This window comes from Erpetoichthys calabaricus, chromosome 2, assembly GCF_900747795.2.
Source record: "Erpetoichthys calabaricus chromosome 2, fErpCal1.3, whole genome shotgun sequence".
NCBI classification, from domain to species: Eukaryota; Metazoa; Chordata; class Cladistia; order Polypteriformes; family Polypteridae; genus Erpetoichthys; species Erpetoichthys calabaricus.
In genome coordinates, this window is record NC_041395.2 from 59,004,091 (window position 1) to 59,216,688 (window position 212,598).

At 42.5% G+C, this 212,598-nt stretch overlaps 4 protein-coding genes, 2 long non-coding RNA genes and 3 other non-coding genes across 10 annotated transcripts; 5 read left to right on the forward strand and 4 right to left on the reverse strand.

Annotated features, from left to right (window-relative positions):
* Positions 1–242: 242 nt before the first annotated feature.
* Positions 243–120,243, forward strand: LOC127526605 (uncharacterized). The gene is made up of 8 exons (XM_051922488.1): positions 243–1,242; positions 1,337–1,449; positions 39,860–40,225; positions 52,769–52,848; positions 118,646–118,973; positions 119,054–119,834; positions 119,932–120,133; positions 120,240–120,243. Exons 1-8 carry the CDS (start codon positions 1,227–1,229, stop codon positions 120,241–120,243), a joined length of 1,890 nt encoding a protein of 629 aa, XP_051778448.1. The 5' UTR covers positions 243–1,226.
* LOC127526839 (uncharacterized) lies at positions 1,705–83,559 on the forward strand. Its single transcript, XM_051923811.1, has 3 exons — positions 1,705–1,830; positions 82,017–82,623; positions 82,704–83,559. Exons 2-3 carry the CDS (start codon positions 82,327–82,329, stop codon positions 83,073–83,075), a joined length of 669 nt encoding a protein of 222 aa, XP_051779771.1. The 5' UTR covers positions 1,705–1,830; positions 82,017–82,326; the 3' UTR covers positions 83,076–83,559.
* LOC127526838 (uncharacterized) lies at positions 4,443–5,738 on the forward strand. Its single transcript, XM_051923809.1, has 2 exons — positions 4,443–4,744; positions 4,828–5,738. The coding sequence occupies exons 1-2, from the start codon at positions 4,509–4,511 to the stop codon at positions 5,417–5,419; spliced, it is 828 nt and encodes a 275-aa protein (XP_051779769.1). The 5' UTR covers positions 4,443–4,508; the 3' UTR covers positions 5,420–5,738.
* LOC114647461 (U6 spliceosomal RNA) lies at positions 14,130–14,240 on the reverse strand. Its single transcript, XR_003715523.1, has one exon. It is a non-coding gene; the product is annotated as a U6 spliceosomal RNA (small nuclear RNA).
* LOC127526840 (uncharacterized) lies at positions 81,712–118,613 on the reverse strand. Of its 2 annotated transcripts, none has more exons than XR_007934280.1 (2): positions 118,446–118,613; positions 81,712–82,076 (listed from the first exon to the last, which is right to left on the reverse strand). It is a non-coding gene; the product is annotated as an uncharacterized LOC127526840 (long non-coding RNA). The 2 variants fall into 2 exon arrangements; XR_007934279.1 differs by having other exon boundaries at positions 81,712–82,095.
* LOC114647462 (U6 spliceosomal RNA) lies at positions 91,775–91,883 on the reverse strand. The gene has a single exon (XR_003715524.1). It is a non-coding gene; the product is annotated as a U6 spliceosomal RNA (small nuclear RNA).
* LOC114645273 (uncharacterized) lies at positions 120,171–121,432 on the forward strand. The gene is made up of 3 exons (XM_051923810.1): positions 120,171–120,574; positions 120,662–120,918; positions 121,065–121,432. The coding sequence occupies exons 1-3, from the start codon at positions 120,299–120,301 to the stop codon at positions 121,315–121,317; spliced, it is 786 nt and encodes a 261-aa protein (XP_051779770.1). The 5' UTR covers positions 120,171–120,298; the 3' UTR covers positions 121,318–121,432.
* Positions 121,433–159,125: 37,693 nt separating this feature from the next.
* On the reverse strand, positions 159,126–192,085 carry LOC114645916 (uncharacterized). Its single transcript, XR_003715225.2, has 3 exons — positions 191,981–192,085; positions 172,871–172,988; positions 159,126–159,436 (listed from the first exon to the last, which is right to left on the reverse strand). It is a non-coding gene; the product is annotated as an uncharacterized LOC114645916 (long non-coding RNA).
* Positions 192,086–192,736: 651 nt separating this feature from the next.
* On the forward strand, positions 192,737–192,843 carry LOC114647457 (U6 spliceosomal RNA). The gene has a single exon (XR_003715519.1). It is a non-coding gene; the product is annotated as a U6 spliceosomal RNA (small nuclear RNA).
* The last annotated feature ends 19,755 nt before the right edge of the window (positions 192,844–212,598 follow it).

The following is a 212,598-nucleotide window of genomic DNA, read 5'->3' on the forward strand; positions in this document are numbered from 1 at the left end:
TTGGTGGAGTTTGGGAACGTCAGATCAAGACAGTAAAAAGTGTGCTTAACATCACTCTATCACTCTCTTCTGGAAGATTAGATGATTCTTCTCTGCGAACATTCTTATATGAGGCAATGTCAATTGTAAACAGCCGTCCCCCTTACCACTGACAACCTTAATGACCCGAGTAGTCTTGAACCACTTACCCCTAATCACCTTTTGACTCTAAAATCTACTGCTGCCGTGCCTCCTCCAGGAAAGTTTGTTAAGGAGGACATGTATGCAAGGAAAAGATGGCGACATTTTCAATATCTTGCAGAGCAATTTTGGAGCAGATGGCGAAAGGAATATATTTTTAACATTGCTCTCAGACAGCGCTGGCACATACCAAGAAGAAATTTGCAAATAGGTGACATAGTAATAATGAAAGAAGATGATCTACCTAGAACTGAATGGCGTTTAGGTAGAATAGTAGAGACCAAAACTGACAAAGATGGACTTGTAAGGAGGGTCAAAATCCACCTCGGAGACCAGAAGCTAGGTAAGAAGGGAGAAAGGCTTAGCAAACCGTCAGTAGTTGAACGCCCTATTCAGAAGCTGGTCCTTTTGCTGGAGACTAGTTAAGATCTGTTCCTCAACACTCTCCACAACTTGACCTTTACCTCAATTAGTTTGCTATTTCATTGAGCTTGTTGTTTAAAATGCTGTTATCAATTGTCTGTCAGTGTTGAAATCATTATAGTTAAATCTTTAATGATTTGGTGGGAGTGTAAAGGACACATGATACTTCAGCAGGGCTTGAATCGCAGCATTTGCGTGACTTTTATTTTGATAAGTTATTGAGTTTCCTGGTTTGCATAATTAATTGTGCAGTTTGCCGGGAATAGGAAAGGAAAATGGCGACATATGGAGTTAACAAACAAGCACCTCGCTGAAAAGTGAACAAGGTATTAATTTCTCTGTTATATGTAAAACAAATGTTACGAATGTTTATGTTAAGTTATTTATATGCCTTTTATTTGTACTTTGCCTTTTATAGCTCTTACGGTGTGTTTATGAAACAAGGTTACGGAAACGAAAATAAACATTCATAAACCATCAGTCTGAGAGTTGACCATCATTCAGCCGGGGTCGCTACAGCAACCTCCTCCCTTCCCAAAACCACCACTGTTACCCCCACCGCCTCTCTCTCTGCAGCAGCCTCCGTTGTCGAGATTCCCGATGACGTGCTGCTGTCGGCCAGCATGGAGTTGGAGGCTGGTAAGTGACCGCCACCCATGGAAACTGGTGGTGGCTCCTTCACTTTTTCTGTTTAACCTGTTATTTGTTTGAATTTGTAAACAATCTTCCCCAGCATCTACCTCCCAGTCTGCAACCAGTGGAGGGCCCGTGCCATCCCAGCGCTCCCAACCGACGGCTGATCCGGGAAAGCAGCCTTCGCAAATGCTGTCTGTAGCCAGGAGAGAGGTGAGTTAAAAGGATGTGTTTGTTTGAATTGCATTGCCGGGAAAGGAACAGGGCCTGTTTGATTCTTTTTGTTTCTTTTCCTCTTGCTCATGCCGTCTCTCTTTCTCTCTCACACACACAGCTACTTTTACCCGAGGGCTGGAGGACTTCCCTACCCAAAGAACAGCATGTGTGGGTAAGTCGGGCCCTTTTCACCAGGGGCAAGGATGGAAAGCCTGTTCTGACGTCCAACCTTCGCCTTTGGTGGTATCCTCCCGGCCCCCGCAACGTGCACCTCCAGCCCCCGACATCGTCCGACACCTTTTTTCAGCGCCCGTTCTTCCTGTGGATGCCGTACCGCATGTGGGGCTACAAGCTGTCCTGCACGGTGTGCAGCCACAGGTTGTCGGGAGCCGGACTCTACAGGACCGTCCGGAGGGTCCTGGAGTCAGACGGATGGTACTTTATGGCCACGGAGTACCTGGAGTGCCGGCGCTGCAAGAAGAAGGTGGCGGGCTGGTCGCAGGATGTCTTGGATCAGCTGCACTGCACCCATCGGGATGACTTTCCAGCTATCCTGACTTACAGGTCAGACAAGGAGTCTCCGATGGCTGGGTCAACTCTCCATAGGTAGACAGGCACACACGGGCAGTCCTAACGTCTCTGTTCTGTCTCAACACAGATTATCCTGCGACAAAAAGCTCATCGGGCAGATGTGTGAGCGCACGCTGGGCAACGGGGCCACCCGGCTGCGCAAATATCTGCTCGAGGAGCACGCCAAGTCCTGGTTGGAGCGGTCCAGAAAGTTCATGTTCGCGGTCACCAAGTTCATCACATTGGGTGCCGAGCCATCTACGACTACGCCTCGACCACCACGGATGACCCCGGTGCCCGGTGTAAAGTGGTTGCTGTCCATCTATGCCAGGCAGGTGGCTTCGAGGATAGAAGAGACCAAGGCCCAGATCACCTCCATCTTTGGCTCATTCTTGAAGATGGACTCAACCAAGAAGGTGAGCAATATCGCCATCCCTTCCTTCCTTCCTTCCTTCCTTCCTTCCAGCTTACCGTCACTCTCCCTTTCATCGTTCAGGTGACCAAGAAACTTGCTGGTGCCGCGGCAGGAATGGCAGCCTGGGTGACCAACATGGGGAATGAGTACGGCCAGGTCTTAATCAGCGTCCTCACTGCAGCCGAGGGTGCTGGCCTGTACCCCATGGCCACCGGGCTGATGCGGCGATACCGTGATGCCGGTGTGTCCCCGCCTCTGGTCCTCTATGTGGACCGAGACTGCTGTTCCCACGGGGGACCATCCAAGGTGTCCCTCTTATTCCATCAGTGGGATCAGCTAGTGGTGCGGCTCGACGTGTGGCACCTGATGCGACGCTTCGCGGCGGGTGTTACCACGGAGAGCCACCCACTATACAGCCTCTTCATGGCGCGTCTCTCGTTCTGCATTTTTGAGTGGGACGAGGGAGACGTCGCCCGGCTGCGACAGGCCAAGGCTGGTGAGGCAGGGAAGGGTCCCCGAGGCTCCAGGCAGGGAAACATCCCGTTAAAGGAGCTGGCCCGCCACTGCCGCCGCCGCACGCGCGGGGTGGAGGAGACTGGCCGGCTCATTGACGAGATGTTGGAGGCCTTCGGGGACGCCACTGACACCATGGGTATCCCGCTTTTGGACCGCGCTAAGATCCAGGACATCTGGAAAACACAGAGGCGCCACCTCCACTGCATCCAGGACCCACCCGGCGTGCACCTGTACATGCAGACTGGGCAGCTGGTCAAAGGGGGGATCACGCTGCCGGTGTTCAGGTGTGCGCGAGGTTCAACTTCATTGGAGTCGTTCCACCTGCATCTGGACCGCTTCATACCTGGTAAGGGTGCCCAGAAACCTGTTCTTTGTGACCTGTGTTGTGCGAGGGAGTGGGTGGCATTGCATTTTTATCTTTCTCTCTCACTCACTCACCGTGTCTTTCAGGCACTTCAGCCAGCGCGGCCCACTTTCAGGCCTATCTGCTGGAAGGCCTGGCGCGGTGGAACGAGGACCGTGCGGCACAAGCAGTGGAGGCAGCAGACCGTGATATGGTCTGCTACAGTGGCCAACTCCAGCACTCCGTCAATGAGCTGAGTGAAATTTTATATAGCACGAAGCTAGTTGACGATCACACCCGGCCTGCGAAGTACACTGGTGAGGCGGGTGTCGAGCTGTCTGTCTGTCTGTCTCTCTTTCTCTCTCCCTCCCCCCCCCCTTTTCATTTTAAAACAGTTCCCTCTTTTTCACAGGTGAGCTCATCGGCATCCAGTACCTTTTTTCGCAGACCGGTCGAGTGCTGGAGGAAGTGATGGGCAGGGATCCCGACGCTCTGGATGGGACTGATACAGACGACGACGACAGTGTCGAAGAGGGCTTCCAAGAGAACGAGGGGTTGGTAGAAGAACATCTCGAAAACACCCTCTTCGGCCTTGAGGAGGACTTCGCCCGACAACCGTCGTCTGACAAGTCCCAGTCGCAACCTGCCATCTGCGCCTCACAGTCTGGGCCAGCCGACCAGGAGACCTCCCCTGGAGACGAGGCCATTCAAAGGGTGTCCCACGAGCCAGTAAGTCTCTCCTGACGAGTCGTGATGTACCTGTGGAATATCCAATGAGTACTCACTCCCCTTTCTCACTTTCGCTCTCTTTCTCCAACAGAGTAGCCTTGGAGCTGACACTGGCCCGGGTTACGAGCACGTGGTCAACCTGGCCTCTAGTCTCATGATGCTGTGTCACCGTGCATACGTGACTCAGCAGCAAGTGGCGGAGATTGTCGCTCTCTGGGAACGATTGCCGGAGGGCGACAAGGCCCCGGTTCGCTTCCCGCCACGCCACCAGGAAAGACTGGTGAAGGGGAGGTTCCGACGCAAGCACTCACAGACCAGTGTCGCACCGGGAGTGGAGAGCTTGCGACGGTAGGTGCTCAACCTCTTTGGCGTTGCCTCTTTCCTTTTGATTGGATATCAATGGCAGGACTGACTGACTGACTGACTGACTCTCTCTCTCTCTCTCTCTCTCTCAAAAACCCACCCCCCGAATTTTGTAGGTGTATGGTCGGCCAAGCCGCACAGATGCCAAACATCAGCCGTCTTGTGGAGGCCGTTTGTATAGAGCTGTCCAGGATTCACCCCGAAGGAACCACCATCTGCGGCGTGAGGGTGAACCGCTGGGCAGCTGTGATGCGGGATTATATCTGCATCCAAGAGAACATCCTTACAAACCCGGTACTCATGGCCCAGACACGTATCCAGTTATTCCCCCTCAATCAGCGCACCCTGGCACAATGGTAAGTACACACTGGACAAGTGGGATCCACCATGCCCCTCTCCTCCCTCCCACCCTGACTTACTTTGCTTTCTGTCCCTGTAGGCACCTCACTCGCACCAGGGAGCTGGTACGGCGGGCTCTGGAGATGGCCGTGCCATTGCCATCCAGCTCGGCCCTTGCTTCGGAGCCCACCCCTGCCGTACGGCCACGGCCCACGGGCCCCGAGCAGTCCGCTGCACCATGTCATGAATACTCGGACCTGCCTGACCTGTCCGGTCAGGCGACGCAGCGAACTCGGGGCCCCATGGATGTGGCACCGCCAATTGTTGGCCACCCCCCCGTGCCACAAGAAGCACCCGCCACCCAGCCACTCCTCCCGCCGGCTGACACTGCCGCTTCTCCGCTTCCATCGCCGCAGGCGAGACCTTCAGTACCCCGCACCACTGCCTGGCGGCGGAAGAAAAAACAGGAGGCGGAGGAGCTGGCGCAACAGCAAGGTATCCCTCCCAAACAAAGAAAAAAAGTGGAGGCCTTTGTTTGCCAGCGCTGTGGCCGTCCTAAAACAAAAGAGTTCGGCCACAGCCGCTTTGGGAGGGAAACCTTTTGTTCCATCTCAGCCGGCAGAAGTGTCCAGGAGTGGCTGGAGGAAAAGAGGAGAGCGAAGCAAAATCGTGCCGGGGGGGATGGCCACTAAACAATTTTTGTTAATCAGTAGATGGGCCCATACATTGCTTTTTTTTTTTCTTCTTATTTTTATAACTGCCTGGCACTTTGTATGTTGGCAGAAAGGGAGGCCTGCTTCATTTTTCAAGCTGTTTTTACTTTTTTTTTCTTTGCAAATGACTGGCACTTTATATATTGTCAAGGAGGCCTCCTTTTTTCAAGCTGTTTTTACTTTTTTTAATTTTTTTTTGCAAATGACTGGCACTTTATATATTTTTTTTCAAGCTGTTTTTACTTTTTTTAAATTTTTTTGACAATCTTTTTTAATTTTGGGCTTCATCTACTGGTTATGGTAGTTATTTTTTTTAATTTGATATTTATTTATGTATAGTTCCTTGGATTGTTGTTTGACTTTTATTTAATATACACTGATTTCATGTTATATTTATTGTATATAGTTATTTCACGTTATTTTTTTTCTTGGATTGTTGATTGATTTCTATTTATTATATGTAGTATATACTGTATTTCATTTTATAAACCTTGTTGATTGAATCGTTGTGTCTGCCTGCCTGCTTCTGTCCCGCCCGCCGCCGCTTTAAGGGCGCTCTGTTTACCTTCCCGCGACCGCGTGGCTAATCGGCTATGCGCCCGCCCCTTTCACCTTTTACGGACCCGGTTCAGCCTCGCAGAACGAGGGGCCATGCTAATCTTCTCATTTGTGTCGTTCCAATTTTAGTATATGTATAGCCGAACCTAGTACGACTGTAAAAAATGAGAACAAGCCAGTATTTAAAACGCAAACATTCCATACATTTCACCCTTTCGGGTAGAATGAAAAAAAAAATACAACACAGTCTATTAGTGTTTTCTTCATGTTTTGTCCTGTTCAATACAAAACACATAAATGTTGTCGTCCGCAGTATAATATGATATCGATATTTACCAGCTTTGCTAAAGGGTATCGTTTGATAGCTGATAAAATATTCCCGTTTTCATAATCCTTTTAGGGTGGATATAATAATTATGCGACTATCAGTTTGGGCAACCAGTAGGAGCTCGCATTCCGAAGACGACAAACTCGTCATCGCGGGCGGCCTCATTAGGGAGCTGGTGGAGGGTTGGGTAGTGAGGCGGAGCCTGATTTTAAACCGGAAATGGAGATTGGCTGAGAAACTAGCGTGATGCGAAAAGATAGAAGAGCGGTTGAACCTAGGAAAAGAAAAATAATGCAGGTGTACTTTTGAGCGATGGTGAAAAAGGGCAAGTTTCACTTAAAAAGAAAGGAAGAGATTAAGGTATTAGTTACACTTGAGTCTTCCAATCTTCCATCAATCCAGTTAAACTAAAGAAAAAGGTGAAATCTGCATTTGGTGATATAGATAGTGCTCGGACAGCCACAGGTGAAATGTTGGTATTCAGTAAAAGTAGTAAACCATGTGAGAGAGCTTTAGTTGGTTAAAGAATTGAAGCGCTTTTTTGCTATATGATGATAAAAGTGGTAAGGGAGTAATAACGAGTTCCCCAAAAGTTAATTAATGAACAAATGAAAATCCATTTATCGGGACATAAAGTAGTATTGATAGACTATCCGTTTTTCCCCCCTTTTCTTAAAATTGGTAGCCCTTTTACTTTTTTGATCTTATTTTGACGAAATGAAAATACCAGAAAGAGTATGTTTAGGGTACTTAAGCTATAATCTAAGAATGTGTATCCCCCTGTCACTTAGATGTCATAGTAAACTGAGATGTAGTAGATGCGGAAATGAGCCTAAGTATGAAGAATGTAAAAAGACGTTAAACCAAAATGTTGTGATTGTCGGGGAGAACGTAGCGCAGCATAGAGAGGTTGTAAGGCACTAAAGAGAGCTGCTGAGGTTCAGAAAGTTAAAATGGGTTTCATATGAGTGTCATATACCGTAGTGTAAAAAACATCTGTCAGTGATGAACCAGAATGTGAAATCGATGGATGTACGTAAACATAATTGTTCTGTTACGAAACACTCCTTAATATTTGAAAAGTTGAAATTTGTAATGTTTATAGGAGATGTGATAAACTGTACATCTCAGACAGTGAGTCATACTGAAAAAAATAAAATTATTGTCAAGGTGGCAGAAAGTTCTTGGTTTAACAGGCATTACATGTGAAACTGTCAATGGAAATTTGATGGGTGGGCTGGTATCGGCTATTTCTCAAAGTGAAGGAACATAATGGGGTTTAAAATAGAGCAATGGAATGCTAGAAGCTTATGCGAATGGTCAGGAGTTTTTCTTCGCAAAGTGAGCCGATCTTTGTGGCGGAAGAAGGCCACGTGGTCACGGGAAGGTAAACAGAGAACCCTTAAAGTGGCGGCGGGACAGAAGCAGGCAGGCACACACAACGGTTCAATCAACAAGGTTTATGAAGAAATAACTACATACATACATATAATAAATAGAGATCTACGGAAGCGTATTAGGGCTACGGTGAGGAAAAAAAAATACGGACACAGTGAAGAAAAATAAAACAATGTCGAGATTAAAGTCGACATGTTGACTTTATTCTCCACATTTTCACTTTATTCTCGAAATTTATGTCGAGATGGGAGAAGAAAACATAAAAATGGAGTTAATGAAAGACTTAATACAAATGTATTTTAGAAGTGGTTTCAGTAATCAATTAATTCTAGCTATTTTAGCCCATGAGCACAGAATCATAATTAGCATAAGGAGTTTGAAGAGACTGTGCCGAAAATTGCATCTCTTTAGGCGGAGGAATCATACAGATGTAGATCAAGTGGCTGCTTTTTTGAAAAGCGAAATTGCCAGTAACGGACAAATGCAGGGATATCGCTTATTACATCTGCGAGCAATCCAAAGAGGGTACGTTGTAACACACGACGTGGTGAGACAGTTGATCAAGCTGATTGACCCCGAAGGTGTGGAGCATAGGCGGGCACGACAGCTGAGAAGACGGCACTATCACACCCAAGGTCCAAATGCACTGTGGCATATGGATTCTTACGATAAACTGAAGCCATATGGTATTGCGTTGATGGCTTCAGCCGCTATGTTTTGTGGTTGGAGGAGTATACCACTAATAATAACCCGAAAGTAGTTGCATATTACTTTATCTCAACAGTTTCGCAGTTGAGAGGATGCCCGCAGCGACTACGCGCAGACAGAGGCACGGAAAACGGACATGTGGAACAAATGCTTATGTTTTTGCGAAGAAATCACGATGACAGTTTTGCAGGTGAAAGGAGTTTCATTTATGGGCGCAGCACCGCAAATCAGCGAATTGAACCGTGGTGGGGAATCTTGAGGAAACGAAGTGTGCAGTTTTGGATTAACTTGTTCCAAACCCTTCCCGATGACTGATATTTCTCTGGCGATTTCTTGGATTAAAGCCTAATACAGTTCTGTTTCGTCAACCTTGTCCAGGCAATATTCTTAAATAAAAAACTGAAAATAAATAAATAAACACAATCGTATGTGAGCATAAATAATTTATTGTATTCCAAAATGTGTTTTTGTGCCTTATTTCTTTATATTTGTAATTATTTCTTCATTTATGTATTTCAGTAACACCACAGGTAACAAAAATTAAGAAAAAAATAAGCAACAAAATTGTACTTCATGACAGATTTGAGAATTTATGCTGTCCTGTTATTGTGTTTTTATTTATTTGTTGTTACAATTCAAAGTACATTTATTTATTTGCTTTCTGTCTATGTCTCCTTACTCTTTCAGAATTAACTGTTTCTGGTATCTCTTACCATGGCTGTCACTAGTGTTCCTGTGTGAGTCTTTCTTTGTAGTAGCAGTGTTCCTCTTAAAACAAAGGTTTCTTTCTTTAATTGACATAATGGTTGATTGCGTTGTTTTAATAGACCCAACATCACCTGTGGTGTTGACATGTAAGTATTCATAGGTTAAATAACACAAAGGTTAATTCGAAAAAAAAACCAAACTTTTTGGAATATCGGGCTTGGTGCCTGTAGAATTTGTTCAAAGGTGGTGGTTTATCATCCTGTTCCCTTGTTCTTTTTTTTTTTCCTTTTTTCTTTTTGCATGCTCAATTACTCTTTATTATATCTCTGTTAGAGCCCACGTCATGTAGGTTCTAACCTATTAGTTGTTCCCTGAAGGCCAATTTGTAATATTCTGAAATTTCTTTTAATTTCAGTTTGTGGTAACCTAAACTTTAAATGTAAATGTCTGCCAGTTTCCTGCGAATCTGTTTCAGGTCGCTTGTTGCATTCCAGCTGGTTAAATTTGAATAAAAATTGAGGCTTTGTAAAACTTTGGAGTGGAACTGTAACTTTCTCTTGGTTTATCTAATTTATCCAGCTTGAACCCTGTGCCACAGTTCCGCTGCGAGACCTCCTGCAAACTGACCCTCAAGGCCTCCGCCGAGGTGATCCAAGTCGCCAAGGCATACAGCCCGAGTGGCTGTGTGCCGTTCAGGGTAAAGTCAGCCGAGGTGGTCAGGGAGAAGGCCAGGAAACTTGTGCGGGCAGCAGGTGGTGACCCCGGGCACTTCAAGCTGGTGCATAGCGCCAGCGAGCTCCAGTTTGGACAGTACCGGGGTCAAACTTAAATGGTTGCTGACCCATGGCCTTGGCTATGCTGTCATGGTGTTGACAACCCACCAGAGTGAGCGCGAAGATGGCCAGGTGTCGGATAGCCTGCTGGCGAGCAATAAGAACTCCCTGGAGTCCTACACCTGTCTCTTTCCCGACGTGAAGACGGCCATCCGTCATCGACGGGAGAAAAACGGGTTGGCCAGGCCCCTGGACGAGGGCAAGAGGCTTGTCGGCTTTGGCAAACACGCACACCTGACGTTTCAGGCCCTTTACGATGCAGAAGATCGGGAGGCCAAGAGGTAAGAGACTTTTGGGTGGGGTCTGAGGGGAAGGCTACAGCAATGTAGTGGGACCCTGCTTCCATTTTTTCACCAGTTACCATTCCCGCTTTTGTACCCCAACGCAGTTACATCAAATGGCTCCGGTGCCAGACCACCAAAGTTGGGACCAAGCTGCATGCTCTCCAGCTGTATGTGCGGCGGAGAGACGAGGCAAAGGCGGCAGCAGCCTCCTCCCTTCCCAAAACCACCACTGTTGCCCCCACCGCCTCTCTCTCTGCAGCAGCCTCCGTTGTCGAGATTCCTGATGACGTGCTGCTGTCGGCCAGCATGGAGTTGGAGGCTGGTAAGTGACAGCCACCCATGGAAACTGGTGGTGGCTCCTTCACTTTTTCTGTTTAACCTGTTATTTGTTTGAATTTGCAAACAACCTTCCCCAGCATCCACCTCCCAGTCTGCAACCAGTGGAGGGCCCGTGACATCCCAGCACTCCCAAACGACGGCTGATCCGGGAAAGCTGCCTTCGCAAACGCTGTCTGTAGCCAGGAGAGAGGTGAGTTAAAAGGATGTGTTTCTTTGAATGCTATTGCCGGGAAAGGCACAGGGCCCGTCTGATTCTTTTTGGTTTTTTTTCCTCTTGCTCATGCTGTCTCTCCATTTCTCTCTCTCTCACACACACACACACAAAGCTACTTTTGCCCGAGGGATGGAGGACCTCATTTCCTAAAGAACAGCACGTGTGGGTAAACCGGGTCCTTTTAATCAGGGGCAAGGATGGAAAGCCTGCGCTGATCTCCAACCTTCGCCTTTGGTGGCATCCTCCCGGCCCCCGCAACGTGCATCTCCAGCCCCTGACATCACCCAACACCTTTTTTCAGCGTCCGTTCTTCCTGTGGATGCCGTACTTTATGTGGGGCTACAAGCTCTCCTGCATGGCGTGCAGCCATAGGTTAACGGGAGCCGGACTCTACAGGACTGTCGGGAGGGTCCTGGACACAGACGGATGGTACTTTATGGCCACAGAGTACCTGGAGTGCCGGCGCTGCAGGAAGAAGAAGGTGGCGGGCTAGTCACAGGATGTCTTGGATCAGCTGCACCACACCCTGGTACTATCCACACTGGAGCTTGCTGGCGTTATGCACCAGCTTGAAGTGCCCGGGGTCCCCACCTGCCACCCGCACGCGTCTCCTGGCCTGCTCCCTGACCATCTCGGCCGACTTTACCCTGGACGGCACAGAGCCACTCAGGCCGTATGCCTTGACGACCTGGATCGCCTCGGCGGAGGCCTTGAGAGTCAGTTCATCAGAAGTTTCGCGGTGGAACTATGGCACAGGGTTCAAGCTGGATAAATTAGATAAAGCAAGAGAAAGTTACAGTTCCACTCCAAAGTTTAACACCTCTGTTTTTCTTCAAATTTAACCAGCTGGAATGCAACGAGTGACCTGAAACAGATCCGCAGGAAACTGGCAGACATTTACATTTAAAGTTTAGGTTACCAAAAACTGAAATTAAAAGAAATTTCAGAATATTACAAATTGGCCTTCAGGGAACTACTAATAGGTTAGAACCACCATATAGTCTGCACCAAGCGACGCGGGATCCAACAGAGATAAAATAAAGAGTAACTGAGCATGCAAAAAGAAAAAAGGAACAAGGGAACAACAGGAAGATAAACCGCCACCTTTGAACAAATTCTATAGGCACCAAGCCCAATATTCCAAAAAGTTTTTGAATTAACCTTTGTGTTATTTAACCTATGAATACTTACATGTCAACACTGCAGGTGATGTTGGCTCTATTAAAACAACGCAATCAACCAGTACGTCAATTAAAGAAAGAAACCTTTGTTTTAAGAGGAACATTGCTATTACAAAGAAAGACTCACACAGGAACACTAGTGACAGTCATGGTAAGAGATACCAGAAACAGTTAATTCTGAAAGAGTAAGGGGACACAGACTCTAAATAAATAACTAAATAAATAAATAGGTTAGTAATACTAGTACTGACTTTTTAAGGCCTGTAATAATATTACAACTACCTTGTTACACTGCAATTTCCAGTTGTTAGCATTAGAGACTCTGCTCTGTTGGGACCTTAAGGCCCTTAACCTGCAATTGCTGAGCGCTTTGAGTAGTGAGAAAAGTGCTATATAAATGCAACAAATTATTATTATTATTAATTATTATTATTATTATTAAACAATTATAACGCAATTCTGTCCAGACTATATACAAATATTTATATTACTGAAACCAGTTTGCTAAAAGAAAAAAAGAATACTTTCATTAATATGTACAAAACAAATAAATTCTCATTAGATTAAACTACATCTGTTTTATTTCACTGCACTATAATCCTTGTACAGCAGTAGCACTAATAGTTATATAACTTATTATACCACCTGTCAAAGTATTGTTATGTAGTCGCTAAAAAGAATATGCACATAAAAAAAATTAGATTAAATTACAAGTTTTATTTCACGTCACTATAATCCTTGTGTACTAATAGTAACTGCAATAGTACCATATTAATAGTACCAGCGGGCCCACTTTAAGATAAAACTTGAAACATGACATCGCCGCTTTTAGGTGGGGAGGCGGGTCTTTCGGAACAGAAAACGGAACGCATTTCGTTTCAGCCAGTCAAAATTTACAAAAAAAAACGGCAAAGAAAGCAAAGTGTGTCAGGGTGGGGGGGAGGAGAGGGGCATGGTGGATCCCACTTGTCCAATGTGTACTTACCATTGTGCCAGGGTGCGCTGATTGAGGGGGAATAGCTGGAGTACCGGGTTTGTAAGGACATTCTCCTGAATGCAGATGTAATCCAGCATTACTGCTGCCCAGCGGTTCACCCTCACGCCACAGATGGTGGTTCATGTGGGTGGTGCCACATAAAGCACCCACCACCCAGCCACTCCCCCCGCCGGCTGACACTGCCGTTCTTCCGCTTCCACCGCCACCCACAGGACCTTCACAGTACCGACACAGACTCGCAGACACAGACTCCGACAGTACCCCGCACCACTGCCTGGCGGCGCAAGAAAAAGCAGGAGGCGGACGAGCTGGCGCGACAATGAGGTACCCCCCCCCCCCCAAACAAAGGAAGAAGGTGGAGGCCAATGTTTGCCAGCGCTCTGGCCGTCCTAAAATGAAGGAGTTCAGCCACAGCTGCTTTGGGGGGGAATCCTTTTGCTCCACCTCAGCCGGCAAAACTGTCCAGGAGTGGCTGGAGGATAAGAGGGAGAAAAAAAAATCGTGCCGCTCTTTGGCCATTAAAGGAATTTTATTTATTTAATCTGTAGATTGGCCCATTTATCCATCCATCCAGCTGAATCCAAACACAGGGTCACGGGGGTCTGCTGGAGCCAATCCCAGCCAACATAGGGCACAAGGCAGGAACCCATCCTGGGCAGGGTGCCAACCCACCGCAGGACACACACAACCACACCCACACACCAAGCACACACTAGGGCCAATTTAGAATCGCCAATCCACCTAACTTGAATGTCTTTGGACTGTGGGAAGAAACCTACGCAGACACGGGGAGAACATGCAAACTCAACGCAGAGAGGACCCGGGAAGCGAACCCAGGTGTCCTAACTCCGAGGCAGCAACGCTACCCACTGTGCCACCATGGCCCATTTATTGCTTTTTTTTTTCTTCACGAGCAGGCCTGCTTAAGATTTTGTTAATCTGTGTAACTGCCTGGCACTTTGTGTGTTGGCAGAAAGGGAGGCCTCCTTCCCTTTTCAAGCTGTTTTTACTTTTTTTTTTTTGTAATCTTTGCAAATGACTGGCACTTTATATGTTGGCAGGCCTCCTCCGCACAATTTTCTTTTTTAATTTTGGGCATCAAATGTAGGTTATGGCACTGACAGTTATTTTTTTATTGCAAAAATTATTGTTTAATTTGTATGTATAGTTATTTCATAGTTTCACGAGAGGCCATGCTAATCTTCTCGTTGTTGTTCCAATTTTAGTATATGTGCAGCTGAAACTAGAACACTAACAATGTTAGAACAGGACAGTATTTAAAGCCCAAACATTGAGTATATTTCACGCTTTCGGGTAGAATAAAAAAATACAACACAGTCTATTAATGTTTTCTTTATGTTTTGGCCTGTTCAATACAAAACACATAAACGTTGTCGTCCGCAGTATAATATGATATCGATATTTACCAGCTTTGCTAAAGGGTATCGTTTGATAGCTGATAAAATATTACCGTTTTCATAATCCTTTTATGGTGGATATAAAAATTTTGCGACTTTCAGTTTGGGCAACCAGTAGGCGCTCGCATTCCGAAGACGACAAACTCGTCATCGCGGGCGGCCTCATTAGGGAGTTGGTGGAGGGTTGGGTAGTGAGGCGGAGCCTGATTTTAAAACTGGAAATGGAGATTGGCTGAGAAACTAGCGTGATGCGAAAAGATAGAAGAGCGGTTAAAACTAGGAAAAGAAAAATAATGCAGGTGTACTTTTGAGCGATGGTGAAAAAGGGCAAGTTTCACTTAAAAAGAAAGGAAGAGATTAAGGTATTAGTTACACTTGAGTCTTCCAATCTTCCATCAATCCAGTTAAACTAAAGAAAAAGGTGAAATCTGCATTTGGTGATATAGATAGTGCTCGGACAGCCACAGGTGAAATGTTGGTATTCAGTAAAAGTAGTAAACCATGTGAGAGAGCTTTAGTTGGTTAAGGAATTGAAGCGCTTTTTTGCTATATGATGATAAAAGTGGTAAGGGAGTAATAACGAGTTCCCCAAAAGTTAATTAATGAACAAATCCATTTATCGGGACATAAAGTAGTATTGATAGACTATCCGTTTTAACCCCCTTTTCTTAAAATTGGTAGCCCTTTTACTTTTTTGATCTTATTTTGACGAAATGAAAATACCAGAAAGAGTATGTTTAGGGTACTTAAGCTATAATGTAAGAATGTGTATCCCCCTGTCACTTAGATGTCATAGTAAACTGAGATGTAGTAGATGTGGAAATGAGCCTAAGTATGAAGAATGTAAAAAGACGTTAAACCAAAATGTTGTGATTGTCGGGGAGAACGTAGCGCAGCATAGAGAGGTTGTAAGGCACTAAAGAGAGCTGCTGAGGTTCAGAAAGTTAAAATGGGTTTCATATGAGTGTCATATACCGTAGTGTAATAAACATCTGTCAGTGATGAACCAGAATGTGAAATCGATGGATGTACGTAAACATAATTGTTCTGTTACGAAACACTCCTTAATATTTGAAAAGTTGAAATTTGTAATGTTTATAGGAGATGTGATAAACTGTACATCTCAGACAGTGAGTCATACTGAAAAAATTAAAATTGTTGTCAAGGTGGCAGAAATTTCTTGGTTTAACAGGCATTACATGTGAAAGTGTAAATGGAAATTTGATGGGTGGGCTGGTATCGGCTATTTCTCAAAGTGAAGGAACATAATGGGGTTTAAAATAGAGCAATGGAATGCTAGAAGCTTATGCGAATGGTCAGGAGTTTAAAAAGTTTATATCTGATAGAGCTCTTCCCACAGATGTTATACGTGTTCAGGAGAAATGGCTGTTACCTCACTTTAGTTTTTCTTTGCATGATTATATAGTAGCAAGACATGACAGATTACCTGGTAAAGGGGGCGGAGTGGCTACTTTTATAAGACATAGTTTGGGATATAGAGCGGTGAATGTAAATGAAAAATATGAAACAGCAGTTTTAGAATTATTTAATACTGAAGGAGAAGTAATAGTAGTTACCTTTTACAATCCTTGTGAGATATTGTCTATTGAATTATTGACATCTATATATATATATATATATATATATATATATATATATATATAATTCAGATTACTGAAGAATAGTGTGGTGTTGGGATTTTAATGCAAATAGCTCGTTGTGGAGTAGTGTTAGGACAGATAAAATGGTTAAGTGATTGAAGTTGTTTTTTATAGATATGTGTAATATAGTTTGTATTAATAAAGGAACAAGAACAAGGTTTAATATACAGAATCAAACTGAGAATGTCCGTGACCTTTGGCAGGAATTAGTAGATAGAAGATTATGAAGGACACATCATTAGGGAATGATTATAATCTTATAATATTTAGATCTGGGATAGAATTATACAAAAATAAAGTAGTATAAATAGGTGGAATTTTGCTAAAGCTAATTGGGAAAGATTTAATAAAACATGTGAAGAGGGGTTAAAAAAAGTAATTCTAGAAGATAATGTGGATAATTGTAATGAAAAGAAATGCAGTGTTATTTATAAATCAGCTTTAGAAGCAATACTTAAAAGTCAGGGTGCTAGGAGAACAAAGGCTGGTCCATGGTGGAATGAAAACTGTTATGAGGTAATCCAGGAAAGGAACAAAATCTTTAGGAGAATTAAGAAATGTCACACTGTAAATATGAAAAGGCTCAGGCAGTTGTTAGAAAAACTGTAAAAAAAATGCAAAAAATGTATTGGAGAACACAGTGTGATAAGATCAGGAGGGATATTAAAATAGGGGACTATGGAATAGGATTAAAGCAATGGAAGGAATTAAACAGGATATAAGACATTCAATTCTGATTAGTGAGGGCAAGTAGTATGTTACCGATGATGAGAAGGCTGATATATTAGATAAATCTTTTGTTAAAGTTCATGGCATGGAGAATTTAAGTAATGAGGTGAAATAATGTAGGAAATTTAACTTTGAAGTGTGATCCTGAAATATTACAAACTATCTATTTTAGTGATAGTATTACAGATATTGAATTTTCTTTGTATGAATTTAAAGATGCAGTAATAAGTATAAGTCGTACTTCTCTGGGGAAAAATGAGATTTGCTATCACATGCTCAAAAACATTACTGAGAAATCTCTTGAAGTAATATCATTTAGAGATTAGGTAAACTGCCTTCTACCCAGAACACAGCAGTAGTAATACCGGTTTTAAAACGAGGTAAAACACTGTCAGACCCGGCTAGTTACAGTATAGACTCATTAACGGCACATAATGAGTAAGATAATGGAGTGAAGGGTTAATCATCGTTTAACTTGTATCTTGGGGTAAAAAAGGTAATAATGGCAAATTACCAAAGTGGTTTTAGAAAGGGTAGCATGATAATGGACTCAGTATTGAAACTAGAAAATGAAATTAGAAAAGCTCAGGCAAATAAAGAATTTGTAATAGCAGTTTTTTTGACATAGGAAAAGCATATGATATGTTGTTAATGGAAGGACTTTTATTAAAGTTGTGTAATTCTGGAACTGGTAGAATGTACAGTTTTATGAGTTTTTTATTAGGTAGAAGTATACAGGTAAATCATTGTATGCTGATGATGGAGCTTTTTGGATTAAGAGTAGGAATTTTTGTATATATTGCTAACAAAATGTGATTAGAAATAAAGTTGAAGAATAAGATACATAAATGGGGGTTTAAGCTTTCAGTGGCAAAATAGCAAGTGAGTTGTTTCAGTAAGAGAGTGAAAAGACCTAAGCTAACTTTAAGAGTGTATGGTCAACAGCTGGAAATGGTGTCAGTAGTTACATTTTTAGGTCCATACACGTGTAGTAAATTGACTTGGAAGTGTCATATAAGTAAAATTAGAGAGAGTCAGGCTTTGAGAGTCTGTTGTGGTGCTGTTAAATCCTCGCCTAACTGCAATACAAGACAAGATGTGATAAATGCCATTAAACCTTTGCAGATTAAATTACTTTTAATGTACTGGGTACATATTTAAGGGCATAAGAATTATCACTCTGTAATTAGTGTATTAAGAAGAGATTGTTGGGAGCACCATAAAATAAAAAGTATTGTTAGTTTTGGGCAGGTGGGTTCAGCACAGGCTGAAATCATGGGGTTAATGAATTTTCAGATTGGTCCCACAGTAACACCAACATAACTTTTTCCAATGACATTAGTAGACTTTAGCATAAATGATCTGTTAAAAGCAAATAGTCAAGGTATGTCTGAAAAGATGATAGTAAATACATATTACTCAGAACTATTATGTGATATTAAGATTGTTTACATAAGCATTCAAAGATAATATAACATCAGCTTTTTGTGTCCCAGAATTACAAGTATATATTAAAAAAAGACTGTCTGATTATTTGTCAGTATTTACAACTGAAAAGATAGCCATTATTTTTGGTCTATAATGGATAGAAGAACTATGTTCAAACAGGGAACTTATCTGTTCTGATTCCTTTGCTGTCTTACAGATCATTAAAATGCGTAATTCTTCAGCAAGGCCTAACTTGTTACTGGAAGTGAATCAAGCAGTGTACCAGTTGCAGAATATGGGTCTGTGTGTTACTTTTTTATGGGTCCCAGCACATTAAAGGAGTCAAAGGAAATGAGGTAGTTGATGATTTGGCAAAAAAACACACTAAACATCCTTTAATTGATTTAAAGGTGACATTTAGTAAATCGGAAATCAAGTCTGATGAGGTAGAAAATCAATGAGATGTGGCAAAAAATGTAGGATGCTGATGGTAAGGGAAGACGTTTATAGAATACAAAGCAGAGTTGGATCCATGAAAAAAGGGGGCAAAACAAGAAGGGGAAAAAATTATATTAACACACCTTAGAATTGGGCACACTAGATGAAATGGTACATTATTCAAGATGGGACAGCATCAGTCTGGAGCATGCAGAGCGTGTAATCAATTAGAGATAGTACAGCATATTTTATTAGAGTGTGTGACGTATAAACTAAGAGTTCAATATTTTAAATCCCTGGGAATGCATAATTTGAAGGTATGGAGATGAGTTTAAATTGATTCATATTTTGTTATTTAAAAACTATACGGTTATTAGAAAGCATTTAATTAGAAAATATAGGTACAGTATTTCTAGTCATTTGTTTTCCCCTTTCTGCATCATACACCAATCCAGTTGATGGCGGTAATGGACCTTAAGTTGAAAAGTTTAAAAGAGTTCATCTTTTGAAAGGGTTGGGAGTCCAGCTAACCTTTAGGCCCACGTTAACCGAGATGGTAGTGTGGTGAGTGAGTGGTCAAGGCCCTTGCATATTGATAGGAGACTTAAACTGTGTTTTATTTCTTCTTTAGTGTAAATAATCTCTTGATTTCCCTTTTCTCCGTTCGCTCGCCAACCCCTGGTGTTGGGTAATTACAAATAGCGTGATGTATGTATGAGATATAGCATAGTGTGAAGGTGTAGATGACGCATACAGGAAGCAAAGAATAAACTGCATGGCACAGTGTAAAGATTTATTGGAATATTTCCTTGTACACAACATTAGTAGTAACGATGGTGTCTTGTCCTTGAATGAGTTTTCCTTGGCATGGATCATTTATAACATTAACTATAACGTCAGATGAACGTCGAACTCGTGAGAAGGCTACATAAAGTTGTCCATGTCCAAAAACGGGCTCAGAGAGGTAGATGCCAACCTTGTATATGGTTTGTCCTCGTGATTTGTTGATGGTCATGGCAAATGTAGGTTTAATGGGGAACTGTTGCCGTTTAAGTGTAAAAGGTAATTCTAGGTCAGAACTTGTAAGGTCAGTTCTAGGAATCAGAACAGTATTGTTAGCATGTGATCCTGTAAGAACTTTTGCTTCAATAACATTGTGTGTCAAGGTGTTGACGACTAAACGTGTACAATTGCATAAACCTTGTTTAGTGTTAAGGTTTCTTAATAGAATGATTATTGTTCCGATATTAAGGTTAAGATTGTGTTGTGGTAATCTGGCTGGGTTAATAGTGTTCAAATATTGTAAGGGGAAATTAAGATGGTCATTGTCGTCATCAGAGTCAACTTTGTCAGAGCTTAGAAAGAGCCGTGCTTCTCCAGGAAGTAATGCAATGACTTGGTTATTTATGTGATCAACATTAATATCTTTTGGACATAATATAGTCCGTTGTGTTAAAAGGGGTATTTGGTCTAATGAGATTGTTGTTCCAAATATCTCCGTAACTAAGTCGTCGCAGATAAAGGGTTGAGGAATTGTAATAATATCTGGGTGAAGTCCATCTGTATTGGTGAGTGTCCCATGTCCCAGTTGTAATAACCAATTGTTATATTCTGAATCTGGACATCGCATGTTTTGTACTAACTGTATCTTTTGAAAGCAATGCCAAATGTCCGCGTATTTTAAGGTGGACTGAACATTAGGTGAGCGCATGGCATGTGGAACAATAGCTAAGCACTGTCTAAAATCTCCTCCTAATAAAAGTACCTTTCCCCCAAAGGGAATATTATTATTCATCAACGTCTGTAGAAGTTTATCAATGGTGTTGAGTAAGTGACTGGATGCCATTGTACATTCATCTATAATTAACAGTTTTGCAAGACGGATGTCACGTGCATTGTTACTGTTCATTTTCATAGTGGATACCTGAATAAGGAGTGACATGTGTTTTTGGAGCCGAGACATTTTTTCTTCCGCGGTGTCAGAAGCGTGTTGTAGGCGCCGACGTGTATTGTTTTTTTTCATGTGGGTTCGTGTTTGTGGTCCTGTTACTCGAGGCGTATCGTTTTGTACCCGTGATCGTGAATTCATGACTTGTTTGTTCTTTATCGTTAGTAATATGGATAAGTAATAAGGAGGATCGTACTCACTGTTAATATGGAGCCTTTTCTGTGGTTGTACGGTTAATAGTGCATCATTGTAATGAGATTCACCTATGGTGTATAGTTTGAACGTGTTTAGATGACGTATGTTTAATACGGACTGTTCGTTTCTTCGTATTATTACCCATCAGGTGTCGCGCCTGTATATGTATTGTAGTCCGGTCTCTTGTTGTTTATGTATGACGTCGTTTGTAGGCGTGCGTCTTTTTAGAAATGCGTGGAATGTGCTGTATAGTCTGTACGTTGATTTCAGATGCGAGTTGTAGGCGAATGCTTCTATCGTAGTATCTGCCGTTTTCCGAAACACAAATCTCTTTCTGTAATATGTTGGGTTTGATGTGTGACCCTTTGAGGACTCCGTAGTCTGTCCCGTTTAACTGTGGTGTGGGGGTGTGAGTCCTCTTTTTCAGTACTATCTCGGGCCTGATTTGTGAAGTTTTGTGGACTCCTTAGACTGTCCCGTTTTACTGTTAGGCGGGGATAATCTGATTCAAATATGTTGTGTTGTCCGTATGTGTGGGGTGTTTGTATGATCTCGAGTGTTCGTTGTTGGTTGCTCTTCCGTTTTTGAGCCTCAATCTCGGGCTCGATGGGTGACCGTGTGTGGAGTTCGTAGTCTGTCCCGTTTCACTTTGGGGTGTGTGTCTGACTCCTCTTTTATGTGTGATATGGGCGCGTTGCCTCATTTCTTATTTCTGTTAGTGGAGGGGTGCTTTGTGTCTCATTTCTTATTTATGTTAGTGTGTGAAATCCGTAGTCTGTCCCGTTTCGTGTGCAATGGGCTTTGTGTGGCGCTCGCGTCTGACTCCTTTTGTTTTGTGTGCTAGGTGATGCGTTGCCTCATTTCTTATTTCTGTTAGTGGAGGGGGGCTTTGTGTGTCGTGGGTCTGAATCCTCTTTTTTGTGTGTGTCCCGTTTCGTGTGCTATGGGCTTCATGTGGCGCTGTGTGCCATGGGTTTGTGTGGCGCCTGTGTCTGACTCCTTTGTTTTGTGTGCTATGGGCGCGGCGCCTCATTTCTTATTTTCCGTTGCTTGGAGGGGGGCTTTGTGTGGCGCCTGCGCACTACGTCTTTTGCGTCCACGGCCCACGTCCCTGCGTCCATATCCGGTTTACCATTCTCGTTTAGTAATATGGATAATCTCTTGATTTCCCTTTTCTCCGTATAATTTAAGCAGGGAGAAGAATGAAGGACATTTGATTTTTTGTATATAGTTTTTTTTTCTTCACTCTTGTAGTTAAAAGTCAAGCAAAATGACACCTTTTATTGGCTAACTAAAAAGATTACAATATGCAAGCTTTCGAGGCAACTCAGGCCCCTTCTTCAGGCAAGTTTGCATATTGTAATCTTTTTAGTTAGCCAATAAAAGCTGTCATTTTGCTTGACGTTTCACTACATTCATAATGGCTGACACGGTACAACATGCTAGTACTTCTTTAATCCTTACATATTGCTTTTGAGAAGGAGGAAATGGATACTTTTATTTTTGTGTAAATAGTGTTTAGAACAAGAGTTATGTTTCTTTTCCTTTCCGGAGGTTTTGGTTGGACTGGGAGGAAGGGAAAAGACTTAATTTTTGTTGTTTGTTATTTCTGCTGTGTGTGTTTTTATTAATGACACCTTATTACTTTGGTTTGGGAACTTCATTTTTGCACTTTTTATTGGAAGCCCAAAATTCTTCTTTTTTTTTATATAACTTTTATAAATTCTTGTCTGTGTCTTTCTGCTCTCTCAGTCAATACGTTCGGTGCATGAGCTACAAAAGCCAGAAGTGTGGGTCTTGCATCTTATTGACAAATCCTTTAAGTGTCTGTCTTTGCTTGTATTCACAGTGATGTAATCAGCAGGATTTATTCTGAAGAAATTAAACAACAATCTTAACATCTAAACTCAAGTTGAGTCCTTTTGGCAGCTGGGTGAATAGATCTCGCAGTTACAAGGTGAGGTTGTGAGCCAGCAGAGTTCACCAAAGCATCAGCCTGCAGTCCTGCAGAAATGGCACCAGAGTAAGAATATGGATTCTAGACTACCTAGCTACTATTGCTACTTCAGCACCGATATGGGGATACAGAAGTATACCTCTTAGCATTCAAGGGATCTGCAAATAACCAGTACTGGCACCAATAAAATAGGCCCATACTGTTACACCTTTCCAAACAGGTAAAGCCTTAAATGCCAGTTGCAATTTAAACAAGCCGGCAAATTATGATATTTTAAAAAATGATATCCTGGCCCTGTAAAGAGTAACCCCAGTTATGACTGCCAAGAAGTACCCGTTTGATTCACGTATGCCTATTAGTGACCAAAGTTTTGACCTATGCGACGGTGTCTCAGATGAATGAACATCATCTTAAATTAAACCTCCCAACGTCTGATATCTTCTGCCTTCCTTTTGTTTCTGCGGTGGAAAGGGTGAGATTTGGGTGCAACACCAGTCATATGGCTGTGAAGAGGGGACACAGATCATCACAGATCACTGCGTATTTGTGTTACATTTTCCTTTAACTTCATTTAAATAACTTATACTGTTAATGATTAAACATGTTGTTGGGTGCACGGTGGTGCAGCCTGTAAGGAGGTAACGTCGCGAGTGTTACCGGCTTGGAGGTTGCATGTTTTCCTCCTGTCTACGTGCGTTTCCTCGGGGTGCACTACGCCCCTTTAACACACCAATCTTATAGAGCGCTAAAATTGCAACGCAGCTTCAGGTAATCTTCTCTGTTTTGTTCCAGTTTTAACGCTTTGTATGTATAATACATATAAAGAGTGTGGTTGTTGTCATTTAAGACTTAAGTGCTTTGTACGTTTCTCCTTCTTGGTTAGCGAGATGAGAACTTACGCAACAGACTGCATTCATTTTTTTAATATTTTTTTTCCTGCTCAGTACTTGTGACATAAATACTGTAATCGGTAGTATAATATAATGTTGATGTTACTGAGCTTTGCTAACGGGAATCGTTTCTGATATCTACAAAAATATTCCACTTTTCACAAGCCTATTATGGTGGATACAAATGATATGCGACAATCGGTTTGGGCAGCCAATAGGAGCTAGAAGTCAGAAGATGACAATCCTCGTTATCGCGGACAGCCTCGTCAGGCTGCTTTAGGCAAACAACCTGTTGGCGGCAGGGTCACGTGACATCGTGATCACCTGATCGCCGTTTCAGGTTGGACTTTTACGCTCCAAATCGCACCATCAACACTTTGTCCCAGTGCATTATAGGGCTGTGATGTTATGCGCTATGCCAGTGTGGTTAAAAGTAGGGTTGTCGGCGAGTTATTAAGCTCAAACAATTCGCCTGTCGAGTAAAGTAATTGACAGAAACATGCTGCCGTCAAGGTCCCGTTTTTACTCTTTAGCGCGGCGCTCCACCCATTTTAGTTTATGTTTCAGATTAATTTTACTATTTAATTCATGTTAACTTTTTACTTTGTTTTTCATGTCAATTTTATAGTATATGCATTTTCAATTTTCTTTCCTTCCTTGGGATCCACCATAGACTGTTTGGTAGGAAGTCAGTCAGCCAGTCACTTTCTAACCCGCTTAGTCCTCAACAGGGTGACGGGGGTCTGCTGGAGTGCCTTTAACATTTTATTGACTTTCTTATAAGGCATGAACTACCTTCTAGAAATACAGTATGCAGCTGGGTGGTTTGCATGTCTTTCACACAATGTATTTGTAAATGTGCTTGTTTCACTATGCATCCATCTGTCCATTCCTTTTGTCGTCAGTTCACCAGCGCAGGGTCCTGGGACAGCTGAAGTTATTCCTAGCAAGTACTGGGAATAAGGAAAGAACAATCCCCAATTTAGTATCGCCAGTCTAGCTAACCTGCATGTCTTTAGAGCACCCCGAGGAAATGCACGTACACACGGGAAGAACATGCAGCCTCCAGGCAGGGTCGACCAACTTTTCCAAAATAAATAAAGAAAAAACAGAAACCTTAGTGACTGCGCAATAACGAAATAGTGCGGGTATGATACCCAAGCCTTAAAAGTCAAGGCAGTGCGAATGAATTTAGATGTAATCATGCACTCTGACCTAAACCTTAAAATTATACATTTATCACATTACTAGGACTGCAGTTTCACTTAAGGAATATTGGAAACGTTAGTCCTCTTAACATTGCAAGATACTGAAAAAATAATTCATACCTTTGCTTTTAGTTGGCTAAGTTTTTGTAATTCACTCCTAACAGGACCACCTAAGAAAGACATGAATCGGTTGCGGCTACTGCAGAATGCAGCAGCAAAAATCTTAACTAGAAAAAGGAAAACTAGAAAAATAATGGTGTTGAAAGCCTTAAATAATCTTGCCCCTTCTTATATTTTGGAGTTCCTGTCCCCTACATACCAAGTTGTAAACTTAGATCTTGTGAAAATGGTCTGCTTATAATTCCAAGAGTGCCAAGCTAAAAGAAGTGGTAGGGAGGCCATTTGCTGCTCTGCACCAACAATCTGGAATTGTTTACCAGTAGAGATCTGCTAGGATAATACGGTGGAACAGTGAAAGAACTGCTAAAAAAAAAAAAAATCATTGTTTAAGTTTGGCTTTTCATAGCTACATCTTAGTTATACTCTGAATGGACTAAAATATGTTTAGAATGATCATAATGTTCTGGGAATTGTAATCTTTGCTAATCTTTACTTTTCTCTTCTTTCTCTACCAGTTCTTCTGTAGTGGAGTTTTGTGCCACTGCCACCTGATCGAGGCACCGCGCAGCCACCTATCATGCTGGAATGAAGGTGGGTCCCCCCGCTCTCCACGACATTGACTGAGTCGAATCCTCTCCGATGAAGCCTGGAAACAATTAGAAGCGACTTAAGAACATTTACGTTTGGTAGAATGCCCTGTAGAGCGGGCCAATCTTTTGGTCTTGGAACTCCTGCAGATTATTTTTTCTCCAGCTTTACTGGACTTTTGTTTGTTTTTTCTGACCTCACAGCCATCTGACCTTATCTCTGTACTCATCTATAGAGACTTACAATACGACATCATATATAGGGACACTACTCTTGTACTAATTATATATGTTTTATGAATTTTTTTTTTGTTATGTATTATTATTCTTACCTAATCCTATTTGTTTTTTCTTTTGTTGTAACTTTCTCTTTGACATCTTATAAAACACTTTGAGTTACATTCTTTGTATGAAAATGTGCCATAGAAATAAATGTTGCTGTTGTTATCTGCTGCCTGCTTAATAAAGTTATTTGTAATGATTCTCACTTTTTGATAAGCTACATGGGTCTCAACGCTTAGAGTTCCACCTACCGGTCCATTTCCTCATCCCCTATAAATCAGTTGTATGGCTGCAGAGATGCGCTTCTATTGATTTGAGAGGAAATTAAGGCAGGAACCAGCCCTGGACAGACCCACCAAGTGTCATAAACACTCAGATAATCTCTGCTACTGTATAATTCTGACCAATACATTTAACTGTAAGGTAAGAAATAATAACGTGTAAATTACTGATTCATTTTTCACAGGGAATGCTGTTCTGTACCGTATTTTATGTTTACTGAGTTGGTAAATCTTAACACTTCAAAAGTTCCAAAGCCTCCTCTGCAAAACTGTTGCTGTGAAGAGGTGCCACATCCACCCGATTTTACAAATGTGGCCATGTGTGACTGGACAGCCACCCTCCACGGGATGAGCTGTGTCCAGGATTAAAATATCAAGTCAGCTACAGTGGAATGGCTGCACACACAACCCAGAAAAGCTTTGTGAACGTGTAACAAACATCATCAATAATCCTTGTTTGGTGTCATTTATTTTATTTGGTGTTCCTCTTAATAGAACAGTCTCAAAGCTGTTTCATTTCTACTGGTACGTTTAGTGTGACACAGTGGTGCAGTTGTGTCTCGCAGTAAGGAGAGCTGAATTTATGTTCTGAGTACTCCCTGCGTGGAGTTTGCATGTTCTCCCCGTGTCTGCATGGGTTTCCTCCGGGTGCTCCGATTTCCTCCCACAGTCCAAAGACATGCAGGTTAGGTGGATTGACGATTCTAAATTGGCCCTAGCGTGTGCTTGGTGTGTGGGTGTGTTTGTGTGTGTCCTGCGGTGGGTTGGCACCCTGCCCAGGATTGGTTCCTGCCTTGTGCCCTGTGTTGGCTGGGATTGGCTCCAGCAGACCCCCATGACCCTGTGTTAGGATATAGCGGGTTGGATAATGAATGGATGGATGGATGTTTACAAAGGTGTAACTGCTTTTAAGTCAGGAAATAAAATCATCTGGGATAAAATCACCTGCCATTTTATATGTATTCTCTTATTGAAGAAATAGTACCAAACTTTAAACAAAAATCAGCAGAGGCAATCATATAATTATGGTCAGATAAGTGGTGAATCAATATTGTTATTAAACCATTCATCTAAGAATAATGATTTTTTCATTGTTGGTAATGTGTTTATTATTTCAGAGAAAATGTGGAGAAAAATTATGCATGTAAATCAAAAGCCAACTCAACAAAACTTGCTTATGAAAAATAGGCAACTGTATAGGTAGTTTGCTAATTTGATATGTGCATTAGAGCAGGAATTGTAACCCACCAATGTTGCTAAATATAATATTTGGTATGCAGTACAATTTACTACAGGAATTTTAAAGAAATGTTTAAATCCAGTTAATTTGCATATTCAGGTTGAGTGTGAAGAAATCGATGACACCAAGTCTCCATCTGATATTTTATTTTTTAATACCTCCTCTGACTTGGGGGTTGGTGGTAGGATTGGCACTCCAGCCACCATATAAAACCTCACACTGTTCCATTCCAATTGAACTAGCGTGGTGCCGAGGTGTCACCCGTTGCATGGCTGCACTTGGGTCCTAAAATTGGGATCCTGAGCTTGTTTGTTGTGTTGAGGGTGCGGCAATATCACTGCATTATCCCAACTTCTGTAAGGAGCATCTAATGATGAAAATACATATGACACTCTCGATAATCCCTCTGCTTTACGGAGCAGGACTCTGCCCTGGATGGATAAATATCTAGTCATCCAAGCATTGCATTTCTTATACATTTCACTGAAGACTGACATATAATTTAAGGTGATCCTATTTCATACATTTTCTGAAATGTTAATGCCAAGATAACAAATGTTTTTTTTGAATTGGTATGTCAAAAATTGTACTATTATCACATTTTTTCAAAGGAAAGTGTTCACATTTTTTAATGTTGAGATTTAGATCTGAAAAGCTTGTTAATTGTTAATTATTTCAAGAGATTTAGAAACTTCATGTTTATTGTTCAAATTATCGACTAACTGTAATTTTGAAGTCATTATCATTAAAACTAATACCTTGAAAGGAACTTTGTTCAATCAAAATATTAAGAATTTGAGCAGCCAAGAGAAAGAGCAAAGGAGAGGTCAGACATCCTTGGCTTATTCCTCTTTCATCATTTAATCTATGTGACATCTCAAGGACAAGCTTAACTGAACTGTTAATACCTTTACATAGAGTTTTAATGGTCTGAAAAAATTAATGTCCCAAATTAAAAAAATGTAAAGAAACAAAATTGAAAGTATGGCTAATAATATCAAAAGATTTGTGAAATCAATAAATAATATGCATGGATCACCCTCTAACCATTCATGGTAATCAATAAGGTCCAATACCTGATGAGTATTATATGAAATGTGATATCCTTTCGTAAAGCCACATTGACATTCACTAATAATGTCATCTAGGCCTCATTTAAGATGTCTAGCTAAAAACTGAGGCAATAATTTTAGAATCACTATTAAGTAAGGTAATAGAGCACCAATTATCAATCAACTGATTGTCTTTATGAGGTTTGGGTATGAGGGCAACGCCTTCTTTCATACTAGGTGGCAATTCTTCAGCATTGTAGGACTCCTCATAAACTGAAACACATCACGTTTATCAATGAATTTGTTACAAAATTCTGCAGTATGCCCATCATTTCCAGGAGCCTTATTGGTTTTCAAATTAAGAACAATTATCTTAAAGTCTTGTAAAGTAATATTTTCAGAACATTCCTTTCTGAATTCCTCATTAGTAACTACTGGATTCTTAATTGAGGAGAACAACTGAGGACAATCAGGGTGGTTAGTGGCTTTATATAGGCTGCTATAAAAATTAGTGACAAACCTTGACAAATTTCATCAATTTGTAATCTTCTTATCATGTTGTTTTGCACATTCCTTTTCTCAAGTCCAAAAAAAATTTGCTATTCTTTTCTGCCTTTTCCATCCATCTGCCCATACATCGTATAGATGCTCCTTTTGCCTTTTCCATATAGAACTCATCTAGCTCCTTGCTGCAGCCATTAATGCTCAATAGTTTAATTTGGTTTTCTTTTTGGACTTAACAAAAGCTAAAATTCTTTACAATCAAACAGACAGAATTTATACTCCAAACAATTTCAAAATTAATCTAGAAGAGATAAACAAAACATTTTAAATATGAGATGAAACAAAACCTAACAGAACAAAAATTCAACCTCCCACCAACAGAAACAGATGACAGCCTAAAGCAGAAGAAAAAACACATTTTCCCCTATATGTATGCTTATTCTAATATTTTTTAAATTAAGTCTTGCCATATTTTAAAGCTGTTTTAGACAGATCCTCTAAGCAAATAATATACAACATTAGTTTCTCAGTTATACAACCCTCAATAATATACTCGTACAAAATCAGTTTCTCAGGCATACACTGTGGGCTGTGAGTCTTCCAATTAAGAAAGACAATTCTACATTCTACTAGTGTTGCATAGGCTGGTACGAACCATTTGTCCCTATCTGGGAGGTCCTCCAAATACACTAATGGGTTAGGAATGACTGTGACCCCAGTGCTGTCTGATAAATATTACAATGACACAGGACAAGTTACATCAGCCAGGGATGAATCACCAAAAGAATCAGGTGGCATTATATCATCTATAGCATGAGCAACTCTAAAAACAGCAACTCATGCACAATAGCAGGTGTTTTTTCCAACTACTGCTGCAAACGGCAAGCAATCCTTTCAAGAATAGCAAGCCACCTCAAAGAGCCATGTAAAGAGCAGAGAATCCAGCCTTTGGGGCTCTCTGTGTCAACGCTATATTGGTGTCATGAGTGGGATGTGAAGAAGACCTTCAGTCTGACTTAGCAGAGCACTGAGTGTTTTGGAGACCTAAAATGAATCTGCTCCACCACTGCTTCTCCATGTGCTAAGGTCCATTAGCCCACGTGCATGGGCACCAGTGCAGTTTCAGGCTCATGGAGCTGGGAAAGGTGTGGTAGATTGAGTTACCTCTGACCCCAAGTGAGCTGTGAAAGGCAGGACTGGAAGAAAAATGCACAGGCAAAGGACAAGGAAGATCATAGAGGTGTTGTGGAACAGTGGTAAAGGAAGAGTCTAAAAGTTGAGATCCAGACTTGGAATATGGTTTGCATTGCCAGCTTAGTAAAAGGAAATGGCAAAATGATCTGAATATTTGTATCTCCACACAACGAAGTTCACCTGCTTGTCTACAGCTGATCAGCATTTAATACCTCTGTTGACTACATGACAGCACACCACTTAACATCCTGGTTGTGCCACCTGCAAGTGCAGCACGCAACATCCCTGCTGCACCATCTGACATCACAGTGCTCCCGATCCCTAATGTTGTGGCCTCAACACCAAAGTGTGAGAGACCTTCCTGCCATTTTGACAAGTCATTTTAAGGATAGCAAGCCATCTCAAAGAGCCATGTAAAGAACTGAGAACCCAGCCATTGGGACACTCGGTACCAACAGTACAGTATTTAAAGGTTTTTAATCCAAAATGATGTTAATTTGACACATTCCCAAAACATATGGCCTAGTGATGCTGGAGCTGGATGGCAACGCTCACAGGTTGGATCAAAGTAATCTAAGATCTAAGTTGGATCATACTATGTAATTGCAACACAAACACTGACTTAATCAGTTTTAATGAGAAAAGATGTCGATAAAAGAAGAGAAGAAGCGAGCCACTAGGGTGGAGAAAACAAGAGCTGCTCAGGAAGAAGCAAACACATCATCCTCTGAGCAAACGAATGGTAAATGTACAAAGAAAGAGGATGAAAACTATGAATGCTCAAGTCAAGTGTATTCACTGCATGTTATCTTGCATTGCGCCATTACTGGTATATTATATTTTACAGTGTTCTGGCAGGGCACATATTCAAACACTAAAACTAAAACCTAATATGAAGTTTGGATAAATTAATGCAAGGAATTACTAAGGAACAGACTGAGCATCACATGGCAAGAATGAGAGTTTTGGTGAATAGTTAACATTGGATCAGATAGGGAAGGCTGAGCTTCACCAATATTCTTCAATTTCATTAGGAAGCAACAAAAACAAATGATCATGAAAGAGCATACAACACAATCTGTATTATTACATTTTTTTGATAAAGTATAAGTGAAAGTTATTCAACTTTAAAAAATTTAATCTGAATGTTCAATGGGAGGTGTGAAACTTCACATTACACCTAATGAGACAGATCTAGAAATTGTGCTTACATCCACACATTGTGAAAACGTCATACAAAAGGCATGTTATGTACAAATCAGCGGTGGTTATACATAAGCTATGTACCTCTTCAGGAGTTCTGTGTACAGTTTTGGAGTCCAATCAAAGAAAACCACACAGCAACACAAACAGGACCTTCAGAGAACACTACCTAAGCTGATTCCAGGTAGAGGCTTTTACCTATGAGGAAAGACTGAAGGCGAGTATGAGGTCATGTGATTGGCATTCCCTTTTTAATTGTGAAAGGAATTAGTCCAGGGAACTTTTTAAGAGATGGAGATAGAAGGAAAATCATTAAGGGTAGATTCTGCACCAATGTCAGAAAGTCTTACTTTACACAAAGAACAATAGACAAACAGTATAAGAGACCAAGTAGATGCTAGAGAGCAGGACTTCTGGGGCCTTGTTTGAATTACAGTATTTCCACTATATCATAACAGTACATTTAAAATAGCAGTACATATTAACAGCTGCATTGTTTGACCTGAAGAAATCATTTAATCTGAAATGTGCGTGATATATCTGCCTCTTTTGGTTCTTGATGCTTTATGCCATTTTATGCTAAAACACGTTAAAAGGATGTGTATCATGAGCATGAAAATTTTTAAACTGATATCTAGCTTCAAAACTCTGCAAGTTAATATTAAAGCAAACCATGTTAAAAATCATATTGTGTTCCTGTCATTGATTTCTTAAATAATGTCCAGCAGTCTGACATTTATAAAGTACAGTAATTAATTGACTCATTAATACCCAATACTGAAACAACTTTACTGAAAATCGCTGTTTATAGCTGTGATAGCCTCTGATGTCATTACAGAACTAACATTATGAAGAACATACTAAGCATTTACAAATGTAATTTTCTGACTTTGTCACTAGGGTCACCGCAAGGTTATGAACTCCTTAAAATTCTATTATCTCCTGCATCTCACCACCATATGTACACACACTAATGTCAAGAATGATGAAGTAAACACCACACCAACTTGTTTTACTTTTGTCAATGTTTTTATTTTAAAAACAAAACAATACAAAAAAGAATTATTCAGAATAAACTTCTGCAATGTTCAAATGCTTTTTACATTATGACATCCCTGGAGATTAGTGCAGGTTCTGCTTCGTATGGGCAAAGCCCCTCATATCTGCGCAAGATGTGAATTGTGATCTAGAAGAATAGAATATAAAAACAGATAAATCCAACAATGACAATATTGCAAAATACGGTTTACATTTTCTGGCTACAATTTTAAAAGTTAAAGGGGGTAAGCGGCATTGGCCCATGAGAGTCAGATGTACCAGTACAGTAAAGTGTACTCAATGCTCAAATCCCTGTAGCTGCTCTGTGACCCCAACAAGCTGCAAAATTTAAACACACACCTTTACTCAGAGAAAAAATACTTTTAAAGGGGAGAGAAATTGTTGCAATAGTGTCCCACATGGCCCCTCAAGGGGCAAAAAAGAAAGTTTTTGGGCAAAAAATTACAAGTTTTACTAACTGCCATACAAAACTAACATCAACATTTCGTTGTTGCTTATACGTAATTTAAACCTTACATACTGTGGTGTAATGCTCTTCAAATTCAAAAAAAGAAAAAAAGAAGTGCTATAATTGAAAGAGTACTTTATGTCCCTGACTACTGTAATGATGGTCCTGTATGATTAGGGGGCCCGTACTGATCTTTTCCCTGGCGTGCTATGGAGTGTGTGAAGGCATCTTAGTAATCTGTAATGTAAGGCAAGGCAACTGGCCCACAGAACCAAAACACTGGCCTGTGAGCATGCACTTCTCTCCGATAACACTGTCCCTAACCCCTGTTCTTGTCTGTGCGACACTGTCACAGAAAACAGTACAGTACAATGCTCTAACCCCCTCTGTGTACCCTCTTTCCAAGCTGGTTACATTTGATGCCAGAACAGTGATCTTCTTTCTTTCTCCATTTCTCTAAGGTCCTCTTCAAATCGCAGCCTTCTATCCATTAAGTAGCCACTGTTTTGGACTTTCATCCAAATTAAGTCCTGCAGCCAGTGAAATGCAAACAAAACAATAACAGGTCATGTTCTGGAACCTTCTTGGCAATCCAATCCGTTAGCTACATGCACAGCAAGTCTGGCGCTTTCACCTGCCTCAGGAGACAAATGCATACAAATTTCTAGTAGTGCTGGGAGGTATACCGGTTCATACTGAAAACCGTTTTTATTTTTGTTATGATATGGATTTTTCTTATACCGCAATACCGGTTTAAATAGCCTAAACAACGTTCGGAACATGGCGCAGTGGGAAACTGTTTAAGGGGGGCACTTTTTTCACTGCTACACCGCTAAACACGCATGCAACGGAGTACATGCGTTAGTGGAGGTATTGAGCGGTGAAAATTGACAGAGAACTTTCTGAAACTGAAGCTGTAGCAGACGATAAAGAAGAACTTTTGCCGAAAAAAAGAGCCGTGTCTGTTGTCTGGAGATTTTGGTTTTAAAAGGTCGGATGTGGACCATACAACTATTTATTGCAAATGCTTTGGAGCTAAAGTTGTCATTGGAGGCAGTAACACGAGCAATGTGCTGCACCACCTTAGCCACAAACATACTTTGGAGTACCATGAATGTATGGAACTAAGATTGGCACCCTCCATGTCCTCAGGTAAAACTGAAAAAGCTAGAGGACACTCGAGTCAAACATCACTTTTAGATGCATTTGCTAGAGGACTGCCTACGACAAAAAAAGCAAGCAGTGGATCAAGATAACCAACACCATTACAATCCATGTAGCTAACATGTCAGTGGACAGAGATTGTTAACATTAACAGAAAGTGTAGTTGGTTTACAAAAAATACTTACTATTTATTCCTTTTCTAAGACATGTTCAGTGTAATATAACTTTTGACCAGCACCTCTGGATATTTTACTAAGTCTAAATGCCTCTTTGGATGGTTGAAAATATGTTGTCAAAATTATAGTTTAAGTTGTTTGCAAAATTTGTTCAATAAAATGGTTCTATATTTTGACTGCAACTGTAATGCAATGTGAATCCTTCTCTTCATTAGTGCCACCCCCTTGAAAAATATCACTTTATGGGGCCATGCAAACCTGTATTAATACTTGTGTGCATATTAAAATGTTTTTTTGTACAATGTACAATTCTCATGACAGTGGAATAGGTCATTCTTAACCAGTCTACTGCAGTAATTGCAGTGGAAAATGTGGTTAACATCCACTCATGCATGGGGAAAAAAATGCTGTTGAATACTGCGAAACTGGTATAATTTGAAAAATACCGTGATATAGAATTTTGGTCATACCGCCCCTAATTTCTAGTAGTCAGTATTTAACATCCTCACTGTCCTGTTCAGATAAGCCATACAACCACAAGCACCATCTTCTCTTATAATGTTCAGCATCAGACAGTCTGTCATTAAGCTTATTTTCAGTTTGGTCTAACTCGTCACGTTCCATTTGGATGATGTTATTATCGTTCTTTAAACTCTCAATTTTGTGAAATGCAAAATTACGAAATGTGTCTATTTCCGCAATTTGTAATTTTTTTTAAATCATTTGTTCCAACTCATCAGATCTTTCATCATTTTACAATGTTACGGCACTTATAACATTTGCTTATAACTCACTCAAAGAAGGTGCCCCTTTATTCTTTTTTGATGCTGGGCTCTTTGCTGGAATCTCAGTGCACAAATCTCGCTCAAAGTTAAATGTTGTAGGTAAAAATGTGTTTTGCAGCAAAAAAGCGCAACAATTCCATTAAAAGTTGCTATTTGAAAGGGATTTAAAACCAACGCGTTGGACGATCGTTAGAGAAGGTGTGCATCGTCGCCATGTTGTAAGATGCCCCCTCATCCCATTTCGTTAGCGTTACTATTTAAACTCGGTGAAAAATTATATGAACGAATGAATATAAACAGCAAAAGCTACATACTCTGCCACCTGCGCACTGATGTTGCCATGTCTGCAACGATGACCTTTTTCTAACAACGCCTTGGTTGTTAGGCACTGCTTTTTTTAACTTTTATTAAAAGGACACATGCAGACGATCGCAATAGCAGCTTTAATTTTTAGAAATGCCACTGTTCCTGTATTCACAAGCAGCACCTCTCTGGGTGCACCAGATCGTCAAGTCTACTATGAAGGGGTGGAATAAACAAGTGATGGCCCAACGTCGCGAGTGGCACTGCTGTGGAGTGAAGTAATGGATAAAGACGCCTCACGCATGTGCTGCGTGGGATTGTGCAAACCGCTGTACGCTCCACACCAGATCCCGGGGGATTACATTTCATAGGTAAAGCTCAATAATTGTTTTGGTTATATCTGGTCATTAGGAAATCCCGTTTTATAATCTTAATTTTTAGCTACGCCAAACTAACCTAGCAAAGCTATGCATTTATGTGCTCAAGTGAGCCCCCAAACAACGTTTCAGCTAAACGTATTTAGTCACTAACTATGTAGATTGTTCTTAGCTGTTAACATTTCTCAAGCTTTGAAGGTTTCCCAAAGAAATCCGCCTCAGGAAGCAGTGGGAGGTAGCCCTTAGACAGGATTTTGAGAAAGCTGTCCTGTGATGTGTGCCGTGCTAGTTTGGTAACAGATGCTGTACCGGCATCACATGATCAAAGCTACCACTTGCTCACAATAAAAAACAAAGGAGGTTTGATGATTCCTTCTGAGGGTACAGTCAAGGTGGTCAAAGTAGCTGAGCGTGTTATCCGACAGTCGACATTAGGGCAAGCTGTCAGTGGGCTGAGATTGGTTCAGATGATGTGTTTTTTCTCAAGGAGCTCATTGAGGAAACACAGTTTGAAATGGACAACCATCATTTTATGTTCCTGTCTTTAGTTGTGTCTGTCTTCCACAAACTAAGGCTGCACCATATTGCCTCCCAGACTGAATACTCTCAAATTACAGAGCGGCAACACACGGAAAAAGCTATGTAAGACAGTTCTGTTTCATGGATTTTAGATCCTATCCTGTATATATTTAAGTAACCACATTGTGTGTGCGTGTGTGTATGTGAGAGAGAGAGATCGAGAGAGGAATGAGTGAAATGTTTTCAGACATTATTAAGCCAATTTGTATACAGTAAAGTTGTTTATTTTTGTCATTGAGTGTATCATTTCACTGTTAAAAGAAAGACAAACAAAGATAACTGGCAGTAACAGTGCAAAATTCACAATTGGTATGCCAGTTTGAAAAGATAAGTTTTGACGGCAGTTTTAAAATGTGTTATTGAATCGAGCTGACGTATATGTGAAGGAAGAGAATTCCCGAGTTGAGGAGCACTATGAGAGACGCTCGAGCTCCCAGAGCACAGAGTTTGATGTGCGGTACAGAAAGTAGAGCTGCAGATGAGGATCTGAGTGAGCGAGAGGAGTGTATATGTTCAGTGGATTTAGAACAGCAGGTTATTATCCTGGCAGCAGAATTTTCAAGAAGCTGTAAGCGATGGCAGGTAGAATAGCATTACAGTAATCTATACGTGAGGTGACTTGGACATTAACCAATAGGCCTACTTCAGTACTGTGTTGCATAAGAACAGGACAAAGTCAAGAAATGTTTCGGAGATGGAAGAAAGCAGTCCGAGAAATGTTACTAATATGGGAGGAATTATTTAAGAATAATAATTATTATTATTTAATAGTTGCCATTATTAGTGTATAAATGGATGGAAATAATTGCATTTAAACGATTCGCCAAAATCTGTTGTATGTAAACGATACTGTTTTAAACGTTATTGTTTTTTTTTATCAGAAAACCCGCTTTCCACGTCTACCTGTATTAGTTTAAATGGCACTTTTGCCAATGGCAATATGGCGGACGCGCTGACGTATCGTGTCGACTGGGCAATACTGTGAATGCGGCGTCTATCTGTATATATCAATGGTCGATACTAACGTGTCGAGGTAGGTTTCAGAAAACGCGAGGTAGCAATGGGTTCTTCAGCAGCACGTGATGTCAGCGCGAAGGATGACGGTCGTCTCCCTATCACATGGCCAAGATGGCGACCATGTAGTGTTTTCATTCCAGAAAACGAGTTTTCGCCTCGGAGTTTGTTAAATCTGATTAAAATGATTCATATTACAACGAAAAAATTAGGAACGCTTCACAAATTTGCGTATCATCCTTGCCCGCTTTCTGAGTCCCAATCTTCGGTTCCGATTTTGTGGCGTTATCTCGGTTGATTGACAAGCAGCCCTGTGCAGGGATTGGCTCGCCGCGTAAACGTGTGTCTTCTAAATGGTCGAAGCTTTCTTGTGCCGATATTTTTTTAAATTTTGATTGGCTGAAACGAAATGCGTTCCGTTTTCTGTTCCGAAAGACCCGCCTCCCCGCCTAAAAGTTTTATCTTAAAGTGGACCCGCTGGTACTACTAATATGGTACTATTGCTGCTAATATTAATACACAAGGATTATAGTGAAATGAAATAAAACACGTAGTTTAATCTAATGAGAATTTATTTGTTTTGTACATATTAATTTTTGTTTCTTTTTAGCAATCAGGTTTCAGTAATATAAATATCTGTAAATAGTCTGGACAGAATTGCATTATAATTATGTTTGTTAATAATAAATAATAATAATGCTAATAATAGCAAATTGCAGTCTAACAGGGTAGTTGTAATATTATTAAAGGCCTTAAAAAAGTCATTACTAGTATTATTAACCATTTTATTTATTTATTTATTTATTTGTGTATTTATTTAGTGTCTATGTCCCCTTACTCTTTCAGAATTAACTGTTTCTGTTATCTCTTACCATGACTGCCACTAGTGTTACTACGTGAGTCTTTGTTTGTAGTAGCAATGCTCCTCTTAAACAAAGGTTTCTTTTTTTAATTGACGCAATGGTTGATTGCGTTGTTTTAATAGACCCATATAAGTATTTATAGATTAAGTAAAACAAAGGTTAATTAAAAAAAAAAGAAAAACTTTTTGGAATATCGGGCTTGGTGCCTATAGAATTTGTTCAAAGGTGGCAGTTTATCATCCTGTTGTTCCCTTGTTCCTTTTTTCTTTTTGCATGCTCAGTTACTCTTGATCTCTGTTGGAGCTCACGTCGCTTGGTGCAGACTATATGGAGGTTGTAACCTATTAGTTGTTCCCTGAAGGCCAATTTGTAATATTCTGAAATTTCTTTTAATTTTAGTTTTTGGTAACCTAAACTTTAAATGTAAATGTCTGCCAGTTTCCTGCAGATCTGTTTCAGGTCGCTCGTTGCATTCCAGCTGGTTAAATTTGAAGAAAAACGGGTGTTGTAAAACTTTGGAATGGAACTGTAACTTTCTCTTGCTTTATCTAATTTATCCACCTTGAACCCTGTGCCACAGTTCCGCCACGAGACCTCCAGCGAACTGACCCTCAAGGCCTCTGCCGAAGCGATCCAGGTCGCCAAGGCATACAGCCCGAGTGGCTCTGTGCTGTTCAGGGTAAAGTCGGACGAGATGGTCAGGGAGCAGGCCAGGAAACGTGTGGGGGCAGCAGGTGGTGACCCCGGGGACTCCAAGCTGGTGCACAAGCGAGCTCCTGTTTGGATAGTACCGGGGTCATACTTTTAAATGGTTTCTGACCCATGACCTCGGCTATGCTGTCATGGTGTTGGCAACCCACCAGAGGGAGCGCGAAGATGGGCAGGTGTTGGATAGCCCGCTGGTGAGCAATAAGAACTCCCTGGAGTCCTATGCCTGGCTCTTTCCCGACGTGAAGACGGCCATCCGTCATCGACGGGAGAGAGACGGGTCAGCCAGGACCCTGGACGAGGGCAAGAGGCTCGTCGGCTTCGGCAAACACGCACACCTGACATTTCAGGCCCTTTACGATGCAGAACATCGGGAGGCCAAGAGGTGACATACTTTTGGGTGGGATCTGAGGGGACGGGCACAGCAAGGTAGTGGGACCCTGCTTCCATTTGTTCACAAGTTACCGGTTTTGTACCCAACGCAGTTACATCAAATGGCTCCGGCGCCAGACCACCAAAGTCGGGACCAAGATGCATGTGCTCCAGCTGTATGTGCGGTGGAGATATGAGGCGAAGGCAGCAGCAACCTCCTACCTTCCCCAAACCACCACTGTTGCCCCCCCGCCTCTCTCTCTGCAGCAGCCTCCGTCTTCGAGATTCCCGATGACTCTCTACTGTCGGCTAGCATGGAGTTGGAGGCTGGTAACTGACAGCCTCCCATGGAAACTGGTGGTGGCTTCTTCACTTCTTCTGTTTAACCTGTTATTTGTTTGAATTTGTAAACAACCTTCCCCAGCATCTACGTCCCAGTCTGCAACCAGTGGAGGGCCCTTGCTATCCCATCGCTCCCAACCGATGGCTGATCCGGTAAAGCAGCCTTTGCAAACGCTGTCTGTAGCCACGCAAGAGGTGAGTTAAAAGGATGTGTTTCTTTGAATTGCATTGCAGAGAAAGGAACAGGCCCGGTCTGATTATTTTTGTTTGTTTTTCGCTTGCTCATGGTGTCTCTCTCTCTCTCCCTCTCTCCCTTGCTCTCTCTCTCTCTCTCACTCACTCACAGCTACTTTTGCCCGAGGGCTGGAGGACATCGCTACCTAAAGAACAGCATGTGTGGGTAAGCCAGGTCCTTTTCACCAGGGGCAAGGACGGAAAGCCTACGCTGACCTCCAACCTTCGCCTTTGGTGGTTTCCTCCCGGCCCCCCCAACGTGCACCTCCAGCCCCCGACATCGCCCGACACTTTTTTTCAGCGCCCGTTCTTCCTGTGGATGCCCTACCGCATGTGGGGCTACAAGCTCTCGTGCACAGCGTGCAGCCACAGGTTGTCGGGAGCCGGACTCTACAGGACCGTCCGGAGGGTCCTGGACACAGACGGATGGTACTTTATGGCCACAGAGTACCTGGAGTGCCGGCGCTGCAGGAAGAAGGTGGCGGGCTGGTCGCAGGATGTCTTGGATCAGCTGCACCCCGTCCACCGGGATGAGTTTCCAGCTATCCTGACTTACAGGTCAGACAAGGAGTCTCCGAATGCTGGGTCAACTCTCCACAGCTAGACAGGCACACACGGTCAGTCCTAACATCTCTGTTCTCTCTAACACAGGTTATCCTGTGACAAAAAGCTCATTGGGCAGATGCGTGACCGCACGCTGGGCAACGGGGCCAACCGGCTGCGCAGATATCTACTCGAGGAGCACACCAGGTCCTGGATCTTGCATTCCAAAAGTTACCTGTTTGCGTTTGCCAAGTTTATCACATCGGGTGCTGAGCCATTTGCAACTCCGCCTCTACCACCACGGATGACCCCTGTGCCCAGTGCAAAGTGGTTGCTGTCCGTCTACGCCAGGGAGGTGGCTTTGAGGCTTGAAGAGACCAAGGCCCGGATCACCTCCATCTTTGGCTCAATCTTAAAAATGGACTCAACCAAGAAGGTTAGCAATATCGCCATCCCCTCCTTCCTTCTTTCCTTCTTTCTTTCCAGCTTACCATCACTCTCCCTTTCATCGTTCAGGTGACCAAGAAACTTGCTGGTGCCGCGGCAGGTACGGCAGCCTGGGTGACTAACGTGGAGAATGAGCACGGCCAGATCTTGATCAGCGTCCTCACTGCAGCCAAGGGCGCTGGCCTGCACCCCATGGCCACCGGGCTGATGCAGCGATACCGTGATGCCAGTGTGTCCCCGCCTCTGGTCCTATATGTGAACCGAGACTGCTGTTCCCACGGGGGACCATCCAAGGTGTCCCTCTTATTCCACCAGTGGGATCAGCTAGTGGTGCGGCTCGATGTGTGGCACCTGATGCGACGCTTTGCGGCGGGTGTCACCACGGAGAGCCACCCACTATACAGCCTCTTCATGGCACGTCTCTCATTCTGTATTTTTGAGTGGGACCAGGGAGACGTCGCCCAGCTGCGACAGGCCAAGGCTGGTGAGGTGGGGAAGGGTCCCCGAGGCTCCGGCTACGGAAATATCCCGTTAAAGGAGCTGGCCCGCCACTGCCGCCGCCGCACGCGTGGTGCAGAGGAGACCGGTCGGCTCATTGACGAGATGCTGGAGGCCTTTGGGGATGCCACTGACACCATGGGTGTCCCGCTTTTGGACCGCGACAAGATCCAGGACATTTGGAAGACTCAGAGGCGCCACCTCCACTGCATCCAGGACCCACCCGGCGTGCACCTGTACATGCAGACCGGGCGGCTGGTCAAAGGGGGGATCACGCTACCAGTGTTCAGGTGTGCGCGAGGTACAACTTCGTTGGAGTCGTTCCACCTGCATCTGGACCGCTTCATACCTGGTAAGGGTGCCCAGAATCCTGTTCTTTGTGACCTGTGTTGTGCGAGGGAGTGGGTGACATTGTATATTTCTCTCTGTCTCCTCACCTTGTCTTTCAGGCACTTCAGCCAGCGCGGCCCACTTTCAGGCCTATCTTCTGGAAGGTCTGGCGCGGTGGAACGAGGACCGTGCGGCACAAGCAGTGGGGGCAGCAGACCGTGATGTTGTCTGCTACAATGGCCAACTCCAGCACTCCGTCAATGAGCTGAGTGAATTTCTGTATCACATAAAGCTGGTTGAGGATTACACCCAGCCTGCGAAGTACACTGGTGAGGCGGGAGTCCAGCCCTTGTCTTGTCTTGTCTTGTCTGTCTGTCTGTCTGTCTCTCTCTCTCTCTCCCTTCCTCCCACCTTTTCATTTTAAACCAGTTCCCTCTTTTTTACAGGTGAGCTCATTGGCGTCCAGTACCTGTTTTCACAGACCGGTCGAGTGCTGGAGGAAGTGATGGGCAGGGATCCCGACACTCCGGATGGGACCAATACAGACGACGACAACAATGACAGTGTCAACGAGGGCTTCCAAGAGGATGAGGGGTCGGTAGAGAAACATCTGGACAACACCCTCTTTGGCCTAGAGGAGGACTTTGCCCCGCAAACTTCTGAATTGTTTTCGTCTGTCATGTCCCAGTCGCGCCCTGCCATCTGCACCTCACAGTCTGGGCCAGCCGACCAGGAGACCTCCCTTGGAGATAATTCCATTCAAAGGGTGTCCCACAAGCCGGTAAGTCTCTCCCTACGATTCATGATATACCTATGGAATATCTGATGAGTACTCCCCTTTCTCACTTTCGCTCTCTTCCTCCAACAGAATATCTTTGGACCTGACACTGGCCCGTGTTATGAGCACGTGGTCAACCTGGCCTGCAGTCTCTTGCAGCTACGTCACCATGCCTACGTGACGCAGCAGCAAGTGGCGGAGATCGTCGCCCTCTGGGAACGATTGCCGGAGGGTGACAAGGCCCCAGTTCGCTTCCCGCTACGCCACCAGGAAAGACTGGTGAAGGGGAGGTTTCGACTCAAGCACTCGCAGACCAGTGTCACACCGGGAGTGGAGAGCTTGCAACGGTAGGTGCTCAACCTCTTTGGCGTGGCCTCTTTCCATTTGAACAGATATCGATGGCAGGACTCTCTCTTTTTCTCTCTCTCTCTCTCTCTCTCTCTCTCCTCCCTCTCTCCCAAACCCACCCCCCAAATTTTGTAGGTGCATGGTTGGCCAAGGCGGCCAAGCCGCACAGATGCCAAACATCAGCCGCCTTGTGGAGGCCGTGTGTATAGAGCTGTCCAGGATTCACCCCGAAGGAACCACCATCTGCGGCGTGAGGGTGAACCGCTGGGCAGAAGTAATGCGCGATTACATCTGCATTCAGGAGAATGTCCTTACAAACCCGGTACTCGTGGCCCAAACACGCATCCAGTTATTCCCCCTCAGTCAGCGCACCCTGGCACAATGGTAAGTATACACTGGACAAGTGGGATCCACCATGCCCCTCTCCTCCCTTACACCCTGATTTCCTTTGCTTTGTGTCCCTGTAGGCACTATGCTCGCACCAGGGAGCTGACACGGCGGGCTCTGGATATGACTGTGCCATTGCCAAGCAGCTCGGCCCTTGCTTCAGAGCCCACCCCTGCCGTACACCCACGGCCCACGGGTCCTGAGCAGTCCGCTGCGCAACAGTTGGAGTTTCGTGACCCAACTGACCTGTCCGGTCAGGCGACACAGCGACCTCGGGGCCCCGTGGATGTGGCACCACCCATCGTCGGGAACCCCCCCGTGCCACATGAAGCACCCGCCACCCAGCCACTCTTCCCGCCGGCTGACACTGCTGTTCCTCAGCTTCCACCGCCACCGGCAGGACCTTCAGTACCCTGCACCACTGCCTGGCGGCGCAAGAAAAAGCAGGACGCGGACAAACTGGCACGACAACAAGGTATCCCCCCCAAACAAAGGAAGAAGGTGGAGGCCTATGTTTGCCAGCACTGTGGCAAAATGAAGGAGTTCGGCCACAGCTGCTTTGGGGGGGAATCCTTTTGCTCCACCTCAGCCGGCAAAACTGTGCAGGAGTGGCTGGAGGAAAAGAAGAGGGAAAAACAAAATTGTGCCGGCGGGGATGGCCATTAAAGGATTTTTATTTATTTATTTCTGTAGATGGGCCCATACATTGCTTTTTTTTTTCTTTTTTTTTTTTTTTTGTTCACGAGCAGGTCTGCTTAAGATTTTGTTAATCTGTATAACTGCCTGGCACTTTGTGTGTTGGCAGAAAGGGAAGCCTTCTTCCTTTTTCAAGCTGTTTTTACTTTTTTTTTTTTTTGCAATCTTTGCAAATGACTGGCACTTTGTATGTTGGCAGGCCTCCTCCACTCAATTTTCATTTTTAATTTTGGGCTTCAAATGCAGGTTATGATGGCACTGACAGTTATTTTTTAATTGCAACAATTGTTTTGATTTTTATTTATTGTTATGTATGTATGTATGTATGTATATAATTATTTCATGTTATTTTTTCATAAACCTTGTTGATTGAATCGTTGTGTGTCTGCCTGCCTGCCTGCTTCTGTCCTGCCGCCACTTTAAGGGCTCTCTGTTTACCTTCCCACGACCACATGGCTAATCGGCTATGCGTCCACCCATTTCACCTTTTACGGACCCAGCTCTGCCCCGTGGGCGGCCTTCTTCCACCACGAAGATCGGCTGACTTTGCGAGAAAAGTTTGCATGTTCTCCCTTTGTCTGTGTGGGTTTCCTCCGGGTGCTCCGGTTTCCTCCCACAGTCCAAAGACATGCAGGTTAGGTGCATTGGCGATCCTAAATTGTCCCTAGTGTGTGCTTGGTGTATGTACCCTGCGGTGGGCTGGCACCCTGCCCGGGGATTTGTTCCTGCCTTGCACCCTTTGTTGGCTGGGATTGGCTCCAGCAGACCACTGTGACCCTGTGTTAGGATATAACGAGTTGGATAATGGATGGATGGAAGATTCTGCACTTTTGCGGTGTATTGACAGCGTATTGGAGTCAGGTTGAGAAATTTGGTTCTTGGTGCAAAGCAAATTGTTTGCGCCTTAACATCAGCAAAAAACAAGGAACTGGTTATTGACTTTCGCTGCACCAAGGAGCCTCTATGTCTGGTCAGTATTCAAGGAGTGGATGTAGAGATGGTCCTCTCCTACAAGTACTTTTTTTTTTTTTGTTCTTTATTTCACCTTATACAATTTCTTGTATTAGGAATTTGTTAGCTTTCGTATACCCCTTGGGGTCAGAGCGTAGGGTCAGCCATTTTACAGCACCCCTGGAGCAATAACAGGTTAAGGATCTTGCTCAAGGGCCCAGCAGAGTAGGATCTCTCTTGGCAGTGACAGGGATTCGAACCGGCAACCTTCTGGATACCAGCACAGATCCTTAGCCTCAGAGCTACCACTTAGGTGTCCGCATCAAATACAGGTTGGACTGGTTTTGGAATACAGAACAAATACGTAAGAAAGGGCAGAGCAGGACATTTTTTTATAGGAGACTGTGTTCTTTTAATGTGGGAAGTTACATTCTTCACATCTTCTATGACTTTGTGATGGCCAGTGCGATTTTCTACACTGTGGTGTGTTGGGCTGGTAACGTCATTTCAAGGGAGGCCCACTGAATTGACCAGCTAATGTCGTGGCAAAAATTGCGGAGGTTTTTACCTGAAATGAAGGCTATCAGGAGATATAGGATAGGCAAACAGAGTATATGGTTTTATTGCAATAAAACAACAACACGGACTCAACCCAATTTGGCCAAATCGGACTGAGCCCCGAACAGTTAAGGAATCCAGACTTATATAATAATTTTCACTCTGACCTTGCTCAAATTAGCTCATTTGCTGTTTTCTCTGACTCCCCTCTGCACCTGTCCAGCCGGTACCTCTAGTTCTCATGGAAACCATTATTATCTCCTGACTTCCCCCTGCAGCTGGCCTCCGGTATTTTTACTGTCCTATTGTTCATCTTTATTTTCTGTTTTGCTTATTTCTATTGGCCTCGGCCGGGCAGATGTTCCTTCTTCCATTTTTGGGCTTTCTCTTATCATTTCCTTTCCTAGGCCATACATCCATCCATCCATCCTCTTCCACTTATCCAAGGTCGGGTCGCGGGGGCAGCAGCTTGAGCAGAGATGCCCAGACTTCCCTCTCCCCGGCCACTTCTTCTAGCTTTTCCGGGAGAATCCCGAGGCATTCCCAGGCCAGCCGGGAAACATAGTCCCTCCAGCATGTCCTGGGTCTTCCCCAGGGCCTCCTCCTGGTTGGACGTGCCTGGAACACCTCACCAGGGAGGCGTCCAGGAGGCATCCTGATCAGATGCCCGAGCCACCTCATCTGACTCCTCTCGATGCGGGGGAGCAGCGGCTCTACTCTGAGCCCCTCCCGGATGACTGAGCTTCTCACCCTATCTTTAAGGGAGAGCCCAGACACCCTGCGGAGGAAACTCATTTCAGCCGCTTGTATTCGCGATCTTGTTCTTTCAGTCACTACCCACAGCTTATGACCATAGGTGAGGGTAGGAACATAGATCGACTGGTAAATTGAGAGCTTGCCTTGCAGTTCAGCTCCTTTTTCACCACGACAGACCGATGCAGAGCCTGCATTACTGCGGATGCCGCACCGATCCGCCTGTCGATCTCACTCTCCATTCTTCCCTCACTCGTGAACAAGACCCCAAGATACTTGAACTCCTCCATTTGGGGCAGGATCTCGCCTCCCACCTTGAGAGGGCACTCCACCCTTTTCCGGCTGAGAACCATGGTCTCGGATTTGGAGGTGCTGATTCCCATCCCAGCCGCTTCACACTCAGCTGTGAACCAATCCAGAGAGAGCTGAAGATCATAGCCTGATGAAGCAAATGGGACAACATCATCTGCAAAAAGCAGTGACCCAATCCTGAGTCCACCAAACCGGACCCCCTCAACACCCTGGCTGCGCTTAGAAATTCTGTCCATAAAAGAACAGAATCAGTGACAAAGTGCAGCCCTGGCTAAGTCCAACTCTCACTGGAAACGGGTTCGACTTACTGCCGACAATGCGGACGAAGCTCTGACACCGGTTGTACAGGGACCAAACAGCCCTTATCAGGGGGTCCGGTACCCCATACTCCCGGAGCACCCCCCACAGGATTCCCTGAGGGACACGGTCGAACGCCCTTTCCAAGTCCACAAAACACATGTAGACTGGTTGGGCAAAGTCCCATGCACCCTCCAGGACTCTGCTAAGGGTGTAGAGCTGGTCCACTGTTCCGCGACCAGGACAAAAACCACACTGTTCCTCCTGAATCCGAGGTTCAACTATCCAATGGACCCTCCTCTCCAGAACCCCCGAATAGACTTTTCCAGGGAGGCTGAGGAGTGTGATCCCTCTGTAGTTGGAACACACCCTCCGGTCCCCCTTCTTAAAGAGGGGGACCACCATCCCGGTCTGCCAATTCAGAGGCACTGTCCCAGATGTCCATGCGAATTTGCAGTGACGTTTTAACCAAGACAGTCCTACAACATCCAGAGCCTTGAGGAACTCCGGGCGTATCTCATCCACCCCCAAGGCCCTGCCACAAAGGAGTTTTTTGACCACCTCAGTGACCTCAGTCCCAGAGATGCTGCTCTGCTTCCTCATTGGAAGGAATGTTAGTGGGATTGAGGAGGTCTTCGAAGTACTCCCCCCACCGACCCAGAACATCCCGAGTCGAGGTCAGCAGCGCACCATCCCCACCATATACAGTGTTGACACTGCACTGCTTCCCCCTCCTGAGATGCCAGACCAGAATCTCCTCGAAGCCGTCCGAAAGTCATTCTCCGTGGCCTCCCCAAACTCCTCCCATGCCCGAGTTTTTGCCTCAGCAACCACCGAAGCTGCATTCCGCTTGGCCTGCCGGTACCTATCACCTGCCTCCAGAGTCCCACAGGACAAAAGGGTCCGGTAGACGCCGACAAAGTGAGCCGATCTTCGTGGCGGAAGAAGGCTGCCTGCTCTGCAGAGCCAGGTCCGTAAAAGGTGAAAGGGGCGGGCGCAGAGCCGATTAGCCACGTGGTCGCGGAAAGGTAAACAGAGAGCCCTTAAAGCAGTGGCGGGACAGAATCAAGGCAGACACAACGATTCAATCAACAAGGTTTATAAAATGAAATATATCCATATAATAAATAGAAATCAACAATCCAAGAAAAAAATAACATGAAATAACTATATACAATAAATATAACACGAAATAAGTATACATACAATAAATAAAAATCAAACAACAATCCATGGGACTATATACATACATACATACAAACAATAAATAAATACATATCAAACAATAATTTTTGCAATAAAAAAAATAACTGCCATAACCTGCAGATGAAGCCCAAAATTAAAAAAGAAAATTGAGAGGAGGAGGCCTTCCAACATACAAACTGCCAGTCATTTGCAAAGATTGCGCAAAAAAAAAAAAAGTAAAAACAGCTTGAAAAAAGAAGGAGGCCTCCTTGACAACATATAAAGTGCCAGGCAGTTACACAGATTAACAAAATCTTAAGCGGGCCTCCTCGTGAACACACAAAAAAAGCGCAGGCAAACAAAGGCCTCCACTTTCTTCCTTTGTTTGAGAGGGATACCTTGCTGTTGCGCCAGCTCCTCCGCCTCCTGCTTTTCCTTGCGCCGCTAGGCAGTGGTGCGGGGCACTGAAGGTCCCGCCTGTGGCGGTGGAAGCGGAGGAGCGGCAGTGTCAGCCGGCGGGGGGAGTGGCTGGGTGGCAGGTGCTTCATGTGGCACGGGGGCATGCCCAACGATCAGTGGTGTCACCTCCACGGGGCCCCGAGCTCACATTGTCGCCTGACCAGACAGGTCAGGTGGGTCACCGTATTGAAAATCTTGTGCAGTGGTCTGCTCGGGGGTCGTGGGCGTACGGCAGGGATGGGCTCTGAAGCAAGGGCCGAGCTGCTTGGCAATGGCACGGCCATCTCCAGAGCTCGCCGTACCAGCTCCCTGGTGCGAGCGTAGTGCCTACAGGGACAGAAAGCAAAGTAAGTCAGGGTGGGGGGGAGCAGAGGGGCATGGTGGATCCCACTTGTCCAGTGTGTACTTACCATTGTGCCAGGGTGCGCTGATTGAGGGGGAATAGCTGGAGTACCGGGTTTGTAAGGACATTCTCCTGAATGCAGATGTAATCCAGCATTACTGCTGCCCAGCGGTTCACCCTCACGCCACAGATGGTGGTTCATGTGGGTGGTGCCACATGAAGCACCCACCACCCAGCCACTCCCCCCGCCGGCTGACACTGCCGTTCCTCCGCTTCCACCGCCACCGACAGGACCTTCACAGTACCGACAGACTCACAGACACAGACTCCGACAGTACCCCGCACCACTGCCTGGCGGCGCAAGAAAAAGCAGGAGGCGGACGAGCTGGCGCGACAACGAGGTATCCCCCCCAAACAAAGGAAGAAGGTGGAGGCCTATGTTTGCCAGCGCTGTGGCCGTCCTAAAATGAAGGAGTTCAGCCACAGCTGCTTTGGGGGGGGGGGGGATCCTTTTGCTCCACCTCAGCCGGCAAAACTGTCCAGGAGTGGCTGGAGGAAAAGAAGAGGGAGAAAAAAAAAATCGTGCCGCTCGGGGGAGATGGCCATTAAAGGAATTTTATTTATTTAATCTGTAGATTGGCCCATTTATCCATCCATCCATCCGGCTGAATCCAAACACAGGGTCACGGGGGTCTGCTGGAGCCAATCCCAGCCAACACAGGGCACAAGGCAGGAACCCATCCTGGGCAGGGTGCCAACCCACCGCAGGACACACACAACCACACCCACACACCAAGCACACACTAGGGCCAATTTAGAATCGCCAATCCACCTAACTTGAATGTCTTTGGACTGTGGGAAGAAACCTACGCAGACACGGGGAGAACATGCAAACTCAACGCAGAGAGGACCCGGGAAGCGAACCCAGGTGTCCTAACTCCGAGGCAGCAGCGCTACCCACTGTGCCACCATGGCCCATTTATTGCTTTTTTTTTCTTCACGAGCAGGCCTGCTTAAGATTTTGTTAATCTGTGTAACTGCCTGGCACTTTGTGTGTTGGCAGAAAGGGAGGCCTCCTTCCCTTTTCAAGCTGTTTTTACTTTTTTTTTTTTGTAATCTTTGCAAATGACTGGCACTTTATATGTTGGCAGGCCTCCTCCGCACAATTTTCTTTTTTAATTTTGGGCATCAAATGTAGGTTATGGCACTGACAGTTATTTTTTTATTGCAAAAATCATTGTTTCATTTTTATGTATAGTTATTTCTGTTTCGAGTTTGTGCTGATTTCTCGGGTGATTGACAAGCAGTCCTGTGCAGCGATTGGCTCGCCCCGGAAACGCCTGTCTAATTGGTCGAAGCTTTCTTGTGCCGATATTTTTGTAAATTTTGACTGGCTGAAACGAAATGCGTTCCGTTTTCTGTTCCGATAGACCCGCCTCCCCACCTAAAAGCGGCGATGTCATGTTTCAAGATAAAAAAATCTTAAAGTGGGCCCGCTGGTACTATTAATATGGTACTATTGCAATTACCATTAGTACACAAGGATTATAGTGACGTGAAATAAAACTTGTAGTTTAATCTATTTTGTTTTCTTATGTGCATATTAATTCTTTTTAGCGACTACATAACGATACTTTTACAGGTGGTTATATAACTATTAGTTATAATACAAGGATTATAGTGAAGTGAAATAAAACACGTAGTTTTATCTAATGAGAATTTATTTGTACATATTAATAAAAGTATTCTTTTTTTCTTTTTAGCAAACTGGTTTCAGTAATATAAATATTTGTAAATAGTCTGGACAGAATTGCGTTATAATTATGTTTGTTAATAATAATAATGCTAACAATAGGAAATTGCAGTGTAACAAGGTAGTTGTAATATTATTAAAGGCCTTAAAAAAAGTCAGTACTAGTATTACTAACCATTTATTTATTTAGTTATTTATTTAGTGTCTGTCTCCCTTACTCTTTCAGAATTAACTGTTTCTGGTATCTCTTACCATGGCTGTCACTAGTGTTCCTACATGAGTCTTTGTTTTAAGAGGAACATTGCTATTACAAAGAAAGGTTTCTTTCTTTAATTGACGTACTGGTTGATTGCGTTGTTTTAATAGACCCAACATCACCTGCAGTGTTGACATGTAAGTATTCATAGGTTAAATAACACAAAGGTTAATTCAAAAACTTTTTGGAATATTGGGCTTGGTGCTTATAGACTTTGCTAAAAGGTGGCGGTTTATCATCCTGTTGTTCCCTTGTTCCTTTTTTCATGCTCAGTTACTCTTTATTTTATCTCTGTTAGAGCCCACGTCGCTTGGTACAGACTATATGTAGGTTAGGTTGTAACCTATTAGTTGTTCCCTGAAGGCCAATTTGTAATATTCTGAAATTTCTTTTAATTTCAGATTTTGGTAACCTAAACTTTAAATGTAAATGTCTGCCAGTTTCCTGCAGATCTGTTTCAGGTTGCTCGTTGCATTCCAGCTGGTTAAATTTGAAGAAAAACCAGAGGTGTTGTAAAATTTTGGAGTGGAACTGTAACTTTCTCTTGCTTTATCTAATTTATCCAGCTTAAACCCTGTGCCACAGTTCTGCCGCGAAACCTCCGACGAACTGACCCTCAAGGCCTCTGGCAAGGCGATCCAGGTCGCCAAGGCATACGGCCTGAGTGGCTCTGTGTCGTCCAGGGAAAAGTCGGCTGAGATGGTCAGGGAGCAGGCCAGTAGATGCATGCGGGCAGCAGGTGGTGACCCCGGTCACTTCAAGCTGGTGCATAGCGCCGGCAAGCTCCAGTGTGGATAGTACCGGGGTCAAACTTTTAAATGGTTGCTGACCCATGGCCTTGGCTATGCTATCATGGTGTTGACAACCCACCAGAGGGAGCGCGAAGATGGGCAGGTGTCGGATAGCCCACTGGCGAGCAATAAGAACTCCCTGGAGTTCTACGCCTGTCTCTTTCCCTACGTGAAGACGGCCATCCGTCGTCAACTGGAGAGAGACGAGTCGGCCAGGACCCTGAACGATGGCAAAAGGCTTGTTGGCTTCAGCAAACATGCACACCTGACGTTTCAGGACCTTTATGATGCAGAAGATCGGGAGGCCAAGAGGTGAGAGACTTTTGGGTGGGGTCTGAGGGGAAGGCCACAGCAAGGTAGTGGGACCCTGCTTCCATTTGTTCACCAGTTACCATTCCCGCTTTTGTACCCCAACACAGTTACATCAAATGGCTCCGGCGCCAGACCACCAAAGTTGGGACCAAGATGCATGCTCTCCAGCTGTATGTGCGGCGGAGATATGAGGCGAAGGCAGCAGCAGCAACCTCCTCCCTTCCCAAAACCACCACTGTTGCCCCCACCACCTCTCACTCTGCAGCAGCCTCCGTCGTCGAGATTCCTGATGACGTGCTGCTGTCGGCCAGCATGGAGTTGGAGGCTGGTAAGTGACAGCCACCCATGGAAACTGGTGGTGGCTTCTTCACTTCTTCTGTTTAACCTGTTATTTGTTTGAATTTGTAAACAACCTTCCCCAGCATCTACCTCCCAGTCTGCAACCAGTGGAGGGCCCGTGACATCCCAGTGATGACTGATCCAGTAAAGCAGCCTTCACAAACGCTGTCTGTAGCCAGGAGAGAGGTGAGTTAAAAAGGATGTGTTTCTTTGAATGCTATTGCCAGGAAAGGCACAGGGCCCGTCTGATTCTTTTTGTTTGTTTTTCTCTTGCTCATGCTGTCTCTCTCTCTCTGTGTATGTCTCTCACTCACTCACTCACTCACTCACTCACTGGAGGCTGGAGGACTTCACTACCTAAAGAACAGCATGTGTGGGTAAGCCAGGTCCTTTTCACCAGGGGCAAGGACGGAAAGCCTATGCTGACCTCCAACCTTCAGCTTTGGTGGTTTCCTCCCGGCCCCTGCAACGTGCACCTCCAGCCCCCGACATCGCCCGACACCTTTTTCAGCGACCGTTCTTCCTGTGGATGCCGTACCGCATGTGGGGCTATAAGCTCTTGTGCACAGTGTGCAGCCACAGGTTGTCGGGAGCCAGACTCTGCGGGACTGTCCGGAGGGTCCTGGACACAGACGGATAGTACTTTATGGCCAGGAAGTACCTGGAGTGCCGGCGCTGCAAGAAGGTGGCGGGCTGGTCACGGGATGTCTTGGATCAGCTGCACCACACCCACTGGGATGAGTTTCCAGCTATCCTGACTTACAGGTCAGACAAGGAATTTCCGATGGCTGGGTGAACTCTCCACAGGTAGATGGGCACACACGGGCAGTCCTAATGTCTCTGTTCTGTCTAACACAGGTTATCCTGTGACAAAAAGCTCATCGGGCAGATGCGTGAGCACACGCTGGGCAACGGGGCCAACCAGCTGCATAGATATCTGCTCAAGGAGCACACCAGGTCCTGGATGTTGCGGTCCAAAAAGTACCTGTTCACGTTGTCCAAGATTATGACATCGGGTGCCGAGCCATCTGCAGCTCCACCTCTACCACCACGGATGACCCCGGTGCCCGGTGCAAAGTGGTTGCTGTCCATCTATGCCAGGGAGGTGGCTTCGAGGCTAGAAGAGACCAAGGCCCGGATCACCTCCATCTTTGGCTCAATCTTAAAGATGAACTCAACCAAGAAGATGAGCAATATCGCCATCCCCTCCTTCCTTCCAGCTTACCGTCACTTTCCCTTTCATCGTTCAGGTGACCAAGAAACTCGCTGGTGCCGTGGCAGGTACGGCAGCCTGGGTGACTAACGTGGGGAATGAGCACTGCCAGATCTTGATCAGCATCCTCAATGCAGCTGAGGGCACTGGCCTGCACCCCATGGCCACCAGGCTGATGCAGTGTCAACGAGGGCTTTGTTCGGACGAGGGGTCGGTAGAGGAACCTCTGGACCACACCCTCTTCGGCCTTGAGGAGGACTTCGCCCCACAAACATCCAAACCCTTGTTGTCTGTCATGTCCCAGTCACAGCCTGCCATCGGCGCCTCACAGTCTGGGCCTACCGACCAGGAGACCTCCCCTGGAGACGTGGCCATTCAAAGGGTGTGCCACGAGCCGGTAAGGCTCTCCCAACGAGTCGTGATATACCTGTGGAATATCTGATGAGTGCTCCCCTTTCTTACTTTCGCTCTCTTCCCCCAACAGAATAGCTTTGGGCCTGACACTGGCCCAGGTTACGAGCACGTGGTCAACCTGGCCTGCAGTCTCTTGAAGCTGCGTCACCATGCCTACGTGACGCACCAGCAAGTGGCGGAGATCGTTGCCCTCTGGGAACAATTGCCAGAGGGCAACAAGGCCCCATTTCACTTCCTGCCACGCCACCAGGAAAGACTGGTGAAGGGGAGGTTTCAACTCAAGCACTCGCAGACCAGTGTCACACCGGGAGTGGAGAGCTTGCAACAGTAGGTGCTCAACCTCTTTGGCGTGGCCTCTTTCCTTTTGATCAGATATTGATAGCAGGACTGACTCTCTCTCTCTCTCTCTCTCTCTCTCTCCCTCTCTCCCAAACCCACCCCCTGAATTTTGTAGGTGCATGGTCGGCCAAGGCAGTCAAGCCACGTAGATGCCAAACATCAGCCGCCTTGTGGAGGCCGTGTGTATAGAGCTGTCCAGGATTCCCCCCGAAGGAACCACCATCTGCGGCGTGAGAGTGAACCGCTGGGCAGCAGTAATGCTGGATTACATCTGCATTCAGGAGAATGAACTTACAAACCCGGTACTCGTGGCCCAGACACGCATCCAGCTATACCCCCTCAATCAGCGCACCCTGGCACAATGGTAAGTACACACTGGACAAGTGGGGTCCACCATGCCCCTCTCCTCCCTCCCACCCTGATTTCCTTTGCTTTGTGTCCCTGTAGGCACTATGCTCACACCAGGGAGCTGGTACGGTGGGCTCTGGAGATGACCATGCCATTGCCAAGCAGCTCGGCCCTTGCTTCAGAGCCCACCCCTGCCGTACACCCACGGCCCATGGGTCCCGAGCAGTCCACTGCACAACAGTTTTGAGTTACATGACCCACCTGACCTGTCTGGACAGGCAACACAGCGACCTTGGGGCCCCGTGGATGTGTCACCACCCATCGTTGGGCACCCCACCGTGCCACATGAAGCACCCGCCACCCAGCCACTCCCCTTGCCGGCTGACACTGCTGCTCCTCCGCTTCCACCGCACCACTGCCTGGCGGCGCAAGAAAAAGCTGGAGGCGGACGAGCTGGCGCGACAACAAGGTATCTCCCCCAAACAAAGGAAGAAGGTGGAGGCCTATGTTTGCCAGCGCTGTGGCCATCCTAAAATTAAGGAGTTCAGCCACAGCTGCTTTGGGGGGGGAATCCTTTTGCTCCACCTCAGCCGGCAAAACTGTCCAGGAGTGGCTGGAGGAAAAGAAGAGGGAGAAAAAAAAATCGTACCGCTCTTTGGCCATTAAAGGAATTTTATTTATTTATTTATTAATTTATTTAATCTGTAGATTGGCCCATTAATTGCTTTTTTTGTTCACGAGCAGGCCTGCTTAAGATTTTGTTAATCTGTATAACTGCTTGGCACTTTGTGTGTTGGCAGAAAGGGAGGCCTTCTTACTTTTTCAAGCTGTTTTTACTTTTTTTTTTTTGTAATCTTTGCAAATGACTGGCTGGCACTTTATATGTTGGCAGGCCTCCTCGGCTCAATTTCCTTTTTTAATTTTGGGCTTCAAATGTAGGTTATGGCACTGACAGTTATTTTTTTATTGCAAAAACTATTGTTTGATTTTTATGTGTATATAGGTAATTCACGTTTTCACGAGGGGCCATGTCGTTCCAATTTTAATGTATGTGTAGCCGAAACTAACACGATTATAAACTGAGAACAAGCCAGTATTTAAAACCCAAATGTTCCATACATTTCACCCTTTCGGGTAGAATGAAACAAAAAAATACAACGCAGTCTATTAATGTTTTCTTTATGTTTTGTCCTGTTCAATACAAAACCCATAAATGTTGTCGTCCGCAGTATAATATGATATCGATATTTACCAGCTTTGCTAAAGGGTATCGTTTGATAGCTGATAAAATATTCCCGTTTTCATAATCCTTTTAGGGTGGATATAATAATTATGCGACTTTCAGTTTGGGCAACCAGTAGGAGCTCGCATTCCGAAGACGACAAACTCGTCATCGCGGACGGCCTCATTAGGGAGCTGGTGGAGGGTTGGGTAGTGAGGCGGAGCCTGATTTAAAACCGGAAATGGAGATTGGCTGAGAAACTAGCGTGATGCGAAAAGATAGAAGAGCGGTTAAAACTAGGAAAAGAAAAATAATGCAGGTGTACTTTTGAGCGATGGTGAAAAAGGGCAAGTTTCACTTAAAAAGAAAGAAAGAGTTTAAGGTATTAGTTACACTTGAGTCTTCCAATCTTCCATCAATCCAGTTAAACTAAAGAAAAAGGTGAAATCTGCATTTGGTGATATAGATAGTGCTCGGACAGCCACAGGTGAAATGTTGGTATTCAGTAAAAAGTAGTAAACCATGTGAGAGAGCTTTAGTTGGTTAAAGAATTGAAGCGCTTTTTTGCTATATGATGATAAAAGTGGTAAGGGAGTAATAACGAGTTCCCCAAAAGTTAATTAATGAACAAATGAAAATCCATTTATCGGGACATAAAGTAGTATTTATAGACTATCCGTTTTTCCCCCCTTTTCTTAAAATTGGTAGCCCTTTTACTTTTTTGATCTTATTTTGACGAAATGAAAATACCCTCCTTTAACCGCCACCTTATCGTGGTGGAGGGGTTTGCGTGTCCCAATGATCCTAGGAGCTCTGTTGTCCGGGGCTTTATGCCCCTGGTAGGGCCACCCAAGGCAAACTGGTCTAGGTGAGGGATGAGACAAAGAGCGGTTAAACAAACCTCCTATGATGAAAAACAATTTTGGACGGCGTTTTCCCTTGCCCGGACGCGGGTCACCGGGGCCCCACTCTGGAGCCAGGCCTGGAGGTGGGGCTCGATGGCGAGCGCCTGGTGGCCGGGCCTGCACCCATGGGGCTCGGCCGGGCACAGCCCGAAGAGGCAACGTGGGTCCCCCTTCCCATGGGCTCACCACCTATGGGAGGGGCCAAGGAGGTCGGGTGCAGTGTGAGTTGGGTGGTGGCCGAAGGCGGGGACCTTGGCGGTCCGATCCTCGGCTACAGAAACTGGCTCTTGGGACGTGGAATGTCACCTCTCTGAAGGGGAAGGAGCCTGAGCTAGTGCGCGAAGTTGAGAGGTTCCGGCTAGATATAGTCGGGCTCACCTCGACGCACAGCTTGGACTCTGGAACCAATCTCCTTGAGAGGGGCTGGACTCTCTGCCACTCTGGAGTTGCCCCCGGTGAGAGGCGCCGAGCAGGTGTGGGTATACTTATTGCCCCCCAACTTGGAGCCTGTACATTGGGGTTTACCCCGGTGGACGAGAGGGTAGCCTCCCTTCGCCTTCGGGTGGGGGGACGGGTCCTAACTGTTGTTTGTGCGTATGCACCGAACAGCAGTTCGGAGTACCCACCCTTTTTGGAGTCCCTGGAGGGGGTGCTAGAGGGCATACCTTCTGGGGACTCCCTCGTTCTGCTGGGAGACTTCAATGCTCACGTGGGCAATGACAGTGAGACCTGGAAGGGCGTGATTGGGAGGAATGGCCCCCCTGATCTGAACCCGAGCGGTGTTTTGTTATTGGACTTCTGTGCTCGTCACGGATTGTCCATAACGAACACCATGTTCAAGCATAGGGGTGTTCATATGTGCACTTGGCACCAGGACACCCTAGGCCTCAGTTCGATGATCGACTTTGTGGTCGTGTCGTCGGACTTGCGGCCACATGTCTTGGACACTCGGGTGAAGAGAGGGGCGGAGCTGTCAACTGATCACCACCTGGTGGTGAGTTGGCTTCGATGGTGGGGGAGGATGCCGGTCAGGCGTGGTAGGCCCAAACGTGTTGTGAGGGTCTGCTGGGAACGTCTGGCAGAGCCCCCTGTCAGAAGTAGCTTCAACTCCCACCTCCGGCAGAACTTCGACCACATCCCGAGGGAGGTGGGGGACATTGAGTCCGAATGGGCCATGTTCCGTGCCTCTATTGTTGAGGCAGCTGACCGGAGCTGTGGCCGTAAGGTGGTCGGTGCCTGTCGTGGCGGCAATCCCCGAACCCGCTGGTGGACACCGGCGGTGAAGGATGCCGTCAAGCTGAAGAAGGAGTCCTACAGGACCCTTTTGTCCTGTGGGACCCCGGAGGCAGCTGATAGGTACCGGCAGGCCAAGCGGAATGCGGCTTTGGTGGTTGCTGAGGCAAAAACTCGGGCGTGGGAGGAGTTTGGGGAGGCCATGGAGAATGACTTTCGGACGGCTTCGAGGAGATTCTGGTCCACCATCCGGCGTCTCAGGAAGGGGAAGCAGTGCAGTGTCAACACTGTATATGGTGGGGATGGTGCACTGCTGACCTCGACTCGGGACGTTGTGGGTCGGTGGGGGGAATACTTCGAAGACCTCCTCAATCCCATTAACATGCCTTCCAATGAGGAAGCAGAGCCTGGGGACTCAGAGGTGGGCTCCCCCATCTCTGGGACTGAGGTCACCGAGGTGGTCAAAAAACTCCTTGGTGGCAGGGCCCCGGGGGTGGATGAGATACGCCCGGAGTTCCTCAAGGCTCTGGATGTTGTAGGACTGTCTTGGCTGACACGCCTCTGCAACATCGCATGGACATCAGGGACAGTGCCTCTGGATTGGCAGACCGGGGTGGTGGTCCCCCTCTTTAAGAAGGGGGATCGGAGGGTGTGTTCCAACTACAGAGGGATCACACTCCTCAGCCTCCCTGGAAAAGTCTATTCAGGGGTCCTGGAGAGGAGGGTCCGTCGGATAGTCGAGCCTCGGATTCAGGAGGAACAGTGTGGTTTTCGTCCTGGTCGCGGAACAGTGGACCAGCTCTATACCCTTAGCAGGGTCCTGGAGGGTGCATGGGAGTTTGCCCAACCAGTCTACATGTGTTTTGTGGACTTAGAAAAGGCATTCGACCGTGTCCCTCGGGGAATCCTGTGGGGGGTACTCCGAGAGTATGGGGTACTGGCCCCCCTGATAAGGGCTGTTCAGTCCCTGTACGATCGGTGCCAGAGCTTGGTCCGCATTGCCGGCAGTAAGTCGAACCCGTTTCCAGTGAGAGTTGGACTCCGCCAGGGCTGCCCTTTGTCACCGATTCTGTTCATATCTTTTATGGACAGAATTTCTAGGCACAGCAAGGGCATTGAGGGGGTCCGGTTTGGTGGGCTCAGGATTGGGTCACTGCTTTTTGCAGATGATGTTGTCCTGTTTGCTTCATCAGGCCGTGATCTTCAGCTCTCTCTGGATCGGTTCGCAGCCGAGTGTGAAGCGGCTGGGATGAGAATCAGCACCTCCAAATCCGAGACCATGGTCCTCAGCCGGAAAAGGGTGGAGTGCCCTCTCAGGGTTGGTAGCGAGATCCTACCCCAAGTGGAGGAGTTCAAGTATCTCGGGGTCTTGTTCACGAGCGAGGGAAGAATGGAGCGTGAGATCGACAGGCGTATCGGTGCGGCATCCGCAGTAATGCGGGCATTGCATCGGTCTGTCGTGGTGAAAAAGGAGCTGAGCCGCAAGGCGAAGCTCTCAATTTACCAGTCGATCTATGTTCCTACCCTCACCTATGGTCATGAGCTATGGGTAGTGACTGAAAGAACGAGATCGCGAATACAAGTGGCTGAAATGAGTTTCCTCCGCAGGGTGTCTGGGCTTTCCCTTAAAGATAGGGTGAGAAGCTCAGTCATCCGGGAGGGGCTCAGAGTAGAGCCGCTGCTCCTCCGCATCGAGAGGAGTCAGATGAGGTGGCTCGGGCATCTGATCAGGATGCCTCCTGGACGCCTCCCTGGTGAGGTGTTCTGGGTACGTCCAACCGGGAGGAGGCCCCGGGGAAGACCCAGGACACGCTGGAGGGACTATATCTCTCGACTGGCCTGGGAACGCCTTGGGATTCTTCCGGAAGAGCTAGAAGAAGTGGCCGGGGAGAGGGAAGTCTGGGCATCTCTGCTCAAGCTGCTGCCCCCGCGACCCGACCTCGGATAAGCGGGAGACAATGGATGGATGGATGGATGGAAAATACCAGAAAGAGTATGTTTAGGGTACTTAAGCTATAATGTAAGAATGTGTATCCCCCTGTCACTTAGATGTCATAGTAAACTGAGATGTAGTAGATGTGGAAATGAGCCTAAGTATGAAGAATGTAAAAAGACGTTAAACCAAAATGTTGTGATTGTCGGGGAGAACGTAGCGCAGCATATAGAGGTTGTAAGGCACTAAAGAGAGCTGCTGAGGTTCAGAAAGTTAAAATGGGTTTCATATGAGTGTCATATACCGTAGTGTAAAAAACATCTGTCAGTGATGAACCAGAATGTGAAATCGATGGATGTACGTAAACATAATTGTTCTGTTACGAAACACTCTTTAATATTTGAAAAGTTGAAATTTGTAATGTTTATAGGAGATGTGATAAACTGTACATCTCAGACAGTGAGTCATACTGAAAAAATTAAAATTATTGTCAAGGTGGCAGAAAGTTCTTGGTTTAACAGGCATTACATGTGAAACTGTAAATGGAAATTTGATGGGTGGGCTGGTATCGGCTATTTCTCAAAGTGAAGGAACATAATGGGGTTTAAAATAGAGCAATGGAATGCTAGAAGCTTATGCGAATGGTCAGGAGTTTAAAAAGTTTATATCTGATAGAGCTATTCCCACAGATGTTATACGTGTTCAGGAGAAATGGCTGTTACTTCACTTTAGTTTTTGTTTGCATGATTATATAGTAGCAAGACATGACAGATTAACTGGTAAAGGGGGCGGAGTGGCTACTTTTATAAGACATAGTTTGGGATATAGAGCGGTGAATGTAAATGAAAAATATGAAACAGTAGTTTTAGAATTATTTGATACTGAAGGACAGATAAAATGGTTTAGTGATTGAAGTTGTTTTTTATATATATATGTGTAATATGGTTTGTATTAATAAAGGAACAAGAACAAGGTTTAATATACAGAATCAAACTGAGAATGTCTGTGACCTTACTTTAATTAGTAGGAAATTGGCAGGAATTAGAAGATTATGAAGGACACATCATTAGGGAATGATTATTATCTTATAATACAGTATTTAGATCTAGGAAAGAATTATACAAAATAAAGTAGTATAAATAGGTGGAATTTTGCTATAGCTAATTGGGAAAGATTTAATAAAACATGTGAAGAGGGGTTAAAAAAAGTAATTCTAGAAGATAATGTGGATAATTGTAATGAAAAGAAATGCAGTGTTATTTATAAATCAGCTTTAGAAGCAAAGCTTAAAAGTCAGGGTGCTAGGAGAACAAAGGCTGGTCCATGGTGGAATGAAAACTGTTATGAGGTAATCCAGGAAAGGAACAAAATCTTTAGGAGAATTAAGAAATGTCACACTGTAAATATGAAAAGGCTCAGGCAGTTCTTAGAAAAACTGTAAAAAAAAATGCAAAAAATGTATTGGAGAACACAGTGTGATAAGATCAGGAGGAATATTAAAATAGGGGACGTATAGAATAGGATTAAAGTAATGGAAGGAATTAAACAGGATATAAGACATTCAATTCTGATTAGTGAGGGCAAGTAGTATGTTACCGATGATGAGAAGGCTGATATATTAGATAAATCTTTTGTTAAAGTTCATAGCATGGAGAATTTAAGTAATGAGGTGAAATAATGTAGGAAATGTAACTTTGAAGTGTGATCCTGAAATATTAAACTATCTATTTTAGTGATAGTATTACAGATATTGAATTTTCTTTGTATGAATTTAAAGATGCAGTAATAAGTATAAGTCGTACTTCTCTGGGGAAAAATGAGATTTGCTATCACATGCTCAAAAACATTACTGAGAAATCTCTTGAAGTAATATCATTTAGAGATTAGGTAAACTGCCTTCTACCCAGAACACAGCAGTAGTAATACCGGTTTTAAAACCAGGTAAAACACTGTCAGACCCGGCTAGTTACAGTATAGACTCATTAACGGCACATAATGAGTAAGATAATGGAGTGAAGGGTTAATCATCGTTTAACTTGTATCTTGGGGGAAAAAAGGTAATAATGGCAAATTACCAAAGTGGTTTTAGAAAGGGTAGAATGATAATGGACTCAGTATTGAAACTAGAAAATGAAGTTAGAAAAGCTCAGGCAAATAAAGAATTTGTAATAGCAGTTTTTTTGACATAGGAAAAGCATATGATATGTTGTTGATGGAATGACTTTTATTAAAGTTGTGTAATTCTGGAACTGGTAGAATGTACAGTTTTATGAGTTTTTTATTAGGTAGAAGTATACAGGTAAATCATTGTATGCTGATGATGGAGCTTTTTGGATTAAGAGTAGGAATTTTTGTATATATTGCTAACAAAATGCGATTAGAAATAAAGTTGAAGAATAAGATACATAAATGGGGGTTTAAGCTTTCAGTGGCAAAATAGCAAGTGAGTTGTTTCAGTAAGAGAGTGAAAAGACCTAAGCTAACTTTAAGAGTATATGGTCAACAGCTGGAAATGGTGTCAGTAGTTACATTTTTAGGTCCATACACGTGTAGTAAATTGACTTGGAAGTGTCATATAAGTAAAATTAGAGAGATTCGGTCTTTGAGAGTCTGTTGTGGTGCTGTTAAATCCTCGCCTAACTGCAATACAAGATGAGATGTGATAAATGCCATTAAACCTTTGCAGATTACAATTACTTTTAATGTACTGGGTACATATTTAAGGGCATAAGAATGATCACTCTGTAATTAGTGTATTAAGAAGAGATTGTTGGGAGCACCATAAAATAAAAAGTATTGTTAGTTTTGGGCAGGTGGGTTCAGCACAGGCTGAAATCATGGGGTTAATGAATTTTCAGATTAGTCCCACAGTAACACCAACATAACTTTTTCCAGTGACATTAGTAGACTTTAGCATAAATGATCTGTTAAAAGCAAATAGTCAAGGTATGTCTGAAAAGATGATAGTAAATAAATATTACTCAGAACTATTATGTGATGTTAAGATTGTTTACATAAGCATTCAAAGATAATATAACATCAGCTTTTTGTGTCCCAGAATTACAAGTATATATTAAAAAATGACTGTCTGATTATTTGTCAGTATTTACAACTGAAAAGATAGCCATTATTTTTGGTCTATGATGGATAGAAGAACTATGTCCAAACAGGGTGCTTATCTGTTCTGATTCCTTTGCTGTCTTACAGATCATTAAAATGCGTAATTCTTCAGCAAGGCCTAACTTGTTACTGGAAGTGAATGAAGCAGTGTACCAGTTGCAGAATATGGGTCTGTGTGTTACTTTTTTATGGGTCCCAGCACATTAAAGGAGTCAAAGGAAATGAGGTTGTTGATGATTTGGCAAAAAAAGACACTAAACATCCTTTAATTGATTTAAAGGTGACATTTAGTAAATCGGAAATCAAGTCTGATGAGGTAGAAAATCAATGAGATGTGGCAAAAAATGTAGGACGCTGATGGTAAGGGAAGACGTTTATAGAATACAAAGCAGAGTTGGATCCATGAGAAAAGGGGGCAAAACAAGAAGGGGAAAAAATTATATTAACACACCTTAGAATTGGGCACACTAGATGAAATGGTACATTATTCAAGATGGGACAGCAGCAGTCTGGAGCATGCAGAGCGTGTAATCAATTAGAGATAGTACAGCATATTTTATTAGAGTGTGTGACATATAAACTAAGAGTTCAATATTTTAAATCCCTGGGAATGGATAATTTGATATCAGAACATGGAGATGAGTTTAAATTGATTCATATTATGTTATTTAAAAACTATAGGGTTATTAGAAAGCATTTAATTAGAAAATATAGGTACAGTATTTCTAGTCATTTGTTTTCCCCTTTCTGCATCATACACCAATCCAGTTGGTGGCGGTAATGGACCTTAAGTTGAAAAGTTTAAAAGAGTTCATCTTTTGAAAGGGTTGGGAGTCCAGCTAACCTTTAGGCCCACGTTAACCGAGATGGTAGTGTGGTGAGTGAGTGGTCAAGGCCCTTGCATATTGATAGGAGACTTAAACTGTGTTTTATTTCTTCTTTAGTGTAAATAATTTCTTGATTTCCCTTTTCTCCGTATAATTTAAGAAGGGAGAAGAATGAAGGACATTTGATTTTTTGTATATAGTTTTTTTTCTTCACTCTTGTAGTTAAAAGTCAAGCAAAATGACACCTTTTATTGGCTAACGAAAAAGATTACAATATGCAAGCTTTCGAGGCAACTCAGGCCCCTTCTTCAGGCAAGTTTGCATATTGTAATCTTTTTAGTTAGCCAATAAAAGGTGTCATTTTGCTTGACGTTTCACTACATTCATAATGGCTGACACGGTACAACATGCTAGTACTTCTTTAATCCTTACATATTGCTTTTGAGAAGGAGGAAATGGATACTTTTATTTTTGTGTAAATAGTGTTTAGAACAAGAGTTATGTTTCTTTTCCTTTCCGGAGGTTTTGGTTGGACTGGGAGGAAGGGAAAAGACTTAATTTTTGTTGTTTGTTATTTCTGCTGTGTGTGTTTTTATTAATGACATCTTATTACTTTGGTTTGGGAACTTCATTTTTGCACTTTTTATTGGAAGCCCAAAATGCTTCTTTTTTTTTTTTTTTTTAACTTTTATAAATTCTTGTCTGTGTCTTTCTGCTCTCTCAGTCAATACGTTCGGTGCATGAGCTACAAAAGCCAGAAGTGTGGGTCTTGCATCTTATTGACAAATCCTTTAAGTGTCTGTCTTTGCTTGTATTCACAGTGATGTAATCAGCAGGATTTATTCTGAAGAAATTAAACAACAACCTTAACATCTAAACTCAAGTTGAGTCCTTTTGGCAGCTGGGTGAATAGATCTCGCAGTTACAAGGTGAGGTTGTGAGCCAGCAGAGTTCACCAAATCATCAGCCTGCAGTCCTGCAGAAATGGCACCAGAGTAAGAATATGGATTCTAGACTACCTAGCTACTATTGCCACTTCAGCACCGATATGGGGATACAGAAGTATACCTCTTAGCATTCAAGGGATCTGCAAATAACCAGTACTGGCACCAATAAAATAGGCCCATACTGTTACACCTTTCCAAACAGGTAAAGCCTTAAATGCCAGTTGCAATTTAAACAAGCCGGCAAATTATGATATTTTAAAAAATGATATCCTGGCCCTGTAAAGAGTAACCCCAGTTATGACTGCCAAGAAGTACCCGTTTGATTCACGTATGCCTATTAGTGACCAAAGTTTTGACCTATGCGACGGTGTCTCAGATGAATGAACATCATCTTAAATTAAACCTCCCAACGTCTGATATCTTCTGCCTTCCTTTTGTTTCTGCGGTGGAAAGGGTGAGATTTGGGTGCAACACCAGTCATATGGCTGTGAAGAGGGGACACAGATCATCACAGATCACTGCGTATTTGTGTTACATTTTCCTTTAACTTCATTTAAATAACTTATACTGTTAATGATTAAACATGTTGTTGGGTGCACGGTGGTGCAGCCTGTAAGGAGGTAACGTCGCGAGTGTTACCGACTTGGAGGTTGCATGTTTTCCTCCTGTCTACGTGCGTTTCCTCGGGGTGCACTACGCCCCTTTAACACACCAATCTTATAGAGCGCTTCAGGTAATCTTTTCTGTTTTGTTCCAGTTTTAACGCTTTGTATGTATAATACATATAAAGAGTGTGGTTGTTGTCATTTAAGACTTAAGTGCTTTGCACGTTTCTCCTAATTGGTTAGCGAGATGAGAACTTACGCAACAGACTGCATTCATTTTTTTAATATTTTTTTTCCTGCTCAGTACTTGTGACATAAATACTGTAATCGGTAGTATAATATAATGTTGATGTTACTGAGCTTTGCTAACGGGAATCGTTTCTGATATCTACAAAAATATTCCACTTTTCACAAGCCTATTATGGTGGATACAAATGATATGCGACAATCGGTTTGGGCAGCCAATAGGAGCTAGAAGTCAGAAGATGACAATCCTCGTTATCGCGGACAGCCTCGTCAGGCTGCTTTAGGCAAACAACCTGTTGGCGGCAGGGTCACGTGACATCGTGATCACCTGATCGCCGTTTCAGGTTGGACTTTTACGCTCCAAATCGCACCATCAACACTTTGTCCCAGTGCATTATAGGGCTGTGATGTTATGCGCTATGCCAGTGTGGTTAAAAGTAGGGTTGTCGGCGAGTTATTAAGCTCAAACAATTCGCCTGTCGAGTAAAGTAATTGACAGAAACATGCTGCCGTCAAGGTCCCGTTTTTCCTCTTTAGCGTGGCGCTCCACCCATTTTAGTTTATGTTTCAGATTAATTTTACTATTTAATTCATGTTAACTTTTTACTTTGTTTTTCATGTCAATTTTATAGTATATGCATTTTCAATTTTCTTTCTTTCCTTCCTTGGGATCCACCATAGACTGTTTGGTAGGAAGTCAGTCAGCAGTCACTTTCTAACCCGCTTAGTCCTCAACAGGGTGACGGGGGTCTGCTGGAGTGCCTTTAACATTTTATTGACTTTCTTATAAGGCATGAACTACCTTCTAGAAATACAGTATGCAGCTGGGTGGTTTGCATGTCTTTCACACAATGTATTTGTAAATGTGCTTGTTTCACTATGCATCCATCTGTCCATTCCTTTTGTCGCCAGTTCACCAGTGCAGGGTCCTGGGACAGCTGAAGTTATTCCTAGCAAGTACTGGGAATAAGGAAAGAACAATCCCCAATTTAGTATCGCCAGTCTAGCTAACCTGCATGTCTTTAGAGCACCCCGAGGAAATGCACGTACACACGGGAAGAACATGCAACCTCCAGGCAGGGTCGACCAACTTTCCCAAAATAAATAAAGAAAAAACAGAAACCTTAGTGACTGCGCAATAACGAAATAGTGCGGGTATGATACCCAAGCCTTAAAAGTCAAGGCAGTGCGAATGAATTTAGATGTTATCATGCACTCTGACCTAAACCTTAAAATTATACATTTATCACATTAATAGGACTGCAGTTTCACTTAAGGAATATTGGAAAAGTTAGTCCTCTTAACATTGCAAGATACTGAAAAAATAATTCATACCTTTGCTTTTAGTTGGCTAAGTTTTTGTAATTCACTCCTAACAGGACCACCTAAGAAAGACATGAATCGGTTGCGGCTAGTGCAGAATGCAGCAGCAAAAATCTTAACTAGAAAAAGGAAAACTAGAAAAATAATGGTGTTGAAAGCCTTAAATAATCTTGCCCCTTCTTATATTTTGGAGTTCCTGTCCCCTACATACCAAGTTGTAAACTTAGATCTTGTGAAAATGGTCTGCTTATAATTCCAAGAGTGCCAAGCTAAAAGAAGTGGTAGGGAGGCCATTTGCTGCTCTGCACCAACAATCTGGAATTGTTTACCAGTAGAGATCTGCTAGGATAATACGGTGGAACAGTGAAAGAACTGCTAAAAAAAAAAAAAAATCATTGTTTAAGTTTGGCTTTTCATAGCTACATCTTAGTTATACTCTGAATGGACTAAAATATGTTTAGAATGATCATAATGTTCTGGGAATTGTAATCTTTGCTAATCTTTACTTTTCTCTTCTTTCTCTACCAGTTCTTCTGTAGTGGAGTTTTGTGCCACTGCCACCTGATCAAGGCACCGCGCAGCCACCTGTCATGCTGGAATAAAGGTGTGTCCCCCCGCTCTCCACGACATTGACTGAGTCGAATCCTCTCAGACGAAGCCTGGAAACAATTAGAAGCGACTTAAGAACATTTACGTTTGGTAGAATGCCCTGTAGAGCGGGCCAATCTTTTGGTCTTGGAACTTCTGCAGATTTTTTTTTCTCCAGCTTTACAGGACTTTTGTTTGTTTTTTCTGACCTCACAGCCATCTGACCTTATCTCTGTACTCATCTATAGAGACTTACAATACGACATCATATATAGGGACACTACTCTTGTACTAATTATATATGTTTTATGAATTTGTTTTTGTTATGTATTATTATTCTTACCTAATCCTATTTGTTTTTTCTTTTGTTGTAACTTTCTCTTTGACATCTTATACAACACTTTGAGTTACATTCTTTGTATGAAAATGTGCCATAGAAATAAATGTTGCTGTTGTTATCTGCTGCCTGCTTAATAAAGTTATTTGTAATGATTCTCACTTTTTGATAAACTACATGGGTCTCAACGCTTAGAGTTCCACCTACCGGTCCATTTCCTCATCCCCTATAAATCAGTTGTATGGCTGCAGAGATGCGCTTCTATTGATTTGAGAGAAAATTAAGGCAGGAACCAGCCCTGGACAGACCCACCAAGTGTCATAAACACTCAGATAATCTCTGCTACTGTATAGTTCTGACCAATACATTTAACTGTAAGGTAAGAAATAATAACGTGTAAATTACTGATTCATTTTTCACAGGGAATGCTGTTCTGTACCGTATTTTATGTTTACTGAGTTGGTAAATCTTAACACTTCAAAAGTTCCAAAGCCTCTTCTGCAAAACTGTTGCTGTGAAGAGGTGCCACATCCACCCGATTTTACAAATGTGGCCATGTGTGACTGGACAGCCACCCTCCACGGGATGAGCTGTGTCCAGGATTAAAATATCAAGTCAGCTACAGTGGAATGGCTGCACACACAACCCAGAAAAGCTTTGTGAACGTGTAACAAACATCATCAATAATCCTTGTTTGGTGTCATTTATTTTATTTGGTGTTCCTCTTAATAGAACAGTCTCAAAGCTGTTTCATTTCTACTGGTACGTTTAGTGTGACACAGTGGTGCAGTTGTGTCTCGCAGTAAGGAGAGCTGAATTTATGTTCTGAGTACTCCCTGCGTGGAGTTTGCATGTTCTCCCCGTGTCTGCATGGGTTTCCTCCGGGTGCTCCGATTTCCTCCCACAGTCCAAAGACATGCAGGTTAGGTGGATTGACGATTCTAAATTGGCCCTAGCGTGTGGTTGGTGTGTGGGTGTGTTTGTGTGTGTACTGTGGTGGGTTGGCACCCTGCCCAGGATTGGTTCCTGCCTTGTGCCCTGTGTTGGCTGGGATTGGCTCCAGCAGACCCCCATGACCCTGTGTTAGGATATAGCGGGTTGGATAATGAATGGATGGATGGATGTTTACAAAGGTGTAACTGCTTTTAAGTCAGGAAATAAAATCATCTGGGATAAAATCACCTGCCATTTTATATGTATTCTCTTATTGAAGAAATAGTACCAAACTTTAAACAAAAATCAGCAGAGGCAATCATATAATTATGGTCAGATAAGTGGTGAATCAATATTGTTATTAAACCATTCATCTAAGAATAATGATTTTTCCATTGTTGGTAATGTGTTTATTATTTCAGAGAAAATGTGGAGAAAAATTATGTATGTAAATCAAAAGCCAACTCAACAAAACTTGCTTATGAAAAATAGGCAACTGTATAGGTAGTTTGCTAATTTGATATGTGCATTAGAGCAGGAATTGTAACCCACCAATGTTGCTAAAAATGATATTTGGTATGCAGTACAATTTACTACAGGAATTTTAAAGAAATGTTTAAATCCAGTTAATTTGCATATTCAGGTTGAGTGTGAAGAAATCGATGACACCAAGTCTCCATCTGATATTTTATTTTTTAATACCTCCTCTGACTTGGGGGTTGGTGGTAGGATTGGCACTCCAGCCACCATATAAAACCTCACACTGTTCCATTCCAATTGAACTAGCGTGGTGCCGAGGTGTCACCCGTTGCATGGCTGCACTTGGGTCCTAAAATTGGGATCCTGAGCTTGTTTGTTGTGTTGAGGGTGCGGCAATATCAGTGCATTATCCCAACTTCTGTAAGGAGCATCTAATGATGAAAATACATATGACACTCTCGATAATCCCTCTGCTTTACGGAGCAGGACTCTGCCCTGGATGGATAAATATCTAGTCATCCAAGCATTGCATTTCTTATACATTTCACCGAAGACTGACATATAATTTAAGGTGATCCTATTTCATACATTTTCTGAAATGTTAATGCCAAGATAACAAATGTTTTTTTTGAATTGGTATGTCAAAAATTGTACTATTATCACATTTTTTCAAAGGAAAGTGTTCACATTTTTTAATGTTGAGATTTAGATCTGAAAAGCTTGTTAATTGTTAATTATTTCAAGGGATTTAGAAACTTCATGTTTATTGTTCAAATTATCGACTAACTGTAATTTTGAAGTCATTATCATTAAAACTAATACCTTGAAAGGAACTTTGTTCAATCAAAATATTAAGAATTTGAGCAGCCAAGAGAAAGAGCAAAGGAGAGGTCAGACATCCTTGGCTTATTCCTCTTTCATCATTTAATCTATGTGACATCTCAAGACAAGCTTAACTGAACTGTTAATACCTTTACATAGAGTTTTAATGGTCTGAAAAAATTAATGTCCCAAATTAAAAAAATGTAAAGAAACAAAATTGAAAGTATGGCTAATAATATCAAAAGATTTGTGAAATCAATAAATAATATGCATGGATCACCCTCTAACCATTCATGGTAATCAATAAGGTCCAATACCTGATGAGTATTATATGAAATGTGATATCCTTTCGTAAAGCCACATTGACATTCACTAATAATGTCATCTAGGCCTCATTTAAGATGTCTAGCTAAAAACTGAGGCAATAATTTTAGAATCACTATTAAGTAAGGTAATAGAGCACCAATTATCAATCAACTGATTGTCTTTATGAGGTTTGGGTATGAGGGCAACACCTTCTTTCATACTAGGTGGCAATTCTTCAGCATTGTAGGACTCCTCATAAACTGAAACATATCACGTTTATCAATGAATTTCTTACAAAATTCTGCAGTATGCCCATCATTTCCAGGAGCCTTATTGGTTTTCAAATTAAGAACAATTATCTTAAAGTCTTGTAAAGTAATATTTTCAGAACATTCCTTTCTGAATTCCTCATTAGTAACTACTGGATTCTTAATTGAGGAGAACAACTGAGGACAATCAGGGTGGTTAGTGGCTTTATATAGGCTGCTATAAAAATTAGTGACAAACCTTGACAAATTTCATCAATTTGTAATCTTCTTATCATGTTGTTTTGCACATTCCTTTTCTCAAGTCCAAAAAAAATTTGCTATTCTTTTCTGCCTTTTCCATCCATCTGCCCATACATCGTATAGATGCTCCTTTTGCCTTTTCCATATAGAACTCATCTAGCTCCTTGCTGCAGCCATTAATGCTCAATAGTTTAATTTGGTTTTATTTTTGGACTTAACAAAAGCTAAAATTCTTTACAATCAAACAGACAGAATTTATACTCCAAACAATTTCAAAATTAATCTAGAAGAAACAAAGAAAACATTTTAAATATGAGATGAAACAAAACCTAACAGAACAAAAATTCAACCTCCCACCAACAGAAACAGATGACAGCCTAAAGCAGAAGAAAAAACACATTTTCCCCTATATGTATGCTTATTCTAATATTTTTTAAATTAAGTCTTGCCATATTTTAAAGCTGTTTTAGACAGATCCTCTAAGCAAATAATATACAACATTAGTTTCTCAGTTATACAACCCTCAATAATATACTCGTACAAAATCAGTTTCTCAGGCATACACTGTGGGCTGTGAGTCTTCCAATTAAGAAAGACAATTCTACATTCTACTAGTGTTGCATAGGCTGGTACGAACCATTTGTCCCTATCTGGGAGGTCCTCCAAATACAGCTAATGGGTTAGGAATGACTGTGACCCCAGTGCTGTCTGATAAATATTACAATGACACAGGACAAGTTACATCAGCCAGGGATGAATCACCAAAAGAATCAGGTGGCATTATATCATCTATAGCATGAGCAACTCTAAAAACAGCAACTCATGCACAATAGCAGGTGTTTTTTCCAACTACTGCTGCAAAAGGCAAGCAATCCTTTCAAGAATAGCAAGCCACCTCAAAGAGCCATGTAAAGAGCAGAGAATCCAGCCTTTGGGGCTCTCTGTGTCAACGCTATATTGGTGTCATAAGTGGGATGTGAAGAAGACCTTCAGTCTGACTTAGCAGAGCACTGAGTGTTTTGGAGACCTAAAACGAATCTGCTTGCCTCTTCTGAGAAGGTGCTGGAGAGTCTCAAGGCTCAGAGCCATAATCTGGAGTGCTGTTTGTAGCAGCAGTTCAAGGATGGAGACAGCTGAGAGACTGACACATCTGCAACTCCACCACTGCTTCTCCATGTGCTAAGGTCCATTAGCCCACGTGCATGGGCACCAGTGCAGTTTCAGGCTCATGGAGCTGGGGAAAGGTGTGGTAGATTGAGTTACCTCTGACCCCAAGTGAGCTGTGAAAGGCAGGACTGGAAGAAAAATGCACAGGCAAAGGACAAGGAAGATCATAGAGGTGTTGTGGAACAGTGGTAAAGGAAGAGTCTAAAAGTTGAGATCCAGACTTGGAATATGGTTTGCATTGCCAGCTTAGTAAAAGGAAATGGCAAAATGATCTGAATATTTGTATCTCCACACAACGAAGTTCACCTGCTTGTCTACAGCTGATCAGCATTTAATACCTCTGTTGACTACATGACAGCACACCACTTAACATCCTGGTTGTGCCACCTGCAAGTGCAGCACGCAACATCCCTGCTGCACCATCTGACATCACAGTGCTCCCGATCCCTAATGTTGTGGCCTCAACACCAAAGTGTGAGAGACCATCCTGCCATTTTGACAAGTCATTTTAAGGATAGCAAGCCATCTCAAAGAGCCATGTAAAGAACTGAGAACCCAGCCATTGGGACACTCGGTACCAACAGTACAGTATTTAAAGGTTTTTAATCCAAAATGATGTTAATTTGACACATTCCCAAAACATATGGCCTAGTGATGCTGGAGCTGGATGGCAACGCTCACAGGTTGGATCAAAGTAATCTAAGATCTAAGTTGGATCATACTATGTAATTGCAACACAAACACTGACTTAATCAGTTTTAACGAGAAAAGATGTTGATAAAAGAAGAGAAGAAGCGAGCCACTAGGGTGGAGAAAACAAGAGCTGCTCAGGAAGAAGCAAACACATCATCCTCTGAGCAAACGAATGGTAAATGTACAAAGAAAGAGGGTGAAAACTATGAATGCTCAAGTCAAGTGTATTCACTGCATGTTATCTTGCATTGCGCCATTACTGGTATATTATATTTTACAGTGTTCTGGCAGGGCACATATTCAAACACTAAAACTAAAACCTAATATGAAGTTTGGATAAATTAATGCAAGGAATTACTAAGGAACAGACTGAGCATCACATGGCAAGAACGAGAGTTTTGGTGAATAGTTAACATTGGATCAGATAGGGAAGGCTGAGCTTCACCAATATTCTTCAATTTCATTAGGAAGCAACAAAAACAAATGATCATGAAAGAGCATACAACACAATCTGTATTATTACATTTTTTTGATAAAGTATAAGTGAAAGTTATTCAACTTTAAAAAATTTAATCTGAATGTTCAATGGGAGGTGTGAAACTTCACATTACACCTAATGAGACAGATCTAGAAATTGTGCTTACATCCACACATTGTGAAAACGTCATACAAAAGGCATGTTATGTACAAATCAGCGGTGGTTATACATAAGCTATGTACCTCTTCAGGAGTTCTGTGTACAGTTTTGGAGTCCAATCAAAGAAAACCACACAGCAACACAAAAAGGACCTTCAGAGAACACTACCTAAGCTGATTCCAGGTAGAGGCTTTTACCTATGAGGAAAGACTGAAGGCGAGTATGAGGTCATGTGATTGGCATTCCCTTTTTAATTGTGAAAGGAATTAGTCCAGGGAACTTTTTAAGAGATGGAGATAGAAGGAAAATCATTAAGGGTAGATTCTGCACCAATGTCAGAAAGTCTTACTTTACACAAAGAACAATAGACAAACAGTATAAGAGACCAAGTAGATGCTAGAGAGCAGGACTTCTGCGGCCTTGTTTGAATTACAGTATTTCCACTATATCATAACAGTACATTTAAAATAGCAGTACATATTAACAGCTGTATTGTTTGGCCTGAAGAAATCATTTAATCTGAGATGTGCGTGACATATCTGCCTCTTTTGGTTCTTGATGCTTTATGCCATTTTATGCTAAAACACTTTAAAAGGATGTGTATCATGAGCATGAAAATGTTTAAACTGATATCTAGCTTCAAAACTCTGCAAGTTAATATTAAAGCAAACCATGTTAAAAATCATATTGTGTTCCTGTCATTGATTTCTTAAATAATGTCCAGCAGTCTGACATTTATAAAGTACAGTAATTAATTGACTCATTAATACCCAATACTGAAACAACTTTACTGAAAATCGCTGTTTATAGCTGTGATAGCCTCTGATGTCATTACAGAACTAACATTATGAAGAACATACTAAGCATTTACAAATGTAATTTTCTGACTTTGTCACTAGGGTCACCGCAAGGTTATGAACTCCTTAAAATTCTATTATCTCCTGCATCTCACCACCATATGTACACACACTAATGTCAAGAATGATGAAGTAAACACCACACCAACTTGTTTTACTTTTGTCAATGCTTTTATTTTAAAAACAAAACAATACAAAAAAGAATTATTCAGAATAAACTTCTGCAATGTTCAAATGCTTTTTACATTATGACATCCCTGGAGATTAGTGCAGGTTCTGCTTCGTATGGGCAAAGCCCCTCATATCTGCGCAAGATGTGAATTGTGATCTAGAAGAATAGAATATAAAAACAGATAAATCCAACAATGACAATATTGCAAAATACGGTTTACATTTTCTGGCTACAATTTTAAAAGTTAAAGAGGGGTAAGCGGCATTGGCCCATGAGAGTCAGATGTACCAGTACAGTAAAGTGTACTCAATGCTCAAATCCCTGTAGCTGCTCTGTGACCCCAACAAGCTGCAAAATTTAAACACACACCTTTACTCAGAGAAAAAATACTTTTAAAGGGAAGAGAAATTGTTGCAATAGTGTCCCACATGGCCCCTCAAGGGGCAAAAAAGAAAGTTTTTGGGCAAAAAATTACAAGTTTTACTAACTGCCATACAAAACTAACATCAACATTTCGTTGTTGCTTATACGTAATTTAAACCTTACATACTGTGGTGTAATGCTCTTCAAATTCAAAAAAAGAAAAAAAGAAGTGCTATAATTGAAAGAGTACTTTATGCCCCTGACTACTGTAATGATGGTCCTGTATGATTAGGGGGCCCGTACTGATCTTTTCCCCGGCGTGCTATGGAGTGTGTGAAGGCATCTTAGTAATCTGTAATGTAAGGCAAGGCAACTGGCCCACAGAACCAAAACACTGGCCTGTGAGCATGCACTTCTCTCCGATAACACTGTCCCTAACCCCTGTTCTTGTCTGTGCGACACTGTCACAGAAAACAGTACAGTACAATGCTCTAACCCCCTCTGTGTACCCTCTTTCCAAGCTGGTTACATTTGATGCCAGAACAGTGATCTTCTTTCTTTCTCCATTTCTCTAAGGTCCTCTTCAAATCGCAGCCTTCTATCCATTAAGTAGCCACTGTTTTGGACTTTCATCCAAATTAAGTCCTGCAGCCAGTGAAATGCAAACAAAACAATAACAGGTCATGTTCTGGAACCTTCTTGGCAATCCAATCCGTTAGCTACATGCACAGCAAGTCTGGCGCTTTCACCTGCCTCAGGAGACAAATGCATACAAATTTCTAGTAGTGCTGGGAGGTATACCGGTTCATACTGAAAACCGTTTTTATTTTTGTTATGATATGGATTTTTCTTATACCGCAATACCGGTTTAAATAGCCTAAACAACGTTCGGAACATGGCGCAGTGGGAAACTGTTTAAGGGGGGCACTTTTTTCACTGCTACACCGCTAAACACGCATGCAACGGAGTACATGCGTTAGTGGAGGTATTGAGCGGTGAAAATTGACAGAGAACTTTCTGAAACTGAAGCTGTAGCAGACGATAAAGAAGAACTTTTGCCGAAAAAAAGAGCCGTGTCTGTTGTCTGGAGATTTTGGTTTTAAAAGGTCGGATGTGGACCATACAACTATTTATTGCAAATGCTTTGGAGCTAAAGTTGTCATTGGAGGCAGTAACACGAGCAATGTGCTGCACCACCTTAGCCACAAACATACTTTGGAGTACCATGAATGTATGGAACTAAGATTGGCACCCTCCATGTCCTCAGGTAAAACTGAAAAAGCTAGAGGACACTCGAGTCAAACATCACTTTTAGATGCATTTGCTAGAGGACTGCCTACGACAAAAAAAGCAAGCGGTGGATCAAGATAACCAACACCATTACAATCCATGTAGCTAACATGTCAGTGGACAGAGATTGTTAACATTAACAGAAAGTGTAGTTGGTTTACAAAAAATACTTACTATTTATTCCTTTTCTAAGACATGTTCAGTGCAACACAACTTTTGACCAGCACCTCTGGATATTTTACTAAGTCTAAATGCCTCTTTGGATGGTTGAAAATATGTTGTCAAAATTATAATTTAAGTTGTTTACAAAATTTGTTCAATAAAATGGTTCTATATTTTGACTGCAACTGTAATGCAATGTGAATCCTTCTCTTCATTAGTGCCACCCCCCTTGAAAAATATCACTTTATGGGGCCATGCAAACCTGTATTAATACTTGTGTGCATATTAAAATGTTTTTTTGTACAATGTACAATTCTCATGACAGTGGAATAGGTCATTCTTAACCAGTCTACTGCAGTAATTGCAGTGGAAAATGTGGTTAACATCCACTCATGCATGGGGAAAAAAATGCTGTTGAATACTGCGAAACTGGTATAATTTGAAAAATACCGTGATATAGAATTTTGGTCATACCGCCCCTAATTTCTAGTAGTCAGTATTTAACATCCTCACTGTCCTGTTCAGATAAGCCATACAACCACAAGCACCATCTTCTCTTATAATGTTCAGCATCAGACAGTCTGTCATTAAGCTTATTTTCAGTTTGGTCTAACTCGTCACGTTCCATTTGGATGATGTTATTATCGTTCTTTAAACTCTCAATTTTGTGAAATGCAAAATTCCGAAATGTGTTTATTTCCGCAATTTGTAATTTTTTTTAAATCATTTGTTCCAACTCATCAGATCTTTCATCATTTTACAATGTTACGGCACTTATAACATTTGCTTATAACTCACTCAAAGAAGGTGCCCCTTTATTCTTTTTTGATGCTGGGCTCTTTGCTGGAATCTCAGTGCACAAATCTCGCTCAAAGTTAAATGTTGTAGGTAAAAATGTGTTTTGCAGCAAAAAAGCGCAACAATTCCATTAAAAGTTGCTATTTGAAAGGGATTTAAAACCAACGCGTTGGACGATCGTTAGAGAAGGTGTGTATCGTCGCCATGTTGTAAGATGCCCCCTCATCCCATTTCGTTAGCGTTACTATTTAAACTCGGTGAAAAATTATATGAACGAATGAATATAAACAGCAAAAGCTACATACTCTGCCACCTGCGCACTGATATTGCCATGTCTGCAACGATGACCTTTTTCTAACAACGCCTTGGTTGTTAGGCACTGCTTTTTTTAACTTGTATTAAAAGGACACATGCAGACGATCGCAATAGCAGCTTTAATTTTTAGAAATGCCACTGTTCCTGTATTCACAAGCAGCTACTCTCTGGGTGCACCAGATCGGCAAGTCTACTATGAAGGGGTGGAATAAACAAGTGATGGCCCAACGTCGCGAGTGGCACTGCTGTGGAGTGAAGTAATGGATAAAGACGCCTCACGCATGTGCTGCGTGGGATTGTGCAAACCGCTGTACGCTCCACACCAGATCCCGGGGGATTACATTTCATAGGTAAAGCTGAATAATTGTTTTGGTTATATCTGGTCATTAGGAAATCCCGTTTTATAATCTTAATTTTTAGCTACGCCAAGCTAACCTAGCAAAGCTATGCATTTATGTGCTCAAGTGAGCCCCCAAACAACGTTTTAGCTAAACGTATTTAGTCACTAACTATGTAGATTGTTCTTAGTTGTTAACATTTCTCAAGCTTTGAAGGTTTCCCAAAGAAATCCGCCTCAGGAAGCAGTGGGAGGTAGCCCTTAGACAGGATTTTGAGAAAGCTGTCCTGTGATGTGTGCCGTGCTAGTTTGGTAACAGATGCTGTACCGGCATCACATGATCAAAGCTACCACTTGCTCACAATAAAAAACAAAGGAGGTTTGATGATTCCTTCTGAGGGTACAGTCAAGGTGGTCAAAGTAGCTGAGCGTGTTATCCGACAGTCGACATTAGGGCAAGCTGTCAGTGGGCTGAGATTGGTTCAGATGATGTGTTTTTTCTCAAGGAGCTCATTGAGGAAACACAGTTTGAAATGGACAACCATCATTTTATGTTCCTGTCTTTAGTTGTGTCTGTCTTCCACAAACTAAGGCTGCACCATATTGCCTCCCAGACTGAATACTCTCAAATTACAGAGCGGCAACACACGGAAAAAGCTATGTAAGACAGTTCTGTTTCATGGATTTTAGATCCTATCCTGTATATATTTAAGTAACCACATTGTGTGTGCGTGTGTGTATGTGAGAGAGAGAGATCGAGAGAGGAATGAGTGAAATGTTTTCAGACATTATTAAGCCAATTTGTATACAGTAAAGTTGTTTATTTTTGTCATTGAGTGTATCATTTCACTGTTAAAAGAAAGACAAACAAAGATAACTGGCAGTAACAGTGCAAAATTCACAATTGGTATGCCAGTTTGAAAAGATAAGTTTTGACGGCAGTTTTAAAATGTGTTATTGAATCGAGCTGACGTATATGTGAAGGAAGAGAATTCCCGAGTTGAGGAGCACTATGAGAGACGCTCGAGCTCCCAGAGCACAGAGTTTGATGTGCGGTACAGAAAGTAGAGCTGCAGATGAGGATCTGAGTGAGCGAGAGGAGTGTATATGTTCAGTGGATTTAGAACAGCAGGTTATTATCCTGGCAGCAGAATTTTCAAGAAGCTGTAAGCGATGGCAGATAGAATAGCATTACAGTAATCTATACGTGAGGTGACTTGGACATTAACCAATAGGCCTACTTCAGTACTGTGTTGCATAAGAACAGGACAAAGTCAAGAAATGTTTCGGAGATGGAAGAAAGCAGTCCGAGAAATGTTACTAATATGGGAGGAATTATTTAAGAATAATAATTATTATTATTTAATAGTTGCCATTATTAGTGTATAAATGGATGGAAATAATTGCATTTAAACGATTCGCCAAAATCTGTTGTATGTAAACGATACTGTTTTAAACGTTATTGTTTTTTTTTATCAGAAAACCCGCTTTTTCACGTCTACCTGTATTAGTTTAAATGGCACTTTTGCCAATGGCAATATGGCGGACGCGCTGACGTATCGTGTCGACTGGGCAATACTGTGAATGCGGCGTCTATCTGTATATATCAATGGTCGATACTAACGTGTCGAGGTAGGTTTCAGAAAACGCGAGGTAGCAATGGGTTCTTCAGCAGCACGTGATGTCAGCGCTAAGGATGACGGTCGTCTCCCTATCACATGGCCAAGATGGCGACCATGTAGTGTTTTCATTCCAGAAAACGAGTTTTCGCCTCGGATTTTGTTAAATCTGATTAAAATGATTAATATTACAACGAAAAAATTAGGAACGCTTCACAAATTTGCGTATCATCCTTGCCCGCTATCTGAGTCCCAATCTTCGGTTCCGATTTTGTGGCGTTATCTCGGTTGATTGACAAGCAGCCCTGTGCAAGGGATTGGCTCGCCGCGTAAACGTGTGTCTTCTAAATGGTCGAAGCTTTCTTGTGCCGATATATTTGTAAATTTTGATTGGCTGAAACGAAATGCGTTCCGTTTTCTGTTGCGAAAGACCCGCCTCCCCGCCTAAAAGTTTTATCTTAAAGTGGACCCGCTGGTACTACTAATATGGTACTATTGCTGCTAATATTAATACACAAGGATTATAGTGAAATGAAATAAAACACGTAGTTTAATCTAATGAGAATTTATTTGTTTTGTACATATTAATTTTTGTTTCTTTTTAGCAATCAGGTTTCAGTAATATAAATATCTGTAAATAGTCTGGACAGAATTGCATTATAATTATGTTTGTTAATAATAAATAATAATAATGCTAATAATAGCAAATTGCAGTCTAACAGGGTAGTTGTAATATTATTAAAGGCCTTAAAAAAGTCAGTACTAGTATTATTTATTTATTTATTTATGTATTTATTTGTGTATTTATTTAGTGTCTATGTCCCCTTACTCTTTCAGAATTAACTGTTTCTCTTATCACTTACCATGACTGCCACTAGTGTTACTACGTGAGTCCTTGTTTGTAGTAGCAATGCTCCTCTTAAACAAAGGTTTCTTTTTTTAATTGATGCAATGGTTGATTGCTTTGTTTTAATAGACCCATATAAGTATTTATAGATTAAGTAACACAAAGGTTAATTAAAAAAAAAAAAAAACTGGAATATCGGGCTTGGTGCCTATAGAATTTGTTCAAAGGTGGCAGTTTATCATCCTGTTGTTCCCTTTTTTTCTTTTTGCATGCTCAGTTACTCTTGATCTCTGTTGGAGCTCACGTCGCTTGGTGCAGACTATATGGAGGTTGTAACCTATTAGTTGTTCCTTGAAGGCCAATTTGTAATATTCTGAAATTTCTTTTAATTTTAGTTTTTGGTAACCTAAACTTTAAATGTAAATGTCTGCCAGTTTCCTGCAGATCTGTTTCAGGTCGCTCGTTGCATTCCAGCTGGTTAAATTTGAAGAAAAACGGGTGTTGTAAAACTTTGGAATGGAACTGTAACTTTCTCTTGCTTTATCTAATTTATCCACCTTGAACCCTGTGCCACAGTTCCGCCACGAGACCTCCAGCGAACTGACCCTCAAGGCCTCTGCCGAAGCGATCCAGGTCACCAAGGCATACAGCCCGAGTGGCTCTGTGCTGTTCAGGGTAAAGTCGGACGAGATGGTCAGGGAGCAGGCCAGGAAACGTGTGGGGGCAGCAGGTGGTGACCCCGGGGACTCCAAGCTGGTGCACAAGCGAGCTCCTGTTTGGATAGTACCGGGGTCATACTTTTAAATGGTTTCTGACCCATGACCTCGGCTATGCTGTCATGGTGTTGGCAACCCACCAGAGGGAGCGCGAAGATGGGCAGGTGTTGGATAGCCCGCTGGTGAGCAATAAGAACTCCCTGGAGTCCTATGCCTGGCTCTTTCCCGACGTGAAGACGTCCATCCGTCATCGACGGGAGAGAGACGGGTCAGCCAGGACCCTGGACGAGGGCAAGAGGCTCGTCGGCTTCGGCAAACATGCACACCTGACATTTCAGGCCCTTTACGATGCAGAACATCGGGAGGCCAAGAGGTGACATACTTTTGGGTGGGATCTGAGGGGACAGGCACAGCAAGGTACTGGGACCCTGCTTCCATTTGTTCACAAGTTACCGGTTTTGTACCCAACGCAGTTACATCAAATGGCTCCGGCGCCAGACCACCAAAGTCGGGACCAAGATGCATGTGCTCCAGCTGTATGTGCGGTGGAGATATGAGGCGAAGGCAGCAGCAACCTCCTACCTTCCCCAAACCACCACTGTTGCCCCCCCGCCTCTCTCTCTGCAGCAGCCTCCGTCTTCGAGATTCCCGATGACGCTCTACTGTCGGCTAGCATGGAGTTGGAGGCTGGTAACTGACAGCCTCCCATGGAAACTGGTGGTGGCTTCTTCACTTCTTCTGTTTAACCTGTTATTTGTTTGAATTTGTAAACAACCTTCCCCAGCATCTACGTCCCAGTCTGCAACCAGTGGAGGGCCCTTGCTATCCCATCGCTCCCAACCAATGGCTGATCCGGTAAAGCAGACTTTGCAAACGCTGTCTATAGCCACGCAAGAGGTGAGTTAAAAGGATGTGTTTCTTTGAATTGCATTGCAGAGAAAGGAACAGGCCCGGTCTGATTATTTTTGTTTGTTTTTCGCTTGCTCATGGTGTCTCTCTCTCTCCCTCTCTCCCTTGCTCTCTCTCTCTCTCTCTCTCACTCACTCACAGCTACTTTTGCCCGAGGGCTGGAGGACATCGCTACCTAAAGAACAGCATGTGTGGGTAAGCCAGGTCCTTTTCACCAGGGGCAAGGACGGAAAGCCTATGCTGACCTCCAACCTTCGCCTTTGGTGGTTTCCTCCCGGCCCCCCCAACGTGCACCTCCAGCCCCCGACATCGCCCGACACTTTTTTTCAGCGCCCGTTCTTCCTGTGGATGCCCTACCGCATGTGGGGCTACAAGCTCTCGTGCACAGCGTGCAGCCACAGGTTGTCGGGAGCCGGACTCTACAGGACCGTCCGGAGGGTCCTGGACACAGACGGATGGTACTTTATGGCCACAGAGTACCTGGAGTGCCGGCGCTGCAGGAAGAAGGTGGCGGGCTGGTCACAGGATGTCTTGGATCAGCTGCACCCCGTCCACCGGGATGAGTTTCCAGCTATCCTGACTTACAGGTCAGACAAGGAGTCTCCGAATGCTGGGTCAACTCTCCACAGCTAGACAGGCACACACGGTCAGTCCTAACATCTCTGTTCTCTCTAACACAGGTTATCCTGTGACAAAAAGCTCATTGGGCAGATGCGTGACCGCACGCTGGGCAACGGGGCCAACCGGCTACGCAGATATCTACTTGAGGAGCACACCAGGTCCTGGATCTTGCAGTCCAAAAGTTACCTGTTTGCGTTTGCCAAGTTTATCACATCGGGTGCCGAGCCATTTGCAACTCCGCCTCTACCACCACGGATGACCCCTGTGCCCAGTGCAAAGTGGTTGCTGTCCGTCTACGCCAGGGAGGTGGCTTTGAGGCTTGAAGAGACCAAGGCCCGGATCACCTCCATCTTTGGCTCAATCTTAAAAATGGACTCAACCAAGAAGGTTAGCAATATCGCCATCCCCTCCTTCCTTCTTTCCTTCTTTCTTTCCAGCTTACCATCACTCTCCCTTTCATCGTTCAGGTGACCAAGAAACTTGCTGGTGCCGCGGCAGGTACGGCAGCCTGGGTGACTAACGTGGAGAATGAGCACGGCCAGATCTTGATCAGCGTCCTCACTGCAGCCAAGGGCGCTGGCCTGCACCCCATGGCCACCGGGCTGATGCAGCGATACCGTGATGCCAGTGTGTCCCCGCCTCTGGTCCTATATGTGAACCGAGACTGCTGTTCCCACGGGGGACCATCCAAGGTGTCCCCTCTTATTCCACCAGTGGGATCAGCTAGTGGTGCGGCTCGATGTGTGGCACCTGATGCGACGCTTTGCGGCGGGTGTCACCACGGAGAGCCACCCACTATACAGCCTCTTCATGGCACGTCTCTCATTCTGTATTTTTGAGTGGGACCAGGGAGACGTCGCCCAGCTGCGACAGGCCAAGGCTGGTGAGGTGGGGAAGGGTCCCCGAGGCTCCGGCTACGGAAATATCCCGTTAAAGGAGCTGGCCCGCCACTGCCGCCGCCGCACGCGTGGTGCAGAGGAGACCGGTCGGCTCATTGACGAGATGCTGGAGGCCTTTGGGGATGCCACTGACACCATGGGTGTCCCGCTTTTGGACCGCGACAAGATCCAGGACATTTGGAAGACTCGGAGGCGCCACCTCCACTGCATCCAGGACCCACCCGGCGTGCACCTGTACATGCAGACCGGGCGGCTGGTCAAAGGGGGGATCACGCTACCAGTGTTCAGGTGTGCGCGAGGTACAACTTCGTTGGAGTCGTTCCACCTGCATCTGGACCGCTTCATACCTGGTAAGGGTGCCCAGAATCCTGTTCTTTGTGACCTGTGTTGTGCGAGGGAGTGGGTGACATTGTATATTTCTCTCTGTCTCCTCACCTTGTCTTTCAGGCACTTCAGCCAGTGCGGCCCACTTTCAGGCCTATCTCCTGGAAGGTCTGGCGCGGTGGAACGAGGACCGTGCGGCACAAGCAGTGGGGGCAGCAGACCGTGATGTTGTCTGCTACAATGGCCAACTCCAGCACTCCGTCAATGAGCTGAGTGAATTTCTGTATCACATAAAGCTGGTTGAGGATTACACCCGGCCTGCGAAGTACACTGGTGAGGCAGGAGTCCAGCCCTTGTCTTGTCTTGTCTGTCTGTCTGTCTGTCTCTCTCTCTCTCTCCCTTCCTCCCACCTTTTCATTTTAAACCAGTTCCCTCTTTTTTACAGGTGAGCTCATTGGCATCCAGTACCTGTTTTCACAGACCGGTCGAGTGCTGGAGGAAGTGATGGGCAGGGATCCCAACACTCCGGATGGGACCAATACAGACGACAACAACAATGACAGTGTCAACGAGGGCTTCCAAGAGGATGAGGGGTCGGTAGAGAAACATCTGGACAACACCCTCTTTGGCCTAGAGGAGGACTTTGCCCCGCAAACTTCTGAATTGTTTTCGTCTGTCATGTCCCAGTCGCGCCCTGCCATCTGCACCTCACAGTCTGGGCCAGCCGACCAGGAGACCTCCCTTGGAGATAATGCCATTCAAAGGGTGTCCCACAAGCCGGTAAGTCTCTCCCTATGAGTCATGATATACCTATGGAATATCTGATGAGTACTCCCCTTTCTCACTTTCGCTCTCTTCCTCCAACAGAATATCTTTGGACCTGACACTGGCCCATGTTATGAGCACGTGGTCAACCTGGCCTTCAGTCTCTTGCAGCTACGTCACCATGCCTACGTGACGCAGCAGCAAGTGGCGGAGATCGTCGCCCTCTGGGAACGATTGCCGGAGGGTGACAAGGCCCCAGTTCGCTTCCCGCTTCTCCACCAGGAAAGACTGGTGAAGGGGAGGTTTCGACTCAAGCACTCGCAGACCAGTGTCACACCGGGAGTGAAGAGCTTGCAACGGTAGGTGCTCAACCTCTTTGGCGTGGCCTCTTTCCATTTGAACAGATATCGATGGCAGGACTCTCTCTTTTTCTCTCTCTCTCTTTCCTCCCTCTCTCCCAAACCCACCCCCCAAATTTTGTAGGTGCATGGTTGGCCAAGGCGGCCAAGCCGCACAGATGCCAAACATCAGCCGCCTTGTGGAGGCCGTGTGTATAGAGCTGTCCAGGATTCACCCCGAAGGAACCACCATCTGTGGCGTGAGGGTGAACCGCTGGGCAGAAGTAATGCGCGATTACATCTGCATTCAGGAGAATGTCCTTACAAACCCGGTACTCGTGGCCCAGACACGCATCCAGTTATTCCCCCTCAGTCAGCGCACCCTGGCACAATGGTAAGTATACACTGGACAAGTGGGATCCACCATGCCCCTCTCCTCTCTTACACCCTGATTTCCTTTGCTTTGTGTCCCTGTAGGCACTATGCTCGCACCAGGGAGCTGACACGGCGGGCTCTGGATATGACTGTGCCATTGCCAAGCAGCTCGGCCCTTGCTTCAGAGTCCACCCCTGCCGTACACCCACGGCCCACGGGCCCTGAGCAGTCCGCTGCGCAACAGTTGGAGTTTCGTGACCCAACTGACCTGTCCGGTCAGGCGACACAGCGACCTCGGGGCCCCGTGGATGTGGCACCACCCATCGTCGGGAACCCCCCCGTGCCACATGAAGCACCCGCCACCCAGCCACTCTTCCCGCCGGCTGACACTGCTGTTCCTCAGCTTCCACCGCCACCGGCAGGACCTTCAGTACCCTGCACCACTGCCTGGCGGCGCAAGAAAAAGCAGGACGCGGACAAACTGGCACAACAACAAGGTATCCCCCCCAAACAAAGGAAGAAGGTGGAGGCCTATGTTTGCCAGCACTGTGGCAAAATGAAGGAGTTCGGCCACAGCTGCTTTGGGGGGGAATCCTTTTGCTCCACCTCAGCCGGCAAAACTGTGCAGGAGTGGCTGGAGGAAAAGAAGAGGGAAAAACAAAATTGTGCCGGCGGGGATGGCCATTAAAGGATTTTTATTTTTATTTATTTATTTCTGTAGATGGGCCCATACATTGGTTTTTTTTTTCTTTTTTTTTTTTTTTTGTTCACGAGCAGGCCTGCTTAAGATTTTGTTAATCTGTATAACTGCCTGGCACTTTGTGTGTTGGCAGAAAGGGAAGCCTTCTTCCTTTTTCAAGCTGTTTTTACTTTTTTTTTTTTTTGCAATCTTTGCAAATGACTGGCACTTTGTATGTTGGCAGGCCTCCTCCGCTCAATTTTCATTTTTAATTTTGGGCTTCAAATGCAGGTTATGATGGCACTGACAGTTATTTTTTAATTGCAACAATTGTTTTGATTTTTATTTATTGTTATGTATGTATGTATGTATGTATATAATTATTTCATGTTATTTTTTCATAAACCTTGTTGATTGAATCGTTATGTGTGTCTGCCTGCCTGCCTGCCTGCTTCTGTCCCGCCGCCACTTTAAGGGCTCTCTGTTTACCTTCCCACGACCACATGGCTAATCGGCTATGCGTCCACCCATTTCACCTTTTACGGACCCAGCTCTGCCCCGTGGGCGGCCTTCTTCCACCACGAAGATCGGCTGACTTTGCGAGAAAAGTTTGCATGTTCTCCCTTTGTCTGTGTGGGTTTCCTCCGGGTGCTCCGGTTTCCTCCCACAGTCCAAAGACATGCAGGTTAGGTGCATTGGCGATCCTAAATTGTCCCTAGTGTGTGCTTGGTGTATGTACCCTGCGGTGGGCTGGCACCCTGCCCGGGGATTTGTTCCTGCCTTGCACCCTTTGTTGGCTGGGATTGGCTCCAGCAGACCACTGTGACCCTGTGTTAGGATATAGCGAGTTGGATAATGGATGGATGGAAGATTCTGCACTTTTGCGGTGTATTGACAGCGTATTGGAGTCAGGTTGAGAAATTTGGTTCTTGGTGCAAAGCAAATTGCGCCTTAACATCAGCAAAAAACAAGGAACTGGTTATTGACTTTCGCTGCACCAAGGAGCCTCTATGTCTGGTCAGTATTCAAGGAGTGGATGTAGAGATGGTCCTCTCCTACAAGTACTTTTTTTTTTTTTTGTTCTTTGTTTCACCTTATACAATTTCTTGTATTAGGAATTTGTTAGCTTTCGTATACCCCTTGGGGTCAGAGCGTAGGGTCAGCCATTTTACAGCACCCCTGGAGCAATTACAGGTTAAGGATCTTGCTCAAGGGCCCAGCAGAGTAGGATCTCTCTTGGCAGTGACAGGGATTCGAACCGGCAACCTTCTGGATACCAGCACAGATCCTTAGCCTCAGAGCTACCACTTAGTGTCCGCATCAAATACAGGTTGGACTGGTTTTGGAATACAGAACAAATACGTAAGAAAGGGCAGAGCAGGACATTTTTTTATAGGAGACTGTGTTCTTTTAATGTGGGAAGTTACATTCTTCACATCTTCTATGACTTTGTGATGGCCAGTGCGATTTTCTACACTGGTGTGTTGGGCTGGTAATGTCATTTCAAGGGAGGCCCACTAAATTGACCAGCTAATGTCGTGGCAAAAGTTGCGGAGGCTTTTACCTGAAATGAAGGCTATCAGGAGATATAGGATAGGCAAACAGAGTATATGGTTTTATTGCAATAAAACAACAACACGGACTCAACCCAATTTGGCCAAATCGGACTGAGCCCCGAACAGTTAAGGAATCCAGACTTATATAATAATTTCTTATCACTCCGACCTTGCTCAAATTAGCTCATTTGCTGTTTTCTCTGACTCCCCTCTGCCCCTGTCCAGCCGGTACCTCTAGTTCTCTTGGAAACCATTATTATCTCCTGACTTCCCCCTGCAGCTGGCCTCCGGTATTTTTACTGTCCTATTGTTCATCTTTATTTTCTGTTTTGCTTATTTTTATTGGCCTCGGCCGGGCAGATGTTCCTTCTTCCATTTTTGGGCTTTCTCTTATCATTTCCTTTCCTAGGCCATACATCCATCCATCCTCTTCCACTTATCCAAGGTCGGGTCGCGGGGGCAGCAGCTTGAGCAGAGATGCCCAGACTTCCCTCTCCCCGGCCACTTCTTCTAGCTTTTCCGGGAGAATCCCGAGGCATTCCCAGGCCAGCCGGGAAACATAGTCCCTCCAGCATGTCCTGGGTCTTCCCCAGGGCCTCCTCCTGGTTGGACGTGCCTGGAACACCTCACCAGGGAGGCGTCCAGGAGGCATCCTGATCAGATGCCCGAGCCACCTCATCTGACTCCTCTCAATGCGGGGGAGCAGCGGCTCTACTCTGAGCCCCTCCCGGATGACTGAGCTTCTCACCCTATCTTTAAGGGAGAGCCCAGACACCCTGCGGAGGAAACTCATTTCAGCCGCTTGTATTCGCGATCTTGTTCTTTCAGTCACTACCCACAGCTCATGACCATAGGTGAGGATAGGAACATAGATCGACTGGTAAATTGAGAGCTTGCCTTGCAGTTCAGCTCCTTTTTCACCAGGACAGACTGATGCAGAGCCTGCATTACTGCGGATGCCGCACCGATCCGCCTGTCGATCTCACTCTCCATTCTTCCCTCACTCGTGAACAAGACCCCAAGATACTTGAACTCCTCAAGGTATTGAACTCCTCCATTTGGGGCAGGATCTCACCTCCCACCTTGAGAGGGCACTCCACCCTTTTCCGGCTGAGAACCATGGTCTCGGATTTGGAGGTGCTGATTCCCATCCCAGCCGCTTCACACTCAGCTGCGAACCAATCCAGAGAGAGCTGAAGATCATAGCCTGATGAAGCAAATGGGACAACATCATCTGCAGAAAGCAGTGACCCAATCCTGAGTCCACCAAACCGGACCCCCTCAACACCCTGGCTGCGCCTAGAAATTCTGTCCATAAAAGAACAGAATCAGTGACAAAGTGCAGCCCTGGCTAAGTCCAACTCTCACTGGAAACGGGTTCGACTTACTGCCGACAATGCGGACGAAGCTCTGACACCGGTTGTACAGGGACCAAACAGCCCTTATCAGGGGGTCCGGTACCCCATACTCCCGGAGCACCCCCCACAGGATTCCCTGAGGGACACGGTCGAACGCCCTTTCCAAGTCCACAAAACACATGTAGACTGGTTGGGCAAAGTCCCATGCACCCTCCAGGACTCTGCTAAGGGTGTAGAGCTGGTCCACTGTTCCGCGACCAGGACAAAAACCACACTGTTCCTCCTGAATCCGAGGTTCAACTATCCAATGGCCCCTCCTCTCCAGAACCCCCGAATAGACTTTTCCAGGGAGGCTGAGGAGTGTGATCCCTCTGTAGTTGGAACACACCCTCCAGTCCCCCTTTTAGTTGGAACACACCCTCCGGTCCCCCTTCTTAAAGAGGGGGACCACCATCCCGGTCTGCCAATTCAGAGGCACTGTCCCCGATGTCCATGCGAATTTGCAGTGACGTTTTAACCAAGACAGTCCTACAACAGCCAGAGCCTTGAGGAACTCCGGGCGTATCTCATCCACCCCCAGGGCCCTGCCACAAAGGAGTTTTTTGACCACCTCAGTGACCTCAGTCCCAGAGATGCTGCTCTGCTTCCTCATTGGAAGGCATGTTAGTGGGATTGAGGAGGTCTTCGAAGTACTCCCCCCACCGACCCAGAACATCCCGAGTCGAGGTCAGCAGCGCACCATCCCCACCATATACAGTGTTGACACTGCACTGCTTCCCCCTCCTGAGATGCCAGACCAGAATCTCCTCGAAGCCGTCCGAAAGTCATTCTCCGTGGCCTCCCCAAACTCCTCCCATGCCCGAGTTTTTGCCTCCGCAACCACCGAAGCTGCATTCCGCTTGGCCTGCCGGTACCTATCACCTGCCTCCAGAGTCCCACAGGACAAAAGGGTCCGGTAGAGGCCGACAAAGTGAGCCGATCTTCGTGGCGGAAGAAGGCTGCCTGCTCTGCAGAGCCAGGTCCGTAAAAGGTGAAAGGGGCGGGCGCAGAGCCGATTAGCCACGTGGTCGCGGAAAGGTAAACAGAGAGCCCTTAAAGCAGTGGCGGGACAGAATCAAGGCAGACACAACGATCCAATCAACAAGGTTTATAAAATGAAATATATCCATATAATAAATAGAAATCAACAATCCAAGAAAAAAATAACATGAAATAACTATATACAATAAATATAACACGAAATAAGTATACATACAATAAATAAAAATCAAACAACAATCCATGGGACTATATACATACATACATACAAACAATAAATAAATACATATCAAACAATAATTTTTGCAATAAAAAAAATAACTGCCATAACCTGCAGATGAAGCCCAAAATTAAAAAAGAAAATTGAGAGGAGGAGGCCTTCCAACATACAAACTGCCAGTCATTTGCAAAGATTGCGCAAAAAAAAAAAGTAAAAACAGCTTGAAAAAAGAAGGAGGCCTCCTTGACAACATATAAAGTGCCAGGCAGTTACACAGATTAACAAAATCTTAAGCAGGCCTCCTCGTGAACACACAAAAAAAGCGCAGGCAAACAAAGGCCTCCACTTTCAAGGGATACCTTGCTGTTGCGCCAGCTCCTCCGCCTCCTGCTTTTCCTTGCGCCGCTAGGCAGTGGTGCGGGGCACTGAAGGTCCCGCCTGTGGCGGTGGAAGCGGAGGAGCGGCAGTGTCAGCCGGCGGGGGGAGTGGCTGGGTGGCAGGTGCTTCATGTGGCACGGGGGCATGCTTAAGGATCAGTGGTGTCACTTCCACGGGGCCCCGAGGTCACCGTGTCGCCTGACTAGACAGGTCAGGTGGGTCACCGTATTGAAAATCTTGTGCAGTGGTCTGCTCGGGGCCCGTGGGTCGTAGGCGTACGGCAGGGATGGGCTCTGAAGCAAGGGACGAGCTGCTTGGCAATGGCACGGCCATCTCCAGAGCTCGCCGTACCAGCTCCCTGGTGCGAGCGTAGTGCCTACAGGGGCAGAAAGCAAAGTAAGTCAGGGTGGGGGGGAGCAGAGGGGCATGGTGGATCCCACTTGTCCAGTGTGTACTTACCATTGTGCCAGGGTGCGCTGATTGAGGGGGAATAGCTGGAGTACCGGGTTTGTAAGGACATTCTCCTGAATGCAGATGTAATCCAGCATTACTGCTGCCCAGCGGTTCACCCTTACGCCACAGATGGTGGTTCATGTGGGTGGTGCCACATGAAGCACCCACCACCCAGCCACTCCCCCCGCCGGCTGACACTGCCGTTCCTCCGCTTCCACCGCCACCGACAGGACCTTCACAGTACCGACACAGACTCCGACAGTACCCCGCACCACTGCCTGGCGGCGCAAGACAAAGCAGGAGGCGGACGAGCTGGCGCGACAACGAGGTATCCCCCCCCCCCCCCCCCCCCCCCCAAACAAAGGAAGAAGGTGGAGGCCTATGTTTGCCAGCGCTCTGGCCGTCCTAAAATGAAGGAGTTCTGCCACAGCTGCTTTGGGGGGGAATCCTTTTGCTCCACCTCAGCCGGCAAAACTGTCCAGGAGTGGCTGGAGGATAAGAGGGAGAAAAAAAAATCGTGCCGCTCTTTGGCCATTAAAGGAATTTTATTTATTTAATCTGTAGATTGGCCCATTTATCCATCCATCCAGCTGAATCCAAACACAGTGTCACGGGGGTCTGCTGGAGCCAATCCCAGCCAACACAGGGCACAAGGCAGGAACCCATCCTGGGCAGGGTGCCAACCCACCGCATGACACACACAACCACACCCACACACCAAGCACACACTAGGGCCAATTTAGAATCGCCAATCCACCTAACTTGAATGTCTTTGGAATGTGGGAAGAAACCTACGCAGACACGGGGAGAACATGCAAACTCAACGCAGAGAGGACCCGGGAAGCGAACCCAGGTGTCCTAACTCCGAGGCAGCAGCGCTACCCACTGTGCCACCATGGCCCATTTATTGTTTTTTTTTTTCTTCACGAGCAGGCCTGCTTAAGATTTTGTTAATCTGTGTAACTGCCTGGCACTGTGTGTTGGCAGAAAGGGAGGCCTCCTTCCCTTTTCAAGCTGTTTTTACTTTTTTTTTTTTGTAATCTTTGCAAATGACTGGCACTTTATATGTTGGCAGGCCTCCTCCGCACAATTTTCTTTTTAAATTTTGGGCATCAAATGTAGGTTATGGCACTGACAGTTATTTTTTTATTGCAAAAATTATTGTTTAATTTTTATGTATAGTTATTTCATAGTTTCACGAGGGGTCATACTAATCTTCTCGTTGTCATTCCAATTTTAGTATATGTGCAGCAGAAACTAGAACGTTTATAATGTTAGAATAGGACAGTATTTAACCCCAAACATTGAGTACATTTCACGCTTTCGGGTAGAATAAAAAAAATACAACACAGTCTATTAGTGTTTTCTTCATGTTTTGTCCTGTTCAATACAAAACACATAAATGTTGTCGTCCGCAGTATAATATGATATCGATATTTACCAGCTTTGCTAAAGGGTATCGTTTGATAACTGATAAAATATTCCCGTTTTCATAATCCTTTTAGGGAGGATATAAAAATTATGCGACTTTCAGTTTAGGCAACCAGTAGGCGCTCGCATTCCGAAGACGACAAACTCGTCATCGCGGGCGGCCTCATTAGGGAGCTGGTGGAGGGTTGGGTAGTGAGGCGGAGCCTGATTTTAAACCGGAAATGGAGATTGGCTGAGAAACTAGCGTGATGCGAAAAGATAGAAGAGCGGTTAAAACTAGGAAAAGAAAAATAATGCAGGTGTACTTTTGAGCGATGGTGAAAAAGGGCAAGTTTCACTTAAAAAGAAAGGAAGAGATTAAGGTATTAGTTACACTTGAGTCTTCCAATCTTCCATCAATCCAGTTAAACTATAGAAAAAGGTGAAATCTGCATTTGGTGATATAGATAGTGCTCGGACAGCCACAGGTGAAATGTTGGTATTCAGTAAAAGTAGTAAACAATGTGAGAGAGCTTTAGTTGGTTAAAGAATTGAAGCGCTTTTTTGTGATATTGTAACGGCCGACCCCTTTTACCCAGCCGGCAGCTACACTCCCAAGACCTGTGGCTTGGATGATTTACTGAGAAATAATCTAATTATCAAGCCGTACTTCTAACCAATTAAACTTTTCCCCCACAATCGACGGTGAAAAGATAAGTACACAAAACAGGATGTAAAATTTAAACGGATTAAATGTATTAAGTAAAATAAGACATGAAAAAAATAGAAACAAATATAAATATCCCTCCACCCCAGCAATAACAAGACACCACCAAATATCTATCTATCTATCTATCTATCTATCTATCTATCTATCTATCTATCTATCTATCTATCTATCTATCTATCTATCTATCTATCTTGGGGGTCGGTGGGAATCTCCTCCTCTCCTCTTCCTTCTCCTCCTGCTGGCCTAAATAATCCTGTGACGGCTGTGATTGATTAATTGTAAACAGGTGTTTTCCAGGTTTGTGGCTGTGGTCTCCTTCCATCAGGGGGACGGCATTAACTGATACACAAACAGTAAACGGGACAATGAAACGAGACGCACTCAGAACTGACATTTAACACTAACTATGTGGCCCCGCTACATATGATGATAAAAGTGGTAAGGGAGTAATAACGAGTTCCCCAAAAGTTAATTAATGAACAAATGAAAATCCATTTATCGGGACATAAAGAAGTATTGATAGACTATCCGTTTTCCCCCCTTTTCTTAAAATTGGTAGCCCTTTTACTTTTTTGATCTTATTTTGACGAAATGAAAATACCAGAAAGAGTATGTTTAGGGTACTTAAGCTATAATGTAAGAATGTGTATCCCCCTGTCACTTAGATGTCATAGTAAACTGAGATGTAGTAGATGTGGAAATGAGCCTAAGTATGAAGAATGTAAAAAGACGTTAAACCAAAATGTTGTGATTGTCGGGGAGAACGTAGCGCAGCATAGAGAGGTTGTGAGGCACTAAAGAGAGCTGCTGAGGTTCAGAAAGTTAAAATGGGTTTCATATGAGTGTCATATGTCGTAGTGTAAAAAACATCTGTCAGTGATGAACCAGAATGTGAAATCGATGGATGTACGTAAACATAATTGTTCTGTTACGAAACACTCCTTAATATTTGAAAAGTTGAAATTTGTAATGTTTATAGGAGATGTGATAAACTGTACATCTCAGACAGTGAGTCATACTGAAAAAATTAAAATTATTGTCAAGGTGGCAGAAATTTCTTGGTTTAACAGGCATTACATGTGAAACTGTAAATGGAAATTTGATGGGTGGGCTGGTATCGGCTATTTCTCAAAGTGAAGGAACATAATGGGGTTTAAAATAGAGCAATGGAATGCTAGAAGCTTATGCGAATGGTCAGGAGTTTAAAAAGTTTATATCTGATAGAGCTATTCCCACAGATATTATACGTGTTCAGGAGAAATGGCTGTTACTTCACTTTAGTTTTTCTTTGCATGATTGTATAGTAGCAAGACATGACAGATTAACTGGTAAAGGGGGCGGAGTGGCTACTTTTATAAGACATAGTTTGGGATATAGAGCGGTGAATGTAAATGAAAAATATGAAACAGTAGTTTTAGAATTATTTGATACTGAAGGAGAAGTAATAGTAGTTACCTTTTACAATCCTTGTGAGATATTGTCTATTGAATTATTGACATCTATATATATTATATAATTCTGATTACTGAAGAATAGTGTGGTGTTGGGATTTTAATGCAAATAGCTCGTTGTGGAGTAGTGTTAGGACAGATAAAATGGTTTAGTGATTGAAGTTGTTTTTTATAGATATGTGTAATATGGTTTGTATTAATAGAGGAACAAGAACAAGGTTTAATATACAGAATCAAACTGAGAATGTCCGTGACCTTTGGCAGGAATTAGTAGATAGAAGATTATGAAGGACACATCATTAGGGAATGATTATAATCTTATAATATTTAGATATGGGATAGAATTATACAAAAATAAAGTAGTATAAATAGGTGGAATTTTGCTAAAGCTAATTGAGAAAGATTTAATAAAACATGTGAAGAGGGGTTAAAAAAAGTAATTGTAGAAGATAATGTGGATAATTGTAATGAAAAGAAATGCAGTGTTATTTATAAATCAGCTTTAGAAGCAATACTTAAAAGTCAGGGTGCTAGGAGAACAAAGGCTGGTCCATGGTGGAATGAAAACTGTTATGAGGTAATCCAGGAAAGGAACAAAATCTTTAGGAGAATTAAGAAATGTCACACTGTAAATATGAAAAGGCTCAGGCAGTTGTTAGAAAACCTGTAAAAAAAATGCAAAAAATGTATTGGAGAACACAGTGTGATAAGATCAGGAGGGATATTAAAATAGGGGACGTATAGAATAGGATTAAAGCAATGGAAGGAATTAAACAGGATATAAGACATTCAATTCTGATTAGTGAGGGCAAGTAGTATGTTACCGATGATGAGAAGGCTGATATATTAGATAAATCTTTTGTTAAAGTTCATGGCATGGAGAATTTAAGTAATGAGGTGAAATAATGTAGGAAATTTAACTTTGAAGTGTGATCCTGAAATATTACAAACTATCTATTTTAGTGATAGTATTACAGATATTGAATTTTCTTTGTATGAATTTAAAGATGCAGTAATAAGTATAAGTCGTACTTCTCTGGGGAAAAATGAGATTTGCTATCACATGCTCAAAAACATTACTGAGAAATCTCTTGAAGTAATATCATTTAGAGATTAGGTAAACTGCCTTCTACCCAGAACACAGCAGTAGTAATACCGGTTTTAAAACGAGGTAAAACACTGTCAGACCCGGCTAGTTACAGTATAGACTCATTAACGGCACATAATGAGTAAGATAATGGAGTGAAGGGTTAATCATTGTTTAACTTGTATCTCGAGTTGAAAAAAGGTAATAATGGCAAATTACCAAAGTGGTTTTAGAAAGGGTAGAATGATAATGGACTCAGTATTGAAACTAGAAAATGAAATTAGAAAAGCTCAGGCAAATAAAGAATTTGTAATAGCAGTTTTTTTGACATAGGAAAAGCATATGATATGTTGTTAATGGAAGGACTTTTATTAAAGTTGTGTAATTCTGGAACTGGTAGAATGTACAGTTTTATGAGTTTTTTATTAGGTAGAAGTATACAGGTAAATCATTGTATGCTGATGATGGAGCTTTTTGGATTAAGAGTAGGAATTTTTGTATATATTGCTAACAAAATGTGATTAGAAATAAAGTTGAAGAATAAGATACATAAATGGGGGTTTAAGCTTTCAGTGGCAAAATAGCAAGTGAGTTGTTTCAGTAAGAGAGTGAAAAGACCTAAGCTAACTTTAAGAGTGTATGGTCAACAGCTGGAAATGGTGTCAGTAGTTACATTTTTAGGTCCATACACGTGTAGTAAATTGACTTGGAAGTGTCATATAAGTAAAATTAGAGAGATTCGGTCTTTGAGAGTCTGTTGTGGTGCTGTTAAATCCTCGCCTAACTGCAATACAAGACAAGATGTGATAAATGCCATTAAACCTTTGCAGATTAAATTACTTTTAATGTACTGGGTACATATTTAAGGGCATAAGAATGATCACTCTGTAATTAGTGTATTAAGAAGAGATTGTTGGGAGCACCATAAAATAAAAAGTATTGTTAGTTTTGGGCAGGTGGGTTCAGCACAGGCTGAAATCATGGGGTTAATGAATTTTCAGATTGGTCCCACAGTAACACCAACATAACTTTTTCCAATGACATTAGTAGACTTTAGCATAAATGATCTGTTAAAAGCAAATAGTCAAGGTATGTCTGAAAAGATGATAGTAAATACATATTACTCAGAACTATTATGTGATATTAAGATTGTTTACATAAGCATTCAAAGATAATATAACATCAGCTTTTTGTGTCCCAGAATTACAAGTATATATTAAAAAAAGACTGTCTGATTATTTGTCAGTATTTACAACTGAAAAGATAGCCATTATTTTTGGTCTATAATGGATAGAAGAACTATGTTCAAACAGGGAACTTATCTGTTCTGATTCCTTTGCTGTCTTACAGATCATTAAAATGCGTAATTCTTCAGCAAGGCCTAACTTGTTACTGGAAGTGAATCAAGCAGTGTACCAGTTGCAGAATATGGGTCTGTGTGTTACTTTTTTATGGGTCCCAGCACATTAAAGGAGTCAAAGGAAATGAGGTAGTTGATGATTTGGCAAAAAAAGACACTAAACATCCTTTAATTGATTTAAAGGTGACATTTAGTAAATCGGAAATCAAGTCTGATGAGGTAGAAAATCAATGAGATGTGGCAAAAAATGTAGGACGCTGATGGTAAGGGAAGACGTTTATAGAATACAAAGCAGAGTTGGATCCATGAGAAAAGGGGGCAAAACAAGAAGGGGAAAAAATTATATTAACACACCTTAGAATTGGGCACACTAGATGAAATGGTACATTATTCAAGATGGGACAGCATCAGTCTGGAGCATGCAGAGCGTGTAATCAATTAGAGATAGTACAGCATATTTTATTAGAGTGTGTGACGTATAAACTAAGAGTTCAATATTTTAAATCCCTGGGAATGCATAATTTGAAGGTATGGAGATGAGTTTAAATTGATTCATATTTTGTTATTTAAAAACTATACGGTTATTAGAAAGCATTTAATTAGAAAATATAGGTACAGTATTTCTAGTCATTTGTTTTCCCCTTTCTGCATCATACACCAATCCAGTTGGTGGCGGTAATGGACCTTAAGTTGAAAAGTTTAAAAGAGTTCATCTTTTGAAAGGGTTGGGAGTCCAGCTAACCTTTAGGCCCACGTTAACCGAGATGGTAGTGTGGTGAGTGAGTGGTCAAGGCCCTTGCATATTGATAGGAGACTTAAACTGTGTTTTATTTCTTCTTTAGTGTAAATAATCTCTTGATTTCCCTTTTCTCCGTTCGCTCGCCAACCCCTGGTGTTGGGTAATTACAAATAGCGTGATGTATGTATGAGATATAGCATAGTGTGAAGGTGTAGATGACGCATACAGGAAGCAAAGAATAAACTGCATGGCACAGTGTAAAGATTTATTGGAATATTTCCTTGTACACAACATTAGTAGTAACGATGGTGTCTTGTCCTTGAATGAGTTTTCCTTGGCATGGATCATTTATAACATTAACTATAACGTCAGATGAACGTCGAACTCGTGAGAAGGCTACATAAAGTTGTCCATGTCCCAAAACGGGCTCAGAGAGGTAGATGCCAACCTTGTATATGGTTTGTCCTCGTGATTTGTTGATGGTCATGGCAAATGTAGGTTTAATGGGGAACTGTTGCCGTTTAAGTGTAAAAGGTAATTCTAGGTCAGAACTTGTAAGGTCAGTTCTAGGAATCAGAACAGTATTGTTAGCATGTGATCCTGTAAGAACTTTTGCTTCAATAACATTGTGTGTCAAGGTGTTGACGACTAAACGTGTACAATTGCATAAACCTTGTTTAGTGTTAAGGTTTCTTAATAGAATGATTATTGTTCCGATATTAAGGTTAAGATTGTGTTGTGGTAATCTGGCTGGGTTAATAGTGTTCAAATATTGTAAGGGGAAATTAAGATGGTCATTGTCGTCATCAGAGTCAACTTTGTCAGAGCTTAGAAAGAGCCGTGCTTCTCCAGGAAGTAATGCAATGACTTGGTTTTTTATGTGATCAACATTAATATCTTTTGGACATAATATAGTCCGTTGTGTTAAAAGGGGTATTTGGTCTAATGAGATTGTTGTTCCAAATATCTCCGTAACTAAGTCGTCGCAGATAAAGGGTTGAGGAATTGTAATAATATCTGGGTGAAGTCCATCTGTATTGGTGAGTGTCCCATGTCCCAGTTGTAATAACCAATTGTTATATTCTGAATCTGGACATCGCATGTTTTGTACTAACTGTATCTTTTGAAAGCAATGCCAAATGTCCGCGTATTTTAAGGTGGACTGAACATTAGGTGAGCGCATGGCATGTGGAACAATAGCTAAGCACTGTCTAAAATCTCCTCCTAATAAAAGTACCTTTCCCCCAAAGGGAATATTATTATTCATCAACGTCTGTAGAAGTTTATCAATGGTGTTGAGTAAGTGACTGGATGCCATTGTACATTCATCTATAATTAACAGTTTTGCAAGACGGATGTCACGTGCATTGTTACTGTTCATTTTCATAGTGGATACCTGAATAAGGAGTGACATGTGTTTTTGGAGCGAGACATTTTTTCTTCCGCGGTGTCAGAAGCGTGTTGTAGGCGCCGACGTGTATTGTTTTTTTTCATGTGGGTTCGTGTTTGTGGTCCTGTTACTCGAGGCGTATCGTTTTGTACCCGTGATCGTGAATTCATGACTTGTTTGTTCTTTATCGTTAGTAATATGGATAAGTAATAAGGAGGATCGTACTCACTGTTAATATGGAGCCTTTTCTGTGGTTGTACGGTTAATAGTGCATCATTGTAATGAGATTCACCTATGGTGTATAGTTTGAACGTGTTTAGATGACGTATGTTTAATACGGACTGTTCGTTTCTTCGTATTATTACCCATCAGGTGTCGCGCCTGTATATGTATTGTAGTCCGGTCTCTTGTTGTTTATGTATGACGTTGTTTGTAGGCGTGCGTCTTTTTAGAAGTGCGTGGAATGTGCTGTATAGTCTGTACGTTGATTTCAGATGCAAGTTGTAGGCGAATGCTTCTATCGTAGTATCTGCCGTTTTCCGAAACACAAATCTCTTTCTGTAATATGTTGGGTTTGATGTGTGACCCTTTAAGGACTCCGTAGTCTGTCCCGTTTAACTGTGGTGTGGGGGTGTGAGTCCTCTTTTTCAGTACTATCTCGGGCCTGATTTGTGAAGTTTTGTGGACTCCTTAGACTGTCCCGTTTTACTGTTAGGCGGGGATAATCTGATTCAAATATGTTGTGTTGTCCGTATGTGTGGGGTGTTTGTATGATCTCGAGTGTTCGTTGTTGGTTGCTCTTCCGTTTTTGAGCCTCAATCTCGGGCTCGATGGGTGACCGTGTGTGGAGTTCGTAGTCTGTCCCGTTTCACTTTGGGGTGTGTGTCTGACTCCTCTTTTATGTGTGATATGGGCGCGTTGCCTCATTTCTTATTTCTGTTAGTGGAGGGGTGCTTTGTGTCTCATTTCTTATTTATGTTAGTGTGTGAAATCCGTAGTCTGTCCCGTTTCGTGTGCAATGGGCTTTGTGTGGCGCTCGCGTCTGACTCCTTTTGTTTTGTGTGCTAGGTGATGCGTTGCCTCATTTCTTATATCTGTTAGTGGAGGGGGGCTTTGTGTGTCGTGGGTCTGAATCCTCTTTTTTGTGTGTGTCCCGTTTCGTGTGCTATGGGCTTCATGTGGCGCTGTGTGCCATGGGTTTGTGTGGCGCCTGTGTCTGACTCCTTTGTTTTGTGTGCTATGGGCGCGGCGCCTCCTTTCTTATTTTCCGTTGCTTGGAGGGGGCTTTGTGTGGCGCCTGCGCACTACGTCTTTTGCGTCCACGGCCCACGTCCCTGCGTCCATATCCGGTTTACCATTCTCGTTTAGTAATATGGATAATCTCTTGATTTCCCTTTTCTCCGTATAATTTAAGCAGGGAGAAGAATGAAGGACATTTGATTTTTTGTATATAGTTTTTTTTTCTTCACTCTTGTAGTTAAAAGTCAAGCAAAATGACACCTTTTATTGGCTAACTAAAAAGATTACAATATGCAAGCTTTCGAGGCAACTCAGGCCCCTTCTTCAGGCAAGTTTGCATATTGTAATCTTTTTAGTTAGCCAATAAAAGCTGTCATTTTGCTTGACGTTTCACTACATTCATAATGGCTGACACGGTACAACATGCTAGTACTTCTTTAATCCTTACATATTGCTTTTGAGAAGGAGGAAATGGATACTTTTATTTTTTGTGTAAATAGTGTTTAGAACAAGAGTTATGTTTCTTTTCCTTTCCGGAGGTTTTGGTTGGACTGGGAGGAAGGGAAAAGACTTAATTTTTGTTGTTTGTTATTTCTGCTGTGTGTGTTTTTATTAATGACACCTTATTACTTTGGTTTGGGAACTTCATTTTTGCACTTTTTATTGGAAGCCCAAAATTCTTCTTTTTTTTATATATAACTTTTATAAATTCTTGTCTGTGTCTTTCTGCTCTCTCAGTCAATACGTTCGGTGCATGAGCTACAAAAGCCAGAAGTGTGGGTCTTGCATCTTATTGACAAATCCTTTAAGTGTCTGTCTTTGCTTGTATTCACAGTGATGTAATCAGCAGGATTTATTCTGAAGAAATTAAACAACAATCTTAACATCTAAACTCAAGTTGAGTCCTTTTGGCAGCTGGGTGAATAGATCTCGCAGTTACAAGGTGAGGTTGTGAGCCAGCAGAGTTCACCAAAGCATCAGCCTGCAGTCCTGCAGAAATGGCACCAGAGTAAGAATATGGATTCTAGACTACCTAGCTACTATTGCTACTTCAGCACCGATATGGGGATACAGAAGTATACCTCTTAGCATTCAAGGGATCTGCAAATAACCAGTACTGGCACCAATAAAATAGACCCATACTGTTACACCTTTCCAAACAGGTAAAGCCTTAAATGCCAGTTGCAATTTAAACAAGCCGGCAAATTATGATATTTTAAAAAAATGATATCCTGGCCCTGTAAAGAGTAACCCCAGTTATGACTGCCAAGAAGTACCCGTTTGATTCACGTATGCCTATTAGTGACCAAAGTTTTGACCTATGCGACGGTGTCTCAGATGAATGAACATCATCTTAAATTAAACCTCCCAACGTCTGATATCTTCTGCCTTCCTTTTGTTTCTGCGGTGGAAAGGGTGAGATTTGGGTGCAACACCAGTCATATGGCTGTGAAGAGGGGACACAGATCATCACAGATCACTGCGTATTTGTGTTACATTTTCCTTTAACTTCATTTAAATAACTTATACTGTTAATGATTAAACATGTTGTTGGGTGCACGGTGGTGCAGCCTGTAAGGAGGTAACGTCGCGAGTGTTACCGGCTTGGAGGTTGCATGTTTTCCTCCTGTCTACGTGCGTTTCCTCGGGGTGCACTACGCCCCTTTAACACACCAATCTTATAGAGCGCTAAAATTGCAACGCAGCTTCAGGTAATCTTCTCTGTTTTGTTCCAGTTTTAACGCTTTGTATGTATAATACATATAAAGAGTGTGGTTGTTGTCATTTAAGACTTAAGTGCTTTGTACGTTTCTCCTTCGTGGTTAGCGAGATGAGAACTTACGCAACAGACTGCATTCATTTTTTTTAATATTTTTTTTCCTGCTCAGTACTTGTGACATAAATACTGTAATTGGTAGTATAATATAATGTTGATGTTACTGAGCTTTGCTAACAGGAATCGTTTCTGATATCTACAAAAATATTCCACTTTTCACAAGCCTATTATGGTGGATACAAATGATATGCGACAATCGGTTTGGGCAGCCAATAGGAGCTAGAAGTCAGAAGATGACAATCCTCGTTATCGCGGACAGCCTCGTCAGGCTGCTTTAGGCAAACAACCTGTTGGCGGCAGGGTCACGTGACATCGAGATCACCTGATCGCCGTTTCAGGTTGGACTTTTACGCTCCAAATCGCACCATCAACACTTTGTCCCAGTGCATTATAGGGCTGTGATGTTATGCGCTATGCCAGTGTGGTTAAAAGTAGGGTTGTCGGCGAGTTATTAAGCTCAAACAATTCGCCTGTCGAGTAAAGTAATTGACAGAAACATGCTGCCGTCAAGGTCCCGTTTTTCCTCTTTAGCGCGGCGCTCCACCCATTTTAGTTTATGTTTCAGATTAATTTTACTATTTAATTCATGTTAACTTTTTACTTTGTTTTTCATGTCAATTTTATAGTATATGCATTTTCAATTTTCTTTCTTTCCTTCCTTGGGATCCACCATAGACTGTTTGGTAGGAAGTCAGTCAGCAGTCACTTTCTAACTCGCTTAGTCCTCAACAGGGTGACGGGGGTCTGCTGGAGTGCCTTTAACATTTTATTGACTTTCTTATAAGGCATGAACTACCTTCTAGAAATACAGTATGCAGCTGGGTGGTTTGCATGTCTTTCACACAATGTATTTGTAAATGTGCTTGTTTCACTATGCATCCATCTGTCCATTCCTTTTGTCGTCAGTTCACCAGCGCAGGGTCCTGGGACAGCTGAAGTTATTCCTAGCAAGTACTGGGAATAAGGAAAGAACAATCCCCAATTTAGTATCACCAGTCTAGCTAACCTGCATGTCTTTAGAGCACCCCGAGGAAATGCACGTACACACGGGAAGAACATGCAACCTCCAGGCAGGGTCGACCAACTTTCCCAAAATAAATAAAGAAAAAACAGAAACCTTAGTGACTGCGCAATAACGAAATAGTGCGGGTATGATACCCAAGCCTTAAAAGTCAAGGCAGTGCGAATGAATTTAGATGTAAACATGCACTCTGACCTAAACCTTAAAATTATACATTTATCACATTAATAGGACTGCAGTTTCACTTAAGGAATATTGGAAACGTTAGTCCTCTTAACATTGCAAGATACTGAAAAAATAATTCATACCTTTGCTTTTAGTTGGCTAAGTTTTTGTAATTCACTCCTAACAGGACCACCTAAGAAAGACATGAATCGGTTGCGGCTACTGCAGAATGCAGCAGCAAAAATCTTAACTAGAAAAAGGAAAACTAGAAAAATAATGGTGTTGAAAGCCTTAAATAATCTTGCCCCTTCTTATATTTTGGAGTTCCTGTCCCCTACATACCAAGTTGTAAACTTAGATCTTGTGAAAATGGTCTGCTTATAATTCCAAGAGTGCCAAGCTAAAAGAAGTGGTAGGGAGGCCATTTGCTGCTCTGCACCAACAATCTGGAATTGTTTACCAGTAGAGATCTGCTAGGATAATACGGTGGAACAATGAAAGAACTGCTAAAAAAAAAAAAATCATTGTTTAAGTTTGGCTTTTCATAGCTACATCTTAGTTATACTCTGAATGGACTAAAATATGTTTAGAATGATCATAATGTTCTGGGAATTGTAATCTTTGCTAATCTTTACTTTTCTCTTCTTTCTCTACCAGTTCTTCTGTAGTGGAGTTTTGTGCCACTGCCACCTGATCGAGGCACCGCGCAGCCACCTATCATGCTGGAATGAAGGTGGGTCCCCCCGCTCTCCACGACATTGACTGAGTCGAATCCTCTCAGACGAAGCCTGGAAACAATTAGAAGCGACTTAAGAACATTTACGTTTGGTAGAATGCCCTGTAGAGCGGGCCAATCTTTTGGTCTTGGAACTCCTGCAGATTATTTTTTCTCCAGCTTTACAGGACTTTTGTTTGTTTTTTCTGACCTCACAGCCATCTGACCTTATCTCTGTACTCATCTATAGAGACTTACAATACGACATCATATATAGGGACACTACTCTTGTACTAATTATATATGTTTTATGAATTTTTTTTTTGTTATGTATTATTATTCTTACCTAATCCTATTTGTTTTTTCTTTTGTTGTAACTTTCTCTTTGACATCTTATAAAACACTTTGAGTTACATTCTTTGTATGAAAATGTGCCATAGAAATAAATGTTGCTGTTGTTATCTGCTGCCTGCTTAATAAAGTTATTTGTAATGATTCTCACTTTTTGATAAGCTACATGGGTCTCAACGCTTAGAGTTCCACCTACCGGTCCATTTCCTCATCCCCTATAAATCAGTTATATGGATGCAGAGATGCGCTTCCATTGATTTGAGAGGAAATTAAGGCAGGAACCAGCCCTGGACAGACCCACCAAGTGTCATAAACACTCAGATAATCTCTGCTACTGTATAATTCTGACCAATACATTTAACTGTAAGGTAAGAAATAATAACGTGTAAATTACTGATTCATTTTTCACAGGGAATGCTGTTCTGTACCGTATTTTATGTTTACTGAGTTGGTAAATCTTAACACTTCAAAAGTTCCAAAGCCTCCTCTGCAAAACTGTTGCTGTGAAGAGGTGCCACATCCACCCGATTTTACAAATGTGGCCATGTGTGACTGGACAGCCACCCTCCACGGGATGAGCTGTGTCCAGGATTAAAATATCAAGTCAGCTACAGTGGAATGGCTGCACACACAACCCAGAAAAGCTTTGTGAACGTGTAACAAACATCATCAATAATCCTTGTTTGGTGTCATTTATTTTATTTGGTGTTCCTCTTAATAGAACAGTCTCAAAGCTGTTTCATTTCTACTGGTACGTTTAGTGTGACACAGTGGTGCAGTTGTGTCTCGCAGTAAGGAGAGCTGAATTTATGTTCTGAGTACTCCCTGCGTGGAGTTTGCATGTTCTCCCCGTGTCTGCATGGGTTTCCTCCGGGTGCTCCGATTTCCTCCCACAGTCCAAAGACATGCAGGTTAGGTGGATTGACGATTCTAAATTGGCCCTAGCGTGTGCTTGGTGTGTGGGTGTGTTTGTGTGTGTCCTGCGGTGGGTTGGCACCCTGCCCAGGATTGGTTCCTGCCTTGTGCCCTGTGCTGGCTGGGATTGGCTCCAGCAGACCCCCATGACCCTGTGTTAGGATATAGCGGGTTGGATAATGAATGGATGGATGGATGTTTACAAAGGTGTAACTGCTTTTAAGTCAGGAAATAAAATCATCTGGGATAAAATCACCTGCCATTTTATATGTATTCTCTTATTGAAGAAATAGTACCAAACTTTAAACAAAAATCAGCAGAGGCAATCATATAATTATGGTCAGATAAGTGGTGAATCAATATTGTTATTAAACCATTCATCTAAGAATAATGATTTTTCCATTGTTGGTAATGTGTTTATTATTTCAGAGAAAATGTGGAGAAAAATTATGTATGTAAATCAAAAGCCAACTCAACAAAACTTGCTTATGAAAAATAGGCAACTGTATAGGTAGTTTGCTAATTTGATATGTGCATTAGAGCAGGAATTGTAACCCACCAATGTTGCTAAATATAATATTTGGTACGCAGTACAATTTACTACAGGAATTTTAAAGAAATGTTTAAATCCAGTTAATTTGCATATTCAGGTTGAGTGTGAAGAAATCGATGACACCAAGTCTCCATCTGATATTTTATTTTTTAATACCTCCTCTGACTTGGGGGTTGGTGGTAGGATTGGCACTCCAGCCACCATATAAAACCTCACACTGTTCCATTCCAATTGAACTAGCGTGGTGCCGAGGTGTCACCCGTTGCATGGCTGCACTTGGGTCCTAAAATTGGGATCCTGAGCTTGTTTGTTGTGTTGAGGGTGCGGCAATATCAGTGCATTATCCCAACTTCTGTAAGGAGCATCTAATGATGAAAATACATATGACACTCTCGATAATCCCTCTGCTTTACGGAGCAGGACTCTGCCCTGGATGGATAAATATCTAGTCATCCAAGCATTGCATTTCTTATACATTTCACCGAAGACTGACATATAATTTAAGGTGATCCTATTTCATACATTTTCTGAAATGTTAATGCCAAGATAACAAATGTTTTTTTTGAATTGGTATGTCAAAAATTGTACTATTATCACATTTTTTCAAAGGAAAGTGTTCACATTTTTTAATGTTGAGATTTAGATCTGAAAAGCTTGTTAATTGTTAATTATTTCAAGGGATTTAGAAACTTCATGTTTATTGTTCAAATTATCGACTAACTGTAATTTTGAAGTCATTATCATTAAAACTAATACCTTGAAAGGAACTTTGTTCAATCAAAATATTAAGAATTTGAGCAGCCAAGAGAAAGAGCAAAGGAGAGGTCAGACATCCTTGGCTTATTCCTCTTTCATCATTTAATCTATGTGACATCTCAAGACAAGCTTAACTGAACTGTTAATACCTTTACATAGAGTTTTAATGGTCTGAAAAAATTAATGTCCCAAATTAAAAAAATGTAAAGAAACAAAATTGAAAGTATGGCTAATAATATCAAAAGATTTGTGAAATCAATAAATAATATGCATGGATCACCCTCTAACCATTCATGGTAATCAATAAGGTCCAATACCTGATGAGTATTATATGAAATGTGATATCCTTTCGTAAAGCCACATTGACATTCACTAATAATGTCATCTAGGCCTCATTTAAGATGTCTAGCTAAAAACTGAGGCAATAATTTTAGAATCACTATTAAGTAAGGTAATAGAGCACCAATTATCAATCAACTGATTGTCTTTATGAGGTTTGGGTATGAGGGCAACACCTTCTTTCATACTAGGTGGCAATTCTTCAGCATTGTAGGACTCCTCATAAACTGAAACACATCACGTTTATCAATGAATTTCTTACAAAATTCTGCAGTATGCCCATCATTTCCAGGAGCCTTATTGGTTTTCAAATTAAGAACAATTATCTTAAAGTCTTGTAAAGTAATATTTTCAGAACATTCCTTTCTGAATTCCTCATTAGTAACTACTGGATTCTTAATTGAGGAGAACAACTGAGGACAATCAGGGTGGTTAGTGGCTTTATATAGGCTGCTATAAAAATTAGTGACAAACCTTGACAAATTTCATCAATTTGTAATCTTCTTATCATGTTGTTTTGCACATTCCTTTTCTCAAGTCCAAAAAAAAATTTGCTATTCTTTTCTGCCTTTTCCATCCATCTGCCCATACATCGTATAGATGCTCCTTTTGCCTTTTCCATATAGAACTCATCTAGCTCCTTGCTGCAGCCATTAATGCTCAATAGTTTAATTTGGTTTTCTTTTTGGACTTAACAAAAGCTAAAATTCTTTACAATCAAACAGACAGAATTTATACTCCAAACAATTTCAAAATTAATCTAGAAGAAACAAAGAAAACATTTTAAATATGAGATGAAACAAAACCTAACAGAACAAAAATTCAACCTCCCACCAACAGAAACAGATGACATCCTAAAGCAGAAGAAAAAACACATTTTCCCCTATATGTATGCTTATTCTAATATTTTTTAAATTAAGTCTTGCCATATTTTAAAGCTGTTTTAGACAGATCCTCTAAGCAAATAATATACAACATTAGTTTCTCAGTTATACAACCCTCAATAATATACTCGTACAAAATCAGTTTCTCAGGCATACACTGTGGGCTGTGAGTCTTCCAATTAAGAAAGACAATTCTACATTCTACTAGTGTTGCATAGGCTGATACGAACCATTTGTCCCTATCTGGGAGGTCCTCCAAATACAGCTAATGGGTTAGGAATGACTGTGACCCCAGTGCTGTCTGATAAATATTACAATGACACAGGACAAGTTACATCAGCCAGGGATGAATCACCAAAAGAATCAGGTGGCATTATATCATCTATAGCATGAGCAACTCTAAAAACAGCAACTCATGCACAATAGCGGGTGTTTTTTCCAACTACTGCTGCAAAAGGCAAGCAATCCTTTCAAGAATAGCAAGCCACCTCAAAGAGCCATGTAAAGAGCAGAGAATCCAGCCTTTGGGGCTCTCTGTGTCAACGCTATATTGGTGTCATAAGTGGGATGTGAAGAAGACCTTCAGTCTGACTTAGCAGAGCACTGAGTGTTTTGGAGACCTAAAACGAATCTGCTTGCCTCTTCTGAGAAGGTGCTGGAGAGTCTCAAGGCTCAGAGCCATAATCTGGAGTGCTGTTTGTAGCAGCAGTTCAAGGATGGAGACAGCTGAGAGACTGACACATCTGCAACTCCACCACTGCTTCTCCATGTGCTAAGGTCCATTAGCCCACGTGCACGGGCACCATTGCAGTTTCAGGCTCATGGAGCTGGGAAAGGTGTGGTAGATTGAGTTACCTCTGGCCCCAAGTGAGCTGTGAAAGGCAGGACTGGAAGAAAAATGCACAGGCAAAGGACAAGGAAGATCATAGAGGTGTTGTGGAACAGTGGTAAAGGAAGAGTCTAAAAGTTGAGATCCAGACTTGGAATATGGTTTGCATTGCCAGCTTAGTAAAAGGAAATGGCAAAATGATCTGAATATTTGTATCTCCACACAACGAAGTTCACCTGCTTGTCTACAGCTGATCAGCATTTAATACCTCTGTTGACTACATGACAGCACACCACTTAACATCCTGGTTGTGCCACCTGCAAGTGCAGCACGCAACATCCCTGCTGCACCATCTGACATGACAGTGCTCCCGATCCCTAATGTTGTGGCCTCAACACCAAAGTGTGAGAGACCTTCCTGCCATTTTGACAAGTCATTTTAAGGATAGCAAGCCATCTCAAAGAGCCATGTAAAGAACTGAGAACCCAGCCATTGGGACACTCGGTACCAACAGTACAGTATTTAAAGGTTTTTAATCCAAAATGATGTTAATTTGACACATTCCCAAAACATATGGCCTAGTGATGCTGGAGCTGGATGGCAACGCTCACAGGTTGGATCAAAGTAATCTAAGATCTAAGTTGGATCATACTATGTAATTGCAACACAAACACTGACTTAATCAGTTTTAATGAGAAAAGATGTCGATAAAAGAAGAGAAGAAGCGAGCCACTAGGGTGGAGAAAACAAGAGCTGCTCAGGAAGAAGCAAACACATCATCCTCTGAGCAAACGAATGGTAAATGTACAAAGAAAGAGGATGAAAACTATGAATGCTCAAGTCAAGTGTATTCACTGCATGTTATCTTGCATTGCGCCATTACTGGTATATTATATTTTACAGTGTTCTGGCAGGGCACATATTCAAACACTAAAACTAAAACCTAATATGAAGTATGGATAAATTAATGCAAGGAATTACTAAGGAACAGACTGAGCATCACATGGCAAGAACGAGAGTTTTGGTGAATAGTTAACATTGGATCAGATAGGGAAGGCTGAGCTTCACCAATATTCTTCAATTTCATTAGGAAGCAACAAAAACAAATGATCATGAAAGAGCATACAACACAATCTGTATTATTACATTTTTTTGATAAAGTATAAGTGAAAGTTATTCAACTTTAAAAAATTTAATCTGAATGTTCAATGGGAGGTGTGAAACTTCACATTACACCTAATGAGACAGATCTAGAAATTGTGCTTACATCCACACATTGTGAAAACGTCATACAAAAGGCATGTTATGTACAAATCAGCGGTGGTTATACATAAGTTATGTACCTCTTCAGGAGTTCTGTGTACAGTTTTGGAGTCCAATCAAAGAAAACCACACAGCAACACAAAAAGGACCTTCAGAGAACACTACCTAAGCTGATTCCAGGTAGAGGCTTTTACCTATGAGGAAAGACTGAAGGCGAGTATGAGGTCATGTGATTGGCATTCCCTTTTTAATTGTGAAAGGAATTAGTCCAGGGAACTTTTTAAGAGATGGAGATAGAAGGAAAATCATTAAGGGTAGATTCTGCACCAATGTCAGAAAGTCTTACTTTACACAAAGAACAATAGACAAACAGTATAAGAGACCAAGTAGATGCTAGAGAGCAGGACTTCTGGGGCTTTGTTTGAATTACAGTATTTCCACTATATCATAACAGTACATTTTAATAGAAGTACACATTAACAGCTGCATTGTTTGGCCTGAAGAAATCATTTAATCTGAGATGTGCGTGACATATCTGCCTCTTTTGGTTCTTGATGCTTTATGCCATTTTATGCTAAAACACTTTAAAAGGATGTGTATCATGAGCATGAAAATGTTTAAACTGATATCTAGCTTCAAAACTCTGCAAGTTAATATTAAAGCAAACCATGTTAAAAATCATATTGTGTTCCTGTCATTGATTTCTTAAATAATGTCCAGCAGTCTGACATTTATAAAGTACAGTAATTAATTGACTCATTAATACCCAATACTGAAACAACTTTACTGAAAATCGCTGTTTATAGCTGTGATAGCCTCTGATGTCATTACAGAACTAACATTATGAAGAACATACTAAGCATTTACAAATGTAATTTTCTGACTTTGTCACTAGGGTCACCGCAAGGTTATGAACTCCTTAAAATTCTATTATCTCCTGCATCTCACCCCCATATGTACACACACCAATGTCAAGAATGATGAAGTAAACACCACACCAACTTGTTTTACTTTTGTCAATGTTTTTATTTTAAAAACAAAACAATACAAAAAAGAATTATTCAGAATAAACTTCTGCAATGTTCAAATGCTTTTTACATTATGACATCCCTGGAGATTAGTGCAGGTTCTGCTTCGTATGGGCAAAGCCCCTCATATCTGCGCAAGATGTGAATTGTGATCTAGAAGAATAGAATATAAAAACAGATAAATCCAACAATGACAATATTGCAAAATACGGTTTACATTTTCTGGCTACAATTTTAAAAGTTAAAGAGGGTAAGCGGCATTGGCCCATGAGAGTCAGATGTACCAGTACAGTAAAGTGTACTCAATGCTCAAATCCCTGTAGCTGCTCTGTGACCCCAACAAGCTGCAAAATTTAAACACACACCTTTACTCAGAGAAAAAATACTTTTAAAGGGGAGAGAAATTGTTGCAATAGTGTCCCACATGGCCCCTCAAGGGGCAAAAAAGAAAGTTTTTTGGGCAAAAAATTACAAGTTTTACTAACTGCCATACAAAACTAACATCAACATTTCGTTGTTGCTTATACGTAATTTAAACCTTACATACTGTGGTGTAATGCTCTTCAAATTCAAAAAAAGAAAAAAAGAAGTGCTATAATTGAAAGAGTACTTTATGTCCCTGACTACTGTAATGATGGTCCTGTATGATTAGGGGGCCCGTACTGATCTTTTCCCTGGCGTGCTATGGAGTGTGTGAAGGCATCTTAGTAATCTGTAATGTAAGGCAAGGCAACTGGCCCACAGAACCAAAACACTGGCCTGTGAGCATGCACTTCTCTCCGATAACACTGTCCCTAACCCCTGTTCTTGTCTGTGCGACACTGTCACAGAAAACAGTACAGTACAATGCTCTAACCCCCTCTGTGTACCCTCTTTCCAAGCTGGTTACATTTGATGCCAGAACAGTGATCTTCTTTCTTTCTCCATTTCTCTAAGGTCCTCTTCAAATCGCAGCCTTCTATCCATTAAGTAGCCACTGTTTTGGACTTTCATCCAAATTAAGTCCTGCAGCCAGTGAAATGCAAACAAAACAATAACAGGTCACGTTCTGGAACCTTCTTGGCAATCCAATCCGTTAGCTACATGCACAGCAAGTCTGGCGCTTTCACCTGCCTCAGGAGACAAATGCATACAAATTTCTAGTAGTGCTGGGAGGTATACCGGTTCATACTGAAAACCGTTTTTATTTTTGTTATGATATGGATTTTTCTTATACCGCAATACCGGTTTAAATAGCCTAAACAACGTTCGGAACATGGCGCAGTGGGAAACTGTTTAAGGGGGGCACTTTTTTCACTGCTACACCGCTAAACACGCATGCAACGGAGTACATGCGTTAGTGGAGGTATTGAGCGGTGAAAATTGACAGAGAACTTTCTGAAACTGAAGCTGTAGCAGACGATAAAGAAGAACTTTTGCCGAAAAAAAGAGCCGTGTCTGTTGTCTGGAGATTTTGGTTTTAAAAGGTCGGATGTGGACCATACAACTATTTATTGCAAATGCTTTGGAGCTAAAGTTGTCATTGGAGGCAGTAACACGAGCAATGTGCTGCACCACCTTAGCCACAAACATACTTTGGAGTACCATGAATGTATGGAACTAAGATTGGCACCCTCCATGTCCTCAGGTAAAACTGAAAAAGCTAGAGGACACTCGAGTCAAACATCACTTTTAGATGCATTTGCTAGAGGACTGCCTACGACAAAAAAAGCAAGCGGTGGATCAAGATAACCAACACCATTACAATCCATGTAGCTAACATGTCAGTGGACAGAGATTGTTAACATTAACAGAAAGTGTAGTTGGTTTACAAAAAATACTTACTATTTATTCCTTTTCTAAGACATGTTCAGTGCAACACAACTTTTGACCAGCACCTCTGGATATTTTACTAAGTCTAAATGCCTCTTTGGATGGTTGAAAATATGTTGTCAAAATTATAATTTAAGTTGTTTACAAAATTTGTTCAATAAAATGGTTCTATATTTTGACTGCAACTGTAATGCAATGTGAATCCTTCTCTTCATTAGTGCCACCCCCTTGAAAAATATCACTTTATGGGGCCATGCAAACCTGTATTAATACTTGTGTGCATATTAAAATGTTTTTTTGTACAATGTACAATTCTCATGACAGTGGAATAGGTCATTCTTAACCAGTCTACTGCAGTAATTGCAGTGGAAAATGTGGTTAACATCCACTCATGCATGGGGAAAAAAATGCTGTTGAATACTACGAAACTGGTATAATTTGAAAAATACCGTGATATAGAATTTTGGTCATACCGCCCCTAATTTCTAGTAGTCAGTATTTAACATCCTCACTGTCCTGTTCAGATAAGCCATACAACCACAAGCACCATCTTCTCTTATAATGTTCAGCATCAGACAGTCTGTCATTAAGCTTATTTTCAGTTTGGTCTAACTCGTCACGTTCCATTTGGATGATGTTATTATCGTTCTTTAAACTCTCAATTTTGTGAAATGCAAAATTCCGAAATGTGTTTATTTCCGCAATTTGTAATTTTTTTTAAATCATTTGTTCCAACTCATCAGATCTTTCATCATTTTACAATGTTACGGCACTTATAACATTTGCTTATAACTCACTCAAAGAAGGTGCCCCTTTATTCTTTTTTGATCCTGGGCTCTTTGCTGGAATCTCAGTGCACAAATCTCGCTCAAAGTTAAATGTTGTAGGTAAAAATGTGTTTTGCAGCAAAAAAGCGCAACAATTCCATTAAAAGTTGCTATTTGAAAGGGATTTAAAACCAACGCGTTGGACGATCGTTAGAGAAGGTGTGTATCGTCGCCATGTTGTAAGATGCCCCCTCATCCCATTTCGTTAGCGTTACTATTTAAACTCGGTGAAAAATTATATGAACGAATGAATATAAACAGCAAAAGCTACATACTCTGCCACCTGCGCACTGATATTGCCATGTCTGCAACGATGACCTTTTTCTAACAACGCCTTGGTTGTTAGGCACTGCTTTTTTTAACTTGTATTAAAAGGACACATGCAGACGATCGCAATAGCAGCTTTAATTTTTAGAAATGCCACTGTTCCTGTATTCACAAGCAGCACCTCTCTGGGTGCACCAGATCGGCAAGTCTACTATGAAGGGGTGGAATAAACAAGTGATGGCCCAACGTCGCGAGTGGCACTGCTGTGGAGTGAAGTAATGGATAAAGACGCCTCACGCATGTGCTGCGTGGGATTGTGCAAACCGCTGTACGCTCCACACCAGATCCCGGGGGATTACATTTCATAGGTAAAGCTGAATAATTGTTTTGGTTATATCTGGTCATTAGGAAATCCCGTTTTATAATCTTAATTTTTAGCTACGCCAAGCTAACCTAGCAAAGCTATGCATTTATGTGCTCAAGTGAGCCCCCAAACAACGTTTTAGCTAAACGTATTTAGTCACTAACTATGTAGATTGTTCTTAGTTGTTAACATTTCTCAAGCTTTGAAGGTTTCCCAAAGAAATCCGCCTCAGGAAGCAGTGGGAGGTAGCCCTTAGACAGGATTTTGAGAAAGCTGTCCTGTGATGTGTGCCGTGCTAGTTTGGTAACAGATGCTGTACCGGCATCACATGATCAAAGCTACCACTTGCTCACAATAAAAAACAAAGGAGGTTTGATGATTCCTTCTGAGGGTACAGTCAAGGTGGTCAAAGTAGCTGAGCGTGTTATCCGACAGTCGACATTAGGGCAAGCTGTCAGTGGGCTGAGATTGGTTCAGATGATGTGTTTTTTCTCAAGGAGCTCATTGAGGAAACACAGTTTGAAATGGACAACCATCATTTTATGTTCCTGTCTTTAGTTGTGTCTGTCTTCCACAAACTAAGGCTGCACCATATTGCCTCCCAGACTGAATACTCTCAAATTACAGAGCGGCAACACACGGAAAAAGCTATGTAAGACAGTTCTGTTTCATGGATTTTAGATCCTATCCTGTATATATTTAAGTAACCACATTGTGTGTGCGTGTGTGTATGTGAGAGAGAGAGATCGAGAGAGGAATGAGTGAAATGTTTTCAGAAATTATTAAGCCAATTTGTATACAGTAAAGTTGTTTATTTTTGTCATTGAGTGTATCATTTCACTGTTAAAAGAAAGACAAACAAAGATAACTGGCAGTAACAGTGCAAAATTCACAATTGGTATGCCAGTTTGAAAAGATAAGTTTTGACGGCAGTTTTAAAATGTGTTATTGAATCGAGCTGACGTATATGTGAAGGAAGAGAATTCCCGAGTTGAGGAGCACTATGAGAGACGCTCGAGCTCCCAGAGCACAGAGTTTGATGTGCGGTACAGAAAGTAGAGCTGCAGATGAGGATCTGAGTGAGCGAGAGGAGTGTATTTGTTCAGTGGATTTAGAACAGCAGGTTATTATCCTGGCAGCAGAATTTTCAAGAAGCTGTAAGCGATGGCAGATAGAATAGCATTACAGTAATCTATACGTGAGGTGACTTGGACATTAACCAATAGGCCTACTTCAGTACTGTGTTGCATAAGAACAGGACAAAGTCAAGAAATGTTTCGGAGATGGAAGAAAGCAGTCCGAGAAATGTTACTAATATGGGAGGAATTATTTAAGAATAATAATTATTATTATTTAATAGTTGCCATTATTAGTGTATAAATGGATGGAAATAATTGCATTTAAACGATTCGCCAAAATCTGTTGTATGTAAACGATACTGTTTTAAACGTTATTGTTTTTTTTTATCAGAAAACCCGCTTTCCACGTCTACCTGTATTAGTTTAAATGACACTTTTGCCAATGGCAATATGGCGGACGCGCTGACGTATCGTGTCGACTGGGCAATACTGTGAATGCGGCGTCTATCTGTATATATCTATGGTCGATACTAACGTGTCGAGGTAGGTTTCAGAAAACGCGAGGTAGCAATGGGTTCTTCAGCAGCACGTGATGTCAGCGCTAAGGATGACGGTCGTCTCCCTATCACATGGCCAAGATGGCGACCATGTAGTGTTTTCATTCCAGAAAACGAGTTTTCGCCTCGGATTTTGTTAAATCTGATTAAAATGATTCATATTACAACGAAAAAATTAGGAACGCTTCACAAATTTGCGTATCATCCTTGCCCGCTATCTGAGTCCCAGTCTTCGGTTCCGATTTTGTGGCGTTATCTCGGTTGATTGACAAGCAGCCCTGTGCAAGGGATTGGCTCGCCGCGTAAACGTGTGTCTTCTAAATGGTCGAAGCTTTCTTGTGCCGATATATTTGTAAATTTTGATTGGCTGAAACGAAATGCGTTCCGTTTTCTGTTGCGAAAGACCCGCCTCCCCGCCTAAAAGTTTTATCTTAAAGTGGACCCGCTGGTACTACTAATATGGTACTATTGCTGCTAATATTAATACACAAGGATTATAGTGAAATGAAATAAAACACGTAGTTTAATCTAATGAGAATTTATTTGTTTTGTACATATTAATTTTTGTTTCTTTTTAGCAATCAGGTTTCAGTAATATAAATATCTGTAAATAGTCTGGACAGAATTGCATTATAATTATGTTTGTTAATAATAAATAATAATAATGCTAATAATAGCAAATTGCAGTCTAACAGGGTAGTTGTAATATTATTAAAGGCCTAGTATTATTAACCATTTTATTTATTTATTTATTTATTTATTTGTGTATTTATTTAGTGTCTATGTCCCCTTACTCTTTCAGAATTAACTGTTTCTGTTATCTCTTACCATGACTGCCACTAGTGTTACTACGTGAGTCTTTGTTTGTAGTAGCAATGCTCCTCTTAAACAAAGGTTTCTTTTTTTAATTGACGCAATGGTTGATTGCGTTGTTTTAATAGACCCATATAAGTATTTATAGAGGTGGCAGTTTATCATCCTGTTGTTCCCTTGTTCCTTTTTTCTTTTTGCATGCTCAGTTACTCTTGATCTCTGTTGGAGCTCACGTCGCTTGGTGCAGACTATATGGAGGTTGTAACCTATTAGTTGTTCCTTGAAGGCCAATTTGTAATATTCTGAAATTTCTTTTAATTTTAGTTTTTGGTAACCTAAACTTTAAATGTAAATGTCTGCCAGTTTCCTGCAGATCTGTTTCAGGTCGCTCGTTGCATTCCAGCTGGTTAAATTTGAAGAAAAACGGGTGTTGTAAAACTTTGGAATGGAACTGTAACTTTCTCTTGCTTTATCTAATTTATCCACCTTGAACCCTGTGCCTCAGTTCCGCCACGAGACCTCCAGCGAACTGACCCTCAAGGCCTCTGCCGAAGCGATCCAGGTCGCCAAGGCATACAGCCCGAGTGGCTCTGTGCTGTTCAGGGTAAAGTCGGACGAGATGGTCAGGGAGCAGGCCAGGAAACGTTTGGGGGCAGCAGGTGGTGACCCCGGGGACTCCAAGCTGGTGCACAAGCGAGCTCCTGTTTGGATAGTACCGGGGTCATACTTTTAAATGGTTTCTGACCCATGACCTCGGCTATGCTGTCATGGTGTTGGCAACCCACCAGAGGGAGCGCGAAGATGGGCAGGTGTTGGATAGCCCGCTGGTGAGCAATAAGAACTCCCTGGAGTCCTATGCCTGGCTCTTTCCCGACGTGAAGACGTCCATCCGTCATCGACGGGAGAGAGACGGGTCAGCCAGGACCCTGGACGAGGGCAAGAGGCTCGTCGGCTTCGGCAAACATGCACACCTGACATTTCAGGCCCTTTACGATGCAGAACATCGGGAGGCCAAGAGGTGACATACTTTTGGGTGGGATCTGAGGGGACAGGCACAGCAAGGTACTGGGACCCTGCTTCCATTTGTTCACAAGTTACCGGTTTTGTACCCAACGCAGTTACATCAAATGGCTCCGGCGCCAGACCACCAAAGTCGGGACCAAGATGCATGTGCTCCAGCTGTATGTGCGGTGGAGATATGAGGCGAAGGCAGCAGCAACCTCCTACCTTCCCCAAACCACCACTGTTGCCCCCCCCGCCTCTCTCTCTGCAGCAGCCTCCGTCTTCGAGATTCCCGATGACTCTCTACTGTCGGCTAGCATGGAGTTGGAGGCTGGTAACTGACAGCCTCCCATGGAAACTGGTGGTGGCTTCTTCACTTCTTCTGTTTAACCTGTTATTTGTTTGAATTTGTAAACAACCTTCCCCAGCATCTACGTCCCAGTCTGCAACCAGTGGAGGGCCCTTGCTATCCCTACGCTCCCAACCGATGGCTGATCCGGTAAAGCAGCCTTTGCAAACGCTGTCTGTAGCCACGCAAGAGGTGAGTTAAAAGGATGTGTTTCTTTGAATTGCATTGCAGAGAAAGGAACAGGCCCGGTCTGATTATTTTTGTTTGTTTTTCGCTTGCTCATGGTGTCTCTCTCTCTCTCCCTCTCTCCCTTGCTCTCTCTCTCTCTCTCTCTCTCTCTCTCACTCACTCACAGCTACTTTTGCCCGAGGGCTGGAGGACATCGCTACCTAAAGAACAGCATGTGTGGGTAAGCCAGGTCCTTTTCACCAGGGGCAAGGACGGAAAGCCTACGCTGACCTCCAACCTTCGCCTTTGGTGGTTTCCTCCCGGCCCCCCCAACGTGCACCTCCAGCCCCCGACATCGCCCGACACTTTTTTTCAGCGCCCGTTCTTCCTGTGGATGCCCTACCGCATGTGGGGCTACAAGCTCTCGTGCACAGCGTGCAGCCACAGGTTGTCGGGAGCCGGACTCTACAGGACCGTCCGGAGGGTCCTGGACACAGACGGGTGGTACTTTATGGCCACAGAGTACCTGGAGTGCCGGCGCTGCAGGAAGAAGGTGGCGGGCTGGTCGCAGGATGTCTTGGATCAGCTGCACCCCGTCCACCGGGATGAGTTTCCAGCTATCCTGACTTACAGGTCAGACAAGGAGTCTCCGAATGCTGGGTCAACTCTCCACAGCTAGACAGGCACACAAGGTCAGTCCTAACATCTCTGTTCTCTCTAACACAGGTTATCCTGTGACAAAAAGCTCATTGGGCAGATGCGTGACCGCACGCTGGACAACGGGGCCAACCGGCTGCGCAGATATCTACTCGAGGAGCACACCAGGTCCTGGATCTTGCATTCCAAAAGTTACCTGTTTGCGTTTGCCAAGTTTATCACATCGGGTGCCGAGCCATTTGCAACTCCGCCTCTACCACCACGGATGACCCCTGTGCCCAGTGCAAAGTGGTTGCTGTCCGTCTACGCCAGGGAGGTGGCTTTGAGGCTTGAAGAGACCAAGGCCCGGATCACCTCCATCTTTGGCTCAATCTTAAAAATGGACTCAACCAAGAAGGTTAGCAATATCGCCATCCCCTCCTTCCTTCTTTCCTTCTTTCTTTCCAGCTTACCATCACTCTCCCTTTCATCGTTCAGGTGACCAAGAAACTTGCTGGTGCCGCGGCAGGTACGGCAGCCTGGGTGACTAACGTGGAGAATGAGCACGGCCAGATCTTGATCAGCGTCCTCACTGCAGCCAAGGGCGCTGGCCTGCACCCCATGGCCACCGGGCTGATGCAGCGATACCGTGATGCCAGTGTGTCCCCGCCTCTGGTCCTATATGTGAACCGAGACTGCTGTTCCCACGGGGGACCATCCAAGGTGTCCCTCTTATTCCACCAGTGGGATCAGCTAGTGGTGCGGCTCGATGTGTGGCACCTGATGCGACGCTTTGCGGCGGGTGTCACCACGGAGAGCCACCCACTATACAGCCTCTTCATGGCACGTCTCTCATTCTGTATTTTTGAGTGGGACCAGGGAGACGTCGCCCAGCTGCGACAGGCCAAGGCTGGTGAGGTGGGGAAGGGTCCCCGAGGCTCCGGCTACGGAAATATCCCGTTAAAGGAGCTGGCCCGCCACTGCCGCCGCCGCACGCGTGGTGCAGAGGAGACCGGTCGGCTCATTGACGAGATGCTGGAGGCCTTTGGGGATGCCACTGACACCATGGGTGTCCCGCTTTTGGACCGCGACAAGATCCAGGACATTTGGAAGACTCAGAGGCGCCACCTCCACTGCATCCAGGACCCACCCGGCGTGCACCTGTACATGCAGACCGGGCGGCTGGTCAAAGGGGGGATCACGCTACCAGTGTTCAGGTGTGCGCGAGGTACAACTTCGTTGGAGTCGTTCCACCTGCATCTGGACCGCTTCATACCTGGTAAGGGTGCCCAGAATCCTGTTCTTTGTGACCTGTGTTGTGCGAGGGAGTGGGTGACATTGTATATTTCTCTCTGTCTCCTCACCTTGTCTTTCAGGCACTTCAGCCAGCGCGGCCCACTTTCAGGCCTATCTCCTGGAAGGTCTGGCGCGGTGGAACGAGGACCGTGCGGCACAAGCAGTGGGGGCAGCAGACCGTGATGTTGTCTGCTACAATGGCCAACTCCAGCACTCCGTCAATGAGCTGAGTGAATTTCTGTATCACATAAAGCTGGTTGAGGATTACACCCAGCCTGCGAAGTACACTGGTGAGGCGGGAGTCCAGCCCTTGTCTTGTCTTGTCTCTCTCTCTCTCTCTCCCTTCCTCCCACCTTTTCATTTTAAACCAGTTCCCTCTTTTTTACAGGTGAGCTCATTGGCGTCCAGTACCTGTTTTCACAGACCGGTCGAGTGCTGGAGGAAGTGATGGGCAGGGATCCCGACACTCCGGATGGGACCAATACAGACGACGACAACAATGACAGTGTCAACGAGGGCTTCCAAGAGGATGAGGGGTCGGTAGAGAAACATCTGGACAACACCCTCTTTGGCCTAGAGGAGGACTTTGCCCCGCAAACTTCTGAATTGTTTTCGTCTGTCATGTCCCAGTCGCGCCCTGCCATCTGCACCTCACAGTCTGGGCCAGCCGACCAGGAGACCTCCCTTGGAGATAATGCCATTCAAAGGGTGTCCCACAAGCCGGTAAGTCTCTCCCTACGAGTCATGATATACCTATGGAATATCTGATGAGTACTCCCCTTTCTCACTTTCGCTCTCTTCCTCCAACAGAATATCTTTGGACCTGACACTGGCCCGTGTTATGAGCACGTGGTCAACCTGGCCTGCAGTCTCTTGCAGCTACGTCACCATGCCTACGTGACGCAGCAGCAAGTGGCGGAGATCGTCGCCCTCTGGGAACGATTGCCGGAGGGTGACAAGGCCCCAGTTCGCTTCCCGCTACGCCACCAGGAAAGACTGGTGAAGGGGAGGTTTCGACTCAAGCACTCGCAGACCAGTGTCACACCGGGAGTGGAGAGCTTGCAACGGTAGGTGCTCAACCTCTTTGGCGTGGCCTCTTTCCATTTGAACAGATATCGATGGCAGGACTCTCTCTTTTTCTCTCTCTCTCTCTCTCTCTCTCTCTCTCTCTCTTTCCTCCCTCTCTCCCAAACCCACCCCCCAAATTTTGTAGGTGCATGGTTGGCCAAGGCGGCCAAGCCGCACAGATGCCAAACATCAGCCGCCTTGTGGAGGCCGTGTGTATAGAGCTGTCCAGGATTCACCCCGAAGGAACCACCATCTGTGGCGTGAGGGTGAACCGCTGGGCAGAAGTAATGCGCGATTACATCTGCATTCAGGAGAATGTCCTTACAAACCCGGTACTCGTGGCCCAGACACGCATCCAGTTATTCCCCCTCAGTCAGCGCACCCTGGCACAATGGTAAGTATACACTGGACAAGTGGGATCCACCATGCCCCTCTCCTCCCTTACATCCTGATTTCCTTTGCTTTGTGTCCCTGTAGGCACTATGCTCGCACCAGGGAGCTGACATGGCGGGCTCTGGATATGACTGTGCCATTGCCAAGCAGCTCGGCCCTTGCTTCAGAGCCCACCCCTGCCGTACACCCACGGCCCACGGGCCCTGAGCAGTCCGCTGCGCAACAGTTGGAGTTTCGTGACCCAACTGACCTGTCCGGTCAGGCGACACAGCGACCTCGGGGCCCCGTGGATGTGGCACCACCCATCGTCGGGAACCCCCCCATGCCACATGAAGCACCCGCCACCCAGCCACTCTTCCCGCCGGCTGACACTGCTGTTCCTCAGCTTCCACCGCCACCGGCAGGACCTTCAGTACCCTGCACCACTGCCTGGCGGCGCAAGAAAAAGCAGGACGCGGACAAACTGGCACGACAACAAGGTATCCCCCCCAAACAAAGGAAGAAGGTGGAGGCCTATGTTTGCCAGCACTGTGGCAAAATGAAGGAGTTCGGCCACAGCTGCTTTGGGGGGGAATCCTTTTGCTCCACCTCAGCCGGCAAAACTGTGCAGGAGTGGCTGGAGGAAAAGAAGAGGGAAAAACAAAATTGTGCCGGCGGGGATGGCCATTAAAGGATTTTTATTTTTATTTATTTGTTTCTGTAGATGGGCCCATACATTGCTTTTTTTTTTCTTTTTTTTTTTTTTTTTTTCACGAGCAGGTCTGCTTAAGATTTTGTTAATCTGTATAACTGCCTGGCACTTTGTGTGTTGGCAGAAAGGGAAGCCTTCTTCCTTTTTCAAGCTGTTTTTACTTTTTTTTTTTTTGCAATCTTTGCAAATGACTGGCACTTTGTATGTTGGCAGGCCTCCTCCGCTCAATTTTCATTTTTAATTTTGGGCTTCAAATGCAGGTTATGATGGCACTGACAGTTATTTTTTAATTGCAACAATTGTTTTGATTTTTATTTATTGTTATGTATGTATGTATGTATATAGTTATTTCATGTTATTTTTTCATAAACCTTGTTGATTGAATCGTTATGTGTGTCTGCCTGCCTGCCTGCCTGCCTGCCTGCTTCTGTCCTGCCGCCACTTTAAGGGCTCTCTGTTTACCTTCCCACGACCACATGGCTAATCGGCTATGCGTCCACCCATTTCACCTTTTACGGACCCAGCTGTGCCCCGTGGGCGGCCTTCTTCCACCACGAAGATCGGCTGACTTTGCGAGAAAAGTTTGCATGTTCTCCCTTTGTCTGTGTGGGTTTCCTCCGGGTGCTCCGGTTTACTCCCACAGTCCAAAGACATGCAGGTTAGGTGCATTGGCGATCCTAAATTGTCCCTAGTGTGTGCTTGGTGTATGCGCCCTGCGGTGGGCTGGCACCCTGCCCGGGGATTTGTTCCTGCCTTGCACCCTTTGTTGGCTGGGATTGGCTCCAGCAGACCACTGTGACCCTGTGTTAGGATATAACGAGCTGGATAATGGATGGATGGAAGATTCTGCACTTTTGCGGTGTATTGACAGCGTATTGGAGTCAGGTTGAGAAATTTGGTTCTTGGTGCAAAGCAAATTGTTTGCGCCTTAACATCAGCAAAAAACAAGGAACTGGTTATTGACTTTCACTGCACCAAGGAGCCTCTATGTCTGGTCAGTATTCAAGGAGTGGATGTAGAGATGGTCCTCTCCTACAAGTACTTTTTTTTGTTTTTGTTCTTTATTTCACCTTATACAATTTCTTGTATTAGGAATTTGTTAGCTTTCGGATTCGAACCGGCAACCTTCTGGATACCAGCACAGATCCTTAGCCTCAGAGCTACCACTTAGTGTCCGCATCAAATACAGGTTGGACTGGTTTTGGAATACAGAACAAATACGTAAGAAAGGGCAGAGCAGGACATTTTTTTATAGGAGACTGTGTTCTTTTAATGTGGGAAGTTACATTCTTCACATCTTCTATGACTTTGTGATGGCCAGTGCGATTTTCTACACTGTGGTGTGTTGGGCTGGTAACGTCATTTCAAGGGAGGCCCACTGAATTGACCAGCTAATGTCGTGGCAAAAATTGCAGAGGTTTTTACCTGAAATGAAGGCTATCAGGAGATATAGGATAGGCAAACAGAGTATATGGTTTTATTGCAATAAAACAACAACACGGACTCAACCCAATTTGGCCAAATCGGACTGAGCCCCGAACAGTTAAGGAATCCAGACTTATATAATAATTTTCACTCTGACCTTGCTCAAATTAGCTCATTTGCTGTTTTCTCTGACTCCCCTCTGCACCTGTCCAGCCGGTACCTCTAGTTCTCATGGAAACCATTATTATCTCCTGACTTCCCCCTGCAGCTTGCCTCCGGTATTTTTACTGTCCTATTGTTCATCTTTTTTTCTGTTTTGCTTATTTTTATTGGCCTCGGCCGGGCAGATGTTCCTTCTTCCATTTTTGGGCTTTCTCTTATCATTTCCTTTCCTAGGCCATACATCCATCCATCCATCCTCTTCCACTTATCCAAGGTCGGGTCGCGGGGGCAGCAGCTTGAGCAGAGATGCCCAGATTTCCCTCTCCCTGGCCACTTCTTCTAGCTTTTCCGGGAGAATCCCGAGGCATTCCCAGGCCAGCCGGGAAACATAGTCCCTCCAGCATGTCCTGGGTCTTCCCCAGGGCCGCCTCCTGGTTGGACGTGCCTGGAACACCTCACCAGGGAGGCGTCCAGGAGGCATCCTGATCAGATGCCCGAGCCACCTCATCTGACTCCTCTCAATGCGGGGGAGCAGCGGCTCTACTCTGAGCCCCTCCTGGATGACTGAGCTTCTCACCCTATTTTTAAGGGAGAGCCCAGACACCCTGCAGAGGAAACTCATTTCAGCCGCTTGTATTCGCGATCTTGTTCTTTCAGTCACTACCCACAGCTTATGACCATAGGTGAGGGTAGGAACATAGATCGACTGGTAAATTGAGAGCTTGCCTTGCAGTTCAACTCCTTTTTCACCACGACAGACCGATGCAGAGCCTGCATTACTGCGGATGCCGCACCGATCCGCCTGTCGATCTCACTCTCCATTCTTCCCTCACTCGTGAACAAGACCCCAAGATACTTGAACTCCTCCATTTGGGGCAGGATCTCGCCTCCCACCTTGAGAGGGCACTCCACCCTTTTCCGGCTGAGAACCATGGTCTCGGATTTGGAGGTGCTGATTCCCATCCCAGCCGCTTCACACTCAGCTGCGAACCAATCCAGAGAGAGCTGAAGATCATAGCCTGATGAAGCAAATGGGACAACATCATCTGCAAAAAGCAGTGACCCAATCCTGAGTCCACCAAACCGGACCCCCTCAACACCCTGGCTGCGCTTAGAAATTCTGTCCATAAAAGAACAGAATCAGTGACAAAGTGCAGCCCTGGCTAAGTCCAACTCTCACTGGAAACGGGTTCGACTTACTGCCGACAATGCGGACGAAGCTCTGACACCGGTTGTACAGGGACCAAACAGCCCTTATCAGGGGGTCCGGTACCCCATACTCCCGGAGCACCCCCCACAGGATTCCCTGAGGGACACGGTTGAACGCCCTTTCCAAGTCCACAAAACACATGTAGACTGGTTGGGCAAAGTCCCATGCACCCTCCAGGACTCTGCTAAGGGTGTAGAGCTGGTCCACTGTTCCGCGACCAGGACAAAAACCACACTGTTCCTCCTGAATCCGAGGTTCAACTATCCAATGGACCGTCCTCTCCAGAACCCCCGAATAGACTTTTCCAGGGAGGCTGAGGAGTGTGATCCCTCTGTAGTTGGAACACACCCTCCGGTCCCCCTTCTTAAAGAGGGGGACCACCATCCCGGTCTGCCAATTCAGAGGCACTGTCCCCGATGTCCATGCGAATTTGCAGTGACGTTTTAACCAAGACAGTCCTACAACATCCAGAGCCTTGAGGAACTCCGGGCGTATCTCATCCACCCCCAAGGCCCTGCCACAAAGGAGTTTTTTGACCACCTCAGTGACCTCAGTCCCAGAGATGCTGCTCTGCTTCCTCATTGGAAGGCATGTTAGTGGGATTGAGGAGGTCTTCGAAGTACTCCCCCCACCGACCCAGAACATCCCGAGTCGAGGTCAGCAGCGCACCATCCCCACCATATACAGTGTTGACACTGCACTGCTTCCCCCTCCTGAGACGCCGGACCAGAATCTCCTCGAAGCCGTCCGAAAGTCATTCTCCCTGGCCTCCCCAAACTCCTCCCATGCCCGAGTTTTTGCCTCAGCATCCACCGAAGCTGCATTCCGCTTGGCCTGCCGGTACCTATCACCTGCCTCCAGAGTCCCACAGGACAAAAGGGTCCGGTAGGACTCCTTCTTCAGCTTGACAGCATCCCTCACCACCGGTGTCCACCAGCAGGTTTGGGGATTGCTGCCACGACAGGCACTGACCACCTTACAGCCACAGCTCCGGTCAGCCGCCTCAACAATAGAGGCACGGAACATGGCCCATTCGGACTCAATGTCCCCCACCTCCCTCGGGACATGGTCGAAGTTCTGCCGGAGGTGGGAGTTGAAGCTACTTCTGACAGGGGACTCTGCCAGACGTTCCCAGCAGACTCTCATAACACGTTTGGGCCTACCAGGCCTGACCGGCATCCTCCCCCGCCATCAAAGCCAACTCACCACCAGGTGGTGATCAGTTGACAGCTCCGCCCCTCTCTTCATCCAAGTGTCCAAGACATGCCGGCGGGGATGGCCATTAAAGGATTTTTATTTTTATTTATTTATTTCTGTAGATGGGCCCATACATTGCTTTTTTTTTTCTTTTTCTTTTTTTTTTTGTTCACGAGCAGGCCTGCTTAAGATTTTGTTAATCTGTATAACTGCCTGGCACTTTGTGTGTTGGCAGAAAGGGAAGCCTTCTTTCTTTTTCAAGCTGTTTTTACTTTTTTTTTTTTTGCAATCTTTGCAAATGACTGGCACTTTGTATGTTGGCAGGCCTCCTCCGCTCAATTTTCATTTTTAATTTTGGGCTTCAAAAGCAGGTTATGATGGCACTGAAAGTTATTTTTTAATTGCAACAATTGTTTGAACCGCTCTTTGTCTCATCCCTCACCTAGGACCAGTTTGCCTTGGGTGGACCTACCAGGGGCATAAACTCCAAACAACAGAGCTCCTAGGATCATTGGGACACGCAAACCCCTCCACCACAATAAGGTGGCGGTTCGAGGAGGGGCCTAGGCCTTCAAGCAATTTTATATTTGGTGGCTTAAAGCTAAGCTTTAATTAAAAAGAAATATGGCATATGCCTTTATTTAACCATTTGCTTGGCAGGCCTGACTTGCATTAATATCTGCACTAAGTTTAATGCTTAAATATTTTTCTATATTTATTTATGCTAATACATGAATACACTAATTTTTTTTCCCATACATTAAATCATCTTGACCTCGTTGTAACAATGCCTTTGCTGTTTCTGCTGACTCACTAGCTGGCTTCTCACGTGCCTACCATAACCATTTTTCTGTATTTCGTCATTGGTATCATTCAACAGGTGTTCTTCTTATTTCCCCCTCTTTTGTCCTCAGGTAGTTTGTGTACATCATTCTCTTCCTGCTCTATCCTTCCTTTCCCAATATTGGTAATTTTCCTTCAAGCTTAACTAGAAAATGCAATATGACTAATGTCTTTATTTGCTTGACATATCTTATGTGCTTGACATATCTAATTTATGCTAAATCTAATGCTTCTAGAAGCTTGTAAAAGTGACAATGACAATAAAGATCTATCTATCTATTAATTACTTTTATGTCTATTTATGCTAATACATTAATTTTTATTTTCCATACTAATTAAAAGGGCAAGCTCAGTTATTGGATGCATTCTGGACCCCCTGGAGGTCACAGAGCAAGAGGGAATTAAAACAAAACTGACTGCCATTACAAACAACGCAGCACATCATCTCTCTGCAACACACAAACACTGAGGATCAACGAATATTCTACAAAAGTAATGCTATGGGGGCTCCTTTATACCAACAGCAATACATCTGCGTAATGCCTCATTGTGACAGATAAGTAAGATGTTTTCTTTCTTTTTAATTTTCTTGCATTATAGTAATTTTTGTGTGTGTATATTTATTTATTTACTTATCTAGCAATTTATGTGTTTACTTATTTAAAGCGCTTCTGTAAAATTGACAAATAAAGGTCATTCTCTCTTTCTCTCTACATCCAACCCCATGACCCCCCAACCCCCACTCCCCTGGTGCTCCAAGTTATTGCAAGACATGTTGTTTTGTTAGAATTTTGGAATCTACCAAATCTGACATGTAGGAGGAATAAAGATTGAAACACAATTAATGAAGTAAACTGTGCTTACAAAATATAATTTTATTTTTCAAGAGTATTTTTTTGTGATTTAGGTAGTATTTGAAGAAAATAAACAACGTCAATTGAAATTTTATTGACAATGCTTTCTATATTAGTAAAGTAGAAAGACACCAAAAAAATGGACTAGTCCTAACAACATAAAAGTCTTCAGCACCTTTGGCTTGGGCCAGTCCAGTGTGAGGTGTAGGTTCTACATTAGCGATAGCAGTGAAACTTATCTTGTGACATCCAGGTTCATGTGTCACGACAATGTTAAGTTTATTTTTATGATGATGATTTAATATCAGCTATCTTTGTAAAAGGAAATCTGCATACCAAAAGATCATCAAGAAATCCCATCTTCTAATAATTCATGTAACAACAGTTCAATACAAAGTATGTAACTGGTTTATCCACAGATGATGGATCAACATTCATAATAAAATTTATGTGCAGTTAATAAGATGAATTTATATTTTTGTCACTTTGCCATCCTCTTGCTAATATACATACTTATCATTACTGAACACCAGAGTTTGTGCTTAATTTGCCTGATGGATTTATTCAAGGCAACTTATAAGATCAGTATATACTATACTTTTTAATTTTTTATTATTATTAATTTAAGGTTAGGTGATTTTCTCACAGTCACACAGTAAGTCAGAGGTTAGAATTGACCTGGTAGTGTCAGAGTTTTAAGAGTTATAGTCCCAACACCTTATGCATTTCTTCAATAAAGGTTTGTTAACTGTATAGTTAATATTTCTAGATGCTTTGTTTGAAAAGCTTCCACACAAATTTTGAAACAGGGGTCAACCAATGAACAAACAATCATCCATTCATCCATGGTCTTAATCTGTTTATTCCAAATTTAGGGTTTCCTAAGGGAGTCTATGTCAGTAGCATTAGGCACAATGTAGGAACCAGCTGTGAACTGCATGACAGTCCACCCGAAAGTACTCTTGCACATCATCACTTGGCCAGTTTCGAGACACCATGTAACCTAACACACATACACCTTTGTGATGGGGGTGGAAACATGAGGGAGAAAACACACAAGAAAGAGGTGAATACACTTTCAGTCCAGGACTGCAGCTATAGCCACCACTACTAACCACCATTACACCCTTAATTACACTCATATGCTCAGCTTTAAAAGAAACAGTGAAAGTTTTTCCTCTTTCATTCCTGTCTGAAGCTCTGTCTTCTCCCTCCACCCCTTCACTACTAGTGCAGCCACTTTTTCTCTAGACTGGTGAAAGTACAATGTAGAAGTGTTGGAGGCTGCAGAGGAAGATCCAGAAAATTTGATGACCATTCCATTTTCCCAGCATTCAGTATTTATTTGAAAGATGGTTGTGTCAAATTTCTTGTTCATTCTCATATCAAAACAGTTTTTGTGTCATATAGTGTATTAAAATAATTTAAATAAATTTATACTACCTGTGACTTTTCAGTGGTGCCCATTTTACTTGGAGAGTGTTACTCATCTGTGCTTGATATTGTTAGGTCATTTCAATAGGATTGCTTAGTATTGCCTCATTGATTCTGCAGACCATGGTTCAATCTCATGCTTGGAGTTTGCATGCTCTCCTTGCAGTATTCTTTTGCTTCAGGTACTTTTTTCTTCTAACATGCCCAAAGACTTTCATACTCTGTTAAATCTACCATAGATTTCAGTGGATCTTGTGATGGATTTGTGCCCTGCCTTGCATCTGTTGTTAGAAGGATAGGCTTCAGTGTCCAGTGACTCTGAATTGGATTTTGAAGGTTTGGGAATATAATGTTAAGAGATTTCAACAGAGTGAATATCCTTAGAGCTGTAAATTGTAATGGGCTGCAGGACCCCATCCAACATTGAAGATTTTGTGCCCACCTTCATAGCCAAGGAACAACAGAAATGACTGAAATGAAACAAATATGCTGAGAGTTTTTGTAGTTGCTTATTAATGGCCTGTAAACATCACTTGAAAGTGGCAGTATATGAATTATTAAAGTAAAGTGTTTCATTAATTCATTTTTGTAACTGATTATATTTTAAATGTTTGTAATATAGACAGAACAATCATCAAAGTTTTTCTTCTATGCCTTGCAGGTAAGCCTACTGAACTGTTGACGACTGCTGTTTGAACTAAAAGCTTTAAAAAGCAAAATGGCATTTTGGGGCATAAAAACTGCAAAAGTAAAGACTTCTGTTCCCAGGTTACCCCCCATTGGTTCAGGTAGGAGATGACTTTTTTGTTGTGTCCATTAAATATTATTTAATGCTGAAGCAGTGCTTATATTAATTATCATGCTCCCCGTCATGACTTAAATCAAAACATATATTTTTTTAATGAATACAAGCTATATATAATGGCACATAACATTTCCCTATAAATAAAGTGCTATCTATCTATCTATCTATCTATCTATCTATCTATCTATCTATCTATCTATCTATCTATCTATCTATCTATCTATCTATCTATCTAATCAATTATAGTTTCTTTTGATATCTGTGTATGGGTTGTGTATCCAACTGGCTAAGGATTTGTACTTGACAAGTGCATTTCATGGTATATATGATAACGCTGGTTGTTCGTTGTTATATCTTTGTTTATTTTATTGGATTTGTCTAACAATGCCTTGTGTTTTTGTACTTAGTCTACCTAACCTAACTTAATCAAATGGCACAACAGTTTCATTGTGCCCAATTGACAGACTGCTAAAATGTACACTTACAATGTTGTTTATGAAGGGTGCTATAATTTAGTATGTGCATTTATTTCACTTTTTGTGACAGTTGTTAAAAAGAGTTGAACATTTACCCTGTTAATGTTCATAAACACAGCCTGATGCCTTTTTGAACCAATTCTGATTATTCATTTTTACTGTGGCTGAAGGTCAAATTATTCTAGTTGCACAAAGTTCTTTTCTTATTGTTATTAAGATCTCATAGTGTCTTAATCCTGGTTGTTTTCCAAACATTAAATGCTGTTTAGGTTAGAGAGGGGAGAAAAAGGTGATTATCATGTCTTAAAGTGCTTCCTGCATTGGTTGCATATTCTGAGTGATTGATAGACAATTGGATTATTAGTATATTGCCAATAATTTGTATTTACTGTGGCAGAAAGCAGGGCATATAAACAAGTACAGCAATATTTTATTTCTATTGCAGACCAGGCTTGTGTATATTCATCAATTTGTGTCAATTTCCAGGCCTTTATAGCTTGTATATTTGACACCCAGAAATAAAATTGAAAGTTAGGTAGTGCCATGCTCCCTTCTGCTTTAGGTCTTAATAGAGTTGCCCTTTAGATGCGTGGATGTTTCAAATTCCAAATAAATAAGGTTGTAATTGAGTCTAATTTCTTAAAGAACAATTTGTTAATGTATATAGGAATGCTCTGAAATAGACAAAGAGGTTTGGGAAGAATGTTCATCTTGACAGTATTGATTCTCCCTGCGTAAGATGGGGCGTAGACCATCTGTTACATCTTGTTTCATTTTTTCCATGCTAATAGCAAAATTTTATTGAAAATTTCTAAATTTAATTATGATATTTACCTCTAGCTAGGTTTTTAAACTGATCTGCTAAAATAAATGGGTAAGTGTTCAGTCTAATATTGTGTGCTAGAGAGTTCATTGGAAAAAACACGCTTTTATTCAAATTAATTTTGAGTCCAATATCTTTTAAAAAATCTGCTAGTGCATTAAGAACTACTGGTACGTAAATTTGTGAGTCTGCTACACTGTATACAGTAACACATTATCTGTATATAATGATATTTTCTATTCTATTCAAGTCCTTCTCTGGTATTCCCCTTTATCCCTGATGCATTTTAAAAATGCAGTAGTGATAGGGTCATACTATCGTAACGTTGAGTACCACATTCTAGTTTAAAGTAGTTTTAAATAATGTTATTAATACAAACAGAGACTTCTGGACTGGTATAAAGTTGTTCTATCCATGCTATGTTTGTGCCAAACCCAAATTTGTGCTGTGTGGTGAATAAGTAGCCCCATTCAACCATGTCAAAGGCTTTTTCTGTGTCCACAAATAATAAGATCTCAGATGGGTTAGATTCTATGGGTGAGTATATTACATTAAAAAACATTGAAGATTAGAAGCTAAGTGTCTGATTTTAATAATTCCAGTTTGATCTTGTGATATTACAGAAGGAAACACTTTCTCAATCCTTCTAGCTAGAACTTTGGAGAGTATCATCACATCATTATTCAGAAGTGAAATTGGTCTGTATGATGCACATTGGAAAGATGGCAATTAATGCTTGGTGAAAAGTTTGAGGTAGGATTTTGTTGTCTCTAGCTTCTGTAAGTGTCGGTAATAATAGTGGAGCTAACTTAATTGATTTTTTTTTTTATTTTTATAAAATTCCACTGGGTAGCCATCAGGGCTTGCTGCTTTCCCACTTTGGAGTGAGTTTATAGCATCCAGCAATTTTGAGAATGTCAGAGGTTTGTCTAGTTCCTCTGTACTAAGAAAATCTAGCTGTGGTAATTGCAATGCATCAAAAAACTCATTAGACTGTGTCTTATCATCTTTAAACTGAGTAGAATATAAAGACTTCAGAGTACTCTTTAAATATGTGGGTTATATTTTTATGGTCAATGACTTTATCTCCGTGTTTGTAATTTCTGTTATTGTGTTGCAAACTTCCTGCTTGTGCATTTGTTAAGCTAAGATCTTATTAGACTTATTTCCGTGTTCATAGTAATGATGTCACAATTTAAAGATGAGCAGTTCTGTTTCTTAGAGAATTGTATATAATGTCTTTGCATCTTATGAACAATTATTTCTTCAAATGTAACATCCCATCAACACAATTTTTCCACTATTTTCAAATTAGAAACTGGTAAAAGGAACCTGCCCAGTTTTCCTCATTTTTATTTCAGAAGACATACTGACCATTCTTGAAGACTCAGACAGCATCTCAATAATATATGAAAATAGTCCCTTCCTTTCAAAGATTCCAAGGTATGGTGGGGAAAGGATCTTTTACTTAACATCTCAGAAAAAGAGTAGAAGGCAGCCATACATAGAATACACTCTAGCTCCTGTGGACGAAAAAGGCACACTGAAAGCAGGCAGATAATATTTCTTCAATTCTCGTTTTTATTCATTCGGAGTCACAGTAAGTAGAGATTCTAAAGAGCATAACTTATTGCCGCAAAGCTCAATTTGAACCCCGAGAAAAAATTAGGAGGGGTTTTTATAATGCAGCATTTCATGATTAATAAGACAGAAAGAACATCCTTATCAAAACAGTAAAGTTAAACAATATGTCTGTTGAGCTAAGCATTATCTGTGTTCTCAAAGCTAAGCACAGGAGAGACGCCTTTGCATAAACTACATGTACTTTCTGCAGCCTTGTGACCTTGTCCCTGAGACATTCACTCTGAGAAAGGAAAAACAAGAAACAGCTTAGATTTTATTCATGTGGACACTATTTCCCCTGAACCCTGGAATAACATATTTTTGTTAGTTCATAAGCCAAAGTGTCTCTCACTGGCAAGTTACAAAATAGTTATTTTAAAAATTCTAATTTACTAAACACACAAAATACATGGTGCTAAGGAGAACATTCTTCTTCTACACTCCATATGCGCAAAGCATTCAGTCATTCAACTTAAAATCTTTTATCAATCACATTTATCTTGTTTAAAATTGTCCAAAATGTTGAGGTTGGGAGCATGCAGTGATACAGTGCATTGCTGCACTCACCACACACCTCAGGATCCCAGATGTATCCAGGCCAAGATTCAACCTTCAGTGTGGCAATATAGCTCCAGCCTAGCTGGGCCACGTTTTTACCGTACACCAAATTAATATAATTTTAAATAAAAATCTTTGAATGCCTATCACTCCTAACCCATAAACAGCTGTGTTTAGTGTACTCCCAGATGGGCTTAAAGTGGAGAAGGACAAACTAATTGTAATTGCACATACCACACTACTAGCACGTAGACTTTTCTTGCTCAGTTGGAAGAATCCCAGGCCACCCATTATAAGTCAGTGGGTAACTGATGTTCTATATTATTTGAAATTGGAAAAAATCTAATTCTCATTTAGAGGATCTGTTCAAAACTTTTTAAAAATATGGTAAGATCTAATTAATAACATTTTTAAATAAGCATTTATATTGGAGAAAAGGACGCTTTCCTTTCTTTGTTGTTTTTAAAGATTTGTTCTTACTGTTGGTCCTCTTCTCTTTCTTTTGGTTGGGGGTTGAATTCTGGCTTGTTAAGTTTGACTTGATTGTAGGTATAATGTTATTTTCTTTGTTGTACAGACTTGATCATATGGAGTGTTATTTTCTTCAAATAAAATTAATAAAATAAATCCTATAGTGTCAACCCAATAACCTTTTCTGCATTAATAGTAGCTGATATAGTCACAGCCACAACCTTTACTTTAAACAGAATCTTTTCTTTACAAGATGCTATCCTTGAATGGTTTACAAGATCAAAAATTTTGAATGACATGTAACATGTATTTGTACTGCACATGCAGTTAAGTGGTTTGCATAGGTTCTCACAGTGCTGCAGAAGTGAGACTGCATCATTAACCATATTGTTTAAAGAATGGAGTGTTAACAAATAAGTCTTTCTTTTATAATATTTTCTTTGCATATTTCTGAGCAAGTTTACAGTTTATAAAACATGGTGCCTCTACCCATTTATTAACTTTGTTATCCTAGTAAGAGTCACAGGGAGACAATCATCAAGATGACCTAATCCTCTCCATCACAGGGTATACTCATGTCCACACAACCATGCATTCTCATGCATACTAATCTCCTTCATTTCATGTTTGCATGGTTTTATTTTTAGGTGTTCTGTTTTTTCTCCCATGTTCTAAAGTTATACATGTTAGGTTAACTGGAATTCCATGTATAATTTTAAGAGGAGGTCAATTCATGAACAATCAGTCATTCATCCGTGTTCTTCATCTGTTTAGTCCAATTTTGGGATTGGGTAGTACCAAACTCTTGTAAATATTTGGTGTAATGCAGAGGAACCAGCCCTGAATGAGCAGTCAGTCCATCACAGAACACGCTTACTTGCACATATACCTTTGGTCAGCTTAGAGACCTCAATTAACCAAAGACACACACACCTTAGTGATGTAACAAAAAAGCACTCAAAGGAGAAAACTAACCAAGAAATAAACTAACCCAGTGTGTGTGTGTGTGTGTGTGTGTGTGTGTGTAGGTGTGTGAGTGAATGCCCTTCATGGATTTACTGTATCATGGAAAATGGGATTTATATGTTTCACTTCTGTTAATATACATTTTCAATATTTCTCTAGTAACTTCTACATTTAGAGATGTGCATGAAAGGTTTTGGAAACTCTAAATTGGTTTGGAAACAAATGTGTGTTTCAGCAGTGTGAAAAGATGTTTTCTTTCCTGCAGCTGAAAGTGATAAGCTTTGGATTTTGTCAGCCCAGTCATGTTAAGAAAGGGTTAAGAAAATGCAATTTTGAAATGGAGGGATTTGTCCCAGTTTTGAATAATTTGATAATTTTTTGGAAGATAGATGAACACTAAATAACTGCTTGAATAATGGAAAAATATGTGTGACCATTTACACACAATACATGGCCTACACAAGGTATTGCACGTCTTGATATAAACCATAAAATTAATATGTTCCTTGAATCTGTTTTATGTTTTTGCATTCTCAAAAGAATCAAATAAAAATGCTAGGTGATATTATTTTCTATCAAATGCAAAAGAAAAAATGAGAAAACATGGGTTTGTCTGCTTGCAAATGCCTACCCATCCATTTTCTAACCTTATAATGCAGTTCACAGTCACATGGAAATGCAACCATAAAGACAACAATACACTGGATGTCAGTCTGTCATGGTACACACACACAAGGTGAATTACAGTAATAAAATTAATACTGGCATCTTTGGGATGTGCAATGAAAACCAGGTTACGGACAACAGTAGGACTCTCAAGCTGCACTGTGTCACCCTGCTCAAGGATGTACAAACACCTATTCTCTAAAGCAGGGGTCCCAGAACCTTTTTAATCCAACATCCCCTAAAATGTTGTACCACCTGGTCACAACCACCATAAACCCAGCTCCACACAGCTAGGCTTGAACTTTGTTCTTGGTTTCTGCTAACAGCAGTTGTACAGCATGAATTTGGACAACAGCAGACCTACTGTTCAAACCAAAAGCATAACTGGAGCAGACTAATGATGTGATGAAATATTATGTGATCGCTCTAGGCCAGGATACTCAGCCCTTTTTGCTTGGTATACCACTTCCAGGAATTGAAATGTCTTGATGTACCGCCATTTTTTTTGTCTTAAATTTAAAAAGTACTGTTAGACACAACTAAAGGTGGTGTTTCTTTAACCCTACACAATAACCACCCCAGCCCAATACTGCATTTGGAATTTTAACAAGAGATTAGACTGGGTCTGTTTTTTAATTTTCCATGTATATGCTAAATGCTTTTCTAATAAATTATTTTTAATGTAAAACTGTTTTGATTTGTTGATGTTGAATAAAAAAGGATTTTCAATACTTTAAATTTGCAAAAAAAGTATAGTTAACATTTGAATTTAGGTCAAAAGCATGTGAAAATTAACTCAAGTTACGTACCACTTATGGTCAAAAAGGAGAAAAAGAACTCACAAATGGTTACAAGTCCATGTTCAGACTGCATCATTGCTGCCCAGTTCTGTTTCTAGGTTCAGTCCGTTCCTGTATTTAATTTTTAAAAAAGTCTGAAGGTTACCAAACACCGGCAACTCTAAAAGCTTTCTGTATTAATAAGTTGTCAAGATATGTTTATCCATCCATCCATTTTCCAACCCGCTGAATCCGAACACAGGGTCACGGGGGTCTGCTGGAGCCCATCCCAGCCAACACAGGGCACAAGGCAGGAACCAATCCCAGGCAGGGTGCCAACCCACTGCAGGACACACACAAACACACCCACACACCAAGCACACACTAGGGCCAATTTAGAATCGCCAATCCACCTAACCTGCATGTCTTTGGACTGTGGGAGGAAACCGGAGTGCCCGGAGGAAACCCACGCAGACACGGGGAGAACATGGAAACTCCACGCAGGGAGGACCCGGGAATCGAACCCAGGTCCCCAGGTGTCTCAACTGCGAGGCAGCAGCGCTACCCACTGCGCCACCGTGCCGCCCAAGATATGTTTATTGCTGAAAATTATTAAAATTAATCTTTCTTCCTCATTGTATATTCTGCAGTAGTTTACCAATTTCTAAAACTGTTCTCAACATAATGATGCAGCAAAAAAGTTTAGCAAAACTAAAAATATTATAACTTTGTTGCACCGGATCTGAGACAAAGTGACAGAAACAGACGTTGGGTAGAATCAGTGTGAGTAAAACAGCACTCACCTGTTTACTGTGCACTGCCTCACATAAAACCCATCATTTCCCGAGCAGTCTCCTTCCTGACTCAGATAGGTGGTGGGTGGAATGAAGCTGTGACCTTTAACTCCACAAGCATGAACTGGCACAGGTGGTGGGCACGGAATAGGGCAACAGCAACACTAAAATGAAGATTCATTGCAGGAGGATTGAGAGATAAAGCGGTGGGAGAGAAATGCAGCCTAGCATGATATGAAGACTTGGACCACTGTTTACCTCACAGCCCTTTTTAAGGCCCAGTCCTCAGCTCTGTGGCTGAGAATTAAGCACTAGTCTATAATTATATTGATACGGGACTACTTTCATGCAACAATTGCAAAACATTTTCTGTTATGTTTATTTCAAAACTACGTAAGGCAACTTAAAGACAGTCTTTAAAATTGGAATGGATGTTTTTTAAACATCAACCTCGCCAGGAATGCTGTGCCCCCAAGCACAGTCTGGCAGACCCTCAGTTTGAAAACTGCTGCTCTAAAGCACTTGCTAAGTATTTAATTCATAAAGTGTATTATGTGCATACAGGGAGAGAGACCAGTTTTAATGCTAGACTTTATAGACAGAGATGTGTTGCACAAGGAGGCATGAGGGCCAAATGTGGGAAGAGAAGGAGGGGTTGGTCTGGGACTGTGGGATGGGATGGATGATAGATAGATAGATAGATAGATAGATAAACCTCAGAAAATCATCTCAAAATATCAAGATTTTTAAAGTTGACAAATGCATTGTGTCAGTTGCAGACATTTTTCAAACAGTAAGCTGAAGCAAGCTGAATAACCAGTGACAAAACACTAGCAGTCTATGACTTGGGCTGGTGGCACATGACATGACTTCTAGTCAGAGGGGATGTCAAACTTGACCACTGGGGTTGCTGGTCTTGTCACTAGAGAATGTCAGATTACACAGCATGTTATTGCAGAGGGTGACAAATTAGACCACTTTGTGATGATTTTCACATTTCCAGGATATTGCAAGATTGGCCCCTTTTCTAAAAGCCAATAACGTGTTGCCGGATAGAGCTGATGCTGTACAAATGTTTTACAGGTATGATGAGTTCAGCTGCAATTGCTGCCCCTTTTTTTTGTTCTGTTCTGTCATGGTACAGAAAACACAAGACATCAAACACACAAGCATATCTTCCATTTGTGAGCTCCAAAACATCTACATTCCTCATTGCCACATGATGTAAACTGCTCAAAAAAATTAAAGGAACACTTTGAAAACATCAGATCTCAATGGGGAAAAAATCCTGCTGGATATCTATACTGATATGGACCTGGGTAATGTGTTAGGAGCGAAAGGATGCCTCATCATTTGATGGAAATGAAAATGATCAACCTACAGAGGGCTGAGTTCAAAGATACCCTGAAAATCAAAGTGAAAAAATGATGCTGTAGACTAGTCCATTTTGCTGAAATTTCATTGCAGCAACTCCAAATCGTACTCAGTAGTTTGTATGGCCCCCACGTACTTGTATGCATGCCTGACAACATCGGGGAGCATGCTCCTAATAGGACGACGAATGGTGTCTTGGGAGATCTCCTTCCAGATTTGGACCAGGGGACTGAGCTCCTGGACAGTCTGAGGTGCAACCTGGTGGCGTTGGATGGACCGAAACATAATGTCCCAGAGGTGTTCCATTGAATTTAGGTCAGGTGAGCATGGGGGCCAGTCAATGGTATCAATTCATTCATCCTCCAGGAACTGCCTGCACACTCTTGACACATGAGGTCAGGCATTGTCATGCACCAGGAGGAACCCGGAACCCACTGCACCAGCAAATGGTCTGACAATGGGTCCAAGGATTTAATTCTGATACCTAATGGCAGTCAAGGTGCCGTTGTCTAGTCTGTAGAGGTCTGTGTGTCCCTCCATGGATATGCCTCCCCAGACCATCACTGACCCACCACCAAACCAGTCATGCTGGATGATGTTACAGTCAGCATAACGCTCTCCACAGCTTCTCCAGACCCTTTCACGTCTGTCACATGTGCAAAAGTGAACCTGCTCTCATCTGTGAAAAGAACAGGGCATCAGTTGTGGACCTGCCAATTCTAGTATTCTATGGCAAATGCCAATCGAGCTCCACAGTGCCAGGCAGTGTGCACAAGGCCCAGTAAAGGACATTGGGCCCTCAGGCCACCCTCATGAAGTCTGTTTCTGATTGTTTGGTCAGAGACAGTCATTTTGTAGGGCTCTGGAAGTGTTCATTCTGTTCCTCCTTGCCCAAAGGAGTAGATACTGGTCCTGCTGATGGGTTAAGGACCTTCTATGGCCCTGTCCAGCTCTCCAACAGTAACTGCCTGTCTCTCCTGGAATCTCCTCCATGCCTTTGGGACTGTGCTGGGAGGCACAGCAAACCTTCTGGCAATGGCACATATTGATGTACCATCCTGGAGAAGTTGGACTACCTGTGCAGCCTCTGTAGTGTCCAGGTATCGCCTCATGCTACCAGTAGTGATACTGACCATAGTCAAATGCAAAACTAGTGAAAAAAACAGAAAAGATGAGGAGGGAAAAATGTCAGTGGCCTCCACCTGTTAAACCATTCCTGTTTTGGGAGTCGTCTCATTGTTGCCCCTCTAGTGCACCTGTTGTTAATTTCATGAACACCAAAGCAGCTGAAACTGATTAACAACCCCCCTGCTCCTTAACTGAGCAGACGTTTCATTGACTTGATGCTATGCTCTGATTAAAAAGTGTTCGTTTCATTTTTTTGAGCAGTGTATATCAATTGTACCTCTAGATCCACACTCATTGGTTTTCAGCTCTCACATACACACAAGCCCATCCAAAGTCAAATATTTTGTTGGGATGAGTTGCAGACTAGTTGGACCGAGTTGGTGGGGATGTCAGACTTCACAACAAGCGATCTCAGTAGCTCACCACAACCACCTAAGACTCCGTAAGTGTGTGTAAATTGTCTACTACTGAAAAGCTGTGTAATATGACTAGGCCATTACAGGGTCCAATGTTGGTGACAGCAGTGATGTTTCACTAGTTGTCCATTTGCCAACCCACTGAATCCGAACACAGGGTCACGGGGGTCTGCTGGAGCCCATCCCAGCCAACACAGGGCACAAGGCAGGAAACAATCCTGGGCAGGGTGCCAACCCACCGCAGGACACACACAAACACACCCACACACCAAACCCAATTTAGAATCGCCAATCCACCTAACTGCATGTCTTTGGACTGTGGGAGGAAACCGGAGTGCCCGGAGGAAACCCACGCAGACACGGGGAGAACATGCAAACTCCACGCAGGGAGGACCCGGGAAGCGAACCCAGGTCCCCAGGTCTCCCAACTGCGAGGCAGCAGCGCTACCCACTGCGCCACCGTGCCGCCTCAGGTGAACTAGAATTACAATATAACAACATACTTATGTTAGAATATATTGTTATTGGAAGTGTTTTAACAACAAAAGCATTCATTTCTATAGCATGTTTTCATACAAAGAATTTACAGTGCATCCGGAAAGTATTCACAGCGTATCACTTTTTCCACATGTTGTTATGTTACAGCCTTATTCCAAAATGGATTAAATTCATTTTTTTCCTCAGAATTCTGCACACAACACCCCATAATGACAACGTGAAAAAAGTTTACTTGAGATTTTTGCAAATTTATTAAAAAAAAACTGAGAAATCACATGTACATAAGTATTCACAGCCTTTGCTCAATACTTTGTCGATGCACCTTTGGCAGCAATTACAGCCTCAAGTCTTTTTGAATATGATGCCACAAGCTTGGCACGCCTATCCTTGGCAAGTTTCTCCCATTCCTGTTTGCAGCACCTCTCAAGCTCCATCAGGTTGGATGGGAAGCGTCGGTGCACAGCCATTTTAAGATCTCTCCAGAGATGTTCAATCGGATTCAAGTCTGGGCTCTGGCTGGGCCACTCAAGGACATTCACAGAGTTATCCTGAAGCCACTCCTTTGATATCTTGGCTGTGTGTTTAGGGTCGTTGTCCTGCTGAAAGATGAACCGTCACCCCAGTCTGAGGTCAAGAGCGCTCTGGAGCAGGTTTTCATCCAGGATGTCTCTGTACATTGCTGCAGTCATCTTTCCCTTTATCCTGACTAGTCTCCCAGTTCCTGCCACTGAAAAACATCCCCACAGCATGATGCTACCACCACCATCCTTCATGTAGGGATGGTATTGGCCTGGTGATGAGCGGTGCCTGGTTTCCTCCAAACGTGACACCTGGCATTCACACCATAGAGTTCAATCTTTGTCTCATCAGACCAGAGAATTTTCTTTCTCATGGTCTGCGAGTTCTTCAGGTGCCTTTTGGCAAACTCCAGGCGGGCTGCCATGTGCCTTTTACTAAGGAGTGGCTTCCGTCTGGCCACTCTGCCATACAGGCCTGATTGGTGGATTGCTTCAGAGATGGTTGTCCTTCTGGAAGGTTCTCCTCTCTCCACAGAGGAGCTCTGACAGAGTTACCATCGGGTTCTTGGTCACCTCCCTGACTAAGGACTTCTCCCCTGATCGCTCAGTTTAGATGGCCGGCCAGCTCTAGGAAGAGTCCTGGTGGTTTCGAACTTCTTCTAGTTACGGATGATGGAGGCCACTGTGCTCATTGGGACCTTCAAAGCAGCAGAAATATTTCTGTAACCTTCCCCAGATTTGTGCCTCGAGACAATCCTGTCTCGGAGGTCTACAGACAATTCCTTTGACTTCATGCTTGGTTTGTGCTCTGACATGAACTGTCAACTGTGGGACCTTATATAGACAGGTGTGTGCCTTTCCAAATCTGTCCAATCCACTGAATTTACCACAAGTGGACTCCAATTAAGCTGCAGAAACATCTCAAGGATGATCAGGGGAAACAGGATGCACCTGAGCTCAATTTCGAGCTTCATGGCAAAGGCTGTGAATACTTATGTACATGTGCTTTCTCAGTTTTTTTATTTTTAATAAATTTGCAAAAATCTCAAGTAAACTTTTTTCACATTGTCATTATGGGGTGTTGTGTGTAGAATTCTGAGGAAAAAATGAATTTAATCCATTTTGGAATAAGACTGTAACATAACAAAATGTGGAAAAAGGGATGCGCTGTGAATACTTTCCAGATGCACTGTAACTCAAAATGCTTTATAAGGGTTCAAAGAAAAAAACCTCAAGAAAAGAAAAACAAATTAAAAGTAAATAACAAGACTGATTAAACGCATTCGTTCTTTCGGTGTACTACTGTATTTCTCTTCGAGATCTCCCCTTCTCTTGGGCGCGGCTCCACTTGTTTAATGCTCCGAGAGTCTCTGCCTTCTTGAACCTTCCCGGGCTTGTAAACTGTAACGTGAATACTCCAGAGGTTCGTGGATTGGAGAGTACAGCGTAGCTGTGCATCACCCATCCCGCTCTGCTTATTTTCCAGGTAATAAGCTGGCTACTATACAGAACAAGTGTTTTCAACACTTGGGGTAATGATCTTTATGCATCAATTTGCAATAATTTAGCTTGTTGTACAATAACCTTCACGTGGAGTGGTAGGGATATGTTTTATTCTGCGCATAAATCAGGCGTTGTAAGGGCATTCAAAGTTTGGGGCAAGATTTGGGAAATGGTTGATTGTTATAAATACCTAAGCCTTTGCCATTGCAAAGCTGCACTTCACACGTTTAACGTTAACAACACATTCATTTTCGGCTAAGAGTGCATGGCTTGTCCAAGTAGATGGAACGATCATGTAACGTACAAGATTTGTTACGAACATTATTCCACCTCTATCGAATCGGTATCTACTATGAGTTCACTACTGTCCGTGTGCCGATCTGTTCATAAATAGCTTGTGGAAGCTCCTTATGAGTTGGGACAGCACAACAAGCTCTCCCAAATTCTGGTGAAGTTGGGAGTAGTTTTCTAAATTAGAAAAATTGATAAATTGCTTTAATGCCTACTCCTAAGAGTGGGACCAAATCTGCGCCACTCTTGGTTGAGCAAGCCGAGATTGTTTTGCTACTCTGTGACGTTTGATAAATAACGGCACAGATTCGTGTCCTATACAGTTAGGTCCATAAATATTTGGACAGAGACAACTTTTTTCTAATTTTGGTTCTGTACATTACCACAATGAATTTTAAATGAAACAACTGAGATGTAGTTAAAGTGCAGACTTTCAGCTTTAATTCACTGGGGTGAACAAAACGATTGCATAAAAATGTGAGGCAACTAAAGCATTTTTTTAACACAATCCCTTCATTTCAGAGGCTCAAAAGTAATTGGACAATTGACTCAAAGGCTATTTCATGGGCAGGTGTGGGCAAGTCCGTCGTTATGTCATTATCAATTAAGCAGATGAAAGGCCTGGAGTTGATTTGAGGTGTGGTGCTTGCATGTGGAAGATTTTGCTGTGAACAGACAACATGTGGTCAAAGGAGCTCTCCATGCAGGTGAAAGAAGCCATCCTTAAGCTGCGAAAACAGAAAAAACCCACCGGAGAAATTGCTACACTATTACGAGTGGCAAAATCTACAGTTTGGTACATCCTGAGAAAGAAAGCAAGCACTGTTGAACTCAGCAACGCAAAAAGACCTGGACGTCCACAGAAGACAACAGTGGTGGATGATCGCAGAATCATTTCCATGGTGAAGAGAAACCCCTTCACAAAAGGCAACCAAGTGAACAACACTCTCCAGGGGGTAGGCGTATCGATATCCAAGTCTACCATAAAGAGAAGACTGCATGAAAGTAAATACAGAGGGTGCACTGCAAGGTGCAAGACACTCATAACAACAACAACAACAACATTTATTTATATAGCACATTTTTCATACAAAAAGTAGCTCAAAGTGCTTTACATAATGAAGAGAAGAAAAATAAAAGACAAAATAAGAAATTAAAATAAGACAACATTAATTAACATAGAAAGGAGTAAGGTCCGATGGCCAGGGTGGACAGAAAAAACAAAAAAAAAACTCCAGAAGGCTGGAGAAAAAAATAAAATCTGTAGGGGTTCCAGGCCACGAGACCGCCCAGTCCCCTTTGGGCATTCTACCTAACATAAATGAAATAGTCCTCTTTGTAGTTCGGGCTTTTCACGGAGTCACTTGATGCTGATGGTCATACAGACTTCTGGTTTTTAATCCATCCATCATTTTTGGAACATCATGGTGCTTTGGGTAGATGGTGGTGGCGCACGCCACCACCAACAGGACACCGGAAAAGGAAACAGAAGAGAGAGTAGGGGTTAGTACAGATTTTGAATGAATAGTTATTATAATGAATTAGATATACAGAGTATCAGGATTAAATTACAGTGAAGTTATGAGAAGTCCATGTTAAAATAATGTGTTTTCAGTAGTTTTTTAAAGTGCTCCACTGTATTAGCCTGGCGAATTCCTACTGGCAGGCTATTCCAGATTTTAGGTGCATAACAGCAGAAGGCCGCCTCACCACTTCTTTTAAGTTTTGCTCTTGGAATTCTAAGGAGACACTCAGTTGAGGATCTGAGGTTACGATTTGGAATATAAGGTGTCAGACATTCCGATATATAAGACGGGCCGAGATTATTTAAAGCTTTATAAACCATAAGCAGAATTTTAAAGTCAATTCTGAATGACACAGGTAACCAGTGCAGTGACATCAAAACTGGAGAAATGTGTTCGGATTTTCTTTTCCTGGTAAGGATTCTAGCAGCTGCATTCTGCACTAGTTGCAAACGATTGATGTCTTTTTTGGGTAGTCCTGAGAGGAGTGCATTACAGTAATCTAGCCGACTGAAAACAAACGCATGAACTAATTTCTCTGCATCTTTCGATGATATAAGAGGTCTAACTTTTGCTATGTTTCTTAGGTGAAACAATGCTGTCCTAGTGATCTGATTAATATGTGATTTAAAATTCAGATTACAATCAACGGTTACCCCTAAGCTTTTTACCTCCGATTTGACTTTTAATCCTAATGCATCCAGTTTATTTCTAATAGCCTCATTGTATCCATTATTGCCAATCACTAAGATTTCGGTTTTTTCTTTATTTAATTTGAGAAAGTTACTATTCATCCATTCTGAGATACAAGTTAGACATTGTGTTAGCGAATCAAAAGATTTGGGGTCATCAGGTGCTATTGATAAATACAGCTGTGTGTCATCAGCATAGCTGTGGTAGCTCACGTTGTGCCCTGAGATAATCTGACCTAATGGAAGCATGTAGATTGAGAAGAGCAGTGGACCCAGGATAGAGCCTTGTGGAACACCATATAGAATATCATGTGTCTTTGAGTTATAATTACCACAACTAACAAAGAATTTTCTCCCTGCCAGGTAGGATTCAAACCAATTTAAGACACTGCCAGAGAGGCCCACCCATTGACTAAGGCGATTCTTAAGAATATTATGATCAATGGTGTCAAATGCGGCACTCAGATCTAAGAGGATGAGAACAGATAAATGGCCTCTGTCTGCATTTACCCGCAAGTCATTTACTACTTTAACGAGTGCAGTTTCTGTGCTGTGATTTGTTCTAAAACCTGACTGAAATTTATCAAGAATAGCATGTTTATTGAGGTGCTCATTTAACTGCATAATGACTGCCTTCTCTAGAATTTTACTTAAGAAAGGCAGGTTAGAGATGGGTCTATAATTTTCAAGAGCAGAGGGATCGAGATTATTTTTCTTAAGTAGGGGTTTAACTACCGCAGTCTTAAGACAGTCTGGGAAGACCCCCGTATCTAATGACGAATTTACTATGTCAAGAACATTATCACTAAGCACGCCCGATACTTCTTTGAAAAAATTTGTTGGTATTGGGTCAAGGGCACAGGTGGAGGGTTTCATTTGAGAAATTATTTTATGTAAATCAGGTAAATCTATCCTAGTGAAAGACTTTAATTTGTTTATTATGGGGTACTGGTGTTTAGGAGGATCCTTAGTGTTGGGGAGATATACTATGTTATTTCTAATATCATTAATTTTTTGATTGAAAAATACAGCGATAGCCTCACAGGTTTTACTGGAAGTACTTAGGAGGCATTCCTTTGAGTTACCTGGGTTTAACAGATGATCAATTGTCGAAAATAAGACTCTGGGATTACTAGCATTGTTATTTATAAGCTTAGAGAAATAGCAGCACCTCTCAAGACGGACTGTGTTATTGTATTCTGTTATTTTAACTTTTAATATTTCATAGTCAATAGTTAGTTTAGTGGGCGGCACGGTGGTGCAGTGGTAGCGCTGCTGCCTCGCAGTTAGGAGACCCGGGTTCACTTCCCGGGTCCTCCCTGCGTGGAGTTTGCATGTTCTCCCCGTGTCTGCGTGGGTTTCCTTCGGGCGCTCCGGTTTCCTCCCACAGTCCAAAGACATGCAGGTTAGGTGGATTGGTGATTCTAAATTGGCCTTAGTGTGTGCTTGGTGTGTGGGTGTGTTTGTGTGTGTCCTGCAGTGGGTTGGCACCCTGCCCAGGATTGGTTCCCTGCTTTGTGCCCTGTGTTGGCTGGGATTGGCTCCAGCAGACCCCCGTGACCCTGTGTTTGGATTCAGCGGGTTGGAAAATGGATGGATGGATGGATAGTTAGTTTAGTTTTCCTCCATTTACGCTCAGCTCTACGGCATGTTCTCTTTAAATCAGACACTATTTGGGTCTTCCATGGTATAACAATGCTAGAAGATTTTTTAACTGTCTTTTCAGGTGCAACTAAGTCAACAGCAGCCCTCACTTTAGTATTAAATCTTTCCACCTTACTATTTACATTCTCCTCGCTATTATAGTTGGCACTATAAACGGACTGATTGGTTAGAATGTTTGAAAGTTTTAAAGCTGCTGAGGAGTCAAAGAAGCGTTTTTTAACAATATGCTTCTCATGAGTGTTTTCTATCATTATTTCTATATTAAAGAGTAGAAGAAAATGGTCTGATAGACCAATATCAATGACCTGCTTTATATCAACTTTTAGTCCTTTAGTAATTACTAAGTCTAACGTATGACCTGCTTTATGTGTAGGCTGATTAACGAGCTGTCTCAAATCAAGAGAGTCCAGGAGGTTCATAAATTCTTTTACTTTCTGGTCACATTGATTATCTATATGAAAATTAAAGTCGCCGACTATTAAGAGTGTGTCATAGTTCGTAATTAAGATTGACATCAAGTCAGAGAATTCCTCAAAGAAAGACACATTGAATTTTGGAGGTCTATACACGGATAATACTAGAACGAGAGAATCTCCCTGAATAATAATGGCGAGATACTCAAAAGACTTGAATTTACCAAAACTGATATTTTTACATTTTAACCTGCTTGAGTAAATGTTTGCTAGCCCTCCACCTCTCTTTCCTTGGCGATCAGCACGAGTAAAACTGTAATCCGGAGGCGCAGATTTGATTAAAACAGCTGCGACATCTGAGCTAAGCCACGTTTCACTTAGTGCAATAAAATCTATTTTTTTATCACTAATAAGATCGTTGATAAAAAACGTCTTGTTAGTTAAAGCTCTAACATTTAATAGAGCCATATTCAATGTTTCGGAGGAGCAGAGATGAATACTATGTGCGTTATTGATATATGGACATAAGCCTCAAGAATAGAAAGGCTAGATTGGACTTTGCTAAAGAACATCTAAAAAAGTCAGCACAGTTCTGGAAAAACATTCTTTGGACAGATGAAACCAAGATCAACCTCTACCAGAATGATGGCAAGAAAAAAGTATGGAGAAGGCGTGGAACAGCTCATTATCCAAAGCATACCACATCATCTGTAAAACACGGTGGAGGCAGTGTGATGGCTTGGGTGTGCATGGCTGCCAGTGGCACTGGGACACTAGTGTTTATTGATGATGTGACACAGGACAGAAGCAGCCGAATGAATTCTGAGGTGTTCAGAGACATACTGTCTGCTCAAATCCAGCTAAATGCAGTCAAATTGATTGGGCGGCGTTTCATGATACAGATGGACAATGACCCAAAACATACAGCCAAAGCAACCCAGGAGTTTATTAAAGCAAAGAAGTGGAAAAGTCTTGAATGGCCAAGTCAGTCACCTGATCTTAACCCAATTGAGCATGCATTTCACTTGTTGAAGACTAAACTTCAGACAGAAAGGCGCACAAACCAACAGCAACTGAAAGCCGCTGCAGTAAAGGCCTGACAGAACATTAAAAAGGAGGAAACCCAGCATCTGGTGATGTCCATGAGTTCAAGACTTCAGGCTGTCATTGCCAGCAAAGGGTTTTCAACCAAGTATTAGAAATGAACATTTTATTTCCAGTTATTTCATTTGTCCAATTACTTTTGAGCCCCTGAAATGAAGGGATTGTGTTAAAAAAATGCTTTAGTTGCCTCACATTTTTATGCAATCATTTTGTTCACCCCACTGAATTAAAGCTGAAAGTCTGCACTTCAACTGCATCTGAGTTGTTTCATTTACAATTCATTTTGGTAATGTACAGAACCAAAATTAGAAAAAAGTTGTCTCTGTCCAAATATTTATGGACCTAACTGTATATTCCGATTTCTGCGTATGAAGTCACTTAAGTAACTTTACGCAGTAGCGCTCCTTGTTCAGGGGCAGACATTAGTGCAAGTTTGGAGGCAGCGCTAATGCTGCTCATTCCACTCCATTAAAGCCTCCCACAAGTACACTTCAAAGCAGACATGCTGATCTGCAGCACTCAGGTTTACAAACATCTCTGCTTATTAATGGGGAACAATTTCACTTCGAAAACTTAAAGCTGCCATTGTGATTTGTATGTGTGCTTTGCATTATTTCTAAAACAAGGCCCTAACTGAGTAGCACAGAAGCAAGTTGTCGTAGGTAGAAACTGTCAGTACAGATGCCAAGAAATTGGACATTTACTTGTGTAGCTACTTCTGCTTATACTGTTCATATTAAATCGTCTCATTTGTTTAACGAGACAATGCTTTGATCTTCTAAGTCGTTTAAATGGTCATTTAATGGAAATGGTAGTAATATACATTAAAATGGGACGTTACTATAGTATTGCTGCTGGTTCACAGATACACAGTCCTACGTACTTATTCGGTAGTGGTTGCCCGCGCTCTTCCCATCCTCTGTCCTTCATAGGTATACAAAGCTGATACTTCAGAAAGCAGCTGTCTAGCCACAAGGCCTCTTGAATCCCTACTTCGGTCTTTACAATACATAGTTTATTGTTACCAGGTGAACCAGTAGGTGGCACTGCTGCTGTTGAGATGCAAGGATCAAATACCACACAAGGTCATTTTCTATATGGAGTTTGCATGTTCTCTTTATATCTGCACATTTAGGTTATTGGTGATTTTAAATTGGCCCCATGCATGTGAGTGGACCCTGCATTTGACTGGCACAGCATCCAATACTTCTTTTAAATATGATACTGGACCTTTGTGTCTGGGGCATAATTTTTCAAGCCCCCTTGGTGTTCAAGTACTGAGATAACTGTACAGGTGCTGGTCATAAAATTAGAATATCATGACAAAGTTGATTTATTTCAGTAATTCCATTCAAAAAGTGAAACTTGTATATTAGATTCATTCATTACACACAGACTGATGTATTTCAAATGTTTATGTCTTTTAATGTTGATGATTATAACTGACAACTAATGAAAGTCCCAAATTTAGTATCTCGGAAAATTAGAATATCAATTAAGAGCAATGCAAAAAAAGTATTTTTAGAAATGTTGGTCAACTGAAAGGTATGAACATGAAAAGTATGAGCATGTACAGCACTCAATATTTAGTTGGGGCTCCTTTGGCCTGGATTACTGCAGCAATGCGGCATGGCATGGAGTCGATCAGTCTGTGGCACTGCTCAGGTGTTATGAGAGCCCATGTTGCTCTGATAGTGGCCTTCAGCTCTTCTGAATCGTTGGGTCTGGCGTATTGCATCTTCCTCTTCACAATACCCCATAGATTTTCTATGGGGTTAAGGTCAGGCGAGTTTGCTGGCCAATCAAGAACAGGGATACCATGGTCCTTAAACCAGGTACTGGTAGCTTTGGCACTGTGTGCAGGTGCCAGGTCCTGTTGGAAAATGAAATCTGCATCTCCATAAAGTTCGTCAGCAGCAGGAAGCATGAAGTGCTCTAAAACGTCCTGGTAGACGGCTGTGTTGACCTTGGACCTCAGAAAACACAATGGACCAACACCAGCAGATGACATGGCACCCCAAACCATCACTGACTGTGGAAACTTTACACTGGACCTCACGCAGCGTGGATTCTGTGACTCTCCTCTCTTCCTCCAGACTCTGGGACCTTGATTTCCAAAGGAAATGCAAAATTTACTTTCATCAGAGAACATAACTTTGGACCACTCAGCAGCAGTCCAGTCCTTTTTGTCTTTAGCCCAGGCAAAAACACTTCTGATGCTGTCTCTTGTTCAAGAGTGGCTTGACACAAGGAATGCGACAGCTGAAACCCATGTCTTGCATACGTCTGTGTGTGGTGGTTCTTGAAGCACAGACTCCAGCTGCAGTCCACTCTTTGTGAATCTCCCCCACATTTTTGAATGGGTTTTGTTTCACAATCCTCTCCAGGGTGCGGTTATCCCTATTGCTTGTACACTTTTTTCTACCACATCTTGTCCTTCCCTTCGCCTCTCTATTAATGTGCTTGGACACAGAGCTCTGTGAACAGCCAGCCTCTTTAGCAATGACCTTTTGTGTCTTGCCCTCCTTGTGCAAGGTGTCAATGGTCGTCTTTTGGACAACTGTCAAGTCTGCAGTCTTCCCCATGATTGTGTAGCCTACAGAACTAGACTGAGAGACCATTTAAAGGCTTTTGCAGGTGTTTTGAGTTAATTAGCTGATTAGAGTGTGGCACCAGGTGTCTTCAATATTGAACCTTTTCACAATATTCTAATTTTCAGAGATACTGAATTTGGGACTTTCATTAGTTGTCAGTTATAATCATCAAAATTAAAAGAAATAAACATTTGAAATACATCAGTCTGTGTGTAATGAATGAATCTAATATACAAGTTTCACTTTTTGAATGGAATTACTGAAATAAATCAACTTTGTCATGATATTCTAATTTTATGACCAGCACCTGTAGATTTGCTCAACGACTGGTGGGTCCCCCTAGATGCCACCTCCCAACACTGTGCCACACTTCGCATTTGCCTATATCAGGGGTGGCGAACTCCAGGCCTGGAGTGCCACAGTGGCTGCAGGTTTTCATTCCAACCCTTTTCCTAATTAGTGACCAGTTTTCACTGCTAATTCACTTTTTCCCCATCACTTTAATAGCCCTGTTAGAAGAGTTCAGCCCTTTGAATTGATTCCTTTCTTCGTTAAATGACAGCCAAGCGGAAATGAGATGTGAAACGAGCGAACAGATGACCAGCTAAATTGGGGTTTCAAACTCCAACCAATTTCACTCCAATCACTTTCTTAATGAGAAGCCAATTCTTGCTGTTAATTAAACCCGTTATTTAATTCCATGGCTTGTTGCTGCTCTCATTCTGCCACAGCACACAGTTTGAAAACTGTTGTTTTTCGGTTCTTTCTACGATTACCGTCAAAATGTTTTGGTGACCTGAGAGATCAACCTTACCAAGACCATCACCTCTCTGTAATTTCAGATATTGTGTGATGAGCACAGGGGAGCTGGTCATGTGGTGGCTTGTTTTGTGTCTCATTATTGTTTGGCTGCTAATTAAAGAAAAAGAAACAACTATGGGGCCTGAGTCAAGTTAATTAAAAGAAGTAATCAGCAGCAAAAACTGGTCGCTAATTAAGAAGATGGTAAGAATGAAAACCTGCAGCCACTGCGGCACTCTGGGCCTGGAGTTCGCCACCCCCGGCCTATATGGTAGAGCCTGCTGTAGCTGCATTTTGAGAGTAAAACACATTACCATAATGTGAAAAAGGAAATACACTTATAGTTCTATGGTGTTATGTATCGGGACATAATCATATAAAAAAAATGTGGTCCTTACCAGGTTCTAAAATGATTTAAATCTAACTTCAGGTTGAAAACAGCACAACAGATTCTACCCTGTCATTATTTATTTAACAAAAATGAAGCCAAATTGGAGATGCCATGAGTGATAAACTAAGTACACCCCATGATCCAATAGCATATAGAACCACTTTTAGCAGCAACAACTTAAAAGTTAACAGTTTTCTGTAGGTCTTTCAGTCTCTTACATCATGGAGGAATCTTGGCCCACTCTTCTTTACCACATTGCTTCAGTTCATTGAAGTTTATGGGCATTCGTTTATTCACAGCTCTCTTAAGGCCATGGCATTTCAATCTAGCAGGACTTTTACTGGGCCACTGCAACACCTTGATGCAGTTCTTTTTTCAGAGGTGGCAAATTGCAAAGAACAGAGAAACTGACCGTGAGCCGATCTTCGGGGCGGAAGATGGCCGCCTCTGGGACCTTGACCCTGCAGAGCCGGGTTCATAGAAGGTGAAAGAGGCGGACGCATAGCCGATTAGCCACGAGGTCACGGGAAGGTAAACAGAGAGCCCTTAAAGTGGCGAAGCAGGCAGCCACACACAACGATTCAATCAACAAGGTTTATGAAAAAATAACTATATACATACAATAAATAAAATCAAACAATCCAAGGTATATGAATAAATAACATCCAATAACTATATACATACAATGAATACAAAAGGCAGCTTTTTGCAATAATAATTAAAAATAATCTGCAGATTAAATAAATGATAAATTTAAAACAAAATCCTTTAATGGCAATTACCCAACAAACCCCCCCAAAATGCACGATTTTGCTTTTCTATTCTGTTTTCCTCCAGCCACTCCTGGACAGTTTTGCCGGCTGAGGTGGAGCAAAAGGTCCCCCCCGACACCCCAAAGCGGCTGTGGTCGAAATCTTTCGTTTTAAGATGGCCACAGCGCTGGCAAACAAAGGCTTCCACATTCTTCCTTTGTTTGAGATACCTTGTTGTCGCGCCACCTCCTCCGCCTCCTGCTTCTTCCTCAGCCGCCAGGCAGTGGTGCGGGGTACTGAAGGTTGTGTAGGTGGAGGCAGAGGAACAGCAGTGTCGGCCGGCAGGGGGAGTGGCTGGGTGGCGGGTGGTTCATGTGGCACGAGGGGGTGCCCGACGATGGCTGATGCCACATTCACGGGGCCCCGAGGTTGCCGGCCAGGCGTGTCACAGAACTCAAACTGTTGTGCAGCGGACTGCTCGGGTCCTGTGGGTTGTGGGCGTACGGCAGGGGTGGGCTCTGAAGCAAGGGCCGAGCTGCTTGGCAACGGCACGGTCATCTCCAGAGCCCGCCGTACCAGCTCCCAGGTGCGAGCATAGTGCCTACAGGGACACAAAGCAAAGGAAATCAGGGTGAGAGGAAGGAGAGGGGCATGGTGGACCCCACTTGTCCAGTGTGTAGTTACCATTGTGCCAGGGTGCGCCGTTTGAGGGGGAATAACTGAATGCGTGTCTGGGCCACGAGTACCGAGTTTGTAAGTATGTTCTCCTGAATGCAGATATAATCTCGGATGACTGCTGCCCAGCGGCTCACCCTCACGCCGCAGATGGTGGTTCCTCTGGGGTGAATCCTGGACAGCTCTATACAAATGGCATCCACAAGGCGGCTGATGTATGGTCGGCCAAGCTGCACAGATGCCAAACACCTACAAAATTCGGGGGGTGGGTTTGGGAGAGAAAAAAAGAGAGAGTCAGTCCTGCCATCGATATCCGATCAAAAGGAAAGAGGCCACGCCAAAGCGGTTGAGCACCTACCGTTGCAAGCTCTCCACTCCCGGTGTGACACTGGTCTGCGAGTGCTGCGTCGGAACCTCCCCTTCACCACTTCTTTCCTGGTGGCGTGGCGGAAAGTGAACTGGAAGTCCTCATCGACACTGTTGTCGTTTGTATCAGTCCCATCCGGAGGGTCGGATCCCTGCCCATCACTTCCTCCAGCATTCGACCGGTCTGCGAAAATATATACTGGACGCCAATGAGCTCACCTGTAAAAAAGAGGGAACTGGTTTAGAATGAAAAGGTGGGAGGGGGAGAGAGACAGACAAGACAAGGGCTTGACGCCGTCTCACCAGTGTACCTCGCAGGCCGGGTATAATCCTCAACCAGCTTCATGTGATACACAAGTTCGCTCAGCAAATTGAGGGAGTGCTGGAGTTGGCCACTGTAGCAGACAATATCACGGTCTGCTGCCTTCACTGCTTGTGCCGCACTGTCCTCGTTCCACCGCGCCAGGCCTTCCAGGAGATAGGCCTGAAAGTGGGCCGCGCTGGTTGAAGTGCCTGAAAGACAAGGTGAGAGAGACAGAGAGAAATATACAATGCCGCCCACTCCCTCGCACAACACAGGTCACGAAGACCAGGTTTCTCAGCACCCTTACCAGGTATGAAGCAGTTCAGATGCAGGTGGAATGACTGTAAGGAAGTTGAACCTCGTGCACACCTGAACACCGACAGAATGATCCCCCCTTTGACCAGCTGCCCGGTTTACATGTACAGGTGCACGCCGGGTGGGTCCTGGATGCAGTGGAGGTGACACCTCTGAGTCATCCAAATGTCCTGGATCTTGTCACGGTCCAAAAGCGGGATACCCATGGTGTCAGTGGCGTCCCCGAAGGCCCCCAGCATCTCGTCAATAAGCCGGCCGGTATCCTCTGCCCCACGCACACTGCGGCAGCAGCAGGCCAGCTCCTTTAACGGGATGTTTCCGAAGCTGGATCCTCAGGGACCCTTCCCCGCCTCACCAGCCTTGGCCTGTCGCAGCCGGGCGACGTCTCCCTGGTTCCACTCAAAAATACAGAACCAGAGACGCGCCATGAAGAGGCTGTGTAGTGGGTGGCACTCCGTGGTGAGACCCGCTGCGAAGCGTTGCATCAGGTGCCACACGTCCAGCTGCACCACTAGCTGATCCCACTGGTGGAATAACAGGGACACCTTGGATGGCCCCCCGTGGGAACAGCAGTCTCGGTCCACATATAGGACCAGAGGTGGGGACACACTGGCATCAGCCCGGGTCATTCCCCACGTTAGTCACCCAGGCTGCTGTACCTGCCGCGGCACCAGCGAGTTTCTTGGTCACCTGAACGATGAAAGGGAGAGTGACAGTGAGCTGGAAAGAAAGAAGGAAGGAGGGGATGGCGATATTGCTCACCTTCTTGGTCGAGTCCATCTGATCCGGGCCTTAGTCTCTTCTAGCCTCAAAGCCACCTCCCTGGTGTAGACGGACAGCAACCACTTTGCACTGGGGTCATCCGTGGTGGTAGAGGCAGAGTTGCAGATGGCTCGGCACCTGATGTGATGAACTTGGCAAACGCGAACAGGTAATTTTTGGACCGCAACATCCAGGACCTGGTGTGCTCCTCGAGCAGATATCTGCGCGGCTGGTTGGCCCCGTTGCCCTGCGTGCGCCAACGCATCTGTCCGATGAGCTTTTTGTCACAGGATAACCTGTGTTAGACAGAACAGAGACATTAGGACTGCCTGTGTGTGCCCGTCTACCTGTGGAGAGTTGACCCAGCCATTGGAGACTCCTTGTCTGACCTGCAAGTCAGGATAGCTGGAAACTCATCCTGGTGGGTGTGGTACAGCTGATCCAAGACATCCTGCGACCAGCCTGCCACCTTCTTCCTTCAGCTCCAGCACTCCAGGTACTCAGTGGCCATAAAATACTATCCGTCTGTGTCCAGGACCCTCCGGACAGTCCTGTAGAGGCCAGCTCCCGACAACCTGTGGCTGCATGCCGTGCAGGAGAGCTTGTAGCCCCACAAGCGGTACGGCATCCACAGTAAGAATGGGAGCTGAAAAAAGGTGTTTGGCGATGTCGGGGGCTGGAGGTGCACGTTGCTGGGGCCAGGAGGATGCCACCAAAGGTGAAGGTTGGAGGTCAGCGCAGGCTTTCCATCCTTTTGGTGAAAAGGACCCGACTTACCACACATGGTGTTCCTTAGGTAGTGAAGTCCTCCAGCCCTCGGGCAAAAGTAGCTGTGTGTGTGTGTGTGTGTGAGAGACAGAGAGAGAGAGCATGAGCAAGAGAAAAAGAAAAAAAAAAACAGAATCAGACAGGCCCTGTTCCTTTCCTGGCAATGCAATTCAAAGAAACACATCCTTTTAATTCACCTCTCTCCTGGCTACAGACAGCATTTGCAAAGGCTGCTTTCCCGGATCAGCCATCAGTTGGCAGCGCTGGGATGGCACAGGCCCTAAACTGGTTGCAGACTGGGAGGTAGATGCTGGGGAAGGTTGTTTAGAAATTCAAATAAATAACAGGTTAAACAGACAAAGTGAAGGAGCCACCACCAGTTTTTATGGGTGGCGGTCACTTACCAGCCTCCAACTCCATGCTGCACAGCAGCACATCATCAGGAATCTCGACGAAGGAGACTGCTGCAGAGAGAGGCGGTGGGGGCAACAGTGGTGGTTTTGGGAAGGGAGGAGGTTGCTGCTGCCTTCGCTTCGTCTCTCCGCCGCACATACAGATGGAGCACATGCATCTTGGTCCCCGACTCTGGTCTGGCGCCAGAGCCATTTGATGTAACTGCGTTGGGATACGAAAACGGGAACGGTAACAGGTCAACAAATGGAAGCACTGTCCCACTACCTTGCTGTGCCCTTCCCCTCAGACCCCACCCAAAAGTCTCTCACCTCTTGGCCTTCCGAACTTCTGCATCGTAAAGGGCCTGAAACGTCAGGTGTCCGTGTTGGCCGAAGCCGACGAGCCTCTTGCCCTCATCCAGGGTCCTGGCCAACCCGTGTCTCTCCAGTCGACGATGGATGGCCGTCTTCACGTCGGGAAAGAGCCAGGCGTAGGACTCCAGGGCATTATCGCTCGCCAGCGGGCTATTTGACACCTAGCCATCTTCGCGCTCCCTCTGGTGGGTTGCCAACACCATGATGGCATAGCCGAGGTCATGGGTCAGCAACCATTTAAAAGTTTGACCCCAGTACTGTGTCTCTTGGCCTGCTCGCTGACCATCTTGGCCGACTTTATCCTAGATGGTATGGTGTCGCTCAGGCCGTATGCCTTTGCGACCTGGATCGCCTCGGTGGAGTCTTTGAGGGTCAGTTCGCCGGAGGTCTCACGGCAGAACTTGGCACAGGGTTCAAGCTGGATAAATTAGATAAACCAAGAGAAAGTTACCGTTCCATTCCAAAGTTTTACAACACCTTTGTTTTTCTTCAAATTTAACCAGCTGGAATGCAACGAGCAACCTGAAACATCCGCAGGAAACTGGCAGACATTTACATTTAAAGTTTAGGTTACCAAAAACTGAAATTAAAAGAAATTCCAGAATATTACAAATTGGCCTTCAGGGAACAACTAATAGGTTACAACCTAACCTACATATAGTCTGCACCAAGCGACGTGGGCTTCAACAGAGATAAAATAAAGAGTAACTGAGCATGCAAAAAGGAAAAAAACGAACAAGGGAACAACAGGATGATAAACCGCCACCTTTGAACAAATTCTATATGCACCAAGCCCAATATTCCAAAAAGTTGTTTTTTTAAAATTTTTTTTAAATTAACCTTTGTGTTATTTAACCTATGAATACTTACATGTCAACCCTGCAGGTGATGTTGGGTCTATTAAAACAACGCAATCAACCATTATGTCAATTAAAGAAAGAAACCTTTGTTTTAAGAGGAACACTGCTACTACAAAGAAAGACTCACATAGGAACACTAGTGGCAGCCATGGTAAGAGATACCAGAAACGGTTAATTCTGAAAGAGTAAAGGGACACAAAAAAATAAATAAATATAATGGTTAGTAATACTAGTCCTGACTTTTTTTAAGGCCTTTAATAATATTACAACTACCTTACTACACTGCAATTTGCTATTGTTAGCATTATTATCAAACATAATTATAATGCAATTCTGTCCAGACTATTTACAGATATTTATATTACTGAAACCAATTTGCTAAAAAGAAAAGAGAATACCTTCGTTAATATGTACAAAACAAAACTATTTACAGATATTTATATTACTGAAACCAATTTGCTAAAAAGAAAAGAGAATACCTTCGTTAATATGTACAAAACAAAAGAATTCTCATTAGATTAAACTACACCTGTTTTATTTCACTTCACTATAATCCTTGTATAGTAGTAGCATTAATAGTTATATTACTTATCATACTACTTGTCAAAGTATTGATATGTAGTTGCTAAAAAAAAAAAACACATTAATATGCACATAAGAAAATAATTACATTAAACTACAAGTTTTATTTCACTTCACTATAATTATTGTGTACTAATAGTAGCAGCAATAGTACCATATTAATAGAACCAGCGGGCCCACTTTAAGATAAAACTTAGAACATAACATCGCCACTTTTAGGCGGGGTCTTTCAGAACAGAAAATAAAAAAAAAGGGAAGGAAAACACCATTTACTGCATTTCTTCACCTGAACTAAACAGCATATACTGTACAAATCTCTGGAACACACATCTAGTATAAATGTGGTCAGCTGAATCATTGCTAGATGATGTAGTCTTGCACTATCAGTGGACTGATAAAACCAGTACATTACAGATTTATCTCAGGCTTACCTCATCCACACTTGATTCCATCATTCCATATGATGCTGACAGGTTATTCTCCAGCTCCTGATGACCCTGTAGCATAAAATGAGTGGAAAAAAAAAGTAGTTTAATACATTGTAACAAAAACCTTTCAAACATACTTAATCCAAATCAGCTGCAAGCTGGCATGAACCTATAAGGCAGCTGTATTATTATAATCTAATTATCTAATGTGACACACTTTACAGTATACAAAAATTATGTTTACTTTTCCACTGGCCAACTATACCACTTATTGGTTCATGTTCCTATATCTACAAGGCAGCTGAATTATAATTTAATTTTACTTGATGTTAATATCTGACCCCTGCCTGAAATTAAGTTTGAAGAAGCCATTCAATAAAATCTACTCTAGAGTGATGCAATATTAGGTTATGAAGTACAAAAATGTAATTATTTTTCTTCAGTTATTTATCTGTTTCATGATAACAAGTGGATTAAAAGGATACACAAATTATTAAAAGTAATTGAAAAATTAACAACAGTGAATGGCGCAGGAGAATGAATCAATGTTAAATGTACAATGTGAAATGGAAGGAAACCAACTGCTCCACAGCAAACCATTTGATACCCAACATTTAAAATATTGCTTAAAAGTTGAACTATGGCTTTTTATTAAAAAAAAAAAAAAACAAAACAAAACAGTGCAGAAGAAGAGGTGGGTTCACTGACAAACCTTAGAATATTGCACATAGGATGTAGCTTATTCTGTAATGTTAACTGAAAACTGAACCGGAGACTGTGGGTGTATGCTTGACTGGGCCTCACTTCTGGAGATGGTTCATACTTTGTGCTCACTGCTGCCACACAGGCACCACCACCTGAAGGATAAAAAAAAGGACAGATGGACAGACATATGACTTAGTCCACACACACACTAAAAGTGATTCACCAAATTTGATACTTGCTACCCTTTACTTTCAGCACAGAAAATCATTTCAGTAAAATAACAGCAGTGTAGAGTATACAACACTTAAATTCCACAGCAGCTGCCTAGTGACTACCAGTTAACATATATAAATACAAGGATAACAACAGCACCAGTGATGGGCAATTACATTTACAACTGCTTAACGTTATTCACACGCTTAGGACAGCCTTCCACAAGCTTTTCACAATACTGTATAGGTCAGGAATTTTTGCCCATTCCCCCTGGCAGAACTGGAATAAATCAGATAGGTTTGTGGGCCTCCTTGCTCCAACATGCTTTTTCAGTGCAGCCCAAACATTTCTATGCAGTTCAGGTCGGGGTTTTGTTATGGCCACTCCAATAAATTTACCTTTGCTGTCTTTAGGCCATTTTGTTAGAGCTTTGGATAGTGTAGTGGCTTAGTGAGATTACCGTTACAGAGCGGATAAAAGCACCAAATTTTGCATGGCTAATCATTAGGGTCTATGAAAGAATTTTAGCCTAGGAGCCCAAAAAAATTGCTTGAACAAAAAAACACAAAACTGCAGATATACTGATATCAATGAAAATTGTTGTGAAAATGACCGTACGTGCCCTAAAAGAACCAGACTTTGACACTTTAAAGTCTTTGGCAGAATCACAAAGTCATTCACAAATACTTGAATAAACCACAAAACTGCAGATTTACCGATAGCAATGAAAATTGTTGTCAAAATGAGCCAAAAACTTACCATCCGTGCACTATAAAAACCAGACGTAGATACATGAAACTCGAAACTTAACAGTCTTTGACAGAGTCAACAAGTGAATCACAAATTATTACATCACTATGAAATAGTTTTCAGATTAATTCTATTTGTTGCACATTCATTTACACAGTGGTGAGCAGTCCAGATTTGCATTACTGCATTTGAATCTGGTGCAATCGCCTTTACAAGAACATTTGACCAGCTCACTGCAGGCCCTGGAGACTTCAGGGAGAGTGGTCCATTGTGGCACCCATGATCCTGATTCTGTCACCCATGCATAGCCCAATGGAGAAGGAATCAGTTGGTCAGTTTGTAAGCTTGTCGTCCAGATTTCTGCCTGATATCTAACCCTTTGTACATGCAGAAGCAGTGAGTCCTGTGTAGGTGGCAGTTTCTCCATTGATCAGTTTGCATGACAGAAGAGTTCTCTTCTTAATTGATTCACAAACATCAACAGGCAGTTTTTATCATACAGGATAACAGTCAGTCTTTTAAGCGTTTTGAATTGTACACAATCAGAAGTCAACTGCTGAAATGGATGTTTGGCAAGATTTAAAAATGTCTCTGTGACATCTTCATACGCCTGCCAGGCCTGCCAAGCTGACTTCTTACCTCTACCAGTGAAAGCTGAAGTTGTATCACAGCCGGAGTATGCATGGAACACAGGCAATGCTCTTGACTTTGGCTCAACCAAGCTTGCACATATTTCGTTAATGTGGTAAATCTGTGCTTCTTGCCTGTGCCAAAGGCCACCCAAATAGCAGCAGCAGATTGTGTGATGACTAGGTCATCTTTACACGGAGCTAGCCGACGCCCGCCATAGCATACGGCGGTGTAAGAATAGGAACGGAAAACGGTGAGAAAAGAATTCAGAAATCAAGAAGAAATAAGTACTTCTTGAAAGACGCAGTGTGCATGTAGAATTTCCGGCCAAGCAGGATTACATGTGAAAGTGATAAATAAATCAGGCTTTCTAAATTTACGTACTATGGCCATGGCATCCTGATAGTTTTATTGCATGTATCTTGGACTTCCTGGAAATGTGAACGGTAATAGGATCATTTTGCCAACATGTATGTTATTTTCAGCGCTTGATAGTTCCACGTGCAGATCTTGTTGATGTAATCTGAGATAGTTGAGATGCGCGCCTTCTGTTTTAACATACGCATCTACAATGAACTGTTGGAATAGTTCGCCGCTGGAGTGCAAAATACTAAATGTATTCCTCATTGCTAATCTGTATATGTAAAATTGGCATTAAGTAAGCCTAAAAGCGATTCTTTTATTGGGAACAGGTTGTAAATCTTTGTGCCAGCCAATGTCTCCGTAAGTGAATAAAAGTGGGTAAACCATAGAATCGCAATTCATATTGAGCATGGAAATCTATTTACAGGAGTTGCCTATGGGATAGGTGCAAATGTCCCTTTCGGCAGGCGGTTCGCCATCGTCTCCGATAAAAATCGCTGCGACATGTCGGGGCATTGTATCGTCGTAAATCCTGCCTAGGGTTTTCCTTGAAAACCATTCGTACAGATGCTGTTGGATTGGACTGAGCAATTTCATGCATGTGTTTGTATGATTTAGCGAAGGGGTTGATGGTTCTGAGCATGGAATCTAGCTGGAGAAGTAAATTTTCGCTGCATGCAGAGTTTGCTTTATTTTGTAAGCGTACTTCAGTAGCTTGTGCTGTGTCAAAAACATACAACTGTCCATATCCTGGAGAGGTAGAAGTGTTAGCATATAGTGGAGAGATTTGGTGATAAATTTGCCCATGTATTTTAAAACAGTATGGTCCGTGGCCAGGAGGTTGAGTTATCTGTGCACCCATGGAAGCAAATGCCAGAGAAGAGTTGTATTCTCCAATGTGTTCACGATAATTTTTAGCTTCTGATGTTTGCTGTGTAAGAAGCTGTTGTTAAAGACACAGGTGGCTCCCGCAGAGGTGGTAATGCTACTTTACTGTTGTGGCAGCACCTCAAGTACTTGTTGGATGTATTACGCTCAGCAGACCAGTATAGTGCATGACATGGAAGAGGACGAATAGGTATCGAGAAATGCCGTGTCGGCTGCGTGTGGGCGGGACCGGTTTTGAAGTGGAAGCAGGACCAACCAGAAGAGAAATATATATAAAAGATACAAATACTCTGGCCAATGGTGAGACATGCCTGTGAGTCGCGCTTATCCTGATCCTTGAGGTTCAGACCATTCAACAATGTTGACACAAGATACTTCATGCTAGACGGCAATGACGTCTCTTGACATTCTGCTGTGAAGCTACCAGCGAAGGCGAAACCATTGTGAAGGAAGATGTCAGGTCTGATTATTTTAGCAGCCTTTGACAAAGTGACAGCATCTTCGTAAAAATCACGTTGCTTCACGGCCTAACAACATTTTTCTCATTCCCTCCTTGAAAACAGTAATTGTATTTCTACCGTCAAACTCATCTTGTGCATCTGGGAAGCGCTCTAGCAATTGCTCCTTCAGCCTTGTCTTGTTCACTAGTTTTTGTATGCCCAAATCTTCAAGACGAGTCACATAAAGAATGAATTTCAGACAACTTGAAAAATAATATACCAGATTCCACTGATTTTTCAATGTAGGTTGTTAGTTCTACAAAAGCTCTAGACTCTCATTTTTTTTCTGTGTTTTCAAATTTCTGGTTTGCCTTCCTTGTAAGGCTGTGATACCATTTTCTCAACCCAACTAAGCAGGGTAAGTGCTATTAAGCCTCCACTGCAATTAAATCTCCTCCAACTATCCTAATCTGAAGCTTGGGGTCATGGAGTTCATTAATCATGGTCCGGATATTCTTGTCAGCATCAAATGTCGACACTTCATGCTGAACACCTTCCTTTTCGTCTTTCTCACAAAAAAAACACATTTCTGCATATCTATTGCTTGGCGCTTGATAGATATTTTCTCTTCAGCGTTTTCTGTAGTGCGTATGCTCCTTTTCTGTGCCTTTTCAAGCTTAGATCTGTTAAACTTTAGATAGCAAGACTTGTGCCATGAAGCAGAATGTGCAGCTAGACTGTCACAGGTCTCATCTGGTTTGACATGCACTTCAACAGGCAGAGCATCTATTGCCCTGAACTGGTCAACATTGGCCAAAAAGGAACAATATGCATCTATTTTGTCACCACTTGACACAGGTGTGTGCAGTGGACACTTCAAAGGTTCAGGAGTGACTTTCTGACAAATAATGCATCGATCCCAGTTCATCTCCATCTTAAATTACTCAAACCTGCAATTAAGCACAGACACTAAATTACTATTGTATTTGGTTTATTTGTACTAAACAGTTTTGAAAAAGACAAAAAATTCTAAATGCAGTAATGCTTTAAACTACCATCTACTACAATATATTTAATTTGGTTGTTATTTTTATCACATGCTGAGTTATTGACATTCCCATCAGGGTTATGTTAGGCCGATCTGAAACAATTGCAATATTTCATGCCTATTAATTAATTTTGTGTTTTATACTGTATATTGTACAATCCCATCAGGGCTCCTAGGCTAAAATAACTTTACTGAAATTAAGGTTCCATCCTGTAACGGTACCCTTGAATCCGGTCACTAAGCCACCACACTAGGAAGTATGCTTATCAGTGTTGCACTGAAAGACACCTTTTCTGAATGTATCATTTCAATTACCTGAATGTATAATTAAGCCACTGCATTTGTGAAAAAAATTAAGTCAAGTGTGACATAGTTAATAATCATAGGATATGTTTTTAGTAGGGATGCTCCAATCAGGTTTTGTAAGGCTGATACCAATCACCAATTTCATGTTACTTGACTGGCTGAACTAAAATGATATAACTTAAATTCCGAGGAGGTTATTGTAAATATAATCAAAAAGGTAAAGAAAAATATCTAGATTCAGCCAAGTTTAGGGTTTGTTTGGGCTGCCACCTACACCTTTCGGTGTAAACTGTCAAAATGTACTTATATGGTGACAAACCATTATTGTGTATGAAAAAATTTCTTGAAAAGACTCAGTCCCCAATACAACAACAAATATTGGAGGTATTTCAGCATAGCATTTATACAGAATATAATGCTCTCATCATGGACTAACTGATTATAACAACATGTACAGGTGTTAAAATGTTGGCGAGTAAATCTTTTTTAAAAAAAAAAAAACTATACGGCTTATAAACGTTTAAAAAAATAACACTGTTATTACATCAGTGAATTAGTGAATACCAAGACCATTCAGGGTATTTTCATTTACACCAACTCTTTACATTATACTTTGTAACAATACACCTTTCATTCAATTCAACATTGTCATAAAATAATTTGTTAGATTCGTAATAATGTGTTTAAATAAGTATATGGAAGAGAAATTACAAGGTAAATAACATGGAATGAAAGTGATATATTGACATGTAATGGACAATTCAAATTAATGCAAACTAATGCTTCACGACAAATCTCTCACTTATTCTTTCTTTATTAATTTTGTAAGTATTAGGGTTGGGCGGTATGACCAAAATTCTATATCACGGTATTTTTCTAAATTATCCCGGTTTCACGGTATTTGACGGTATTTTTTTTCCCATGCATGAGTGGATGTTAAACACATTTTCCACTGCAATTACTAGCTAAGAATAACCTATTCCACTGTCAAGAGCATTGTACATTGTACAAAAAAAACATTTTAATGTGCACACAAGTATTAATACAGGTTTGCATGGCCCCATAAAGTGATACTTTTCAAGGGGGTGGCACTAATGAAAAGAAGGAAATAACATTGCATGACAGATGCAGTCAAAATATAGAACCTTTTTATTTAACAAATTTTGCAAAAACTTAAATTATAATTTTGACAACATATTTTCAACCATCCAAAGAGGTATTTAGACTTAGGAAAATATCCAGACATGCTTGTCAAAAGTTGTATTGCACTGAACATGTCTTAGAAAAGGAATAATTTTTTTTTGTAAAACAACTATACTTTCTGTTAATGTTAACTATCTCTGTCCACTGACACGTTAAAGTGACTTTTTAAACAACTTTACCATCATTAAACTGCATAATATTTAAACTAATAAATAATAACAATAAAATAAATAATTGTATTATTACTGATAGTTGCACTATTACTTCAAGGCTTCAAAAGCCCAGGTGCATTACACAGTATTCACCAAATTAAAATAAAATAAAACAAGTGCAATCTTGGTGATTACATCTTTACCAACTTAACTATCATTTAGGCAAACTGCATTAATATGGACCTTGCTTCAAGCTAAGCTATATACATAAATAATACAACTGCAACTTGCATTTATAATTGTATTTGTGGTATAGCCCTACGGAATCGTATTAGGGCCACTGTGAAGAAAAAAAAAATACGGACACGGAAGAAAAAAAAACTATACGTCGAGAATAAAGTCGACATTTCCACTTTATTCTCGCCGTTTATGTTGAGATTAAAGTCGACATTTCCACTCTATTCTCATAGTTTACTTTATAATTAAAGTAGAATGTCGTAAACTAAACTTCATCCTAAAATCATTGTTTAATTTACTAGATTTTCTCAAACCCCGTCATAAGTTAATGTAGCACATTAAATGCTTTGTGTTGTGTTCCCCGACCCAGTTGTTAATCACTACGCTCCTTAAACTGACTTCCTCCACACTAATAGACAGCGATCACCATACAGAATCCATTCACTGTATGATATTCCTGCTCTCTGAAAATTTAGAATTTATATCAAGTATTTATCTTGACATTCTAAATGTTCAGAGAGCATGAATATCATGTGAATGGATTCTATGCGGCGATCGCTGCCTTTGCCTCCTCTTAGTGCAGAGGAAGTCAGTTTAAGAAGCTCGGGGAACACTTAACACAAAGCATTTAATGTGTTATATAACTTATGACGGGGTTTGAGAAAATCTAGTAAATTAAATATTCATTTTACGATGAAGTTTAGTTTACGATGTTCTACTTTAATGACAAAGTACGAGAATAAAGTCAACATGTCGTCACAATATTACACAGTACCCAGGTACATTACACTGTATTGAAAAATAAAACAAGTACAACTTGGCTTGCAGTATTATCCAGTAGTATAGAAACAGTATTTACACATCTGACCTTTTAAAACTAAAGCATCTCCAGGCGACAAGACGTGACTGCTTTTTTTCAGCTCTCTGTCCATTTTCACCGCGCGGCATACCTATGCTACCGCCCACTATTTGGTGGTGTAGCAGTGAAAAAGAGCCCTAGTGCAACAAATCTGTGTTTAGCGGTGTAGCAGTGAAAAAGGTCCCCACTTGAACAGTTTCCCGTTGCGCCACGTTCCGAACGTCGTTTAGGCAATTTAAACCGGTGTTGCGGTATAAGAAAAATCCATATCATAAAAAAAATAAAAAACGGTTTTCGGTATGAACTGGTATACCGCCCAGCACTAGTAATTATCGCTCAAAGTTTTAAGGCTGATTGAGTTTCACAATTCCTACAAAACAGTTCTGTTTTAAAGATGTCTTATCCAACTGATCTTCTTGCCTTTGTACTAATACAGAATTAGCCACTGAAATCACCAACTGCAGTAATTACTCCTGACTGTATCCTATTTGCTCCAGTACTATTCAATTTGGTTTTGTATTTACCAAGCACTATTACTATGTGGCTCTGCAAACTGAAATCCGTGACTTCCAGATGAGTGGTTCACATGCTGCTCTCAAAAGAAGGCAAAATCATGTATTTTTCTTCCTGAACTAATTTCATAATGGTACAAAATGTGAAAATATCAAAAGCCTTTTTTCCCCTCTATAAAGGCAATACAATTTTTTTGAAAACAACAGATAACACCCAAAATCCTGGTCTGACATTTTGCTTTTTTGAAACTTGATAGAATAGTAAAGACATTTCAACAAGCTGTAGCCTAAACTAGTAATGTAACACAGAACGTAGTCATATCAAATGCAGCACAAGTGCCCATAAAGCAATAAATAGTCCTAATCTCAGGTGCAAATACTGGTAATGCAATAGCAACACTTGATATATTTTATGATACTAGTGGCTAATATAATAACATAAATAGAACCTCCACTGCTTGAATTCTTTGTCTAAATCAGAGTGTTGGTCTTTCAAATTCTTAGCCATGTTTCCTCTTTTGGTTTGTATTGGTCGAGACAACAAGATGGACTTGCTCTATTCAAATGTCAATTCCTTTAACACTAGAATTAACAGAGTACGAAAAAACTCATAGATCCGGCCCACCTTAAATTTGCACCTCTCCACAAGCGTCCTTTCTCCTCTAAATGTGCAGATAAAAACAAGCTGCAAACAGCCGACTATTCCATCCCCTCACCGACTTAGAACGTGCACGAGCATCTCCCAGCTCATGCCTTGATTGATTATCTGGGAGTGAAGTGGAGTTTTAGAGTGGAAATAATAGATTGTTATTTGGAACACACGCATTTCATGTGTGTTCCGTTTCTACAGTAATCTGTGTAAACACATTATTAAAACCGAAACATTTTCATATTTTAGTAATAAACGTTGCAAAATGTAGGCATAAACTATAGAATGTGTGAAGCAGCATGAAGTCCAAACATCAAATAAACACTTTCACAAAAGGTTCAAGAACAATACAACAGCTTCCGTGGCGTAGCGGTAAGATTTGCTGTCTCAGAGCGCAGAAGGTTTACTGTCCCTCAGAGACTTGAGTTCGATTCCCCGTTGAGGAGAAAGTGTTTTTTTTTCTTTCTTTTTATTAAATAAACAGGGAAGGCACATGTACTGAAAGAAAAAAAAAGATCAACATGTGCATTGATCCTGCTGCACTGAATAAGCTCACGCACCCCAACACCCCAAACCCCCCCCCCCCCGATCTGACTCTAAGTAACAGCGCAAATACAAACGCAAACCAAGTGTATGTGTGTATTGTATAATATTAACAAAAAGAGCAGCTGACTACTGAAAACAGCAAAAATAGGAGTGAGTGGGGATCAAACTGGGGACTCTTGATCGCACTTGGTTTGCGTCTGTACTTCCACTGTTTCTTAGAGTCAGATCGGGGGTGGGGGGGGGATGTTAGAGCGCGTGAGCTTATTTAGTGCTGCAGGATCAACGCACATGTTGATCTTTTTTTTCTTTCAGTAATAGAGCCAACATAAATCCACACCTGATCTGACGCTGTTCGTTTTCAAATAATATTGCATTAGTGCGATGATGTTTTCACATATATTGTCTTTCTTTCAGGTGTGTAATAGGAACCACAGCATAGAGAGAAGTGTGTACATTGTAACAGGTACACACGTTGTAAATGTAGGAAAGACGATCCTTGCGTGTGTGTGTGTGTGAACAGTTAACATTTGAATCTCATGACTGCATATAGCGCTGAACTTACTGCTCTGTACTATTCTATCCTCTGCATGTCCTGGAGTACAAAAGAAACTGCATACAGCAACATGTGGGGACTGGCAAGATCGGGGAAAAAAACACGCAGTCACCGATTACAAACCGCAAGATGTTATGCGAATGAATATGAATAATGTTGCATCCGTGCCACAAAGTTTTCTGAAATGTATTATACAGGTCAAAAAACGAATAATTCCAAATATCATATATACCTACGTCTGTGTTTTTTTTTTTTTTTGACCTCATACACCATAAGGTGCACACTAATTCAGCATGAGCAGGAACACTCAATAAAACAATAAAAAAAAAAATCAAGTGACGGTGAGATACGAAGAAGGCAGATTCACCAGCGTTTGTGTGTCAACTTGTATCCCTCCAGATGAGAGAATATCCAGTTCCATTGTCTCAAAACACCACTCACATCTCTAGTTATTCCGTTTCAAATGAAAAATAAGTGTCAGATCCCTGGGTGGGGGGGCAGTAGTATTTATTGTGATCGTGATTTAGAGAGAATAAAAGTTGTAAAAGTTACCTTTTTTTAAGTCCTATGAATGCACACCGTGTGTTACAGACGCAAACCAAATGTATGTGTGTACTGTATAATATTAACAAAAGGAGCAGCTCACTACTGAAAACGGCAAATACAGGAGTGAGTGGGGATCGAACCGAGGACTCTTGATTACAAGTCAGCAAATCTTACCGCAATGCCAACGATGCTGTTGTCTACTCCTTGAATCTTTTGTGAAAGTGTTTACTTGATATTTGGACTTCAGGCTTCATACATTGTATAGTTTATGCCTACATTTTGTCATTTACTACTAAAATATGAAAAAACGTTTCCGTTTTAAAAATGTGTTTACACAGATTACTGTAGAAACGGAACACATGAAATGTGTGTGTTCCAAATAGCGATCTATTAATTCCACTCTAAAACTCCACTCCCAGATAATCAATCAAGGCATGAGCTGGGTGAAGTTCGTGCACATTCTAAGTCGGTGGGGGAATGGAATAGTCGGCTGTTTGCAGCTTGTCTTTATCTGCACATTTAGAAGACAAAAGACGATGGCGGAGAGGTGCGAATGGATTTAAGAAGCGATTTAAGGTGGGACGGATCTACGAGTTTTTTTGTAGGCTCTGGTAATTCTAGTGTTAAATGTAAACCTGCAGTACAACTGAGCAGATCTGACCACGTCTTACAACTACCTACAAGCCTGCGAAACAGGAGCTTCTGTAAAGTTATCACTTTCCTTGGGGACAAATAAAGTCCATCTATCTATCTATCTCTATTGATTGAAGATATACACAGACCTGTTATATAGAATCAACAATGCAAAAGGCAAAACCTTTCCAGATAACTTTGCTGTTGTCTTTTGAACTTCTGCTACATTTTTTGTGGTGTATCTTCACTACTGTGAGACATTTTCATGTATAGTTTGAGTGATAGGCACTCAAAAGGAAGAGGTGAGATTATGAATAGCCTAACATGCAAAACACAGTTTAATGCAACTATGAATAGATTAAAAAATGATTAAACACTATGTCCAAGGGCCTGCAAATAAAAAGTAACTCCAGAATACTTTATTCAAGGCCAAGAGTCACTTCAAGAGCTGCACTCCTGCCAGAAGTCATGGATGTGGCACTCAGTTTCCTGGGGCCTCATGTATAAACAGTGTGTACACACAAAAATGTTGCGTAAGCCCGATTCCACGCTCAAATCGTGATGTATAAAACTTAAACTTGGCATAAAGCCAAGCACATTTTCACGGTAGCTAAATGCTTGGCGTACGCAAGTTCTCCCAGGTCAAAGCAGTACTACTGTTCCTGTGTGGTTTCCCTTTCTTTTTAGATCCACATCCCTGACACAGCTTTATAAATACACTGAAATTAACCACATATTGTTTATTAGTTTAATGCATCCAATTGTAATTAACCTGTAACAATATAATGGCCCAAAGAATGGTCAAACTATTCTAAATACCATAGCTGCTTTAGCGTTGTTACCGCACCTTCTTCTTCTTTCAGCTGCTCCCGTTAGGGGTTGCCACAGCGGATCATCTTTTTCCATATTACTCTCACTGCACCACTCAAGAGTATTTATATCACTGTATCTGAGTGGGGAATCACAGCTCTACAGTAGCCGATTGAAAAGAAAATTATTGGTATACAGCATCGAGCACACGCTGCCTCAGCCATGCTGTCTATTGAACTGCTCTCACTCGGCAAACGCTTCAAAGCCTTTCCTGTACGGACCTCGCGGTTCAGAAACAGTTTCATCCCAAGAACTATAAACGCACTCCATCAGTCCATCAAGTGCTCCTTGTAGAACGCTTTGTACTTATTAGTACAATTACCTTACTGTAAACTTGCGATAGTTATAATATTGCACAACCTGAGCCACTTTATAAAGCGTGTATTTACATATGATGATGATATCATTTTTAAGATGAAATGCAGCAAAATATGTTTATTATATTGTACAGATAAAACTTTAACTTAATTTAAATAGTCTATATAAACATGTGAGGACATGGTGTTGCAGTGCTATTAAGGAGCTGGCGCTCCGTTCACGGATTGTTCCTGCCTCGCGCTGTATTCTTGCTGGGACTGGAGCGACACTGGATGGATTGATGGATAGAATAATTAAACATGTACTACGAAGATATTTCAATGTTCCTTAAAGGTTCTGAAGAATCGGTGTTCTAAGCTTACAGATGGCTTAACGTCTATTACAGAGCTGATTGTGTGGCAATTGGGTATTTGGAGAAAGAAAAACAAGGACAGGAATTGGGGGTTAGTACGTTTGAAAGAGACAGTACTGCTGCAATAAATTATTTCACTGAAGGTCGTGCACGGCCCAGCAAGCATCTTGCATGAGGCATGAACAATCACTGCGTCATCGTGTTCCCATATATTTAGTAACATGCTTTAACTCCTATCATCATGAAAATGATAAAGTATACATCTCAGTATTTTAATTATTCAGAGAGCTGTAATATCACGAATGTAATGGATTCTGTGTCCTGTCGGAGGAAGAGAAAGTCCATTTAAGAAGCACATAGTGACTCACACACATAGAGCACATAGAAGATCAAATATAAAACAAAGCATTTAACGTGCTACTTTACTTACGGTGGGATTTGAGAAACTAGTAAATTAAACGATTTTAAGATGAAGTTTATGATGTTCCACTTTAATGACAAAATAAATTACGTGATTAAAGTGGAAATTTCGAGATTAAAGTTGACATTTCGTGCTTTTTTCCCCACTGTGTGCCTATTTTTTTTTTTCTCTGTACCCTAATAAGCTTTCATATGACACTCAGACGGTGGGCTACGACTTGCCTTTTCACGGCGACTTTGATATCAGACAGCTTCTTTTTTATTTTGGTGCACTGTGCGACTTTGTGAACTTGAGCTTTCGAGTTTGTCTGACACTCTGTCAACTCCATCAAATTTTGTTGTTTATACCACTGTTTAAACCAACAAATAGTTAGTTTTTCCTTGCCTCCACTTGGTATTCGCTGAAATTCTTTTATTCCCCCTGTGCTTTTGCCATTGCCTTTTCACAGAACGCTGAGCTTAAGGCCTATTTATATTGATTTGCATATTCAAAGAGGCGTAATTCTGGGAGGAGCTGGGGAGTAGGCGCGTGCATGTGTGTTACTTTTCACGTTTACCGGGCTTTATGGAGCAGAAGAACGTGGAATTTGGCGAACACACAGATTTATGCATCTGGATTTTTTTGTGCATACGAACATTTCCGCTTTTGTCCATATGCCATGTTTTAGTGTGAATTCTACACACGGCGTTATGCAGGAGGTCCCAGATCACTACCTTTGAAAGGACCGAACCAATACCAAATCACATGAAAGACCACAATTTGTGAAAATGTATACATTAAATTACTTATGTTTATTTTCAGAGAAACCAGGCATGGAATACAAGGGTCAAACGTAGAAGTAAACATAAAACCTAAACAATTCAAATCAGTGCTCATGACAGTGTGCTTGGCTTTAGAATAACAATGAGAGAGATGTCTGTGTAATTTAAATAGTTTGTTCCTCTTAAACTAACAGACATTCTTTAAAACTCTGCCATAACGTTGCCCTCTACTTCATTGGGACGCCTTCCCTTATTCTCTCGGTCACAATAGTTTATTCACTTAAAAGCTTTACCTTATCTAAAGAACACATTCAGATTAAAAATGTTAAGACTTACTTGATTAATTAACTCCAATCTTCTTATCCATATTACACCTAGTCAGAAGACAGAGCCATTTTGCAGGTTTTCCCCAAATTTCCACTTCTGTAAGGACTATTTCTATCCTGACAGCAATCTTAAATAAAAACATAAATGTTTCTCTGTTTAACTGAAATAAAATCAAGCTAAATAATAGGCCAGTTAAATATCACTCATAAGATGCTTCAGCCAACAGACCACCTGTTGAATATCACTGCTCTTCACCCACTCTTTTTTTGTATGGATGCTTTGTTTCTCAAAGAGATTTTCTGCAGTTGGGGACTAATCATATTCTCCACCCATGTGCCCCATTAAGGTTTTCACTTGTGCTACCCTACACGCGTCAGTAACATTATAAACACCCCAATACTTGGTTTAACTTGACTACAGCATGAACACCATGCCCACAAAACAAATGACTTTTTGAGAGTCAGTAGCAGTTTGATATTAAAATTTCAGGGACTTTAATGCCACAACTTATTCTTTCTGATGTTTGTAGTACTTTATAAAATTTTGAGCACATAAAGTTACCAATCAGACTTTCAGATCATTTATTGCTGCCACTTTAACTTTAAATAAATAATTCTTTAATTTTGCATGTAGAGATTTCCACTCCAGCCAAAATACCAGACTTGCAGAGAAAACAAATTGCATCAGCAGGACAATACAAAAAATATACAGAAAACAAAATAAATTTATGCAGATAAAAACACATGCTTGTTTTTTATCCATACTATATTGTTTTCCCATCGTTGTAATTTCTTGCAGCTTTCACAAATTTGAAAAGTCAACACCAAGGTTATTACAGTTTTGCCTTTTTATATTAGTTTTTATTTCTATATTTTTTCAGACCTTACTTGGGAATTCAGTTTAGTTTTAGTTTTCCTTCATCATGTATTTTTAGTTTTAGTTTTTATTTCACAAAGACATTTCTATTTTATTTATATATATATATATATATACAGTGGTGTGAAAAACTATTTGCCCCCTTCCTGATTTCTTATTCTTTTGCATGTTTGTCACACAAAATGTTTCTGATCATCAAACACATTTAACCATTAGTCAAATATAACACAAGTCAACACAAAATGCAGTTTTTAAATGATGGTGTTTATTATTTAGGGAGAAAAAAATCCAAACCTACATGGCCCTGTGTGAAAAAGTAATTGCCCCCTTGTTAAAAAATAACCTAACTGTGGTGTATCACACCTGAGTTCAATTTCCGTAGCCACCCCCAGGCCTGATTACTGCCACACCTGTTTTAATCAAGAAATCACTTAAATAGGAGCTGCCTGACACAGAGAAGTAGACCAAAAGCACCTCAAAAGCTAGACATCATGCCAAGATCCAAAGAAATTCAGGAACAAATGAGAACAGAAGTAATTGAGATCTATCAGTCTGGTAAAGGTTATAAAGCCATTTCTAAAGCTTTGGGACTCCAGCGAACCACAGTGAGTGCCATTATCCACAAATGGCAAAAACATGGAACAGTGGTGAACCTTCCCAGGAGTGGCCGGCCGACCAAAATTACCCCAAGAGCGCAGAGACGACTCCTCCGAGAGGTCACAAAAGACCCCAGGACAACGTCTAAAGAACTGCAGGCCTCACTTGCCTCAATTAAGGTCAGTGTTCACGACTCCACCATAAGAAAGAGACTGGGCAAAAACGGCCTGCATGGCAGATTTCCAAGACGCAAACCACTGTTAAGCAAAAAGAACATTAGGGCTCGTCTCAATTTTGCTAAGAAACATCTCAATGATTGCCAAGACTTTTGGGAAAATACCTTGTGGACTGATGAGTCAAAAGTTGAACTTTTTGGAAGGCAAATGTCCCGTTACATCTGGTGTAAAAGGAACACAGCATTTCAGAAAAAGAACATCATACCAATAGTAAAATATGGTGGTGGTAGTGTGATGATCTGGGGTTGTTTTGCTGCTTCAGGACCTGGAAGGCTTGCTGTGATAGATGGAACCATGAATTCTACTGTCTACCAAAAAGTCCTGAAGGAGAATGTCCGGCCATCTGTTCGTCAACTCAAGCTGAAGCGATCTTGGGTGCTGCAACAGGACAATGACCCAAAACACACCAGCAAATCCACCTCTGAATGGCTGAAGAAAAACAAAATGAAGACTTTGGAGTGGCCTAGTCAAAGTCCTGACCTGAATCCAATTGAGATGCTATGGCATGACCTTAAAAAGGCGGTTCATGCTAGAAAACCCTCAAATAAAGCTGAATTACAACAATTTTGCAAAGATGAGTGGGCCAAAATTCCTCCAGAGCGCTGTAAAAGACTCATTGCAAGTTATCGCAAACGCTTGATTGCAGTTATTGCTGCTAGGGGTGGCCCAACCAGTTATTAGGTTCAGGGGGCAATTACTTTTTCACACAGGGCCATGTAGGTTTGGATTTTTTTTTCTCCCTAAATAATAAAAACCACCATTTACAAACTGCATTTTGTGTTTACTTGTGTTATATTTGACTAATGGTTAAATGTGTTTGATGATCAGAAACATTTTGTGTGACAAACATGCAAAAGAATAAGAAATCAGGAAGGGGGCAAATAGTTTTTCACACCACTGTATATATTAGTTTCAGTTTTAGTTTTAGTAATTATGACATGGAGCGCCTACGGAGTTAGTTTTGTGTCACAATCAGACAGAACTGTACACTTAACAGATTTGGATATGAGTTTAATGTTCGTGGAAGCTTACTACACTGCCTGGTTTACTATCTGGTTTTGTTTTCGTCTGATAAAAACAAGCATAATCAAAACTAGATACTGAATATGAATAATTTTACACAATTTTATAATTTTTAAAATATTTTGTCATGAAAATCACAGGGGCTTAGGAAGAGCAGGGCTCTTAGACTTGAATCAGCGTGCAGACCCCACCTAGTTGCATTAAGGGAAACAAAGAACAACAAGCATGCAGTGTCAAGGTTAGAGGTGGCGAGTCTTGAATAGCCTACCATAAGGACAGTAAACCCATAATGAGCAGGGCAAGAGTAGGTAATAGGAATATGGACAGGCACAAAACAACAGAGACAGCATCTGAGATTAAGAACAAAATATACATTATCTAAACTTGTTTATCCAGAGCAGGATCACAGGAAACCTGGAGCCTACCCCAGTAGGTTTGGATGTAAGGCAGGAAAACTCCCTAGTATGCAATATGTATGGTATGGCTGATGTTAAGAACAAAATGAATATGATATTTCAACTATTGTATCTATTTTGAGAGAGAGAGAGAAACATTGAAAAAAGGGAGATAAATATTTTAAAATATAATTCTGCTAATGGATTACTTTCATAATATTAGGTATTTTGAGTTGTGAATATGAACTAAAAAAGATAATAAATATAGAATGAATACAAAAACCCATTGGTATGTTTAGTTTTTTATCACTTGTTAGACCCTCTACCTTTGTTTGTATCGCTTTGTTGTTAAACAATGTTTTTAAAGCAAAAGTGACTGGTCAGCAACAATATGCTGATCTTGTATGATCAGCTAGTCAGTCTCTCGATCAGTGCCGTTTATTTTCAAAAATCATGAGTGGTCTCCCCTCGACTTTCTTGTATACTCAGATATGGGGATGGATATTTGAGGAGTAAACCTTAAGACAAATATTATATTTATATATTATGTACATTATGGAACGAACCATCACCAACAAATCAAATTAATATATTGAACAATTATAATAAAAGTAATGTTGAATAAATCGGATGTCTTCAGGTAAAGTACCACGTTTGGGTGATGGATTTGACCCAAAAGTTAATACAGACCTACAATTGTGGTGTAACAACCACATGCCGAATTTCATCCATCTATCTAGTTGCGTTTTTCAGTTATCGTGGTTACACACACACACACAGACATACACACGCGTGTGCACACACACACACACTTCTAAAAAACAGTATTTTTGGACTCTGGGAGGTGTATAACGTCAATATTTTTTTCATCAAGAATTTTTTCATGATTACTATACTTTCTCTATACTTCGATCTCTCCTGTGCGAAGTGGCAGGTGAACTGCTATCAACAAAAAGCAGTCACCTGAGAAATAAACTGAAACGTTACTCGCTCGTGATTTTTCTGTCCATATGGTAAACGTTTTGTTGACCAGCACATTCTGATTTCAACCGTTTGCATTATGTCTTTATATACAACAAGCGCAAAGAAAGGCGGCATGCAAATCACTTTCTATTTCACACGCTTTACACACCTGTATTCAGCTTGTCACCGCAAATGCTGTGTGAACAGCCGCCCTCCGTCACTAGCCACCGTTCACTGGATTAATATGTGCGGACAGCTCGTGGTGGATGACTTTTTGTTTTAGAGTTAAAATTTACAAGGGTTAAAGACTAATGGCAAGAATATTCATTCAAAAACGAAAACTAAAAATATTTTAGTAAATTATTATTTCATTTCAGTTAGTCTTTCCAGCTACTTTAATTGTTTATTTTAGTTTTTCATTTCGGTATTGTTAATTATTTTATTTCAGTTTACGAAAATGTTTTTTTAATAATAGTTTCAGTTTTGATTTTAGTTTTCGTTAACTATAATAACCTTGGTCAACACAGCGTGAATGCTGTTCATTTAACAAATTTGAGATATTAACTTAAAATATAATTAACATAATCTTAGCTCAGATGGCACAATAGCACACACTGATTAGCAATGCCACTAAGTTCAAATCCAGCACTGGAATGGCAGTGTGGGGATTGCAGATTCTTCCTGCGTCTCCAGTTTTTCTCCCACATTCTAAAAGTTCTGCAAGTTTCGTTAAACAGTACCAGTGCTATGTGTGGGTGTGTACGCATGAGAGGGCCCTTTCCCTGCACTGTCTCCAGTGTTGCCAGGATAGGCTCTTGCTTCCTGCTCTTCTGAACTCAAGTATGCAGGGTTGAGAAAGCCTTGGACTATTATTAGTTTGCCAGTGAAAACATTCTCTTTCAGATGACTAGAATTGTTGACAAGACCAAAGGACATTTCTAAACAAAAACACATGAGAATGTAAAGAACTGTGGTATCATAGGGAAAGACATCCTAAAAAAGTCTTCAATTTTCTGTTGAAATGTTCTTCTTTTCAAAGTTGCAGGGGTGCAATGGATATGTCTACAGTCGATTTTCTGGAAACTGGTACTTGAGCATTGGTGTCACCGACTTTACTTTTCAGATTCAGTTTTAAAGACAGTAATTAAACTGTAAACATTTTACAGAAATGACAATTGAAAGTACTTTCAAGTGTCAGAACCAAGATACAAACTGGCAGAGGACAGTATGTCAAATAAAAAGAGGTAAAATTGAAAATGAACTCAACATATTCCATTCCAAGTCAATGTCCTGAATTTTTGTATTGATTTGCACACTATTTTAGCTTTCATTTGAACAAACTGGTTGAGCTTCTTCTATAGTGCAGTTTAAACACCGGGCATTGTGAGCCCACCATGTTCTTGAGCTGCGTACTTGCGTGGCTCCACTGAACAGGTGAGTGTAAACTTCCTCGGCTGCACTTTCCAATCACAGAGCAACTATAATTGGTAGCTGACAACCTACATCTAAACAATGGGTGGAGATTCCAAAAGCAACAGGTTAGGCAAAAAAAAAAAAAAAAAAACGTAATTTAAAAAAGGATGAATAGTCCTGCAACAAGCAAGAGATGCTGCTTACCAAATAAACGTGAGGGAGATTTGTACATTACAAATTAGAATCTGCATGGAATTACTAAAAATGTGTGCAGAATACCAGCAGTCCTGCACCGAATTTTAAACCCTGAAGTGGTAGCTCCCAGTGAGACCATTCAGTGATGATTCGAACACCTGAATTTTACCAAGATGCGACTTTGACCTTTCAACTCATCAAAACAAACAACATCATTAAGCACCAGACTCCTAGGGAACACTTCCTCAGTGTACTGGATAGAGGAAGTAATGGAAATGGGATTGCAGTGAATAGTCATAAAAAGCAGCTGTGGATCAAAGGCCAGGTGTCCCGATGTAACGGAGACCTTGTTATTGGCCTAATCACTTGCACAGGGTTAAGGGCTGGATTATACTTCAAACTCAGAACACGTACGTGCATGCATCATGGTTGCCACGCGTTCCCAGCCTTCATTTGAAGCATCCTTTAAGGACATCCTCAGAAATTAACATGAAGTTTGTGCAAGTTGCAATAGCAGCAAAAAAAAATCAGGGGGTACAGTGTGATCAAGTCAGAATGTGACGTCAGTCTCTGTTTACTATCAACATGTGACAGAACGCTGCTTTGCAGATCCTGCAGGATAAATGTGCGTGCTTCGATGTTCTAATGAATGGTTTAATGTGGTGAAGCAAAATGCCGACATGAGAGGCAGGTGCAACTCAGAAAATTAGAATATTGTGAAACAGTTCATTTGTTTTCATAATTTATTTCAAAAAAGTAAACCTTCATATATGCTATATTCATTACACGTAAAGTGAAATATTTTGGCCAATTTTCTCTACCGTGAATATTACCCTCTGTAGAGCTTTCCGACCTGCTGTTGCACAGCCTGCATACAATGTTGAAATACAGTATACTAAAACACTCTCAATGGTCGAGCGGTAGAGGGTCAACAGCAACATTTCCTTCATTTCCATTTTCTGGATAAGTCTAAGGAAATGCAGTCGCTGATGGGACTTTTCACCACCACCACAGTGTTTTTCTGTCCAAGACAAGTCATTAGAAACATTAAGTTCAAGGAGCTTAAAGGAAGTAACCCTCTCCACCAGGCCCCTGTTGATGTACAGAGGGACTGGCTTGGCTTAGCTCTGTTCCTCCTGAAGTCAATGACCATTCATTTAGTTTTGCGGGTGTTGTTCCTGGAGCACAACACTAAGAACTTCTGCACCTCATCGCTGTATGCTGACTCGTCGTTACCGATTATGAGACCAACCACGGTGGGAGTCATCAGCAAACATGATGATGGTGTTTCTGGAGTAATCAGATGTACCTTCATAAGTGTACAGGGCATAGAGAAGTGGGCTCAGTACACAGCCTTGAGGGGAGCCAGTGCAAAGTGGTAGGGATGGAAGAGCTGTGGGAGCCAATTCTAACATTTTGAGGAGGCTAGTGAGGAAACCCTTTAAGCACAGAAGGAGGGGGTTATACAGCTTATCGATTAGTATGCTAGGGATGATTGTATTAAACACTGACATACAATCGACAAATACCATTCATTCATAGGTCCCGAAGTGTTTCAGATGGCTCATCACTGTATGGAGAGCTGTATTGATGGCATTGTCCGTGCACCTATTTCATCGATAAGCAAATTGGTGAGGGTTGAAGGTGGGAGGGAGGCTGGCTTTAATCTGCTGAGCTCTAAGTCTTTCAAAACATTTCATGACTATTAACGTTAATGCAATCGGTCTGTACTCATTAAGGTTACTGATGACTGACTTTTTAGGGACAGGGATGACAGTATCCGACTTAAAGACAAGGGGGAACAATGACCTGCGCCAGTGGCAGATTAAATAACTTAGTAAGGATTCCTGCCAACTGGTCGGCACAAGCTTTCAAGTACCTTGCCAAGTATGCCGTCTGGTCCAGCAGCTTTCCTCCGATTCAACATCATCAGCACCCGTCTCAATCACTTTTCAAGAGCTTCAAGTATGTCACGGCTGGGAGTCGGTGGGGGAAGAAAGTCAATGTGAGACCACTTTGACTCAAAGCGGGCAAAGAAAAGATTTAGTTCCTCTGCCAATAAGGCATCAGCACATATCAGCACATGTGTATTGCTTTTGTAGTTGGCAATTTGTTTTATTCCCTGCCATGAGTTACTGTCCGTTAGATGGGCCTCCACTTTGCTCTTGCACACCATCTTGGCAGTTTTGATGCCTCTCCTCAGATTTGCTCTTACTGCACTGTACCGGGGCCCTATCCACTGACCTTTAACTCTTTTAGGGCGGATGTCAACTTTTGTCGACAGGAGGGGTTGAGGGCGCATGTCGACAAAAGTCGACATCCAGGGATAGAGGGCGACAATCAGCTGTTAATGGCGACAAATCTCACTGTCACGTCACAGGCATTCCCTCTGTGCTTGGAGGAATGCTAGACTCGTTGACTTGGCAAATAAACCTTGCGTGTGCGTGAGTTGCGAAATGTAAACAGGCAAGATGGCACCGACATGTGAAAAGGCAGCGAAGCAAGTGCAGAAAAGAAAACACTCGCATTATGCGCATTTGCGCATTATCGCGGAGTCGGACTCTTGATTTTTCAGAATCGGACTTTATTGGCAGTGATCAGGAGATCGAGCAAGAGAGTTAGAAGCAGGCATCAGCTGATCAGACACCAGCCGATGCCGCGCCAGCGGATCTGCTGCCAGTTGCGTGCCTTCGCGCAGCCGATGCATCTACGGCAAGGTTCGCATGGGATAAATACACAGACATTGATCCGTTGAGAGCTGATCTGGCTACCGGAGTTTACAAGACGGCATGGCTTGCTGTTGGACACGACAGATCACCAGCTGCTGTACTTCAGGCTGCTGTCTCCTGATGCTGCTTTTCAGCTACTGTCAGACGAGACAAACAGGTAGGCAGAGATTTTTTTTGAATCACGGGCTGCGTTTGCATCGCATTCTCGTTTTTCAAAGTGGAAACCCACAACGAAAGACGAGATGAAGCGCGCTGTGGCATTACAAATAGAGATGAGACAGAATTGGTGATATAACTTCAGGGAGCATTGGTCCAAACGTGTTTTGTCCCCTGGTGGCTTAGGTACGTGCTGCTGCAAAGTTTTATTCACTTCTGTAATAAACAGAAGCAAATCCCATGGGGTGAGCCAGGCTATAATGCCATACATAAAGTTCATAAAGTTTCAGAAGATGAAAAGAGGTGACAATACGGTTTTCATGCTGGCAGAAAACTTGGTGGCAGTGGCATGGCATGATGGCAAATGGGTGACTTGTCTCTCTACAGTACACACTAACAATATATGTTAGAAAGTGCAGCAACAGACAATTGAAAAATAGGCACCAAAGCAACACGTATTGTAAGGAGTGCAATGTGGCAATGACTGAAATTGGCTGCTTTGAGCGGGATCAGACTTTGCTGTGTAAAATGTATGTGATATGTATGTGAAATCATAGAGTATGCAGGCTCATGCAACATGCAAGACAGTAACATTTGTCAAAAGGAAATATTTTTTGTTGATTTGATATGTTAAACAATTGCTTTGTGTTCTTTTTTAAAAAATGTTAGTTTTTGGAAAAATATTCAGCCCTGGGAGAAAAGAAACAAAAAAAAAATTAGCCCTAAAAGAGTTAAAGGCAATGCCTCGGGTTCTCAACAGAGACCGTACCTCACTGGTCATCCATGGTTTTTGGTTAGGGTGGACCCATATGTGTTTCTACACTGTAACATCAGCGCAGAACTAAAACAGAGGAATACACAAACTCTATTAGGGTATAAGCCTCAAATGTTTAAAAATGGACCATTCTATGTTTGGAAAAAACAGTACTGACGTTGCGAGGGGGCTACCAGAGGCCAGGTTTGAATTTTTTTTTTTTTTTTTTTTTTTTGAGTGACTTCACTTTCCTCCAGAGGGGAGTGTATGCTGGGATGACGGGCAGTGAGAGATGGTCAGAGAAACCCAAATGTGGGAGAGCTAGTGCTCTGTAACCAAGTTTTAGGCTGGAATAAACACGGTCCGGTGTGTTCTTCCCCCTTGTCGGAGCATTACACATATTGCACAAATTTGGGGAGTACACTCTTTAGCCATGCTTGATTAAAATCACCAGCCACAGTGTGTACACCGTTGGGATAAGCCTATTGATGACATCGTGTGGGCAGGCGAGAGCATTAGCATTTGCAGGAAAATAAACAGCAGTAATGATGACTACCGTCAGCTCCCTTGGAAGATAGGTCTGCATAAAACTGTGTATAGAATCTTACTGTTTGTACATCAGTCATTGTTTATATACATGCAAATACCCGAACCTTTTTTCTTGTCGGAGTCTCTGTATGGCCTGCCAGCTGCCCTACGGTGTCTGGGATAATCGGGTGCAGCCAGGTTTCTGTAATGATCATCACACAACATTTGCTAACAAACGTTTGCAGCCATCAGTGGGGAGGATTATAAGCAATGAGATGGAAAAGAAGAGAGCAGGATGGGAACCAAATCCAGCAATAACGATGATGAACTTAAATTCTACAGTATAAAGCAGAACTAATGCAAATTTATAAATCAACAGAAAACAGTGTAAGAGATGAAAAGGATGCATTTTATGGAGATCTATGCAATCCAACGTAAACGACATACGGGAAACAGGAGCTCATATCGGTAAACAGAAAGAGCGGGGACGTGGAACAGGGCTTGGAAAGAGAGGAGAATGAGAATGGGCCGAGAATGCTTGAACAGCGTATAATTAATCAGATGCTAACAGGAAAGCACTTGGTTCAATTAGAAAACAATTTAACAAAATTACTTGCAAAGCAGAAGTAGGCTTGTGGAGTCAGAAATAATTGTTCAATTACGGGAGTTGGAGTCAGTAAAAATGTAAAATGTGTGTCAAATTGTGTTAAAATTTCCAGTTTCACAAATACTTAAGTCTTTAAAAAAAAAAAAGAGACAAAAAATAAAAAAAAGCTTTGAATATTTCAATTAAAAATAAATATTCAAAAATACTTGAACATTGTTTAATGATTCTGAGTATTATATGTATGTTAGTAAGTTTTTTTTAAATACATTATTATTATTTTAATTATTATGGTAAAACATTGGCCAAAACAAGAACACCCCCCCCCCCCCCCCCCCCCAAAATTTAAGTGGTACTCGGGGTGATATCCATGTTAGCATAAGGGCCATCAAAAGAAAAAGTGGTTAAATCCTTAAAACGCAACATACGCTACCACTGCGCTTTGCTACATTAAATATATATATAATATACAGTCGACCCTTGATATACGACCGGCCTGACATGCAAACAAACTTGGTTTATGACCAAAATTTTTGTTTTGAATTACGACCAACGTCTTGTGTTACGAACCGATTGCGGTCACGTGTATCCGCTGGTGCAATTGTAAACAAATAGCCGAGAGCGTTTGTAAGCGTCAGTTGGGGCCCAGATACATGTGTTTGTGGACGTAATTTCGGTCAGTGCAGTGATTTATATAATTTATTTCGATAATTGCTAAGGAAGGAAGAGAAGGTAACGAAGGTAAAGAAAGCGATCACAATCGAAACGAAGAAGGAAACTGTGTGGAAATATGAGAGTGGCGTTCGTGTGACTGATCTCGCTAATATATACAGCATGTCGAAATCCACCATCTCGACAATTTGACAAAGAAAAGAATTGTAAAGCTCCTTTCAAACAATGATCACCTTCCACTTCATTCTCCTCCTCCTCCCTTCCTGCAAGCCAAAGATGTCAACTTAAATGGTGAGTACAGTATGAAATTGTTGTTTCTGGTAGGCTAGGCACTTTTTATAACTTTTTGGTTAGTACATTAGAAAAATTATTGGTGTTCTTGGTATATTATGCACATTATACAACCCTTTTTTATTAAAAAAAGTTAAGTAAGTGTTGCTGTGGGAGGTTCGGAACAAGGGCATTTCCATTATTTCTTATGGGAAAAATAGTCTTGACTTACAACCAACTTGAGTTACAACCAGCCCTCACGAACAAATTGAGTTCGTAAGTCATGGGTCCACTGTACACACACACACACACACACACACATACATATACACACACACACATTATAATGAAACTCACAGTACCATAAATATATTTTGCTATAAACAGAAATTTCATTAAAATATATATGGGGAAAAATACATATAGTTATGTGACCGAGGCTGCCGGCGATTCGTCAGGTCTAAAGGCAGCGGCAGAAGGACAGCTCCACAGCTGCTCTGCTGCGTCCGGTAAACACTAACCAAGGAAGGGCAAAGCAACTGGTTGTCCTCTGCAGGATCAGGGTTACCGCGTACCGTGCTTGTCACACAATGTTTAACATTTAATACCAGACTTTCATCTGCTCTTCCTTACACTCTCTTGATCTCTCTTCTCCAGACCGCGACAACCACAGTGGTGGTTCCGAGCCGGCTGATGTTCTTCTAATCTGAAGAAGGGAGCTAAAGTAAGACAGTCGCCTGTGCCGCGGTCCTAACAGCTCCTATTCTGAATGAAGATGTCTCGAGACTATACCAGCCTTATTTATAGAGTAATGAAGTACCCATTTTTTCCTTGAAAGCCTGGACTCATCTTCCTGTCTCTCATGCAACTCTGTGACCCAAGCTTGACACTATATGTATAAAAAAGTGCTGCTTAAACTGCAAAAAAAATTTATTTGAAAATGAGACACTCTTAGATAGATGTAACTTATTTTTTATACAAATATAGGTATGAACACAGAATGAAAACGAGATGTTAGATGTTCCTTTTTTTAAACAGAAAATACAGGAATGAAAATCCATCCGCTATATCCTACCTACAGGGTCACGGGGGTCTGCTGGAGCCAATCCCAGCCAACACAGGGTGCAAGGCAGGAAACAAACCCCGGGCAGGGCGCTAGCCCACCGCAGGGTGCACACACACACACACACACACACACACGGGACAATTTTAGGATCGCCAATGCACCTAACCTGCATGTCTTTGGACTGTGGGAGGAAACCGGAGCACCCGGAGGAAGCCCACGCAGACACGGGGAGAACATGCAAACTCCACGCAGGGAGGACCCGGGTCTCCTAACTGCGAGGCAGCAGCGCTACCCATCAAGCCACTGTACCGACCCACAGGAATAAAAATACAGGATGAAAACAAATCATTAGAAGAAGATGAAAGCGCGATTCCAAAATGCTTTCATCACGTCATTTTTCTTCATTCCGGAATCAACTTTTTCCAGGGTTGGACAGAAGGTACAGAACATGCCTGCCTTCTGTCATCAATGACAATGCGAGATCGCTGACAAATAAAAGGAATGAGCGCTCGACGTTGATCAGGAGCCCAAGGGAATACAAACTTGGAAGTCTCATGTACTTCACGCAGATGTGGCCTAGACCTGAAACACCACACTCGGCCACTGTATCACAGACTTATCTCACGTTCTGTGCAGAAAACATAGTTCCCACAAAGACTGTACCGTTTTCCCAACAACAAAACACGTATCACAGAAGAACTGAAAGCCCTTCTGAATAAAAAGTACGGAGCCTTCAGGTCTCCAGAAAAGGATGAAATCAAACGGGTGCACTCAGAACTTAGCAAGGAGCTCAATGAGCGGAAAACCTACCACAAGAGACAAACTTGAGCCACAAGTCACAGCCGAACAACGTGAAGGAAGTGTGGAACAAGATGAGGACTCTCACCGACTACAAACAGGCTATAAAACATGCAGAGGAAGGGAACAAGAACTGAGCTAATGAACTGAACCAGTTCTTCAACAGGTTTGACTTGTTCTTGTCAGTCCACCCTTGAAGAGGTTCTGGAATCCCAACTTCCATCTGCACCCTGCACGACCATCCCCTGCAATGACATCACACCTGTGCTTTCCAAACCACTTCCACTTCCTGGACTATCCGCCTCTGCAGATCAAGTGAGGAGAGTGCGGAGGATAATCTGCATGAACAAGGCTGCAGAGCCGGATGGAATCAGCCCCTGGGCGCTGAAAACATGTGCCAGCTAGGTCTTTCGCCGAGTTTGCAGAAGACTCCCCTGCTGTGGAAAACATCCTATGTAGTGCCCGCAGACAAAGAAAGGGCATTCCTGTATCCCAAAGACGTCAGACCACTTGCTCTTACTTACTTTGAGAGGATGGCCCTGAAACAGCTTGGACCCCTGGTCTCATAACATCTTTGATCCCTTGGGCCGATCAGACACATAGGTGTGTAGGATGCTCTGATCTACATGCTTTCACAGAGCCTACTGACCAGTCAGGATAATGATCTTTGATTGTTCCTTTGCCTTTAAACACCATTCTGCCTCATCAACTGGACAAAAGGCCTCCAAGCTTTACAGCCTAATGTCCCCTAGTCTCCTGGATGATGGACAACCTGACCAACTAAAAGCAGTTTCTGAGGCACAGGGACGATGCGTCAGGCTTGGTAATGGTGTTGTGTAATACTGGAGCACCTCATGGAACTGCTTGCTCTCTCCCTTCCGGTTTACCCTCCACACAACAGACTTCCAGTACAGTACCAGCACTTGCCACCTACAGGAATTTTCAGATGACTAAAATGGAGACGAATCGGACAGTACAGGAAGGGTGTGGAGAACTTCGTCTTGTGGTGCAGGGAGAACCACCTGCAACTCGACATCAGCAAGACAAAAAGAGGTTGCCGGTGGATTTCCAGCATGCCAAAAGAGCCTCTGGGACTAGTCACCATTCGGGGGCTGGGTTTTGGGTGGATGCAGCGCAGAGCGACAAGTACCTGGGGGTTCATAAAAAACAGCAAACTGGACTGGTCTGACAACACGGAGGCACTGTACTTCCTTAGGAGACTCTGCTCTTTTGATGTATGCAGCAAGTGCTGGAAAGCAGCCCTCCTAGGGAAGCAACGTGAGCTCAAAAGATGCAGAATGCATGAATATACTTATTGGGAAAACCTGCCCATCACAGGGCTAACCCCTGGACCTATTGGGAGCTGTTGTGAAAAAGAGGATGGTGGCAAAATTGGAAGGCCACCATGAAAAATCCCCCCAACCTTCCCCTCTTGGGGCACTTTTAACCACGGGCTCATTCCTCCACAGTGTGCGAAGAAGCGCCTATGGGGATCTTTTCTGCCTGCTGCTACCAGTCAATTTAATGCTTCCCGACCGACACTCCAAACTAAATGTTGAAACTCTTAAGTCAATTTTGCAAATAATGTCCAATATACATTTACGTATTGATTTGATTTATTGCACAGTGGGGGAAATAAGCATTTGAACACCTGAAGAATTTGTAAGTTTGCTCACTTACAAAGAAATGAACAGTCTATAAATTTTTTTGGAAGTTTCATTTTAATGGAGAGAGACAGAATATCAACCAAAAATCCAGAAAAAAAAAACATTATATAAAAGTTCCAAACTGATTTGAAGGTCCTCGAGAGAAATAAGTATTTCATCCCCTATAACCCCAGCCGGAAATTCTGGATCCCACAGATTGGCTGTGTGCCCATGTTGGACACAGATTACAATCAATCGATCAATCAATCAATTACAGATACTCCTGATCACAACTTGTTACGTGTATAAAGCACACTTGTCCACAGAATCAATTTCTTCCATTCCAACCTCTCCACCACGATGTACAAGATCAAAGAGCTGTCAATGACAAGATCGTAGACCTGCACAAGGCTGGAATGGGCTACAAGACCGTCAGCAACCACCTAGGTGAGAAGACGACAACTGTCGGTGCGATTATTCGGAGGTGGAAGAAATACAGAATGACCATCAATCGCACTCGGTCTGGAGCTCCATGCAAGAGCTTGCCTCACGGGGTGAGGATGATCATGAGAAAGGTGAGGGATCAGCCCAAAACTACACGGGAGGATTGGGGCCGCAGTCGCCAACAACACCATTGGTAACGCACTATGCTGTAATGGATTGAAATCTTGCAGAGCCCACAAGGTCTCCTTGCTCAAGGCGGCACACGTACAGGTCCGTCTTAAGTTTGCCTGTGAACATCCGGACCGAGCAATCAGAAAAGATTGAATAAATGATTACATTAAATTCATTAGAAGAAACAGACAAGGGAATATGTAAAAAGGCTCAAAGAAAATTACAAGGGAAGAAAATGAGAAACGCAGAAAAGAAAATTGACCCTTAAATAAAGAGTGGATAAAAATTAAGGCAATTTCATTATGCAGGACCACAGACATCTGCAGAAATAATATAGATCAAGCAGCGTACAGACCAAGGACCTTCATGTATAAAACCTCATTTAGATTCCATACTAAAAATCGTCTCACGGTGGATTCATTTCAATTAAAAAAAAAAAAAAAACACCACCAGAAGCTGCATCAAGTTCGTTTATACATCTCAAAGAAGCTTAAAACTGAGTATGTGCACGCGATTTGAGCTATTCACCTTCACCTCCCTACTAGTAACCACACATGGCCTTAATAACGTCCGTTTTGAACATCCCTACTGTGACAAGGTCAAGTACCTGGCTGTGCACGTTTTACAATAATTGCTAGTTTTAATTATGCTCGGGATGTGGCGTAGGTGAGCGGTAAAAAAGTGGAGCGGCTACTGGGTGCAGGTGGGGTATTGGCTTAGTATTCATGTGCGGGGTGTGCAGCATTAGCACCCTGGGGTTTGTGGCTATGCCACCTGCACCCGCAGATGCGGTTTAAAAATGAGTTGAGCAGGGTGTGGAGGGGAGGCTTTGAAAGGAAACCATGAGGCAAGGACATGAGGGTGAAGAGAGATGCGAGGAGGCAGTGTGGAACCCCGGTGTGGGAAGCCCAGACCTAATTGCCATATAAATGTGCCTGAGTGATGTCTTTTCTTGAAAACTATGGGCGAACGGAGGAAATGAAACCTCAGTGAATGTGAACTTGAGGGATTATTGCCGTTTGGCTGAGTTTAAGGTGTGGCCAGGGGGCCCTATTATTTCCCACCAACACGCGGATGCTCTGTGCTACTATAAAATAGGTCTCAAATAAAGGGTATGTTTCCCCTCGGTTTTTCAGAACAGTTGTCCGGGGGGCCGTTCCTGCCTGCAACCGATACTTGCTGGGATTGGCTCCAGTTTCCACATGCCCTAGATAAACTGGGTTTAGAGGATGGATGGATGGATCAACGAATACAATAATCCGTCCTGCCCAACGCAACTCTCACTTGCATCCTTAAAACAGATGGAGAAATACTCTGTCCAGTTTCAATCACGGCTTAGCTCACTGTTTCAGATTTACCCTGAGAGAGAGGTAATTTCAACTTGAACATAATGTACACAGTATTGTCCTCTTTTACACGCCTGATAGATGCTCCATTCGGCAAACAGATCCGTCGGTGGGAGCGACTGAAACGGAAATATCCGTCTCTCTGATGAAGAAAATAACAGAAAACGCTCCAACTTTCAAATCCGTTAAAGCTGCTCCCGACCGTTATGCTACGTTTACATTTTCTAATTTCGTAAAAGAGGAAAGTGTTTATTTTGCCACAATTCAAACGTAGACAAACAAACAACACAATGATCTCTGTCATTTAACCATTTTTAATATCGTTTGTGTCCTTTTTCGAGATGAAGAGCGACTTATAAGCCAATGTAGACGTCCTGGAGTTACCCTCTTGGAGATGTGTGAAGAACTGAAACCTACAAATCACGCAACCTTTGTTCTGTTGCAAGTTTGGAACAACTGGGGGGTTTAGAGGATGGATGGGCGGGCGGACAGACGCCAGAATCCGTAAATTTAAGCCAAGTTGCACGCAAAGTTCGTGTTTTAATCAACACTGACTGTCGCGTAAGAAATGATTCACGCACAATTCCGCATGTATGCAAGTTTTACACGTAGTCCCAGGAAAACAAATACAAGATCAGGTTTTCACCTCAAGAACAATAACTGAGAAAAAGATTGGCTGGCTAAAAATGAAGTATAATATTGAGATAAAAGCAGTGTTTGGTGCAGAAGCACAAAGCTAAAAATGAGAAGCACAGGGCGCAATGGAAGTGCCAGAAAAATGAAAATGGGCCTTTTAAAGCATTAGGCAAAAATCTATAGGAAAGGTACGATTAGAGTGGCAAACATCAGAGCAAAGGAATAAGGAAAGGTGCATTAAACGTGGAGATAGCCCAAGTCCTCTATAATTTGTGATATATGTGGATTTAATAATTAGCACGGCTTGGGCATATTCCAAATTAAAGCGTTGATCCAGGATCTGATATGTGCGGATATTACAGTGATTCTAATAAGTGAGCAACAGTTACAAAAGGAAACTAATAGCTTGGAAGAGCAAGCTGGCAGCATGGAAGAAGAAGAAGAAGAAAAAAAAAAAAAACACACAGAGAAAAGGAAAGTAACGGAAATAACAAGGGAGAAACTGCAAATGTGCAAATCCATAGAGGGAAAACAACTACAAAATGTGTCAAGATATGAATACCTGAGAGCAACAATAAGCGAAGAGGGAAAAAGACAGATGAAAAACGAGAAACAGAATATGTTTATTCTGTGAAATTAACATCATCCTAATTTGGGGGGAGAAATAAGTACAAAAGCGAATTTGAGTCCATATAAAACGATACATGTGCCAACAATAGAATATGCTGCAAAATCTTGAGCAATACTGGATGAATAAAGATCTAAATTAACAGCAGTTGAAATGAAGTATTTAAGAGGAGTGGCAGGTTAAAGCAAAAAGACAGGATAAGAAATAAAAGAATCTGTGAAGAACTGGAAATGCAACCACTGGTGGAAATCATGGGAAATAAAACGGCCACAGTGGTATGGTACATGGGGAAGAATGAAACAAGGTAGCCCAAAAAGGTGTTCGCGATAGAGTGGGAAGGAAAAGGACCTATAGGAACGACCTAGAAGGGTATGGGAAGAAAACAACAAAGCAGCAGCCAGATGACGATCATGGCAAAAGGCAGATAGAATTAGACATAATCAATGGCTCAAGACTCCAACACCGTGAGCGATGATGGGTAAAGACAGAAAGCATCAAAACGTCAAGCAAGAAATGGGATTTGCAGAAACTATTCCTGGACAGAACGTCAGTGCTTCTTGCATATACACTTCATATGAGTAGCCTATATACGGAGGTTGCTGCCCATGACAAGACGCACTTCTAGGACTAGGCTCTGCAAAAAGAAGCGCAAGTTCCTTTTACTATAGCTGATGAAATATCACTAAATACAATGCATTTGAACATTCCTCCTACACTTTTCTCGCATGTTCCCTGGTGCTGTGGCTTGGGGACAGGTCATACGCGGTAGCTCGCCACTTGCACTGTCTGCAACTCGCTGGCTGGAGCGGCTCAGCATGAATAAACGGACTGACTGCACGTCAGAAGCGCAGGCGTTTAAAACGGAGCTCACAAAATACCATCAAAGAGAAACTTTGTTGCGATATTGTTGCAGCGACAACATAAATTATAAAGAAACCTCGTTAGAGTCACGGCGGAAGTTAAAATATTGTACCTTTTGCAGAGATGCAATCGACAACTTCTGAAAAGGCGGAGAAGGGTCTGACTGGCCGCAGCCACAGAAGCGGGTGGTGGGGCGCCAGGCTAGACAGTAAACACGTGACATTTGTGTCGCCGACTTTACTCGTCAGAACGCTAGACAGGAAACACGTGGCCTCCACACCAACACATTTGTGTCACTTACTTTACATGTAAGGCGCGTTATTTGAACCAGATAACCTTCCACAACACCCCTGATTTCAACCACAGTGCAACCGAACGTATCAGGTAACATCGCTACAGTAAAATACAAAGCGACAAGGTGATGATGCTCCGATTTGGAGCGTGGAGGTCCGCCCAGACACGGCGATCAGGTGACGCCGATGTCACGTGACTCTGACGCCACCAAAGGGGGACGCCTAAAGCAGCCTAACGAGTCGGGCCGCGATGACGAGTTTGTCACCTTCGGAAAACGAGTTTCTACTGGTTGTCCGAACCGAAAGTCGCATATCATTTGCATCCACCCTAAAAAGACTTGTGAAAACTAGAATATCTAACAGTCATCAAACGATTCCCTTTAGCAAATGTGGTTAATATCGACATCATATTGTACTTCGGATTACAATGTTTATGTTACCGGTACTTTGCAGGAAGAAAACATAACTAAAAATGAATAGACTCTGTTGCGTGATTTTTTTGTCGCGCTACCCGAAAGAGAGAAATGTACCCTGGGGATGGGGCATAAATACCGGTCAGTTTACACTTTAAAAACGTGCTCGCTTCGGCAGCACATATACTAAAATTGGAACGATACAGAGAAGATTAGCATGGCCCCTGCGCAAGGATGACACGCAAATTCGTGAAGCGTTCCATATTTTTCGTTATAATATTAATCAATTTGATCAACTTTAAAAAGATCCGAGGCGAAAACTCATTTTCTGGAATGAAAACACTTCATGGACGCCATCTTGGCCATGTGACCGGAAGACTACCGGCATCCCTCGCGCCGACGTCACATGCCGCTCTAGCGGCCATTGCTGTCTCGCGTTTTCCAACACTACTCCTTGCAGCAGGCAGAGGTGGAAAATGTTACTCGAGAAGTGTTACCACATAGACGAAAGTTTACTCAAGTAAAAGTATCTGACACGGAAACTATTCAAGCAAAAGTAGAAAAACAGTCCTGGTTAAATTACTCAAGTTAAAGTATGATTTAGTTACTTTAGAAAAATAACTTCGTGGGGGATACATTGAACATATTCGATGCATCGCGGCTTATTTTGCGTGTAGGCCAAATTGTCGCTTTTTTTTTTTTTACACCTTTGAACCCGGCAAGTCGTTTTTTGGGGCCCGCCTATCTATCGCTAACCCCGCCAGCCTGAAAAACGGTCTGCGCATATCTGTTACGCAACTCTGCTCTCTAAATCTTGCAGTCCGCTGTCTTTGAGAGGCATGTTCTCGAAAGGCCGTTACACTCTCTGAAGTCATAATCTGGCTGAACGGAATACCCAGCCTTCGCTATTTCAGTCTACTCAGATCTTATACCGCTGTCTAGTTACGCTATTTTTGTTAGCTGCGGGACAGTTTTAGTTTTTCCCTCGTAGGTTTCAAGATGCTTAATTGTGTTAGGGTCAGCACCGACCCGTTTTACTTTTTAAATGCATAAAACTACTACCTAATTTTGTTTATTGCATCAAGGCTTTTTGACTTAGTCAGGAATATGTATTTAATTAAAATAAAAAAAAAACCAATTGTACTAAATTATAAAATGCTCTGGTGAAAATTTGGGCAGCCTGTGATGCAAAAACCAGCTATGCATGGAATCTGCAGATTTACACAGGCAAACATGCAAGTGGCATTCCTGAGAAAAATCAAGGAAAACGTGTAGTCCTCGATATGACTACTGGACTGCGGGGTCACAATATCACGTGACAATTTCTTTACCAGCTATGACCTTGGACAAGAACTTCTCAGGTGGAACCTTACCATGGTGGGCACAGTAAAAAAAAATAAACCTGAGCTGCCTGCCGAAATTTTGCAGGTGAAGGACAGGGCTCCACTTTCTTCAAAATTTGCTTTTACAGACACCACCACGGTTGTTTCATACTGTCCAAAAAAACACCGGAGTGTGATACTTATGTCCACTTTTCAGAAAGACGCAGCTGTGTCATCAGCAAGTGACAAAAAGCCCATAATTATCTTGGACTATAATAAAAACAAAGGTGGAGTGGACAACCTGGACAAGCTGACTGCCACCTACACTTGACAGAGAATGACCAGGCGATGGCCAATGGTTGTGTTTTATAACATTCTAGATGTGTCTGCATACAATGCATTTGTGTTGTGGACCCACATTCACCTAGGGTGGAACTCAACCAGAAAAAACAAGCGGAGAATGTTTCTTGAGGTGTTAGGAAGTTCCCTTGTCAAGGCACACATTGAGCGAAGGGAACGGGTGCCCCGGGACCCAGCCACTGCAGCCTTGGTCAGACAGCTGCAGAGCTCACGTAGCACTCCTTCCACACCATCAGCAACACAAAGAGCATCAGTGCCAGCATCCTCTTCGGCCAGCACTGCCTCATATCAACCTACACAGCCACAGCCACAACCCCACTGAGGCCACCTGATTCTAAAAGAAAGAGGTGTCAGGTCTGCCCTAGCAATAAAGACAGAAAGACAAACGTACTCTGCTTCTACTGCAAAAAATATATTTGCAAAGAACACACTAAAAGTGTCACTTTTTGCCACACATGCATGTTCTTGCACACAAAGACGTTTTTTGGAACTAGTGCCTCATTTCTATTGGTTTGATTTGCTTGATTGTTCGTTGTTTGTTTGACCTTGCAAATCCACATTTTGAGATTTACTTGTTTAGCTTTCCATTTATATTAAAGTTATTTTTGAAAATACTTTTTTGCCTTTTTCTTTGAAATAAATATATATGGGTCAAATTTGACCCGGAACACCATAGATGTTACTATAGTAATTAGTACTATAATAAAAAGTACATATAACAAATTTACTTAAGAGATGGGTTCTAATACCCCTCAGTAATAGTCAGGTAACATAACAACCTTTTATTTATTTAAATAATTCTCTTGAGGTTCATTTAATCATTTTTTAAAATTGAAAACGAGAGGTATGCTGTTAAAGTAAAAGCTCATGAGGTCACAGCAGAAATATTAAAAACATTCTTTTAATGGACAAGGAAGCGTAACAAAGTAACCAAGACGTAAGGAAAAAAATTGGATGATAAATAATTGTTTTGAGGGTAATATGGCTGATTAAAGACACGGGTCAAAACCGACCCGTTAACATAAGAGGAAGGTTAAGAGAAGTACAAGCAGGCAAATGGAGAATTTGCTCTTCTGCCCCACGGGGGGTTTATTTCCTCCCTGAGCTCACCTTAGGACATGTGCGTTACAATGTGACAGGTGTCGCCCTGTCAAACTCACCACCCTGCGGGGAGACAAATCGGGAGGCAGTGAAAATAATGCTTGTGTTCTTGTGCATTGCTTCTGGCACTGTAAACTGCTTTTGAATCGTATCACTCAAAAGTGCAATTTTGGCGGTAGGTCCTTATGGAAGGTAGAAAATGACGAAGGCTGCGGGAGTTAAAGTGATACAGCTTGTTCTACAGTATCAATCTGCTGTTACAACATTGTGGCTTATCATCATATTACCATGATATGATAAACTTTTACTTTTTATAAATCAAAATATTTGGTTTTCAAAATAGTTAAACAAATGCTGGCGAGGCTAGAGTTATAGTGCGAAACGCTGGGAGAGCAGGGTTCAAAGGGTTAAGGTGGCGGCGTGCGTTTCGCTTCTGCCCCTCTTGCAGACACAAAGTGGAAAAAGACTCGCATACAGTGGCATGCAAAAGCGTGGGCACCCCTGCTTAAAATGTCTGTTACTGTGAATAGTTGCGTGAGCAGAAGATGAACTGATCATCAAATGACAAAGTTAAAGATAACACATTTCTTCAATGTTTAAGCAAGACTGCATGGCTATTTACATCACAAGTACAAAATACCAAAAAATTGAAAAGGGCCTGAAGAAATGGTTTGGGCACCCGACATGGTCAGTACTTAATAACACCACCTTTGGCAAGTATCACAGCTTGCGAACGCTTTTTGCAGCCAGCTAAGAATCTTTCAGTTCTTACTTGGGGTATTTTCCCCTCATTCGTCCTTGCATGCACTACTCTTTTGAGATCTATCCACACATTTTCAATGACGTTTAAGGTCGAGGTACTGTAAGGGCAATGGCAAAACTGTCGGCTTGCGCCTCTTGAGCCATTCCATTGTAGATTTTGAGGTGTGTTTCAGATCATTATCCCTTTTTAACTTCAACTTTTTTTTTTTTTTTTTACAGATGGTGTGATGTTTGCTTCCAGAATTTGCTGGTATTTATTTGAATCCATTTTCCCTCCAGCAATGACATGTTCCCTGTGCCACTTGGCGGCAGGACAAGCCCAAAGCATGATTGATCCATCCCCATGCTCATTGTTGGAGAGGTGTTCTTTTCCTGGAATTTGGTACCCTTTTTTTCTCCAAACATACAGTACCTTTGCACACTGTGGCCACAAAGTTCTATTTTGACTTCATCAGTCGACATGAATTGTACAAAACAAAAAAACAATACAGTTATCTTGCATAAAATGCTGAAAAGAAATGTGTCATCTTTAACTTTATGCCTTTTGGTGATCAGTTCATCTTCTGCTCACTTAACTATTCACAGTAACAGACATTTTAAGCAAGGGTGCCAAAACTTTTGCATGCCACTGTATATACGTCACACACACTCACCCACCCATCCAGACCATGCTCCTGTGTGAATGCAAGTGACGCATATAGGTGAGATGCGCGTGTTTGTATCTGGGGTGTGAAAGAGTCTGGTGAGAGCGAAATTAGTGAAGTGCAAAAGCGAATTTTGTTGTCGAGTTTGGAATAATGGAGGCGGACAAATTGGTTCAGGGAAAACAGCACAAAATAATTGTTGAAAAGATACATAACATTTCCTGTTTAATGAAATGTGACGTGACTGTTAACGTTCTGCAGAGTGGGTTGCCACAGTGAAATGACCTATTGTCACAAACATTATGCACAAAAAGTACACTTTATAATTTGTTGCATTGAAATGTTTCTTATTGTGTGTAATTAACAGCTTCGAAAAAATACAATTTAGTTACATTTACCGATTATTATGAGAAGTCAATCAAAATTACACCTTTTACTGGCTAGCTTAAAAGGCAACTCAGGCCCCTTCTTCAGGCCTGATTATCACAAAATGCTAAACCTAGACCGGCTTCACCCTGCGTTGGTATTTTAACCTACTGTATTAACAAGCAGTCACCGATTGCTTCTAAAAACTCCTACTCTTATGCTCTGCTGCTCGCAAAATTATCCCAGTTAATATTCGGGTACTTAAAAGTCCACCATGACTACAATATCTGTAATGCACTCCTGACTTAAGGACTCTTTCCTAATGCTTTCCAGACAAAGCCACATGTCCTCACTAAGATGGTACTCATCCACCAACTAAAGAGGACTTGCGTTTAAATTCTGCTTGACAAAAACAAAACCCCACCTCCTTTTCCTAAAATGTGCATCCCTCTATGCTATACTCATCCGCATCTTTGTTATTCAGCCAGGTTTCTGTTATTGATATAATATCATAATTCTGCTCTGCTACATACTGTACAACTCCAACTCACTTTTTTTTTTTTTGATAGTTCTAGCATTAAGGCGTGTTACTTTTATTCTGTTACTCATTTTACTTTTGCATTTCAATGTTGGGTTAGAATTTACTGTACATTACTACGCGTGTTTATTTTTACACTATTGTCTGTTCCTTCGTGTACATTTCTAAACCTGGCCTATCCTAAACTCCCTGCCCCCACAAACCCTAGTTTAAACAATCCTTGGCTAACCTACTCGTATGCCTTCCCAACACACTGGTGCCCCTCTAGTTCAGATGTAACCTGTCGTGGCACAACAGGTCCCATCTGTTCCAAAAGGAGTCCCAATGGCCCATAAATCTATGCCCTTCTACCCTACACCAAGATGTGAGCCACGTGTTTAGCCTTTGAATCTCCTCATCTTACATGGACAGGTGTGTGGCATAGGCAGAACTTCAAAGACTACCTTGTTTGTCAGTTCTGCTCCTCAGGCTGGCACATAACTTTAAATTTGGAACGCAGAACTGACAGAGTACCCTTATGTATGTCATTTGTTCCAACATGGACAATGACAACTGGATCCACCCCTGCTCTGGCCAAGAGCCTATCAACTCTTTCGGGGAGGTCTCCCACCTGTGCCCCTGGAAGGCAACACTCCATGAGAGAGACTGTGTCTCTGGAGCAAAACTTGCGCTTCAATCCCCCGAACACACAGAGTCCCCAACTATCACTACCTCTCTTTCTGGGAACTGGTTTTGAAGGGGCCTGTTGGGGCTCCTCATGCCTGCCTACCACCTCGAAGTTAACTTTACCTCTGTCTGTTCTCCTACCTTTGCGCTTCTCTTATTCCCTACTTAAAAAGCTTTCCACTCGCGCCATTTGTATTCCTTCGTATTTGTTAACCTTTATACAGCCAAGGTCTTAACTGCTCTACTTTCCTGACCGCTACAAAGCTATCCAACCTAGAAAAACTGATTATCCACCGTTAGTTCATTTCTTATTGTTTTGTCTGCTCCAACAGCCACTTGTGCCTGAACAGTGCCTCAGCACGTTTCTGTTACTTACTACAACACCAGTTGAGATGCCAGTGTCAGCCACTGCTGCTTACTGTACTCCCTCACCAACTCTAGTTTGAATACAAATAACAAGTACAACTAACAAGTAACTTTTCCAAATGTTCCCCAAAACACTCAGCTGCTTTTGGTCCTGTGTGGGCGAAAAGAAACAAAAAAGCCCCTCTAAAGGTGGGGGGGCCTTTAAAAATTGCTGCACGGCTCCTTAGCGGCAACTAAAACCCAACATTTTTAGGAACAAAATGTATTTTTAATTAACTTTCACACCAGAGAAAACAAAGTCGCTTCTCCTTCTTTTGCAAGGATGACATCAGTATAAACCAGCAAGCCCGCAAATCCAAGAATGGCAATCACCTCATGGAGGGTGGGTGCGTCCTGGGAAATGTCATTTAATTAAATAAACATATTGGTACTAAAGCGGTTTCTTTTTGGAGCTGTGACTCATGTGGTTGTGGTGTTTCAGAAGCGCGTTGTAGGCGCCTTGTTTCCATCAGGACGTAAATGCATGACAATATCGCGGTGAAACGGAGGCTCACCGTCATCACTTTGAAACACAATTGCCACTTCATTAACGATGGGAACATTGTATCGTCTCGGATCCTGTTCTTTGTCCTTTATTAGCACTAAGGCAACTGTAGTTGGTGCCACACCGTCCGCCTCTGCTTTTGTATTGGCTTCTCTTTCAACCTCATGTAGCATTTTTATAGAGTTTGCTAATGGGTGATTGTTTATGACTTCAGCTAAGTTTCTCATTATTAGCTCTGTGGTTGATATACTGCGTCATCTAGATGTAACACGTACATTTGGGCACATTTGCGGTGGTGATTTGGCTCAGGGTGCACTGTTCCAATCCGATGCAATATTTGTCAACACACGCGAAAGCAGTATGGGCCATTACCAGGGGGGGAGCCGGTGCGTGATGAAATATCATGGAGGGTGGGTGCGTCCTGGGACAGTTCATTTCAACACGCTTCTGTTATTGTTTTTCTTCATGCAGTCTCGTTTTTGTTTTTTTATGGCTGTGTTGTCGTATATGCGGTGGTGTGGCCGGTTGCGTCCGGGCGGCTGTACAACCTGGCGTGCACGCTTTACCTCAGGTTTAGTTCACAGGTCGTAGGCATGGAAAAGTTTCCATTTAATTCAATAACCCCATTTGAACTAAAGTGGTTTCTTTGTGTGGGCGCCTTCGTTCATTGTTTTTATCCATGTTGTTTGGGTGCCACCTACTGACTCTGGGAAGCCGCTGCGTTTGACTCTGGACTCTGGGGTGGGCGCCATGGCCGCAGTGCGCATTCATGCGTTTGACTCTGGGGCGGGCGCCAAGGCCGCAGTGCGCATGCGCCTCGGTGCGTCCGCCGTGCATAAATTAACTGTGGTTTAGTAAGATAGATTGGTTTCATGAACTGTAAACTCAGTTGAGAACCTTACATACAAAACTGCAACTGTCAACTATTCTATTAAACATGAAAAATTAACGGATTAAATAATAAAATTCCAAACACAGAACTGAAGGATCCAGCATCATCTATTTGCATCTTTCTTCTGGTTTTCAACATATGAAGACATGTTCATTTTTAAAGCAAAATCCAAACAAGCTACAGTGGTTTCAAAAAGTAATTGTTATTCGTCTACTTCATCAACCGCAAATACTCCCCCTCCCCGGAATGAGATTTACACTCGGGTCCACAAGTATTTGGGCCGTGACACGATTTTCATAATTTTGGCTCTGTAAGCCACCAGAATGGATTTGAAATAAAGCAATCATTACACTGCATCCGGAAAGTATTCACAGCGCATCACTTTTTCCACATTTTGTTATGTTACAGCCTTATTCCAAAATGGATTAAATTCATTTTTTTTCCTCAGAATTCTACACACAACACTCCATAATGACAATGTGAAAAAAGTTTACTTGCAAATTTATTAAAAATAAAAAAATTGAGAAAGCACATGTACATAAGTATTCACAGCCTTTGCCATGAAGCTCAAAATTGAGCTCCGGTGCATCCTGTTTCCCCCGATCATCCTTGAGATGTTTCTGGAGCTTAATTGGAGTCCACCTGTGGTAAATTCAGTTGATTGGACATGATTTGGAAAGGCACACACCTGTCTATATAAGGTCCCACAGTTGGCAGTTCATGTCAGAGCTCAAACCAAGCATGAAGTCAAAGGAATTGTCTGTAGACTTCCGAGACAGGATTGTCTCGAGGCACAAATCTGGGGAAGGTTACAGAAAAATTTCTGCTGCTTTGAAGGTCCCAATGAGCACAGTGGCCTCCATCACCCGTAAGTGGAAGAAGTTCGAAACCACCAGCACTCTTCCTAGAGCTGACCGGCCATCCAAACTGAGCGATCGGGGGAGAAGGGCTTAAGTCAGTGAGGAGACCAAGAACCCGATGGTCACTCTGTCACAAGCTCCAGGGGTCCTCTGTGGAGAGAGGAGAACCTTCCAGAAGGACAACCATCTCTGCAGCAATCCACCAATCAGGCCTGTATGGTAGAGTGGCCAGACAGAAGCTACTCCTTAGTAAAAGGCACATGGCAGCCCGCCTGGAGTTTGCCAAAAGGCATCTGAAGGACTCTCAGACCATGAGGAAGAAAATTCTCTGGTCTGATGAGACAAAGATTGAACTCTTTGGTGTGAATGCCAGGCGTCACTTTTGGAGGAAACCAGGCACCGCTCATCACCAGGCCAATACCATCCCTACAGTGAAGCATGGTGGTGGCAGCATCATGCTGTGGGGATGTTTTTCAGCGGCAGGAACTGGGAGACTAGTCAGGATAAAGGGAAACATGACTGCAGCAATGTACTGAGAAAAGCGCTATATAAATGTAATGAATTATTATTATTATTACAGAGACATCCTGGATGAAAACCTGCTCCAGAGCGCTCTTGACCTCAGACTGGGGCGACGGTTCATCTTTCAGCAGGACAACGACCCTAAGCACACAGCCAAGAAATCAATGGAGTGGCTTCAGGACAACTCTGTGAATGTCCTTGAGTGGCCCAGCCAGAGCCCAGACTTGAATCCGATTGAACATCTCTGGAGAGATCTTAAAATGGCTGTGCACTGACGCTTCCCATCCAACATGATGGAGCTTGAGAGGTGCTGCAAAGAGGAATGGGTGAAACTGGCCAAGGATAGGTGTGCCAAGCTAGTGGCATCATATTCAAAAAGACTTGAGGCTGTAATTGCTGCCAAAGGTACATCGACAGAGTATTGAGCAAAGGCTGTGAATACTTATGTACATGTGATTTCTCCGTTTTTTATTTTTAATAAATTTGCAAAAACCTCAAGTAAACTTTTTTCACGTTGTCATTATGGGGTGTTGTGTGTAGAATTCCGAGGAAAAAAATGAATTTAATCCATTTTGGAATAAGGCTGTAACTAACAAAATGTGGAAAAAGTGATGCACTTTGAATACTTTCCGGATGCACTGTATGTGATTGTAGTGTAGACTTTCAGCTTTAATGAAAGGAGTTTACCAAAAAAAGCCAGGAGGGAGCACTTCCCTCGGTATTTCATTAACTATGAAGCAGGTAAAAGGTCTGGAATTGATTCCAAGTGTGGAATTTGCACTTGGAAACTGTCCATTATTGGGCTGAAAAAACAAAACAAACCCTTTAGTGAGACAGCAGAAACACGAGGAGTGGTCAAGTCAACTATCTTGGTACATTCTTAAAAAGAAGGAACACACTGGTGAACTCAGCAATACCAGAAGGTCCGGAAAACCACAGAAGAAAGCTCTGCTGGATGACTGCAGAATTCTGTCCTTGGTGAAGAAGAACCCCTTCACAACATTTAGCCAAACTAAGAACACTCTCCGGGACATACACCTATCATTGCCGAAGTCTACAGATCAAGACATGACTTCTTGAAAGTAAAGACAGAGGGTTCGCCACAAGGTGCAAACCACTGGTAAACCTCATGCATACGAAAGGCAGATTACAGTGAGCCAAAAAACATTTTTTTTTAAAAGCCTGTCCAGCTCTGGAACAATTTTCTTTGAACAAAGGAAACAAACATCAATATATACCAGAATGCTGGAAAGAGAAGAGTATGGTGAAGAGAAGAAATGGTTCGTGATCCGATAAATACCACATCATGGTCATGCACTCCTGCAAGTGGAAGCCAGCTGCCAGTGTTTACTGATGATATACCGTCAGCAAACAACGGGACACCTTTAGCAATGCAGTACTCAAATTATTTCAATGATTAATTATGTTTATCTGAAGGAGAAACCAGGTGTAAATGTTAGATATGAAAACATACAACTTGAAGTGGCTAAGGCTTTGGTTGTTGCAGTCTTTGGGTTCATAAACGGGCATGCAGCTGGGGAGCAAACAGGTAGTCTGTAGGTGGCCGAGTCAGACCGAGTTGTCTTCTCTTGGGCAGTTGTTTTTCTCTCTTCTCCTGGTCTTGGTAGTCGTGACGCCTACCTGGCAGCGCCTTTTAAAATATCCTTTTAATTTATATGGACTTGCCGACTGCCCCTTTTCACAATAAAACCCTGCCTCATGTAAGATATCGCCAGCAGTCAATACTTTGGGACAACCTATAATTTCCCATAGTCTGGTTGGTTGTTAATCAACTTACTTTTGGCTCGACACGAAACTTGTTCATCTTAAAGTCCCAAGCTCCATTTTACATATTCTTATACGCTTACACACACTGGTCACTTTATCTAAGCTTAAGCATAGACATTCTAATAAACACCGACTCTCTTTAACCCTTTAACCGCCAACTCCCTAAATATTCCCCACGCCAGGCGAAATCTGAACAATTTTCGTTTTTTTACTTTTTTACATTTATTCAAGCAGTATTGACCACTAAATGTTGCGCAAGTTCTAGAAATGGGCAAACACATACAACTGGAGTACCAGTTATCCATCCAAATGGTGTACCCATTGTCCAATAGTGGTAGGGCAAGGTACACAACAATTTTCTCTGAAAGTCCAAAGTCCTTACATTCATCTGGCAACACTGCTGAAATACTACTCATAGGATCCTCTTTGCCAGTGTATACACGAAATCTATAAATGTAACCTGAATTCTCAGCTAAGCAAAACATCTTGATACCAAACCGTGCCCTTTTCAATGGTAGATACTGTCGAAACTGTAAGCGGCCCTTCCACAACAATAAACTTTCATCAACTGCAACTGACGGTCCTGGCATGTAGGGCAACTGAAATGTTTCAAATAAATGGTCAATCAAAGGACGTAGCTTGAACAAGCGGTCGCGGTTTGGATCTTTCTTATCTGGCTCATTTCTGTTGTCATTCAAATGAAAGAATTTCAGCAGCAAAGAGAATCGGTTACGTTTCACGATAGCTGCAAAAATATGTGTTGCATACATAGGATCTGTAGACCTATTTTCTGATTATTCCCATCAACATCAAAATCCCAATGAATTTTTTAATTTCGTTTTCATCAGTGTCTACCCAAGCACGAACACGGGAATGTGGAGGTAAATTTGGATTTTTCTCAATAAACTGTGCTGCATACAGATTTGTCTGATGAACAAAATGTCTGATCAAATCAGGTGACACAAACAGCTCATAAAACTGCTCAGCAGTGTAATTGTTTACATCAACAGTAAAGCCACACGTTGCCTCAAACGGAGGCAGAAAAGGTAGTTCACCACGGGCAGCAGTCCAGTTGAGATGCTGGGGATACACCCACTCATCGCCATCATCCGATGCGTCTTCATTCACAGTATCATGCAGCGCACGTTGCTGCTCATCACTGTCGCTAAAATCTTCTTCAGAACGGCTACAATCATGATCAGAATTGTCCAAAATCGCCTGCAAAGCCTCACTTGAAGTCAGTTTACGTTTCGCCATATTCACAGCTGTCACTTCCGAATCACGTCACATAACCGGCCAAAACAACCACAGAGTTGTCGAAATACAATGTAGTAATAATACCCACGCCAAACCGTCAGTTATACTACGCGCCAGGCATTCATATAACCATAGGCAAATGTGCCAGATAATTCCGGCAGTATGGCGTTAGCAATAAAACAACGATGCCGGATATATCCGGCAGAGGGCGGTTAAGGGGTTAAGAATCTGTACTTATTTTTCCAGAATTCCTGTCTATGTCTATTTTGCATACTCCTTAGAATTTAATTTACCTCCAAAATTTGACAGTCTTGGGGGAACTACCTCATGAATAGGACTGACTTAATGAGGCCATTTGTACCTGCCTGCCCTTTCAGCTACAGAACATTTCCCACATGAGCTCTGAGCCCACAACTTAAGAGTCACGGACCAAAACAAAACACAAATAAAATATTTCGAGTCGTATTTAGCGTACTGTTTTCCAACAGCATTACAGTTATACTATCTGCTCAGATTCAGCCAAATGCTGCAAAACTGATTGTACAGTGAAGCGTCGTCCTGATGGACAACGAGCCAAAACATACTGCGAAAGCGAATACTCGAAGCAAAGAAATGTAACATTCTTCATTGGCCAAGTCAGTCAACTAATCTCAACCCAATTGGACATGCATTTCACTTGCTGAAGGCAAAACGGATGGCAGAAAGTCCAACAAACGAGCAGCAACTGAAGACAGCTGCAGTAAAGGACTGACAAAGCATCTCTAGAGTAGAAACCCAGCACTTGGAGATGGCCTGGTTTCCACCCTCCGGGCTGTCATCGATTGCAAAGGATTTTCAACCAGATATTGAAAATGATCATTATATTTATGATTGTGTTAGTTTATCCAAATACTTTTCAGCCCCTGAAGATAGAGGGACCATGCATAAAAAATGTCTGTCTTTTCTAAACAGTTTGAATTTCTAAACCCCTTGAGTTAAAAGATGAAGGTCTATATACTTCAATCACATCTGGACTGCTTTGTTTCAAATCCACTGTGGTGGTGTACGGAGCCAAAGTTATGAAAATTCTGTCACTGTCCAAATACTTACAGACCTGACTGAACATTTCTGAAAACAAGTCAACATATTTTTATTACTGTGTGTGCTCTATACTCATTTCAATTTGAAATCAATAAGGCTGCTACATTATTTAGATTGTAAATATAAAATTATTGACCACACTCGTCTCTGCCTATTACACTAATAGTGCATAATGCACATCACTGAAGTAACTTGTACATTTAAAGAACTAAAACATGCAAAAAACAACATCATGACAATGAATACACGGTAAGCAAGGTATCAAAATCATCTATAAATATCAGCTGGAAATGCAATCTGTAGTTGTTATTATTATAAAATGTAATTTGAAACAGCAAAGACACCAGTAAAGAAAATTATACACGCTTTAGCAGACAAAAGGCTTTTAAATCCTGTTGACAAAGCTGCCTAAAGAAGCAAATTTTAAGGCCCCAAGCCACTGTTAATATGTTACCTATAAAAAGCAAAGTTGAACTTTGATTAAAAAGAAAACGTGCACTCTGACAAACACAGCACGAGTGTGTCATCAGTATCACGTCAAAGTTATTTCTTCCCAAGTCCTTCTTGTGACCAATTCTGGTGTGAATACGCACCTGACTTCAGACTCGTAAAACAAGAGTATTAGAGATACTAGTTCGCGCTGCTTTCGGCTTTCCGTGTCAAAGTGTCCATACTGATCACACTGGCTCATTCGCCTTTGCCAACATTGTAATTTCTTCTTATAAATCTTCAATTTTCTCCATGAAATACGTGATAACTTTGGCAGAATCCATTTCACTGGCAGTAGTATGCATTTTTCTAATTAATTCTTATGCTATCTCATTTAACTCTACAGAAGACACTTCCCCAATCAAAACACAGTACGTGCTACAGCCCACCCTCTCAACTTTAACAAGCGAAAGAAAAAATAAATAAGCAACAAAAAACATATTTCGTGACATGTTTATGTTTGCTCACATTTCACAGTACTTTCATGTATTTGTGCATTTATTTACTTACTAGTCATTAAGCCCGTTACAATAACGGGCGCTAGAACAGTACTGCATAAACATTAGTAGGAACAGTCTATATTAAATGGCAAGGGACTTTGACCTCATTCTTTTTGTTGGTCGTATTTTTCTTTGTCTTTCAGCCTCTCTTTTGTTGATGTTTACTTGCTGACTGACCGTTCTTCGTGGGCTGCCGCCGTGTATTGTGTGTGTTTAATTTTCTGTGACAGTAATACTGTCATGTACGTCCGCTGGCTTGTAAGTCCGTAATAAACCTTTAATTTTCTCAGGCGGTAATACAGGCGTGCGCGTCGGTAATATGCCTTTAATTTTCTCTGTCAGTACTACTGGCTTGTATGTAGCTGTAATATGCGTCACTGTATTGTGTACCTTTCATTTCCTCTCGCAGTAATGCTGTTTTGTATTTCCGTAAAACGCCTGTAACTTTCTCCGACAGTAATATCGCGCATCGCACCGTGCCCCGCACATGCGCACTTCACCAGAAGACACACACATGGACACCTGGACGCACACAGGGATGTTATTAAGGAGGATTTCATTTTGTCCAAAATTCCTAAGACACTAATATAGCTGGACAGTAGGTGGCAGTTGCATAGATTTACAAATACCGACCTTGTGATATCTGGATCAGCACCATCCAATCCATCAATATTTTGAAAAACTGAGACAAAATAATGGAGATCAATTTGATCTGAGACAAGAAAAAGGGGGATCTGATTATCCAGACTACTTTAATCCAGAGTAAACGTTTTGGGAAAAAAAAGGCCCCTGGGCACAGCTCTGTGTGTAACAATAGCAGGTTATCAGAAATTTACTAGGGTATTTTTCAGTTTTATAAACTATGACTTTTTTTTTTCTTTTAAATCATATATGCTGTACTTTTAAACAGCCTGCAAGTTTAAAAATCAAACTTAGTTTCATGCGTTTTTGCATATCTGAGGAAGAGTTCTTGCATACGTGACTGAAGGTGGGATCAGGGCCACTGTTGCCAATAACCTGGCCCATTACACTGCGAAATACTGAGATGCATCAACTGACTGAGCCAGAGAAAACAGGAAAACTGCACGGCCATTACGTCATTTATTAAAATACTTTGAATTTCCAGATCAAGGCCTACGAGCCCCCAAATTTTCTTCATGTGGTTTTATTTTAATTGGCCACTGTGAGCTCCAGATTTTGAACATAGCCAACCAATTGTACTTTGTAACAACTCGCCTTGAAAATGTAACAAAGTAGGATTGTCACTAATTAAAAATACTTTTTAAAAACAGTACATGTATTTACATTTCAAAGTACAATTAAAAGTACAATTCCCTGCAAAATCTACTCAAGGAAAGTAACGAAAGTAAATGTAATCTGTTACTTTCCATCAATGGCCCAGGCATGTGGATTATTTTGCAACATGATGTTTATCTACTCCATGTGTGTGTACTGAATAATTAAATGTATTTTACAGAGGCTAACAATTTTATTCTGTGTAACCTACAGCCGATTTAACAAACAGCCAGTAAAGAATGTGGTACACGTGGGCAATAAACTTTGTTATCTAGCAAATGAAAATACCGCAAGATTCATTATCACATCATCATCTCTGACCACTATTCCTGGTAAGTTTGTGGTGGCAGCACGTCAGCCAAGACTTCCATGTCCCCAGCCACAGATTCCTATGCTGGCACCGTAATGCTGTATTGAAAATGCTAGGGTGCAAATGTGTGCGACACTGCAGATGTAGTGGGTGCAGATCTGACAGCAACAGCAACCATGTGGGGTACATCCAAGTAACCGATACAGCAGTAAGATGGTCCTCAACTAAATCACTATGCAATGTCCAAGAATACAACGGGTTTATCTGCTGTTCTAATGGCAAAGATAAGTACATCAGCCAGGGATACGTCACTTACGATATGAGAGGCAGAGGCACTTATAAAAAGTGCAAAAGCCTACAATGTCACAGCCAGTCTAACACAGCAAAGGCGAGGTGTCCTTTTAACAGTGGTGGAAAGTGACTAAGTACAATTACTTCATTACTGTACTTAAGTACATTTTTACTGTATCTATACTTTGCTTAAGTAGGTACAGCTGTAGATACTTTTGAATTTTACTCCACTACATTTTACAGCAAATATCACAACTGCCTACATGGCGATGCGTCACATTTTACAATCCCTTGAATGGTTCGTTCAGTTTTGAACAATGCTTTTCTGTGAATCATGGGAATCAATTTAGAAGCACAATGAATCGATTCAGTAGAGCTCCACAGGAGTGCTAAAAAGCATGCGTGTTGCCATCTGCCTCTTCCACTTGGAAAAATCTGTCTCTGATAGACTGCCACATAATTCTGTAGTAAAATTAGCAGAGTTTGTCCAAGAGTAAGTTCTGTATTTAGTGATAAACCGCCCACTACTTACTGTACTATTTGCAACACTGTCGCCGAGGCATCAAAGAGAACAGGATTGGAAATGAAAATAACAGGTGCAGCACAAGGATGTGATGGCTTTCGGAGTTTTGAGAGGAATGGATCAATAGAGTGAGAGCATATAAAGTGCTGTGGCAGTGTTTACACAAAATGAAGTTTCAGTGATCATTAACAACTCATTGATTCCGAATTACGAGTTCACCTTTACGGTATACACTGAATCTAAATCAGCAGCGGAGGTGTCAAGAGAACTTTGAATGCGACTGCGAGAATGAAAAGTGAATTAAAAAAAAAAAAAAAAAAAAAAAAAAAAGCTAACCTTTACCAGTATCATAAGTTACACCGGCTGTTACAGACTGAAATCAAATTTATGTTGTTATTCTAAAATTGTAAGAATAAGAGCAGTTCACTTCTCGAAGTGAAGCCGTGCGGGATCGAACTCACAGTCAGGAACTGATACCATTACGCCACCGCGGCGGTTGTAGTAAGAGTGTCAATGTGGCATGCTAACGCGGCTTTTTTTTTTGTGCAGTTATATTTTTGAATAAAAGCGCACGTGTTCTCTTATTTGTACCTTTTGTGAAAGTGTTTCTTTGATATATGGACTTCAGGCTTCATACGTTATATAGTTTATGCCTACATTTTGTCATTTACTATTAGAATATGAAAAACGTTTCTGTTTTAAAAATGTGTTTGCACAGACTACTGAACGGAACGGAACACACATGAAATGCGTGTATTCCAAATAACACTATATTATTTCCACTCTAAAACTCCACTTCAATCCCAGATAATCAAATCAAGGCAAGGCATGAGCTAGGAGAAATTCGTTCTAAGTCGGTGGGGGGATGGAATAGCTGGCTGCTAGTAGCTTTTGTTTATCAGCACATTTAGATGACAAAGGACTCTAGCGGAGAGGTGCAAACGGATTTAAGACGCGATTTAAGGTGGGACAGATTTACGAGTTTTTTCGTAGGCTCTGGTAATTCTAGTGTTAATCGATAACTAACTGCATGCTGAGCTCATTTTACTTCTGAAAGAGACATGTTCGTTTGAAGTGTTTGAATAGTCTCTACGATCTCCTGTGATTCTGTGCAATTCTGTGACCCAAGCGTGACACCCTGCAGCACTGCAGCCCGACTGTCTCTGGGATTGAGCCGCTGCACTATAGCCTACCAGCATCAGTGCTTACTTCTGTGTGCTTGCGTGCACCCAGTTTAAGCGCAGTTGGCTCGGTGATTTCATCCATGGCGTCAGTTACACTTTGTACATATTGTTCCAGTAGTTTGTTTAAATAGTTTTTACAGTTCATTAGCAGTGTGTAAAATGAACTGTAACTTGTAATCCCAGGCCACCTTAAATTCCTTTGCACCTCGTCATTACCACCAGTGTTGCAGTAATTGTGATGCTCTTTAAATGAAAAAAGTGTTCCATTAAAGTCTAACTTTTTCTTTGTGAATTGTGACGTTTACTTAAAGTGCAGCAAAAACTATTTGGCGTCCAGGGATGCATTAACCCCCATGTATGTGGCAGTTTAAAAGTTAAAGCCCCAAGATGCCGCCGAAAGGCCCTGCACCTTCTAAGGCTTCTGGCCATGAAAACGCGCTTGCGTGAATTACAGTACATATAGCGGTAGCATCTGTATTTTACATTCTAGCCATGCGGGAGACATAGCAGTACAGTACTGTGCAGTATAAGGGTTTACCTTTACATTCATTTTTTAGGTAATGTATTAAGCGGAGTTTGAAGTTAAATTAAAGTGTTTTGGGGGCATATTTAGGGTTTAAACTATAAAAATAGGCTTTTTTTTTTTAACCACATCCAAAATTCATGGAACGTAACCCCTGCGAATTTTGGGAGTGTACTGTAATGTTTTTTTTTTTGGATAAACGAGGTGTTAAGTGGAATCTGGAGTAATTTAATCTATTTGTAAACTTCTTTAGAAAAAGGTATTGTTAATAAGAGGCTCATCTGAAAAACTTTTTTTAAATGTTGTTTAAGACAAGGTAAATAAGCTGCATTGATTAATTTTTGCTTAACTGGTGCCATGAGTCAAATGATAAAGTTAAGTGACCTTTCATTCTATACTTTAAAAAAATCATCATTCCCTAGCGCCACAACCCCATTAACTTCTTTCTACAAGCTTTACTAAAGCTGAAACCAAGCATTTCCATTGATAGTGATATAACTCAGAAATCTATTCCTGTTCTGAATGATAATTGCTGTTTTAGGTTCAGGCTCTCTGCGTGGAGTTTGCACATTCTCCCTGTGTGCATGTGGGTGTGACGATGCGGGTTCGTGCATGCTCCCATCTTCTGTCCGGGAGCCCTTGAACCTGTCACCGTCTGTAATGCTACCGATGAGCTAGGCAGTGAGGCAACAACAATGGAGAAAGGGGATGGTGTATAAAAGTGCCAAGTGCTTTTATTAAAACAGAATACAGTGTTCAAATTAAATAAAGTGATTTAAAAAGAGTCATTAAATAAATAATCCATAAAAACAGTAGTGAAACGTGGAGGTTAAAAACAATAGAAAAAAGTCTTCTTAAGAACAACGAGGTTAAAATAAGGCAGGAAGCATTCTTTTTAAAAAACAAACAACAACAACAAGCCCGGTGCTTTTTTACCTGGCAGCTCCCCGGCTTCCCCCGTCTGGACTTCTCAACAGGGGAGTCGCCCTTCCTGCAGCTGGCCTTCTCTTCACTCTGCTGTTGGTCGTTCGCCTCTCCGATCCCTGGCTCCGGTAGGCACCACCAAACAGTGACTTGGGATTCCCCAGCGACCAGGGCTCTCACGTTGGGGAAAACCACATCCCAAGTCCCGATTCCCGCAGCCTTCTCGGCCTTACGCGGCCGGTCACCCGCCTTCCGGTCACTCCCGCCCTTCAGAACAAACTCTGCGGGAGCGACCACTACTGCTACTCCCCGGGGGTCGGCCCAACACCCAAGCTCCCTGATCAGCTGTGCGCGAGCTACAGTCGCTCGCTCTCCCACAACGACTTTCTCCTGCTATTGCAGCTTCCTGCTCTCCTGCAACCTCTGGCTTTCTTTCACCTGTTGTTCTCTTTTTCCTTCTTTTTCTCTTCCTTAGCTGACTCGCGCTTCTATATATAAAGAGGGCATGGCAGCTGTGGCAAATCAGCAGCCCCAGGAACAATCACGGATGTGGACAGTTTCTCACCTGTGCACTTAGGTGAGAAACGCCCACATCGCAAATCGCCCTGAGAACCGCTTCAGCCACACAACCACCACGCCCCTTTCACCAAGCCGTGAGCGCGGTGATTATTTATTTTAAAGCTGGCCTTAGAACGGGAGCTGTGGACCCGCAACACCACAGTGGATATCCTCATGTAGTTTACATGGATTGGTGGAACTGAATTGGCCTCTGTGTGTGTGTGTGTGTGTCCTGCCCGTGATGAAATGGCATCCCTGTCAAGGGATCATTACTCCCTTGCAATCTGCAGTTGCTGCGATGGACTCCAGCTGATCCATCATCCTGTTATGAATATACAGATTTGGAACATGGATATCC

Bases quoted from the DNA above. Each gene is read 5' to 3' on its own strand.
- LOC114645273 (XM_051923810.1), top strand. From the start codon at position 120,299: ATGGGCAGGGATCCCGACACTCCGGATGGGACCAATACAGACGACGAC. The intron at 120,575-120,661 runs GTAAGTCTCTCC...TTCCTCCAACAG, and splicing joins AAAGGGTGTCCCACAAGCCG to AATATCTTTGGACCTGACAC. The intron at 120,919-121,064 runs GTAGGTGCTCAA...CAAATTTTGTAG, and splicing joins GGAGTGGAGAGCTTGCAACG to GTGCATGGTTGGCCAAGGCG.
- LOC127526839 (XM_051923811.1), top strand. From the start codon at position 82,327: ATGCGTGACCGCACGCTGGGCAACGGGGCCAACCGGCTACGCAGATAT. The intron at 82,624-82,703 runs GTTAGCAATATC...TTCATCGTTCAG, and splicing joins AAATGGACTCAACCAAGAAG to GTGACCAAGAAACTTGCTGG.
- LOC127526605 (XM_051922488.1), top strand. The intron at 52,849-118,645 runs GTCAGACAAGGA...TCTCTAACACAG, and splicing joins CCAGCTATCCTGACTTACAG to GTTATCCTGTGACAAAAAGC. The intron at 118,974-119,053 runs GTTAGCAATATC...TTCATCGTTCAG, and splicing joins AAATGGACTCAACCAAGAAG to GTGACCAAGAAACTTGCTGG.
- LOC127526838 (XM_051923809.1), top strand. From the start codon at position 4,509: ATGGTCGGCCAAGCCGCACAGATGCCAAACATCAGCCGTCTTGTGGAG. The intron at 4,745-4,827 runs GTAAGTACACAC...CTGTCCCTGTAG, and splicing joins CAGCGCACCCTGGCACAATG to GCACCTCACTCGCACCAGGG.